A 248859-nucleotide genomic window follows, 5' to 3' on the forward strand; every position below is an offset into this window, starting at 1 on the left:
GCTGTGCTGGCCAACCATTCCAAATAATTTTGATTTAAATGAGATATGATCAAATATGTTTCCAACACCTAAAACAACAACAACATTGAAATAAACTTGGAATTTAACACCAAACAGAAATATACAATTAGGACCTTGGCCGGAGTTACTGGGATTGAACGTAAAAGATAAATTTCAAGGACCCAAATCAAATCAGAGGAATTAATGAAACCAAATTCAAATTTCTACACAACTGTTTTCGTTTTTTCAAATAAAAGTCAAGCAATATTTCTACTGTTTTTCCACAATTGATCAGCATCCACTTACAGAAACCTACAGGGGTTCATTTAAAATATTAATAAAAGTAACACTTTGCTATTAGAAGAATAACCTCTTGCTTATTTTGATTTAAACTATCCACATTTTCTTTTTGCCTCTGGGAGATGTTCTCAGATGAAGCCCTTGATGTCCCCCCCACCCCACCGCCCCTCAGCCTGAGCTGCGTCTGCTGCTTCCACAAACAGAGTGTCTTTAAGACCCAGCGGAGTTGGGAGGGAAACCCCGCGGCTGGAGTTGTTTCTACTCTCCGGATTGTCAGCCAGTTATTTGCGGGGAGGCGCTGTAGCCATTTCGCCACATGAGAGCGTGATGCGCTGAGCGACCAACATCCGAGTAGTTGGTGGAGAAGAGAAATCAGCTTTGAGAAGCTCCGCGCCGGAGCGCACGCACGCACGCACACACCCGCGGCAACTCGCGCGTGATTACGCACGGCGCACAGACACGCACACACTTCCTCCGCGGAAAAAAAAAAGAAGAGAGAGAGAGAGGGAGGGAGAGAAGCAGAGTGAGAGGGCACACGAACTTCCAACTCTCCCATGTGGACAGCAGAGGTTTGGAGATAAGGTGTATTTTTCCCTCCCTCTGCCCCTCTCTTTCTCCCTCTGAGTGTTTTTCTTTTTCTCTTTTCCCCCCTTCTCATCCCGGATATTTGCGTTTCTATGAGAGTCTTTCTCGGCGAGAAGAGAAGTTTGGTTGTTTGCCTGGTCGGCTGAGGAGGAGGAGGAGGAGGAGAAGAAGAGTCTGGTTAAAAGTGGGGGGGAAGATGGTCCACAACGCCGCTTGGAGAAGGAGCTTCCTTTGCGTCCTGGCGCTCTATCTGGGCTTCGCGTCCCCGCCGTGCAAAGCTCGGATTTACACGAACCACTGGGCGGTCAGGATAGCCGGCGGACCCGAGGTGGCCGATCGGATAGCGGAACGATATGGCTACAGGAACATGGGACAGGTAGGTCACAGACTGCGTTTGGCCAGAGTTGGGTTTTGTGCATTGCATGTTTCCTTGCGAGTTTGGAACGAGGCACTGGTGGTCGGAGCCTGAACCAGAAACCCCGTCTCTCTCCTAAAACTCTTTCTAACGGCGGCTCTCCGGACGTCAGAGCAGCGGAGCGGGAGCCGCCGCGAACAAAGATCCGGGGAACAGGAGGGCACAACAGGTGCCTCCTCGCTGGTTCTCCGCTGATTAGTTTGGAGAAGACGCAGTGAAGTGGCGGTGAGTCTCCCTCCCAGCTGTCTCCTGTGTTCGCTCCTCCTGACACCAACCTGGGAGCTGTTTGTCTCCTGATCCTGGACACCTAAAGGTCCAGAGTAGATCGGACTCAGCTTGTGTAAGAGGCCGGTTGTGGTGAGGGATAATAATGATGTTACCATGGATGGAGGATTTGGTTAAAAAAAAACAACCCCCCACCCCACCAGGAACACTTTCTAATAGAAAGTTGGCACATTCAGTTGTAACACAAGGAAGACCAACATAGAACTTTTATTGTTTCACCCCATGTTTTTGTGGTTCTTACCCTTGAAAAGAGTCTATAGGTGCTTCAACACATCTTATTATGGAGAAGTGTTGTGAGTGATCTGCGCGTTTAAACAGTGAAACTAAGGGCTTGTGATTACTGGAGGTCACAGAGCTAATATGTTTTTCTATGGAGTTTAGGCCAAAATTATTCATACCCCTGCCAGTTTCAGGTTCAAGGTGATCTTTTAATGTGACGAACGTGTTTCCTCTGATGGGAAGTGATAACATTTGGGAGTCCTGACTTGAATCTAACTGAGACTCTGTGGAGGGGGCTAAAGATCAGGGCGATGGCAACGAGGCCCGCCAACCTCAAGGGCTTGAAGCTCATCGCCAAAGATAAATCATCAAAATACCAGTGGAAACGTTAAAAAAATGCAGTCGGCAATTATAAGAGGAGTTTCACTGGTGTAATGCCAATAAAGAATTTAAGATTATATATTGACAAAGGGTTTAACTGATCCTGTTTTTATGATAAACTGAACCAAAACAATGTTGTTGTTTTTTTTTTTGTTCTAAATCGATTCTCCTTTTGCACCGTCTTATCTTTTGAGAGCTGCATGTGTGATTTCCTGCAAGACACAAACTTCCTGGTTGAATGAAAAAATAATTTGAAACCTACGAGAGGTACGAATAATATTGAGCCTCACTTTTGCATAACGTGGTAGAAAACGACCTCCGGCCGAACGTCTTAAAGACGCAGAAAAAAGGCTAAGTTTGAGCAACTAACGGGAAGCAAGCGCCGTCGGTGAAAGGAGGTTCATCTGTTTTCTTCTACATGTGTTTTGACAAAGTGGCCGACAAAAGAAGCCCCCAAATGTGGAGGCCCCCCCCCCAACACACACACACACACACACACACACACACACACCACTCCAGCACCGCCATCATACATGGGCAGCTCATGCCTGCACTTGCCAGCGTTGGGTGTGCAGACAGCGCAGAACATGGGGAGGGGGGCATTCTGACAGGTTGTTGTGGGGTAGCCTAGTCAACAGCTATTGAAACCCCCCACCACCACCCCCTAACCCCCACCTCACCCGGCCTGCCCACCCACCGTACTCCCGGAGAGAGCAGGCCTTAATGGCCTCGTTTATCCCCCCTCATTGACAGCAACTAATGTGTTGAATCTCTTCACCCCACCCCCTGCACCTCCCTCTCTCAGACACACACACACACACACACACGTTCCCAATTTTTCCATTACCCCCCCCCCCCCCCCCCCCCCCCCCCCTCCCCGCACATAGGAATTCCCCAGCAGAGTGGGTTGGTGCACCCAACCCCCGCCGTTCGCCCTGATTTCCATCTCAATATGGAGCACTCATTGGACTTTGACACCTCATGGACAAGAGTTTCACTTCACTTCCTTATTTTGGGGTCAGCTGAAAGCCGCTCCCATGGCATTGATAGCAGCGCGCCGTGGTTGCTTAACATGAACTCTGGCATCTCCGTCCGTAGCCCGCCCTCACCCAGCTCATCATTGTGTCCGTTTTATGCTTCTGTGAAATAAATTTGGAAAAATATGTTCCCGGATCAATTTTCTATCTTTTCAATTTTTACGTGCAAGTGTTGCAGTAGTCTAAAGTTGCCCGGAGTGCTCGAGTTGGCCGCGAGTGATAAATGACAAAACAATGATATGAATGCTAAATTAGGAGAGGGGTTTAATTGTGCATGGGATCAAGTGCTTAAAGGAAGACAAAGGGGGATGGGAAGGGTGGGGGGGGTGCTGCATAGGGACAATATGGTCTTCTTTACTGTGTTGGGAAGAGGAAATCAGACAAAGATAAGCACACACTGAGAGATGGCAAAACGAGGGACTGAAAGCGAGGACTATAGATGGACGAAAAGAGTTGGCATGGAGGACGAGAGCACCTCGTTGGGGAATTCTGGGTAATCCTCTTAGCCGTGGAGCCCCCTTCCCAGACTAAGACACTGGCCCAAATTGAGTCTAAATCAGCTGATGAGGCCCCAGACGTGGATATCGGTCCAAATTGGTGGTTTAGAAGAGAAGAGAAGGGGAGAGGATGTGGAACGCATTGAGTGGGATGGTTGTGACCTGGAGCCAGACATGGACTGGAGACGCTTGGATCGATAACAACGCAAGATGCAGTTCGGATTGATGCTTCATGGTTATTTTTTTCCCCTCCTTTTTGAGTTAATACGGCTTGTAGAATGTTATGGAGAGTTTGCATGGAGAAGCTCTGTAGAAGAAGATTATATGTTTAGTTTATATGGTTATTGGTTTAAGGGAGGAGAGATTGTAGGAGCTCAGATGGGTGACAAAGCTTCAAAAACCCATCTCTGGAAGACAGTTTAAAAAAAAGAAGAAGGAAAAATTCCATTAAAAAAACTAATCTAGATGTTTCTCTATAGGCAACTTCCTTAGCTAGCAGAGGAAAGGGTTATTTAGGCATGAAAGGGTTTCCAGCAAACATTTTAGATAAAATGTTATTATGTCTTTGTGTTGTGAACTGTTGTTTTGGTTTCTGTACATCTCTGATGTTTTGTTTTGCAAAGCAGTATGCTCTGTTGAATCAGTGTTGCGCCAATGCCATTTTTGGCCCCGATACCTGGGTGTGCAGTATTGGCCGATACCGATACCATCTGTTTGAAATTGATGTGTGTGTGTATATATGAAGAACTGCATACTACTTAGGGTAGTAGAACTTTTTATTGCCTACCTGGAATGGATGACAATAGTTGAATAAACTTTTGGCTCTCAAAGGCCAAAATAGTGCAACATTCGTGAAATTATAACATGTATAATAGTAGTGCAACAGTAAGACAGTAAACTTACATTAATAATTTAATAATCTCATTTAAACCCTGAGTTTTGGCTCTCAAATGCCAAAATAGTGCAACTTTCATGAACTTTTGTAACATGTATAATACTAGTCGGGAGAGAGAAGGCTGCGTTCAAGTGACATACAAACATCAAAATGGTATCGGTGCCCTATTTGTTGGTACTCGCCGATACTGATACCACCATTTTAGTGCTGGATCGGGGCCCTGTCCCATACTGGTATCGGTACCGGTGCAACACTAGTTGAATTTGCTCCATTGCAGGGTTGCAGGGGCGTCTGTAAACACACTCTGCTACCTTATATTTGTTTCCATTCATAGCCAAGTTCTGCTTTTGCCTCTGGTCATTTCGCCCATTCGCCATTTCGTGACATTGTAATTTTGATCGTCTTGTGACCAAATTTTTTGACACGAGAGTTAGCCGGTACATCAAGTTGAAGCATCAGGTAATGTTCTATAATGATCTAATCATAGTCTATTGCCGCACTTAGCTGAATTGTTTCCAATTTGGCTACATTGGAGGGTGTCCAGTATACACGGCCTGTTCAAGCTCATGCGTCGCATCTTAAGTCCGGACTTTGACTAGGCCTCTTAAAAAACGTTATTTTCCTTTTTTTTTCTTTTTCCACTTACTGATATGCGTCAGATCAGGATTTTCTGGAAGAGATCAAAATTTCAGGTTTTATTGATTAAGGCAAATTTCTGGTTCCAAACACTACGTACCACTACCACCTTTACGTTTGAATGTCAGTTTGATGATCTTTATCTGAAATGCTGTCAGTTTTGCGGCAGATTTAACGGGACTCGCGCCATGCTAAAAGTTTTGGGGATAATGAAGATTTCTTTGGTAAATGTGTAACAGCCATCTGTGTTCTTTTTAGCTAGCTCAGCAGTGGTTTTAAACTTTGATTTCTTGCCTGAACACTTTCCTCTCTGAGGGAACTGAGACCCATGGGGCTTTAGATGCCGTTTCAAGTTTTGTCCCGGATGAGTTCTTGGACTAATTTTGGTAGAGCAAATGCTCATTGGAAAGTCGGGCTCTGCTCCAGGTTTTCTGTATTTGTGGATAACTACTCTCGTGGCGGTTCGACTTTCCAGGCTGATTCCAGGCTCATTTTGCTTCTCCTTTGTTGTTGAATTTCTTGAGCTTGAGGCTTTTTGAGATCTGTCTGTTTGCCTACTTCATGTTGTCAGACAGATTCCATGTTTGGGGTTTCTTGATTCTATAGATCGGACAGAATTTAGGCCTCGTTGTGTGCTGGTGAAATTGAGCAAAAATAATGTGGTTGATCACATTTAGAATTTGATGCTCCAAGACGCTGCATTGAGTGGTTCAAGACTTCAACTTGACACATTTACTCTGTTTTAGTCTTCGCTCAGTGTTTGGCGACATGGGAACATAATTTCGTTAGCCATCTAGTCTGTAAGGTGATTGGAACCACAATCAATCAACACTGGGTGGGACATGCAATCGTTGGGAAACAGGAATGAATGAATTAGCAATGCAAGGATGTGAAATGGGGGTTCTGAATTGCCAAACACAGCTGGAGTTGGCACGATCTTTCAGAGTAGATTTGTTTGTGATGTCTCAGCTTCTTGTGTTGTGATTGTCCCTTTGATTGATTTTTAAAAAGAAAAGACTAATTTGATTAAAACCCAAATCTCTATTTTGGCAGCCTGAGCCTTTACACCATTGTTTATTTGGGCAACGTGTGTGTGTTTTTGTTGAGTTCCCAAGAGGGCTCTGCAGATAAGATGAAAATTTAATTAATCTGGGGGAAAACGTCAGCGTTACAAAGCGCTGAGTATCCACAATGAACGTGTGTTTTCCCACTCTCGTTCGGTCTTCACATTATTCTGCTGTTTTTATTGAGAACTTGAGGCTGATTGTAGCGATTGTTGTGTGTGGATAACATCTGTTGCCTGCAGGAGTACCTGCATGGATGCCTGTGATCACAGGTTGTCATAACTACGGTGACAACTCCTGCCTTTTAGTGATAAAAGGAGAGGCGATAAGGACATGTCGGAGCTTTGCTAAGGGGTGTAGAGGTGGAGCTGTTTGGAGTTACTCGTTTCCCATCTTCTCGCAGTGTCAGCTGGAAAAATGCGGGCGTATGTTGGGCTTGAAAGCTGATCTAATGGGCTCTGTGGTGGTGGATCTCTGCCGTGGAGCACTGATGCACCACAGGACCCCTGGCAGCCATGACAGTTTGGTCATCTGAGGGATTGAATGGTCCTAATCAATTATTAAAACTACTCACCTTACAGCAGCTCACCGACTGTCTGCCAATGTCTTTCCAGTGTATCATTTTTCCTCATTAAAAGCCCTTGTTTCAATTAGTCTTTTTTTTTGCCTTTTCGCTGACCTTTTTGTTTCTTTTTGTCTTTAAACCTTTACCAAACATAACAAAATAGAAACCTGAGTGCTCACTTCCAGAGAGTATTTTTCATAACCACTTATACACTGCTGGCACTTTGTGCTGAAACTGTGGAAAACTTTATCCGCTCTTGATGTTTAAACACCTACTCCAGTACAGATTACCATCATTAAGGCATCTGATCCAGACTTTCCTTCATTCTGTAGCATAACAGCAGCAAACTCACAGCCAGGAAGTGGAGGAAAAATAACTTTTATTAGTCAGTCTTGGACAAAAATGGAGAATTCCTGCTCTGGAGGGCAGATGTTCTCCTGCTGGAACACATCTGAATCAAATGAACGGATCATTCGCAGTCTCCTGCACAACTCGGGAAAACACTAAGGAGATGATTCAATTACTTGATGCAAGTTTGCAGGGGGACATCTCAAATCTAGACGACGGTGGCCCCTGATGGAAGGAAATGATTGATCTAGAATACCGTGATGAGACAGAAAACCAAATTCATAGAGTATCTCGGCCATAATATCGCTTTTGTGGTTAACACTGTTTGTGAAGGCCTCACAGTCCAGACCAGCTTATTAGATTGGTACACCAGTAGCACTTCAAACAAAAGTAGCATATAAAGCAAAGTTTATTAGTACTACTTAAAATCAAAAGAACAGTGAGGTTTCGCAATTAACTCAGAAATGACATTTATGGTTTTAGCAAAAATAGCAGCTATAAGCCATCCATCTTCTTCTTATCCGGGGTCGGGTTGCGGAGGAGCCACCTCAACTGGCTCCTCTCGATGTGGAGGAGCAGCGGCTCTACTCTTGAGTCCTCCCCGGATGACTGAGCTCCTCACCCTATCTCTAAGGGAGAGCCCAGACATTAATTTCGACTGCTTGTTTCCGCGATCTCGTTCTTTCGGTCACAACTCAAATCTCATGACCATAGATGAGGGTAGGAACGAAGATCGACCGGTAAATTGAGAGCTTCGCCTTTTGACTCTCTGTTCAGCGCAGCAGATCAGTACAGTGCCCGCTTCACTGCAGACGCAGCACCAGTCCACCTGTTGATCTCCCCTTCCATCTCTCCCTCATTCATGAACAAGACCCAGAGATACTTAAACTCTTCCACTTGGGGCAGGACATCCTCCCCGATCCGGAGAAGGCACTCTACCCTTTTCCGGCTCAGCTATAAGCCGATCCACTTCAAATCTTGTGATCTATCATATAAACAACTGAAAGACAAAGGCTCTGATGGGAGAATATGAATCATGTAAAACGATAAACTGTTTTCTGATCTGACCGTTTTTGAGCAAAGCAACAAAGCTAACCGTCCCAGAGCAGGTCCTTTAGTATTCAATTTTTGACATTCACACGGCCTCATCAGTGCACAATAGATCATATTATGCCTTGTATTTGTTGTCATGGTCCCTTTTTTTTTAAATTAGGAAAATTAAAAGTGGAACCAATTCAGGAGTTTTAAACGTCCTAACAACACTTTAGTTGTTGGATAGAAAGTGGTTCTCTACTGCTGTGGCCCAGCTCTGAGTGTGTTTGTGCCAAGATAGCCACCAATCTATCAGTGCCAGAGTGTGCTGGGGTGAAACCCATGCTAAGCAATCATGGATACCAGTGTAGCAGCAGCTTAGCACCTGAGCTGTTTTGAGGGAAAGAAATCTGCTTTTGACCTCCAAAAAAAGCAGAGACAGAGACCTGGGATTTCAAACTGTGATAAAATTATACAGAAGCTGCTAATTAGACAATTGAAGAAAGGCACAATAATGCCACAAACCACACCTAAAACTGTCAGTATTTTAGAGATTTGGGAAAACCATTTAAATTACGTTCCTATTAGAGCTGCACAACATATCGAATCACAATCATCATCACAGTAGCAATGTGTGCAGCATCTCCATCTCATAGGACGTGATGTTTGGTTTATGCGTCGCACGTCATAGTGTTCGTGTTATTCCCCAATATTATTGCATATTTTTCCTAATATCGTGTATAACTATTGTGGACAGTTTGTAATGTTAAAAATTATTTTACTTACTATTTAGTCGATGTCATGATTTTAAGATTAGCTTACGTAAAGAAAATAATAGAAAACCAAAACCATAACCTAATACGGCACTTAGGTAGGGTGACTACATGGACATATCCACTTGTTATGTTCTGCCTGGGGCTCATAGATTAATGAAAATGTTAATGAAATGTGGTTTTCATAATTTTCATTGGAAGCAGGTACTTTAATTGTCTGACCCCAGTTACCCTTTTAACTTCAGCCTCGATGTATCCATTATTTTTGGTCGCTCTAGGAGTAACACTTTTCATCAATCCACCCAGCTTTCAGACTGTTTTTATGAGTATTTATGACCTGGATAATATTGTGGTTTGCCGTATTGATGCTGCACACCGGGCTCTGAATCCTCATGTTACTGTTTTAGCTGCTTCATGGACTGTAAATCAGACTCTTGGAGGCAATGCCGGCAGTCTAATAGTCATCTGCTGAGCTTGGAACCAGTTAAGCAGACAAACTGGAGCATCCTGAACGATACCAGCATCCAGCTGCTAAACGTTCACTTAGATTAGCCGCTAGGCAGCTAACAGCAGCTGCAGCAGAGCGCTGCTCCTGTACTGAAAATAAAACCCTCTTAAAAAAAGCTTTTCTTGTGCAGTAGTAAAGTCCAGAGTTCAGCAACATCCAACACTTGGTTCTCTTTGGTAGTTTAATTATCCCTGCCTTACTTTTATTGCCCTCTGTTCATGTGTGCTGCAACGTGTCATGAAATGATGTTTGGTGTCTGCTGACAAAACTCTTAACACTAAACGTTTTTAAGGTCCCTCCACTAAATATAGTTTTATTGGTAATTATACTAATTCTATACAAAAGACTGGAAATAGTATCCATTTCATTCCAGCTACACAATTTTTTTTATTTTTTGTTTTGTAGTTGAAGGAAAAGGGAAAAATAAAAAAACATGTGTCTGAGCAGGAACGTACGCCGGTGCGTTGAATGTTCCTCACAGACGATCTTATAGCGCCTCTCTGCTTTGCCAACATTTTGTAATCCTTCAAAGAGCTAATATCGTCACACCGCATGCTCGCTCCTAGTCAATCATAATTGATATCATCATTGCAGTAACATGTTTTTCTGATATCATGTAGCTTTAGTCACAGTTATATCAAAACTCTTACATCTGTACATTAATGTCTGCATGTGTGTTTTGCAGATTGGGGACCTCAAAGACCACTATCACTTCTTCCACAGTCGGACTATCAAGAGATCAACTTTATCCAGCCGTGGTCGCCATAGTTTCATCTCCATGGAGCCCAAGGTGAGCCTGTTACGCTGCTTTAAACCTAGCGTGTAGACTCATGGTCCTGTGTATTGTTTGGGGGCCATGCATGGGTTGACTGGCTCAGTTGACCTGAATGGGACTCAGTGGATTTCTCCTGGCTCTGTTGTGTGGTCAAACTGCTGTCCGGGGTTTGGATTAGGACATTTCAAGAACCTCCATGTGTTAATTGTAGTCACCCTGGTGGTCCTTGACATATTTATCAAATCGTCAAGTAGAGGAGGATTGTTCCCTCGAAATGGGATTTTGTCTGACTGGAAGGCTTCTTTTATTTGCAGAAAACATTTTTGATCAAATAAAGAACAGGACAGAAAAAAGGGACCATTTATAACACTAAATATATAGACATAGTTAATGCTGTATTTATTTATTTTTGGCACTAGTGGCCTTTATTTAACAATAAGACTGGAAACGGGGTTGAGAGAGAGGTGGAAGACATGGGGCAACGGTCCACGGGCCGGGACTCGAACCTGGGACCACCTTGTTGAGGACTGAGGCTTCTGAAAATGTGTTAAGGGCTGTAGCCCTGAACCACCACAGATCCCAATACAAATTTAAAGAATTTTACATAATTAAAAAGGTTTTAGTTTACATTTTAGTAAAAACTTAATATTACATATTTTAATAATTTGCACCCTTCTCTTTAGTATTTGTAAAATCTTTGAAAATGCAGCAATTAAACATCTCTTTGGGTTTCTGACCGGCTTTTTGAATGTTGCCGTGTTGATTATGCCTGTTTCCTGACCTCTATTGGCCCAAAAGCAACCAGTAATTTAGACTTTTTAAATCAAATGCTGTGTTATGGCACAGTACAGAGTTCATTGTCTGCACCTTGATCACAGCTGTGCGTCAAACCTACTTTATCACACCAACTGTTGAGGCTTTGGCTGCAGCTCGACCCAGAAATGCAGTCACAACATTCAGCAAAGTTCTCCCTGAACTTCATCCGGCTGAAACCTTAAACCTTGCCTGCATCAAAGACGCAGCCTTTCTGCAAGTGCACCTAAGTCTTTGTCCTGAGGTTATTTAGGCATGAACTCTGCAGCGTTCAAGGATTCACTCCATCTGTAAAAGCTACCGAGGGAAACATGCTTGCGTGGAAATTTTCACCAAGGCTGTATATTAAAATCAAGTTTACTCCCATCATGCAATATTAATTTAATATTTCACATAAGTCAGTATTATAGCTGTGTCAAACCTGTGTTAAGACACCCAATTATAACGGAGCTACTTGTTAACTGGAGGAAATGAATATTTTAACAAGATAAGTAATGAGACATTTTAACAAAATGTTTGTGAAAACAAAGAATCCAGTTTTTGAATTTTTACACAATTAAAGTTTCAGGAAACACAAACACGCTTTAAAGATCTGTATTTGGTGTAGAAGAAAATCCAGTCCGGGTTTGACCAGTTTTTGGTATTTCAGATTTTGTTCTAGAAAAGATCAAACCTGTCCAGATCTGTTTAAAATAAACAGTGTAAAAGCTCTTCAGCTCTGCACCGGCGGCTGCGGATCAGACGATCTCTCCGACAGGATTATCTGGCTCCATGACTGACTGACTGTAGTGTAAAGCGCTTTGGGGTCATCAGACTAGTTGGAGTGCTATACAAGTACAAGCCATTTACACGTTTAATGGTGGTGGTTGGTAAATGCATGCTAATTTACCCGATTAAATCATACCGACTGCTAGTGGATGTCTTTGTGCAGTTTTAGTATAATTTAATCTCGATCTATAACTTGAGCTGATATTACTCAATCACAGCCATGAAAAGAAAGAAAAAGTCCTTTTTATCGGTACAGTTTTCTAAATTCCTTGTTGCAAACATAAGGGGATTATACAACTCGCATAACTGCCGATAAACACTAAATTGTCTGATAGAGAATTCAATCTATAAGTTTCTATATGTACTTTTTTTTTTTTTTTTTTTTTTTTTACACCATGTGTCTTTCTTGGTGGGTGTGTTTTATATGTATAGAAGTTTTACTAAACATATTTTTGGTTTGGAGCTTCACACAAAGCCCAAACGTCACACAGCAAGTTTTAGCGTTTTAAGGTTGCTAAATCCTGGGGTTAGTCATCTTGGACATTATATTGCAAATTTTTTGTCACTAAAGTATCAGTTTGTACAATATTGTTATTGCAAAGGTTTGGGATACCTTGTTTGTTTTCTGTTATTTTTCAAGTGTCATGATTTCACACATTGCATGCCAGTTGTATATTTCACTGCACGGTGTATTGAATTGCAGTTGTTGTCGCGGTATCAATATGTGAAATGTCGCGATCCCCAAGGACTGCTTGGATACAATATTTGGTGGGTTGGGATTTTTCAACGGCACAATATTAAATTCCTGCTTTTTACTATTATTCCTCTGACTTTCGCTGACTGTCATGTTCAAGAAAGATAAAATATGTTAGCAACCAAGATCGGAAAGTTCATGGAGACTATAGGAGAGATTGTGACAATGGAAAAGAAAGAGGGCTGTGGAGGAAATGTGGGTTAATCATAACCAGTATCGTAGTAATAATATTCAATAAAAACAATAATATCTTTTCTGATTTTGTGCAGCCCTATATTCCACCTGTTGGATGGGATCTTCAGTTCGTTTAATTTAACCTTTATTTTCCTCAAAAGGCAATTTTATATAGACTCAGCAATTACATGAAGAAAAAAAAAACATACAGCAAAAACAACAATATTTCAGCACAGCAGTGGGGGAGTGGAGTCCTCACATGCTGGAAATCATCAGTCTGACAGCAGTAAAGCATTTCTTCAGCCTATCGGTTTTGCAGCTTGGCATTCTCCGTCCCGATGGGAAAACTAAGAACTCAGCACAAATTGGGTGGCAGGGATTTTGATATAATAATCTTATCTTTCTTTAATGATCCAGTGTTCTAGAGATCAACAAGATTGTTGACAGAGATGTCAGAGATTTTACTGCATTCCTTAACAGTGTCCTGACAAACGGTACTTATTCCTGACAGAAAGTGACTCGAGACAGCAGAGAAAAGGTAAGAATAGACTCAATAAAACAAGAACACTTTCATAAAAACAGGACTGGCATTAAAGTGAGACGTTTCTGATAAAAGCGCATATGCTGGTGTGCTTTTTTTGTGTGCCAATGACTCTACCTGAAGTCCGAAGCTCATTTTATCATCAGTAAATACTCTTAGACGTGACATAATGTGGTTGTTGATCCCCATCGATGTGAACAAGGAGGGGCTTGGATTGAAGTTGATACAGATTTCCATCGTCTTAGCTACATTTATGTCTAAAAGGGAAGTTTTGCATCATTTTAAAAAGTCGTTAACTACCAAACCATGTTCTGTGTTTTCCCTATTTAAAAGCGACAAAACAACAGAATCATCTGCAAACAATGTGACACCCAGTGTAATGGCTCTGATAGGCGTTTGTATATAAGACAAATAAAAGAGGGGAGAGGACACAACCCTGGGGACACCCAGTAGATGAGGGGGAAAAAAGTGGGCCTGGGTCTTATTCCTGTAGCCTACATAGCCACACCTGACACAGGTAATGGTGTTAGTGATGCTAAAGATCATAGTGTGTTGAAAACCTCATAATGATAAATGAAGGAGAGAAAAAGCTTGATGAAAAGTTGATAAAAAATTCATTAATGTGGTACAAAACTTCCCCTGACCATAACAAGAACAAAACAAACAGAACGAAGGGAAAAACATTTTGGTAGCCAACAGACCTTGTTTTTTTTTTTAGGCATGTCATGTTGTTGAACCCATGACTGAGTGGCTGCAGCCCTACATGATAACACCGTCACCCCCAGTCCTGCGTAGTAGGCAGTAACCATTGCTCTACAGACCCCTTTTCTCCTTCTGAACCGAGCTCAATCTGGATAAAACAGTATTTTCTAATAGCTTAATTCACTGGTGAGCATATTCCGCTGTTGTTTTTAAAATCATATTTGACCAAGCGTTTAAATCATTTTCATTCAATATGTTTTATCTTCCACATAGCTGATGGTCTGCCATCTTCATTCCATACTCTCATATTTCACTGGACTCTACTTAAACCAATAAGTGCATTCAGCAATATTATCATTCATCTTGTTTTTGATTAGTTGGTGTTAAATTCCTTGTAGCAGGCTAAAAGTCCGTTTAAATGTTTATTTAGTTGCAGTGACTTGTCTCAGGTCAGGGGTCAGCAACCTTTACACTCAAATGATCGTTTTTTGTTGTTTTTTTTGCTCCTGGGAAAACAAATCTAGTTTTCTAAATACCTACCGTATGTCAAATGTGTCCTATGGTTAGATCATAATAAATCATAATTTCATGTTTTTTTAGGTTGAAAACAAAGACAAATGCCACTTTTTTTCCCCGTATGAATTGACCAAAAAATGAAGAAAGAAGTTTGTGGCCTAATTAACAAAAATCATGTCTGAACAATAGTCATTTGTTGCACCATTACTGTCCTTTCTCCAGGGGCTGTAGGTTGCAGAGCCCTGGCTTAGGCGTCGTATACAAGGGCATAAAACTGAAACTTCAGCACAGCACCAAATGTTTTAAATAGAGCTGCATCTTTGTTAGAAGCTATGCATGAAATTCAATGTAAATATATTTTCCATTAAAGTATAAAGTTACCATGTAGGCCCAGAATGCCAAAATGTGTTTAAGCCATGTAGGGGTCAATCGTTGTTTAAACTATAGTCATGTCCTGTCTGTGGTTTTCTGATGACTTTAATTTGGACGTCTCACATCAACTGTGTTTAGAAATAAATGTCGGCAACTTTTTCAGACTACACTGGAACTGCAGTTAAATCCATCTTGGATTAAAGAAATGTCAACAGGTGTTTAAAATGTGTACATCTTGGCATTTTAAAGTTATGAAGTAAATGGCTTCAAATACATTTCAAGGCGGGGATGGGTTTGATTGCTGAGGTGAAACATTTCGGTGCTCGTCATTTTCTCCTTTCATCATTTTTCAGTTTTTGCATTTTTGGCCTTTTTTTTTCTCACTCAATTATTATCTTATTTTTTTTAAGCTGTTATGAAACACTGCCATCTGACACAAATTAACAAGGATAAATGTGGCTAAGTGTGACGCGGTTGCAGTAAAGTACAGTTCAGGCTGTTACTATACTCTGTAGGTCTCATCCTACCTTAACTGTGAACATTTGCAATCTATTTGCAGAAAATTTCCACACTTTCCTCCAACAGCAGAATGAATTCAGCCTCATTCAAATCTCCTCTAAGAAGGAAGAAGGTAGAAATCACACTGTCCATTTGGTTTATATTTATTTATACTCCCTCATCCTCTTTACAATTCCCACTCATCTTCATGTAGGGGTGGACAATAATTCAATATCAATATATAACGAAGTATAACATTATTCAATAATGGTGATGTGACATTTCCGATACTTCAGTATACATTACACTCTATGATTAAAGCATTGTCACTGACCAATGTTCAAGGTTTTATGTTTTTTCTTTTTTAAGCAAATATTTCTAAAATGTTGGAGAAGTTTTATAAACATGGCAAAATAATTGTCAGAACTTTGTACAGGCAACTGTTGTTGGCATTCTTGACAATCTTTCTGAGGCTTTTATTTTGTTTATGTTATTTCATAATTATATTGTGTTGACAGAAATTAAGAAATATATCATGACAAAAGTCTTGGACATATCATCCAGGCCTATCTTCATCAGACAGTGATTTCCACCCTCTTCCTTCTTAAGAGTCTAGAAATTGTTTTAGAAATTACAAGCAAAGAAGTCGGGGTAAAAACAGAGGGATGTCAGACTAACGTCTACAGAGTAGGTAGTCTGACCTTTATCTTATTACAACCAACGGCAATAAATCATATCAATAGAACGATGTGTTTATGTTTGTAAGGATCGCGACACAAAACTATAATGAATAGTGTGACCTTTGGGCATTTTAAATCCCAAAAACACAATCCAAAAAAACTCCTGCTAGTTTTCAAGTTTCCATTACTTGGTTTGGTAAATGTTATTTGCTTATTGTTAGAAATACTTCATTAGTGTGTTCGTGTTTTTTTTATTATTTTTTTTCATTCAACCTGAAAAATTATGTTTTCAAAGTTTTTGTGGAGCAAAATGGCAAATCTCTTTCCTTAATAATATCAAATTATAGCACTGTTAATGGTTCAGCCTTAGCTACTTTTTTTTACTCATTGCATGAATCCAAGTAATATGTTGTGGAGATGTAACAAGCCAAAAATGAGTTTGTTGCCTGAAGGCAATTGGGTTCCTTAGACGGTTTAGTACATCCGTACAAAATGTCTCTTTTAGGGTGTAAAATGGAAATTGATCGGACTAAATGGCAAATTATGGGCACCAGAAAGGGGTACATTTGGCAAAATGGGGCGACTTGAGGGGAGACGTGCTAATCTTTTACCTTCAATTTATTTTGCCTTCATCTTTCACACTGGAGCACAATTATGTTTGCCTTTTTTTTTTTTATAAAGTGGGTCACATTTTCATACAAGCTGAGACTTGACTTGGAAAACCAGAGACCTGAATGCATGCTGAGCAGTAAGGAATGGTAATGATGCATGGCGGCGTTTATGAAAAGGATGAAATAGTGAGAAGTAAACCACAGCAGTGAGTCAAAAGAGAAGAGTCACCACCTGTCACCTTCTTTTGTATTCACCTTGTCGTCTTATTGCTGGTTTTATGTTAACCTGTGGTTGTTTTTGTTAATCCAGTAATCCTTTTACTCGTCTATTGTCCTTTTTACCTATACTCGTTTCCCTTTTATCTCCTTTTGATTCTCTTCTCTGCCTCCAGTGTCCATGTCTCCCATCCTGTTTCTTCTGTCTTCTTGCCCTCTTGGGCCTGACACCGTGTCCTGGTGGAGGCGCGTCTGCTGCCAGCTGGCTGAGATATAGATTTTAACAGACCGGATCAGGAAGAGGAGGCCAAATGAGAGAGAACAGAAAAATGAGGCATCGCAATGGAAGTAGGGTTGAGGGGAAACTGGGCGGAGATGGACCAGAGAAGCTAAACGAAGAGCGTACAGTAATTGAGCTGTCAGCTGCTATCCTTTCAGAGCAATCTGCGGACCAGTCTGTGTCTGGGGGCTCTAACTGATGGCCAGTTTGCTCCAGCTGAGTCTGGCACGCCGCTAATGATGTTTTTGCAATCAGGTTTTTGTGATGACAGCCGTGCTCTCGTGTTTTGTGTGTACGAGTGAGTCAGACGGGTGTAGCAGAGCCATGAAAAGACGCACCCTGCCATCCCCAGTACTTACTGGCACGCATGTTACCATGGCGACGCAGTACAGATTACCAGTTTGTGTCACCTGACAAACCGCGGCGTCGCTCGCCTGTCGGGTCATTTTCCAGCGTAGAAATGGGTCACGCTGCTGTATGGAAGAGTCCCAAGTCTGTTTTTATAAGAGGGCCGTGTATGGCATAAATAAAGCTCTTTGGGTTGTGGTCGTTTTAAAAAACTCCTCGGATACTTTTTGGTGATTTTAATTGGAAGAAACCTTGAAACCGGTTAATTTGGTTAACTGCTTAGTTACATTATTGTAGAGTTTTTAACTTTATATTGATGATTTTCAAAAATAGAAATATGGTAAATTCCAAACTAAATCAAAAAAGTTTTAACAATTGTGCTCAGAATACGCTTTGTTCCTCTGTTTAGACTTTATTAAATCTACGTTCCATCTCTGGAGGCTTTGGGCCCAGCAAGACGTTGATGACACTGGTGAACCTTTTTTAAATTTTTTTAAATTATAATTAAAGGAAATGCTTTGAATAAAACAAGGAAAAACAAGGGATTGGCACCGACTCGTTGGAAAATCCCCTCGGGAAGGACAAGTGGAAATTTTATGGCATCTTGGATTCAAAGGTAAACCTGTCAGCATATGTTGCTCAGAGATCAAAGTCTTTTAGGCTTGATAAGAATATCCAGAGAAAACAATCGTGCCACTAACTCTGTAGAGATAAAGTTGGAATTATTAGTTAACTTAAGCGCATTGTCTTTGGACTTTGGGAGATGTGTAAAAATCCATATACTTGGTGGCGTTAACTGTCTCACAGCTGTGCCTACTGCTGTAATTTCCCAGAGTAAATTGACATCTGTTCTCCATGCTGGGTTCAATTTTTGAGTTTGAGTAATTATGCTTTGGGGTTAAGGTCACAGGATGACTTCAGACCAATGACGGGCCATTCACTGTAAAATCTTGTCCAGGAAGCTTTTTTTTACTCCCAAAGTTAGGGTGGAATCCCCCGGGTGTCACGAGACCTATCGGGGGGAACACGAGATGATTTGATGCAAAGTATAAATTTACAAGATGCTCCACATTCCTCGTTTTGAAGCAGGGGAAAGGCTGCACCTTATTGTAAAGAGTTCTTAGAAAAATACTACTTTATTCTTGTAATATTACGACTTTATTCTCAGAGTTTCCCCCCAAAGAAGGAATAAAATCCCAGATTCAGAAAGGGGGTGGCCAGTCTCCGGCCACTGTCATTTTGGGGGTGGCAGGTTGAAACGTTTGGGAACCTCTTACTTAAAGACCTCTGCAACAGATCAGGGGCTAAGGAGGAAGCGCATTCAGGGAAAGAGGTGTCATTGGTCTCTACAACTCAGTCCTGCAGAAAATCTGCGGAGAGAGCTGAAGATTTGATTTTCCAAGAAACCTAAAGAATTTAGAGTGTTTCTGCGAAGAGTAGCGGGTCAAGATCCCTCCTGCGATCTGTGCAAACTTAACAACCAACTACAAAAAAAAAAAAAAACATCTGTGTACTTTGCTCACCAATAAAGGGTTCTCAAAGTAGGACCAAGTCATGGTTTTCTCGGGCACTGATGAGCAAATCCCTTTTAAAATTTTTACTTAAACAGTTTTTGTTTGCTTTTTGTGTATATTTTCTCTCTGAACCCTAAAATTGTCCGTTTAGATTCAGCTGCCCCGTCTAATCTGAGAAACCCGGGTGCTGCGTTTGATCAGCCCGTGTCTAAAAGCGATCGAACAAGACGGCTCTAACCAAACAGTTTCTTTCACTTGTGAACTATTTCCAAATTAAAAATCCTAGTTTCAAAACGTGGATCACAGAAGATCCTACTTTTATTTCTTCTTATTTGCATTATTGCAATGGTTCGTTTTTCTCCCGCATTAACAAAAAGGATCTTGATCGTCTCCAAATAGTTTACCCCTCTGCAACATAACTTATTAGAACCAACAGGAGAACACGCATCACTCCTGTCTGAATCCTTCTGCGCTGGCTGCCACGCACTTTTTTTTTCCAGAGTTGACTTTAACATGCTGCTGTTAACCTCTATGGCTTTGCAAGGTCAAGCTCCTATTTAACATCCCTGACCTCTCAAAGTCTTACACATCAACTCAGAACCTCAAGTCAGCAAACCAGCGACTGCTGTTGGCTCCAGTAGACTCGTTTTAAACCCCTTGGAGATCGCTCCTTTCAAGCCATCTCATCTTGACTGTAGAAGATGCTGCTTCTGTATTTTTGTTAACAGCACTCATTTCTTTAATTGGTAGCTGAAGACTCTTTACTCAGTCAAGCTTTTTAGGTTTGTAATGTACTTTTATTCTCTGTGCTTTGTTGTCTTATTGCATGGTTTGTATGTTATTTTAAAGAACGCGGTGTTCTATTTGTGAAAGGTGCTCTATAAGAACAATTTACTTACTTTTTAAAGAAGGCCATTCAACATAAAATAACAGTTTTACCCTAAAGGAGGAGACATTTAATCAATAACCAAATCAGGAATCGCTTCCCTGCATCACCTCGGTGTCCTTCAGCAGTCCGTAGTGGTGAAGCTCCACATCGATGGCGGTTAACTTCACGGTTTTAAGATGGCATTTATGAATATGAAGTTAGCCCGTGTTCTCTCGCTGATGCATCGATAAAAGGCGGCGACTCAGCAAAGTAGCGCGGTGAACGTGCGCGCTCAGCGTGTAACACCCACGCGCACGCCCAAAGGATTTCTGAATCACTCTCTTATGAACTGACTCATCCAACCTGTAGGGACAACTGTGGTAAATAAAGGAGAACTCATTTTACACGTCAGGCAAATGTAAGTGCATGTATGGAAAAGAAAATGACTTCAAAACTTGCACTTTGCACCTTTTTAAAAACAGCAAAAAGTTACTCTTGAAGCTATTTTCATTGATGTTCCTTTTTTTTAATGTGCCTCTCATTGAAAGTGGAGTTATTACCGGCATCAACTTCCTGGAATTATTGCAAACCCAGACTCCACATAATTACTGTGTGCTTTTAGCTTTAAATCAAATGTAAAAGAAGAACGTGCAGATTTGTCAAAATAAAAGTTGGAGCTTAAAACCATCAACAGGACTGTGCATTATGTCTTCTGTTTGTTATTTAATCTGAAATTACATCAAGATTATAAAAAATGATGTCTGATCTAGACCACGTCTCCAGAGCTTCAAGCCCCAAACAACAACAATTACAAATAAATCACTGCGTTTTGTACAAAGCCTTTTTTTCCCTTCCAACGTGTTTTTGTTAGAAAAAAGTACAACAACGCGGGACTGAAATCTCTCTCCAGCTTTTTTGTCGACTGTAAACAATAATTACAGCATTACAGTGGTTATTTCTCAGTCTGTGGTGTCCTTTTTGAAGTGTTTAGTAAAGAAATACAACTGCTGAGGGCTTCTGTGGCTCTCTGGGGTTCATTGCTGCTGTTTCCAGTCTTTTTCACTGCGCTCCAAACTTTTTAAAATGAAATTCCTCACCCGGAAAATATGAATTTTAATGTATTTTTGCCTTTTACTCTTTGTTGTGACTTTAAAAATTAGACCTAAGGTGTTGTTTTCTTAAAGTAATGGCTTTATTTTAATTAATTGATTTAAAACAGTTGAAGCAAGCTGTTTATTCCCTATGGCCCACATAAGTTTAACTCAATAGTAATCCCGACTAGAACCTGACAATCTTCGGGGGGAGCTAAAGATTAGGGTGATGGCAAGAGGGCCTTCCAACCGCAAACACTTGGAGCTCGTCACCAAAGATGAATGATAAAACCAAAGCTGTGGAGATGTGCAAAAAGCTAGTTAGCAATTATTGGAAGCACATGATTGATGTTTAAAAACAATGGATGTTTCTTTAACTACTGAGGAGGGTAAAATAATTTTCAACTTGTCCTTCGTTAATGCAACTTTTAGTAAACAATTCAATTCAATTCAATTTTATTTATATAGCGCCAAATCATGAAACATGTCATCTCAAGGCACTTTACAAAGTCAAGTTCAATCATATTATACAGATTGGGTCAGATTATACAGATTGGTCAAAAATGTCCTATATAAGGAAACCAGTTGATTGCATCAAAGTCCCGACAAGCAGCAGTCACTCCTGGAGAAGCATAGAGCCACAGGGAGAGTCATCTGCATTGTACATGGCTTTGCTGCAATCCCTCATACTGAGCAAGCATGAAGCGACAGTGGGAAGAAAAACCACCCATTAACGGGAAGGAAAAACCTCCGGCAGAACCGGGCTCAGTATGAACGGTCATCTGCCTCGACCGACTGGGGTTACAGAAGACAGAGCAGAGACACAACAAGAGAAACAAAAAAGCACAGAAGCACACATTGATCTAGTAATCTGTTCTACATTAGATGGTAGTAGCGGGTGAGCCGTCTTCTCTGGATGATGTCACAGTTAACAGAACGCCAGACCAGGTGTACCTACTATGAAGAAAAAGAGAGAGAGCAAAAAGTTAAAAGCTGAAATGACGACAGTCATTTCAATGTAATACAATGCAAAACTGGAGAACAGTAGAAATCAGTAGAGTGAGAAAATTAGACCCTGATGTCCTCCAGCAGCCTAGGCCTATCACAGCACAACTATAGAGATAGCTCAGGGTATGAGCCACTCTAACTATAAGCTTTGTCAAAAAGGAAAGTTTTAACATTAGTCTTAAAAGTAGACAGGGTGTCTGCCTCACGGACCAAAACTGGGAGTTGGTTCCACAGGAGAGGAGCCTGATAGCTAAAGGATCTGCCTCCCATTCTACTTTTAGAGACTCTAGGAACCACCAGCAGACCTGCAGTCTGAGAGCGAAGTGCTCTGTTAGGAACATACGGGGTAATCAGAGCTCTGATATATGATGGAGTTTGATTATTAAGGGCTTTATACGTTAGAAGAAGAATTTTAAATTCTATTCTTGATTTAACAGGAAGCCAATGAAGGGAAGCTAAAATTGGAGAAATATGATCCCTCTTGTTGATTTTCATCAGAACTCTTGCTGCAGCATTTTGAATCAGCTGAAGACTTCGAACTGCATTTTGTGGACTTCCTGATAGTAAAGAATTACAATAGTCCAGCCTTGAAGTAACAAATGCATGGACTAGTTTTTCAGCATCACTCCTGGACAGAATGTTTCTAATTTTGGCGATATTCCGGAGGTGAAAAAAGGAAACTCTAGAAACCTGTTTAATATGGGATTTAAATGACATGTCTTGGTCGAAAACAACACCAAGATTTTTAACTTTATTACCAGAGGCCAAGTTAATGCCATCCAGATTAAGGGATTGATTAAACACAGATTAATATTTCCAAATGTATACTCCCGTCATATTGTATTGTCTTTTGAGAGATGTTTTGAGAGATGCATTTATTGATATAGAAAAGCTTGTTAGTTTGAATGAAAATAATTTACGATCTACATCTGTCACTAGTATAAAGATCTTCATTAATGTTAAATTCTTGGATACTATCTGAACTGCTGCAGCAAATTAGTTTAATAGATAGAGTCGATGCACTAGAAAGGCATGACTTTCCCCAGTCCAGATTCCCTGAAAAGTTTTGAGTTTCTCAAATGTACTTAGGTGAGCACAATAACTGGCTTTTTCTCCCAGGCCAAAGGTTTATGAGTATTCTGCTTGCTACCTCTCTTCACTCTTTTCAAACTCCCACCTTACATTTTTTTTTTTGTAGCCTGCAGCTCAAACATCATCACACAAACAGCAGTGAAAGTGGATCAATTTGTTCCCATTTGTTCAATTGAAGTGAACTCTTCCCCAGTTTCCCCTGGTTACTGACCCAGCCAGCAGGACAGCCACCTGCAAACCCTTAGACACAGAGAGCGAATGAGAGCCGGTGGCGGGGGAGGAGGGAGAGGCAAGAATGGGAGAGAGTAAAACGACAACCATCTGAGCGAGCAAATAGGCATCCGTGGATAAGAGGAGCAAAACATTTAATGAAAAAAAAAAAGCGCTAAGAGAGCAGTAAATCAGGGGCCTAGATGAAAAAGGTATAAGTCTGAGATAACTAGGATTTAGAGAGGAAGCAAAAAGCACAATAGGAAGTTTGACATAGGAGCAGAGGTGTTAGCAGGCAATCCACTGTTCAATCAAATTGGAGTTAAGTGGCTAAATAGATTGTCACCACTCCGAGCCGGCCAAGGAACCGGCACAAAAACAACTTTAGCAATATACAGCCAAGCTTTAGGGGCAGCAACGACAGGCAGTGTTGTTTTTGTTTGGATAAACTCTGGCACGCAAAATCCAATCGATGTCTATAGCAGCGGTCTGTGTTTTATTGAAGAAAAACAAGAAGGGTAGCAATAAAAATAAAATTATGGGAAAGACTATTTTCCCCTCCTGAGTATCAAGGGAAAATTGGGATAAAACTTTGTTTTACAATGTATGCTTTAAAAAGAAATGTATCATCAACTGTGTTAACCTATTTAGATATTTGCTATAGAAATCCCTTGTAACTGATATAAATATATATATAAAAAAATGTTTAGAGTCTAAAAACATTTAGCATAACCAGCGACAGGGGCTCAAACAACAATTTTTTTTACCTCCTTATCACTTCCATGATGCAAACATTCACAAAAAACAGTCCTAGTTTGTGAAGAGGTAATTTAATCACTTCCCAGTTGGGCGTAGATAAAGGTAGCACCCAGCCACGTTAGCTGTGCGAATGACGGCAAATACAACCCGATCTCTTCACATTCAGCTGCAGTGAGGGGGCCTCCTTCTCCGGACTCTGAAGGATCAATTTAGCATCGACCGCAGATGCGTGAAAGCAATAAATAACTCGCTCCTGGATCAACAGACATAAATCATTTTTTTTCATCTGGCACTTTTGCCTGCCCCCACTCAAATGCAGCCCTGGGCATCTGCCCATTTGAACCATGTCAAAATATCACTAACCACAGCGATAGGCTTTGTAGAGAGGAACACACGTACAATTTAACCATTTGTTCCTTAATTACAGTAACTTTGAACTTTTATGAAATATCTATAGATGTTTTTTTTAGAAGATCAGAAGATATCCAAAACATTGCTTTATTTCCTAATAAAATGTTAATTTATATAATTGTTAAAAAAATATATAACTAAGTGCTGACTAACTTTATCAAAATGGTTTTCACATCCTATGTATTCTTATTAATTCATCTAATTAATAACAGCCACAGATGATCTTATGGGAAATGAAAAGCAGGATGTGATGACGGACTCATTTTATTTAGCGATCCCTGTGACCCTTAGAAATCAAAGAGGTTTTGATGGTCTACCGAAATTCAAGACTGCTTTTATTCTGTTCAGAGGTCCGCGTCCTGCAAACATCACATCTATTAAACTGGTAAAATTCTACCCCTTGTTTCCCCCAAAAATCGTCACTTTAAAGCAGATCTCTTTAACAAGATCATTGCATTCATACCAGAACACGATGAATGAAGCCGCAGTTGTTTTTATAACTGCATTGTAGCATATCTTCTTTACGGACGGCTGCCTGGATATACCACAAATCACCTAGGACTGGGTTATGGATAAGACAAAACAATGATATGTTTGGAGGAAATATGACCAAAACCAACGGTAGAGGAAGGTATACGGTTTGGAAATGGAAAGGCTCTAATTCAGGATACTTGGGTCCTGATCGTGTCCTGATCTGATCTTTAAGAGAACGTGAATAAACCACACATTCATTATCAGCTGTTCTGATGCATTTTCTGCATATACCTTTGATTGGATTTCAGTTTCCAAGATTAATAATGACACTGTAAAAAGTATTTGCCCCTAACAGATTTATTTTGTTTTGCTTATTTGTCACCCTTAAATTATTTAACCCGTCATAAAAACCGTCCAAACCTCATGCCACAGCGGGTATAAGTCTGGTCTGCACCGCTGCGTAATGTGCTCCGGCTTAACGTCACAAACTAAAGATTGGGCATTCTGCCTCAGGGTAGAGAGAAGAATTCATGGTTCGGTCTATTACAACAAGTCGTCCAATTCCTGAAGCAGCAAAGCAGACCCAGACCATCACAATACCGGTGCTTGTCCGTCAGTAGGATGTTCTCTCTTTGAGATGATGTTAGTTTATCTCCAAATGCAAGGTGATACCCTCCGAGTTCAACTTTTGTCTCTTCGGTCTACATAATATCTTTAGGTTTGAGGATAGAGAAGATGTTTTTATTTTTTTTGGGAAATACGTGATCGGACCTTTGTTTTCTTTTAACTGGCTCTCCTATTCATGCCATTTCTGCCCATTCTCTCTCCTATTGTTGAGAGACAATTGACCTTAACGGTGGCAAGCGAGGCGTGCAGTGCTATAGATTCTGTTCTTGGTCGTTTTGTGATCTCCTGGATGAGTCTTTGATGCGTTTTTGGAGTAAACTTTTGGTCAGCTGGCTAATCTTGGTAGGGTAATCACTGTTTATTGTTTCCTCTATCAGTGGATATTGGCTCTAACTGGTTTTGATAAGAGCGTGACATTAGCTTTTTTTCTCTCTTTTTAATCTTTTAGCCCGGTTCATGGTGCCAGACGGGTTTTATTTTTGGTTTCTAGAGTCTGCAGGTCTGGCATTGATCAGGCCTAGGTGTGGCCAGTGAAGTCAAACCGAGCTTTCCAAAAAAAAAATATGGTTAATCACAGTCAATTTGTTGGTCATGTTGTGAAATCTACACTTGATGGAGTCACATTTCCACTGAAACAAATAAAAATACATTTTTAAATCCTTTATCAGGGGAAGTCTTCAGGCACGTCTCAGGAAACATCCAAGAGCTTGTTTTTTTTTTGTGTGTGGATGAATGCAAGTATTGAGCATAATTTTACAAAAAAGAGCAATATGTATTACGTATGATGCATTCCAATCTGAATCATACGATCAGAGTAATACTTTTATCGTGAAGAAGCAAGCTCTTGGTGCAGTTGCAGCAACACTCCTTGCACGGATTGGCCTGCTCGGTATCAACATGAGGGCTGCAGCCCTCCACAGCCTCAGCCCCATAAAAGGAGGCGTTTCCTGTAAGTGGCTTGGTTCTGTTTAGTTGGGGTCAGACATTCTGGTAATTTCTAAAGAAGCTGCTGAACACTGTTGGACCTTTTAGTGGAGAAGGTCTGCTTAAAAGAGCTGCGTTGCTGTTAATAATGAACTCCTCTTAGTGTAAACGCCATGAAATCTTATACATGTGTTGTTTGAAAAAAGGTTTCATTATCTTTTGTTCTTTGAAATCTAATAAAAGTAGATAGCAGGGGAGGGTTTTGCCTCTTTATATTAGTTGAACATTTCTGTTCGGATATTAGATACCATATCAGTGAAATGTGTGGTGCAATTGGGGTAAATCATCCCTCGTAGTTTACTCTTCATGGAGTGAGATTAAAGCTTGGGAAGGCTTCAGAGATCTACGATTTGGAAATAGCAGGAAGACTCGAGAGTCGTTTTGGAGCTAACGAGTTGTGTAAACAGTCACTTTAGAGCTGATGGTCCTCATAGAAGTCCGAAGTGAAATGAGCCGAGACCTTGGCAAACGCCGGAAGCTTCAGGGCTCTTGTGGATCACCAGTCTTTTATTTCTCTTTTGCCTTTATTCCTTTTCTTACTGATCTTGCTGTGCTCTACACAATTATTACATTGCTGCAAACAGGAAGGTATTGTTAGAAGCCTTTCTTCACTACAACAAAAAACACAATTTAGCTAAGGAATCAGTGTTATTTACTATAAAATCAATTATCCTCTCTCTTCTTGCCGTTTTTTTTTTGGTCCATCATACAATTTGTTTCTCACTTGTCTCCTCTTTCAGCTCAGGCTTCTTTTATTCACTCCCCTGGGACCCCTTCTCTCCAGCTCTTTATCGCCTCTCCTTCTCCCATCTTATCTCGTCTTGTTGCCTCGCGCTCCAACTCTCCGGAGATCCCCGTAGATTGTTTCAGAGCAAGAGACCAGATAATCACTCCGCAGTCATCATGTCAGCTTTTCTGTTCTTTTTTTCCCCCTTTTTTTTGTTCTCTTCTCCTCTTCATCTACAGACGCTGTATTGATGCTGAGAAATGCTTCGCCTGTAAGAAGGCACAGTGTGTAATACGTTGGGGTTCTTTGGTATCTGAATGTCTGGTAAACTAAATAACAAAACAAACAAAAAAATGTTTTTATCGACTTTCATGTTTTTTTTTGTTGTTGTCAGGAACTTCTTGCACACCAGGTGCATAAATAATAGTGGAAAACAAAAAAATATTTAATATATTTTGTCGCTCAATTTGTTGTAATTTGATCACATTTTAAATCATAGAGCAACACAAAGGAGGACTATGTAAAGGGAAAAGAAAGGGTTTTCTTTAGCTGTTTTTAAAAAATGTAAAAAGTTGTATGGATTCATGTGCATATGTTGGACTTTACTTTGTAGAGCCCTGTTTCTCTATGGTCATACCTGCAAGTCTTTTGTAGTTTGTCTCTACCTCCTTTTGAACATGTAGCGATCTGCATTTTTTTTAATAATCTGCTTTGCAAAATAACTCAAGCTGGGTCAGATTGGGTGGAGAGCATCTTTAACCATCAAGTTGTCACGGGTTCTCAGCAGGATTTAGGCCAACATAGCAAAGGTGGACATTTTCAGTCCAAAAATGTATTAATAGCATTTCATAGCTATTATTAAATTGATAATCTTTCCACTTTAGGTGTTTATGTTTAAGGGTTATTTCCTGCTGAAAAGGGAACCATGCCCCAAGATTCAAGTCATCTGCGGCCTTTAATAGGGTTTTTTTCCCTGGATTGCCCAGTATTTAGCTCCATCTATCTTCCTATCATGTCTCACCAGCTTCCCTGTTCCTGCTGAAGAAAACCAACCCGACAGCACGATACAGCCTCTACCATCTTTTGTGTTGAGGATGGGATGTTCAGGGTGGCTTCCTGTGTTAGTTTTGCTGCTGCACATTATGTTTCGCATGTTGGGCAAAAAGTTTTCATTTGGTCTCCTCTGACCACAGCACCTTCTCGCACATGCTTGCTCCGTCTTCCACTTGGTTTTTGGCAAACAGAGCTTCTTTTTTAATCATGCCTTCCTGCTAAATTTCCAAAAAGAACACTTTTATGTATTGCATTACCATGTCCTGTAGTCAGATGCTGCAACCCGAGCTGTGAATATCTGCAGCTCCTCCAGAGTTGCCATGAAAAGTCATTGGCTAGTTCTTTGATCAACGCTATCCTTGCACGTTTTGTAAGTTTAGCGGGACAGCCATGTCTTTGTAGGTTTGCAGTTGTTCCATACTTTCTATTTTCACACAATGGATCGAAACGTGTTTCTGTGAGATGTTCAAGGCTGGGATTTTGGTTAACTGCCTAAACCTTTCCCACAACATTTTCCCTTAATTGTCGTTCCTTTGTCTTCATGATGCCGTTTGGTTCAGTAACAAATCTCTGAGGCCCTCACGGAGCACCTGGATTTACCCTGAGAATCAGTTGTATAGTAATTAATAGGGAAATATTTAGGGTTATCAGAGCTTTGGAACTTAATTAAAATGCAAGACATACTCGGTAGATATTCATTTGTATCAAATTTTGTAAAATATGTATAATTTTCATCCTATTTCACAATTCTGTGCCATTTATTGTATATGTTGGTCTTTTACATAAAACCCCAATGAAACACATTAATAGTGGTTGTAACCTGACACATCGCCTCCTTGTGAGATTTTTTTTTTAATGCACACTGCGTGTTCTGGTTCTTTGGTTAAGCTGCTCAATTCATACCTAATAAGTAGTAAAGTCATAAAGGAGATCCCAAAAGCCCAAGGATGTTGTCTACAAAGGTCAGACAACTTGGCAAAGAACCAGCGATGTACTAATCAATTTTCCAGTAATTACAATTGGACAGCTTTGCGTTGAATGGCTGATTTGTGGTCAGAAGGTCAAATATTGGAAACTCTGCCATTTATCCTGGTCATTAAATGCATCAAGAAAGAACACGCTCTCTCTCTCCTCTTTAAAGACAAGTTCTGTCCTGGATTTTTGAGTTTAAAAATACTTATGATTAGGGACTAGGGCTGGACAATAATTCAAAAACAATCAATTAATAGACGTGTGGTACGATAGGAAAAACATGGTCAATAAAAGGTTCAATAGAAGAACAGTTTTCCTTCCGGCCTATCATGTAGGTTGCTGCATCCTCCAACCAATCACAAACGCAGACCCAAGAACGATCGGTCACGAAGCCCCGCCCCTTAAGAGTTCAGCGAGCACACATTTCTTTTTAAAAAGGTGCAGTTTTGATAAAAAAGTTGGTTGAATAAAGGGTTCAGTTTGAATTCAGTGTTTGTGTATCCTTTATCAAAAACAGGAAATTAAGCAACAGCATAAAATGGCTGGACTTAAGATATGTTTTTCTAGATATATATATTAAGATATATAATTCTAGATATCGATTAATATGATTCCTATTTTATCGATATGCTTTGTTCCTGTATCGGCCAGCCCTATTGGGGATATATACATACACAAATGTCTGCAATCTCCTCAATTTATGTTTGGTGTTTGTTACATTTAATTGCAATATTATAGGAATATGGGTAGAAATGTGTTGTTTAAACCTCTATATCAGCAGGTAAAGCATGATTGGTGTTTCTTGATAAAGAAACGGGTTTAATTGTTTTTTTGTGTGCAGACTTCAGTGTTTACATTATTATGGCGAGGATATTTAGTTTTGTCCTGTTTTTTTTTTTTTTTCATTTGCTTCTACAAAAGGTATATTTATAAACAGATATTGACTAAAGAAATTGTATGAGTGGCAGGTATTTTGTCAGCAACAGAAATTCCAGCTGTTGAGATTTATAATGTTTTGCAATAAATTTTGCATTAAGCCACCATTAATTTTTCAACTAATAGTGCTTTTATTTTCACCATTTCTTCAAATCCTGATTAGACAAATTTAGGCTTTTCTGTAGATTGCTCTAAAGAAATTCCAACTAATGCTGTTTTAACCAACTACTAACATTAGCTAAAGATGGATGTTGAAATTAATTACCTGCTTAATGGTTCCTTCATTTAGCTGCTTTCTTTACATGAATTGTAGGTCCGTTTTTAAGTGTGTACAAAAAAATTGATAAAGTAGTGGGAAGACCTTCAGAGTCTGGAAAGCTGTTGCTAAAGATGACCTTAAAAGAAAAGAAATGTTCTGTTTTCAAAGGTAAAACCAAAACAAATGAAAGCCAGGGTTAAGCCTTCGACAAACCAACGTAATTTGTCTTCTTTGTAGCAACGCGTTTAGGTGCAAGACTAAATTCTATACTATTTGGTCTTCTCTTTCATGCATGTTGTGTCTGGTCTGTTTTTCCAGTTTCCTTGCTATGTGAGTATAAACTCTTGAAGGAGACTTTTACACATATGAAGTCTGCTAGACTAAACACGCAGAAGACGTGTTCGTCAGGGCCGAGCAAGCGGGTCCAGCTGTCCTTCTCAGATCCAGAGAAATCCTGTTTGTGAAATTGTGAAATTTCCTTCTCAAACTGGGCGGAGGTTCTTTCCAAGGCTCGACCTGTGCTTTGAATTACGCCCATAACATTTCACAGATTGACGACACTCCTATGTGAACTAACAAGTTCACAGCAAAGCATTTTCCACCAGAATGCGATTTTTTTGACAATAAAATGTTTGTTTGTGTTAGATTGAGGTTGCTGTGACGCTTTTCCCCCAAAAACATTGAGCTCCATCTCTTCTTTGTCTCATGATATAATTATTGTCAATTTTTATTGACAATAATTATATTATATTATAATTGAAAGCAGATGTTTACATGTTGGGTAAAAATTACACTTGGATATATTGTAGCTCCTTTTTTTTTTCATTATCTGACGGTAAATCAGATTAAACTTTTCCCATTTTAGATCTTTCAGATTACCAAAATCATTTCTATTAGCTATATACCTGAATAATGAGAATCTTTTATTACTTTAATAAAAACTCAGACGTTAACATACAGGACATTTAGATTTCTATGCCTTTAAACACTTTGGGGTAGCCCAGATGTTGACCTCAACAAGCCCGGTTCATCCAATTTCCCAAACAAATCTATGGAGACCTCCACCCATCATGTTGTTCAGAAAGGGGAGGTTCTGTATCCCAGAGACTATTGTTACAGTTGGAGGAAAAAGCAGGGAGCGTGAGCACCAAAATACCTGTGAAGTACAGGGTTAGCAGCATCATGCCATGTCGGTGTCTTACTGCAGGAGGGACTGGTGCGCTTCACAAAATAGATGGCATCACGAGAAAAGAACATTATGTGGAAATGTATTAAACACCCTCTCAAGTCATCATCGAGGAGGTTGAAGCTTGGCTTTGAACTGATTCTCCAAAAGTAAAATGCCTCTAAGCGTTCCTCCAGACCGGTTACAAAGTGGCTTAAAGAGGACCAAGTCCATGTGTTGGCGTTAAACAACCCTGAGCCCAAACAGGAAACGTTTTACTCTGATTTAATGTCAGAGTAAAACATTAAGACTTGTTGAATTCATTTTCATTTGATTTATAAAGTTATACCAGCTGAGCGCTGACATCTACCCCCTGTTAGTTCAACACACCTTCTGTGAAAATCATAGTTTCTAAAGCAAGGAATGTAACTTAGTCTTTTGGCTCACAGGTAACCAATGATATTTTCTTACAAGTAACTTTTTAATGTTTTATTTGGTTTATGTGGTCAATTAGGACATGAGGTTCAAATGTTATACTTTATCTTGTTTCCTTGTTGGGTTATTTTGGATTTGTTTGTGTGTGTGTGTGTGTAATTATTTGTAGTAATTATCTGTGTGTTTGTTTCAGGTGGAGTGGATAGAACAGCAGGTGGTGAAGCGGAGGATCAAGAGGGATTACAAACCGGTCCCGCCCCTTTCCCTGACAAGCACCGCCCACACCAGCGTGGCCCAAAACAACATTTTCTACAATGACGCCAAGTGGAGCAGTATGTGGTACATTGTAAGTAAGCGTTATACTTAGGACTGTCTTCTTCCCTCTTTTCTCCAGTTTGCGGGTCAAAAGTCAGACGGTGTCATGGCGTGGCCACGATTACTGTTGTGTGATTGGAGCTGAGGGGTTTATCTGGGTTTTCGCAGACATAAAACAATCATGTCGTTTTGATGGAAAATTGTCGACCTTTACTTTATAAAAAAAAAACAGGGTCTAGGCGAAGCCTGGTTTACACCGGCTGCATGTTTGAGGATATCGCAGCTGTTTACATTCATCTTCAGGTCATTGCACTTTTAAGTATGCATTTTCTGGGTGTTTGTAAGCAGATGAGTGTTCTCGGCTCTGTCAATTGTTAACTCCGTTTAGATCAATTCGATACTTTGACCAGAGTTTTCTAAGGTTTTCTGCTGGGAAATGAAAACTCTCTGAACATTCTGTGCATGTTTTTAGGTTTACATTGGATTTCAGGTGGGATGCGTCCTCTCATTTCCAGGAAAAAACCCCCCCCTGCTGTACAGCTTGAGCAATGAAAATGGCTTTTTCCAACCTAATGCAAGAGCAGCAATTTGACAGTTTCATAAGTCGGTAAAAGGTAAAGTGAGCGTTGACAGTTGTGCACCTACATTTCACTTTGACCTGGAAGCAAATAAAATACGACGTATTTTATGCCTATGACTAACATTGTCGTTGAAAGATAAAGGATTGCCAACTCAGACTAAAGGCGCCTGTGTAGCTACCGCAATCAGGTAACTTTATTACATCTCGCACACTGTGTGAGATGGCTCTAATAAAACCCTGGCACTAATGTTTTGTCATGCGGCATAATATAATTTTGAATTGTCTAGTGAGTTGGTAATTGGCACTTGAAATCTGGCTGCAATCTAAACACAGAAACCTGCTTTCAACATTCTTAATTTGTATTTTTTTGCTGTAATTGTCTCTAGAGAGTCATAGGAATTACGCTTAAGCTCATTTGTACCGTTAGGAACACAATAAATGGGATTTCTTTGCAGATAAAAGGCATGCATATTAATTCAACACATTCATCTGCAAAATGATTTGCTGAAAATCTTTAGTATGCAGTTTTCTACGTAGGAATAAGGGGATTGAGACTTAAATGTTGTCATAATATTTTATGATATTTGTAAATACTAAAGGTGACAATAAAAGGTACTTAAAATATCTCTTTGGCTGTAAACGTGACACTGGATACGATTGGATCTTTGAAAACAGTGTTGGTGAGTAGTAAAAGTACATCCAACGGTAATTTAATTACAAAATAAAAGTAACTAATTCTTTAAAACTTCTGGGGAACAAATTATGAATTTAAACCATATTTACTTTTAAAAACACTCTACATTGTGTATCTGCTGTGAAAATCCGAGGCATCAACATTTATTTGTATGTATTTCTAGTGTACGGTGTTTGTTGCCTTTTCCCTCCCAGGGGTGCCCGGCCGTGGGTCCTCAGAGTTGAGCCTCTTCTAGCAAAAACAATCCCGCCTTAATAATCATTGCAGCTGGAGGTGGAAGCTTTGGCTTTCCCTGCCAAAACGAGACGATTTTTTATTTGTGACCGCAGCCTACAAGCCTTTAGAGCTGCCTCTGCTCTGACGGATTTGAGTGTGGTAGATTGCTGGAAATACACGCAATATGTTAGAGGTAAAAAGACACAAATATGATTGCGATGTAAAATGTTTGCAAGGTGTCCAAACGTTGTTGTGCTCCATAAAAGAGCACAACAACGTGTCTGCCACGAACTCATGACGAGCCGCCGCTGCGCTCCCTTTGGTCATTCATAGATCCCAAGCGGAGACGGCGATATCCTGCACCACTGTGAACGTTCAGAAACGAAGCCCGGAAGAGCGGGACGACGACGGGAGCTTCGGTGCGTCGTTGGAGGCAGCAAATAAGAATGAAAACTGTGTTGCAAGGCCACCGGTCATTTCAGGGTAGCGATTTTTAACGTTAGCTGAGCAAATGCTTCAAATTTAGGTGACATATATCTCACTTTGAACGCTGGAGATAGGCACCACCAACCCCCGCGACCCCATGAAGGATTAAGCAGGTTAGAAAATGGATGGATGGATGGATATATCTCACCGTCTTGTGTGTATTTTTGAATCCTCCTGCTGGCCGCCAACACAAGCCTTGCATCATCACTGCATTACTCCCCCTACCCACGAAGTTGGCTTTCCCCCCAAACAAGTCAGCTGATGTGGGCCTGTAAGAGGGTATGGACAAAGCAAAAAGACGCCCTTATCCCACCTTAAAGTGTTCAGCGAAAGGCGATAATATATACAATCTCTGGTAACATATGCAGGTACTAGCTTGCAGCAGTCATAATAACTACAGTAGGGGAAAAATTGCTACCTTAGACGTACGACGGGCCTCACCGTGCTTAATCTGAAGCGTTTCAATGTGTGCGCTTTACCTCTGTACGTTGAAAAGTAATTATAAAGCGCCTGGTTGTAATTAGTTACGTTACTATGATTAAAGTAATCTAAATACTGCAGTTATGCTATTATTACATGTTAAATGGAGTCATAGGGCTACGCGACATTCTGGAAAACGTGCGATATGGGAAAAATGTTGGTAAATGTTACAATAACGAAATGACTTCTGGTACATAAAAACTTAGCTAAACAATGTTAGTGTCTTTCTTTTTTGGTTTATTGCAAACATAGATCTCGGGTAGTGAGTAGTCCATCCAGCTTCTGGACAAAATAGGAAATCCATAATTTCTGTCTCACCAGCAGGGTTCAATCATTGAACCATTAAACCAGATTTTCATCCCTTTTTTTTGCCGCCCCATTATAATGTCTCAGCTATTCTGCATATGTGTATTTTTTATTTCTGCGTTGTTGAAATCTGTATTGAAGGTGGGCATATAGGGCAGGTAAAGTCCATCAAACTGGGCAAATACATCATCACAGGCAGAGTGTGAATGCAGTGCGCTTCTACACAGTGACATTATGCTGCTGTAATTTGGTCTAAAAGTGAAAAGTTAGAATATGGCAGAATTAGTCTTTATTTTTTCGGTGAGAAGTTTAAGTTTAGATCCGTTTTTGAAGATTGATGAGAATGTTGTCTGTCTTTGTTGTCATCACCTCTTTTCAAAGTGTGTGAAAAGGCCTGGGGTTTTTCCTGTGTACCAGTTTTGTTGTCTTTTCTAGAGAATTATGTTGTAATTTTTCAAATGCAAATTAAACTCATCTGCCTCTTAGGTAGTCTGTCATTGCTGCACTATGAGTGACACACTGTGAATCAGATGTGCTGCCGCTCAGTGAGCGTAGGAGTTGTAGTTGGAAATCATACTTCCTGCTCAACAACTTGCGGCTTCCTTTTAAAATGCAAACTCAGCTTTATCTCTGGTGATATCAGGCTCAAATGTTGGATATGACACTACTGATAAATGCATAAAATTCCTTTTGACTGAATTAAATGAAGCTCTCTTCACGTTTTAGTTTATGCTTTCTGGAGTCTGGCCAGTTTGACCAGGTTGAATCAGACAGGGGAAAAAAACCAAACCTCTCCAAACAGGCTTGACACAAACATGTTTGAACTTGTTTATGTCAGATTGTGCAATGATTGAACCTCGCATGCTGTGAATCTGCAGGACGTCACGTGGGGATGGTCTTAACCTTTTCCACGTTTATTAATTAGTCGTCTTTCTCTCTTCCTCAGCACTGCAACGACGACGTCCACAACTGCCAGTCGGACATGAACATCATGGGCGCGTGGAAGAGGGGCTACACGGGCAAAGACGTGGTGGTCACCATACTAGACGACGGGATCGAGAGGACCCACCCGGACCTTTCTCAGAACTACGTGAGTGTGTATGTATGTGCTTGTAGGGCGACCATGAGCGGCAGTGTGTGTTCATGTTGGGTGTGGTCAGTGATGTGAAAGTGTTGATCTTTGGTAAGGACCGTCGCTTACGTGTGAGGTTTGGGTAGCTTTATGAATGATGCTTCAGTCTCTGGGCTTTAGCTTTATGTTGTGTCTTAAAAGGTTGAGCTTATAGAAAATTTTTTTTTTTTTGGTAATCAAAGTCTTGTTTTAGGTAAATTGTTTAAAGCAGGAGGGAATCAGATAAGGAAACTGTAGTTTTGGTCAGATAGTCGTGCATTGCGGATTATATTTCAGTGTTAATCTTCCACATTTTGTCAACTACAAACCTTACAGGATTTATATTTTCTTTGTTTTAGACAAACGTCAAGCAGTACATATCTGTGTGGTATAAGGAAAACGACACATGGGTTTTAATGTTTATTTCTTCCAAAAAACATTTTCAAAAGAGTGCTGTGCAAAATCCAGCCGAACCAGCAGCAAGCAAAACTAACGGATAAATCTGTGAAGGCCTCAGAAGTTTCTTAGGGAAGAACAAACCGAACCAAGAAGACAACAGCGACCCTAAATACACTATAGCTGCAATGAAATGGTTCAGATCAGACCTCAATCTAACCAAGGATATGTGGCAAAACTGATGCTAGCAAACGCTCTTCATTCAATCGGACTAATCTGGAGCTTTTTCCACAAAGACAAAAGGCAAAAATCTGAGTTTCTGGATGTGCAAAGATGGAAACACGACTCTAAAAGTCCTACAGCTCTAGTAGGACCTGGTGTAAAAAGAGTATTACACCAGGGTTACCAAACACAAATGTATGCCTCACTTTTCAGATTTTCATTTAAAAAAACACTTGGAAACTGTGAAGCGTTTTCCCTGGACGTCACAAGTGTGCAGTACTTCCTGCTGTGCTGCTGCATAAAAAAAATCCAGATAAAATCCAGTGAAATTTGCACATGTGACGAAATGTGAAAAGGTTTAAGAGCTTTTCGTACTCTTGCAAGGGGCTGCACATGTTGTAGTACATCTGCGGTCGCATACCTTATATGGGGATGCTGAGGCCAGACATTTAGGTAAACATCTCGGCCTGAGGCTGCAGGTAAGGCTATCAATCAGAGCGATTCCTTGTGTTTGACAGCGCTGCAGCTATTAGCTACTCCTGATGCCAGGAGTTGTTTATGCTGAAGGCTGAAATGCTTGGCACGCTGGATTAAGCATGATTGCACTCAATTTACACAACCGTTATGACTGTAATGTGAACCATTCGATCGGGTTAGAGAAGCGCTTTGAGGATCCGTTAACGTGACTGTGTTGGACCTAGTCATCGTGTTGTCTCTCCCCATTTTATTACAAGCTAATTATGAAGTTTCGTATACTTGATTTCTATCTTGGTGTCTTCTCCAGGATCCTCAAGCAAGCTATGATGTCAACAGCAATGATGTGGACCCCATGCCGCGATACGATGCAACCAATGAGAACAAGTAAGGAAAACACGTTTTCATTATAAGTATCAGTCGTGGGTGGGTGCGTTTTTTTTTTTTTTTTTTTTGTACTTGCATCTTCGGTGGCTCTGTGCTTTTTTACAAACAGTTGAGTCCTACTGATCCATTAGTTGAGTCCTGACTTTGTTGTGGTTCTGCTGAGTAACACAGAGAGTCTGATTGTGACACTTGTGGGTAGCTTGTGGCTTTTTTTTTTTCCCCCTCTGGAAGAACGTGAACGTGTGAGTGTCTGTTTAAGAAGGGGGGGAGAAAAACAAACTAACTTGTCTATGCACTTGTCTTGTGCCAGCTTGGCTCCGGCTCAGCGAGTGATCTACACCCGCTCCTCCTCCTCCTCCCTTTTTCTCCTCTTTGATTGTGGGTTTGGCTGCAGCAACACAACTGTCGTGGCAGCGGATCAATCCCTGCTGGTGATGCACTTCTTAAAGAGACAGACATGAGGGCCACAGATGCAGCTTAACGAGCTGCGGGTTGAATTCTTAGTTTATTATAATGTTTTGTGTGTTCTGGCTATTTTATGGCCTCTCAAATTAGTATCACAGAGTGGGGCCTGTTTTTTTTTTTTTTCTTTCTTTTTAGTTCAACCGTCTTTAGTGAGAACAGGTTTTATGTTGATGTGATGTAACTGGCATGCTCAAACCGCTCATCATCGCAGGGCTCCTACGCAGTTTAGAAAGTTTGGTAAAGTATGGAGAAAGAAGAAATATGTGTGAAAACTTTTTTTTATTTTCAAAACTTTATCCCTTCTTCTCTTTTCTACATGACAAAGGTCTACGAATGCTAAATAAATACAATAATTAATTCTTTCTTTCACTAATTTGGTATGATATGATCTCTGATCGCATCTTGATTTTAACGTTTTACCCATCAGTTTTTGGTTTTTGAACATACATTAAAAAATAAAAATGGGGCCCGTTTTGCCTCTAGACTGTGCTGGTGGTTCTTCAACTGGGTCTAAATGCCAAAAAAAAACACACAAAAAGTGCTATTTTTAGGTGTCTTACAAACCAAATAAAGGTACAAAAGTTCATAAACTGTCCATTGAAGAATCACATTTAGTCAAAAGATACTAGATATAATCATTAAGTCCGAAGGCTCTAGATTTTGAAGAACAAAGCTCATCCAAATAATTGTAAATAATAAAACAAATATTACGTTCTTTCATTATTGTCAGACCTGCAGATAAATAATAGAACCAAAATACTATTCAAGAAGTAGTGCAATAATTTGTTCTGAGGCGGACAGAATATGTTACAAGCAATGCTGGAAAATATGAAATGATTTAGAAAGTATGGAAAATGTGTCGGTCCCTTATTATTAGAGAGGCGCTGATCAGCTTTGAGGTTGGTTTCTGAGAGGCATTTTTTTAAGCTATGGATTGGTAATGAATATTAGATTAGATGGTTGATTTTTGGCAAAACAAGACATGCTGGAAATGTAACGTTTATTAATCTAACAAACAAACCCTGGCACCGCCTCTTCATGCTGGTCACCAGCTTGGTGAGACCACTGTTGGGTGGCTTTAACATTATCAACTAGCATTTGTCACAGTTTAGTCGGTGGGGTGTTGCTGGTAGTTCTGGAAGAATCGGCACGACCAAGCTGATCCCACACGTGTTCAGTGGGGTTGAGGTCAGGGGAGAGCAGGCAGGCCAATCTATCTTCCCTTCTCCCAAATTCTGGAGGTAGTCTCTTCTAAATCCCGCTCTGTGGGGGCGATTATCGACACCATAGGAGGATAGAGTTTGGTCCCTAAGAGTGAAGAGATAGAATTGACACTGGTTGACCTTTGCATCTGTCTCTGATGAGGACTCCATCACTCTGCCTCCCACATAAGCCGTTTTGCTCTTGCAGGGGGGTGATAGGGGAAGTTTTTCATGGTCACAACCTGGATACTCAAGTGCTACTCAGCCTACAAATTAGGGCTGCAGGATTTTAGGAAATCTTCCAATTGCAATAATAGTATGTGTGTTTCAATGGTATCCGGCACAATGTATGCCTATTTTCTCATTTCCTCTGCAGTGTGACCTTTAGCATTCTGCTCAAGGTCATTTTTTTTCACAAGTTGTTTTGTGCTCTAATGATATTTTTTCATTGGGCTTCTAGGTAAATCCATGTGGTCCCAGAGATTTTATAAACTTGGCCTAAGACCTATTAGAGAGTGGCTCTCTTTTATCAATAAAAACAGAGAGTACTGATATAATTCTTTGAAACAAAATATACGGCAGATTCCTAAACAAAACGTGCTTTATGTATATTCAGAAATATTTGAGAAACGACGCAGAATTAACAGGCTTAACAGAAATGTTCCAGAAATAGCTGTAAAGATCTTAAAATGGTGCCTTGGAACGTCTAGTATTGTGCACTAACCAGAAAACAAGACGTTCTAGTGGCTTTCTCTGCTGAAACCTGGTTCTGGTTTAGCAGAGAGATCCACGAGTGACTGCAGCACACAGATGTGACGACAGTGGAAAATACTGACAAACACTAAAGAAAGGAAAGAGGAGCAGACAGACAATTTTATGGATTACTGCAGTGACGTGACCGGAGTGGAGGGTGCAGAAGAGGGAGGCCACGGTTTGGCTCGTTGGCTGCAAAAGGCCCAATTACTGATTCATAGCCTTTATTTATTGGACTTTATTTTTACTGAAGAACAGTTTAAAGGTTTTTTTTTTTTTTAATCCTACATAGGGTAACAACTGGTCTGAGAAAAGACACAGATGTAAGAACATTTAAAATTTCATAAAAAAAAAACAACAACCTATTAAAACATAAATAAAATCGGCTCCATTAGTAGATCTACAGCTATAAAAAAAAAATACATTTTTTACACTCTGGAGGTTTTCAGGTGAACGTGTAGACAATTTGCTCGGGAGTTTTCCTGCAGATGCTGTTCACACATGCATTTCCCAGCTGGAGATCTTCTGCCGGAGACGTGCTCTCACAGCTGGAAATGTGAGCGAGGCTGTGCGGAGGAGCGAGCTGGAGACGAGTCATGATGTGGAAATCACTGTCTTTACAACCTGGAAAAAAGCACACGAAGCTCATTGTGCTGTTGACGCTGTTGCCACATGTATCCGATCCGAACAAGGAGTACTGCCATTAACAGTGGGACATTGATGAAATATTTCATGGCTCCGGTGCATTTGCAAAAGAAATACCGAAACAAAACTGTTATATTCAGGTGCATAACCTAGTAGCAACTTTGACCTCTAAAAGTAGAAATCAACCCGACGTTTTCTGCATCTGCAGTGCGTTAAGCTGCCTTTTAAAGTTGCTAGAATCTGTTTGAAAGTGGCAGATTTAAAGAATTTCTCCAGGATTTGGTTCAGCACCGAGCCCGTCTCCACTATTTTCATCAATTCAGTGGGGATGTTATATCGGTGGTTATGTTTCCTTCAACTGTTTTGCCAAAGCAAGCTACTAATCTCCTCATGCACTTATTAGTTTTATCTATTCAAAGCCTCAAGGACCAAAAGGCAGCAGTGTAGTCCCATATCATCATACAACCTCCACCATGGAACATAGAAAAACCCTGATGTGCTTTTATTTTCTTTGTCCATTTAAAAAAAAAAAGAACCTTACATATATAATTGAGTCTTCAGATATAATTGGAAGTGACTTCAACCTAACATTCATCACCTCTTTGCCACCCGTCATCAGTTGTTTCAGGTCTAAACCAACAGCTTTGAATTGAAGGGCTAATCTGGTTTTAGAGTCTGTATGAGTTGTCTTTTTTTTACAGCAAGTAAAATTTACTTGTATACAAGATTTTTCCCTGATTAAAATCATTATTAACTATAAATTATATGATAAAAGAAATATAAAAAAACTGTTAAACAGGCCTAGATGTCTGCACATGAATGATGCAACTTAAAGAAGTGAGTCAAGACATTTTAAATTTCCTTTAATATCAGCGAGGGTGTTTCTGTTTGCACTTCTGTGTAGTAAAGTCAGGGACGTTGCCATATCGTTCATCCTAAAATCAGTTCATGTCAACTTGGGACGATTAGTGTCAAAGAAAACTTTAAAACACTGTCCAGGACCCTGGAGCTCACCTAGCTTTTCTTTGGTGTTGGGGATACTTTAGCTAGTTGCTGGTTTTCCATGGCAGCAGTCAGAGATGTCTTTTTTTGGGGTGTGTGTGTGTGTGTGTGTGTGTGTGTGTGAGTTGTGATGCAGATGTTCTCTGCAGGCGGTGTGTGTGTTTTTGTGCGGATCTAGAAAGTGGTGTTTTGGAGCAGGCAGCAGACCCAAACACACCATGTTTGTGTCATGGTCGCTGACCTGGGTCGATTGTCACCGCTGCAGTTATTCGAGGAATGTTGCCCTCTCACGCACGTGTCACACTCGTTACTTTTAGACGTTGTTTAAGCTATCTTTGTCTGCCTGTTGGCCAGGAGGAGGAGACGCTCTGAGGAAGTATCATAACAGGGCTGCTAGGTTTGTACATTTGTGAAGAAACTGTTTAGAAATGTATTTTAGGAGACGTCCTGCGCGTTTTCAGCCGGCATTGTTTCAACATTTTACGTCGACTCCTTTGTTTACAACCTCTTCAGCTGTGTTCACGTTTTGTTTTTTAAATCTATACATTTTTTCTCCAAAATATGCATGTTTACGTTCTAGTTGGCGCATGTTAGCGTTCACTTCTGTGAATTTTTTGCAATCCTCCATCTCTGTTGCATTAACTGTGTTTGAAATTGTGCACAACGCTGAGCTGTGTCTTCCTGTTCTCTCCTCAGACACGGTACGCGTTGTGCAGGTGAAGTCGCTGCGGCCGCAAACAACTCCCACTGCATTGTGGGAATCGCCTACAATGCCAGAATAGGAGGTCAGTGGTTCATTACGTTTGTCTTTAACTCTTGTTTATTCTTTTAATTTTCTTAATGGTGTGTTGCATGTGTTTAGCTATATTCTCCAATACGTTTCATATCGTATATGCATTTAGTGTCCCGGCATTGCTTTTTGTGAAGGTTATTGATCGGTTGGATCTTTATGTGGTTAAAAATGTTACCAAAATCAAGAATTAAGAAAATTACAGTTTTAGGTACAGAGAGCGCAGATCTGAGTGTTTTTAATTAGATTAGATTTTCATATTGAGCTGATTTAACGAGCCAAATAGAAAATGTAATGGAAACCTGAAGGGCCATCAGAAAGTTTCTGAATGTTACAGATGGAGAACAACCGTTACATTAAGGCTTTTGTGTCCCTCCTCACGGGGGCTGTCAGCGATTGTTGAGGGGTTTGGTTAGGAAACCATCCAGAGTTGGTGAAGTTTTCAGTTCAGGTGTCCATAATGATCATACCATTACTTTGTGTCCACATAGGTTGAGGGTATTGAAATGCATGAGCAGTGTTTCATTACAATGGCTCACTCAGAACAGCATAATTGGAGAAAAACTGAAATAGTCCCTGCTATACGTCCCCATCATAGCCCAACAGAGCTGCTAAATTTGAACTGGAGACTCCGGCTGAGTTCTTTCCTCTAATTTGTCTTCCTAAATATGCTTCAGTGGATGATCTAATAAGGCTTTGACCAACCGTGTTGCAGAAATGCTTGGATTTTTATTTATTTATTTTGTCCCGGGGATGTAGTGCGACACAGAAACACCCGATAAGTCTGCCTGTTTTTGATTTATTACACAATTACGGGAGAAGACATTTCAGCCAGTTTAAATCTGTCACAACTTTGTTTTTGTTTTTTTGTTTTTTTTGGTGGAAAAGATTACGTGTTGTCGTTTGGTTTCTGTTTGCGCATCAGGAGTCCGAATGCTGGACGGAGATGTAACGGACATGGTGGAGGCCAGGTCTCTGAGCCTCAACCCGCAGCACATCGACATCTACAGCGCCAGCTGGGGGCCCGACGATGACGGGAAGACCGTTGATGGACCGGCGTCTCTGGCCAGGCAGGCCTTTGAGAACGGCATCCGCATGGTGGGGCACCTTTTGCATTCGCGTTTTCCACGCAGAAATGTCTACGGAATAAACATGTGCTCTGTTACCCGGCCAAAAACTGGACTTATTATAGTGGTCATGTTGCACAAAGGGATAGATTAACACACACTCCAAGCAGATTTCTTCCTACCAATATAATCGTGATCAGATATATCTGCAGCTATGTTCTACCTATAAGCCTCCTCTGAAGATTTCAGCGCAATGCTCTTCATTAGCATATATTAATTTACATATTCATAACCTATTTGGCACGCCAACAAAGCGGCGCTCTGTTGAGTCACAGGGCAGAGTGGGAAGCTGGAGCTGAGGTCAATGGGGGTGAAGTGATTTAATGGCCACATTTCATGAACATAGGCCTGCGCATTCACATAGTTTGTGTTAAGTTTGCTTTCTGTCAATGAAGCAGATGTGGTAGTGAGGCAGAGGAGCTAATGCGGTTTATCTGAACGTAACGTGCCATCTGTATGTCCCGGGCTAAAAAGTTAACCAAAGGCTTCAGATAAAGAGGAGATGAATGCGACGTGTAAAGGCAGTGAACGTGTCTTAAGAGTCCATGTTGCCGCTGAGGGTCTGGGGGTTTTGACGATGACAGAGGTGAGGATGGTGGCTGTCCAGCTGTGGAGGCAGGGCAGCTGTATCTGTTAGTGAAGATGAGTGAAAGTGGCCGTCTCTTCACCTCGAAGAGACGGTTTACTCGGAGCCGAGGCGTTAACGGTAAGAGCCGACGCCTGCGGTGAGAGTCACACCCTGTGATGTGCTGCAGGATATTTGAATTGAGCAGATCGTTGCTTGCTTCAGCCATGTTTATATAACATTTAATCATTCTTCCGTCTCCTCCGTCCTTTTGTCTATTATTCTCTTTCTTTTGTTAACTGCTTATAAAGGTACCCTCCATCACTCACGTCTGCCAGTGTTTGCTCCTGACTGATCCTCCCCTAACTCACAGAGGGGCTTCGTGCGCTTATCGCTGCCTGACAGAAGCCTATTCTTGAAAAACTCCATTTTACCTTTTATTACCACGTATTAAGTGTCTGTGTTTAGTGTGGAAAAACAATTGGTGGGAATTCAGGTGTCAGTCGGTTTGTTGGATCTCTGTTTCACCGACGGCTGGCTAACTTTTGCAGTCAGTCATCCTGAGCACAGGGACAGCCTAAGGGTGTCTCTGTCAGGTTTGGCGTTAAGATATTCCTAAATTAATATTAGATTTCTGCCTAATCTGTTAAAAAAAAAAACGGTTCAGACTTTACTACTTGCCATTCTTCTTGTTCGTTTTCTGTAGTATTTTCTGAATATCTACATATGTAGGATATGTACTGTTCAATAATGTGGCAAAATATAAGCGCACACACACCGTATTTCCAAAAGTATTTGGTCTTCTGCCTTCACACACGCACATAAACTGGAGCAGAATCCCATTATTACTCCATGACACATCGTACTGAACCTTGTTGTCCCACAAGGTTTAGTAGTGTACCTAAGGAGATCTGTATGGGATCTAGGGTTGGGAATTGAAAAGATTTTCACGATTCCGATTCCCTTATCGATTCTGTGAAACGATTCGATTCCTTATCGAATCTCTTTTCGATTCCGATTTGGGGAAAAATGGAGAACAAACAGTTTGATGATGAGCATCAACTTTGTTTACTTAACTATCACACGACCTTACAAACTAACAAGGTCAAGATGTCCACAGAAAATGTGCAACTGGAGTAACATTTATATTTGTTTAAATAAAAAAAGGAATATAAGAACAAACTTAAATACAGTAGATGAGTTGCTTAGAATACAAGAATATGTAAGTTTGTTGTGACAGTTGCTTATTAATCTCCCTTTAGATAACCTCATTCATCTAAATCTAACAGAGAAGCCATCCGTTTAATGAAAAAGCATTACTGTACAATTTCGGGACATAAACTTATCTCCCCCTGATTTAATTAAACAAACCCCAAAGAGAGGTAGGAAATTGGTTTATTTCCAGAAATGGCATATGATTTACTAGGCACCAGCTAGTGATGTAAAACTAGCTACTTACCACCAGAGTTGCCTTCCATGCTGGTCGTAACTTTAGCTTCTGTCCGGTAAGAATCAAAAACACGGCATTCGTTAAAATGTATGCCATGTTGTGTACGCAGGTGTTTCTGCCTGTTGGATCTATTTCCTCCTGCGGATGTAATTGTAACTTTGCAATGATTGCAAAGCGCCTCGTTGCAATCTTTCTCTTCTTTAAAATGAAGCCAAACTTTGAAACTTTCTCCGATGGGGCGCCATTTTTTTTGTTTTGCTTTAAGCCTGGTCACGTCGTGCGCAAGTTACGCACACGTGCTTACTGAACGCCGTGTGCGTAACTTGCGTAAAAAACGTGACGTAACTTGCGTAAAAAAAAAAATGCCGCGCTACCGTTGTGTTGCTCAGCCGCAGCACGACAGAATCGAAAAGAGAATCGTTAAGCGAGCTGCCAAACGGTGCCATGGAATTGGAAAACACAGAACCGGTTCTGAACAGGAACCGGTTTTCGATTCCCATCCCTAATGGGATCTGTGAGGTCAGACGCTGATGCTGGACCAGAAGACCTGTCTGGTCTGAAACAGGAGGAAGGCATTTTAAAGTGTTTTGATCAATCTGGGAGGATGAAATCTTTGAAATGTCTTTGAATGCTGCAGCGTTAAGAGTTCTGTTCATTGGAACAAAGTGGCCTAGTCAAAGACCTGAACAACAGATGTGTAGTTTTTACACACTTGTTGTCTATTCATGTTTGGCTAGTGTGCTTTAACAGAAACTGTACAGTGGACAATGTAAAGCTACATTTACAGCGAGTCTTTACTGTAATTGTGTGGACAGGGTTCTGTTTTAAGCAGAAACATTAACACCAATTCGGCTAATGGCCGTCTGGCCATCGCTCTAATCCTCAGCCGCCGCTACTGATTCTCTGGCTGGGCCTCTCCAAAACATTAATCTCACTACCAGTCAGAATGAACATATTTATAAAATAAAAAGATTACTTTAAACCTAAATCTGCCAATGGTAGTTAGGGCCTAACTGTAAAAAAAAGAAAAGAAAAGCAAGGCGCTTGTGCCATGCGTATCATCGTCTAACCTAAGGGACCCCAATACTTTAGGGGCCTTAAGCCTTTGGGAACTTTAAGACATTTTTATAACCCGCTCCGTTGAACCATGAATTAGACCCTTTATCTGCCATGATTGTTTTGAAACCTGGTCAGAGGAAGCCGACCAAAGACCGGAGCTGAATTTGTCCAAAGCACACAGCGTGCACACATGCATAGACACACAGCTGCAGAGTGCAGCTATGGGCTTCTGCTCACACTAAGCATTTTTGTCAGAAAACAGCTGTAACTTTTATTAAAAAGTTTTATAGGTTTTAAAAAAACAAATCATAAGCCGACCACTTGGCTAACCGGCCAGGCACCTTTAGTTATTTTGTAGCATTCAAAATATCGTGGCCCGTTAAACATTTGGATTTGGTAATTGGGTTAAATCACATCAGCTGTGTTGTCAGACTTTCTAGGGACTAATGAGGGCGATAATTGGACCTTGATACATATAGACAGAATAAAAAGAGAAAAGGGGCTTTTTTCCCCTTTTGTTCATTTCTGATAGCACAGGTACTGGATGAGAGCCTCGTAACAAGAGGCATTTAATATGAAGACTCTTGTAAACCATTAGAAAGGAAACTTACTGTTGATTGCAATCGGAAGAAGAAGAAAAGTAATTGATAATATAGAAATGATTCTCAGCCCTACTGAGGATTCATGCTATTTGATTGTCTACTGATGCTCCATTCTAGGGGATTAGTCTGTTACATATGAGGCTCAAAACACAAAACATGACAATACTGTCTGTCTTTCTTTCAGGGGAGGAAGGGCCGGGGCTCCATCTTTGTGTGGGCTTCAGGAAACGGCGGCCGCAGCAGAGACCACTGCTCCTGCGATGGTTACACCAACTCCATCTACACCATCTCCATTTCCAGCACGGCCGAGAGCGGACGGAAGCCCTGGTACCTGGAGGAGTGCTCGTCCACCCTGACCACCACCTACAGCAGCGGAGAGAACTACGACCGAAAGATCGTACGCATCAAATTGGCTTTTTTTTGTTTGTGTCTGCACCCGGGGTGGGAGGTATCTCGCGTACATCTAGCGCTTGTATTGAAATCTGTAATTGATCCATCTTGTAATCAGAGGAACAAACGGCAGTATGAAAAAGCAGCTCTAGCCATCCTTTAACAACTAAGCGTGCAGTTTTTTTTTTTTTTAGCGCTGGTGTGTTTTAATGTGCGCGAAGGTGGTTGGAGAACTACGACCTCGTCTGACAGCTTACAACCACATCAGAACAGAAGAACCACATCTGACCATGTAGAGCTGGCTTGTTCAGCAGACTCTTATCTACATAATATTAAGGCCGTCTACAACAGCTCGTTAAGCCCCGTTTGTATTTGTTGAGACAATTCCTCAAACTTTTCAGCTCAGAGACGGTCCCTTTGAAGGAGGGCTGGAAGTCAGCCGAGCTTCTCTTGTCGAGCTGTTTGACTTGATTGCTGCCTTTTAAAGGCCATAAAGTCCATCAAAGCAAATTTACATCCCTTTAATAACTTGTATTACATCTTTTATTGCTTAATACGTTGTGTTTTTTGTTTCTTTCATGATAAACTGACCCCGGTGTTTTTTTTGCGTCAAAGCTGGAATGTGTCTGAGGGGTTTCAGATGTGTTCAGATCTCCCTGATCCTCTTGTCTTTAGTCTCTTGGTCTCTTTTTTTTTTTTTTTCTCCCTCCCTACCTGTTGACACTGCCGTATCCCTCCGCTTCCATCATTCTCTGACTTTTATCCCTTTCTCTATCGTATCTTCCCAGCAACCTTTCTGTTACGCCCCGCCCATTTGATCCCCCCCCCTGCCTCTGTTATGAACCTCTCCTGCTCTTCTGTCCACAGATAACAACAGACCTCAGACACCGATGCACAGACAGTCACACGGGGACATCGGCCTCGGCTCCCATGGCAGCTGCCATCATTGCTCTGGCCCTGGAAGCAAAGTAAGAGCCACTTAACCTCATCCCCTCATCCCTTTGTCCCGTCACTAGCCTCTAATGCCCTCTTGTCCTGTTATCTCACCGATCTATGAGGACAACACGTGAGACTTCACATTGTCAACAATGCGAATGCACTCGATCGCTTGGAGAGGCTGTCTTTGTTTTATCGATGCAGCGAAGTTAGAATAAAAAAAGGTCTAAATTCACCTTGATGGTCTGTTAAAAATCAGAAGTTACACAGCAGCTGTTTGACCTCCTGCCTTTTGATATTTTTAACGGTTTTTTCATATTGTCGATTATGCTTAGAAGTGGATCGCCACATAGAGAAGTTTTTGCATCACACAACAGCGCTGAACTTTTTAGCCGCTTTCCCGATTGCTTGTCATCGTTCAGTGTTTATATTTACGAGGGCTTTAACAGGATTAAACTGTCTATTGTGAAGCCACGGCCACGTTTAGCTGCAGTGTGTGCAAACTGTAAGAAGTCTTACCCTGGATTGTCCCCGACGGTCCCTGGTGGTATATTATGAATACATGCACTGGGATCCAGAGGCAGGTGGATAGCTCATTAGCATTTTGATTGTTTGTAGCAGAAATTTAAATGATCAGGCCCTCTGCTTTGTGGGCTTTCCTTTAAGTCTGATTATAACAGTCAGTTAAAAAAGGAGCCGTTTGATTCGGAAAATCAAAACTTCACCATCACAAAACAGAAATTTTCACTTAAAAGAAACTTTCTCATCAGAAGCGGCTCTTTTATTTATAAATATATAATCTGTGGAGAAGTTGTAAATATTTAAAAGTCCTTTTGTACAGCGTTTGGCCATTTTTTGCTGCTTTTATCAACATGTTGACGTTCTAAAGGATGCCCGTCCACCAGGAGGGCTCGGTCCAAACGTTAATTCTGGAATAACTCTAAATTTCCACAATCAAAGCAGAAAAACAAAAACCTAAAAAAAAAAAAAGTAATTTGTTAAAAGCAAGTAATTATTTGCTTCGTTTCAGTGTGTTGCCATAATCCCTTCTCTATCCTCCAGAACCTCTTTGTTTCTTTGTAAAGCTAAAAAAAAAAAACCTAGCCGGTTCTGCTTCCCCATTCGTTCTGGGTATCAATATTGTAATAAATTCATGAATTGGTGAAAGGTCCGCGCAGGTGCAGAGACTGTGAATTAGGCCCATCATCACATGTTGAGCAGCTCAGATAACTGAGGTCACGTCGATTAACCTGGATAATCCGATCCAAATCCTCCCAACAGAAAATATTCTCGTTTTTTTTCAGGCAGTGCTGGGCTCGTAAGCCCGTTTTCTCAACAAGATTATCACACACTGCTTCTTCCCTGCTCGCTTTCGACTTTTCTGTGGCTCCATCACAGCAACAATGCTCTTTGTTAATCCTCTGCAGGAAACGGTCTGCCTTCCTCACTGACTTTATCCCTGTTAGTTTTATTTTCTAGCGAGCATACGCGTGCATTTAACACGATGCTGCAAAAAAAAAAAAAAAAAATTTAATTCGCAGATTTCTTTTGTCACACTTTAATGTGTCAGATCAGCAAACAACTTTTTATATTGGACGAAGACAAGTTGAGTAAATGCAAAAAGCAGTTTCCAGATGAGGACTTCTGGGCAGATTTGTCTGGAGCTACAGAAACACATTTTAGAGTAGCAAAGTGACCGTTTGATGGAAATCCCTCAGTAACTAGACTATACAGAGGCAAAGCTTCGAATGAATGTTTACTCCCTTCTCTTTTTCACCCCCAGATTCCTTGTGTTCCAGATATATTTCCAGTCATGATTACACTTTAGAGGGGCAGAGAGACGTATATATCAGACTTTTATTTGCTGCAGATTCCTGCTGTCTGTGAGCTCCTCCATTAATTAGTTTTCCTTGTTTATGGGAAGGCAGTCATGGCCTAGATAGCGATGCCAAAGTCACTTTTAATTAATGACCATAAAACTTTAATGGAACCATAATTACGCAGTGGCAGCTTAGCCTATTAATATTGATCTGAGCATTAATTATTCTGACTTCTTTGAGGACTTATCTGTGCTATCACCCTTTATTTATTTTGCTCTTGACATTTTATTTCTAGCCAGCTGTGGTGTAGATGTTGAATATCCTCATGGATTTAATAATAATGGGCTCAACGAGAGCACTAGCGAGAGGTTGATTAATTCAGAGCGGGGGGAGGGGACTATAATATGCGTTTTCTTTAAGCAGCAGTCTTTGTTAGTTTTATAAAGATTTGATCCGACAATTTTCATAGTCGTTTGTTTTCTTAGAAAACTTCTGCCCGTCTTTAACAACCCAGATAGGTGAAGAATCACATTTATTATTATCAAACATAATCAGATTGTAATTCTTTGGAGAATGACTTGAACTTCAAACATGGGATTTTCCATCTGTTCCAGTGGTTCTCGCATTAAGATGCTAATATTTCCCTTATGGACGGATCCCAAATTGACTTCAGTTTCACTAAAATCCCAAAAACTCTCAGATGCTCACAGAATAACGAGCATGTGCAACCGCCTCTTTGGTTTGTAAATGCCGGGAACGTCTGCAGCAGCTGGATATGTGACGTTCAGATGCTACAGGAGATGTTCAGGATTTTTAACATACCTGCTCTAATGTAAGGGACTCAGCAGGAACTGGCCTTTTATTCCTCGTCTCCCCATCTCATTGTACCTGTGAACTTTTTTTTTGCCTCTAAAACCTTTATCTTTGAGGTACAAGCATAATGCATCACAGTTTCTTCAAGCGCTTTGGATTGACTGCAAAGTCTGGAGGTCTCAGATGGTGAGGGAGTGACACGAGGGAGGGAGCGGAGCATCTGGCAAACATATGAGATTGAAAGGGAATCCCATGAAACTTGGTGACCCACTTCTTCCTGTGATTTTTTTTTTTTTTTTGCCTTTAATCTCCTGTTTGGGCATCAAAGGACTTCAAACACATGGCTGCTATCTCGTAATAGCTCTCACGTGAGATGTTAAAAAAAAACAAAAAGCGAAGGAACGCGTGAACGGGCAGCTCTTCATCTACGCTCTCTAACCTACCATTTATAGACTGGTCTCTTTACCTTATGCTGTTATATTGCTGCCGTTTTTTCTTCTGATTAGTTTTTTTAACCTGTTCATCTTGAGTCTTTATGCACCTCTCCTCCACACTGTTGTCTAAATTTACTGTCATAACAAAGAAAAGTCTATATATCTTAATAACCATTCTGCCCCTTTAAGTCTTTTGGTTTATCTCCATATTGCTCTAATCTTTAGACATTACAATGAATTATTTAGCCTACTTTTTGACTGCATCATCACTCTTGCAAATTATTATTTATATGTGCACGGAGTTTAATGAATGCCTCTTAAAACAATTTTTTTTCATGTCCACATCATACACATCTTGTTTATGTTGTGTAAATTATGATTAATTGCTGTTTATACCTTCCCTCCTTTAGTCCTTCTCTTTCATGGAGAGACGTTCAGCACATCATCGTAAAGACCTCGAGAGCCGGGCATCTGAGCGCTCCTGACTGGAAGACCAATGCTGCTGGTTACAATGGTATATACACGCACACACACACACACACACACACACACACACACACACACACACACACACACACACACACACACACACACACACACACACACACACACACACACACACACACACACACACACACACACTTATGAAAGCCATAAAGTCTGTTGTGTATCAGCATGTCAGAGACCTACAAAAACAAGATATGTTAAGAAAATGACGCTCTTGTCTTACACAGTTTTATCAGCAGATAAGCCAGGCGACCATGGATTTAGTTTTTTTTGGACATGTCAAAAAAATCCTTCTAATGAGCACACTAGCTTCCACAGCACGTTTTCTGCTCCCACTGGATCAACACAATTGCCACTCAAATATTGAGTGACCTGCTAATAACATTGCCTAATGTGATTTAGTAACATTACCAAATGTCTAAGACACAGATTGGCTCATCTAGGCATGATGGATGTTTGAATTTGGAAGTTAAACTATTTGCTTCCCTTAGTTCCTGATCTAGTTGGCAAATCTGTTCATTTGGGGGGCATCCATAGAACAAAGAAACATCATTCCCAGATGGTCAGCTGATCTTTAAATATGAAGAAAAAAACAACCGACAAGTTCATGTCACAAAAGTAACGTGCCCCGTCTTAAAGCAGCAGGACACTGTGAATTCCACACCATTGATCCCAATACACATGCACTACTCAGAATTGGATGTGAAATACACGTTACTGTGACGCGCATACAATCCATGCTTACTTACAACATAACAGGGCTTGATGCTTCACAAAATTCTCTTTTTATTTCCACACGTTTTAACTGACTTTCCACGCAATTCTTAATATTCCAGCAAGACAGTAAAAAGCGTGAAAGCGCCGTAAATAAATACTCTAGGATTAAATAATCAAATAAATTCTAAAGTATCTATTTACTGTATTTATTTTGCTATTTTACAAACCTGAACTACCAGAACTCAAACTAGCAGAAATATTTTTAATGTTGCGAATTATGTTGAAATGTAGCTCCTCTACGCACCCTAACTCTACTCTATAACTTTTTAGGTCTCTACCTGAAGTGAGATATAGCAAGTTTGTCGTTGTGCACTGTTGCTAGCATTGCAACAAAATTGCATTAGGTCACTGACCAAGAATTAAAATGGACAAAAGACAAAACAATAACTAAAAAGCCATAGATTAAGACATTATCACAATAACAATGGAATAAGGATAAAGCAGTTTATGAGTCATTGAAAGTCTGCATCTAGTGGTATGGACGGCTATAAACAAGTTGTAGGTGAGAAAAGCAAACTATAAAGAAAGGTATGACCAGTAAGAAACCAAGAGTAAAACAGGCAAGACAATCTGTGCATTTATTTATACATAAATAATTAATTAAAAGTGGATATAAATGACTTGCATGTATCACAATGTCAGCTTTGATGTAACCCGTTCAGTAGGTGGTTATGGTAAAATTATTATATTGCAATTACAAGTGCAGGGTATGTATGCATGTGTGGGGCATGCTGTATGTGTGCGTAGTAGAGAGAGTTTGTGTGAGTAGCTTCAGTCCAGTTGACAGTTTCACAGCTGTTGTGGAAAAGCTGTTTTTCAGTCCTGACGTGGGGGTATGAATGAATCTGCTGCTGGAGGGCAGGAGGTTGAGAAGGTGATGTGCCGGATGTTTGGTGTTTTGGATGATCCTTCTGGGCCTGTTTTGACATAAGGTCTCAAAGATTTGACGGCTAGCTGGAAGGTCAGACCCACTAAGCCTCTGTGTTGCTTTTATGACCTCTGCAGCACCTTCTGTTCCTTCTTATAGCTTACTGTACCACACCTTAACTTAGGATGCTCTCCAATGTGCACCGGTTTGAGAAGACTTCATAGTCTTCTCAAAAAGGGAACACACTCCTGAGCCCTTCCGGTGGTGGTGGGAGTCTGCTATTCTCAAGGGAAGATCCTATGTTATGTGGACACCTAGAAACCCAAAACTGGGGACTTTCTCCACAGCGTCTTCAGTTATCAGTGCAAGATCTGCTCTTCTGAACTTCCTGAAATCCACCACAATCTCCTTGATTTTTCCTTTAGCAGTTGAGGATGAGGTTGTTGTTAGAGCAGGATTCTCACCTCCCCCCGCAATGTCTCATCACCATTGAAGATCCGCCCTACGATCGTTGTGTCATCTGCAAATTTAATGACTGTGTTTGTCATGTGAGCTGGCAGTCATAGGTAAATAAGGTGAACAGCAGGGGGCTCAGTACACATCCCTAGTGCTCCAGGGATGCCATTGTTTAATTTGCATATTTGTTCATACATTTGTGACCCAGACTGTAGGAGTGCTTTTGCCAAGACAAAAAAAAGTTCTTAAAAATAGTTTGGAACTAATAACTTCATAAAATGATTTAGGAATTTTAAATGCATTACCTGAATCCACACTACATAAAATTAACTGTATCAAAAAGGAAATGGGAACTCGCATGGCAGCTCTCACTGCTGCCTCAATACAGTGACTTTAGAACGACTGATGCTTTCTGTAATGTCGCCTTAGAAACAAAAAAGTCGCTAAAAGTCACTTGTTGCTTGTCACTTTTTGAAAGAAAATTACTAGAGGGGTCTGAAAAGTCGCTAAATATAGCAACAAAGATGCTAAATGGGCAACACTGGACTGTCATCTCTCTAGTTTTCCTTCCCTCCTAAGAGCAGCAGCAAGGTGGCTTTGCAGCCAAACAGGAAGAAGCAGGCAGTGTTGTTTTTTCAAAATAAAGTAAATTTTAACTTTTCATGATATTTAACTTAATTTCCAACTCGGATTATGGTGAGTATAACTGCACAAATATAGGCTATACGTAATATAGGGTAAATATATCTCATATGCTTACCATTGTTTTTCCATATAATTAAAAAACAATTATTCTAAAGGCTTTTATTTTGCTGTGGCAGTGCGCCACGATCAATTACATGTAGCAAAAACCCTGAACTCCCTTAAGTTTTTCTCCTGAAATGTTCATTGTTGGTGATACAACACAAGCAAATCAAACAAAGACAACAACAGGGTTAGATTCTTCCTCATTACAGGGTCGGTCACATTGGGACGTGCTCTGATGGCGCAGGAGTAGTGAGCACGACCAATGTACGGAGGAGGCCTTCAGTCCTCGATGTGGCTGACTTGGGTTAGATTCCGGCCTGAGGTCCTGTGCCGCATGTCTTCCCCTCTCAAAACCCCATTTCCTGTCAGCCTACTTCGTGAAAATGAGCCATTAGTGACACAAAAAACTAGAAAAAGAATATAAGGATCAGTCACACCTACCCAAAGTAAAAATCACAGGTGCAGCCCAGAATGCAAAATTGCTGAAAACTATCTCCAGAGTTTTCACTCAAAAAGTCTATAAAGTCAAATAAAGACAGTTCAAGAACATTCTTATCCATAAAAGACAAGATCAATGAACAAGATTACTTGAGGAGCAAAACGTCCACAAGGTAGCCAAAGACAGATAACTTCTAAATTGCCAATGTCACAGTTAATGAGTCGACCATCAGGAGAATGAGGAACAAATGAGTGGGCATGGCTGGGCTGCAAAATGAAGGCTTCGATCCTTCAGGAAGAAATCTGCTGCCTGTCTGCAGATTGAGAAAGGTCACATTGTCAGGCCAGGAGGCTTATTTATTCAACAAAAGTGTTGATTGATAAATAACACAATGAACCATTGGGATTTAACAATTATTTAGTTATATACACACACAACTCTAGTTGTCACCTCAAAGCATTTAAGTAATTTGACTTACATTCTAGTTCAATGCTAGTTATAATTCAGCTTGTAATAAAAATGTGGTTTATAATGCCAATTAGTAAAAATGTAGCTGTCTAATTAAGCCTAGCTGATTGCATCAAGTTTGACTTCACAGCTTCCCTTCTCTGCTGTAATTGGATTGAGAATTATGTTTGCTGTAGAAAAAATATATATATATAAATCAGCACCCCATATGTTAGGTAGGGTGGTGAGAGTGTTGTAATCTGTAACTGTTTTGATTAAATTTGGTTCTAGATGACTTCCATGACAGAACCAGGGTTTGTGTTTTCTACATAGAATAAAATCTAAAAACGCTTGAAATTAATGTTTAAATAATAAAGCCGTGACTTGAATCTAAAAATGCTCCCAAAGGCTGTGAGATCACGTAAGTAGTACATCCTATGAAAACGTTCAACATCCGAGAAAGGAAGATCCTCTATTATCAGATAAAATCAGCAGCAGTTTGCAAAACCACACACTAAAAGAAAAGACCCACTTGCTTTCGGTGTCAACAATCATTTATCACTCTACATTCGCTCGTCGTGAAGTGTTATACTCATTTCCTTTAACCACCTCACATCGGTTTTGGATGCACGAGTTATTATTTCCCACAAATGTTCATCAGTGAGATAAAAGGCCGTGAGCACTTTCTCCAAAAGGTTCAGTTCTTGCCTGCTAAGTGGTGTGCTGCCAGCTGCCATCTGTCAGGGTCCATGTGGTGGGTGCTGTTTTGTAACTTTCAGTGCATGATTAACGCGTACCTGAATCTGCGTGTATGTGTGTGAGTGAGAGAGAGAGAGAGAGAAAGAGAGAGGGAGTATGTTGAGAGCGTGTGTATGTTGGAGAGAAACCAGGAGAGTGGGAACTAAGGGTCAGCCAGGCAGCAGACTCGGTGTGCCTGGAGATTTTCCAAGTGACAGAACAAGCGAGGGGGGGGGGGGGGGGGGGTGTTGGGTAGATGTATGAAAGGAATCCATACTGTATTCTATGCAACAATCAGTTGAGCAGAAGTTTCAGTTTTTTAAACGTTATTAATATTGCATGACTGATCTAATATTTATGCCAGATAAACGGCTTGAAGAAAAACTTTCTATGTGTTTTTCCTGTTATATAATTCATTGGAATGAATACCAGCTGCACAACACGTTGGATCGCAGTCGCTTTATTAATATGCGCGTTATTGCAAACACAAAGGAAGCTGCTTGGATGCAGCTTTCGGCAGGATATTATTATTGGTTCAAGCGACATGCATTAACGCTCTGCAGGCACATTAAATATTTGGCCGGTGACAAACTACAAGTCCTAAAGCTCAAGTATCATAACGATGGAAAACAAACGGAAGATTGCGTCGCTGCAATCGTTTGTTTTCCTTGTGTTGTACATGTTTATTCTGTCGTCATATTTTTTTCATGATTAATTCAAGATTGTACTATAGAACCAGGCAACACAGAGACAACAACCACACGTCGTTTCCCCTGTTCCTGCAGTCAGCCACCTGTACGGCTTTGGCCTGATGGATGCCGAGGCGATGGTGAAGGAGGCGGAGCAATGGAAACAGGTCCCTGTCCAGCACGTCTGCGTGGAGACCGCCGACAGACAGATCAGGTACGGCATAGGCACAATACAAGCGGGATTCCAAACAGGTGTTTACACCTTGGTAAATCATTCTCGACGCCGTGAAAACCTTCTGACAAATCGCTGTTGACGACATGCCTGGCACTATAAAGCAGGTTTTATCTGGCAGTTTTACAGCTTTGTTAAACGGGTACCCTAACATAACGTCATTTACGTGGTCAAGTGAATGTAAAGGAAGCACAAATTCGTCTTGACGTGACGTTTGAGCGTTTCCAACCATTGTCGGGTAAAAGGTGCTGTTTGTACAGAAATGTAATTCATTGCATATTTTACAAATAAAATGACTCTTTCCTCTACAGGTGACAGTTGTTAATTTAAAACTAATTACTGCGTTAAGATGATAATTACTTTTTTTTTACCCACTGTTCTTTTGGGTTGGTTAGCTTTTTTTCCCCTATAATAAATGAAATCATCATTTGGAAAAAAGCTTTTTCCGTTTACTCAGGATATCTTCATCTGATAACATCTATTTGATCTGAAACATCAAAGTCTGGAATAAGCAAAAATAAGGAATCCGTAAGGAGGGCACTATAGGCATTTGAACTTAGAAGGCCAGATGAGACGTATATTTTGTGTACCTTTATGTTGCATCAGATTTAAAATGCAACACAGACCGTCTTTCTTTCATTTAGGTAAGAACTGGGACACTATTGCGTGTGAATAAATCAAGTTTTACCAATCAGTGGATCAAATATTAGGGATGCTCACAATATCTGCATTAACAGTGATGGCGGCCGATGTTGGTCAATTTTCTTATCATATCTACCAGTCGCAAAAGCCAAACTGTGGCGATATTAATAACCGTTATTTATTTCCATGGTGTTGAGCTTTGTGTTTTGGGAGGATGGACGGGAGGGGAGTGACCACATGCTGTGTATTTGGGCAACTGATAGTGATGCAGTGCAGGATTGTGGGGTGTATAACAGGAAGCCAAGAAGCAATGTTGGTGATTTTTTCCCCCCCACTGTCTTGAAAGAATAGGGAAATATGTGCAAAGGTTGCTTAACTTCAATTTAACATTGGATATTTTGATATCGGCTCATATTTTCAGATTGCATTGCATCACTATCAAATATGGTTGCATTATAAACGGGAACAGGTTTGTTGTCCTTTGCTTTGCTGAAAAACTCCCTTCCCCTCTTCGTCTCAGTCTGTTCCATGCGCTCCCAGCTGTAACCGTCTTCTCTCATTTTTTTTTTCCCCCCCTCTGTCTCCAGTGTTTTGCACCGGCATGTGTTTTAGAGTAGGGTTGTGCAAGCTGTACCTTGATAGGGGCCAAGCATTAGTTCTGGCAGGGTGGTTCTCACATAAGACCTTTACTATGCACACACACTCTTACAGAGAGAGCGCCAGGGCTTCACAGCTTGTTATTCTTGATGCAGCTGGAAGCCTGAGCGCTGGGCTGTATTAGGCTGGCTGAACTCGGGGCCCTGGACTGGTTTGCTTTCAGTCAAAGCCTCTGTGGCCAGAAAGTGCAGCATTATCAGTGTCATTCTGTCTGTTCTGCTTCGCCGCGCAAGTCGCTTCATATAGGGCCGATGTAAAGTCTGACGAGTGTCAAACGGCGTGATCCTCAAGCCCTTTCGCAGTCGAGTAATATAAGTTGGCTTAAGCGTGAAATGAATAAAGCAGCCCTATCATTTTAGCCCCCCATGTTCCTTCTGCTTTGTGTTTTGTGACACTTGGAGGCGCTCGGATTGTTGTCAGAGAGAACTGGATCTCTGTCAAGCAGTGGTAGCCAATTAGAAAAAATACCACCTACCTTTTTCCAATTTTCCGATTGTAAAATAAAAACAAAAACAAAGGAACTGTCCCAAAATCAAATAAATCTATGAACCTGAAGATAGATACCACACTAGAAAAAGGGAAGTAAAAGTAAGTCAAATTTTCTTGAAATGAATGTATTTTTCCTTGATTTAAGCGGGTAAATAAGACTATTTGCCAATGGAGTGAGTATTTTTACCTCTACAATAAGATAATTAGACATCCTGCCCTTGAAATAAGATGAAAGAGATGAACTGTTCCTATTTTTAAGTGCAAAAATCTTATTCCATTGGCAAATAGTTTTATTTACCTGCTAAAATCAAGGAAAAATACATTCATTTCAAGAAAACTTGACTTACTTTTAGTTCCCTTTTTGCAGTGCAATAATTTATGTGTAATATCATATATATGTGTGCATCAGTATTTTTTACATTGGAAGTAGAGTGCCTATGTGCCTAATTGTTGGAAAGATTTAATTTGCAGTGGTGCTTCCAGCACGGTGCAGACATCGGCCTTTATGCTGTGTTCCTTCACGTCTTCTGGCTGGACCTCCCTACCCTCCTGCATTTATTACCGCTCTGCAGCTGAACCTCTGCACTCTGCTGAGAGTATGCACCGGGGAGAGGAAAAAAAAAACGAAAAGTTGACATGATCTTTGTGCAATCAAGCTGGTAGTAATCAGCTGAGCATCTGCTCTGCTCGGTCCCATGCGAGCGGCTCAGTTATCGGAGCTGTGTAATAGAGAGGCCAGAGCAGTTATATTGGCTCCAGACTCCCCAGACGGGCATCGAAGGAGGCCGTCGTTTCTTCCAAGGAGTCTGCAGGAGCCGATGTTTACTGTTTTTCTGTGCTTTTATTTTTAAAATGGTTACTGACTCGTTCCTGGTACTTGAGATCAAGAAGAGAAAATGTAAAAAAAATTACCTCCGTTTTTTTTCATTGTTTTGATTTCATAATCCAAATTGAAAACCAATTCAATGAATTTTGCTTATTTAAGCAGCAAATATGTTTTTGTTTTTTTCAAGCGAGCAGAAGATTGATGTCAATTATTGATAAAATCAGTGAATCTTTGATATTTTTCGATCTCTTATGAGCTGCCGTGTCTCATTTACTCTTTGAACGGCGCGTTAATGTGCCGTGGCTCATCTTTCAAGCAACCAGTGGCAATCTGGCAGCTGCATATTACCTGAGAGGGAATATTGGTTAGAAGATAAATATCCAAGCTGTATCGGTTTGTCAGTAAAAATGTCATTGCTGTGATTGTTACCCCGATGAGAAGGAATTTGATTCAATTATCTCTAAAACAATATGGGACAGCACATGTCAGCGACAATACAAATCAGAAAATAATTTAAATTTTGCTCCTGCTTTGATGGAGTTTGTCATATTTTATCGCTCTGATGCAACAAGTTCATTGCGCAGTTACTGCATGAAAACACCCTTAGCTGGCAGGATGGTATGCCCTGTTTTCTTCCCTGGTTTTCTCTGTGGTTTTGGTGTGGTGTTGCTGTGGTATTAGATCATACCGCAGATGTTATTCAGGCGGCCAGTAAGTGTTTGTCTTGGCTGTTCAGAGAGGGTTCTGCTGCTGAGTTGCACATAGCAGGCGGAGAAAATCATCCTCTTTATGTTATCATGTGTAGCTTTTTAGCAGGATGGAGATTCGGGGATGGAAAACTTTTTTTACACTTTGTTCAGTTTAAATGAAGTCCTTAAAGGAACATAGTGTAAGTACCAGGATTTTTCAGGACGTCTGCCCCCTCTGGTGACAAGTTGCAATGACACCAGTGTTGTGCACATGCACAGAGAAGAGGAGAAGCATCTGCCACTGTAATTGCACGGGTCTTTTGTTTAGAGGCGTAATGTCCTCTCAGTTAATAAAGTTATAAATATTGAAGTGCACTGAAGGGTTTAATATTAAGGAAGTAAACGTGTTGGATGTTGATGAGGGTGCTGCCACAGTTTAGGGGAAATACAGATGTTGAGATGTTTAACAGGATTATGCATTTTGGTTTAAATGGCTTCAGAGGCAGAGGAGCTCTTTTTATTCAAAATTATGAATAGGACTTTGTTTTGCAGGTGGGTACAGTGGATTTTCACAAAACCTTTGGATGGGTATGGTCGGGGTATGAGGCATGTTTACTGTAATATTGGTTTTTACAGTAATAATACTCATTTATAGCATTATTTATTGTTCTTTTAGCACATAGACTTAAGCTAAAATGTAAAATAAATACCCCCTAAATGTTGTCTTCTTGATACCCTTTTAGCAATTCTGCTCTCTGGAATGTAACACGTGTAAAGAAAAGTATTACCACATTAATATGCTGTAGCTGTTAGCCGTCCGCTATCTGCTTGGGTAGCCAGCTTGCAATCAGCTTTTCCACAAAAATGTGGCTTTTATCTTGCCAAGTGTAGATTTAAAACAGGGCTTCTTAGTAAGAGTGATGGTTGGTGACACTTGAGTTTTTACGGCATTACTTTCTGTGTGTTTTGTTAGCAGGAACATTTCCAGAGCAAAGTTAGCCTTTGCCTTATAAGCACAGGAATTTTTTTAGAAGCCTTCTTTCAGCATGCTGGTGGGCAGTGGACAGCAACAGGTGTGGGAGGGGCAGCACAGTGTAAAGGTTTTAAAAGTTTGTGTTAACTAACTCAAAGTTTGACTCCAGGATGTGTCCTGTGCCCAAATTATATTGACTCCAATTCAGTCGACATTCAAATCTATTCAAATTACGCCAGTGCAACCAGTAAAATGCTGATATTTAAATCCAATTATATACAGTAACTATAATGTATTACTCTCCCAATTTAATAGTAAGTTTAAAGTTGAGAGTCTCAAATTCAGTCTCTGAGTCCTGACTTTGCAGCGATTCATCCAACTAAACAAGTATTCGGCAAAAAGCTCTTCGTTGTGTGTTCTGACAGATCCAATTGTGTCTTCCGTCATTATGTTGGAGCCATTATTTCATTTGCGTGCTTGTTTTGTTAACCTTACCCTCCTAATTCCCTCCATCCTGTCCAGCAGAACTATCCGCCCGGAGCACTTGGTGCGCTCCGTGTACAAGGCGACCGGCTGTTCGGACAACCCCAACCTGAAAGTCATCTACTTGGAGCACGTGGTTGTACGCATTACAATCACACACCCGCGTCGTGGGGACCTGTCCATCAACCTGACCTCGCCGTCTGGGACCAAGTCTCAGCTGCTCGCCAACAGGTACAGGAAGGCACTGTGAACGGTAACACGCTGAGGCCTGGCTAGCTAGCAGAGGGAACGTGATTAGTGCGTATTTATAACGATGCTCTCAAACCTCGGCATCTAGTTAAACGAGTCCAGATTCCTTCATCGATCAGGAAATTTGTAACCTACAATTGGCTGTATTTGATATTTAGGCTACTGGACAAATTTCCACTGGTGTGTAAAAAAGGAACGGAAATTTCTAATTTCAGCTGCAACCTTTCAAAAATAGAAAGACTTGTGAGGACTTGACACTTTAACATGGACATTACAGAAGAATGTCATTAAAATATTGATTCTTAATTTGATTTTCCTTCATTGAAAATGTGCTCATCATGGATCAAATTTTCGGACAGCTTGTTTTAAACCATATATTTACATACACAACTTAAAAAGACATACATTTTTCTCACTGTCTAAGTTTAAATCAAACTTGCTTTAGGTCAGAATTACCAAAAAAACTTTTTTTATCTGTTTGCTAAATACCAGAATAATTTCTGTAGTATTTATTGAAATTGCCTTTACACCTTTTAACTTGGATCAGATGTTTTGGGTTTCCTTCCTCAATCTTCTCCGCAGTTTGCAGGAGGTTTGGTCCATTCCTCCCAACAGATCTGGTGTATCTGATTGAGGTTTTGTAAGCCTCCTTGCACGCGGACAGCATTTTAAGATCCAGCCTCACATTTTTGTTCTGCCACTCCAAATGATTGACTTTGCTGTCTGTAAGCCACTTTTAGCTAATTTGTCAGTATGATTACGGTTGTCGTCTATTTGAAAGACACATTTCTGCCCTAGTGTTGACTTCCTGGCTGATGTCTTGAGATGTCACTCAGGTTCCAGGGCCTGTAATCTTCATCCGAATGTAATGACGCCACGACCAAACACTTCAACGCTGCTTCAGACAACATGACATCTCTCCAGAAAAATGAAAATTTGTGACGAGTACTCTGGGTTTTTATGTTGCTTTTGGAGTTATGGCCTCTTCCTCTCTGAGTGGCCTTTCAGCACATGCTGGTGAAGGACTCATTTCACTGTGGAGCACGGTACTCCATGTCCAGCTTCATCCTCTATCGTCACAAGGTCTTTTAGCTTTTTGCTCTGGGGTTGATCCACACGTTTCAGACCAAAACATGTTCCTGTCTGGGATGCAGAACAAGAATCCTCCCCCGATTGGATTGCTGACTGGACATCTCCATGGTGTTTATGCTTGTATATGATTAGTTGAACAGATGAATGTGGAACATTCAGGAATTTAGCAACTGCGGCCAAAGGAATATATTTAAAAAATTAGTTTATTATTCTGGCATTTTTCTAGTATAAATAATTTGGCTTATCACAGCTGGCCTGCAACACGTCAGTTTAGACTGACTTAAGGTGAAACCGCGGGGAAAAGAAATATGAAGTGTATGTAAACAGCTGATATCAACTGTAAGTAAAGTTAGTTTTTTCATAACGATGTAAATCATTATTATTTTCCTCAGCTTCACTTATCTATTCCTGTCCCCACCCACCATGCTGTGGCCCTGTGCCCAGCCAGAGGAGGCTCGGGCCTCCGTTTTAGAGCTACAGATGTTGTTAATTAAGAACCGACAACTGGGCCAAGAGTTTTAAAGCGTGGAGAGAAGTTTACACAGATTATTTCCAGTTAGAAGACATTGGACCACCTCGGTATTTTTGGGATATACGTTACCTTTTCATTTCTCCAGTCTGGCTTCTTTAGGATTATCAGTGACCTTTGATTCGATTTCAAAGCTATTTGGATAAATTAGACATTCAGATTTAAACAGTTCCTGCAAAGAGTGTGTTATTTGGCTGTTTGATTTTTACTCATGCTGTTCTTGTTCAGTTTTTACCGCCTTTACCCTAAACATCAATGTAAACACCTTACTTTTAAATGAATGGCTGCACCTCCTGATTGCTACAACTAAATTCACCCCTTCCACACGGAATCCAGATTGCACCAAGCCACAGCCCTGTTTGTGTTTACTAGAGGCTGTAATTGTATTTTGCTGAATGTGAATTGTCCTGATTGCTCTGCTACTTGCAGCACTTTACTTCATTACTAATCAGCCTTGTATCTGGGGGTGGGTGTGCATGTGTCCCTGTGTGTGTGTTTTTGATGCACAGGTTGTTTGATCACTCCATGGAGGGCTTTAAGAACTGGGAATTTATGACCACCCACTGCTGGGGAGAGAAGGCGGCAGGCGACTGGATCCTGGAGATCTACGACTCGCCCTCTCAACTGCGCAGCCAGAAAGTTCCTGGTAAAAACTGCTTCGCTGTTTTTAAAAGATTAAATTTGGTTGACTGAACAGTATTTTACCTAAAACATTAGCAGAAGTGTGAGCATCAGTAACAAACATCTTACTTGGACGTAGAAAGTCTAATCAGTTGACAAGTGACTTTATTCTAGATTTAATTAAAAAAAGAAGCTTCTTTCCCTCTTTTAATAGCAATAAAACACTAAATTAGCCAATAAGGTCTTTTCAGTTGAGCCTTGGATAAAAAGTTGTGAAGATTTTCAGAGTTTGCGCAAAACCAAAGTTTAGCAATCCTTGGTCCATAAACCATTAATCCATCCATCCATCCGTCTGTCCATAAACCATTAATCCATCCATCCATCTATTTGTAAATCCTTAATCCATCCATTCGTCTATTTGTAAATCCTTAATCCATTGATCCGTCTATTTGTAAACGGATCAATGGATTTCCTTGTAAATCCTTAATCCATCCATCCGTCTGATAATCCTTCCATCCATCCATCCATATACTTTTAAACCCTTAATCCATCCAATCCGTCTATTTGTAAACCCTTAATCCCCCCATCCGTCTATTTGTAAACCCTTAATCCATCCATCCATATACTTTTAAACCCATAATCCATCCATCCATCTATTTGTAAACCCTTAATCCCCCATCCGTCTATTTCTACACCCTTAATCCATCCATCCATCCATCCATCCATCCATCCATCCATCCATCCATCCATCCATCCATCCATCCATCCATCCATCCATCCATCCATCCATCCATCCATCCATCTACTTTTGAACCCTTAATCCATCCATCCGTCTATTTGTAAACCTTTAATCCATCCATCCGTCTATTTGTAAACCTTTAATCCATCCATCCGTCTATTTGTAAACCTTTAATCCATCCATCCGTCTATTTGTAAACCTTTAATCCATCCATCCGTCTATTTGTAAACCTTTAATCCATCCATCCGTCTATTCGTAAACCCTTAATCCATCCATCTGTCTATTTGTAAATCCTTAATCTATTTATCCGTCTATTTGTAAACCCTTAATCCATCCATCCATATTCTTTTCAACCCTTAATCCATCGATTCGTCTATTTGTAAACCCTTAATCCATCCATCCGTCTATTTGTAAACCCTTAATCCACCTATCCGTCTATTTGTAAACCCTTAATCCACCAATCCATATACTTTTAAACCCTTAATCCATCCATCCGTCTATTTATAAACCCTTAATCCATCCATCCGTCTATTTATAAACCCTTAATCCATCCATCCGTCTATTTGTAAACCCTTAATCCATCCATCCGTCTATTTGTAAACCCTTAATCCACCTATCCGTCTATTTGTAAACCCTTAATCCACCAATCCATATACTTTTAAACCCTTAATCCATCCATCCGTCTATTTGTAAATCCTTAATCCATCCATCCGTCCATTAATTACTGGATATATGGTTTAACATTTAAATCTGGTTTAATGTAGAAATGTGTACCTAAAATAGTAAAGATTAAATTTTTTCCTTTAACAATTTGCTAAAAAACAAACAACTCAATGAAGACATTTTGACATGAACGAACACAGAGGAAACCTGCACAGTCGAAAATGATTCCTGTTTTGGGTTGATCTTCACCAGAAGTCTGTTTTCACAGGGAAGCTGAAGGAGTGGTCTCTGGTGCTGTATGGCACCTCTGTCCACCCGTACTCGACTCAGCAAAAGGTTCGCTTCACAGATGCACTGCAGCCTGTTGAAGAGGAGGAGTACAACGGTAAATGATAAATCTCAAAATTTACACAGTAGCATCACCCTGACGGAAAGACATGTTTAATTACCTTTTAGAAACCAAAGCAGACGGGTTTATGTGGTTTAAAGGACTAACATTGATTATTTCAGGAATTTGGTATTGTTAAAACGAGCCCAGATGTTATTTATTGATTTATCAATGAGGCGGTTCCTGCTGTTCATCTTCAGGTCCCTGTGATGCTGAATGCAATGAGAATGGCTGCGAGGGTCCTGGACCACACCACTGTATAAATTGCCTTCACTACTTCCTCAAATTCAAGAACAACACCAGGTCTGTCTGATTTAGACCATTATCTAAAATCTAATTTCTTTGTTTGCTTTACAAATATGTTTTTGTAATGAATGTGTATTCATGTTAATGTATATATAATATGGGCCATTATTGCCCAAATATGGGCAATAATGGCCGCCCCCAGACTCAGTGATCGAGACGACAATTGATGCTTTTATTTTATTATTGATTAACGCTAAATTCCTTAAATCACCACAAACGTATTAGTTTTAGGTATAGCTAATTAATGATCCACTGATTTTTCCTTGTGGACCGGACTTCTCCTTTAAAGATATTCTTAAATCACCTGACATCCCTGGCTCTGTTAAGAGCGAGCCACGTGTTTTTATTATCAACACACAAAGACCTCCAGCCTCTTGATGTTGGTCATTGTAGAATGTGAAATGTGTAAAGAGCATCGGCTGTTTCTCCTTTTACTGCGATGCTTGCTTTAGTAACCTGTTGTTTCGTAAACCCCCTTGCCCCTTTGACCCCTTTTCATGTTACACACACAGATTTCATTGCATTTTAAGCATTTTATACAGATTATATGTTGTAGATATACAAAGGTTTGCCTCAAGCATTACCCCTGTCTTAAACTAATAATTAAATCAAACATCTACTTTAAAAGGCTATACTATTATAATAACAGTTCTCCTGTTTTGTCAAACAGTTTTTAAAGTTGTGACTGTATATTGTCTCATAGTTAAAAAGCTCTTATAAGTATAAAATGAGGAGTCTTGGAGTTCCACTGCACTCACAAAGCTTTAGTTAATGTCCCCTTTTCACTGTTTGACATTTTTATCGCCTTTATTGTGACAGTATGACTATAGAGTGTTCATCCTTGTCACTCTGTGTTGTTAGTGTGTCGCTTCTTGCTCTTTAATTGTAAATAATAAATGTGATTTGTGAGCGTGGGGATGTAAATATGCAGATGTGAGGATTCGTCTGGTGTTCCTAGGATCAAAGTCTGCTGTAACGGGCTCTGTGTCGGCTGTCCTCTGTGCTGATAAAAGGCAAAGTGATGCCGGCGGATGAGAGTGTGAAAGTTTAACCGAAGCTTGCCAACAGCCCACTTTAGAGGTGTGCTGCCCTTCTCTGCCCCCGCAGGGAGAAAATGACGAGCGACGACTGAAGTGGCGGCAGGAAGGGACACGGTGTTCAGATAATTGTTATATGTTAGATGGTCTCTGCTTAATTAAAGGTGTTTGGCTCTTTGATTGGAAGTTTTCCTGCTTTTAAAAGCCTGATAATTTTAAACAAAATAAAAAAAAAAACATTTTGTTTTATTACTTCCCATTTATAATTTGAACATTCTGCACTTTATCTTTGGTTTGGTTTGCGTGCGAGTCTTAAATCATGCATTTCTACATCCCACTGGGACTTTTTAGTTTCTGTCTGAATAAAGAATGTGATGCATAAATATTTATGTCTTTAACAGCTTTGCGTGATTGTCTGACATTGTTTCCCTCAAGTGATTTGATCTCTAGATCTTAGAAATTGATCCGGAAGCTAATCTTGTTGACTATTAATAGGATGAATATAGTTGGATTAGGACAACACGCGCTCCAAGTTGTCTGTCAGCTTCAGCCTCGCAGGGAAAGGGGGTTCCACCGTTTCGGCGCGATTGCAGTCAGCGTGTGCTTTCACACATAGGTTCAGTGTCTGACGTGTTCCATATGTGTTTCTTGGCAGAATATCCTGCAGAGTGCGAATAGGGCTTGAACTGTGTGTGTGTTCTGTGCTCTCGAAGACTTCAGAGGCCTTTCCACCTAAGGAAAGGAGCCTCCGGGTGATGAGGCGTGCTGGAGTAATCCAGCAGATGTTCACCTGCACGCACACAAATGGGCCCATTATACCTCTGCATCTGTCCCAACACCATGAAGCACATGGGGGCAACAAATACTGGTTATTTCTGGTCCAGTATAGTGCTTAGAGCTCATGTTTGGCACATTAAGTGTACGATGTGCCTTAATGCGATCCTTTTAATAAACTACTGAACTATGTGATAGTGTTCAACGTGCATTCATGAGCTTTGTTTTAGTGTACATATATATATATATTTTTTTTTTTGGCTAAACGTGTGAATGACAGATTTTTTTTTTTAGAAGTTGTCATGCCTTTAAACAATCTGGAAATTTTATGTTTCTGATATTTCAATTCAGAACAGATGAGTTAATTGGAGCAACGCCTGCGAACGTATTTTAAGGCAACACCTCAAACACACGCCGTCTTTATGTGACGTCATCAAAAAAAATCAAGCATTACAATTTCCAGATGGCTGAAGCTTCCTCGTCCAATTGTTTAAACAGTTGTTTGTAAGCGTTAGGTGAGGGCTTTAATTAAGTACAACATGGGAATGTCTAGCCATCATGCTGTTCCGAAAGCAGACGGGTTCTGTGCGTTCAGAGAAAAATGAGCTTTGGTTTGACATGTGTGTATAAACCCCGGGGAGGGGGTGGGGGGATAAAAACCTAGTCAAGAGGCTGGCCAAAACTCTTGATAGATTCTCAGTTACCACAGTGAAATTCGTCCTGAAAGGCCACTTAGAGAGGAAGAAGCCAAAGTGTTTTTTTCTCCAAAAAACACTTTAAAACACCCAGATTAGGGTTTTCAGATAGAGTTGAGGACAAAGACCTTGATCTTAGCAGACATCTGTCTTTAGAAATAATGACTGCATTTATATCTAGAGGAAGAAGCAGGATCTTGCAAATCCTTAGAGTCCCGTCCGAAATGGGAGGTCCGGAGTTGCAGCATTATGTTGTGGGATTGTTTTGCTATGGAAGACGTTTGCAGGAAATAACAAGATGTGGATTTAATAAAGCAAAACATGATCTTTGAAAATGGTCATTGACTTCAAGGATACAATTAAATTAGGCAAAAAGGTCTCAAGTTTTATAATGGCTTTCACAAAGCTCGGATTGTCGGGCGGAGGTGAAAAGCTGTGAGAGAAAAAGACTTGGTGGGAAGAGACACGATTATGTAGCTCTTTACGCATTTAACCTTTACGCCTTTTCACCTTTTTTTTTTCTCACCTGGTTTCCCTCCTCTCATTCCTCTCTTGCCTCGCTCCAGGATGTGCGTCTCCGAGTGCCCCAGTGGCTTCTTCCGTGACGACAGGAAGCGCTGCAAGAAATGCTCCTCAGTGTGCGAGACCTGTGTCGGCAGTCGGAGCGACCAGTGCATCACGTGCAGGCCGGGTCACCACCTCATCGAGGGCTCCAACACGTGCGCTGCCAACTGCGCCGACGGCTTCTACCTTGATAGTGGTACGCCTCTTTCCTCTGGCTTAACTAACGGCGGCGAGGCTTTGTTTCCAAACGCTGAGCTCCATTTAAATTGCGGGGACACCGCAGCAGAGATTGCGCCAGTCGACGCATAGCTTGGTAAACTTATTTGTTCAGCCAAGCCTCTTCTGTCTGTTGATCAAAGTTTCAAGTCTCCTGGACCCTGAGAAGTAAGCATGGGGAAGGGTACCGCACAGTGGAAACACTTTTCCAGGAACGGTGAAGCAATACAGACTTTTAGAAACATCTGTCTCCCACCTGCCTTACAGGAAAAAAATCTGCAAAGCGTTTTTTTTTCTCGTGGGCTCAGAGTGATGCCGTTTTGTACTTGATGTAATGTCTAGCCGTTTGTTTATTTTCCTGCACTTTCTGAATCCAATTAGGGGGGGGAAAAAAAAAGAAAAAGCATGTGGCGGTACGCAGATTTTACATACCCCAATTACTGTGGAAAAAAAATCTGACTAAAACGTAACACACCTATTGAGTTGCCTTTTACCTTGAGTGTTCTTTGTGCATCGAGTCATTCCAGGTCTTATCCATTTACATTATAGCGTAAACACTGAAAGAACCTTCTGATAGACCTGCCTTACGTTTGAGATGTATTCCAGTCTAAATGGAAGCAGATCACGTCCCAAAGACTAAAACAATGCAAATCTAATTAAGAGTATGTGTTTGCAGCCAGCAGGTTAGTGTAAATCATGGCTGCAGATCTGAAATGATCCGTTTCCATCATTATTCCCACTGGCTGAGTTGAAGCGGGATACTGTTTCCTTTGAAATTTTGGCACAATTTCATGTTTGGTTTTGAAATCAGCAAACTAGTTTCTTTTTCCAAAATCCTCCGTCATCCATCACATCGACAGATACATTATTTCATTCTTTTTCCTCCTAAACAACTTTAGGTGATGATAAAGCTAGACAGGTCAGGGAAATGCATCTGCTTCTTTCTTTCTTTTTTTTGTATCATAAACCTCCTCACAAACGGGGTTCCTACACAGTCTGGAATTTCATTCGACATCTGGATGATGGATCAAAAACTGAAGCGGATTTTGGGGGGAAAAATATATCTATTTCAAAGGTTGACTGCTTATGCCATTGTCTAATAGTTGCACATATCCATCCGTCCACCATCCATCTGTTCATGCTGCCTGAAGACTAGAAATTTGTGTGTGGAACAGAACGGCTGTCTTATACAAAAATAAGAAGAAGACATTTTTTTTTTTTTAGGACGTTGATGCTTTCTAGCAACCTTTTTTAACACCTGTCACAATTCCTCTTGTTGATCTCTGCTCGCTCCAACCACACGTCCTCCTCGGTTCTGTTACTCCCACACATCTCGCCAGATGTGTGCAGGGACACTGGTTCCAGTTCCGCCGCTAACAGCGATCTGCTCATCGTGTGTCCTACAGATTCCAACATTTGCAGAAGATGTCAGGAGAACTGCAAGAGGTGTACTACCTCCAACATCTGCACCGAGTGTAAACCTGGGATGAGGTAGGCAAAGAAAACACGAGACTGCCATTGTTTTTATATCCCGTTTTACTGATATCAGTCCTGCTATTTAACATTTTAACATCCTATGTCAACACTGGTCCTCCAGGTGTGAGACGTTGGAATATTTCTCTCCATCTTCATTTATTGCAAAACTGATATTTGTTTTTTGTCCCTGCAAAAACCTCCTGCTTTCTGCACAACATTTTTAACCATTTCAATCCAATCGAGATATCTTTTAGGTTGCTTTGTTATGGGAATGTTTATTTTTGGTTTCCCACCTGGTCTTCTGCTTCTTTGTCTTCTGGCCCATCGAAGGAAATGGAAACTGAACTGCAGATACCTTTGCCAAATGGAGGAAAATGTAAAATTCCAAAACCGCCCAGACACTGGTAGTATTCCAGGTTGTAAAATTTCCATAGAGATTATGGAAATTCGTGGGAGTAAAGAGAAAATAATTTTGATTCTGATTTAACAAACACAAATGTTTCTCAAAAAGGAGGTGACCTGACACTCCTGTTCTAGAAATAAAACAAAGTCCCATTTAAAATCTGAAACGAGAGCCCTCGCTTCCTCTAAGCCGTCCCATTCAACACGTAGATTCAAAACCATCTTCCTTCATATTTTGCAAGCCTCTCTTCTGGGTTTTTGCCAGACCTTTTCAGGCAGCGGCCTCTTCCTACACCTACATCTTCCTACTCCATGTTCACTTCCTCGTGTCCAGCTCCCGACCCCCTCCTGTTTAGTTTGCCTGTCCAGTCTCGGTCATGATGGCTCTGTGTCAGGCTCCAGGATCTTTAGGTTGACCTGAATGCCCACCAGTTTGTCTCCTCTCACATTTGTGAGCCGGTTGTTAACATTTTTGTGTGTGTGTGTGTGTGTGTGTGTGTGTGTCTTCTCAAATCATGACCAGTTGCACTCAGAGGCAAATAATTCTGGAGGATGATAGAGGGTACAGGTTCAAGGGCTTCAAAGCCACACAAAAACGCTTCCAGACATCTAGAGATCCTCTTTGCATTTAATGGAGGAATGCACGGCGCTTCTAGGGGGCGGGGCCTTAACAGCCCCACAGTAAGCAGTGAGCTGTTTACCTGATATTGAGGCATAGGAGAGGCTACTGTATTTAAAATCCGCATTAAGAATCGTGTTTTATATTCCCCGTTGATTGCAACTTATTTTAATATAGTCCTGTTAACTTTGCATGGAACGTTTCCGACTTTGAAAATTGCTGGAATTTTGCACCCCAAGCTGCAAATCCTGAGAACATTGGCACATTTTTGGAGTGTCTCAGTCCAGAGACTGAACAGAGAAGTTTTAAGATTAACACAAAAATAAATCAATAGACAGCACTGGTTAACATTGCAAACTTAACGTTTCAATTAAAAGCTGATCTCCAAGAAGGTGGACAGGTTGCCTCATTCGGTTATGTAGGCATATTTGCATCCAGGCAATGCAGAACATTTTGAAACTTGTGGGGGGAGAACATTTTGAGGGGAGAGGGGGGGCAAAAAGGTTTAAATAGCAATGTTTAGTTTTTAATACTAAAACATTTTATAACAACACGGGGATTTTGTGCTTCTAGTTCAGGATAATATCCAACAATGAGATGACTTTTAAAAAACAAACAATACAAGTTTTACACAAAACTTTTCTATTATCTCAAGTGTTTCTGAAATTTTCCAGTTCATTTTGTGTGGCCCCTTTCAGAGAGGATATAGTGATTTAAAGTGGTGACATTCCTCAGAGGTCAGGAGGGAAACTCCTGAGAAGCGTTTAAAACACATTGCAGTCTGGCAGTCTCAGACCCGACGTTTAAATGTTCAGCGTAGCCAGAGGTGGAGGTGGAGACACTTTGGAGGCCGTAATTTCCTCAGAACGGCTTTGAGATCGCAATAAAAAAAAAAAAAAGAAAAGAAAAGAAAAAGGCCTTTTTACACACACACATATACACGCTTAGCTTCCCCTCCTCCATTTAGTCCTGTTAGGAGCCAGGGAGGAAGAGGGGACCAGATCATTTCTGGGAAATTATGGCTAACGCTTTCCAGCTGTTTTTCAGCTCAGTGCAGCAGACGCACCAACCCATCCTCACTGTGACTTCACAAAAAAAAAAAAAAAGGGACTTTATAACCTCCAAACCTGCTTCCTAAATGACCTCTATCCCTATATCTTGCTCAAAGGCCAAAGTTACTTGTACTGTGTCAGAATGGATTTATTTCGGTGCAGAACATGCAGTGAAGTGAAGCTGCTCTTCTGCACACCACCCGGGGGGGGGGTGATGATGATAATAATGCTTGGAGTTTTAATCAGGTTTTTCTTGTGCGTCGTTTATCCCTCCAGCCTCCAAGGACATAAATGCCAGATGACCTGTAACCCGGGAACCTATTTCAACGGTCACAGGAGGACGTGCGAGCCTTGTCACAGAGCCTGTGCCACCTGCGCAGGTAGAAAGTCCAAGATTTAAAAAATAAAATAAACTACTTTGACATATTATGTTAAAAAATAACGACTAATTCCCTGTATTATATACGGCAGGCACTGGTATAGAGGCTTGTATCAAGTGTGCAGAAGGCTACTTACTGGAGGACTGGCGGTGCGTGTCAACATGCAGCCCTGGCTACTACCTGTCAGAGCAGAGATCGGACGTCGGGGAGGTGCAGAGGTCCTGTAAGAAGTGAGTCTGCACACCGACGCCTCTACACAACGCTGTAAAAAGACAACACAACAACACAAACTCAGGCACACAAATAAGACAGACGGGTCCGGTTCGTATCCAGCTGCAAATCCATGCAGTTCATTCTAACGTATGCCGATTCACATCCAACCACAAGCGGTCCAGGTCAGTCCATCTCAATGCGACGCAGTCAAGTTCAACTTTTTATTTAACGCAGATTGGTTAAAAGTTCTTGATCCAACGAAGCCCGCCACATTTATTGGCTCTGCAGCGATCCCTCATCCCAAGCAAGCATGTGGTGACGAGTGGGAAAGATGGCCCCCTGTTAACAGGGAGAAAGCTCAGGGAAAAAAAAACCCTCAAATAAACCTAATTTATTCATGCTCTTTGATTGGATGACCAGTTTGATTTTTTTAACGCAGCCAAACCTCTCCACTGAGTTGGACATGTGCGCCTTCTCTTATCGCTCGTTGTAATGCATTCCTTGTATTTTGCTCTCACACCTTGAATTATTTATTGCTCACCCGACCTTATAGCCTTTTCATTTCTTTCAGTCTCTGTCAGCCCATCTTCTATCAGAAAGATCTTTTTATATATATTTTCTTTTATTCCGGCAGGGCAGGGGTTTTGTGAGCAAGAAGACGTTCAGAATCTTTATCTCCCTGCTTTCTCTCATTCATTTGTGAAATAAAAACTATATTATTGAAAGTTATTCAATAAATACATTTATTTAATCCACATGTTTTGTTGTCAGTTATTTAGTTTTTTTTTTTGTTTGTTGATTTTCTGATAGTTCTCTAGTTTAAATGTGTTGCCGATTTAAATCATGTCAGGATGACGAATGTTTTAATTTAATTTGTGGTAGTTTGGTAACTTAATTCTGTATTTCCCCCGGGACAGATGTGACAATAGCTGCTTCCAGTGTCTGGGACCCGGGGAACTAAACTGCAGCAGCTGCAACAGTGGCTACAACCTGGAGGCGGGGACCTGCATGGTTAGCACCGTCTGCAAAGATGGTGAGTCACCAGCTTTTCTTATTAGCTGCACGCTCTTTATGGGTTTACATTTTAATTATTAGTGCTCGCGTGCAAATTGTTAATGCAATGCACAAGACTGAGTTTCGTTGTGCAGCCAATTAGTGCAGAAATTGGGTTATTTTTTAAATGTATAAAAGAAATGTTGGCTAAAATTTAGATGGATAGATTAATTCAACAGTTGAATAAAATGCCTAAAATAAACAATGTGCAAGATAGTTTTACGATATAATGCAAAGGTTTCCCTCACTAACATGTGGAGCTTTGTACTAACACCTTAACTAATCCGCTCACTATTGGAGCTCTAAAGCAAGGGGCCAGTCTCTCCGCTTGCATACCACTGGGTTTTATGCTGCTTTTTGACAGTTTATGCCTATAAAATACTGTTTTATGCTCACTGACGAGATCTTCATCTCTAATATAAAAAAACAAAACAACAACCACTTTTTCCACATTTCTCTCCACACTGACTTGAAGTCTACTTCATGACCTCTGTTTTCTCTCTATGCATCATTTTTTCTCTTCTCTGCATGACCTGCTCTGTTCTTTCCCCCAAAAAAACTGTGCATGTTGTGTCTTTGAATCTTAAGACAGAAGCGGTTTTGACTAACCCACTGACCTCTTAGTGTAATGAGGGTGCTTTGACTGCAGCTTGTGATTTCCTGCTTTGGTGAGGACGTTCTAGTTGATCTGAAAACATCCGCCGTGCGGGGACAAGCAGGCCTTTCTGTCGATGATGATCTTTATTACTTAACGTGCCCCCTCAGCCTGTCTCCTGTCTTCCTAAAACATGAGGCTCATTGCAGCTTAAAAAGGGGAATCCTTTTTTTTAAAAAAAAAAAGAAAAAAAAAAGAAAAGCCAATTATAGATGATAAACTGGATTACAGGTTGTACAGATGAGGTTTTCTTGTTTGTGAGTTTTTCTTGTTTGGTATAGATTAAAGGAATTATTTTTTATTATTTTACTAATTGTGTGACACTTTTTTCCCTCTTTCTCTCTCTCTCTCTCTCTCTCTCTCTCTTTTTACTTTCCCCCAAATCCGTTTTCTGTTTCTCCTGGCTTGGATCCAATCACTCCGCTGGACTACAATCCTTTTCCACCTCGATGAACAACACCTGTGATTGGATCAAAAATAAAAAACTCCTTCCTGTGAACTGAACCTTCCCCTGACCAATCACGCGGCTCTGCCCTGTCGTTTTAAACGGTCCTTCCTTGTTGGTGTGTTTTTCCCTGTAATGTTTCATCCCCCCCCCTTCCTCCCCCTCCCCCCTCCCCCTTTCTCCTGCATCTCCTCTTCCTGGTCTGTGGAAAGCAAATGAAGAATCTTGGGCGGAAGGTGGTTTCTGCGTGCTCGTTAAAAAGAACAATCTCTGCCAGAGGAGAGTGCTGCAGCAGCTGTGCTGCAGAACATGCTCGCAAAAGGGGTGACGGGACGTGGCCAGCGGGCACCAAAGGGAGTGCACGGAGGGGTTGGGGACGTGGGGGCAACCCTCTCCTTCTTTAACGCCCCCCCCGCCCACCCTTTCTCCCTCCACCTGCCCCGAGCATTCACAGTCACATAATTTATAAGAAAATCTGTGCCTCTTTAAAGGACTGCATCGGAGGTGCGATGACAGGACTACAACAAACCTACCTTTTTTTCAGTACTGGGACAAACACATGGTCAGGGTGTAAAACGACTGGGACTTACTTCAAGAAAAAACGAGCTAGTGACAACAACAACAACAAAACAACAACAACAACAAAAAAGAATAAACGTGTTGGTATTTTGTGACCAAAGCATTGATGCCAAAATAATTGAACCTACTTTTTATTTGTTGCCGGTGTACAGAGCATAGTTAAAAACAGCAGCCGCTCAGCCTGCGAAGCGCTCAATACGTCTGTGTGCATTTTTTTTTTTTTTTTTGTGTTTGGCCCCTCTTTCTCATCTCTTTCCAGTGCTAACGACCAACAGATGGAGGAAAGGGAACAAACAGTAGGCAAGGCCGGGGGTTTTTCTGCCTGTAAATATACGTCAAATAAAGGGGAGGGTTAAAAAACACGTAGCTCACTTGGTAATGTGAAAATAATGCGTGTCTGGGGCTGACTGGCTGTCCGACGGGAGAGAAGACAAATTCACACTTTAATACGTACCACACACGCAGTGCACTGATGCAACTATATGCATATATATATCTATAAATATATAGATATAGATAGATATATATATATATATCTCCCTTATGTACCATTAAACATGAGTGCAGACACATAAATCAGCCACTACTTGAAGTTAGAGACTTAATGTTGTACGCCAAGACTGATGCACGTTACTGAGCAGAACAAACTCTTTTCGTTTACTTTAAGCATCCATCTGCCCCTCTCAGTTATGTGTATGTCTGTGTGTGTGTGTGTGTGTGTGTGTGTATTTATCTTTATTGCCGTGTCCTGGAGATTGCCCTTAATTCTCAATGTAAGCCCAGACGCCATTGATTCATTCAAGAGACAACAGTCATTCTTTCCAGCTCTGTCTGCAGGGAGGGGAGCTCCGCGGTAAGTTATAATGAATTTGTGATACTAGGGATGTACCGATGCCACGTTTTCACACGCGTGACGAAAATTCATGGCCCCAAAAAACTGAGGGTTGAATCTGTCCACTGCAGCGAGCAACAGTTTAAAAAGCTTCTTGTTTAATTTTTGTCGGACAAGGAAACTGCAATATCTCTCAGCCTTGTTACAGGGATCTGAAATCGATTGAAATGTTGGTTTCTTTTTCCCCCCTCCCCACTTTGCCCTATATGACACAGCTTAAGGGAACTCATGTCCAGTGATGGTATTGTATCTGTATCGGTGCATCCCTATATGTTACTGTTCTCAAATAAAATAGAGTTTTAGAAGTTTCTGCTCTCTTTTATTCTTTTTTTATAATGACAATGCACACGAACTGAAGTCCTCCACCGCAGCAGCCTGGTTATACAGAAGGTCAGAAAATATTGTGTCGCTGAATAGTCACTGCTGCGTTTTATCTGCAGATAAAGCTCACTGACTGGCAGTCCGATGGTAAATGGCTGTCTCGCATTTCCGTCCTTTTGTTAAAACTTAAGAATCGGCTCATTTTGAACAAATTCAGGCATTTTTGAAGCTAAAACCACAGTTGCACGTGATGATTATTTTAAGTTTTTGTACGCTAAAGGGGGAGCCGTCAGTCTGAGAACTCAGAGCTGTCTTCCCCTCCTGTCTGTCTTTGAGCTTTACCTGGTGGAGTAAATTATTCCAGAGATGCTGGCTTTTGAAATTGAACAACAACAATTTAAAGAAAAAGAATAAAAAATTAAAAGAAATTATCTCTGAATGGTACGTTGTGGTGGGTGTTAACGCCTGCAGCCTGACAGTATTAGATGAATTGTTGTACTGTGGACTGGTTATGGTTGTTGGTGATTTGTAATAAAGGTTGAGTCCCCTGTTTGGGTTAACAGAAGCTTAATCTTGGTCATTGTTTAAGATGACTTGATTTTGTGTGTGTGTGTGATGGTAGACACACACACCTACGCAGCCCCTCGTATAAAAAAGCTGTTTTTAATGTGTACTTGTGACATATCTGTGACAATGCATTATTAATGTTACTCAAAGTCCTAGTTTTGAAAATCTTTTTTTTTTATTATTACTTTTACTTAAGTGTTCTTATTAAAATGTTTAATCTGTTTATGGTTCTGTTGTCTTCTCGGGGTTTTTTTGTTGTTGAATCACATGTTTTTCTACCCTGAAATAATCACTGTATTAGCATTGTTAATTATTTTCCTCTTTTAAAAAAAAAAAAAAAAACTAAATGTGGAAATTTGTTTTGCTCTGCATCGAGTTACGAAAAAAAAAGAAAAAAAAAAAAGATAAATTTTCATCAATCGCACCGATTAAATGAGCACACTGATTAAATCACATCCTTGAAGGTGAGTGTGTTGGAAGAGACGAAGTTTAAACCAGACATACACACTACATAAAACCCATTGCTTTTTTCCCCATAGTCTGTTATTTTTTTTTAATAAACAATATTTAAATGTAGATGTTTAAATCCATTTCCTTGGTATTCGATCGATTTACTTTCTAAAAGGTGCTTTTTCTGTATCTTCCTCCTGACAGAACCGGTGTGATTGAGTCATGCTTGTAGGCCGCTGTCCTCGCACAAACCCTTTCAGCTCTGCACACAAATTTACTGTGTGACTGAAAGGTCAGTTAAGTGGCGATCACTACAAAACATTGACTTTGTCATCCTTAAAGCCACTTTATAACAAATTCGATTGTGTCCTTGTGGTCTTTAGCCATCCGGAAGACCCATTTGTGCCCAATCTTTTAACTTCCTAGCTCTATTTGTCGTTATACAAACATGTATAATGTCATTTGTCATTCTACTTACAATGAAAGTTCAACAAATACGTAGAATTTCGTAGATCAGATGGAGGGTTAGCCTGAGCCTCTGCGACTGAGTGTGCGGCCACTAATGGCAAACCAGCAAATCTTTAGTGGTAGGGGAAACCTACGCAAACTCCTGCCAAGCCCAAGACTCAAACCCGGGACCTTCTTTTTATAAGAAAAGAGTGCTGACTACTGTCTCTGTCTTTTTCCTCCAAATGCGGTCAATAAGGCCAAACACTTCAGTTTTAGTTTCATCAAAGCTCAGGAAATGTCTAAAAAAAAATTAAGGTCTTTGCAAACAGTAATCTAGCTTGTTAATGTCTTCGGGGTAATGGCTTTCTCTCTGAGTTAGTCCATATATGTTCAGGACTCCTTTCACTGGATAATGAAACTCTCTCACAATCTTCAGCCACCATGTTCACAAGGTCTTTTCTTCTGTTGTTGACGCACATGTCTTACCAAAGCACACGGTGTGATGGTTGGACATTCCCAGGCTGTCCATGCTTGTAATTGAACTGTTGAAGGTTGGCTCCTTCAGACCTCTGGAAATTGTACCCAACTATGAACCAGACATGTGGAGGTCACCGGTTCTCTTCCTGATAGTTTAGCTGATTTCTTTTTTCTATTGAGGACACAAAGAAGAAGCTATTGCCTTAGATTACATCCACAGGTGCATCTCCATTTAAATGATATGTTATGAAGTTTACAAAACCATCATCATCTGGGCTTTCCCAGATGTTTTAATCTTAGCGTGCGTAACCCCCACATTTGGTTTCTACTGGGTTGTGGTTAAAAGATGGCTTCTATTTATTTTTGTTGGTTGCTCAGATCTGCAATATGCAAAAAGAGGATGCTGCACTACATGTGGAAGATTTAAGATTTATTTATTCTTAGGGCCACAAACTCCCTGATTTGAACTGCTTAATCCACAGACATAAAGTTAGAAAATATATTAAAGGCTGATATTTTTCTTTGCTCCAAAACCTTAACATAGAAGTAAAATCCTGTTTAGTTTTTATTACCGTAAAGCAAACATGTTTTATTCAGTAGCTGGTGAAAAACTTGATAAGAAATTGATCTTTGGATTTTAGAAGTTGCTGAGAGAAACAGGGATCAGCAGGTTCTCAGAATCTAGTTTTCTCATGTTTTTTGGATGACAACAGGTGCATGAACCTGAGTAATAAACATTCAGGTAAAATATACATTTAAAGTACCGTACTATGCACACATGTCAAAGGCTGGATTTCTACAAATAAATTCTTTATGAATTTAAACTTTTCAAAGATTTTGTCTATGTATGTTTTACTGAAATGACTTTTTGACCTTGATAGATGGAGTTACATCAGGATTTAAAATGCCGGGACTCTGAATTTTTAATCACTTCAAACCCGTTTTTAGAAAATTGTCATCGCTGACAGTAGATCCTCTGGGAGTTGTTAAACAAAAATCCTGCTTTCATCAATCATGATTTCAGGGCAGACACGTTTGGATAGAGACCCAGTGGACTTGAAGCACAGTCGACACAGTCGACGGCCCTTATTGCTGCCTCTGTAGAGTGATTCCTAAATCTATGCTTAAAAACAAGCCACCACAGTTTGTAGCTTGAATAATTTAAAACGGGATAAAAAGTCCCTGAAAGTTTTCGGTAAACTATAACCTCCTAAACATGATTAATGTTAATAACATGATTACAACATGAGTAAATTTAAGGTACAGTACAACAAGACAGCAACAGGGTGTAAAATGCAGTGCCTTGTAAAAGTATTAATACTCTTTGAAAAAAAACATTTTTCATCACAATCTGCACATTTTGTTTTATCAGGATAATTAGGACATTTAAACACAAAGTGTTGCAAAATTATACTTGCGTTTTAAAGTACGTAACCACTGAATATGTAAAAAGTGTAGCATGCATTTTTGTTTAGCCCTTTTTACCATACCAAAATAAAGTCTAGTTAGAATCAAGTGCTTTCAGGAGTTGCCTAATAACTAAACAGAGCTTATGTATAATTTAATCCCAGTATAAATCCTGCTGTTATTTGAAGACCTTGTGGTCTTCAAATAACCGAGTGGTTCAAATGGTCTCTGCACATCAACCTGAAAACACTGGTCCAAGCTCAAAACATGGGGGTGGCACCATCATGCTGGGGGATGATTTTCTTCAATGAGGACAGAGAAGCTGGTCCAAGCTCATGTTAACCTGCCGGTAATTAAAACCGAGTGATTTCAAAACACTCGAGACCGGGTAGGAGGTTTACCTTGGAGCAAAACAGTCAGCGCTACAACCAAACAGGATCAGGATGGCCCATTAGTCAAGCCACAAAACTGTTTGCAGGCGCTCCGTCTAATCTGAATGAGCCGGAGATATTTTGCAAAAACAATCTAGGAAAAACGGCAGTGTCTAGATGTTCAAAGCTGGTAGAGACGTGCTGAATCTTTATGACTCCCAGCTGTAAATGCAGAAAATTGTGGTTCTCCAAAAAGGGGGTAAAAGCGATTGCATGCTGTATTTTTCTTATTTTTATCTGTAAAAATATTTGAAGCCCATATATCCCTTCCTTCCACTTCATTATTAGACTTGGTCAGTGTTGTATAGTAACGAAGTAAAAATACTTCACTACTGTACTTAAGTATATTTTGGAGTACTTTATACTTTTCTCGAGTATAAATTTTTTTGATAACTTTTACTTTTACTTCACTATATTTCGGAACTTAATTGCATACTTTTACTTCAATACATTTTCAATGTTTGCTTTAGTTACTCGTTACAAAAAGAGTAACTAAACCATGTTCTTAGTATACACCCCCTGGTCTAAATTTCGCCTGCACTTGGTTGTGTACAATTTTAAAGTGCATAGCACTGACCTTACTTGAAGAAGGAAAACTGAAAGCTTACAAAAAGGTTGTATTTTCTGTCTAAACGTGGTCTAAATTTCTCCTGCACTTGGTTGTTTGTTATTTTAAGTGAATTTGACTTTCTAAGTTTACCAAAATCTAAAAAATGTCATTCAAACTGCATTTGCTTTGTTTTACTTTTTACTTATACTTTTTATTATATTACTTGAGTACATCTATTTTTACAGTAATTGTCATACTTAAGTACAAGACATTTCAGATAAGACTTTTACTCAAGTAACATTTCAGTCAGTGACTTGGACTTTTACCAAAGTCATATTTTAGAGAGGTACTTATACTTTTACTTGACTCTGAGATTTCAGTACTTTATACAACACTGGACTTGGTTATAACATAACACATTATACATACTTTAGCAAGGTTCTGTATGTTGCTGTATTAATCTAAATATGGATTTAGACAAGAGGTTTTTTTTAAAGAAAGTAGAAGTTTGAATGGATCAATATTCTGCATAAACATATGGATTGAATATCTGAACTTTGGTTAAGATTTGCAGACTAAACAATGTAATCATCTGTTGAACACCTGCCCGGCGTAATAAAACCGCATTTTTTCCCCCGCTTTCTTGGACCAAGTATGTGAAGCTCTAGGGAGGAATTGGGGAGCAGGGATTTAGACTTGGTTGGAGATGTCAGCAATGTCCCACGATAGCAAGCGCTGGTGTCCTTACAAGCTCAGGCCCATCTATAACAGAGCAGCGAGTCTTCTCCTGACCGCCAAGTTCCCGGATGGCCCTGCAGAGCGCAGATTCCTGCAGAGTCTGAGCAGCGTGGCCCTCCGTCCCCTGAGAACCTGGCTCTCTGTTTGTGTGCGGGGTCGGGCGTGAGGAAGAGTGACGGCGTTTATTCGTTGGAAGGGGGGGGGGGGGGGGGGTTTGAATGGTTTCAGCAGAGCTCGGCTGAATACGGTGCCACTGCCTGTTGTGTTTGTCCACAAAAAAGCTCTTTTGTTTTCCGCGGGGAACAATTGAGCTTTTCACCGAAAGCCGGAGCGCGCAGACTGAACCTCGCTGCTGCTGCTGGGAAGGATGCGCTCGCTTTCACACATGCACAAACATCCTGCTCCATCGTTATGCTTAAACCAGTGTCTGTCACCGTTGTTTAATAGCAAAGTGATAGGAGACAACGTTTACACCTCTTTTGTCACCGCCTCTCTTTTTTTAAATATATTTAAGGTTAAAAGACTTGTGGGAACTTCTAGTTCTCTACCAGCAGTATAAGGCGGTTTACAAGCACTTTGCAGCAGTTTGCTCTCTTTTTCTCAAGGGGAAAAATTGTTTGGCAGACGTTATTAAGGTAGATTTATTGAGCAATAACTTTGGTTTTTACATCTACCCAAAGTGCAGTCACAGTTGCGTATGCATTCAAAGTGCGATAATTGCGATAATGTTTTTGATGCAATGATTTGTGATTAATCTGCCAGGTGTTGAGGTTCCTGGCAACCAAAACTCAATTTCCTGCACTTGTGAAACCCACGCACACTTTCAGCATTTTCCACAGTGGATGATGTGAACCCAAGGCTGAAGCAAAGCTAATTTCTGCAGCATTTCTGCTTTAAGTATGATGCTTTCACTACTTGGTCAGAATTTAAAGATTATACTTTTTACAACTTTTTCTATTCTTTTTTGTTTTTATTCCTTCAGGCTCATTGCTCACCCTAGTTCTATTAATTAGCATGACCAAAATTGGGAAATATGTGAAAACCATAATATATTTTTTCTTAAAAGTAGGCGCAAGGCAGCTGAGAATGCTGTCAAAAGTTGCAGATGAGTGAAAATGTCACATTCTAAAGGTCAGGGTTAGGGTGCATAACCCTGAACTTGATGTTGAGGACGTCGTGCTTCACTGCACTCACATTCTGACATCATACGTGTAGAGTTACGTTTCTAAACATGTTTGGCCTAAGAAGTCACTTCAAGCTGTTGCTAAACCTCTAGTGGTGGGAAGAGATGCTGAATACTGATATGCAATTGCTTTTGCCTTTATTCAGCTCAAACACAGAATATAGAGGGAGTACTTATTGATTTATGAGCTATGCTGTGCCATCTTTCTCTCCTTAGCCATCTTTTTCAACTCCAAAGTTTAAATTGTTTAATAATCCTTTGGCAAAACATGCTCCTAATGGAGAGACTGTTTTTTTTACTTTCTAGAAGACCGAGTCAACAATAAGAGGTCACACATCTGTTAGGCCTACTGAAGTAAAAAAAAAAGGAAGTTTATTTTTATTTTTAATCAAGACAGTCAATGTGTTATGTAGAACAAGTGTCCATCAGACACTGCAGGAACACATAATACAGCATGAACAGATTGTACTCACTTCCTGTTTTTAAGTGATGTGTGGCTACAAAGGCGTTTTGTTGTCATAAATACGCTTAGAATTGCTTATCTTGGTCAGCAATGATTTATTTGTTTCATAATTTCAACATTCATATGTTTTTACAGCTCAAAACTCATGAAGTTTCAATTCCAGCTTCAGAATGGATTTTTTTTTTAATGTAGCTTCAGCTACTCTCTACTTTGCAGTTGACTAGGTGAAAATGTCCCCACTAAAGGGTAATAAGCACCGAACCATTCAACTCTAAAGGTTTTAAATATCTTGCTATTTAAAATGATTAGTAAGATAATAATAAAAAAGTTTAACTGTGTTCTCATAATACAGATATTCATGAAACCTAAGTATTCTGCATTTTCTTTGAGCCTGAACTCAAACAACAATATTTGAAGCTTTATTATCTCTTCTTTGACTGGAAGTTATTAAAAATATAATATTTCGGAATAGAGCATGAAAACAATTGAGAGCATAGAAGACATTGAGCAATGATCTAGTGGGAGATGTAACCCAGAGGAAAAAGAGTTTCAGCCCTGGCTATGGTGACAGTAGTAACAATTGACTGTTGGTTTGGTTTGACAAGGGAACGTTATAACAAATCCTATTTCAGAAAAAAGGTTGGGAAAACAAATTAAAAAACATGGAACCACCAAAAACGAGGGAAATTGTTTCTTATTTTAAGGAGAAAGGGAAATAGTTAAAATACTTTTGCCATCATGGGAGAAGTCAATATTCAGTCATATTCAGTGAATTAAAATGCGTATCCTGATGAGGCTCCTTTATATCAATTTTAAGCAGGTGCTAAACATACTTTTATTATGCTCACATTCCTATATTAAATGTATATGTTTTATTGGTCTGATGTAATCTCTTCTTAAATGTCTTAATTTTCTGTAAGCAGAAAATTGTAATTGATTGAAATAAAGGCTTCAGTCAGTGTGTCTAATCAATCTATATAATGTGTTTCACTCAGTGAATTGTTACTGAAATAAATGAACTTTTCAATAATCCAACTTACTGATTCTGGCTGTAAATCCCTCAATGTTCACCTGGACCACAGACGCCACAGAAGAAGGGACAGAACAGACTTCACTTCCTGAGGAAGCTTCAGGGTTTGCAGCAAGATGATGCTTATCTTCTATAAAGGTTTTTTTTGGGAGTCTGATCTCTTCTGCCCTCATCTGTTGTGGGGTATCGCAGCGTCAGAGTCAATCACTTAAAAAGCTCAACTAGCAGATGAAGAAGGTCGGCTCTGTTCTGGGGACTCCTCCAGAACCTCTGGAGATAATTCCGGAAAGAAGGATTATCCATAAAATGAAGAAAGTTACGGATAACCATGGGCCTCCTCTTCAGACTGTCAACAACAGAGGGTCTCCAGTCGTCAGCTTCTTCAGCTTTGCTGTAAAACAGAGACCGCTACAGGAGATCCTTCCTGCCCAGTGCCATCACCGTCTACAACAACTCTTGGAAGAACCTTGTACACTATTAGTTCCTACCTTTAGTTTCCCCTTTAGGATTAATAAAGTATTTTTGAACTGAAACGAATTGAACCATTTTGCAGCAGGTGTATGATGACACTGTTTGTTGTGGCTCTCTGTCTGCAGGGGAATACATGAGTAAAAAGGGAAAGTGCCATTTCTGTGATGCAAGCTGTCTGCAGTGCACGGGTCCGGAGACTGAGGCCTGCACCGCCTGCCCAGACACAAGGTTACAACCGTTCACAAGGACATATCAGCAGTGCAGAGTGCATGTTTTCAGGCTTTTACTGTTTCAGACATTTGCTTTGTTCAATACCTGTCCTAAGTTATTAACGTTTAATACTTTAAGACAACCATCAAATCCATTTTATATCAGCTGATCTTAACAATGCTGGATCCAGTGGTGGCAAGACGTCAGTGAAGTCAATTTGGACCTCGGTGGATAGAAAATGTTTGCACGCTTCTGATAAAATGCTACACTGGTGTGCTGTAAAATATTGATACTAAGACAATAATTTCTGAGCTTTTTGCACATTAATTATAACTTGTAAATTGTGCCATTTTGTTGTTAAAAAAATCAACTTGACCTGTTTTACCTTTTGAATTCACCCAGAGTTCCTGCATACATATTTTTAAACTGATTCGGTCTGGACTCTAGCTGAACTATTGCAGAGCTTAAATCTTCTTCTTGTGGTTAAATCAGTCTTCTGGTTTTTATTTATTGGTAGCTTGACAGGAAAAAGGGCAGAGAGAGAAGGGGAAGATATACAGTAAATGATCTGGGTCCGGGAATCAAACCCGGGACAGCTCTGTGGGGTACTGTAGCCTCTGCATAGGGTGTGCTTGCTTGACCAGGTTATGCTGAAATATGACGTTTACCTTTCATATAGGGTTTTTCTGACAACGTTGACTGGTTGTAGATGTTTGTAATTCCCTCCATCTTGAGTAAAGGCTCTGCTCCAGCCTAAGAAAAACGGCCCCAAATCCTGATACTGCCTCTATCGTGCTTCTCTGCACGTCCAACACAGCATGGACTTGCCAGAATCTCCTGCACTCTTTCTTCTCTTTGACGTTGCTTCTAGTCCTTTTGGCAGCCTCCATGATTGGTGTCCCTATGTTCTTCTCATCAGTCCTGGAGCATTTTACTGTTATGCTATTTGTTGTTGTTGATGTTGACCATTTCTACTGCCTACCATGGTACATCTAATTCCTTCAAAATCATTGCACTTTCTTCTCCCGACTCAAACCTTTGCACAGTGAGATCCCTCTGCAGCTTTGGAAGCTCTCTGCATTTCGTGGATTTTACCCCCTGGATGCAGCTGAGAGCACATCGGGAAAAAATCCTCCTTTAACATCTAGACTTTAGTTGGAGTTGATCAGGGACACTAGATTATGGCGAGTGTTTAACATGAGTTTGAATGTGATTGTTCATCCTGATCACAGCCACAAATCCAAATACTAAGAAGGTACATGCTGTAGTTTATTGGTGAAATTAGAGGAGGTTCAGTTCTCTTTTTTTAATTTCCATCACATAAACCAGGCACTGCAAGTTCTAGGCTAACTCACAACTGCCTTTGGGAAATTGTAAATATTGCATTTTGAGTCTAAAACAGAAAGTTTGCAAGACAAGCTTTCAGGAGTATCTAAGAAATCCAGAGTCACAGTTACTTTCTTTTGACAGAGAAACTTGCAGAAAAGAAATCAGTTTAAGAAACAGAGACAAGCTGAAGCCAATTGTTTCTAAAAGTATTCAGTTAAATTACCAAAAAGGAACTCGAATGACTTCTAAGCCATTGGAGTCAATTAAAAATCGAACCTGGCACTGCACCTTGCCCCAGTACCACCATCCCTTCAGCCGAACATGATTAATGCAGCTTTATTTTGCAGGGAAGTCTGATCAGGAAAGAGCAGAAAGATGCATGAAAATATAAAGCATAGCTGTCTGAATGTATTTCCAGAATCATCTCGACCTCAGACTGGAACTAAGACTTAAGTTTCAAGGAAACGATAACAAAAAACCCACAGCCAAGAAAACAAAGGAATGGCCTCAGACACGCACACACAAAAAAAAACTGTTTAAGGTCTTGGACTCAACTAGCCAGAGTTTTGGATCTGAACGCATCAGAGCTTCTCCAGAGAGACCTAAAATTCCCTCTGTGCTGATTCTGCCAAAAAGAAATAGAAAAACCTCCAAGACAAAGGTATGCCAAGCTTGTGGGAACTTTCCCAAGAAACCTCTAGGCTGCCAAACACTCTTCAGCCAAGTACAAAGAGACGTTTTTCAATACTTAGTTCCAGAGGCATAGTTTATGTTTAAAAAAAAGTTGCAAAATGCTCAATTAAATTTACTTTTTGTGAGTCCCTTTGCACAGCTGTGTGTAAATTAACGAAGGAGTAAAAACAAGCTGGATCCACGCTGAGGCAAACCTGAAACAAAGCAAAACGTGGAACATTTTCCATCTGCTGTGTCCAGTTAAAGGATGTAAGCTAATACTGCTGAAGTGGTGTAAACATCGCACTACAATCCAACCACCGCACTTCGGTTTGAAAGCAAAGTTGACGCTGGTGTAGATCGGACTGTAAATCACAGACTTCCAGGATCGTGTGATGTTCAGGACCAGTCAAACCTTCTAACTCTGTTTAATATGTCCATGCAGGTTGTTTGAGGACGGACGCTGTGTTATCCACTGCCAGGCGGGGCGTTATGCCGTAGGGAAGCAGTGTCTTCCCTGTCATCACACCTGCAAGGAGTGCACTGATGAGGGTCCCGACAACTGCACCAGCTGTGGCACAGGTAAACTCCCGCAGAAATAGAGTCATTAGGATCGTTCTAATGAAGGTCACTTGCCCTCTCCAGGTTGAAGGGGAGTTCCTGCTTCAAGTGGAGTTTAAGTATCTCAGGATCTTGTTCAGAAGTGAGGGGAGAACGGAGCGGGAGATTGGCAGATGGATTGGTGCAGCGTATGCATTTCTGTGACGGGCACATCGATCTGTTATAATGAAGAGTGATTTACCGATTGGTCTACCTTCCTACCCTCAGCTATGGTCATGAAAGTTGGGTCATGACCAAAGGAACGAGATCTCGTATACAAGCGGCTGACATTAGTTTCCTCTGCAGGGTGGCTGGGCGCTATCTTAAAGTGAGGGTAAGGAGCTCAACCATGCAGCAGGGGCTCGGAGTAGAGCTGCTGCTCCTCCACATCGAGAGGAGTCAGCTGAGGTGGCTCAGGCATTTCTTCTGAATGCCCATTGAAAGCCTCCCTTGAGAGGTGTTCCAAGCAAGTTGCACAGGAAAGAGACCCAGGACACGCTGGAGAGACTATGTCTCTCGGCTGGCCTGGGAACGTCTCGGGTGTCCCCCAGACGAGCTTGAGGAGGTGTCCGGGGAGAAGGATGTCTGGGCGTCTCTGCTGAGTCTGCTGTCCACGCTACCTGAGTGGAAGATGGCAATTACAAGCATAACGATCCTTCAGTTTCTACCCCAGAGGTGAAATCAGAAAACTGTTTGCTTCAAGTGCCAATGTGCAAGCAATTTGTTCCAGGCCTCTACCTGAACCTGCATGCATCGGCACAGGAGGTGGGCCCGCAAAAGCTGCACAAAAGCTCCAGCTTTTATACAGGGAGCAGCAATGACTGCTGTATGTTTTCAGAACTGCAGAAACCAACCCAAATGTTGCCACCTGGGTCCATGCTATAGTGGAGAGCAGAAACATTAGCTACAGCTAGAAACAAATCCGTTGTCCCTGTCCTACAAGCTAGCATTAGTACAGAAGCACACCTACAGGAAGGTAGTCTCTTTGCATTGGTTTAATGAGGTCATGTGGTCGTGACCTGTAAATAAGTAAAATAAAATAAAAACATTTAAAAGGTGTTTCGTGACTGTCACAACTCAATATCCTCTGAGTCTACAAACACTGGCAGCATATTGAGGAAATGTTTCCCATGGTGGCTTTTAAATGCTAAAGCAACACCCTGTGTGCATCACCAGCATATAATGGCTACTCAGTACACCCATTCTAGTAATAAACTGTATAGGCGGCTGAAATGGGGCAAAAAAAAAAAAAAAATACAAATCTCAAAATAAGGCATTGTTTTTAACAATTTTTATAAATAAAAATCTGTAAAGTGTGATGTGCATTTCTATTCAGCCCCCTTTACTTTAAACTAAATAGAATCAAGAGCAAAATAAAAAAACGTTTACGCATCAACTAAAAACATGAATTCCTCTTTATGTATGTTTGTCTTAAATACAGTTATTCTGAGGAAGCCCCAGAGGTTTGTTAGACAACATTAAAGAACAGTTTCCCATGAAAGATTTTCATCAGAAAAAACACCGGACAAGCCAGGGATAAATGTTAAAGCAAGGTTGTGTTATAAAATAATATAAAAAGTTTTGAACATCCTTGAAGTTCAATCCCTCATCTAAAAGTGGAAAGAATCTGGTAAAGCTAAAAAACCTGCTAAGACATGGCCATCCACCTAAACAGGCTGGGCAAGGAGAGCAGTGATGAGAGAAAGCAGCCAAGAAACGCCTTTTAACACTGGGGAAACTGCAGAGAAACTATCATATTTGAACCATGTGAATCTGTTCGTTGTGGGAGAGTGATGACAGCAAGCATATTGTCCATCAAACTGGAATCTCCACAGTAAAACACGGTGGTGGCAGCATCATGCTGTGTGGATGCCTTTCTGCTGTAAGGACATGGAAGCTGTTGACGTGAAGATAGATGGAGCTAAATACAAAGCAATCCTGGAAGAAACCCTATCAGAGTCTGCAAAAGACTTTAGATCTGCGGAGATTCACCTTCCAGTAAGTAATTCATCCTAGGCCAGAGCTACAGCAGAATAGCTTGGATCAAAGCACATTCATGTGTTTTAATGGCCTAGTCAAAGCATGGCCCTAAATAATGATGAGAACATGCTGCAATACTTGAAAAGTCATGTACACAGATTAAAAATGGGCAAATATCTCTTCTCTTGGTGTGGAAAGGTGGTAGAAACTTACTCCCCACAGACTTGCAACTGATAAGATAAGATAAGATAGTCTTTATTGATCTCACAATGGAGAAATTCACTCGTCACATCGGCTCATACAAGAAGGTGCATTCAGTTATATACAGTGAATCTTCATATCTACAATGGATCAAAAGAATACCAAAAAAAATACAAAAAAGGAAATAGGAATGTAAATGTCTCATTTACATTCTTTAGTGGTCTATATATATATATATATATATATATATATATATATATATATATATATATATATATATATATATATATATAAACATATCTATATACTTAAATATATACATATATCTATGCGCCTACTTACATACGCACCTACGCGTATATACGTGCATATACATTGTATACATTTGTACATACATACTGTAGTTGAACGAAAAGGGGTTTCGACTGAATGGCTGAAAAGAAATCCACGCCCCACAAGCACAAAAATGTAAAAACGTGAGAAAATGTGGTAGGCTCATGGGGTGTGAAAACTTTAGCAAGGCTCTATAGCTCCGACTGCAGTGTAGAGCAAATGTGCTTTTAGGCCACGCTAAGGCTCATTTGTTTCAGGCACGACCGATTTATCTCCTGAAAATAAATGGATCTAATTAAGCGATAATGTTGCTGTTGATCGATGCGTTTACGAAAAAGAGAATCCGTCTTCGGCATTGTCCATCCTGATGCCTTCGCTGTAACGATGTTATCTTCCATCTATCTATCTTCTTCCCCTCCCCTCAAAATTAAGCGTACCCCTGTCCTGGGATTCTGAGCAGCTAATCTTCTGTCCTTTTCCCTCATATTACTATAAATCTCAGAGGTCATTAACAGACTGCAGCTGAAGAAATATTAGTCTGATGGTGGCAGGAGCAAGTGTGTTTATCGCACTGTAGCAGACAGTATTATGGCTGCCAGAACGAGCGTGTTTACACGGGGGAGATCCTGCTAACGCACCTACACTCACTCTGAGGTACCAGATGTCCAGGAGAAGTATTAACACCAGATTTCCTCGTCACACACACCTTCACACACACACTTTCAATTAGCTGAAAGATTTGTCAGCACATGTTTGAAAATGTGGTTCCATTTAATTGCAAGTCTGTCTGAAGCTCAATGAGACATAACAATAACAGGAGGAAAAGGACCTTCTATCTGTCTCACCCTGTTTCTCAAACCACACACACACACACACACACACACACACACACACACACACACACACACACACACACACACACACACACACACACACACACACACACACACACACACCACTGGTTTAAGTTTATGCTTTAGTTCCCTGCTGTCAAAGGAGAACAACAGCAAAAAAGAGATGATACATCTGTAAAATAAAACTGCAAATAAAAACGCGGTAGGTATGAATTTAAGGTGACATATTTGTGGCTTTATTCATTCGTGTTACTTTTTGTGTGTGGAAACAAGCATTCAGGATTCAATCAGATACAGAATCACTTAGTGTGTATTGCAACAGCAGTGGGACAAGGAAACTGTATTATTGCAATATTGATAACAATATGTTACATAGTGCACTTTGTATAAACTTGGTACGTTATAGAATTGTACGTATTGCTTATTCTATTATGGTGTGTTAGGTAAATAGGCTGGAGTTATCAAACAACTTTGTTTTTCCTTTGGACAATATTTAGTCTGATATTATCCTTATATTCTACTCCTAGTGTCTTTCTTTAGAGTCAACTTTAGATTAGTTTATTTTTCTTTCTTTTTTTCTTTTTCTTTTCTGAATCACTAATAATTACGTGTGTTGGCCACTGTCACACCTGAGTTTGACATTAAAGCAATTCTTATTGATATTCTTAATATATATAAATATATATTAGAGAAATTCAAATGACATTTGTTAGGTCACCTGTGTGCATCAAAAGGTTACTGTAGCACATTTTGTCACATCATAGCTTGAAACGTCAACACATTTTATTGGCATGTGTGTGACCAACAAAAAAGGATCAATTAGGTGGATACCTAAGTATACAAAACATAAAAATTATTTACAAATTTAATTAGGAAAATACCAAAAAAAACACTTGAGATGGTACCAGTCTCATTAAATGAGAATATTATATCACATGGCTATGTTTTGATCCATGCGATTCTATTGCAGCTCTGGCTGTATGCTTAGAGCCGCTGTTCCCTGTCGGCGGGGGAAGCTCTGCTCCAGTCTCAAATCTTCTGCCGCCTCTAAGGAGTTTTCTTTAAAGGATTGTCGTGTGTTTTGCTTTATCCATCTTCCTACAAACCCTTGCCAGTTTCCCTGTCTCTGTTGGGGGAATGGAGTAAAATAGAATAGAATAAAATGATGCTTTACTGACCTTCTGTGGGGACATCTGGGTGTATCAGCAGCAAAGTGTCAGGAAAATGGAAGCACACAAATGCACCTAAAGATGAAATATATTAATGACTATCAAAATGATACTGAGACTGTACAGTAGGATCAAATGCACAACATAAACACAATACAGTCTTAAAGAAATTGCCTTTGCAGATCCTAGGAAAAGTACAAGTTATTAAGATATGCTTAAGCACAGCTTAATAACAACATGTGCAAATAATAGCAAGGACATAGGCAATGTGTCGGGTTACTCATTAAAGGATCTCTGCAGCATAATGCTACTACCACCGTGTTTGAATATGGGGATGGTGCGTTCAGGGTGCAGTGTTGATATCCCACCACACAAAGCAATTTGTACGGAAGCCAAACACTTTATTTTGGTCTCGTCTGACCAGATTTTCCTCTTTCATGTTCTTTCAGGTGCTCCTGCATGGCTTCTGGCAAGCTGTAAACTACACTTCCTGAGAATTTCTTTCAACGCTGACTGTTTTCTTACTCACTCTTCCATACAGGCCTAATCTGTTGAGGGCTTAACAAATAGTTGTTCTGTGAACAGATACTTCCACCTGAGGATCTTTGAAGCTCCTCCAGTGACATTATGAGCCTTTTGGGGTACATCTATGGTTAATGTCGTGTAATATTTTTGTAGGTTTGCAGTCTTTTTATCTGCTGATGATTGAATGATCATAAAGTTGTTCAAAGCTTGGGATGTTGTTTTACAACCTAACTCTATTTTAAAATTCTCCACAGCTTTATCCCAGACCTGCCTGCTGTGTTCCTTAGTTCACTAAATTTCTCTATAAAAATCTCACCTCTTCCCAGAACTGTTTCTTTTGTTTTTCACTAATATTCAGTTTGCTGGGTAGATGAATTGTGAGGGCAGTTTGTGGCATTGGATTTTATTCAGGTGTGTCAAATTCAAAGGTAACAGAAGAGGAATGTGACACAATTTTCAGATTTTCTTTGTAAAAAAATTTGAAAATCATGTAATGTATTTCCTTCCACTTCACAATGACGCTCTACTCTGTGTTGATCTATCACATAAAATCTACAACAAAATCACTCTATTTGTGATTGTAATATAATACATTATGGAAAAGTTCAAACAGGACTAAAAACTTTGGCGAGGCAGATGTGACCACATACTTACTTGAGGCTTCACTTTCAAGATAGTGGTTTTCTAAAACCAAAAATGACTCCTGAAGCTCCGTCTGTGAGTCTGTCTGCATACCTGTGCCTCTTCTTTGCATGAAAGCACTCATCTCTTTTGTTTCCCGTCTCAATCCAGACAGGTTTGATGTGCCCAGGTACCTGTTTGAGAGCCAGTGTCGGGAAGCCTGTCCTGAGGGCTTCTTCCACTCTGCAGGGATGCGTTGTGAGCAGTGTCCTGCAGAATGCATCAGTTGTGTTGCTGCAGAACGCTGCGTCCAGTGCAGCCCGGGATATAAGCTGAAAAATAGCCTCTGTGTCCAACTGGAGTGCAGCACAGGTTAGAGACACGCAATGGTGACACATTAAAAGGTTAATTATGATGCATTATATATATAAAGAGATAGCATGTGTTTTATGTCATCAATATTGCATTTTTTCTTCTTACAGCTTAACTGTTTAATAACACACACAAAAAAAAAATCAAGACAGCTTTTGGACTTCATGTTTTTCAATCTCTTAATGATGAGCTATCTGTTGTTCAGATTCTTATCTCTCTTTAAATGCCACATCTGACAAGAGCTCAGACGATCTCAGCGTGGCGCTAGCCATATGATTAGAGAGTCCGGGCCATCTTTCCACTATCTTTGATATCTCAACAAAGGGGAGAAAATGTTGGCAATAAGTCGCTGGCATGCATTAATCTAGTCCATCTACCATGGCCCACATGGTGTGGACTCTCTCTCCCTCCCCTTTCTGATCTTAATCCTCATTTTTATCCTCTGAGAGATTGTGAAAGATGAACACCTCACAGTTTACATCAAAGCATGAGATCAGCTGGGAATGGCAGCCAAGGGAGAGTTAAGAGAAAGCTGGAACTCCTGCCTTTTTGCAGTATCTGAGATAACGAACAGAGACGGAGCTTTCTGCACCTGCGGGTCTGAAAAGAAAGAGGATTCCGGCGATAAAAGCTTGTGCACGATAAAGGGCGTGCATCATTAGAGCAGATCTTACGTTTTCCTGCTAATTTGATTTGGACATAATTAAAATATGATTGAGAAAACAAACAGTTACCAAAGCACTTTTCAGAAAATAGGAAACAAGAGTCTGTTTAGTGTTTTATTTCTTCTGTGTGTGTTCACCTGATCTTCACCGTGTCGTCTGCCAGGTAAGGTTTCCAATCAAGAGGACGGCTGTCTCCCCTGTGATGAGGGCTGCAAGAAATGCAAGCTCGGTAAGTAGAGCCCTTCTGTCTCCTGCATTTTTCTATTCCCCTCTCATAACGTAACCAATTTAGAAGAAAGAAAAGCCAACAGATTTTAGTCTATTTGGGAGATATAGGCAGGATGAAAGCGTTTATCCATGGGTATAGATTTGGAGAAAGGAGCTTCATGCTGCATGTTGATCAACCATCAACAGAGCTGTAGAGCCACTGCAGCTTGACGTCACGAGCAGCTGCTTTACTCCGGCTTTCCTCTGATGACTGCACAGCGCCATTGTGTTATTGAAGTAGAGCGTGAAACGTATGTAAAAAAACATATATCTGAGAGGCGACTGTAAACGGCAATTTGTACAAACTGGTTGATTGTTGTGTTTTTGGTTGCGCTGTAAGAAATGCAAATAACTTCAGTGCCTTAAAAACATATTAATGTACCCCTTTATGTTTTCCACATTTTGTCACGTTGTGACCGCCAGCTCTTGTGCATTCGAATGGGGATTTTATGCGGAGCCATCTTTTGGTCTAATTACAGCTTCAGTTGTTTTGTGGTATGTCTCTGCTAGTCCCTACTAGCTTTTCACATCCACAGCCTGAAATTATTTGCCCATTCTTCGTTGCAAAACAGCTCAAGCTCAGACAGATAAGATGGAGAGCATCTGGAAAGAGCGGTTTCAGATTATCCCTTGGATTTAGGTCTGGACTTTGACTGGACCATTCTAACGCATGGACGTGTTGCCTGTTTAGGGTGATATCCTGCTAAACAGTGACCCTCTGGTCCAGTCTCAAATCTTCTGCAGCCTTCAACAGGTTCTCCTCCAGGTCTTCCCTGCATTGAGCTCTGTCCATTTTGACACAAACTCTGACCAGCTCCTCTCTTCTTGCTGGAAATAAAAAAGAGCCTCCCTCACAGCATGATGCAGCCACCGCCATGTTTTATCACGGGAAGGGTGTGTTCAGACTGATCGGCAGGAGTAGTCTTTATTAGTGTTTAGCCGATGCCAGTTTTTGGCCCCGATACCGATACCCGAAACCTGGCTGTGCAGTATTGGCCGATACCGATACCATGTGTTTGAAATTGATGTGTGTGTATATGAAGAACTGCATACTACTTTGGGTTTTAGAACTTTTTATTGCCTATCTGGAATGGGTGACAATAGTTGAATAAACTATTGGCTCTCAAATGCCAAAATAGTGCAACTTTCATGAACTTATATAACATGTATAATACTAGTCGGGAGAGAGAAGGCTGCGTTCAAGTGACATACAAACATCAAAATGGTATCGGTGCCCTATTTGTTGGTACTCGCTGATACCGATACCACCATTTTAGTGCTGGATCGGGGCCCGGTCCCATACTGGTATCGGTATCGGTGCAACACTAGTTTTTACCACCAAACGTCCGTCTGGGTTCATCTGAGCGGAGCACCTCCTCCCACATGTTTGCTGCGTCCCCTTGTTTGTAGCAAACTTGAAACATGACTTCTCGTGGCTTTCTTTCAACAGCTACTTTCTTTCCGCCGCTCGCTCTTACATAAGAACCAGATTTGCGGAGTGCACAGTGGTAGTCGTCCTGTCAACTTTCCCCATCTGAGCTGTGGATCTCTAAAGAATTTGATGTGCTGAATTATCTTTGCAACCGTGTGAGGTGCATTTATAAATGATGCTGCGACGGATTGCTGTTCCTCACACTCTTCTTAAGGCCTATTTCCTGCTCCGAAACGAGACGCTTTCTCAGGGTAAGTTTAGGTTTGGAATTGCACGAACGCCGGGCAGTCGTCGTAAGGGTCACAGGGTTGGTTGTCGTTGCTGCCACGCGCTTTGGAAAAGCTTAGCCTACGCCATGTCAGATACAGTCTGCAGTGCCAGAGAAAAGACGAACCTTCTTCCCCCTCTTACAGATGATTATCACATACCGCTGAAAGTTGTTATTGTGAGGTGAACTCATCTGAGGTAGACACGGGCTGTTATTATGTCATTATGTGTTTCGTCTGGAATATGTTGCCTCTGTCTGGCTCCCAGTGCGACCGTCCTGCCACCCATCATCTCAGCTCACTAAACATGTCCGTCAGCAGAGGAGGGATTTAAGATGATCAGCTTTCTCTGCTTTAAAAGCACGTTAAGCTCTGGTAAGCGTTAATACACGCAGTGAATTGCAGTAGTGTTCATATTTTGTGACGTTACAATCACAAACTTGACTGTAATTAATTGTGGCATTAGACAGTCACATAATTGGCGAAGAGGAGGGAAGATAAGAGCTCAAAAGGTTTTGACTCAACCTTCCTGAGTCAACGCTGGAGAACCGCTCTCAGCGGTAAATTCGGCTGTTGTGTCTCAACCAGCTTTGAGCATCCAGAGATGGTCAGTCAGGTTAGATGGAGAACTTGAGGAGGAAGAACAAGCCCAGCCTCAAACGCTTTCTGCAGCCTCTAACAGTTTTTCTTGCATGCAGGGGTGACCTGGACTTTGACTAGGCCATTCGGACACACAAATCTCATTTTATCCAAATCATTTGATTTCATCTCTGGCTGCATGTTGAGGGCTGATGTCCCCTCTCTCATTAATGCCAGGCCTTTCAGCTTAGGTGGACAACCTTGTCCCTCTTCCTTAGTCTTGGATGATGGATTGAACAGTTTTCTGAGACATATGAAGAGCGTTGGGATATTGTTCTATAATCCAAAAATGCTTTATACATCTCCACAACTTTGTCCCTGAATTGTCTGCTGTGTTTTCTTGGTCTTAATTAGTCTGCTTCCGACAAACCTCTGAGGCCTTCTCTAAATATCTAGATTCACATCCAGATTAGACTTTTCACAGATGATGCTAATAGGTGGCTTTTAAAGCCAATTGGTTGCACTGAATTTTATTTAGTTGGTGGCACTGAATTTTATTTAGGGGTATCAGAAAAAAAGGGATGCTGATGATGAAGTCTTGCCATAATTTTGGATATTTTGAAAATCTAATTTTCCTTACACTTCACAGTTGCGCATATCTTTGTGTTTGTCCGCCACATACAACCCAGATGCAATACATTAAATTTGGTGGTTGTTATTAATCTGAAAAGATTTAAGGCATTTGAATACCTTTGCAATGGACTGTGAATGACCAAATAACCGAACAGGATGTTTTTATTTTTTTTTACCCCTACTCCTAAATACTACAGATGACCACAAAGATGTTCTGGATAATTTTTATCTGCACCATAAGATTCAGGTCAGGTCTGTAAGGGTTCAGTCTTAAAGTAATACCGGCTTTGGGTCACTTTGCTATGCTTTCTTTGCAGCTGTCTATAGGGTTGGACCCTTTAATCTTCCAAAGATGCTTATTGCATTTTACAAACTACATACTCGATGTTTGGAAATATTCTAGAAACACGTTGTTTTCATGTTTCTAGTGCGGGTTTCCAGGAATTGGATCTCTGGGTTCACATTTCTGTCTTTTCCAAAAGATAAAGGATCTTATCTTGTTATTTTCCTCCTCAGCACATGCTTGTTTGATGTTTTTAAGTATCACGGCTGATGCATCTATTTTCATCCTGTCTGGTTTTTAACAGACTGATGTCAAAAGTGGAAGAAAAACCTGAAACTTTGACCTCCCACTGTGCCGAGATATTGCATCTCGGAGAGGAAGCTTATAGGGATGTTGGACAAAAATCAGTTCTGTGTAGTAGTATCTTGCGGTGTTTTATTTTTCTTTCTCTTGGATGCAAGTTTATGCATCTAAAGAGCAAGTTTGGTCACTAAAAGTACAGATAGGTGTTTAAAAGATGTGGCCTTCAAAGTTCTAAGATTTGCAATCAGGTGATTTTGTTGTTCCTCTTTACCACCACTATTAAAAGACAAAGTGAGGGAATATCTCCTGGAAGACGCCCTCCAGCAGAGCTGCACGGGCTTGCAAAGTGAATGCCGAGTAGAATGGGAGGCAACATGTGGAGACCCAGTACCTTCACTGAAACACTCCGCTAAGGCTCTTTTATAGTCTGTAGTCTCCAAATCCCTTCTCATATGTATTTTTTCTCCTTAAAGCAACGACATTGGAAGAGTTAGTGATGATAGTTGTTTTTTAGGATGATCTCGTCACAAGTGCACAGCCGGTTTAATACGCTGCTGCTCACTTTGATTCACTTTTACCCCACAGTGTTTGTTTCTCAGCCAGTCAGCTTAACAAGCCGAAGTGAGTTGACTACGCTCCCTTTCACTTTTAATTGAACTGAACCACCTTAAAGTGTGATTGTGTGCACTCACATCACACGCGTCTCTTGATTGCTGTGCATGACGCGCAGCTTTTAACAAAAAAAAAGAAAAAAAAAGCGAAGCACAAGTGTGAAGCACATTCCACAAGTCAGTACCTCGGAATGGGTACGGCTGCTGAAATGCTCCCCTCCTCCTGCTTTTGCACCGTTAATATTTATGCGGGTGCTATTTTCTCGCTCCCATAGACGCAGCCTGCAGGCACGATTTCCGGCTCCTCACCCGAGTTTTTCTCCTTTACCTCGGTCCCTCCCACCCCTCCGCTCCTCCAGTCTTTCTGTCCCTGTATGAGTAATTGCTTTCACAGGTTGTGGCTTGTTGACGGCATTGAAGTGCAAACTGGTGCAGCGTTAAGTTGAGGGTGCTGGAAGGAGACAGAAAGAGGAATGGGATGTGGGGGTCGGTGGAGGGGGGTTTTCTTGAGAGGATTAATGCCCCGAGGGAAGATCTGCAGGAGCGTCTTTTAAAGCCATCCTTTACCTACCCCTGTCTGCCTGATCCTTTATTTCTTTCCTTTTACCCACACTGCTCACTCTCTCTCTGTCCTTGAAGATGTTGTGACATTGTGGGATCCGGAGGTGACAGTGAGGGTCCTCCAGGGTTGCTACATGAATGGTTTTGATGGACAGCTCGGATTAATTAGTTTTAGGGAAAATGACCTCGCTTTCTGGTGTTTGCGTATAAAAACAAACTCTCACAAACCCACTTGAAATACGTGTTGGGATCCACTATAATGTTCCAGTCCGTTTATTCTAGCCCCGATAAAGATGTGTGGAAAGCCTTAAAATAAATATAAGTTATGTAGTCGGTAATCTCACACTGGAACTATTTTTTAAAAAGCAACCTTTAAATTGAGTACCTATTTTTAGTGGGGGATTTTTAAAACAAAAACAAAAATATCATCAATGTATTTAATTGAATACTTGTTTTTTATTTATTGGCACCCATAACAATTCTTGAAAAATCAATAAAATTCAAGCTGTAATTCAATACATTTTTAATTATCCTTGTCTTCCGGTATTCCTGGAATATGAATATGTTACACAGGGGCCCGTTTCTCTTGGTCACTCTTCAAAATGGGAAAAACACAAGAACACACAAGTCAACTAAGGTGGAAATTCAGTTAATTTCAAATCAATTCAGTTCAGTTTATTTTTACTACAGCACCACTTCACAACAAACGTCATCTCAAGGCACTTTACAAGACCAGCTAATCCAATCTATATAAGAAAATTATGCTCATATCTATTCAAACGTGCAGACACATGCAGATCCAGTGGTGTTCTAGTTGCAATATATTGCATTTACGTTCTGTCCACTGTGTCATTTGGTAAAAACAAGATTTTTACCAAATGACCCACCAGGTTGCATCAAGTTGTTAACTCTCCAACAGCTTCCAGCTGAAGTATGTGCAGCTTTTTGTGGATGCAGGCTGGAGGTTCAGTATACCAAAGTCACAAAATTGAGCTGCGATGTGAGGACTGTTAAAAAAAACCATGCAGGCAAAAATAAAACTCTTAAGCATCAAACTTCTTTCAGGTTTAATTAAATCGAATCAAACGTGTGATATAAATATGAGCTGAATATGTAGCACAGACCCTGATGAGCACATTCACGTGTTTCTGGTTTAAATCTGTTTCTTAGTTCTCCTCTAATCACACTCTGATGATGACTGAATGAAGAACGTCCTCAGATCTTAAATAAATGACCTGGCCACTCCTAATGTGCGAGACGAGAGTGCCCCCTGCTGGTGTTGACAGAAACCACTTTTAGACCAGTGTTCAACCTCTACTAAAAGGCCAATTTCACATCTGGATAAAAATTTGTCTCATCCTAAAGCCAAACTGTATATGATTTAATACATTAAAAAAAATATTGTATTGTTATTTGAAGATGCAAGGGCATAATAATCCTTCTTAACCCCACTGTGAAGATCTTGTGTTGGTTTTCCTTAATGTCACAAATAAAGATTATCTATAATCAATTACAATACAGGTATTCTTATTACAAACATCTAATTATTTCTCAGTTTTAATTATATGTAATGTTCATTAAGCAGCGATGGGGGCTTATTACAGTACTTCTAATGCAAGTAAAAAATGTATAACAGGATTAGCTGAATTAAAGGCCATGGTGGTTATTTAATAAGGATTTAACATATTTTCTAAATTCTCATCATAGAGGTGTTAGATCAGTTTTAAAATAGCTTTTTTCCTTATTCTTGAACTACTTTCTTAGCTGCCTGAAGATGTAATAACACTGTGCGTTTTTCCACAGCAGTGTTTCTCAAAAGAATTTCATAGCTGCGGACCAGGAAATTGAAAGCCTTTGAAACAAAGTATAAAACAGTTCGGGCATTTATTTACTTACTTATTACAATTTCTTTCAATTTGCAGATGATTCAGGAGATCAGACACAGAAAACTGTTTGCATGGAATGTGAAGATGGCTACTACCAGTAAGTGTCCTCAGATTGCTGTTTCGTCGCTGTGCTCCAGCTCCGGCCTCTCAAACTCATGCAGGTGTTCCTGTGCTGCAGGTTTGGCAACGACTGCCATCAGTCCTGCCCAGATCAGACCTTTGATGTGAAGGAGACTATGACGTGTTCTCCATGTGAAGACAAACACTGCAAAGTCTGTGACCAGTCCCAGTGCTACTGGTGCGACGATGGATTCTTTGTCTCTGGTAACATCTGAACCATTGATATTTTTGGACTGAGGAATGCTGGGAATATCAGGCTCCATAAAAAAACTGTTACTATTTATTTATTTATTTTTCTTTTTGTATCTCAACTGTTTTAGTCACCAGATGTCAGATGCGTTTCCCGTAAAAAAAAAACCAAATTGTTGGATTTAGTGAGAAGAAATGGATTTTATGCGGTAGTGATGAATTTGTGTGTTTTGTCCAGATGGAGAGTGTGTGGATCATTGCCATGAAGGATACTTTGTGGATAAGGGGAATCTGGAATGTGAGCCTTGTCATCGGGACTGTCGTTCCTGTGGAGGGCCCAGATCTGATGACTGTGACTCCTGTGAAGACGACTTCACACTGAAAGATGGGGAGTGTCTCAGTGGGAAGCAGCTTGCTGTGTGTCCTGAGACGCAGTTCAGAAACAGTGCGTCACAGTGATGTTTCCTCATTATACTAAAAATCTGCAGAATCCAGTCATTTTGACATATGATTGCATTTCTTTAGCTTATTTCCTTTTGAACCAAACTCAATCGGGACATGATTGTTCTGCGGTCCGTTTTCTTTTTGCATCAGGTCAGGACAAATGTGAACCCTGCCACTCCTCCTGTAAGAGCTGCTTTGGTGCAGGGAAGGAAAACTGCAGCAGCTGCAACCCTGGTAAACTAACTCTACCTCACACGTGTTTGTTGTAGCTAACCAAATCCTTCAGGTATAATCCTGTTGGGATGTTAAACCGCTTCAGAAAAGGTGGGCTTATTTAAACCGGTTGGCTTCCTGGTTCAGATCCAGCACCAGCTGTGTCGAAGTTTTCAGTCATCCAAACTGTTCCCACTAAAGTCAGGAAACTGGTTAGGATGTTTGGGAGCAACGCAGGAACCCTCCTGACTCCAGCTCCCAATGTTCTCAGTAGTTTCATCAGTTTCCAGCAGCTGCCCGCCTCCCTTCCTGAGAAACCTTTATTGATTAGATGAGAAAAGAATTGATCTGTTTCACCACAGTGATGAGAAGAATCTTTAGAGTCAAATTGAAGCTTTTAAAAACCAAGCATGGTGGCATGATGCTGCTATCGTTTGCTGCATTGTACAAAATGCAGAGGATAAATAATGTGCAATCCTTCAGTTTCACCTCAAATGATCAGTAAGACAAGGGAGGTTCAATGTGTGGCCAGGCGGGCATTTCCAGTCCCTGGACTGATTTTGTGCGGTCCCCCAACAGCAATTCAAGAATAATTTGGCCCACCAGCACAGATGGTTGATGCAGATGGAGACTATGATTTTTTTGTTACCTTTGTGGCACTGGTGGCCTTAATGGAACTATGCTGAAATGAAGGTGGGGGTGGAGGCTAAGAAAGAGGGAAAGACGTGTCAAAGGTCCACAGGTCGCACTGAGGTCTAAGGCCGCTGTGTATAGGTTGCGTGTGCAAACTGGATGATCTTCTAATAAGGCAAATGCGCAAAATCCTTTTTAACTTCTGGATCTACAAAGATTTACACACCTCTTTCCTACAGAAAATGTGATTAGTTTGTTCAATTCAAATATTGCATGCTCATATTTTGTGGAACAGGTGAAAGAAACTGCACAATACGATTTTCATCTGATTTTATATAAAACAACAACATGTAACTACGTTTTTTGGTAGTTTTGACTGAGTTTGAGGTAGATGGTAGAAACATGGACACAACTTGGTATTGGAACACTAACAAACAAACATTAAAATAATTTTTTTGGAAAGGATAAAACAGACTAACATTTATCTATTCGGTATGGCTCTCGCAGATAATAAGTGTACGCAACTTCTGACCAGCGCTGCACTTTCATCAGGAATCTGATCAAGGGTGGGATCAACAACACCTGTTCGGTGCTTACAAACCTGTGTATGTTGCATGTTTTCTTGCATGAATGCGCTGGTGTAGATCATCAGTCGTCCAGGACAAGACAATCCTGGGTGCTTTAGTAGAAGGCAACTGGGTGTCTCTTTTTTCTTGGCTTATTAGCTGTTGTCAGAACCATCACAACAGTGGGGCCAATAAAATCCATAATGGGGCAATTAAAAAACGTGTCACCAGCCCCTCCAGAATTCAATAAAAAATTTTCAATTCAATTTTATTTATATAAACATGTCATCTCAAGGCACTTTCCAAAGTCAAATTCAATCATATTATACAAATTGGTCAAAAAATTCCTATATAAGGGAACCAGTTGATTGCGTCAAAGTCCCGACAAGCAGCATTCACTCCTGGAGAAGCGTTGAGCCACAGGGAGAGTCGTCTGCATTGTCCATGGCTTTGCAGCAATCCCTCATACTGAGCAAGCATGTAGCGACAGAATGATGTGATTTGTGTTTCTTCTTTGCCTTTTAGGACGTTTTTTGACTTTAAATCACACTTGCGTGTCTCGTTGTCCATCTGGTACGTTTGGTAACAAGACATCGGGACAGTGCGATCCCTGCCGTAGCGGGTGTGTTATGTGCAAAGAAGCCCAAGCCTGCCAGCGGTGTCGTACAGGACTTCATCTGCAAAATGGAGCCTGCGTGGTGGAGTGTCAGAGGTGCTTTTGCTGTTGTCTCTTTTTTTTTTTGTCTATTTCCACAAAACACACAGCATGCAACTGCTATCAGTCCACTCAGTCATTTAGGCCTCTCCCTGCCGCTTTCTCAGAGGTTTTCCACAGGGAGATGAATGCCACCCGTGTGCCCCAGAGTGTGGATCTTGCAAAGAACGTCCTTCTAACTGTTTGAGCTGTGAGAGACCCTTTCTACTGCTGGACAATTCCTGCATGTCCTCCTGCCCAAAGGGCTACTATGACAACAACACAGAGTGCCGCCGCTGCCCGGATCACTGCAGCGAGTGCAGTCAGGATGGCCTCTGCAAGAGTAAGTGGTTGTGTTGAAAAGGATGAATGAGACGCTGATATTAAAGAGATTTACTTGGAGCTTAAACAGTTGAGAAGAGAAAGCAAATAAGAAGGAAGTAAGAGTGAAGAAATCAGGAAATTTGGAAACTTCTCTGTCTGCTTTCTAGACGGCAGAGAGTCTAAATCTAACAGCAAGTGGAGGAAGACAACAAGAGGGAGGGCTAAATGAAAGTAGTTCAAAGTGTGGGACAGACGCTGCTAAACATTTAATTAGTTGTGCTGATGTTTAAAATGACAACATGAAAAGAAAAATACGTTTTCAATGGATCAATTTAATACCCATTGTTGGAAGTAAAGAACCTTAAAACTGCTTTGATGTAACATGTAACAAATGGAAGATAATCCAAAAAATCATGTTGATAATTTAACATTTTTTTACTAATTATAATTAAATGAACATTAAAAATTAGATCTTTATTTTTAAAAATACAAAAATAAACAAAAGAAAATTTGAATTAACTCCTTTTTAATGATGAATGATATAATTTTGCGTCCACACAGGAATAAGTGAATTTCCATTTATTTCTCTTTTTTAATAAAGATCACAATCAAGTGTGCCAAACAGGTCAGGAAAGGCTCATAGGTGTCACCAGATGCAAATCATATATATTTAATATTTGAAATATGCAAAATTATACATCTTTAAGATGTGTATAATCTCTTTTGACTCAATGAAATCTGCTGTTTCTTTGGATAGAAATCTAGTACCAATTGGCATAATTACCTGAATTTGACTTCATGGTTTAATAACTTGGATCCAACTGTATTGCGTGTAATTGAATCTTAATCTGTTTAGATTGGATTGATTTTCTATTTCTGTGGCATTAATCATTTTTTACATAAGAATTATGTTATTTATGCATTATAAACAAATTCTTGCATTAGAATTCAGATTTTGTGGCTAGACATTTTCTTTTTTTAATATAACATTTTATTATTTTAATTCATTAGTTAATTTACACATATTCAACAAACATTACAATAATTTTGGGCAATCTGGTCAGGGCTTGATCAGAGGTAAAATAATAGTTATGTTTGCTTTGTAATAATAGACCATTGTTAAGGAAAGTTTTTTTGTAAAGAACATTTCAGTAACAAATACATAAAGCGGATTAAGATATAAGACAAGTTGGACTACAAACTTCAGCATTAACATTGAAAGGGAACTCTAAACAAAGGAGCTCAGTTTTTCAGCACTTTTACAGTCTTCTGCGAGTTTGTTCCAGATAAGTGGAGCATAAGAACTAAATCTCTGTTTTTGGTTCTGCTTATGCAGAGTATAATGAGTGGTTCTCTGAGAACCTGATATTCGAGCCAGACAGAGTTGCATTTTAAAAGCTTTATTGCAAAAGGGAGAATAGACAAGGCAGGCAGACAGGAGATCAGATGAAGCAGGTGGGTTTGCAGGCAGAACCAGACTTGACCTTGGTTTTGCTGACAGAAAGAGAACTGAACAGGAGATGCAGGCAGAGGTCGACTTTAACTTGAGATGCAGGCGAAGTAGCAGACAGGATAAGACTTGAGCAGGAGCTGTATGTAAAAGCAGACTTGACCAGAAGCCACAGACAGATTCCCAGTGAAGCAGATCAACGTACGAAGAATCCAGGAGAGACATTTGCTAGGCAGTGCACACTAGCACTTGATAAAGAAACTAGAGAAGCACGGCGTGAGCAAGTCTAGGGAAAAAGCAGAGCGACAAGAAGACCCTGAGGAACAACACATGCAGGCGGCGGGACAAGACGTTCTGGCGGGGAGTGGTTAGATGAAGCAGGTATACAGTATATAGGCAGGGTGACAGCTGAGCAGAGTTGAGACTAATTAGTCTTAGCAGGTGGAGCTGATATGGTGCTGGGTGGTGGCTGCGAGGAATGGAGCATGGAGTGGAATAAACAGTCCAGAGTGATCCAAAGAAAAACTAAAAGTCCAAAATCATGACAGCAGAGTAGATTTGAGCAAGAGGACCCGAGTGGTCTGGACCCAAATGATCTCAGTCTGTTTGCTGATATATTACATAGATAGGTGAAAAACCTTCAGGTATGATGCCCAAGGATCCGATACCCTCTTGAAAAGATGAGCAAGGGGGTTAGAAATCAGGCTAAAAAGTCACCAAAAAGTTGTTCTTTTTTTTTCTTTTTTTTTTGGTGCATTTACTGTCATTTTGGAATCACAGCCATTGTAGGGTGCTACATGAGGGAGCTTGAGAAATAATTTAAAAAATGACTAACAAACCAACTGGCCACATTGCTAACCTATAAAAAAGTACACCAGCTAGTGTTTATTGTATAATTGATCCTCTCTCTTCCAGAATGTGCAAATTATTACTTCCTACACAAGGCTGAGTGTGTGGACGACTGTCCCAAAGGTTACTTTGCCAGCGAGCCTCAGCAGGAGTGCATGCAGTGTCACGCTGACTGCGCCTCGTGTGACGGACCGGGCGAGGACGACTGCGATGTGTGTCGCAACCCCAAGGCTGTCCGATACAACGGAGAGTGCCTGGCCAGGTGTCCAAACAGCACCTACTATGATGAGAAGACAAATGAATGCAGAGGTAGGGAACGTGGAGGACGTAACAATGTTAATAATAGCTGAATTTTGAGTTTTTTGCATCCACCATGGTATATATTCTTGGATACAGCCCTTTGAGGGTCTACCTACTCCTTCTAAGTGCTTCTAATGGCTTCTTCTTCCGTCAGCTTGTGACAAGTCATGCCTGACCTGCTCAGGCCACGAACCCACCGACTGCCTCAGCTGTGGCACCAACAGACGCCTGGATGACACCGGACACTGCGTGTGGCACAGCGAGTGCTCCATGGACTCCTACGTGGGCCCGGACGGCGACTGCCAGCGGTGCCACACGCGGTGCCTCCGCTGTGACGGTCCAGGCGAAGACCGCTGCCTCAGCTGCAAAGAGCCACGCTTCCTACTCAGTCAGTCATCAAGGCGTCAGACACGGACGGATGCCCTGAGCGTAGGAACGCTACTTTTAAACGTCTCTGTGGCTCTGCCCCCTTTAGACGCCACCTGTGTGAAGAAGTGCCCCGCGGGTTACTACGAGGACAAAGCCGGGCGTGGGTGCGAGCGCTGCCACTTCAGCTGTGAGTCCTGCGATGGCCATCACAGTCAACAGTGCACCGCCTGCAAACCGGGGTTTTTTAAACAGGCAGGCAGCTGCGTCGAAACGTGCTCAGAGAGGTTAGAAAACATCTTGATAGCCCTTCCCTTGACCGTAATAATAAGCTCTAAACACCCGTACGCCTTCAATTTCAGCCATTTTGGCAACAAGACCACCTTGCTTTGTGAGCGATGTGACCCCTCCTGCAGCCAGTGTGTGGGCGGTGGCAACAGAAACTGCCTGAGCTGCAGGGAGGACTACGTGTTCATGGGGCAGTGGGGACAGTGTCTGAAGAGCTGCCCTCCAGGATACTACAAAGACTTCTGGTCCACGGACTGCCACAAGTGTCACCCCACCTGCAAGACATGCAAAGGTGAAACAAAGAAGCTGTCAAGGCTGGGCTTGGTTTTCATCTCTCTGTTGTCCGCTTGCAGAAGAGTGGTGTGAGATGCACTGAGTATAATTATCTCTGCAAATGGAAGCAAGGCTGGTTTTAGATGAACCATTTTCCTAGGTCCTGTGTTTAAACTAAGGAAGGATGCTGAGACAGGACACTGATTTTGATTAGATATATTTCTGTTGGGCTTTTAGAAATTCTAGTTGAGTTGTCAGTGATTTTGTGCTTCATGCTGTCTTCCTGTTCCTCCAGATGGGGGCGCTCTGGACTGTCAGTCCTGTTACGATGGTTTCACCTTTGAGGGTGGCTTCTGTGACAATCCCTGTTTCATAGGCTTCTACCCAGCCTCTAAGGTAACAGACAGAACACATACTAATCCTTATTTATTTCAAATCCATTTTCAAGGACTCACACATTTTAGTATTATTGAATAGGGGTCTTAATCAATAGTTCTTCATACTTTCTTTGGACATTTTTCTCCTATTTGCTCTCCAGTTCATGTACCAGACCAGGACATATTTCTCATTGTGTTTTGAAATGATAAAATTGGACAAATAGGGGAGAAGAGTCAGTGTTTAAAATCTCTAAAACAGGTCAACAGGTCTAAAAGCATGTGTTAAAAATATGCAAAATAATAACAACAAAGACCTGGCACAGGACCTAACAGATGCATCATCCAAACTGTTAATGATCTAGTGTATGTGAAGTTTCACCTTGTTGCTTGGATAATACTTTTTTATGAGCCAAATTGAGTTGAATCTTTCAGGCTGCTTGAAGGAAATGCATCAAGTACAAATTCCAGTAAATATTTTAGCATATCATCTGCTAGTATCCAAGTATTTTAGCAAAGTAAAGTTTTTCACACTTTGTAACGTTACAGCCACAAACTTTAAAGTATTTTATCAGGGTTTTATGTGATAAACCAACACAAAGTAGTGCACAATTGGGAAGTGGATAAACAAGATAATCTTGTGTATTTGTATTCACCCCGCCTGGGTCAACCCTTCCATGAAGATCATAGTTTTGTTGTACAGAACTAATAATTGTTATTTCTATTCAGTTTTTTCAATTCAATTCAATTTTTATTTATATAGCGCCAATTCATGAAACATGTCATCTCAAGGCACTTTCCAAAGTCAAATTCAATCAGATTATACAGATTGGGTCAGATTATACAGCTATTTCTATGGAAAGTTTCCAGTTGAGATGTGGATCTCTGAAGGTAAGGTAAATTTATTTGTATAGCACTTTTCAGTAACAAGACGATTCAGAATCAGAATTAAAAATACTTTAATAATCCCAGAGGAAAATTACAATTCAAAGTGCTGAAGCTCCTCCAGAGTTACCACGTGCCTCCTGGCTGCTTCTCCTGTCCGGGCCTGTCCTTTAAGATGGACGGCCAAGTCTTGGTAGGTTTATAGTGCTCTTTAGTCTTGCATTTATATTGATTAAATCACACACAGATGGACTCCGTTTACCAATGAGCTGACTTCAGAAGGGAGTTGGTGGTATGTTATTTCATTTAGAAAAATTAAGAAAAAAATAAAGAGGGCTAAAAACTACTCCATGCCAAACTTCTCCATCAATAAATGTTTCATAATATTTCATTTTGGTTCATGGTATTTCATATGATGCATGGCAATTCAATCTACATAAGCTACGCCAAAACTGCAACTCAGATGAGGAGTCTGACTTGTGAGATTTTCTTCTGTTGTTTTGTTTGTATTCAAAGTTTAAGTGTCAGTTTCGTAATGCATGTTGCATATTATTTCATGTTATTTCATAAGTAGTACAAGTGAGTTATTGTCATTTATTCTCTTAACATTAAAAAATAACAACAAAATTCATTTTGCCCTTATTTTATTGGTTGCAAAACCCCGTGTGACATCTTACCCCATATAGTGTGACAACTTACCCCTTGGAGGGGCAACTTGTCACATGGTGACGATGTCCATTAGATCCCTTCTAACTCTGCACAAGAATAAGATATGGAATATACCCGAATACAAAATATATACCTGAGACTTTGGTCTTACATCTGGTACATATGTTTTTTTTATATGGTGTTTTGATTCCAATATTTATGTATGTATGAGTGTAAAAACTGTGACAACTAGCCCAGATCTCCCATATATATATATATATATATATATATATATATATATATATATAAAACTTTTTTTCCTTCAGGATTCAAAGCGTGATGACCCAAACTGCAGGACCTGTCACCCATCCTGTGAGGGCTGCTGGGGCCCCAGCATGATGCAGTGCACCATGTGCCCCGCAAGCAAGATCCTGTCTGATGATGGCCGCTGCTTGAGCTGCTGTGGAAAAAAGATGTCACATGAGGATAAACCTATAACCAGAGAGTGCTGTGACTGCAAGGCATCACTGAGTAAACAAGAACACACTCTACTTCACGCATTTCATCTTCATCTTGTTAATTTAAAGTGTTTTGCTGGATGAATGAATAGAGTTTGTCTAAATTTCTAACCATGAGCTGGATTTTATGTTTGGAAGTCATGCCTCTGCTTTAGAAGCTTCTCCCGGTTGTAACGCTTTTCATTTTTACAACATTCATTTACATTTTTTTCCCATGACAGGGTATAGGTTTTATGTTCTTGCCAAACAGGTATTTCAAGTGTTTTTTCTTTGTTTTGTCCTTGGTCTCTTTCAGGAGATGCATTAATTTGATCTGAACAGTTGTGAAACTTAGTGGTGGGAATTTCATCAGAAACCCAGTCGTGTTGTGTCTAAAACCACCAGGAGGGGTTTATCTGAAATTTCACTAACAGTCAGAGGTTTAAAGACCACCAGCTTATTTATAACTTGAGCCATTAAAATAAAACCACACTAATTCAAGCACATTCCCTGTTACATAAAAAAAAACATCAACAACTATATCCTCATGAGATTAAGTCTGCAGTTTCAAAGGAACAGTTCCTGTAAATTGGAGCTTCATGCAATGGCTTCCATGGCCGAGCAGCTGCATCCAAACCATGCATCACCAAGTGAAATGCAAAGCGTTGGATGCAATAATGTAAAGCATGTCATAACTGGATTCTGGAGTAGTGAGGGTGTGTTCTCTGGAGTAATGAATCATGCATTTCAAGGAACCCAATAAACAAGTCTGTGCTTAGCAGTTACTAGGAAAACAGTATTTTGTTTAGGTTAGTTCATTGGTTCCAAGCCAGTAAGAAAACGATGCAGTAAAATAGATATAATCTGTCAAGTGTTAATTTAGTTTAGGACATAAAGCGAGGTCCATAAATACATGGATGAGACAGTTTGGCATTGGAGAACATCTCTGACCTACCCAGAGTGCCGACATCAACCCTATGAAGCATATTTGGGATGAATTTGAACAGAGACTGTGAGTCTCTGCACATCAGTGCCTGATCTAAGAAATGCTCAAGATATGGATTCTGTGGAAAGGCTTTCCAGAAGAGTAGAATCTGTTATAGCTACAAAGGGTGGATTTACATCTTATTAAACCCCATGAATTAAGGATGGATTTTCATTCAACTTTAAATGTGTCTGAAGGCAGATGAGTACAAATTGGGTAATATAGTATGTGTACCTTACTTTAAAAAAAAAAAAAACACTCTTTAATTAATTTACATTTTGTATGTCTTAGAATAAAACATCCAATACCTGTAAAAAATGTTAAAAAATTAATGACTTCAGTAGTAGCAGGATTTGGTTCTGGTAAACTGACAGATGGACTGGAACTGTCAACTCAGCCAGCTGCGACTGTCTGCTGAGTGAAACGGAGTCACAACTGGTATTATGCCAGCTCCAATCATCCAAATAAAACTCTGTATGTATGTATATGTGTGTGTGTATATATATATATATATATATATATATATATATATATATATATATATATATATATATATATATATATAAAAAGATAATGGCCAACACTTTAGATCTTGGACCATAGTTTCAATGTGCCCCCTTCTACAACCTGAGAAGTAGGTATACAACTACAGTACATGTACTTTTTAACAACAGTCATTTCCATTTAACCCTAACTCATATTGCTCACCTTTTTTACCCCTTAAATACATTTTTTTTGTGTACTTGGAGTCTTGGAGTTTTTTCTAGTATTTACTTTTGAGCTGGTAAACAAGTCTTGGACTTCTGGCCTATTAATGGCACGAATCCAACATCTATAATCGTTTCAGCGCACATTTGTAGTCCAAGCTGTAGGATGCCGAAGTTACAAGGGGATAAGTCAAAATGTTCAGTTGTTGGGTGTATTAACCCACACAACTTATTACACCACTCCCCAGAGTACTATAAAAATAAGCCATAGGAGGTGGGGTGATAAGCTTTGCGTCTTGGAGGGGTCGGGGTGTGAAGTGTACCACCTTTACATTTAAAGAGACCTCAACAAAACGAGTTGCTCTCAGACATACTCAGAACTGGGGCAAAAGAGGGGCTGTAGACAACAATTATGAGGAATTCAGACCAAAGCATTGCAGTTCCACTTTATATAGACAAGAACAAAATTATTTGAATGTCAAAAAAGGAGTGCATTAAAAAGCATGATATGTCCCCTTTAAAAAAAGCAATAATTTTGGCCCAAATGACATGAAAAAAAATATATAATCATTCTGTTGAGTATATTTAGCTAAATTTAGAAAAATTATCATTACTGAGCTGCAGGTTACAGGCGCCTGGTTTAGCTCTTATCTAATGTAACCTTATGAATATGCTCCTCTTTTTCAGTGCAGTGCGTCCTCGGTGTCAACTTTGTCATGAGGTCAGCTGAGGATTCAGAGAGCAGTGCCAGGCTCACTGTCACAATCTGCGTCATGGTCATCCTTTTTGTGGGCGGAGGGATCTTCCTTTTCCTCACTGCCCGCTCTAAGTGGCTCACCACCAAGCCTAAATCCAAAGCTGGGGGGTATCAGAAAGTGGACACGAACGATAATTGCCCACCACAGCCTACCCACTCCTCGTTTGGGAACTACAGCGACAGAATCACAGGGTGTGAGAACAACGATGAAGAGTATGATGACGAAGACATCGTGTACATGACTAAAGACGGAACGGTGTATCGGAAATTTAAGTACGGCCTTTTGGATGATGATGATGTTGAGCTGGAATATGACGATGAGAGCTACTCATTTAGATGAAGCAGAAACATTAAAACCTAACTGTGCAAAAAATGTTATTAACATATATTTGCTACCACTCTACAGTAAGACACCCTTAATAAATAATAGGTTAAGAAGTAATAAAACATTTATTAAAGAAGCTATAAACACTTTATAAACTACCTATAAATAATTTACTGTTTAGGGTGACAGAGACGTAATAATACTTATTTTAAAATGTATGAGAAGTATCCCTTATAACAGCTCATCAAGTACTTAAAAAGCCTTGACAGCCTGACTGTCCTATTTTAAAGTGCTACATATTGTTCAGTTTTAATGTTATTGAATATGTTTCTTTGAAAAGTGCTTAAAACACTACATCAATGTTAAAAAGCCTCATGATTTTTGTCTGATCTTCTTGAAAATGGCCTGCAGTAAGACTGTTTGCATGTTTTATGGTTGAAATAGGGTAATATCTTTTTATTTATTGGAAAATTATGACTAAAACTGTCATTTTTGTTCAACATGTTTCCTGTCACACTTTTCCTGTAAATTTCGGGCCTGGGACTGAAATATTCAAGTAGTGAAATGTTTGTGTGACAGCACATTACCTGGTGTGGTGTTCCTCGGCAGTTTCTAAGTCACATTTGAGTAGCGCTCTGTGGTTAGACTTGTTAGCTGGGATTACAATTGACTCTGTGTTAACAGAAATTTGTAGTAAACAACAACAAACACTATTAAAATATGTTTATTTCATCTTTGCTCTTCTTTTCCTTACAAAAAATAAATAAATAAACGTTAGGATTTTTTTTTATTCCCACATTAATATAGGATAAAACACAAGATTTTATTACAGATCAATTTTTACTGTGGATTTTTCTCTCATCCTCACAAGGCAAAATAATACATATGTGTTCATTTATACCCATACACCATCACTTATTTGGATAAATGTTCCTTAGCAAGTTGCACAGGCTTTTTGAAACGTCATTTTGGAAAAACTCTGGCTGGATATTTGACCCCTCCTTTAGGCAAAACTGGTATAGTTAATTTAAACTTAACCAGGGTGCCTCCATGAGATGTAAGTGGTTTAGACGGGGATTTATGATGGTCTAGCGATGGTACACCAAATCTATAGACCTAAGCTGATTTGAACATGCATCGTTTAATGCTGAGTGTGAAGTGATTTTATAACAGAGGTGGCTATGGCCCCTTTGGTGGCACCACTTACCAAAGTCCCGTTTTTAAGCAGAGTCCACAAAAGGTTTCAGACGGGTGTTTTTGGAAGGCAATTTTAATAGCTTAATGGTAGCTTGCTTGATCCACACCAGAACCAGTTTTAATGAGTTCTCAAGGTCATTGTGCTGATGAAACACCTAGTTTTCTTTAAGGTCTGAACCAGACTGTAACCATTAGATGAAAGAAAGTACTTCTGAATTTTCATTGCCACCCCCAAAGATCACAATCACATAAGCCTTTAGTTGACAGAAATCACTGGAAAACCAGAATCACCATCATTGGAGAAGGGACAGCGTGCACTGAGAGAGCAAAATAAGAGGGGACCCCTGTTCCAAAAAAAGTGACTCCTTGGAGGACTACATAAAAGGCTTTCAAACTTAAGAGCTCTGCACCAACCATTGTATATGGAGGTGGCAGGATTATGCTGAGTCTATTTTAATGCCTAACATACTGGTAAACTAAACAAAATAGATGGAATAGCCTACTGAAGAAGTAGGACTACCTTCAAGTTCTTCTACTCTGCCTCAAAACAACAGCAAGACAGGACTGTCTTGCCAAATATACTTTAAAGAGGTTTTACTTTTTGTACTGATAATCTTGTTTTGATGAGATTCAATACTTCTTATTTTAATTCACTTTTTTATTTCAGTCTCCACAATACCACAACCCTGCTTTTTTCAAAATTTAAGCTATGGGCCACTCCGTCTAACTACATGTGAACTGTTACAGGAATGTATAGAACTTTGGTTCAATTGGAAGTTCTAACTAGAGTCCAGAGTATAATAAATTAATCATTGTTTAGAGTTTTTAACGATTTTTTTCCTGACCTTTAATCATAATAATAAGACAGAAAATGGGCGGAGAAGGAAAGGGAGAAGACCAGCAGCAGCGACTACTAGTTTTTGTTGTCTGTGATCTGGTTCTACCACCATACAAGCTCTTCCAGTAAAATACAGCAAGGTCATCTTGATATTATAACGTTGTTGGAATAATTCCAGCATCCTCTTATCACGTTGATGGAAAATTACTTGAGCCCAACTTATGTAATAAGCTGCACATTTCAGCATTACAGTTAGTGTAAAGCACTTTGAGTGGTGTATGTGACTAGAAAAGCTCTAAAGATTCAATCAATTTATCAATCAGACTCACAAATATGCTCACATGCATTTTTAAAGAAGCATCAAGAAATTTGAGCTGAAGAAAATATGTGTTTTTATCAAATATTTACTATATGCAAAGATAGTTTGGAAGATGTAATTACAATAGGACAGCACTGCATTAGAGTTTTGGTAGCTTTGTAAATCGGACAAAAGCAAATGTTTAATGTTTTAACAGCAAATCCAATGTGATTAGAAGGAGCTCCTATGCACCATTTTGATCAGATTTAAGAGACCCATTTTAGATGTAATGTTACATTTTAGTTTTTATTTAACTGGGCTGTGTATCGTGCTTCAACAAAATGCAAATTCCTTCTGATGTGCAACCCAGAGTAGTTTGGATATTTTTAAACCTTAGTCCTTCAGAAACCTTTATCCTTTAAAGAGGAAACTGGCTGATAGATATCTTGAGAAGGAACGGCTTTTTCTCACACTATCACAGTTCTGTGGAAAGGATTTTATACCAGTGTGACTAAAGCTACAAGAGTGGAGGTGGAGCACAGCACACAGTGCTTACAAGAGAACAATCCCAAACTTGGTGGTGGTTTAGATGTGTGGATGACACTTAGTCAAAATTAAACCAACAAAAGTTTAGGCAGTCCATTTTGGACATTGCTGTGCACACACACACACACACACACACACACACACACACACACACACACACACACACACACACACACACACACACACACACACACACACACACACACACACACACACACATACACACACACACACACACACACACACAGATCAATCTCTGCATTTTGATACCCATACCAACTGGAATACTCTTATGAGAATGAGAACATTCCCTCTGCTACAGACGAGAAACAAAATCACACAAGCACTTCAGGAAATCACTTGAAGCTTCCAGTTACTCCAACTACGTGTTTGTCAAGTCGCTCAACAAAAATAGCAGAAAAAAAACACTACTTCTGAAACAAAAGAGAAAACAGAGAGACACAAAAACATTGTCATACCCCTATGTGACAGGAGTTTCTGACAAACTCAGGAGAATTTTCTCACAATACAACATGCGGGTAAATTTCACACTTAATAGCACTCTAAGACAAAAACTGGTTCATCCCAAAGACAGAACACTCAAACCACAGCCGAGCGGTGTTGTGTGTGAGGTCCAATGCAGCGAGGACTGCTCAGACTCTTATTTTGGAGAAACTGAACAAGAGCCACATAAACACATGGCACAGCACGGGAAGGACAGACACTCAGGGCAAGATTCAGTACTCCACTTGCACCTCAACCAACCACAAAGGGCACTCTTTTGATGACAATGGTGTCCAGATTTTGGACATGGAGAACAGATGGTTTGAAAGAGGGGTGAAAGAAGCCATCATGGTCAAAAGACAAAAGCCAACACTAAACAGAGGGGGAAGATTACGCTTTCAATTTGGTCCTCTAACTCATTCCAAAGAGATTAGTAGTCCCATCAGGATTTGGGTGACCAAGTACTCCACTCACACCCAGCAATAGCCTCTAACAACCCTCAGCAGTGGGACACTGATTTCCATCTGACTTGGAATAGGGGGTTTTCACTGACGTCACTGGCCAACTTCCGGTCCGCCATATTGGGTGGTACACTTCCTTATCTCTAGTTGTCGTACACGTATTATCGTATCGCGAATGGATAAGTACGCCAGCACGCTAGAGCGACCAGATAAGGACTTATATCTGAGGAAATGTCCCGTGATCGACCATATGGACCCCTATGCCCTCCACGGTGCCTTGTTTAGCCGTAATCCAGATGATTGGCCAAATGTAGAGCACGGCGACATAGTGCATTACCTGGTGTTCGGTGAAAACCCTCTGCACACTCTTGAGGAAATGAGAGCTTACAAGGGTCTAGAGGCTCACAACCAGTTCACATCTGGTTATGTACATCAAGGAAATCGCCATCATACGTGGACGGGTGAGTTTTAATAAGATGGTAAAAATGTAAACAATCCGACGCAAATGTGTCGCATGCTTCTGCGGTGGCTGACGGCCGGCGGCGGGCGGTGCGCGAAGGCGCTTGGCTGCAGGGCCGATCGACGCCGCTCGCGGCTTTAATTATTTAAGCAGAACAATGACCAGTGAAAAATTAAGTTGTATTTACCATATTGGCACCGGTAGGAGCTGCAGATCATAAAGCCAGCAAACAGTGGGAACACAGCAACTCGTTCAAAGGTAAGCTGCGCTCAGACGGGCTCTGGCACATGCTAGTTTAGTAGCTGCTAACCGTTAGTGCTAACAACCGCTCGCGCATGTAATGTACTTTTAACTTGCTGCTATGTGTTTCAAACGTTTAGAACACACTCTCATTGACATCGGGATACTGTGGAAAGTTATGTTCGGTCGACTTACAGCCGCGATCCAAGCGAGCCGACGACTCTTTATCTCTGTAACTCGTTCAAAGGTAAGCTGCGCTCAGACGGGCTCTGGCACATGCTAACCGTCAGTGCTAACAACCACTCACGCATGTAATGTACTTTTAACTAGCTGCTATGTGTTTTAAACGTTTAGAACACACTCTCATTGACATCGGGATACTGTGGAAAGTTATGTTCGGTCGACTTACAGCCGCGATCCAAGCGAGCCGACGACTCTTTGTTATCGCTAACAGTTGTTCTCCGTGGTTGCGCCTCCAGGCAGGAAAGCGGTGGAAAATTAATCTGTTTCTATGTTTTTCCCATGGCGATCATGTGTTGCGCTGTTACAGCCCACAATACAGCAACGGTTTACCATGGTTGAAATCAAGTTAAGGTGAAATTAATCAAATTAAAACATGGCTGAGAGAGGGAGTACAGTACGCGGTAGTAATAGGCAGTAGAGGCGGCGGAGGCAGTCAACACGACAGCCGCGGAAAGTAATAAGTCATAACGCCCAAGCCCTATTATTAATATATTCTTCTTACATGTTTTAAATACTTAACAGATAATTACCTGTGACAAAGTGAGCACCGCAGACTCTGGCGTATTCCAGCTTAACACCGTCCAAATCGGACCTGGATATCCGTGTCAGCCATAGGTGACGGCGTTGTTCAGACAGCTGTTTTGTTTTTTCACACTGATTCACTATTACGGCTGGTAGGTGATAGAAAGAGCGTTGATCTCTACCTCCACGGGCCGTGCAACCAACCATTAAACACGTTTTCCCCATTGTTCACTTCCAATACTGCCTAAGGCGTCATACAATGCAGGTCAACGGTGCGAAACGACTGCCACCCAATATGGCGGACGCGCTGAGTAGTCACGTGAGCGTGACGTCAGCTGAAAACCCCCTATAGGCCTAGGAGGATGGGCCTCCATGTCCTTAAAAACAGCAGGTTGCTCAAATGGGAGCCTCCAAATAGGACTTGGGATCCGCGTTGCATTGTGGGACGTGGCGGCCATGTTGATGGCTACGCGAACGTTAACGTAACACTGACATAACGTCGTTGAACGAAGAGACGTAGAAGTAGAATAGATAGAAAAAAGATGTTAAAATCCCGAAAAGGATCTGGAATTTACCGGGACACATAAAATAGAGAAGCCAGGGACCGGTATGTTGACAAAATCAGCATTATTAATAATTTGGATCCATATGAAGTTCCAAACAATGAGTGGAGCGCCCACGACGACTTGTTGCCACTGTTTTGCATATCGGATGTCTTCGGCTACCTTGTTTGTGATGTGAGCGCCTACGCCTATACATATTATATTGTGCCCGCCCCTGAATGACTGGACAAATGCTTCCTATTTAATGTCTGTGGGGGAGAACAAACAGGGTTCTCAGGTACAGGTTGTGTTGGTATGAGAATCCAGTACTGAAGCCGTAAACATCCCTCTGCCTTTTAGATTTAATATGGTAAAATATAATAATGTTTTGCAGAAGTCTACAACAGAAACACCACATTACCAGATAAAAGAACCTGGGGCGACCGCAAACAGGTCAGTTATGGAACATTAGTAACCTCACTCCTAACAGAAAATTACTGCAACAGACAAGGCCTGCAAATTCAACCCTTCCAGCAGCCAATGTAAAAATTGGATGATTGAGTCACGTTTCTTGTTCAACTGTTTTGACTACTGATTTGATTTGCCTACTTCAGTTAAATTTTGGACAGTGATCGAAAATAATATATATATTTAAAAGCAACAATAAAAAGGTGAAAAGCAACCACTGCACTTTAATTTAAATAGCTGCTGTCCAAACTCTAATTATTCATTTTATAGTAATAGCTACCTGTATATCATGCTCACAATCCTGCCTATAGTAATAGCCACCTGTACATATACTCATAGTACATGTAAACTCTGTTATAATAAATCATCTGTATATTATGCTACTGTACATATCTGTAAAACTCTATTCACAGTAATATCCACCTGCTATTGCACTTCTGGTTAGACCTAAACTGCATTTCGTTGCCTTGTACCTGTACCTGTGTAATGACAATAAAGTTGAATCTAATCTAATCTAATCTAATCTAAAGGAAAGCAAGACTAGTTTATTTGTATTGCAAGTTTTAACAAGACAATTCAAAGTGTTGTACAAAATGTAGACATAAAAAAAGAAAACACATAGAATAGTACATTGCAGTGACATAGTAAAGGGAAGAAAATTTGGACTACAGACTGACAATAACAATCTTTCAGTTACTAGTTTAAATAGATCAGTTAAAGGAAACTAAACAAGTGGGTTTTAAACCTTGATTTAAAAGAACTCAGGGTTTCAGCGGGTAGCCCTCTGTTAATAAAAAATAACCTTTTTAGGCCTTTCCACAATTTCTAGTTCGTGCTTCACTGGGGTTCCAAGTGCAATAAAATCGATTTCTGCCTATGACTGGCTATGAGGTTGAGTCACTGTGGGCATAATAACAGCAACACCAGAACTAGAATCACACCTGCCGTATTAAAAAAGCACACAACTGCCACAGCAGATACAGAGTATATTAATAGATACGCCATTAAAGTGTTCTGACGGGTGTTTTTGGAAGGCGTTTGTAACGGCTTAATGGTAGCCTGCTTGATCCACTCCAAAACCAGTTTTATTGCGTTCTCGGGATCGTTGTGCTGATGAAACACATTTTCTCTAAGCTTCAATCATCTGAACCATACTTACTTTCAACCATTGGATGAAAGTAAGTCTTTTTTGATTTTCAGTGCCACCCCAAGAACCACAATGACATAAGCCTTTAGTTAAATGAAATTGCTGGAAAATCAGTGTCACTGTCACTGGAGAAGGAACAGCGTGGACTGAGAGAGCAAAATAAGAGGGAACCGCCTGCTTAAAAAAAAACGAGATTCCTTGGAGGACTACATAAAAGGCTGTCAGACTTAAGAGCTCCAACTTTCATGCATGAAGGTGGTAGGATCGTACTGAGTCTATTTCACTACCTAACATACAAGTAAACTTCACAAAATGGATGGAATATCGAAGAAGTAGGACTACCTCCAAATTCTTCTACTCCACCTCAAAACAACAGCAAAAAAGTTTAATCTTTGACAGAATGAGTTGTCTCTGCAGGACAGTCATGCCAAATATACTTTTAAAAAGGTTTTACTTTTTGCACAAATAATAATGTGGTTTAGATGAGATTTAATGCTTCTTATTTTAAGAGCTTTTTATTTTAGTCTCAGCTCCAAACGCAAAATTGTGAAAGGTCCTGGTTCCTTCATGTGATCTTTGTAAGACATAAAGATGACAGTGTTCTCAGTAGGGATCTCCTTGCAGCCATGACATTTACACGGTTGTTTTTCAGTGATCATCAGGCAGTGGGCAAATGAACAAAACCATGAAAATATTCAGCTTCAGTTTAACCGCTAATCCTCACAGTTAATAAACCATTCCTGCTAATATATGTGGTATAATTTTTCAACTCCAAGCCAGGATTTTTAGGTGGATCTAGGTTTGACAGGTTTTACAATATATCAAACAACACTAGATTATGAAACAGCTCTATGAGATGTGCACACAACAAGAATACAGAAATATAAAAAGCTACAGTACATCAACCTGTAGCATCAAGTCATAGTCAACAAGTAGTTGCTATGAAGGTAAGTTAGATTTAGTTTCCTAAAAGTCTCTGTGACGGTCACAGAATATATTAGTCACCTCACTGCAGGATCCAACTAGATGTGAACTTTTGTAGTTACAGGAATACGCAGACCTTTAATTTGATTGGATGTTTTAAGTAGAATCCAGAGTTTAGTGTAATAATTGCTGTTTAGGGTTTTCTGGCTCTTATTCACAATTATAAGAGAAAATGGGCAGAGAAGGAAGGGAAGAAGCACAGCAGCAGTAGTCTTTGTTGTCTGTGATCTGGTTCTACCACCATAAAAGCTGTTGCAGTAAAATAAAGTGAGGGCATCTGATATCATGACGTTGTTGGAATATTTCCAGCTTCCTGCACATTTCAGCATTAAAACGTGTGTGTTTGTGACTGGGTGAATGCAGTTAGTGTAAAGCGTGTGACTGGAAAAGCACTATAAATTCAGTCCGTTTAGCATTTAAACTTGCAAATATGCTGACATGCCTTTTAAAAAATCATTCAGGAATTTGAGTCGGAAAAAATATATGTTGTTTTTATGAAATATGCACCTTATGTAAAGATAGTTTCAAAGAAATTAAAGCAAGTTTTAGTGTTTTGGTTCCTTTGTAAATCAGACTAAAGCCAATGTTTATTTTGCAGCTCATTTGTACCCTCATCATCTGGTTTAAAACATAAAATTTAGATGTAATGTTTCTGTTGAGTGCTTATTTAACAGGGCTGTGTATCATGTTTCAAGGAAATGTAATGCAAACTCACTCGGGAAGAGCAGTCTGATGTGTGACCCTGAGAAGTTTGGATCTTTTTAATGGTTAGTCCCACAGAAACTTCTGTTTTGACTACATAGAAAACTGGCTGATAACAAGGAGAAAGAGATCTTTCCCACACTATCACAGTTGTTTGGAAACTTTTCTATACCAGTGTGAATTTTTTTCGCAGACTAACAACCTCCTTGACACCCTTTGCTCAGATGTCTAATTAGAAGAGAGCACAGAATCTGTTGTCACCAAGATTTAAATATCGGATTTACTTCAGGAAGTTTACATTTATAAGCTAGTCTCTCAGTATTACCCTTTCCTTCACCCTTTATTTCTTTGTGTTTCTAAGAGATAGAAGATCCAGCTGATCTGTGAGAACCTTTTTTTATATTGTCTCATCATGATAGCCTTAGGCGAACAGAAGGGACTGAGCCTTTCAATGTGTTTAGTAACCTCACTCCTTGCAGAAACTTCAGAAAATTACGGCAACATAAGGCCTGGAAACACAAACTGTCCAGCAGCTATTGTAAAAAATTGAATGATTGAGACACATTTTATGTTCAACTGTTGGGATACATGTCATGAAGCAAAAGGTTTGACTACATTTGGTTCAGTTTTGTTTAGCAATTGAAAATAAATACACATAAAAACAACAATCAAAAGGTGAAAAGCAACCAAGTGGTTTTGGTTAATGCATCATAGCTTCTAAAGTAAGGCAACACAAGTTGATATGACAACAAATTTTAATGTATTTTGTTGCCAATACATTTTCTTGAAGTATTATATACAGCCCAGCTAAATAAATACTCAAGAGTAACATTACCTCTAAAAGGATTTTAACAAAAATAATAAGGGTACACATGAGCTGCTTCTAATCACATTGGATTTGTTGTTAGACGGTTAAATTAAACATTGGCTTTAGTCCAATTTACAAAGCTACCCAAACTCTAAAACTTTGCTGGCTTGCTTTAATTACGTCTTCAAAACTATCTTTATATAAGATGAATATTTCATTACAGTAAAACAATATATTTTTTATGACTCATATTCCCTAATGTTTTTTTTTTTTTAAAACATGACTAAAGTGCTGAACAAAAATGAACAACATACCTAATAAACACATAAAATATGTTACCATCAACTAAAGTAAAATACAATACAAAACATGTAAGAACACTTAAAAGACGTAAAAAAAGTGAATAAAATGAATAAGGTGAGCTCTGACGTGATACGTCAAAAGCTAATGAGGAAAAAATGGGTTTTCAGAGCAGATTTAAAAATTTACAGTGAAGAGTCCTGTTGGATGTGTAACAGCAACAAGTTCCAAAGCCTTGGAGCTGCCACAGAAGAAGCTGTGTCTCCATCCTCGGCATGTCCAGGAGAAGCTGGTCTGCTGACCTGAGTGAGCGGGAATGGCAATGCACTCGCAGAAGCTCAGAGGGGTAGCATGGGGGCAGACTATTAGACTTAAAAATGAATAAAAGAGTCTTAAAATGAAGCCTAAACTGAACGGGCAACCAGTGCAATGCGACTAAAACAGGAGATATGTGCTCTCGCTTTCATGTACCAGTTAAAAGGCGAGCAGCTGCATTCTGCACCAACTGGAGACGAGACAGGGTTGTCTGTGATACACCATAATACAAAGAGTTGCAGTAACCGAGGCGTGTTGTAATAAAAGAATGCACTACAGTTTTAAGTCCTGTTTTAAAAGAATATGTTTCACCTGTGCTAGTTGTCTCAGTTGATAAAAACTGGATTTTACTACTGAACTGATCTGCCTATCAAGATTAAGCCGACTGACGTTCGGGCCCCGCGGGTCCCGGGCCGGGGACGGAGAGGAGCGGAGGTCGCCCCCTCGTAGCTCTGCTTGAACAGCAGGATGCGCTCACGAAAACCTCACGACGGCCGACTGAACAATTTTAAACTCACCCTTCCACGGACAACTGCTACATCATTCAGGTAACAAACAGACAGTTCACGTATCCATCCGGCAGTGAACTGTTTGTGCGCTTCCAAACTCTTGTACGGCTTCATCTGATCGCCACTGTACGTTGGGGTAGGTGACCGACAACACAAGGTAGTTCACCAGATCCGCATAGCAAATGGCCAATGGCAATGGCCAATCATCGGGATTGCTAGAAAAATCCATATCAGGAAGAGCCAAAGGGTCCGCATTACCGATCCTTGTACATTTAGCATAGTAAAATGCCTTATCAGAAGGCTGTAACTCATCCACATAAGGCTTGGATTGCATGTTGGTAAGGGTGGCTGCCAACCAATATGGCCGCCACGCAAGGGGTTCTGGGTAATGGAGTCACGTGGTTGCAAGGGGTCTATTCAAAAAGTCTGGAGTAATGTGGAGTACCAAGCTTTATACTACTGTCCTAACAAAGGCCTTGTAATGGCTTAGATTACAAGGCCTTTGTTAGAGGAGGAGGCCTTAGGTTCCAACTCTCAAAAACCTATAATACAGCTATAGAATTAATTCTGGCCAATCATCACCTCAATTATCACCTTCACACGGGTGATCAAAACATCGCTCCTTTAACCCAAGCCAATAACAACCCTAACGACTCCTCGTACAGAGGAGTGGACCAGTTTTGGTTCAATCTGCTGGCTTAATGTCTTCAACGACCGCCCATTACTAAGGGGTGGACCTTTTTCTGTTAAATTTGCATGTTATCTAAGCCATTACAAGGCCTTTGTTAGGCAGTAGTAAAAAGCTTGATGCTCCACATTACTCCAGACTTTTTGAATTGAGAAAGCTTCCTGGAGAGGAAGCGAAACGTCTTCCATTACGAAAAACAAGTCCAGTTGCTTTTTTATTGGAGAGAAACTGTATAGTGTAAGGAACATAGTACTAATCTAATCCACCCCACTGGCTCACTTTGTGTGCCAGAGGGGTGGATTAGTGTAGGTCCATCTATTGTCTTCCGCTTATCTGAGATCAGGTTGCGGAGACAACAAGTCCAGTCTCCCCACTGACATCCACCGGCTCATTCTGGGGGATCCCAAGGCATTTCCAGGCAAGACTGGATATATTGTTCATTCAGCGAGTTCTAGGTCTTTTCTGGTGTCCCCAAAACCTCCAAAGGGAGGTGCCCAGAGGGCTTCCTGATGTCCGGACCACCTTAACTGGCTCCTTTGGATGCAGAGAAGCAGCAGCTTTACTTTGAGCTCCCCCTGGCTGACAGGGCTCCTCACCCCATCTCTAAGGCTTAACCTGGCTATCCTCCCGAGGAAGGTCATCTATGCTGCTTGTATCTGGAATCTCATTCTGCCGGTCATGATCCATACCTCATGATCGTAGCTGAAGGACTGGAACGTAGAAGGAGCGGTAAATCCAATGCTTCACTAAAGACCAGTGCAGCGCCCACATAACTGCAGGAGAATCCCCGATCTGTCTGGCTATCACCCGTGAACAAGACACCAAGATACTTAAACTCCTCCACCTGAGGCCGAGACTGACCCTCAGGACTGAAGGGGCAGTCCATCTTCTTCCATCAGTGAGTCTTATTGTTATCCAGCCATGTTTCCGTTAAAAACAATGGGGGTTCTTGACCAAATTTTTCTGGGTGGCCAGGGTGGGGCCAGTGTGCCTCATGGGGACACAGAACCAAAGGTGGGGAATCCAAGTTCAGAAAGTAAGAAGCCAATGCCCAGACATTAGTTCCAACAATTTGCGTTACCAGGACTAAAATCAACTGGTTAAGTGAACAGGATGAAGAAAACCCAGGTACGTTTTTTTTTTTTTTACTTTCTGAAACCAGATTTATCCACCCCTGCACAGAACTTAAGAATAAAACAGAAAAGGGGCAACAATTCATCTTTCAATATATTAAGTGAGCCAAAGAGCTACTTGCAGCTTTGGAACGTCACTGCCCGTATTCACAAAGTATCGTAAAACTAGAAGTCGCTCTTAGTGACGCTATTTTAGGAAAAATCTTTGAACTTCCTGATTTGTAAGATGTTTCTTGGAATTTTACCTACGTAGGATAAAGCATCTTAGGCCTTAAGAGAGCTCCTAAAGTGGAAAAAAATGTTAGGACTAGTGAGGACTTTGAGCGAGCCTAAGAGTGTCTTAAGCAGGAAGATGGTGGAAACAGAGAGCTGATTGGCTGATCTACCACCTAAACTCTGGAGGAAATGATCACTTACACTCCCTTAACAATCAGACAGTTACTAATATGTAGATAAGATAAACTTTATTATCCGCACAGACTGAATTAATCAGTTTCTGCGGGCGACGGGTTAAGGGCTCTAGTAACGTAGTTTTACTGAGGATAAATGATATCAATACTGAATAATCATGAATTCAAAAAGAATATATAAAAGAGGTAAGAAAGTATTTTCTGGATTTCATAACTTCAGCAGCTTAAATGAACATCTAGAAGTTCACTTGTGTGATGCCATCTCCTCGCTTTTTACTGCTGCTCGGTGACAGCTTCACTTTCCAGGCTGGTGCGTAAAAGCAGAGAAAAAGGCGCATTGATCTGTGGCAAAACGCTTCAAAGTCCCGTTGACATTTTGCCAAATACAATAAAGTAATATGCTGACAGGTGAGTGGACATAAATATCAAATAGTTGCAAATTGACTCACGAGTAAACATAGATAAGCAAATCAAAATAATGATGTAAATAAGGGCCGTTGAGACATTTTGATGCTGTCTGACGATTAATTTTGCAAAGTTTAATCATCATGACCTATTTTTTAATCCCATTTAATTCCTCTCCTTTGATCACTAGGATTTTTTTTGCCCCATTGTACCATCAACCAATCACAGCTCTTAAAAAGACAGCGTCACTCCTAGCAATGGGGTCAACCACACCAAAGATCTAGTCTTTATTTAAAGTCAGTTTAAGTGATTTAGTTACCATTGCAAGCTGTGCTTGACAAGAAATAGATTTTATAGTTTCTGTCTTGTTTCTTGTCTTATTAACTTTGTTTTTTCCAGTCCTAAGCACAGGGTAAGGCAACTTTCTTGACAAAGCAGCATAACTTCCTGCTTTTAACAAGCCTTTATTAGATTAAATAATTAAATATACTTAAAAGAAATCACAGATGTAGGCTTTAAGGACTCATGGCAGGTTTTACAGAGAAAGTAAAAACTACACCCACAGTTTTCCTGTCATCTCAGATTCTAAATAAACAGTAAAAATCAGGGGTTTTAAAAGGTGGTAAAAAAATGTCTAAATGGCCAACAATTTATCTGAGAACATTTACGTATGATTATGTAAAAAAGAAATATCTTCATAAACTTAAAAGCCTTTTGCTGTATATACATATCAGATACATTGAGGTTTTCTCCTTTTAATCAATGTTTTACTATACCTAATAAAAAAACAAAACCCAAAGTGCTTGGTCATTCAAGCTTAGCGTTTTGTGTTTCACCTTCACCTTAATCAGCTTGGTTGATAATACCAAGGCCTTGGTGTCAAAGGTCCATTCAAATCCTACCTGGGTATAATGCTAAAACTTCTTAAAATGACTGATAAAATACAATTTATCAATAATTTATTAAACTAAATAACTCTCCAAGTTGCTACTGTGCTCTTGCCTCCAATTATTAATATATATTTATATATTCTGCTTTTAAAACCACAAATCTGATCAAATGTAGGCTTTAGAACAGATGGGGCAGCAATAATCAAAGCTCTGAACACCATTAAAGTTACATACGTTTGCAACTTATAGTTTATGATGGGTAATAAAGACTGTTAAACCTTATTCTCTAACGAAGTCTCATTTTCTGGATAATAATGCGGCACTGTTGACTTAAGTACACAAGGTTTACTTGAGGACTCATCCACTTTCCACCGTTTAGGGTTGGTTTAAATCTTTTACTGAAACTAAAAGAAAAAAAAAAAAAAAGTAGTGATTCTTATCTTTTTCTTCAAAAAGATTAAAAAAATATACAGAAGAACCAGACAATCAACTCTGAATATATACAGTTTAACAGGCTGTGTGCAATGAATCCAGAGAGGCTAGTAAACAGCGCTTTAACACAGAACCAAAAGAAAAACCCTACAGGGTGGCTGTTTGTGACAGTTGGCCGATTTTAAGAGGTCGTAAATATCAAAATCCTGAAATACGCGCTCATCTGCTCAGAGCACAAAGCGTTGCCGTCTCTGCCGGCTGTCAGTGGCCGTTGATGATGCTCTGAGACGTGGACACTGTGGAGGATGGAGACACCGGGGAGGAGGTGGTGGTGCTGGTGAAGAAGTTGTCATCTTTCAGTTTGCTGTGCTCTGGAAGCTCCAGCTGAGCCTTGGCTTCTTCAATGTCACTGTTGATGGCCGCAATGAGATCCTCTGGTTGCACAGATACGAAGGCAGCAGGAGGAAGGGTGTGTGCAGTGGGAAGAAAGATGAATAAAGAGCAGAAGAATGAGGAAGCAATAATGTTACTTGGATTTTTGCCTGACTACAGCACAAATACATTAAAGAATACGACTTTCACATCCAGGTCTTAAAAACTTTAGCTGAGCTAGATGCGTACCGAGTGAGGGGTAGCTCCTCTCTGAACGGATGTAGCCCAACAGAACGACACTCAGGATCTCCCCATAAAAGTCTTCTTTGAACTTGTGAATGACGTGCGTCTCCTAGAAGCCAAAAAGCAGTTATGGTAATTTCTATAACAGAAAAGATGCCAAAACTTTATTGAACTGTTTTATCCTGCAAAGCTGATTAGTAAAATTCTGTCCAAGAAAAAAAAATGCCTGTATTTTTACGGAAACTGGATGTGTGGGGATGGCCTGGGGATTATTGACGCCGTCAGTGTGTGTGTGTGTGTGTGTGTGGGTTTGAGTTGGTGTTCGGACCAGGTCCCAGCAACATACTTAGTTTTTTGTTTGGTTCCTGAGGAATTTGGGCTTTTAGCCATTAGTTGAGAATTTTGACTGTATACGTTGAACTACTTTCCTGACTTACTATATTTATCTATACTGCAGTGCATTGTTTATATATGGCAGAAGTTATGTGTCTTCTACCTTAGTTATATATATATAAAAAATTATCTCTGTATGCAGAACTAAAACTAAACTTATATTTATCAGATTGTTTTAATAGGCAACATCTAATCAATATTTTAGTTTAATGCTGTTCATGAAAAAGAAGCTTTTTTTTTATTTGAGTACCGTATTTTTAAGATGCCCTTTTTTTTTTAATAGTTTGACTGATCCTGCAGGTACAACGAATATAAAATATATAACAGTGTAAAAACGGCTCGTTACGTTGAAATGCGCTTCCGAGAACCTTGCCGGTAACTTGCTAGTTGGAGATACTGACTAAGTCAGCGACGTAGTCTGAAAATACGGTAGCTATGTTTATATCCAATTTTCATGTGCATAGTGAGCGAACTTTCAAAATGTTACATTAAAAAGAAAAATGGAAAATGCGACTTAGGCTTGTTTCCATCCACAGTTTGGAGTGAATTAACCAGGCTACGCAAAGCGTAATTTCCTCAGAAGCTGACGTTACACGTGGCTTTAATAAACAGCCACTTAATAAAGTTAAGTTTATCATTTTGTAATAATATGTTTCCTGGTATCAGATATGGTATTGAGTATTTTTCTTAGAGTTGGCAAGTTTGAAATTTTAGCATGACAACCCTACGTCACAAACCACAGAGTTATTTTTGACAACGTTGGTGTGATAAAGTCTGTATCCTGTCTTGATTGGGCGTAAACTTATATCCACCCAACTGAATACAGACAGAGATAAGACTCGAGTCACTGGACACCACTGAACCAACCAAAACCATGTCAAATGTGTAAACGATTAAACAAATAAGTTCCGGGCTTTTATTTTTTTCATTTTGTGAGCTTTGAGGAACATCAGGTTCAAAATTTGTGAATAAGGAAGTAAATCTTGTGACTTGGGGGGGCATTACAGGTTTAAAAAGGAAGAAACACCACATGCCAACCACCAGCCAAAAAACAGGTTGAACATGAAGGCGTTGCTCTTACTGATCCACGGGCATGGAATAAAAAGCCACCCGATTTGTGCTCACCATAGATTTCTTTGTGTTTTTGTAGTAAGGGTTCCATCCGATGCTCATCACCATTTTGTAAACGTCGCCATTCCCGACACAAGCCCAGCCATAATAGATTCCTGTGCTGATATCTGCTGGAAGATTGTCCACCACCGAATCCGGGAAGTTGGCTGGAGATCCGAGGGGGACAGAGCAAGGGAAGAAGAATAAAATGAAAAAGAGGTAAAGGTAAGCAAGACGATAAATTATATGGGTTTTAAGTGGTTGAATTTAGCCATTTAGAGTTGAGAATAGCAAATTTATTACATTTCCCCTTCAATCAGATAAAACCAAACTTTATTACAAAATGTTAGTATTTGTAAAACTGTGTTATTTGGTCTGCTTTGGAAGACCTTCTGTGACCTCAGCAGTGCAGCATCAGATAAAAATATAGAGAATATTATCCACAGGTAATCAAAAGTGTTGTTCAAAAGAACGTCTGAATCTGGATGATTTTGGTGTTTATGCCTTCCTTGTAATAATAAACTTCTATTAAATGTTTTATCTTACAATGTTGAAAAGAGAAAAACGACTCATTGGAAGGAATTGTGTAACATTCATTTTGAGAATGAAAGCTTCTTGGTACAGACAGTATTTTCTAATGAATTTACTTTTGAACAGCAAATCTGTTTTGTTTGTACAAATCAAAGAACATTCCTCTGTAAGGGGTAATTTAAGGGAAATTACTCTGTTAAACTATAAGAATATGCCAAGCAAATAATAATAATAATAATAATAATAATAATAATAATAATAATAATAATAATAATAATAATAGCACTACTACTAATAATAATAATAATGAACTTTTTCTTTGTTTCTGGACATCCGCAAAATATTCAAACATGGAAAATAGATTTGCATCTAGGGCTGGGCGATATGGACCAAAAATAATATATCTCGATATTTTTAGGCGGAATGCCGATATATGATATTTATCCCAATATGTTTTTCTTTTCATAAAGTAATTATAAAAAGGCATCACTGAATCAAAGCTTTATCCCAAATGTTCTCCGAGGCACATTTTTTTTTTACACTAGATAAATATGGTAATCAGCTGAAAAATAACCAACTACAATAAATAAAAGTATAATAACGCAAAATAGACCACCTCGATATAAAAAATATAGTTTAATCTTGTATCTCCTGCATTGTTTACATTTCAATTGTTTTACTTTTAAATCAGTGCTGCACCTTCTACTGTATTTTAAATCTACGGTAAATTACAAGCTGTATTCTTGCACTAATGCCCTCTGCACAATCAATTTCTGCACATAGAAATGGTTTTAAAAATACTCACCTGTACACTGTGACTTCTCCTGCATTGTCTACAATTAAATTACTTACTTTTAGATCACTGCTGCACCTCATACTGTAAATTCAATTCTTCTGCGATTTTACAAGCTGTACGCACTCTGTGCATACAAAATGACAAATAAAGTTGTCAAAGTCTGTCTAAGTCTATCTATTTTTAAACAAGCTAGATGTATTGCCGAGCCCTATTTGCACCCAATAATCGGATTCACTCATCCCTATTTTTTTTTTTTTTTAACAACACCCAGGGGAGTTCAGGGTTGCTGTAGGGTACTCAGAAAGCTGCCTTAAACTCCTGCCAAATATCATCAGCCTCTCCCACAAAACCCCAAACATTTGTTTTTATTTCGCATTTTTTTTTTGGCAAGTTGAAAATCCATTTTTCCTTCCACCTTGCTACTTAATTGTAATTGACACGATCAAACATCATTCAGTGTTTAATTTGTTTAGAAGCTGCCTGCTCATCATCCTCTGTTTATTTTAGGCTACATAAAAAAACACGACTTCCCGTATAGGAAAGATACACAAGGACATTCTGAGTCAACAGCAGCACTTCAGCATCTGCCTGGCTTCGTTGCGCAACTAACATTTACCTACGTAGAAAAAAAAAATAGGAGTTCCATTTACGTAAAAAAACGTTAGAATCATTTTTGAATATAATGCCCACGTACGCAGCATGATTTATTGATCCGGTAATAAACATGAACATTTAGATGGACTTATTACGTTAAGATGTACAGACCCCACATGGTTCTGAGAATCAGGAAAAACAGGCTGATTCGCAGTTTGCGTTATTTACGTAGACAGTTATCTTGTTAGCTAACTCTAAACCACGTAGCGTTTGGGGTCGGTTTCTTGTGTCACCTGTGGGAATTCCGAGTTCTTTGCTTCCTCTTCCAAATCCTCGAATGACCTCTCCTCGGCAGAAGTACGGCAGGCTCTTCATGGCTCGTATCCCGGGGAGCAGCTGTTTTAGACGGGGCTGCAGAATGACCTCGAACACGACACAAGGAAGTCAGCCTGACTCCCCAACCAGAACGGTTTTAGCGGCTAACACACTGCCCAGAGAAGACCGGCGTATGTTTGTGTTAAGGTTACGCCCCGGTACTCCGTTAGCTTCTCCTGCCAAGGTGCCTCGCTGAAAGCTGGTTAAAGTTGAAGCTCAGACACTGAGCGTAGAGGATGGTGAAAGTGAATCAGCTATGCTAACGATGCTAACTAGCTTCATCAGCCCCTTAAACGGGTGGACCCTAACCCTGACCAAGACAGCCGTTGCTGTAGTAACTCTGAATATTAACGTATTTGTTTCAGGGCTGCTGCTCTGCGGCGTGATGATGATGTTCAAGCTCAGGAAAAAAAAAAGCCGGCTACCTTTGACATGTGTTTGAACCCACTGCGTCACACTGCGTGATGTCAATGACCGGCTGGCTGCGTAACATTACTGTCGTGGTGCCTTCATGTACTGTGGGAAAAAGAAATAACATGAATAATTTTTTTTTTTAAATAAGACACCGATTCTCCTGGTAATGTTTCATTCTCTGTTGGAAATGTTCAAACAATCTGCGTATTGGTGAGATATGCAACTGTTACTTTGTGGTAAGTAGGACGTGTGTTGAATAGTAGTTACCCGTTTTCCTCATCCACGTTGGCATATTGTTGCACTGTGGTGCCCCCTAGTGGTGGGTAGATGAACTCAAGAATAAAATAAAGAATTGGTAAGTAGCTACTTGTAAAAAAAAAAAAAAAAAAAAACACACAAATAAGTAAATAAATAAACGTTTACCATGCATTGTCAGTGGAAACTTTTTGTTATTTATTCAAAATTCTACATCGTCTTCCTTGGCTTTACAGCATGAGCTCAAGCACCTACATACAAATATGAAAACCCAACATAGTTTTAAGGTTACGCCCCGGTAGAAAAGAAGAATAAAAATAGGTGCATTCAGCTTTCAACAATTAGATTTTATACTTAGAAACTGTTATAATTGTAAATAGTTGTAAATTATACATACTTCTCAGCAATAGAGAAAGTTGTTCTCTCCCTCTGTTCTTGCAGCCTTGGTTTGGGAGTTCTTACCGCTCATTCTTCACATGTATTCTGGTAAAAAACAAAACAAAAAAAACCCAGCTTTTTCCTTCCATGGAGAAATAGGAATGTCAGGAGTGGCTCTATGGAAGAGATCTTTGAAGACTTCGGGGAGTTCTAAATTTTAGTTCTTGTGAAGTGTGAAATGGCCATAAAGAACTTTGTTTTTGTTCTTGCAGCCTCAGGTAAAAGAACACATTTCTCTGTCCATGGTGAGTATGTATTGGCCGCATTTCAAACTTGTGTGTAACATCAGCATCATAAACCTGGATTTGTAGGAATGAATAGGGGAACTGATCATGTTTTACCCCCTGATAAGAGTTTCAGAGCCCGGCGTTGTGTTAGGTGAAGCAGCTCTGAGGTCAGACTCAGTGCCCCGTCTGTTTCTGTTTCGTTTTCAACAAGAGCTGAGAAGCCACTCTCACAGAGAGCGGTGTTGCTGAATGGTAAAAGTTAGAGCTACAAAAAAAGGACCTTCTCTCATCACAGTGCAGCATAGTTAGCATATGAGGCAAACAAACTTGTGTGTTGTTTGGTGTGAAAGGATATGGTGTCGACTCACATTACAGGACACTATTGCCAATGACAGAAACAAGTGTGAATGGACGAGAATCCACTGATTTTATTCTGGACATTTTTTGGATCGGGACCCACGAGCTGAGAAACACTAACCTTAACTAAGAAAGTAAAGAAAAATACTATCTGTGTTAGATTTAGAATTTACTGTATTTTGAACACAGATGATGTAGAAGGGATATTATTTATTTTTCACTTTCAGCATAGGAATTCTATTTCACTGAGGAGAGACAGTTCTTCTTATCCTAAATCTGTTAATACAAGGCATTTTATTATTATTATTTGTATAGTATTACTTCGACCTGTCCAGGGTGTACCCCGCCTCTCGCCCATTGACAGCTGGAGATAGGCACCAGCACCTCTCGTGACCCCAATAGGAATAAGCGTGTTGGAAAATTGATGGATGGATGAATGGATAGTATTATTACTATTATTAGCCATCCATCTGTCTTCTATACCAGATGCCTTGCAGCATTGAGGGGACCTGGTGTGTTTTTCCAGCAGTCACTAGGCAAGAAGTGGGGTACACCCTGGAAATAATGATTCACAGAAAGATTTTCATTAGAGACTACCAGTTGTTGTACTCTTGACCCTGCGTACAAATTAGAATTCGAAGCGTCTAATAAACTGGCTTGCAAAGTAAAAGCATGATGATGTAACAATACAAAAAAACAAACTCGCTCTCATATTAAACAATTTGATGAAAACTTGGTCATATAACGCTTAAAGTCTGTTTCCTGACAACTGGACCTTAGCTACATTTGTCCAGCTTTCTTGTGTGAAACATAGCCGTTTTTAGGTGCTTTTTTGGTGACGTGATCAGAACCTATATGCAACCTATATATATTCTGATCACATTTATCCAGAAAGCTCGCTGCCATTTTTTGTCTGAAATTAATCATATTAATTCTAATAGTTTCTTTGAAAAATGCTCAAAGGATATGAGCACCTGAGACTGTTTTTTATTTCCTCGTTCACACCAAGATAATGTGGAACCATATTGCAATGTAGAAGTGCTGCTGTTCCCCAACAGTCTGCAAAGAGGAAAGGGACAGTCCTACGTGCAATTTTAGTTTCAGCATGATCTTTGAAGTTTGGATGAAGAGTGATGAGCACTGCTGTTCACTTGAGCATGGTGGCTGAACATTGCGGCTGATTAAAAAAAACAACATTTATTTCTATTTTTATGTAGGCCTACTATAAAATACAACCCGAATCTGACAGATCAGTCATGGTCACTGATGTTATATCAGGACTCTATAACGGACATGGTTCTGTTGATATTGTGAAATATCAACCAGAGGGCAATTTATCTGAAACAAATCTAAGGCAGCTCTAGTGAACAGTGATGGTTCTAGACCAAATTTTGCAGGGGGGCCAGGGTGGGTCCAGTGTTTTCTCCTGGGGGCACAGAACCAGAGTTGGGGAATCCATATTCAGAAAGTAAGAAGCCCTGTCCAGAGATTAGTTTAAGCCATTTGCAGAGACAGGGACTAAAATCACCTGGTTAAATTAACAGGATGAAGGAAAACCAAGCTGGCCTTTTACTTTCTGAAACCAGATTAATCCACCTCTGCACAGAACTAAAGAATACAACAAAATAGGCCCATAATTCATCTTTCAATATAAGTGAGCCAAAGAGACACTTTTGGCTCTGGAATTTCAGAGCCTGTGTTCACAAAGACTTAAAGTAGCTCCTAGTGATGCCATTTAAGGAAAAATCTTGGAATTTCCAGAATTCTTTTTATAAGAATTTTAAGATAAGATAAAAGTTAAGATAAAAGTTATTCAGATTGCATCTTAGGCCTTCAGAGAGCTCCTAAAGTGACATAATGCAGTGAGGAGGACCTATGGTAAAAACAGAGAGAGCTGATTGGCTGATCCACCACCTAAACAGTGGAGGAAATGAGCACACAAACTTCTTTAACAATCATACAATTATTAATATGTAGATAAGATAAACTTTATCATCCCCATAAAGATAAATTAGTTTCAGTGGTCCGATGGGTTAAAAGTGCGGCTCTAGTAACATCATTTTATTGTGGATAAATAAATAATAGGAAAACTGCTGAAAACTTCTGAATTAAAAGTGAAGACATTTACAAATAATAAATATAAAAGAGGTGAGAATGTATTTTCTTTATATTATTATAATGTCAGTAGCCTAAATGGTCATCTAGAAGTGTGCATGTGTAATGGCATCTCCTCGCTTTTGATTGATGTATGGAGTGCTTCTCAATGTTCAGGCTGGTGTGTATGTTGCACCTTTTGCTCTTATGATTTTGAGAGGTATGTGATAACTTTTGATCTAAGTAAAGGACGAAGATGAAGCTGACGTCTTCACTCCATTTAACTTTATTCAAAAGAATGCCAAACCCTTTTCTGTGCATGCGCAAAACAATTCTGACAAAAACTGTCGACCTGAGAATCATCAATGAGCTGTAAATTGTGTATACAGCATTAATACTTCTAGTACCATATTAACAATGTTTTTAAATGACACAACAAATATTAACAGTGAAATATGAATCATCTCACCCCTTTTACTATGTTAATTATCAATACTTTTATATAATTTATTTTACCCTGTGTATGAAACACTTTTTAAGTGTTCTAATAATTTTGTAAATTTAACCTGCCACATGTGAAAGCACCAAGACGTGCAGAGAAAAAGGTGTTTTGTCTTTACATCTAAAACAAATATTTTTTCAAATGAAGTCTATTTTTTTTTATAACTAATCGTGGATTCCTTTAAAGTAAAACTGTAAAGGCAACAAATGAAGTTGGTCCAAGGCACCAATCATTTACAGTTTCCGTGCCAGTCCATATAATCATAGGAAATTGATGCAGTATTATGTCTTTTGGGCCATAGTCGGGGTAGGGACCAGTTCTACAGGGCACTGGTCCCTGTTGGCCACTGTTTAGAACTGCCCATGCTAGTGACTGAGGTCTGTCAATCTTAAATCGTTAGTAAAGCCCTTATTTCTAAGACGAAACAATAAAAAGCACTCTGAGGTAAGTTATTTTATAGCATTGTATTGGAATTACCTCAATATTACATTTATTCCTCTCATGGCACTATATAAATAAACCAAACTGAAATAAATAAAATCAAAATCAACTGAATTTACACTGAACAGAACATAAGTGAGTTGAACCAAATCAAACTGAGCTTCATTGTACTTAATTGAATTAAATGAAGTTATGTTGAATACGTTATTGAAACCTAAACATATTGTAACTCATGTTATAGTCATTTTATTCTGTGTGTGAAAGGAGCATTAGCAGCTTTGTCACAATGATTAGAACAGGGTCTGAGAATGTAACCCAAGGTTTGTTCCTCCAAATGTTAAATATTACATTTTAACTACACTTTACTATTACACTTTATGACCAGATACATGACCTCAAGGAGAGCAGACTGTCGTTCATAACAGGGAAGTTCACTGGTTTATAAACATTTATAATTTCCTCCTATAAATATATGTAAATCTTTCACTTCTAAATAGCATGTTCCCATCAATGTAATGTTAAACTAAAATGGGTAAACACCTAAAATCCACCTGCTTTTTATCAGCTTTGTGACCTCTGAAAAATGTTCAGACACCCATATAAAGACTTGTCACTGTCAGTGTATGGGTCAAAAGCCGTTTTCATCATGTAATTCTGGTACACTAGTCCTCAACAAGACCGCAGACATAGTTTCCGCCATCTAGTCATTGATTTGAACCAAATCAAACTGAAATTCTTTATACTCATTTGAGTCAAACTGAATTAAATTAAATAATTTACTGAACATAAACATACTGTAACATATTTATGTTCATTTAATTCAGCGTGTGAAAGGAGAGTGAGAATATTGTCAGCTATGTCAGTGATTAGAACAAAGTCTGAGAATGCAAGCCAAGTAATTTAGACTTTATTGCAGTTTTATAAAGTTTTATATTAGGATCTCAAGGAGTGTAAACCAAAAGCAAGAGGAGGAGGACTACCTTACCAGTTTATCCAATCTTTGTGCCTTATGCTTCCCATAAACATATACATAAACTTCACTTTTAAAATCCGTGTTTTTAACAGAGTAACCTAATACAAAATTGGGTAACTATATATCTCAAATCCACTCGTTCTTACATCACCTTTATGACCTCTGAAATCTTAGCTGTATCCATCCATCCATCCATCCATCCATCCATCCATCCATCCATCCATCCATCCATCCATCCATCCATCCTCTTCCGCTTATCCGGGGTCGGGTCGCGGGGGTAGCAGCTTCAGTAGGGAGGCCCAGACGTTCCTCTCCCCAGCCACTTGGGCCAGCTCCTCAGGAGGAATCCCAAGGCGTTCCCAGGCCAGCCGGGAGACATAGTCCCTCCAGCGTGTCCTGGGTCTTCCCCTGGGCCTCCTCCTGGTGGGACGTGCCCGGAACACCTCACCAGGGAGGCGTCCAGGAGGCATCCTGACCAGATGCCCGAGCCACCTCAACTGGCTCCTCTCGACGTGGAGGAGCAGCGGCTCTACTCTGAGTCCTCCCCGGATGACTGAGCTCCTCACCCTATCTCTAAGGGAGAGCCCAGACACACTACGGAGAAAACTCATTTCAGCCGCTTGTATCCGGGATCTCGTTCTTTCGGTCACGACCCAAAGCTCATGACCATAGATGAGGGTAGGAACGTAGATCGACCGGTAAATCGAGAGCTTCGCCTTTTGGCTCAGCTCTCTCTTCACCACAACGGATCGGTACAGCGCCCGCTTCACAGCAGACGCTGCACCAATCCGCCTGTCGATCTCCCGCTCCATCTTCCCCTCATTCGTGAACAAGACCCCAAGATACTTGAACTCCTCCACTAGGGGCAGGACATCCTCCCCAACCCGGAGAAGGCACTCTACCCTTTTCCGGTTCAAGACCATGGTCTCGGATTTGGAGGCACTGATTTTCATCCCGGCCGCTTCGCACTCGGCTGCGAACCGCTCCAGTGAGAGCTGTAGATCACGTCCTGATGAAGCCAATAGGACCACGTCATCCGCGAATAGCAGAGACGCAATCCTAAAGCCACCAAAACGGATCCCCTCAACACCTTGGCTGCGCCTAGAAATTCTGTCCATAATAGTTATGAACAGAATCGATGACAAAGAGCAACCTTGACGGAGTCCAACTCTCACCGGAAACTATATCTCAAATCCACCTGTTCTTATATCACCTTTATGACCTCTAAAATCTTAGCTGTGTTCAGTCCCCCAGATGAAGACTTGTTCAAACACAACAAGGAAATAAAGAGTCTTGACTTCCCTCTTCAGAATTTTAATGAGGTTAAATAGGGGGTCAAAAGTCGTTTTCACACATATAATTCTGGTACACTAGTCCTCAACAAGACTGCAGACACAGTTTCCGCCATCTAGCCGTTGATTTTAACCAAATCAAACTGAAATTCTTTATACTCAGTTGAGTCAAAATGAATTAAATTCAATAATTTACTGAACATAAACATACTGTAACACATTTATGTTAATTTTATTAAGCGTGTGAAAGGAGAGTGAGAATATTGTCAGCTATGTCAGTGATTAGAACAAAGTCTGAGAATGCAAGCCAAATAATTTAGACTTTATTGCAGTTTTATGAAGTTTTATATTATGACCTCAAGGAGTGTAAACCAAAAGCAAGAGGAGCAGACTACCTTACCAGTTTAGCCTTTCTTTGTGCCTTATGCTTCCCATAAACATATACATAAACTTCACTTTTAAAACCCATGTTTTTAACAGTGTAACCTAATACAAAATTGGGTAACTATATATCTCAATTCCACCCGTTCTTACATCACCTTTATGACCTCTGAAATCTTAGCTGTATTCAGTCCCCCAGATGAAGACTCGTTCAAACACAGCAAGGAATTAAAGACTCTTGACTTCCCTCTTTAGAATTTAAATGAGGTTAAATAAAAGGTCAAAAGATGTTTTCATTATGTAGTTTTGGTACACTTGTCCACAACAGGAATGTAGACACATCAAGTTTCAACTGTCTAGTTGATGATTTTAGTCATGCTTGAAGGTACAGCTTCTTAAAGAGAGACTTCTTTCTTAGCTAACATCCTCTTGGTTCATGTTGATGTTGAGCTTACCCGATTGTGGGCGGAGACACTGGAGGTCCAGCAGCTTTTATTGCTTATATCTAATGTCACGCTGTACACATTTTTATTTTAAAGATATAGTTATTATGATTACTATAATTATAAGGATTTTTCACGAGCCTGATTTATTTCTTTTTTTTGGTGACCCCCTGCGCACTTGGTGACCTACAAGCAGTGTTTCATGCGGATGGGGTGCAGCTCCAGCGTTGGGTAAATAGTAATAGTTTTGCAGACTCTGGATTATGGTCTGATTTTAAGTGAGCTTGGTCTTACTAGTGCTGAAGAGCTCAGTGTTCCAGAACAATTGTCTGTTATGAGAGACAATTGTGTCAGAGCCTCAAAGAGTGAATAACTCAGCAAGGTGAGGGCCTGATTACCACTCAAGTGAGCAAAACCAATCTGGTGTCTGTCTCCGGGAACCAGCTCCTCTTTAAGTTCATCCTAATGAGCTTGCACCTATCAGACACACCCAGCAAGGAGAGGAGAATCGACACGCACATACAACAACCCGCATACAGCCATGTGGATATGACAACCTGTGTCCCCGTTTTACGCTTTTAGAAAGCCAATCTGGAAAAAGGAACGGTTCAAATCCACAATTAAAATTGCATAATTGATAGAACAGTCATGCCAGTGCTCTTGACCAGCATTTACAGTTGTTATGTTTATACATCACTTGTGACACTTAAAACAGTATCTAGGGAAGCAGCTATATTCTGCTGTGATCTGAAAAAAATAAAAGCCTTGTTTTGGTGTTACACAGCAGGGCAGTGATATGCACTGTTGGCTGACAGTAAAAAGGTCCCGGGTTCAAATTCTGGCCTAGATGTCTATGTATGTCTATGGAGAACTCCCATCAGCAAGTAAGAATCAATGGATCATTATCTATACCTAAAACTAATACTTTCGCGGTGATTTAATGAACGTAGCCTTAATCAGTAAAAAAAATAAAAGTATTAATTGTCGTCATGATCACTGAGTCTGGGAGCGGCCATTAATGACCAAATATGGTAACACCTCACTCCTGGCGTCTTCTGGAAGTGACGTCACGGTGCAGTAAGCCGAGGGCGATTCTCCGCGCTATACAAGCAAATTCAATAGAAACTATTATACACATCTGCGATCAACAACAATTATTTCGCATTTCGAGAGGACTTCACCATTGAAATTCGCGAGAGCTATTGTTGAAGCAACAATGCCCACGTGCATGGCCGTTGGATGTTGCAATACATTGGGTAAAAGTGAAAAAAAAAAACATTAGTTATTTCACCTTTCCACTACACCACAGCTGCAGCAGACAGATTCAACTCACATCGTCCCTTTTTGGTCTCCTTGGCTCAAACTGGTATGGCTGTAATTCGTCAAAAGTCAGGTTGCTATCAAGAAAGTCTTCCATATATTCCAAATCGCTATCAAATGATGACGATAAATCCACGAAACTCCCATAGCTGTCGCTATTAAATCCATTACTCTCTGCCAGTGACGGACTGGGATTAAAAAACGGCCCTGGCATTTTCACCAACCAGCGGCCCACATGGGGATGCGCACGCACGCGCGCTCACGTGCCCGCAACACACAGATATAACTTCACATGCACGGAAATAACACGCAAGTTTGTAGCCCCATTGGAGTTGAACTCTAACTTGAATATGTATTAAAACTGAACCAAGAGGCATTTGGCTTATTAGTGGGCCGAGAGATAATGTAGGCCTACAATGAACAGGGTGAGAGGGGCCGCGCACACCCGACGATCATGCCGCCTCGTGATTGGCCGGCCCAAACGGCCCACGAAGGCCCGCGGCCCTTCTGGCATCTGCCCAAATGCCAGACCGTCCAGTCCGTCACTGCTCTCTGCTTCGCATACTGCTCTAGTCGCCATCTTGGATAATAGCGCGTTGTGACAAACACCAGATACAGCATTGGGACTTTTTTTTTTTTCAGCATTGGGACTTTTTTTATAGAACTATATTGAACATATTGTATAAACAAACAAGCAGACAGTTACACAGAAGAACATTAGACGGGTGCTCTAATCAGCATTGGGACTTGCTCGACAGCCGATACCGCACCATGACGTCACAAACTGGGAGGTGGCAGTACTGTTCTTTGACCAACATGGATGCCTCCAGTAAAGCACATTCAAATAAAAATGACTCTTAATTAAAATAACTTATCATTTACTGAACAGTGTGTAATTATTTTGTATTTAAAGTACTTTGAGAAGTTTGAATTCTTAATATGAACGGACTTCTCCTTTAAATCAAAGTCCGCATAACATTTCATCAGGGTTTTCTACCATCACATTTCTCTTCCTGATGATCACCAGGGTGGCGTGTACCACAGACTAACAGATAAATGGTGACCCAGTGTGAGGCAATTACTTTAATCGCTGTAAATGGTTAAATACACTCATGCGTAATGCTGCGCAGTGGATATATATCGGTGTGTTCTAATTCCTCCTGCTCCCCCTCCCTCCTGAGATTGTCCATCCGAATGCACAGCTTGAAAGGAGTTTCAACACTGAGCCGCTGTGAAACTGTCATTCGGTGTTTAAAACTGCAATCAAGTTTACTTTTTAAGAAGTTATTTTAATATGGACATCTGTGTTTTTAACTTTGATTACCCTTTAATAAACTGTGTAATTTTTTTCTCAGTTTCTTTTTTTTTTTTATCCTTGGTTGCCATTTCACCATGGAAAAAAAAAATCAGCTGACTCATTTTTAACACGCATTAATATTCATGAGGTGCTTTGCATTGACCATTTATGGTTGAATCTGAGCGTGTAGAGGGCCGAACATGAGGCAGAACCTGGTACACAAATGTTCAGGTACAGTTGTGATCTACAAAGAAAAATTGCATGCTGGTGTGCGTACGCATGGTTTTATAAAACAAATTTTTTTTGGCATATGCCATTATCTTTTTCTTGCCGTATGTAATCTTTTAGCATGGATTATATGCAGATCCAGGTGAGTTAATCATACCATTGTTTTTTCAAGCCTGCCTTAAGCAGTCCCTATACCCACCAATTCCCAGTTATTTTTAAACGTAATAGATTAATTGGAACATTTGTGCCTTCTGGTTATATTTAGCTTCCACCAGCTCGTAACAAACAAGCTCCTGCTGGAGTTATATATTACATCTATCATTTGCAAAACAAAACAATCATTGTAGTTCTGTAAGAATAGTGGATAAAATATGTTTAAATTACACCATAGCTTTCGTATTTGTTTAGCTTTACTTGTGAAGATGTTCCTAATTCCTCATTAACAGCACAACAGAACTTATGCACCTTTCCTCCTTTTGCCACCTTTCTTTTTGTTTATTAAGCCGATGTGTGACAAGTAAATTTCTCCACTGTGAGATCAATGAAGCCCTATCTTATCTTATCTGAACTGTGGAAAGGTGTGGTTGTTGTCCTGTCCTTGTGAAACCAAATCTTTCTCTCTCTTGGTCTCAGTCATTGTCTCTTGTCTCTCTAAAAAAACAGCACATATAGAGATTTTTACATTTTAATACATACCAACATCAAGCATGGGAAAATATTAAACTCTGATTAAACATAGTATTTTATTTTCAGGAGACATGATGAACCCTACAACTATATCAAAGGGGCTTTGGAAAATACCCCTCTCTGTTATTAAAAGATAAAGGCTTTGTTCAACATTTTAATAAAGTTGTTATTGTTTATCCAATCTAAAGGTGATCGCCGACTGAAGGAAATCTAACATCTTGGGAGAGACTGCTGGCTTCTTTACAGAACTCACTAAAAGCATCTTTCCTGAGGTCTCCTTGAAAACATGCGATTGCTCAGACAAAGATGGTGGCAACTGTTACTGAAGTTGAGCGTTGTGCTGGGATCACTGTTGCTGCTGTTTCTGGTCCTGCAATGGGACAGCCCCTTGCCTCCTGAACTGATCCACAGTCCCAACTGGTTGGAGTACCAGGATTATGAATTTGGCGCAGAGGGAGTTTGTAACTGCTCAGCAATCCAACGGGGAGACTCGGAGGCACTGCAGCAAGCCAAATTATTAACCATTACAAGAGACTTTCGGAAGAATATTCAGATCCCTGACGAGTATTACATTAATGAAACCGAGGACTGCAGGTGGGTTGCTTTAAACTACAGCGCCTCGCCTTGAACCTTTTTCCATTTTGTCATGTTAAGACCACAATCATCAAAGTATTCTATAGAGATTTTACGTGACAGGACAACACACAATAGAGCATCATTGTGAAGTGGAGAGAAAATTATGCATGTTTTAAAATGTTTTTTTCAAAATGAAAATCTGTTTAGAATGCATTTGTATTCAAACCCCCTAATGTCACAATGCCCAGGTGGTTAGCTTATTGTTAGTGTGTTGTTGGTTCCTGGGGATTATACATCTTTCCGTTTTTCACCTTTTAGTGTTGTTAGTCTTTTGATTCTGTTCCTTCTTTATTGTTTCCTGTCATTATTTAGTATGTTGTTCATTATAGATCAAATTAGTTACTCTTGCTTCAGTGAGATTCTTATTTTCTTTCCTGTCTTCTGTTCAGTTAGTGATATTATTTTGTCATTGAATCTTTTATTTAGTGTGCTTTGTATTCTTAGGTTCTTTATTAATATTGTCTCTGTCATACCATTGCCCTTCCTCTCCCTCAACTTAATAACATATCATATCAGCTGTTGCAAATTACTCTTTCCTGCCGTCCCTGCTGATTACTTCCCTATTTATACTACTGGCTTCCTCGCCCTCCTCGTCGGATCCTCTGTTATACTACCCTGGTTCTGGTTCTTGCCATCGTCTGCCCTGCCTGTAAGTTTTGCCATTTGGTTTATAATAGGTATCATTACTTCACTTCATCATGCGGCTCCCAAGCTCTTGTGTGCTCTTCTGTCCATCTACAAGCACCCAAAACCTGACACCTAAGGACTTCAGAAAATACTTATTTATTTATTCTTAAAAAGAAATTACACACGGGAGGACTTTACTTGTTTAACTAATCTATTATTTAGGTAACCTCTTAGTGGAATAGATTGAAGAGGATTTTATTTAATGGTATCAGAATAAAGATAGCTTAATAGCAATATATGACAATATTTTCAGGCTTTTACATTTTCAAAATAAAAGGAACCTACTTATCATTTCCTTCCATTTCACACATATGCACTACTTTGTCTTGGTCTATAGGAGAGAACCTTATTAAAAAGGAATGTGGTTATATTGAAACAAAATGTAAAAAGGTTTAAGGGCTATGAACACTGTAGCAAAGCACTCTACGTTTCAGTAATTAATAAATTATACTGACATGTCGACCAATACATGTAACATTGTTCCAGGGAATTCACGTCAAAGAGGAAATACATAACATTTTCTCTAAGCAAAGAAGAGGAGGAATTTCCTCTGGCATATTCCATGGTTGTTCATCACAAGGTCAGTAAATTCTAACTTTTAAAGAATAATGTAAATAAAGTTTGAAAAACTGAATTTGGTTTAACAACCTTCTCTTGTGGTATGAGATTTAAGTTAAACTTTGGTAAGGAACAGACGTGTAAAATCAAAGTTTGGAAAGTGTGTTTTATGTTTTAATCCCTGGAAATTTGTTCATTTTAGGCTCCACGTGTGTCCCTAGGACACACAAATGCGCTAAACGATTTATTAGTTTGCTTTTGTATTTATTTTAATGTCATTAGTAATTCCAATACCCCATTAACAACACAGTTCTGAAGGGCTGTGCCTTGACTTACATAGTCATCCATTCATTTTCAAGCCTTTCTATGGCCTAAACCTGACCCTAAACCTAATTGACACCTTAGTCCTAAACCTAACCCTTAGCTAAGAAAAGAAGGTGAGGACCAAAAAAAGGTCCTCATGTTACTTGTAAGTCCTCGCTGTACAAGCAAAATGAGTAAAAAATGTTCTGGCTCAGTTGCAAGTACAATAACACACACACACACACACACACACACACACACACACACACGCACGCACGCACGCACGCACACACACACGTTTTACTGGGGAAGGCAGTCAGAATTAGTGGAGACAGCAGCTGTGCCTTATTTTAATATTAGTTTAAGCTGATGTGTGATCCAAATATCCTTATATCCTTGAGAAATATCCAAATCTATCATGCATATACAATTATACAAACCTAATTTGTATTTTCACATTTTATTCATGATTTTATTTATAATGAATTATCTTTTTACTGTTTACCAATTCTGGCAGATTTCTTTAGTGTCATTAGTTGCATTTGCATCAAGGTTTTTTTTTTAATGTGCATTTTGAAGTATTGCATTAAACCAGGTTGATGCAACTGGCAAAATTCGAATTAGCTCAATAAATTTTCCAAAAATGTTTTTACACTCGATTGAGGTGTTTTTTGACTTTTTCATAAAACAATAAATGCGCTAAAGAGAAGATGGAAACACATCTGTCGAATCAGTTCTGACGTGGTGAATGTTTATCTCATATGACTGATCAACTGTTTCTGCTGCCATCTTCTTCCTGAATGCTCCCATAATGCAGGGGCTGGAAGCAACAATCGGTACGTGTGGACCAATGAAGAGACTAGAGCATTTCTTATTCTCATCTGTGAAAAAAATAATCCACACATTCATTAAAGCCTCAGTCCATTACTGATCTGTGGTCCATGCTAGTTAGCAACCTCTACTTCCTGTTTATTACAGCCAACATCAACGTATGACGACATTATGCTGGGCGTTACCTGTTTAATTTGCTATGAACTAGTTGATGGAAACACGTTGACTGTGCATTTTGGTTTTTCCAACACATTTAAAGAGTGCAAAATTAGGTGCAGTACTCGCCAAAAACACAGAGGGCCTTTTTGTAAAGCCCATGGGGATATTTTTTAAATAAAAGCAGAGCTGCTGCTTACCCTACAGGCAGTAAAGACACTGTAAGGAATACAGCAGTTTGCGCACAAAAAATATCCCCTGCATTACGGTGTCCCCGGCAGGACAAACATGACCTGCCGGGGCAGGAGAGCAACAACAGCACCCTGTTTTGGAACATTTATGCACTGCTTTACATCTACCCTTCTTTATTTGATGCTGTCTCTGCCATAAAAAACTAAACAGAACATAAAAAGAATTAACTGAAAGAGCCCCTAACCGTCTTAACATCAACAATAAAATGTATTGCTCAGATTTATCTTGTAAGAAATGTATGTTTGTGTGCCGTTGAGTGTCTTATGTGTGTCTGTGAGCTATCTTTGCCTTTTCCCTCTGCCACAGCTTCCATCCTCTTTCTATCTTCTGCTGCTCCTCTTCTGTTTTTGAGACCTGTTCTTCATACGACAGGTTTTTGGGAGGATGACTGGTCCTGGGTGGGTTTCTCTTGGAATCCCACTGCTCTGCAGTGAAATTGGAATGCCATGGGGTGCATTTTCTCCTGCCTTATCCCCTTCCTCTTGGCTGGCTTGTTTGTCTTTTTGGTTAATTTCTCTAAGCTGCAGACAGGGTACAGTTTCCTCCATGCTGACTGCACCTGCATTCTGTTGCAGGTCTGCCTCTAACCTTGTGTCATTCAGATCTAAATCTGATTCCTCCTCCTCAGCTGTAGGTTTGCCCTCCAAAAATGCACTGGGTGAGAAGGGTTCTGTGTACCACTCTTTCTGGGCCACCATCCTCCGGTTGTGTCACGTACACTGGTATTTTAGGCTCTTTCTTCACCACAATATATGGATGTGGCTCCCACTTGTCTCTGAGCTTCTGCCGTCCTTCCACATGACATATTTTGACCAGCACCCGGTCCCCTGGGCTGAACTCTTGAGCCTTTGCTTTTTGATCATAATACTTCTTTTGTTGTTTCTTGGCAATCCTAGAACTGTGATTAGCCTGTGCATAAGCCTCCAGCAGGCAGTCATGGAGGGTCTGCACATTAGAGTTTGAGTTTCCAAAACACCAGATCCACTGGAAGTCTGGGATGTCTCCCAAACATTTAATAGTACGGAGTGTATCCAGTTGAGTCATGTCTCGTGCAGTTGTACGCATGGGTTGTGGCATCCACATATTCATGTCAACTTGGCTTTAGGTGAGGTGGCAGAGTTCCCAGCATATTCATTAGGGTCCGGTTGAACCTTTCAGTGGTCCCACTGCCCTGTGAGTGATATGGAGTGGTGTGAGTTTTAGTGATGCCAGTGATCTTGCATAGTTCTTTTACAATTGCACTCTCAAAACTGCGTCCTTGATCTGCATGGAGCTTTGCTGGAAAACCGAACCGGCAGAAGAAATTATTCCACAGAACCTTGACTGCAGTGTGTGCTTTTTGGTCTTTGGTGGGGTAGGCTTGAGCATAACGGGAAAAGTGATCTGTTACAACAAGCACGTTTTCAGTGCCGCCCTTTGACTTTTCCAGGCAGAGAAAGTCTACACACACAAGCTCCATGGGGGCATTGCTGTGGATGCTGACCAGAGGAGCTCCAATACTGCTTGTGGGGGTCTTCCTAAGACAACATCTTTTACAGTAGAATCGCTCTCTTATCAGCTGTAGAGTTCTCTCAAAGCCTAAATGACCTGAATCATCATGCAGAGCAGTTTTAGCCACCACCTCCAGCTTCTCTGGCAAGATGAGCTGCTAAATGCGTCCTCTTTGCCCATCTGTGATGCATCTGTATAGGATGCCATTTCTGACCATCAACCTCCTCCACTCTTTTATGAGAAGGCTCCCAGGACCAAGGTCACAACAGGCTATATGCCAACTGTAAAGGTGACATACTTTTTTTTAAAACCTGAGCCAGCACTGCAACTTCCAGTAGCGATCTGCCTCCTATTGTTTGCTTTTAAGGTTGTCGATGATTAAGGTTAAAGTATTTAAATATCAACGAGTTTCTGGTTGCTGAGCTGTTCGTAAATGGTAAATGGCTTGTGCTTGTATAGCGCTTTAACTAATTTGATGACCTCCATAGTCATTCACTCATTCATTCACACCCTGACGGTGGTGAGCTATTTTAGTAGCTATAGCTACCCTGGGGCAGACTGACAGAGGCAAGGCTGCCATACAACAGCGCTACCTGGCCCTCTGACCACCACCAGCAGGCAATGCAGGTGAAGTGTCTTGCACAAGGACACACCAACGGAGACAGTCAGAGCGGGGGATCTAGCCGGCAACCCGCCAATTACAGGATGAACTCCCTAACCTCTTTGCCACCATTGCATCAAGCAGGTATAATTCAGTACTTAGCTTATTCACCTTTCCTGCTGATAAGGAGTTAAGGCACCAGTGGGTTATTGCTATTCGCAGGGACAAATTTTTAATAACTTCCCACACCCGGTGCGTAGTATCAGAAAAAGGATGACGGCTTTTGAAAAGGGGAGCTGCTCCGGTCTTATTTCAGTGGAATAACTTCTCCCTTTCGCTTCCAAGACTGGTGGTTTGGAAGAGAAGGCAAAGACCGCCATTGGAGGTTGAAGATAACGCTCCTTACAATGTACCGAAGGACATGTCCATGGAACATGACTATGCGTTGGCTCCAGACCCAGCAGGAGTTGATCTGGTGTTGGAGGACTATCAGTCTCCCCCTGGAGAAAATACACCAGCTACGACTCCAGGTTAAGAGCCTAACGCTGAAGCAGAGGTTTGGCATTCACTGTTTTGCTGCCTCGGACAAGGATTCTCATTTGTCACCCGAGGTGGAAGTAACATTCCCTGTAAACATTTGGTCCTCTCCATCAACAATGTCTTAGTCATCTTAGTTAGTTTTTTTTCTTTACTTCCTGGTTCCTGAGCCAAACATATGAGCGTTCCCAAAACAGAGTGCAGCATTTTACCTTGGCAAATGAGCAGCAGGCTTCAAATATGGAGACAGTAAGAGAAGTGGACCAAAAATACAACAGAATACAACATTGCTTACAAGGATAGGTGTACAGCTATCCTGTGTAAGCAAAAAGTCAGTAGGGTTTCACCGCAACATGACTTTTAAGGAAACAGTTGTCGTGGCAGGCTGTTGTTGTGATTTGAGACACTAAGTGTAATTATTACATATTTTTTCTTTATTTTATGGTAAATATTTTACTTATTGGTCCTTTAAGATTAGAATATTAGACCAAAAAATAAATAAAAAGAGGAAATGCTTTAAGACCAATAACATGCAAAAGAGTAATAGAAAATGTTATTTTTGTTAGGATTAAATCAGAGTTAAGGCAGGTATTTACTGTAATTTGTAAAAGAGAGTAACATATTTTACGTTTTTTGTGTTGAAAGTTCTGTTAGAAAAGTTAATGTTTACTTCTTCACAAAGTAATGTTTCACCCATGTAAAAAAATCAAGGAACTGAATTATTTTTTTCTGTGTCAACTTAGGTGCAGAACTTTGAACGACTGCTGCGAGCCATTTATGCACCTCAGAACATTTATTGTGTTCACGTGGATGAAAAAGCCCAGCCCTCTGTAAAAGTTGCCATTCGGAGCATTGCTTCCTGTTTCCCCAATGTCTTCATGGTCAGTCGGGCTGTGAGTGTGGTCTATGCTGGTTGGCCCCGTGTCCAAGCTGACCTTAACTGCATGGCTGACCTCTATAATGCCAGTGCAGAGTGGAAGTACTTCATCAACCTTTGTGGCCAAGACTTCCCTCTAAAAACTAACTTGGAAATGGTAAGGATGCTGCGCTTGCTGAAAGGTGGCAACAGCATGGAGTCAGAAAACATGCCTGAAGGGAAGAAGTGGAGGATATCACAGATTCACGAGATTGTTGATGGGACAATAAAGGTAAACTTGGAGAACATTTGTAGCTACGTTAATCTCAAGACTGGCATTAATTGTGATTCTTGTGTATTTCTATGCTTTCAGTCAACGGGAAAGTCAAAGAGTCCACCTCCCTTCAACCTGCCCATTAAGTCAGGAAACGCCTACATCGTGGTAACTCGGGGCTACGTCCGCAGTGTTTTGGAAGACACCAGAATACGATCCCTTATTGAGTGGTCCAAGGACACCTACAGTCCAGATGAGTTCCTATGGGCCACCATTCAGCGTATCCCTGGTGTCCCCGGCTCAACAAGGCCCCACACTAAGTACGACCAGACAGACATTAATGCCATTGCACGGCTGGTAAAGTGGGTGTGGCATGAGGGATTGGAGGATTCAGCAGTGTACCCTGAGTGTCAGGGCAACCATGTAAGGTCCATATGTGTGTATGGAGCTGGGGACCTACCATGGCTCCTGGAGAACCACCACCTCTTTGCCAACAAGTTTGACACTTATACTGATCCTATTCCTGTCTTCTGCTTAGAGAAACATCTCCGACAGAAAGCTCTGGCTGAGTCAGAGGGTGAATATTTTTTTTGGTCTCGTTAGATGACTTAAAATAAGATTATCTGCTACATCTTACAGAAAGAGCTTCCCTATCTCTACCTGCAATTTCTTCTGACCTGAACACTGACCAACATCTTGCAGCTTCTCTCCTTTACTACATTTATCGTGCCTCAAAGAATTTTCCCCTTTCATGAGACTGATCTAACAAGTTTGCGATGCAGATAGTTACCCCTCCTGTTCCTGATTCTGGTACTTGTTTTGAATGTCTGTTTTGTATAACATTTTGAAAACCAAATAACAAGTATTAAATAATAAAAAAAGCTGGTAACCACATTATTCGTGTTGTCCTTATTAATATTGTTATCCAATTAACATTGAAGGTAGCTCTGTTGTTTAGAACCATTACTAATAATACAATTTAATATGTATATCCCCTGATATTGTTTTTGTTATGTAAAATGCACAAATGATATTTTCATGTCCTCAAATAATGGAATTGTGTGAGTACTTGTTCTTTTATATCTCAGTGCTGCATATGATACAGCTGATCGCAATATTCTCCTAGAAAGACTTAAACATACTGTAGCGATTAAAGGAAAACAATTAGGCTGGTTTAAATCTTATCTGTCTGACAGATTCCAGTTTGTTCATGTCAATGATAATGTCATGAATTAGGTTTTTGTTTTTCTTCGTTTTGGACTTTTTTGGGCTAATAAGTTTCCATTCCCCTCACCCAACAGCCATTTGTCACTATCCAGTCAGCTCAGCCTCCTTAGAGTTAAGCTACCACACCTGGTCGGCAGTGAAACCCCCTCGGTGGACCCAGCTCGTTTTACCCGTCGGGCGACCCCCACTGAAAATATTGGTTTGGATACAAGATGCTCAAAACAGAAAAGTATACTTCAACTTATTTAATCTACCAAAGTCATAGAAATGTTTACAGACACATCAGCGCTGAGGGGCTCTTGATCGGCAAGAAGCCCCTACTGTTCATCTCACAAGCATTATAAAGGAATTTAGGAACACTCTCATGCAAGGGCTGTACACCTCCTAACTGCGTCATCAGTGGAGAAAGTGTATCACCTCCGGGACACTATCTGACAGATTGTGTCATATCCTTGTGTCGGTGCTATCTTAGTGGGGCATGCTGTTCCTGGGTTAAGCGGTCCGTTCCACTGACACAGTCCATATCTTAACATCAATCACCAGTCAATTAGCCCAGATCAGCTCCACCTGCTGCCAGTAATTACTGCCAACTCCGGTCGCCTGTTCCCCTGTCTGTTTATACCTGCCTCAGTCAACTCATCCCTGCCAGAATGTCTTGTCTTTTGTGATGTGTTCTGCCTCTACCAGTTGTTCTCAGCCAACAGGATTCTTCTGATGAAAGTTACCTGTGTCTGTGTGCTGCACAAGTCTACTTGTTTCCCCCTGAGATCCAGCCGCTCGCTCTACCCATTCCGGTGATTCCTGGATCCACATCGCCTGTTCTGGTCTGTCCCTGCCTTCAACACTGGTTTGGCCTTTCACTGCCTGCAACCCTTCGTCAATCTGGTTCTGCTTGCCTTCCTCATTTGCCACTACTCATCCCCTTCAATAAACCTTTTTAAAACACAACTCTGTGTTTGGCTGAATATCAGGTTCACCAGCTTTATCCAGTACAGATAAATCTTCAAACTCTAGCAGCACTTGTGGAGTACCACAGGGTTCAGTCTTTGGGACAATTCTCTCTCTCTCTCTCTCTCTCTCTCTCTCTCTCTCTCTCTCTCTCTCAGACTAGGATTGGGGACCACTGCACTAGACCAACACTCACCCCCTTTTTTTCCCCCCAGCAGTCTTCAGAACTCCTGCCTGACACAAAATATTTAGTTTTATAAACAGATTAGGTTTTTGTTGATAAATGCATTATACTTCAGAATTAGATGCTATTTTGAGATGCTAACGTTGGTTACTTACATTTCTCAAGTTCCACAAATCCAAACAGTCTCTCCTGCTTCTTTAAAGAACTGCACTCAGCGGCTTTCACCTATTTTAATGCTGATAATATTCAGTTTTTTAACTGGGACTAGTTTTGTAGCCTGATAACCGCAGTATCCAGTATGAATCAAAACTTAAATCTCGCGCTCCAAGCAAGCACGCACACGCACACACTAGAAAACAGCCAATCAGAAAGAGGGAAGGCAGAATTTAAAGCAGAATAACCAATGACAGTGGAGTTAAACAGCACAGAGCACAATCACGTGTGCTGCAGATTTAAAGGGGCAGGACAGACCGGGCTGAGCGGTAGAAGCAGCGACGCAGCGGAGCTGCAAGAGGAGAAGAAGGGCAGAGTGAGGGCACGTTATGTGGATCATGTAACCGGCCACGATTACCGTATTATGGTAGATCTAAATTATTATTACTTTTGGACACACACACACACACACACACACACACACACACACACACACACACACACACACACACACACACACACACACACACACACACACACACACACATAAAAAAAAAAAAACACTGACAAAAGGGCACTTTAGGCATCAAGGGGAAAAGGGGCAGGTGCTCAGCATCCCCCTGCACGTCCCTGCTTTTATCCATAGGTGTTTGCTTATATTTTAGTTCCTACTTTTGTGGATTTAGTTCTGAGTTTATTTTGTCATATTTCCTGTGGTTTCCTTCATATCTTTGTTCACCTCTCCTCAGCTATTTTTTTTTTTTTTTTTTGCATTTATCTTAGCTGTTTCTCAGTTTCCTCCTGATTATTTCCACCTTTGTTGCAATATTTTTCTTTCCATTTCTTCACCTGAAAGCTGCACCGCTATCTTTTTCCATTTTGCTGGATTGTTTCGTTTCTGAGCTGTCCAGGATGTACCCTGCCTCTCGCCCGTTGGACTCCTGGAGATAGGCACCAGCTCTGCTCCTTTTTAAATCCGTGCCCCATGTGCCCATGTTCCTCTGTTCTCGTTGGCTTTGTTTGGCAAGTTCCAGTACCAGTTCCAATCCAGTTCCTGTGCTTCCTGTCTGATCTCCTTGTGCAAGACTACTTTGTAAGTTTTCTTTACCATTAAAGCGCTGAGCCCGATTCCCAGTTCTGCTTTGCGCGATTCCTTTTCTGACTTCGTGATTGTTTACGCATTTCTAACAAAACTATTGAAGGTCAGTGCTGTTGCCGTATTTTGAACGACTGTGTCCCTGGGATGTAATGGATCGGGCATTTGCAAACTTTGTAGTTATAATTTGAATTTGAAGAACTGGCTTTCAGAATAAAAGCGTGAGGATGAACCGAAACCTTAAACACTCTCCATCCGTCTGCAAAAAGGGAAGGGATCAGGTCGGACCACTAGTAAGAAACATCTTCCATGGTTAAAATAATAATAATTACGGAGTTGGTGTTACCACATGTCTATAACAGATTTTACATTATTTTCTAGTTATGGTATGAAGTGTTTGCCCTTTTTTTTGCCATTCTTGTTTGGACATCGACGCCTGTTGCGCGGTGGATAATTTAATTCAGATGCAAGGGCGTACATATATTTTCACACTACTGTTTTAACACGGCTAACGTTTCACTCGCAGCCTAACAACGAAGTATATTATTTTACGCAGAGTTTTATATTCATTTCGGCGGAAGGTCCGCGTCCTTTTTTTTTTCTCTCAGCGCTATGCGCGATTAAGTTTTTGCCACGGGATGAAACGCGACGAACAGCGCTGTTTGTTCGCTTCAGTGTGGTGACGGAACATTGCGACCGATCTGCCGATTTTATTTTTATTTGTCTTTTTTTAAGTTCTACTGTAAAACACACACACACACACACACACACACACACACACACACACACACACACACACACACACACACACACACACACACACACACACACACACACACACACACACACACACACACACACAGAATACAAAAGAATATAGTAATCATGATTACTAATATCTGAATGATATGATTACTGATGTTTAAAACAACAGGAGACACAGCTCTGTTTATTGTGTGGAATATTAACCAGCGTGCAGCTTATCTGAAATTAATCTTTAGCAGCTCTGGGTCTGTTTGTCTTAATAATAATAATCATCATCTTTATTGACATTGCAATATTTGTTCTCTGCATTTAGCCCCCCAGTGGGCTTGCCCCCCAGGGAGCAAACTGGGGTTAAGAGTCTTGGGAGCCAAAGTGGCAGTCGAATCCAGAACCTCTAGGACACAAGTGTAATGCAATAACCACTAAGCCACCACTCCCTTTAAGTCATTAGTAAAGCCTTTATTGCTAAGATGGAACAATAACATATTTTGAGGTAAAATAAATATATCAGAGGGGCATTTTTCATTTCATTTACTATATATATACGATTGTGTTGGAGTTACCTTAAAATTACATTTGCGTTTATCATGGCTTTATATAAATGTAAATAAATGAAATCAAAAATAAAACTGAATTCACACTTAACAAAACACAAATGAGTTGAAACAAATCAAACTAGACGTCATTGTACTCAAATGAATCAAATTAAATTAAGTTCAATAATTTATTGAAACCAAACCCATTGTAACGCGTTTATGTTCATGTTACTCAGACTGTGAGAATATTGCCTTAGCAGCTTTTTAACACTGATTAAAGCAGAACCGGAGAATGCAAGTTTTATTCATCCAAACCGCATTAAAAATTACCAGGAGAGAATTCATAGCAGCCTAATGAAAGGATAAATGACATCAAGGAGTGTAAATCCGAAAGTAAGAGCAGACTGCTTTGCCCAACGGTGGAAGTTTACTGGCTTATAAACGTTAACATTTCATTGTGCTTTATGCTTGCCATAAATATGTTCAAATCTTTCACTTCTGAATAGTATGTTCCCATCAATGTAACAATTAACTAAACTGAGTTGCTAAACACCTAAAATCCACCTGCCTTTTTATCAACTTTGTGACCTCTAAAATATTTTTTAGCGGTGTTCAGATCCCCAGATAAAGACTTGTTCAATACAAAGCAAAGAAGACAAATTAAATACATTTGACTTGCTTTTCCACAATGTAGTTAGGCTAAATAGAGGGTCAAAAGCAGTTATCATGTAGTTTTGGCACACTTCAACATGAATGTAGACACGATAAGTTTCAGCTGTCTAGCTCGCTGTTGATTTGGAGTTAAACAGCTGAACAGACACTCAGCGTGATGGTGTTACCACTATTTGTGGCTGTTGGTACAGATATCTTTGACTTGAAAGCCTCAGTGATTTCTACTTGCCATTGTGGCCAAATAAAAACATTTTGTCTCGTCTGAAAATAATTTTTTTTTCTCTAGAAAACCAGTGGCGGTTCTAGACCAAATTTACCAGGGGGGCCAAGGTGGGGCCAGTGTTTTTTCACAGGGGCACAGAACAAAAAAATAAAAAAATAAATAAAATGGCAATATTTAAATGTGTAATAATATTAAGTAAGCCACTTGTGGCTCTGGAACTGCAGGTTTCGGACCCCTGATCTAGCAGTTGAAAACTTTGCCCCCAGCTCAATACGGCTAAAGCTAAACATGGAACATCTTAAGTTTTAAATTCTTTTTAGTGTAAAACTGCATAGGTAAAAAATAATATTGGTCAAAGGGACCAGTCAGTTATGGTTTCTTTACCATTGGAAATAATTATGAGAAGTGTATTTATTATCATGTCTTCAGTACAAGGGCCATAACAGGGGTCAGGACCATTTCTACAGGGGCATGGGCCCCTGTTGGCCCCTGTCTAGAACCGCCCCTGTAGAAAACATTTGGCTTGTCCATATGAGTAGCAGCAATTTCTTAAGCAGAGACTTCTTTCTATAACATTCTTTTGGTTCATGTTGATGTTAAGCTTATCTAATGGTGGGCAGAGACAGTTGAGGTCCAGCAGTTTAAGATAAGCTGACTCTTGGCAATCCCTGGGTTCCTCCTACACATCCTCCCCATTTTTGTTTTACCCAAGGTGATAGTTTGAGCAACATGGATAAAAGTTTAATACAGTTGGATATTTCAGCCAGACTGGCTCCAAACACCTCAGGACTAGTTTTGCAATGTATAAAGCAGGATGACATAAAACTTCTGGAATGGTACCAAACTCAACAATTAGATAATGTATAGATTATTATTATTATTATTATTATTATTATTATTATTATTATTATTATTATTATTATTATTATTATTATTATTATTATTATTATTATTCCTTTATTTAACCAGGAAAAGACCCATTGAGATTAACAATCTCTTTTTCAAGGGAATCCTGGCCAAGATAGCAGCAAAAGATTACATTACAATTTACATTACAGTTTACAATCTATCTAAATTTACATCTATCTAAATAAGAATTTCATAAAACAGTTACAAACCATAGATTTCATTTCCAAACTTTTGAGCAATCGTTTAAAATGTCCGATCGGAATCAAATCCTTCAACTTCCAGTCTTTCTGAAGATTGTTCCATGCTGTGAGGGCAGAGTACTGAAAAGCTGTCTTTCCAGCTTCAGTGCGGATCCTAGGTACAGACAGAAGCAGATACTCTTGAGAACGTAGAGAATACAGTCCAGCCGCTCTTGGTTGAATGTACTCACAGAGGTATGAGGGGAGCAGACACAGAATACCCTTATAAATGATCATATACCAGTGAGTGAGTCTACGTGTCTCTAATGCTGGCCAGCTCACATGTATATAAAGTTCACAGTGGTGTGTGCGAGGCTTACAATTTGTGATAAATCATAGAGAGGCATGGTAAATTGAGTCTAACATTTTTAAAACTTGATCTGGGGCATTAATATAGATTAGGTCACCATAGTCCAGAATGGTTAAAAACGTTGCAGCTACCAGTCTCTTCTTCGACTTAAAAGAGAAACAAAGAAGAAGAAGCCAATTTTCAGTCTGAGTTTTTTAATCAGTTGTTCAACATGAGGTTTAAAATTTAGATTTTCATCAATTAAAATTCCTAAATATTTAAAAGATTGAACCCTTTCTATTACACGAATACATGTGTTACAGGTCAGAGAGTGGGGTTTCTTTGGGCAAATGGGAGTTTAATGCTTCATGACACCGACTTATGGTTGCTGTGACCGAAAGGAAAACATTACCAAAAGAACGTTAATTTTACCAAGCTTTATTGTATATAAATAAAATACAGGTGCCAATATCTAAAATTTAGCAGGAATTTAAACTCACAGGAAGTGAAAAGAAAACAAAATAAATGCAAAGTTGTTAGTCTACCCTCACAAGTACTCAAAAGAAAAACAATCCAAACCGGGCAGACTAACAGAAAAGAAAATCAAACTCTAAAGGACAGCAGGAAGCAGTGACAACCCTGTCAAAACAAAAGTACAAAATTACCAAATACTCATTAAAACACTTTAATCAAATCAATCTAACCACATTAAAACACTGCTTACCTGCGTCACTTAAAACACCATATATAAAAGCCTACCTGCGGCATCAAACAACACGCCCAGGTGACACACAAACAGTAAATGTAAAAGCCTACCTGCGGCATCAAACAACACGCCCAGGTAACGCTACCACTGGAATACTGATAATGCGGCCCTGTATAAAAAACACCAAATCAGCAAAAAACATATTGAGAAAGATAAACTTAAAAAACATTTTCTTCCCAACCTACCCCAGCCAGCCAACAGCATGGATCGACCACACCCCTGAGGTCCGTTCTTCGTATATTGCTTAAAACATCCAAGATCAAATGACACATCCAAGATGATTTCATCCAGCTAATCATGATCCGGCTAATTGGGTTCTTCCAACACACCTGTTGTTTATGATTAGTATCGCTGGATTGAGTTATCTGAGACAACTGCGCGTTCATGCGTTTGTTTAAAAGGGGGAAATGTATCGATGGTAGAAACATTGATCAGCAGCGCTGCTATTGGCTGTTCAGCATGGCCAAAGAACGCCCACAGTTTTTCTCCCAAGCAGAACAAGAGCTTTTAATGGAAGGTTATGCCGAATTTGAGTCATTAATTAAAACAACGGTGAACACCTCAAAATCTGTTAAAGCCAGGAGAGAGGGCTGCAAAAAGTAGCAGACAAATTACACGCATAAGTGCTGTCCATGGTAGATGTTTCTATCACTTTCTACAGTATGATTTTTTGCATTTTAATAATTTGATATTTACTTTGTTCTTTTATATCAGAGCCTCCACGGGACCCACTAGAACATGTGGACAAGTTTACCACAGAGCTTCCACTAGCTCATAACAAACAAAACTCTTGCAAAAGGTGTGTGGGAGTTTCGTTTATGTCATTATGTCATTTTGTTTTTATGTTTTTTTTTTTGATAGGTTGGTGCTTTAGCAATGCTGTGGCAGACCACTAGGAGACTTCACTCACCCCCAGACTACAGGTTGGTAACGTTTTCAAATATGTGTGTTTTTAGTGTGTTTTCTGTGGTTGTAAGCCATTAATTTTTGCGGTTGATTAAACGTGGATATTTTACCCAGCTTTTCTGTCATCTCACTTTACTCCTCCACAATGCAACCATTTTTTAAATATCTAAAATTACTTGTGGAGACTCGAACTATCTACAGTAGAAACAAAGCAAAAATAACTAAGGGCTGCGAGAAACCACTACTGTTGCAACACATGCAGTGGGCTAATGTTAGCATTTTAGAGTATTACAGCTATCATTGGCAAAATAAAATAAACTTTGTAATTCTGTAAAAACAGTGGAAATATTTTAAAATCACACCGTAGCTATTGTTGAATTTGTTTAGCTTTACTTGTGAAGATGTTCCTAATTCCTCATTAAAAGCACAGCAGAACTGTGGAACGGTGTTGTTGTGCTGTCCTTGTGAAACCATATCTCTGTCTGTCTCAGTCTTTCTCTCTTGTCTCCATAGAAAAACAGCACCTAGAGAAAATAAATGTTTACATTATAATACATACCAGCATTGTGCATGGGACAATATTAAAATCTGACTAAACAATGTATTTTATTTTCAGGAACAGGGACTCATGGATACATAGTCAACTCTGCAACTCTATCATAGGCACTTTGGAAAATACCTCTCACTGTTATTAAAGGCTTTGTTCAACATTACAATAAATGTGTTATTGTTTAACCAATTTAAAGGTGATCTCCGACTGAATGAAATATAGAATCTTAGGAGAAACTGCTGGCTTCCATACAGAACTCACTAAAAGCATCTTTCCTGAGGTCTCCTTGAAAACATGCGATTGCTCAGACAAAGATGGCGGCAGCTGTTACTGAAGTTGAGCGTTGTGCTGGGATCACTGTTGCTGCTGTTTCTGGTCCTGCAACGGGACAGCTCCTTGTCTGCTGAACAAATCCACAGTCACAGCTGGTTGGAGTATCAGGATTATGAATTTGGCCCAGAGAGAGTTTGTAACTGCTCAGCAATCCAACGGGGAGACTTGGAGGCACTGCAGCAAGCCAAATTATTAACCATTACAAGAGACTTTCGAAAGAATATTCAGATCCCTGACGAGTATTACATTAATGAAACCGAGGACTGCAGGTGGGTGGCTTTAAACTACAGCGCCTTGCAGAAATATTCATAACCCTTGAACCTTTTTCCATTTTGTCATGTTACGACCACAATCATCAAAGTATTATATTGGGATTTTATGTGACAGGACAACACAGTGTGGAGCATCACTGTGAAGTGGAATGGAAATGATGGAAATTACCCAAAGGAAGGCTATTTACTATTTGGGTGACTTCTCAGTGGAAAGATTCATATGGATTTTATTTAATGATAGTGGAAAGAGGGCTGAATATAAACACATGGCAAGGATTTCAAGCTTTTTTGTCTTGGTCTATCAGATAAAACCTTATTAAAAAGCATTGGAGTTTGCGGTTATAATTAAACAAAATGTGAAAAGGTTTAAGGGTTTTGAATACTGTTGCAAAGCAATCTATATTTCAGTAAATAAATTAAAGAGGGAATCGGCACATACTGACATATAACATTGTTCCAGGAAATTCAAGTCAAAGAGGAAATACGTAACATTTTCTCTAAGCAAAGAAGAGGAGGAGTTTCCTCTGGCTTATTCCATGGTTGTGCATCACAAGGTCAGTAAATTCTAACCTTTAAAGGAAATGCAAATACATAAATTTGGTTTAAGCAACTTTCTCTCGTGGTATGAGATTTTACTTAAGGTTTTGGTGTAACAGAGAAATGTGTTAAGTCCTCCGGAGTCAGGGAGCAAGTCAAAGTTTGGAAAGTGTGTTTTATGTTTTAAGCTTTGGGGGGGTCCTTCATTTTGGGCTCCACATGATTTATCTTTGTGTTCACTTTATAGTCACTAGCAAATGTCAATGCCCGCATACGCAACAAAAATTTAGAGTCCACACACACATGCACGCACGCACGCACATTTTATTTTCATTCGTTAGGGTTAAAGCAGGCATTTACTGCATTTTGATAAAGAAAGCTACCTATTTCATGATTTTTCTATTGCAGTGGAATAAAAGTCTGTTAGAAAAGTTAATGTTTACTTCTTCGCAAAGTAAGGTTTCACCCATGTAAAAAAATCAAGGAACTGAATTATTTTTTTCTGTGTCAACTTAGGTGCAGAACTTTGAACGACTGCTGCGAGCCATTTATGCGCCTCAGAACATTTATTGTGTTCATGTGGATGAAAAAGCCCAGCCCTCTGTAAAAGTTGCCATTCGGAGCATTGCTTCCTGTTTCCCCAATGTCTTCATGGTCAGTCGGGCTGTGAGTGTGGTCTATGCTGGTTGGTCCCGTGTCCAAGCTGACCTTAACTGCATGGCTGACCTCTATAATGCCAGTGCAGAGTGGAAGTACTTCATCAACCTTTGTGGCCAAGACTTCCCTCTAAAAACTAACTTGGAAATGGTAAGGATGCTGCGCTCACTGAAAGGTGGCAACAGCCTGGAGTCAGAAAACATGCCTGAAGGGAAGAAGTGGAGGATATCACAGATTCACGAGATTGTTGATGGGACAATAAAGGTACATTTGAAGAACATTTGTAGCTACGTTAGTCTCAAGACTGGCATTAATTGTGATTCTTGTGTATTTCTATGCTTTCAGTCAACGGGAAAGTCGAGGAGTCCACCTCCCTTCAACCTGCCCATTAAGTCAGGGAACGCCTACATCGTGGTAACTCGGGGCTACGTCCGCAGTGTTTTGGAAGACACCAGAATACGATCCCTTATTGAGTGGTCCAAGGACACCTACAGTCCAGATGAGTTCCTATGGGCCACCATTCAGCGTATCCCTGGTGTCCCCGGCTCAACAAGGCCCCACACTAAGTACGACCAGACAGACATTAATGCCATTGCACGGCTGGTGAAGTGGATGTGGCATGAGGGATTGGAGGATTCAGCAGTGTACCCCAAGTGTCAGGGCAACCACGTAAGGTCCATATGTGTGTATGGAGCTGGGGACCTACCATGGCTCCTGGAGAACCACCACCTCTTTGCCAACAAGTTTGACACTTATACTGATCCTATTCCTGTCTTCTGCTTAGAGAAACATCTCCGACAGAAAGCTCTGGCTGAGTCAGAGGGTAAAGATTCTTTTTGTCTACATAGATGACATCCTGCAGAAATAGCTTTGCTGTGTCCACCTGTAATTTTCTTCGCACCTGCAGACTTTCTTGGAAGGCCAACATCAACGTCTCTGCCTGACTACATTCATCATGCTTCAAAGAGTTTTATCTATGTACATTGGTAAAGGTTTCCTTTACCATTTTTCTTCAAGATCAAGTTAGACTGATGGGTTTTCCTTATACTTGGGCAGATTTGTGAAACAATCCCCTCCACAACTGTCCAGAAAAAAATATCTGGTTAGATATTGGATACTTTGCCAAAAAGGGAAACAAATTATTGGAGTTTTGGTTTAGTCCAGCCAGCTAGACTTTAGGCTTTGGCCTCCCTGGAAGATTTAAACACAACAGAGAGTGAATCATTTCTATGTCCCATTTTAACTATAGTCCTAAATTTACATGAAGTCATTAAGATAAATGTGAAAATCTCTTTAGTGGACTGAGGAAATTATCAGGTGGTGGAAGGAGCATTTGAGGAGATCACCAATCTGGTCACCATGTCCTCTGTGGAGCAGAATAACCCTGAGGACTCAGGAGAATACGATTCAATCACTGTGGCAGAGGTGCTCCCCGGTGCCAGATGTGGATGAGATTAGGCCCGAGATTCTGAAGGCTCTGGACATTGTGATGCTGTCATAGTTGACATCATCATAGTTGACAGCTTGAATGTTGTGTAGGCCTGGCATAACAGCATTGGACCATTCATTCATAACATCTTATCCTGTTGATGTTGCCCAGAGTGGATACTGAGTTGGGGAAACAAGGCAAGTTTATTTCTAAAGCACTTTTCATCAACAAGATGATTCAAAGTGTTGTACATGAACAGAAAAGAAAACCTTACAGAGGGAAATATTACATAGGAAAAGGAAAACATTACATTAAAAAAGGAATAACTAATTAAATCCTCGACTAGACTTCTTTCATACAATGACAAACATACAGAAAGCATTACTTAATTGTTTCTATTCATAAGAAACAAAATATGTAAATCTGTGGGGGTTTCTGATCTGAAGTAAATTTGTACAACTTTTTTAAAGCTACAACTAGAATAACTTTTTGTTTCATTGTTTCGCTGGAACAAGCTTCATCACTAACAAATAATAAAATACTTAGCTAATCATGCACAGAATCAGCTCCAAATTCAACTATAGTTAGAGGAACTTGTTTTATTGAGTGACTATAAATGTATATTAAATAATTTAGGTAATGAAACATCTGAATTGTCACTGTTTAGATCTACTTGGTTAAACAGATAAAGAAGTACTTCAACATTTCTTTTTATTTTTTCTTATTTTGGTGAAGTTTAATTTATTTTGTGCTCTTAAGCAAGTGTCCCCTTTTATTGGTTAAATAAAGAACAACATTTTCTGAACACAGATTAGTTTCTTGTTCATGTTCCATAAACTGCTTGATAAGACTGCTGGATTCATCTAAATATAGTTGTGCTCATAAATGTACATATACAGGCAGAGTTTCAGGTTTTTGGGGTATTTTTCACAGAATATGAATAAGAAAGCAAGTTTCCTGCCACTGGTCGGATGAAGCCATTTTTTGTGTTATATCTTTTTAAGCCACAATTACAACAGAAACTACCAACATCTGCCAGGATCCATGGTTGGTTGTGTTATTTTGTTCATTTAGATCAGGCTTTAGTTATTTTTTCATCTTTCAGGCTTGTTTTTGAAATTAGTCATGTTCCGTGTTGGTGTGCCTCTTCACTGTATTTCTTATTTCTCTTCCCTGTGTGCCTTTTCTTCTGCAGTTCCTCTACCCTACAATTAAATGTACTTATTTTATGTCCTTAGGACAGTGTTCTTCTCTGTTTTCCCCTCCTAGTGTTATTTACTGATTACCATTTCTTCCTGACTCTACATTTAGGATCTAGTAAGGGATTTCTGGTATTTTCCATTTATTCAGTTTTTGTTAGATTATTTTGTTTCCTCTCTGTGTTGGGTTCTGGAGTCTGGGCTTGTGGGGAGCTGCCCTCTTTTCTTCCACCAGGGGGAGCTATGGGGTTGCTGGCTGTCAGAAGGTGATCCCCGCGCACCTGTGTGTCATCGGCGTCATTCACTGCCAGCATAAGAGGAGCAGGCGGCCAGTTCTCCAGCGGTTGAGTGTTAACCACTAATGGTGCTCTGAGGCCCTCTGAGATAGTCCTCTGGACTTTTTTTTTTTTTATCTGAGAATCTAGCAACCTGAACCTCTCCAAAACCTTTGTACACGATTACCCTCGTGGTTCCAAGGAGAAGAACCCCTCGTTTGTCTAGTGATCAGATCCACTCCCGAGGACCTCCATTGAAGGAACCATTGAACTCCATCGATAGCTGCAAGTCCTGCTTCCGGACCCACTGACTGTCAGACTCGCTGCCCGCCCTCCAACGACTCTCCTGGTTGCAACCTGAGCATCCTCCAACCATCGGACCACGGACCAGACTCCTCCTCCTTCACTTCAGCCTTCCAGTGGAAAATAAACTTCGGTTATCTGATTTAATCTCCTAGTTGTGTATCTGCATGTGTGTCAAGCGTATTGCTGCAAAACATGACACTCTGTCGTTATTCGGGTGCAGCTCTCCCTCTTCATGTTCACCTGTTGCTTAGCTTGTTAGTTACTTTCGTCGGCCCTCCTGCCTGCCTCTGTTTTTTCCTCCCCTATTTAAACCCACCGGTTCCTGTCCTTCAGATCCTCCATTGTGTTACGTCCTGTTGGTTCTCTGAATTGCAAAACTTTGTAAGTCATTGTTATTGCCCCATTTCACAAAGTTTAGTGGAAATCCACATTAGATTCTGGGGTAAATTCCTGCATCCCCTGGCTTTTTCATTTCAGAAAGCTAGGAAGCAGTTACCCTGAGTCAAATTATGACAAAAACAATTACTCCTATTGTTTGGACTAACCCTGGCCTTTCCTGGGTGTGTACTGTCTGGAGGAGCCTGTAAACACTGGAGTGTAAATACTCTGTTAGGAGGGAAATCATTATCATTTGCAGATTCATATACTTTCAAGGATTACTGCTTTTCGCCACAGTCAATAATTTATCCTAAAATATTCTCAGCCCCCACATCACTCGTATAACACAATGAGGGCTCGCTCTTGGTTCTGGAAAAAATTCTTTGTGCTGCATTTTGTTTTATGTGCGGCTTTTTATATATCTTAGATGATGCAGAACATCTTTCAGAGGCAACCGTATGTTGCGCTGTCAAGAATGTTACTGTTGCACTAAGTTACTGTAGGGTTTAGTGGTATTCCCTTGTTACAGACACACATAATTGCAGATATCAATGACAGCAATAACTTTATTTGCTGTCATAATGTTGAGATTTCAAGCACTAGTCTTCTATATTTTAGGTTTTCCAGGCATAATTGGCTGCATAGCTAGCACTCATCCCTCACTAAATGGAGATTATGAAAATAAGTTTTATAGCATTAATGTGCAGGTATAGGACTAAATGCACTTAATGATTGTGAATGTAGTTGACAGAACATCTAATTATAGTTTTGAAAATGTAAACTGTATCCTTTTATTTTCTTATGAGAGTACAACAGCTACCTTCTCGGGGACAGAAGGCGCTCCTGCCAGTCCTATTTCCTAACCGTACTGTAACGAATGATGCTGGTAAACCCGATATTCAGCTGCACACAGAGTTGCGTCACTTTTAAGGTTTATTGTGAGGGATGAATAGTGGCGGGTGAGCAGAACCAGACTTGGACAGGTGGGTTGTGGCAGATGATGCAGGCAGGGATGAGCAGGGAACCAGAAGATGCGGGTAGAAAAAGACCAGAACAGGCGATGTGGACCGGGGAACCAAGCAGCAGGGACTCACGGGGAAACAGGCAGACCTGCAGCATGCAGGCAACTTTTAACTGAGGAGTCCAGCTGGCTGAGCACACGGGATCTTGTAGATCACACCAGAGGAGACAGGACCAGAAGAGACCTACTGGCATGGATGAGTTAGCTGAGGCAGGTATGTGTAGACAGGTGAACAGAGTTCACTAATTAGTGCAATGGGTGGATCTGATTAACAGTAAGGTGTTGGCTGGAAGGAGGCTGAGCTGGTTGGATAGTGGCTGAGAGGTGAAGGCTGATCCAAAAAAAGTGCAAAAGAAACAAACAAAAACCTAAATCATGGCACTTGCCCAGATCTGAGCCTGGACAGTCTGATTTACCAATCAATTCCCAACTAAAGACAACAGTCATACCCTTTCATTAAATGTTCTTTATCGCCTACAAGTGAAAATAAAGTAGCTGTTAATATTTTGTTAAAATAGAATTATCCACCCCTGTAAACACCTCAGCCACATTTAAAACCTATAAAAAGTTTACCTCAACTTAAATTCTATAAATATATACAAATATCATATATAATTGATATGAAAGTGAGGTTGGCACAGATATCCTCTCAGTGTATTTGTTAAATCAATAGAAATTGTCAGGAACACAAATTGACATTTGTCATTTGTAACTGCATTCTCTTCATAAAGGAATGATGGCTGGTGCTTCTGCTTCTCAAATATGTGTCCACAAATTTGTGAACTTTATTAGAGTAAAGAACTCAAATAAGCCAAACATTTGGCTTGCAAGTTAATCAGAATAAAGTCACATATCTTATATCTATCTATCTATCTATCTATCTATCTATCTATCTATCTATCTATCTATCTATCTATCTATCTATCTATCTATCTATCTATCTATCTATCTATCTATCTATCTATCTATCTATCTATATCTATCTATCTATATATATATATATATATATATATATATATATATATAAGCAAGAAAACCTGAACATGTTTTTTTCAGTGTTGGTGTTTTAGTGTGTATGTGTTGAACTGTTCACATGGAACAAGAGTCCTATATGAATTTTATGTGTTAATTTTACAGTAAGGGATAATTTGTAGGCTTTGAGTCCTATGATTAAATGTAGGCTATAAGTTAAATGTTTTTGTTTTTTATCTTTTTGAATGCCCCATAATCAGGTATCAGCCAGGTTTCGTTCATGCATTTATTCACTCATTCATGGTGCAAAGGATTAATGTGTCTGTGTTGACAATATCTTCCCCCCCCCCCCCCCCCCCCCCCCTTAACATGACTGGATGTCACTCTGGTTGCTAAAAATATCTATTTAATTTGCAGAATTTGCTGGAGTTTATTTACTTGTTCTTGAAATAAAGTGTCCTGTGTTTGTTTACGCATTTGTGACAAAACTGTTGCAGATCAGACATTGTGCTGCTGCTTTAAAACCTTTAACATTTAAACATTTGAAATTACTTTAGCTTCATTATAGCAATAGTGTGTCATGACAGAAAAATTCCAACTTAATTGCTATAGAAGAGAGACTTTTCATTAAGAAGAAGCAGCAACCTGGCAACATTCAACAGAATGTTGCCATAATATTGACATTTCACCGAGACATGCTTCGTTTCACAAAAACATCTCTATGGCCAAGGAAATCCTATCATGCGGATTGGGACTTATATATTTATTATTTATATTATCATTGCAGGAGAAGTCTGGTTTTTTCTTCTTTAGGTTCTCTTTTTTATTAGAAAATATCCAGAAATAAAGAATTTTGCAAACCTGCACAAGCAAACAAAATGGAATAAACACACACAAAAGAGTATTGTATTTACATTTAAAAGGTTACTCAAAGTACAGTAAAATGTACAGTTCTTCAAAGTTCAGAAGATGTCATCATGAAGTCTTTTGTCAACCCACGTTGTGGCCTTGAAGGAGTTCAGAGAAAAGCCTCCACCGGTCCAAGAGCTTTATTTTTGCAGAGCTGGTGGTTCCTGCAGATATAAACAGTGTGTCTGGCAATGGAAAACATTCTGTTGCATAAACCTTTGTTTGATTTCCACATCTGTGAAGCCAAAAGGCCTTATCCTGTTCCAGTCTGTCCCTTTTGTGTCTGTGTTGATGTCTTTGATTCTTTTCCAGGAGGGAGAGCAGCCAGGACAGCGGAGAGACCAGCGCACCTTGGAGCGCAGGTCTTTCAGATCCCGAGACTCTCTGGGTCTGAAATAAATAAACAGTCTGCCATATTTCTGCTTGTCAATGTATTCCAAAATGACGGCCATGAAAATCCCCCTGTCTCTCAACAGAAGATCCATGTTGTTTGCTTGTTGGCGACAAAACTGAATACATTTAGGTTTAAATCTTGTGTTTTCGTATGGAAACATTTATGAACATTGTTTGTATGCTGTTTGTACTTATGACTTTGGAAATTAAGCTGCTGTAAAAGGTTTTAGAAGCCGTCGAAGAGCGAAGAGAAACAGCGCGAGCTGGCGGCGCGCGCTCCCGCGAGGGGGCGATCGCGAGCTGGCAGGATAACTGCTGTCCACCGTTTCCTGCACAGACATGCCTATGGTTTCCTGCAGCGTATCGCTGCAGCTGTAAATCTTAGCTGAATTGCTCATCAGGCAATGAGAAAACAAGAGTTATGTGTATGTGTATGAATGCATAAAGGCCCTGTTTTAAACATAGAACTTATTTTTTGGGGGTAGGGGATCAACAGTCGTGTTGATCCCTTACCCCCGTGTATTATTATTATTATTATTATTATTATTATTATTATTATTATTATTATTATTATTATTATTATTATTATTATTATTATTATTATTATTATTATTATTATCCACCTACCCCACCTACCCTCATACCAGCTACCTTGCAGCATCCCGAAAGTAACCTGCAATAAATCGCGACTCAGCCAATAGCAGGGCAATTGTGATGATGAAGATGGTGATGATAAGATCATTAATAGAAAGGTTTTTTTCATATAAGACTACTGGTTGCTATTCTCTTTTGGGTGAAGAATTTGTATTTGAAGCGTAAAATGAAACAAATTAGCTTTCAAAACAATGAGGATGCAGCAATAAAAACCTCGAACGTAAACGGAGGAGTATTTGACAAATGCTCACAGGATGAGCACATGTCAGACTGTTTCTGTTCCTGGTTTTGCGCCATGCAGGAACACACTGCCTAGCGCCCTGTAGATGTGCGCAACGCACGCACTGTTGTCCGCAAAGAGGGGGGAGACAGTCGGGTTGATGGACTCGGGTCGGACCGCAGGTAAGAAACACGCTCTTCCACCGTTAAAAAAAAAAGAAAGAAAAAAAAAAGCAAAACAAAAACAACAACTTTATTTAAGGATTCAGTGCGACCACAATTATACAGCCCATGTCTAGAACAGATTTAACCTCATCCTCTATGGAAAGTCTGAAGTTTTTGCGATTTCTTTTTAGTTCTTTATCAGACATCAAACAATCTGTTACGCGGCGGGTTTAATTTAGATGGATAGAGAAAATACTTTAACACCCTCTTTTACCCTGGTTCAACACGGCAAATCTTTGATTTATAATAAATAAGTCATTTTTATGCAGAGTTTTTACTTCCGCTTTTGGCGGAGGATCCGCGTCCTAGTCTCAGCATTACCCGCTACGAAGCGTGACACCCAGCGCAGGTGGCTGATCTGTCCTTTTTAGGGGAGTAGCACTGTGTGCAACCTATCTGAAACCAACCCGATGAGGTCTGTTAGTCTTAGATCATTATCAAGGTCCTTATTTCTAAGATGAAATACATATTAAATTACTTGTGGACGCTTGAGCGCACAAACAAAGCAAAAACAACTCACAGCTGCAGAAAGTCAACACTGCCTCAACACGTGCAGCAAGCTAATGTTAGCATTTTATAGCATTATATCTAGCATTTGCAAAATAAAGTAATATTTGTAGTTCTGTAATGACAGTGGAAATATGCTTAAATTACACTATAGCTATCATTGTATTTGTTTCTTCATTTGTGAAGATGTTCCTAATTTCTGATTAACAGTGCAGCAAAACTGTGGAGAGCTGTGGTTATTGTTCTGTCCTTGTGAAACCACATCTCTCTCTCTCTCTCTCTCTGTCTCTCTCTCTCTCTCTCTCTCTATCTATCTATCTATCTATCTATCTATCTATCTATCTATCTATCTATCTATCTATCTATCTATCTATCTATCTATCTATCTATCTATCTATCTATCTATCTATCTATCTATCTATCTATCTAAGAACAGTACCTACAGAGAAAATAAATGTTTACATTATAATACATACCAACATTGTGCTTGGGACTATATTAAAATCTGACTAATCAATCAATGTATTTTATTTTCAGGAACAGGGACTCATGGATACATAGTCAACTCTGCAACTCTATCAAAGGCACTTTGGGAAAAAAAACTCACTGTTATTAAAGGCTTTGTTCAACATTATAATAAATGTGTTATTGTTTAACCAATTTAAAGGTGATCTCCGACTGAATGAAATCTAACATCTTGGGAGAGACTGCTGGCTTCTTTACAGAACTCACTAAAAGCATCTTTCCTGAGGTCTCCTTGAAAACATGCGATTGCTCAGACAAAGATGGCGGCAGCTGTTACTGAAGTTGAGCGTTGTGCTGGGATCACTGTTGCTGCTGTTTCTGGTCCTGCAATGGGACAGCTCCTTGTCTGCTGAACAAATTCACAGTCACAGCTGGTTGGAGTACCAGGATTATGAATTTGGCCCAGAGAGAGTTTGTAACTGCTCAGCAATCCAACGGGGAGACTTGGAGGCACTGCAGCAAGCCAAATTATTAACCATTACAAGAGACTTTCGAAAGAATATTCAGATCCCTGACGAGTATTACATTAATGAAACCCAGGACTGCAGGTGGGTGGCTTTAAACTACAGCGCCTTGCAGAAATATTCATAACCCTTGAACCTTTTTCCATTTTGTCATGTTAAGACCACCCTAATCAAAGCCTTCTATTGGGATTTTATGTGACAGGACAACACAGTGTGGAACATCACTGTGAAGTGGAATAGAAATGATGGATGTTTTACAATATATTATTCAAAAGAGGGAGTTATACTCAGAAAGAAATTACACAAAGGAAAACTATTTACTATTTAGGTGACTTTTCAGTGGAAAGATTCATGTGGATTTTATTTAATGGTAGTGGAAAGAGGGCTGAATATAAACATTCAGTAAGGATTTTAAGCTTTTTTGTCTTGGTCTATCAGATTAAACCTTATTAAAAAGCATTGGAGTTTGTGGTTAAAATTAAACAAAATGTGAAAAAGTTTAAGGGTTTTGAATACTGTTGCAAAGCAATCTATAATTCAGTAAATTAAAGAGGGAAACGGCACATACTGACATATAACATTGTTCCAGGAAATTCAAGTCAAAGAGGAAATACATAACATTTTCTCTAAGCAAAGAAGAAGAGGAGTTTCCTCTGGCTTATTCCATGGTTGTTCATCACAAGGTCAGTAAATTCTAACCTTTAAAGGAAATGCAAATACATACATTTGGTTTAAGCAACTTTCTCTCGTGGTATGAGATTTTACTTAAGGTTTTGGTGTAGCAGAGAAATGTGTTAAGTCCTCCGGAGTCGGGGAGCAAGTCAAAGTTTGGAAAGTGTGTTTTATGTTTTAAGCTCTGGGGGGTCCTTCATTTTGGGCTCCACGTGAGTCCTTTGTACACAAAACTTGATTTATCTTTGTGTTCACTTTATAGTCACTAGCAAATGTCAATGCCCGCATACGCAACAAAAATCCACACATGAACGCACACACGCACATTTTATTTTCCTTTGTTAGGGTTAAAGCAGGCATTTACTGCATTTTGATAAAGAAAGCAACAGATTTCATGATTTTTCTATTGCAATGGAATAAAAGTCTACTAGAAAAGTTAATGTTTACTTTTTTACAAAGTAATGTTTCACCCATGTAAAAAAATCAAGGAACTGAATTCTTCTTTTGTGTGTGTCAATTTAGGTGCACAACTTTGAACGACTGCTGCGAGCCATTTATGCGCCTCAGAACATTTATTGTGTTCATGTGGATGAAAAAGCCCAGCCCTCTGTAAAAGTTGCCATTCGGAGCATTGCTTCCTGTTTCCCCAATGTCTTCATGGTCAGTCGGGCTGTGAGTGTGGTCTATGCTGGTTGGCCCCGTGTCCAAGCTGACCTTAACTGCATGGCTGACCTCTATAATGCCAGTGCAGAGTGGAAGTACTTCATCAACCTTTGTGGCCAGGACTTCCCTCTTAAAACCAACTTGGAAATGGTAAGGATGCTGCGCTTGCTGAAAGGTGGCAACAGCCTGGAGTCAGAAAACATGCCTGAAAGGAAGAAGTGGAGGATATCACGGGTTCACAAAATTGTTAATGGGACAATAAAGGTACATTTGAAGAACATTTGTTGCTACGTTAGTCTTAAGACTGACATTAATTGTGATTCTTGTGTATTTCTATGCTTTCAGTCAACGGGAAAGTCGAAGAGTCCACCTCCCTTCAACCTGCCCATTAAGTCAGGAAACGCCTACATCGTGGTAACTCGGGGCTACGTCCGCAGTGTTTTGGAAGACACCAGAATACGATCCCTTATTGAGTGGTCCAAGGACACCTACAGTCCAGATGAGTTCCTATGGGCCACCATTCAGCGTATCCCTGGTGTCCCCGGCTCAACAAGGCCCCACACGAAGTACGACCAGACAGACATTAATGCCATTGCACGGCTGGTGAAGTGGATGTGGCATGAGGGATCAGAGGACACAGCAGTGTACCCCAAGTGTCAGGGCAACCATGTAAGGTCCGTATGTGTGTATGGAGCTGGGGACCTACCATGGCTCCTGGAGAACCACCACCTCTTTGCCAACAAGTTTGACTCTTACACTGATCCTGTTCCTGTCTTCTGCTTGGAGAAATATCTCCGACAGAAAGCTCTGGCTGAGTCAGAGGGTCAATATTTATTTGGTCTCGTTAGATGACTTAAAATAAGATTATCTGCCACGTCTTGCAAAAAGATATGGCAGTGTTCACCTGTAATTTTCCTCTCACTTGAAGACTGACTTGAAGGCCATTCTTTGTCATTCTGATGGTGTTTTCTAGATGTCAAACATTGAGTAAGTTTTCTCTTTTTGTATGTTCATGTTTATCTTTCTGGCAGTTTGGGTCCAGCATAGTTTGTAGATGAAGGTTAGAACTTGTTGTCTTGTCAGAAAAGGCTGTTGGATGGTTTTTAGATAAAACCCGGTGTGTGAAAGATGAAGGCATCTGGTTTACCTTCCTTGATTTAGCCAAAGGTGTTCCACAGGGATCAGTTTTGGGGCTGCTCATTTTTGTTTTGTTTATAAATTATTATATTAATTAATTACAGTTAAAAAATAAAAAAAAAAAACATTGACATATCTTAATTTATAATGCTATGCTCTGCTTCAATGCTTCATATCTAACTTCCTGCTGTATGTTTTTCTAAAAAATTGCAGAAGTTACCACTGGCTTACAATATCGCCTGTTGAGATAACCCAGAAGTAATACTCAGTTGGGGAAGCATGGCATTCAAATATTTTGCTAGTCAGCATTCAAATACAGCTGTCACTGTCCAAGATCAGTGATAGCTAAAGGAACATGCTTTATGGAGTCACTGTAAACACATACAAAGTAGAGATGCACCGATCCAGTTTTTTCCAATCCAATCCGATACCGATACCTGGGTATCGTATTGGCTGATAACCGATATCGATCTGATACTACTGTTGAATGAATAAACCGTATACCTTGCTATGTGAATAAAGGCTTGAAATAAACATTGTTAAAAAGTTTTGCATGTTCTTTCGCCTGGTTCTTATGGAGGCGCTTATTTGAATTTGTGGTGTTGAGTTTACCTACCTTATCACCTCCTTCTCAACATACTGCATGTTTTAGTCAGACTTGTTGGCGTATCAAGTTTGAAATGTTTCCAAATAGCAGGTTTTGGTCTGTCCGACACTTGCTCCATGTTGCTCTGTGTTTGCTCATCGCTAGCGGCTGTGCATGCTCTCCGTTGCAAACATAGAAGTGACTAGATTGCCATAACTGTATTGAAGTGTATGATATTAATAAAAGAAAAAGAAGAAATGATTGGATCGGAATGCTGGATCGGCATCAATCATCCCATATCTTCAATATCGGAGCCGATATCCGATCCGGGTATCGGATCGGTGCATTTCCAATATGAAATGTTTTAGGTGTCAAATATCTGAATTCCAATGTTATGATATTTTTGTTACACTGTTGAACAGCTCCTTCAACATATGTTATTTTTGCATATTGTTTAGGTTGTATGTATGTTTACACTGTCTTCTGCTAGTGTTATTTTTGTTGGGAAAATAAAGTACAAAAACTCTACGATTACAAAGAGAATTATCTCTTTTATGTCCAATAAACTACACAATAAGATTGCTAGATTTATTCTAAATACAGTTGTGCTCAAATGTTTACATACCAAGGAAGAGGTTTAAATTTTTTGAATATGGATATGAAAACCACTTTTCTGTCACGTTTAGTGGCTGGGTGAAACTGTTTTTGTGTTGTATCTTTTTAAATCACAATAACACGCAGAAACTACCAAAATAACCCAAATCAAATGTGTACCCTAAATCTATATGGGTGTCATTGATAATCCACCCATTATATTGATCTGTTTCCATAAAAAAGTAAGCACATTTTGCGCTCCAAACAGACCCCTCAATGTTTCATCCATTGCTGCACTGACATTGCTAGAGTCTGGGTCATCAGGTTTGTCATTATCAAAGGTTTTGGAAGTAAAAGAAGCTGACCTTCTATAAATATTGTGAACTATATAAAAAAGGTTTGAGAATGCCAAACAAACATTTCAGCAACACCTACCAGTAGAATTGTTTGGCAAGCAAAGCAGGACTTTTTCAAAGAGGAGTAAAGCCTGACAATGAAAAATCAAATTGAAAGTTAATTAAATGAAAAGTATACCGTTTTCCCGGCGAAACACAAACATGTTGTGGGGATGTGTGCAACAAAATCTCAAGGCATTTGTTCAGAATTGAAGGAAACATGAAAGTAGTTACCAAAAGATACTGGAGGAGAATATTTTTAAAAAAGATGTCCTTTTTTTGTTGTTTTTCATGGGACCAACAGGCATGTCCTTAAACTCACTGGTGAGATGTGAGTTTAAGGACTTGCCTTTACACCTTTCGCGTAACGCCATCCCCAGCTGCTGCCTTTTCCGCTAGCTCTGCTGCTGCTGTTTACCACATGTCAAAGCTCAAGTGTAGCCTTAACCACAAAAGCAAGAAAGTCTCTCATCTCATTTGGAACAAGCGGGTGACAGAGTGCACGTATATTTGTTTCTGTGTATGACAAAGGTGCCATAGATCTCGTAGGTCACATGCACACAGAAAAATACTAAAAAGTTGTGGGTGTTGACTGAGCTTGTTGTTACACCTGGGAAAAGGGTTAGGTGGCACCAGAAGAGGACCAAATATGTTGAGAAGGACAAAAGTAGAACAAGTTGCTCAGAATTAGTGAAGATTACACAATTCATCTTTGCACTTCCTGATATAAGTTAGGCCACTTGTTCCATAGACCTTCATGCTTATTTGTTGAGCAATTCGAAACTAAGTAGAAGTAGAATAGAAACATCCGTCATCGTCACTCAGTGGGGAAATTCACGTCTCGGTGAGAAAAGCGAAAGGCAAATGGAAGCGTGCAGATACACACAAAGGTAAGAAAAAAATAAATAAATAAGAACAGCAGATTGATATAAGAGCAAATTTACAACATAAGAAAAATATACTTTATGCTATTTTTAACTACTAATAACTACTACTACTAATAACTGTGATAAGAATAAAATAACTTACAGTTATTAGTTGTTAAAAATAGTAATAAAAAAACCAAAGAAGTGTGCAACTGGACATGGTCACCTTAAGAAGGTCTTACCCATAACTACCACTTAAGACTTGCAGCTGTCATGATGTTGAAGGGGCAATACATATTAAGAACTATACTTTTGGTCATTGGGGTAGTTTCTATGATCTTTGTGATATAAAAGGAACAAACACAATTTACTGATAATAAATGGCTTCACCCAATCACTAACCAAGAATAGAGAAAAAAAGACTCTGAAAAATGGCAAAAAAAAAAAAAATAGGAATTGTTCCAACAACTGTGAATGGCCAACATTATGGTTACAATAAGAGAACTTATGTGAAGGGCACACCTTTCTTGTTGTCACCGGCTTTCACGCTCTGGGAAAGAAACTGTTTTTGCCACTGTTAATTAAAACATTTAAAATAGTTTGGGAAATTATTGGAAATTAAACCGCCATAGAACTTTCTTACAGTTGTTTTTACCTGTTGGTCCTATAAATACAATCTCTAGGATAATTAGAAAAAGTTTTATAACAACTAAAAATGTACAGATATAATAACCAGGAAAACCACATCTGCAAAAAGACGTTGGGTGTTAAAGTACCCCATAAAGAGAAGCAGAAACTACTGGTCAGGAGGAAAATGTATTTAATGAAGTGCACATTTTTATGAGCGCTACAACAAATGTATATAAAGGGTCAGCTAAATATTAACATGTTTGAATAAAAGCAAACATTACTCATTTTCCAACGTAGGTCTTTGTATAAGGGAACATGAAGTACTTGAGTTTGTTTTCACCTGAAAGTTCGCCTGGCACATCAAGTTTGAATTGCGCACACACCTGACATTTATTATAACGCTGACACCAGTTGTATAGCCACGTTCCCTTTTAGTATCACCATGGATACGTGATTGTTATAAACTGCGGCTGCTAGAGAACATGCGACACATTTGGAATGTGGAGAAACTCCATTTGAACCGTTTTTCTCTGAAACTTTTTACTTTCACAACAGAAAAACTCATTTCTGATGACTCGTGTTGTTAGAATGTTTTCACAGTGACACAGTGTTGGAGGAAAGCCTCGTTTTATTCATAAACAAATCAAGTGTTGAGTTATATGTGGGTCTGAAAAAAACAAAAACAACTTACTCAACAGAACCTCCTCCTCTTTTATGAAGCCAACCAGCTCTGCCCTTTCAGTATCATGCAAGTGCACATTAAACTTCTTATAAAATAGTATTTAATGCTTTTTTTTTCATCATCAATTGCTTATGAATTGAGATCACAGTTTAAACAGAGAATCATTAAAGAGAGACTTCTTGGAGATCTACAACTGCACAATACCTTGATGGTTAGAGGGAGAGCAAAGGCTTTCTGCGAGCATACCACGATTGAATTTCAATTGCGGCTTCAGAATATACCCAGGGTATAAATACCTTCCAATAGACAGAGATGGATAGCTGTAAGTATATTAACTATATTTAAATAAACTAGGAGAAAAAGATGATGAACATAGTTAATTGATGTGAAAACGGTACAAAGCCCCCCACCCTTTCAGCACAGTGACAGTCTCTGTCCTCTAAGTACATTGCTACCCTCTCTACAAACTGAGCATGCTCAGAAAATCTCCACAAAGGGGATGTGATCATACCAAGTTGGCCCTACAACACCTTCCCCTCTTGTTTATCTTTAGCTGTCCTACAACAACCATGTCCCGTACTCATCATGCTGCAAGCTTTTATACTCAGACATGCTGTGGCAGACAGTACAGCAGAATGCAGGGAGAAAGGAAGCGGCATCCAGGAGTCTTCTCAAACTGCCGATTTCCCTTTGTCAACTCTGCAGGAGACAGAAGACAAGCAAGAGGGTTTACTGCCAGGCAACCTTTGCTCTGCTTGAAAGGTGAGACAAATTAACAGATGATAGAGAGGTAAACAGCTTTATTCAGCTCATAAAATGCTGAAGTCCAAATTCTCTGAGGCTCTCAAGTGTCTGATGTTAACAGAATGCAGAGAATACAGATACTTGGATTTCTTCACACCGTCCAAACATAATGGCCCACCTGATAAATATTGGTCAGAACACACTGCAAAAAGAGAACTAAAAATAAGTAAAATATTCTTGAAATTAATGTATTTGCCCTTGATTTGAGCAGGTAAATAAGTTTTTTTGCCAATGGGATGAGTATTTTTACCCCTAAAATAAGATAATTAAATATACTGCACTTGAAATAAGTTGACAGAGATAAATTGTTCCTATTTTAAGTGCAAAAATTATTCCATTGGCAAATAGTCCCATTTTCCTGCTCAAGTCAAGGAAAAATAGTTTCATTTCAAGAAAAAAATTCTTATTTTTAGGTCTATTTTTGCAGTGCATGAAGGAGTAACGAGTAATGTCCTTTTCACTTACATGTTTCTGTTCCCTGCTAAATTTGCATTTGTGTCTGGATTACTCACGGTATTGATTTTGAACACGCCTCTCCGCTTCAAATAAAGGCGGGTTGATCCTGATCAGGTTTCAGCACTGTTCTAGTTTTTCCACTTACTATGTTACTTGAAAAAGACATAAACGACTTTCTAGTGCTGCGTAGTTTTCTCACCTACATGCAAAATATTTACTTGAACCCATTTGTATAGAAGCATGGGAGGGACTTACATCAGCCTGAAGTGGGGATATTTTGTTGAGGGGCAAAAAATATGTTTCAAATGTCTTTTCCAATAATGATAAATTAGATATTTCTTGAAATCACAACCAATTTGTCCCAAAACTCTCCTCACTCTGTAAAATCTTTTGAAGACAAACTGTGCAAACCAGGAATCATTTTTTATTCATTGAAAACATTTCTGTAAGAGCAACAAAAGATTTTTTTTTTTTTTGAGAAGAGAGCTTTTCAGTTCAAATCTACAGGACCTTGCGAGAGATTTCCTATCCCTTCAACTTCTCCCTATTTATTTACATTACAAACAGACAATGTAATGCACTTTATTGAGACTGTATGCGATATAGGATCACACAGTAGAGCATGGATATGAAGAGCAAGGAAATGTGTAAAGAAAGATAAGTTTCAGTATATTTTACAGAAAAAAAATCAGAGAAGCTTGCTGTAAGTTAACACTTTGAAGAACCACCTGTTGCTGTAGTTAGAGCTGCAAGTCTTTTTTGGTATTCACACAGGTCAGTACATGCGGTTTAACTCCCATCATCCACTGCAACACAAGTTAGGAGTCATCAGAACTCTGTATCACAGAGCAGAGAATGTCCCCACAAACTCAGGAGCCAGGGAGAAGAAGGAGAAATCACACAAAAAACAGGCCATAGAGCAATGTGGCCCTTCAAACTGGGCTTTCCTCAAATCAGACAAGAGACCCAAACAGGATTTCAGCTGGCCATCGGGTGAAAGGGAGGACCCCAGACCAGCAGTCATCCACTATAGCAGGGGTCTTCATTTCTGGTCCTGCTGATGACCTCATTATTTGACTCAGGTGTGTTGGACCTAACCTGACTCTAGCCATATGGATTTCGCTCTGCCTAGCTCCACTTACATCCATCTGGGACATCTTCCATAGAGAGTGATTTATCCAACCAATTTTATTGTCCAGCCAATCAGGACGCAGGGCTGGAGTTTCATAGATGTGATGTAGTGGAGAAGCGACCGTGACGTGAGACTGTTTTGATTCAGACAACAATGGCGGCTCGCATCGAGGAAGCAAGCGTTAACATTGATGCTGCTATTTCTTCCGTGTTGTCCAATCTACCTAATATTGTTTCATTAAAAGAACATCAGAGAACGGTTCTGAAGATGTTTTCGCCCTTCTCCCGACCGGATTTGCCAAGTTTTGTTTTCCGGGGCGCGCCTGTGGCGGACGCGGCGCCCGTGGCGGAGCGGTTAGCGCAAACTTTATTCTTCCTTGCAATAGCTGTTTATAGTGAGATTCACTTTGGTACATCTTCTTTACAAACTGTACTTCATCATGTAGACCAGAGCATGTGGAATTTTCAGAAAACCTTTTATAAAACTAATCGGGCTCTTATGTGAAAACCTTAAGTCCAGGCACAGCACGAAGGTGAGCTGTTGATAAAACAAGAACATAAGAGCTACACGCAGTCCTACTTTTATGCATGATCTCTGATTTTGTCACTACTTATCTTTATTGGCCAACGTTCAAGGTTTATATGTCAACTAAAGCAAGTGTTGTTGATCTGTGGTACCAGGCATAATTGCTCTCCTCATAAAAAATGGTTACTACTACATGATGCAGTGACAAGTAACAGCCGCTCCCCTGTTATTGCCCTCTGTAGCTGAAACAGGAGTCCATAAAGGCAGGTTAATATAAAGCTGCAGCTGATGATCTTAAAGAGCAAGGTAATTAATATATTTATGAAATGTATTTATTTGTTTCACTAATGAGAAATAATTCACCAAAGTTATTAGCTAAACTGTCTAAATACTGCCAGTGTTTCTCCTTTCACCAACAGAGCTGCTACACCCTGATCGGTGTTTGAGTAAACTCTTTGATCTTGTATACAGTTCTCCTTTGATCATGACATATTTACCTCCCTCCCCCCATTCCTAGAGCATTCCTAAAGTAAATCTCGTTACGATCATTTGTACAGATGCTTATGGTCTTCTTTTTATACTGTTAATGAGAACAGGTTTATTAGAAAACCAACTGGGATCAATAAAAGAAGGAACACAGACTGGAAGAGGAGCAAACTGATGATTAGGGCTTAATACAAATATCTTGTCTAATAACAATAATAATAATAATAATAATAATAATTATTATTATAATAATAATAATAATACGCTTTTTTGCTAAATATAGCAATCAGATTCTGTTTAAAAGGCTCAAACAGGAATTTACTTAACATTATTGTTTCAGCTTTAAAACATTTTTTATGAAAACAAAAGATTTTATGTGTAATTACTGCATCATGATTACAGATAAAAGTAGTTTTTTTAACAGCTATTATAAACCTGATGTTTATCTTTTAATTTCTGTAATTGATTGTTTGGGTGGTCGAAAAAACGTAAAAATGTAAGCTATTTTATTTGTGAACAATAAAGATTCAAATTAAAATTATTCAGCTAAATTTAAATACCTTACATTCTACACCGTGGGACAAAGTCCGTGTGACGTGAATCGCCATGAAGTCCGTTTTTGTTCCCTGTTTGGGTGCTGCTCTTCTATGGAAAGCTTCAAAGTTCCACAGAACCCTGAGTCACACTGGATTTTACTATTAGCACACGCTAACAGATACAATATGTGTTTTTTTTTTTTTTTAAATGTGCCACATAAGTTGTCAAAATGACAAATTGTCTTCAAAGCCAGTTCCTGGACTGGAGCAGTATAAAAATAACAAAGAGCTCATTTTGGGGTGGATGGAGGACAGATGCAGGGACGTTAAATGTTAGTCTGAACCCGAGAAACTTCTTAAAGAGTTTCAGAAAGGTTGTCAAATCACCAGCCAATCCAAATGAGCGGGTTCGCCAGTTTATCACTGCCATTAATACATTTAACAGTATTTGTTGTCGTAAATCAAGACAAACATTGCACTACAATGCCTACACACAAAAGTCATAAATTCTCAACCGAAAAAATGCAGCTAATGCAGCAGTCAACCCTGCAAACTACAATAAAGTAAATTATGGATAGTGTTTGGTGATTTATCACTCAGCTGTAGGTTCACTGCTGAGACCTGCAAGGCTGGACCATGTGGCCATTAATTTACCTTTCAATATATTCAAATAAGTTGGCAGAGACACAAGGAAGTAAAGTGCAGCTATGGCCATTTCCAGCTGACTCACTTCATGATGCTGGGAGGAATGTGGACGTACTCCATTGGGATTATTTCTGCGAGTTCCTGCAGGCTGTGAACATATTTGATCTTACTGCTGAACTTTGAGCTGCAGAAAAACAGAAATCAAGAACATTTATCAGTGTATAGGTCTACTTCAAACGCTGTATGATTTTGCTGGTCAACATTGGTTTGATACATTCTGTGTGCACAATATACAGTTAAATTGTGACAGTGAGACCTTATGAAGGGCCTGGTGAGTCCCAGCAAAGTCCGGATAAACCAGGAAGGATGAACAATGATGAACATCTTTAGGTTTTTCTTCAGTCTGTTGCAAAAGGAGAGAGTGAACTAAAAATCATTAAACTAATTTTGAGAAAGAGCTCTCCAGGCTGCCCGTTGGCCTTTCAAAGGTTTTTCTTTGGACTGTGGCTGCGTTTTGATTAATTTTCACTCTGTGTTAATATCCTCTATAGAAGTGTTTATTAATAATATAATAATACTACTAATAATCCCCACATATTGAAGATACAGAAGTTTAAGGACCTTTTCGACACTGATGCTTCCAAACTTCAGTGTCGTAGTGTTAGCTTAGCATGTTGCATTGGGCAGCCTGTCATCTTTCTTGTCCCCTGCCTTAATTAGCTCCTCTAAACAATGCTTTTATTTTTGTCTTGTCAATAAAGAAGGTTGCATATGTTATTTTGTCTGTAATCGACACGTTAGCAGAGTTTAGCTTACAGCAATAGATCATTGTTGAGAGGATTGGCTGAGAGGCAGAGAGTCTGTGTTGTTGTCAGAAGTGGTGCAGCAATTTAGGAAAATGTGAATGGGTCAATTGATATCGGTTTTGATGTGAATCAGATACCCAGTGTCTTGGGGTAATTCTTTTTTTTTTTTAGTATTGATTATATCAAGATCTGAATTATTTTGACAACCCTACTGTGTATTTGAAAATTGTACAGAACCACAATTTGGACACCACTAGCAACACAAAAAGCAGTGGAACACATATAGCCCACTCGCAATACATAAATTCAACCTTTAAGAAAATTGGAAGAAAAGATGCCAGAAACGACAGAATGGGGTTCTGTCCTCCACTGCCTCGGCAGCATTGACTTTGGGGAACGCACTGTCAGTGCCTTGAGCCAGGGGCTCAAATTGATAAGGCTCGGGCTCCACTGTGCACTCTAAACCTCCAGTGACAAAAGGGGGGGGGGGGGGGATCCTCCACTTAAAAATAACAGATCTGTGCCAAAACCACTACATGTCCCCCTTGTCACCATGTTCTCAACATGTCACTTTCCCTTGTCCTGACCGCAGCCCCGAGCCATGTTTGTTCCCATACTTAGCCGTGTCTCTTTGGTGGCATTTTTTAAAATATGTCTGGGGACAATGGTTACACTTAATTGAATGCAAAAGACAGTTTTAGAATAATAGAATGTCAGCTGACTTATCTGTGCTCTATACTTGAAAACACACCTAAATACGACGACTAAGAAGTTGGAAATTGAATCTTGCAATGGCAGCAAATCAATGGCAAATAATAAAAAGCTTATAGATTAAATAAAAGGAAAATGAACATAGGAAAGAATCTGATTAGGAAGAAATAAATCCCGCGATATTGTGGGACACTATATGCTTAGCCTGACTCAATGAAAAACAAAAACTTAAAGAATATCAGGAAACTGTAAAAGAACTTTGAATACTAGAACAATGCCATAAAAACTAATTATAATACTCTGGGAAAAATTAAGGAAACAAGAAATAAAACTGATGACAAAATGACAGAAGACGTTAAAAAGAAGATTAGACTTTTAAACAAATACATATGTGCTAGTACAGGATACCTTGTTAGTTTGTGAGAAACCTGTACCACAAAGTTAGCTGCAGTTTATTTACTTGTCGGTTTTTCTCTCCATAATTGCCATATATCCATCTCCTTTTTTCATTAAGCAGGTTTATAGGAATTTCCTCATGAACACTGATTTAGATTTTATAATGTATCATATGTAATAAGACCATAAAAGGAATAAGAAAGTCGGGATTTGTGCGAGGATTACCTTCGGTCTATCATCTGGTAGCACCTTTTCATCCACGTAAAACCCGGCATCCTCCTTCGAGGAGTGGCTCCGTTTAGGTACACAATCATGTAATCCTCTGCCACCATTAGCTCTAAAGTACTAATTACATACCTACAAGAAGAAGAAAATCAGAAACACTGTGATTAATGGTCTGGATTTACTCTAAAACACATAAATCTGACAATTTTCTTGTTAATTTGATAGAACAATTTACTCCGAGCTCACATCTGATTGTGTCATTCTGATCTTAGCAGGGTTTTTTTTTTATTACTTTCATAACAATAAGAAAATAAAAATGGTACACAAAACCATGACATTCTAGTCCAAGATAAAATTAAATCAGACCCCAAATCATGGGATGTTCATGCACCAAATTCATGTTAAAGGTCTTGAAATAAGATGTGGACATCATGGCTAGTGTGAAAATTGACCTGAAATCAGGGATGCTGGGAAGTTAAACTTACAGAAAAAGGTTTTCCATGACATAGTTATAATTTTCACAGTCGCTGTCTGGTAGGAAACAAGCTGCAAACACGATGATGGCATTTTTTTCAGCGTAATAACCTGAAAAACAAACAGAGTCACTACGCCCTTGCCAGCTCTCAGGACAAGGACATTTAGTAAAACACTTTTTTCATTTCGGCATTTTTCAAGCTCTGTAACAAAACAGATGATATTCAGGGAGCTGAACATTTAAACTGATATGAATAAACAATGAACGAACCCAAACAGCTCTGACAAGCAAATTAAACGTTTCTCTACAGTATCACCGATTTTCAGAAAAACCGGGAAAATTATGAGAAAAAATTTAACGGCAGTTTAACAGCAGAATATATAAATATTGAAAATAGTTTACACCAGAAATAACACACTGGAGCATTTTCCCATGTGAAGATGCCTTCCTCAAAAAATACAATCAGGTATTATAGCTATACTAATTTACAAAAATAGGCAAGAGGGGGAGTTGCTACACCTGTTGTGGAAAGGACAGGGTCAAATGGACAGAACTGACAAGTCTCATGTGGAGTGGAACACTGATGCCAACAATTTGTGTTTTCATACCTCCGTGGGAAATTACTTTTTTGTATGGCTGGATGCATTTCATATCAATGCGATGCTCCTGCTCTCCAATCACCACGCTCCTCCACAGCCGGCCGTCTTCCTTTTCTTCTGCTCTACATTCTTTTGCAGCCTCACTTGAAGCTGCTCCTGCACCCAAACCGGGCTCTTCTGACTCTGTAGTTTGTGATGTTAACGATACGAGAGATACCAAACCAAAAAAAAAAAAAAAAAAAGTTTTTTAATTTGTTGTATTTTAAGGACAACATAAAGTAGTCAGAACTGATTTGAGAAGACATTCATAGAAGACGTTTCTTTGTCCCTCACAAGTTTTGTTTTCCTTAGGGCATTAAATCCTCAGGAGAATAAATGTGGGGTGTATCTTATTTTGGTTTGCACCAACAGCACTTGGGCTAAGACCCACCCACAGCACTTAATTTGATCACTTTAGATAGCTGATAAAATAATGGGATACCTCCTTAAAACCTCTATATGTCAGGTAAACAGATCCAAATTCCCATGCTTTTTGTGATACCAGGCATAATATACATTACATCACATTATTTATTAGTATAGGTGAATCATAAAGAATGTTATTTCAAAGAGAAACGCCTCAATCAGTGTTCATGGTAACTGCACATTGCGATGAATAAACCAGACCAATAGGCAAATGTGGTGGTGGCAGCATCATGCTAAGGGGATTTTGCCTTTGTTTTTTTTTTTTGGTGTTTTTTTTTTTTTAAAGCTAAGGGAGAGGGAACCTTAGCAGACTAGATTGGGAGATGGGTGGGGCTAAAGATGGGGCATTCCTTAGACCAACACCTATTACAGATGGCAGAAAACTTCAAACTGGGGGCTGATGTTCATCTTCTAGCTGCATGACAACCCTAAATTTACAGCCAGAGCTAAAAAAAAATGAATGGTTAAGGTCGAAGCATGTTCATGTTTATGTTGGCTAGTCAATGTTCAGACTGAAATAAAATTGGGATTCTGTGATTGTCTGATAAGTTGATAAGGGAAGCTCATAGATGCTCTCCATGTAATCTGACAGAGTTTGAACTATTTAGCAAAGAACAGTGGGCAAATATTTAAATCTCTAGATGAGTAAGGCCTGTAGAGACTTTTCCTAAATGGCCTCCAGCTGCACCTTCAGCAGAAGCTGGTTCTACAAAGCGTTGACTCAGTGGACTGAATGTAAATATATGCCACACTTTTCACATTTGCATTTGACAACCAAATATAGCTTTCCTTGTACCTTACAAATCTTTTTTTATTTTGTGTTAGTCCCCCGCATTAAATCCCAATGAAATACATTGAGATGTTCCGGTTGTTATGCGATAAATATGGAAAACTTTAAGGGGTATCCATATGTTTGCAAGGTACTGCTGAACTGGCATACTCATGTGTCTGCCTGCTCTCCCCCATGTTTGTGTTGAGTCCTTCACCTTACATCTTACCATGAATATTTATTTCGAGCGAATCTGTATCATCAGGTGTTTCCATCCCATCAACGCTGACATCCAGATCATCCCCAGTATCCAAGGCATCGTCATCTGTGTCCAGAGCATCTTCTGACAGAAGAGACCCCTCACTACGTTCCAGTGATAAGTTCAGTGGTGGAGCTGCTAGCTTCCTCCTTTGGTTAGATCCAGCTGAAGTATCTGCTGAAGAGGAGGGGTCTGTACAAAGATTTCAGCAAAATAGTTGATCGAAATAGATTTTTGATACACAAAATAAGACAACAACTTCACCATGTGACAAAATGTGTCAAAATCCCTGCAACCTGTGATTCTGGACTTGTTTTTCTCTGGTTGGTTGCTGCTGCCATTGTTCTTGGTTGATATAAAAAGACATCAAGGTTCTGACAGAGACACTGTATTTTGATAAACAATGAGATTTTTTAAATACGTCTAAGATCTGTAGAGAAGTATAGAAGATCTCACAGGGCTAAAGAGGTACATCTTGGACATCTTTGAAATGCATCATCAGAGGAACGTTAACATTGAAGCCCTGGACCCCATGTAGCAGTGGATCACACGTGGAGGGTTACTCCCAGATTCAACAACGCCTACTGCAACTACGGTTACTCCGTCTTGCTCCGCTCTGAGTTCCTTGGAGCTCGAGGAGAGCACATGCAAGAGGTACGAGTTCACGTCATAAAAAGGGGATATAAAGGAGTCGGAAACAAAACAAACTTTTCATTCATCCAGAGTCCCAAAAGTTCTATATTGCTGAGTAAACTTCGCAAATTTAGTATGGGTGAGTACATTGGCCACCGAAACCATATATGTTTTTGTTTTTAAAATAATTTAATTGTGTTTTAGCTTACGTTAATAGACATTTCAACCCACGCTTCACCATTGTTTTATAGAAATTTCAGTAGAAAATAGTGGGCTATTACTCTCTGGCTGGAGCCTGACGAAATGGAGCGGAGCAGAAAATAGACTTGTTACGTATTTTATTGGTGAACGACGGATTTTTTTAGACATTAGTGGCAAAAAAATTGTTCACTGGAGAGTTTGCATGTTTCAATGACTACAAATTGAAAAGACAGAGCATGTCTCTTGTAGTTTTTTTACATCACATCCGTAGTTATCTCAATGGTTCTAACCTGATGACGCTGACCCTGTTAGTCTCGCCTTTGAAATCAGGTTCTACCAGTTCCTTGCCAGACTGATAAGCAGTATATACAGCGTGAGTCAGTCTGGCTGGCCAGGCTAGAAAGAAATAGGACCAGAGTGGATTTTGGAGATCCGTCAGTGGTGGTTTTCTTGCTGGTCTTCCGCTTCTTTTCATGGATCAAGTCGATTGTTTCTATCACAGTGATCTTGTTTGTGTGTGTCTGCGGAGGATGCTGTCTTGTTGGCACTTCACACGGCTCTGACTCATCTGCAGCAACCCAACACCTTTGTTAGGATGCTATTTGTGGACTTCAGCTCAGCCGTCAACATCTTGCTTCTGGATATGCTGGCCCTGAAGCTCTACTCTGGATCAGTGACTTCCCCACCAACAGACCCCAGACGGTGAGGATTGGAAAACGCATCTGCCCCACTGATCCTCAACACTGAAACACCCCAGGGTTGTGTCCTCATCCTTCTGGAGAAGGCATTCGACCGTGTCCCCCAAGGGATCCTGTGGGGGGTACTCCGGGAGTATGGAGTACCGCTGTACTGATCCGTTGTGGTTAGGAGAAAGCTGAGCCAAAAGGCAAAGCTCTCGATTTACCGGTCGATCTACGTTCCTACCCTCATCTATGGTCACGAGCTTTGGGTCGTGACCGAAAGAACGAGATTCTGGATACAAGCGGCTGAAATGAGTTTTCTCCGTAGTGTGTCTGGGCTCTCCCTTAGAGATAGGGTGAGGAGCTCAGTCATCCGGGGAGGACTCAGAGTAGAGCCGCTGCTCCTCCACGTTGAGAGGAGCCAGTTGAGGTGGCTCAGGCATCTGGTCAGGATGCCTCCTGGACGCCTCCCTGGTGAGGTGTTCCGGGCACGTCCCACCGGGAGGAGACCCAGAGGGAGACCCAGGACACGCTGGAGGGACTATGTCTCCCGGCTGGCCTGGAAACGCCTTTGGATTCCTCCTGAGGAGCTGGCCCAAGTGGCCGGGGAGAGGGACGTCTGGGCCTCCCTACTGAAGCTGCTACCCCCGCGACCCGACCCCGGATAAGCGGATGAAAATGGACTGACTGACGGAGATGAGTTGTTCCTATTTTAAGTATTAAATCTTATTCCATTGGCAGATAATCTTATTTACCTACTCAAATCAAGGACAAATACACTCATTTCAAGAAAATTTAACTTATTTTTAGTTCCCTTTTTGCAGTGAATGCATTGTTTGTCCCACTTCCATCAGATAAACAATTCAGAAACATTAAATCAAAAACTAACAGACATTAAAATAGCTTTTTTCCCCTAAGGTGTGAGGGCTATCGCCCCCTGGAGGGAACCAACAAACCACCAGTTCAGTTCATTGACTGTGACATATTTACAAACATACTTCTGGCTCCACATGTTCTTAATACAAGAATTATTTACATTGTCTCTCACACGCTAATGTTTATTTGCACTCCTTTAGTTTCTCAGGGAATGTTTGCTTGGACATCCATGCAAATCGCACCGTTGTGCAACTTGAAGATTTAAATTAATTGCACAATATTTTACTTCATCCTATAAACTGACTGCTACTAGTCATTTTGTTTCAAGCATCAATTAAGTTGAACATTTCAACTTGAACATTCAAATTTTTGCTAATGACTATTTGCACACTTTTAAACTTCTCAGTGAGCGTCCGTCTGATACACTCATGCAAGTGCACCGACTGCTTTTATTATGGCAACACTAGCAATAAATATTTGTGATTCTTTTCAGGAGTTTTTTTGTACCAAAATGCTTATTAATGGTGTAAAATAACAACTAAAGCACAGAAATCAATACAATGCTAATGTTGTTATTCTCTTTATTTACCTTCTCTGTTTTCCCGCTCCTCAGCTGCTTCTTCAGTGGAGTCCATCTTCATCATCATCGCCGCTTCAACCTCTCCCTGCTGGGAGTTTCTGCTCAGAGGCACAGAAATACAATAGTGAATCATAATATAAACTATCATTGCTATGACCAGCGCCATCAGAGGCACAACTACACACAGTATAGGGCCAAACAAGGCAAAGACAATCATCTATCTCCAAAGCAAAAGAATAGAACTGTTCCCATGACACCAAATAAAATGGAGTTTAAAGTCTATTCACTTGACTCGAGATGTGAAGGATTAAAAACGCAACAAAGAAGATGGATAGAAACGGACCCGCTGCTTCATTCCCAGGCTGCACGTGTGGGCCGAGGAAACAATACTGTGCAGTGTTATCACCTCCCTCCAACTATGGCTGCTCTAATAGATTCTGATTAGCATACGGACCGCTAACAATGGAGAAAAGCACTGCACACAGAGCCGGACAAACTACAGACATGAAGACGCATGCACAAGAACTCTTTCCTTTCGGATTCCAACCTTTTTGTCATCAAGGCTTCCTCCGAACCAGACTCTCCACGATAGGTCACATGACTAGGCCTATTGTGCACTCATGCAAATAGGCACACACACTCAAGCAGTAATAAACAGGGGAGGGTCATCCATCTCAAAAGAGGGGGCGGGTCGTCATGATTCCAAAGTGGGACAAAATGAGCACAATACTAGAACTGCTATTGGGAACAGCACAAACATGTATTTCAAAAAGAGTAAAAAACAAACCAACTGGACTTGTTTTCCGTAGTTTGAAGACGTGTTGCTTCCTATCTAGGAAGCTTTCTCAATTCAAAAAGTCTGGAGTAATGTGGAGCATCAAGCTTTATTACTCCAGACTTTTTGAATTGAGAAAGCTTCCTAGATAGGAAGCAAAACGTCTTCAAACTACGGAAAACAAGTCCAGTTGGTTTGTTTTTTACTCTTTTTGGAATGACCATGACCTGGATGACTGAGAATATTTACCAACACACAAACATGTATACATTCACCCACTAAATGAATGCTGATTTAAAAACTTTCTTTATTTTAGTGCTTCTTAAGCAGATACATGGGCTGCACGGTGAAACAGTGGATAGCACTGTTACCTTGCAGCAAGAAGGTCTTGGGTTCAACCCTTGGTCTTTCTGCATGGAGTTTGCAGAGAGACTCCCTGTGCATGTGTGGGTTCTCTCTGGGTACTCCAGCTTCCTCCCACAGTCCAAAAACATGACTGTTAAGTTAATTGGCTTCTCTAAATTGTCCTTGGGTGTGAGTGTGTGTGTGTGTGTGTGAATGGTTGTTTGTCCTGTCTGTCTCTGTGTTGCCCTGCGACAGACTGGTGACCTGTCCAGAAAATGGATGGATGGAAGCAGATACATGTTTTTTCAGGAAAGGGATAGTATAATAAGGCAAGGTTTAAATTCCCAGTATGGACAAGGAAAATGGCTATAGCAAAGAAAATATGTTCAACTGTACATTCAAGATATTGACTGTACTGACAGATATATTTGCTCACACCCCACTATTATTGAATTTAGGTGTTTTGATCACTTCCGCGGACACAGGTGAATAAATGCAGACTGCTCCTACAAACATTTGTGAGCTCACTATGTGTGGTAGAGTGATATGATGCTATCATGAAATAAGTATTCAAGAATCAGCTGGAATATTGGTATAAGAAAAGAGAAGTGACTGGATGTGACGGTTACTCCGCCATGAAGTGGTTGGCTGAGGCGGTCAGTGGGTGATCAACTTTCTGCAGAGTCGGTAGCTACAGGCTTCATCTGATCTTTAGGTAAACTGAAGGTTATTGTGTTAAGAGTTTCTTGGAATGGGGTTCTATTGCCAAGCAGCTACATCCAGACCTTACATCACCTAATGCAATAAGAGTCAGATGCAGTGCAGTAAAGCACACTGTCTGGAGTCTAGTGGAGAAATGTTTCCTGTAATGAATCATGCCTCTTTTGCGGGATTCCAATGGACAAGTCTGGGATTGACAGTTGTCAGAAGAACTACACTTGGTTGACTGTGTTGTGTCAAGTGAAACATTCACGAAGAAGTGATTATGGTGTTTGGCTACTTTTTAGGTGCACGCTTCAGGCTTCTCAGTCTCAATTAAGGAAACTCTAAATGCTTCTGCATACCAAGACATTTTGGATTTTGAGGGACGGCACCTTCTTGTCTCAATATGACTACACCAAAGCACACAAAGCAATGTCCAAACTGACATTGATCGGCAAGTCTGGCGAGGAAGAAGTTGAAGAAGTTATTTAACAATAATATGGTAATCACGTTTTCCTAATATAATGCAGCCCCAACGTCGAAAAAAAATATGTGTTCAGAATAATGTTAATTGCACTTGCAATAAAGCTATTAACAAAGGGTTGAGTACTTATGCTGGACATATGTTTAGAGTACCGTGAAAAAATTTCTTTTTTCAGTAATTCTATTCAAAAAGAAAAGTGAAACTTCTATAAAATATATTCATTCATTACACATAGATTGCTATATTTCAAGTGTTTATTTCTTTGATGATTATATAACTGACAACTAATGAGAACCCCAAATTAAATATCTCAGAAAATTTGAATATTGTGAAAAGGTCCAATATTGAAGACTCCCGGTGCCACACTCTAATCAGCTAATCAACTCAAAACACCTGCAAAGGCCTTTAAATGGTATCTAGGCCTAGTTCAGTAAGATACACAATCATGGGGAAGACTACTGACTTGACAACTGTCCAAAAGATGACCATTGACACCTTGCATAAGGAGGACAAGACACAAAAGGTCATTGCTAAAGAGGCTGGCTGTTCACAGAGCTCCATGTCCAAGCACATTATTAGGGAAGCAAAGGGAAGGAAAAGATTTGGTAAAAAAAAAAAATAGTGTACAAGAAATAGGGATGACCGCATCGTGGAGAGGATTGTGAAACAAATAAAAAAATGTGGGGGAGGTTTATAAAGAGTGGAATGCAGTTGGAGTCAGTCCTTCAAGAACCACCAGGCACAGACGTATACTTGGTTTGAGCTGCAGTGTGAGTCCTGAATATGCTCATACTTTACAGTTAGCTAAAATTTCTAGAAATCCTTTTTTTTTTGTATTGGTTTTAAGTAACAGTCACATTTTCTGAGATACTAAATTAGTTTTTTTTTATTAGTTGTCAGTTATAATCATCAAAATGAAAAGAACATTAATACTGGAAATATATCACTCTAGTGTAATTAATGAATATAATATACAAGTTTTCCTTTGTTGAATGGAATTACTGAAAGAAATCCTACTTTTTCATGATATTCTAATGACCAGCACCTGAACTGGCTTAAAGTAATGTTGGACTGTAGACTCTGTTCACTGTAGGCCCCTGGTTCAGACTTATTTAGCCCCCCCTTTTCTGTCTTATTTTCTCAATGTGATTTTAAAATGTACATACAATATTTCTACTTTTTTTATTTAAGTTTTTATTATTTTCAATTTTGACATAATCATATTTGGTAAGTTAGAAGAGATGGAATCAGGATCTGCAAATTGTACGTTCTGGTGCAGCTCACCTGGACAGGAGAAAGTGAACGTATCCGTCTGGTGCATATCGAGCACGATCTTCTGTCCCAGGGTATCCCCCAGCTTCATGCTGAGAGTACTGCAGTTCAGCGGTGCTCATAGGCTCATCCATGCTTGGGTTGTCAGTGATATATTGACACTTAAAAGGTGCATCTTTCAGGCCTTGATGGGCGCTGGCTCCGGTTTCTAACTGGTTCTGATTTTGCTTGCATCTGAAATATTCAGCTTGTGGATCGGTCGTGAACTCGGCGTATACATCTGGGGCACCCTGCTGATTCTCAGGCTTGGTGTTCACGCATGACGGGTAAGCCCGCTGGTTTTCAGTTCTTTGGTCGATGTGGTGGTAGTTGTACCCATAGTTATTTTGACCCTGAGTTGTGTTCAGACTTCCCGCCCACTCAGATGCGGCATCTTCATCGGTCGGCTGAGATGACAGCAGAGACGTTTCATCTTGGTGCCTTCTATTGCAAGGAGAAGAGATCTGGGATCAGTACAAATACCCAGAGGGCAAAGTGACACGCATTCAGCAGTATGTCACTTTATTTTTAGGCCATGCTTCAATCTATAAATCAAATCATTACCTAAAGTTTTTTAAATACCGAGGTAATCCAATTTGAACACCGCACAGCACTTATTTACCTCAGAAAGGATTTCTAAAAACAAAACGACCCCCATTTGATTGTGATTCGCTGCTATGCATAACAGGGAAGCTAAAGGGAAATTGTCAAGCACTCAGGTATCAGTGTTGTGTGTTTAATGTTTTGCCAAAGCAACATAACCACTGGAAAATCTAATAGAACCATGTGCTTAGAACAGCGCGCTTGTGTTCTGAGAAAGGCTGCGAGAACCCGGTTTAAACCCCACAGACTGCCACCATGGGTCCCTGAGCAAGACCCTTAGCCCCAGATTGTTCCCCGGGGGCTGGCCACTGCTCCCTAAGGGCTGGGTTTAATGCAGAAGGCAAATCTTGTTGAACTGTACAATTGCAATGACAAATAAAGAGTTGTTCTTTTAGAGTCACAGTGGAGCTGTTTATTTAGTTATTTGCAACTGGCTCCTCAATTTCTTCTTCACAAAAGCAAAAATAGATGCATAAAAGATTTGCAATTACTTCAATAATCTGTAGATGGCAGTAATGAACTAGAAAAAAAAACAAAAAAAAACAAAGCAATTGCCCACAGAAATGCCGCTGAGAGAGAGAGAGAGAGATTTAAACTTCTTTTATTTCTCTGCCCTGGGTCTCCTTGGATCTACTCTACTCAGTTCTTCTGCCTGTGACCTCGCGATCAATCCTGGCATTAAATCTTTAGGAATGGCTCAGTTCCTGTAGTTCTGTTGGAGGGAGAGGAACAGGACCTTCTTTTTGGTCTGTTAGGATAACCACGCTACAGAAATATCTTTTCGAAGCTGACGAATGTCTGAGCATGGCTGTCTGTTGTTACACTTTTGATCAGATGAAGCGTAACTTGTGGCCTCAGCTGGTGCGAGTTAAAGATGGATTACTCCTGCGATCAGAGGATTACTATCCAAGACGAATGTGATGGAATAACCTAAATTTAAAGCGACCACTGCAGATGGCCCAGCAGGTGTGCTCTTTTTTTTTTTTTTTTTTTTTTTTTTTTTACTTGTAAAGTTCACAGAGGAGTAAACTCCTTCCTTCACCTGTGCTTGGTCTATGACCGACCACAAAAACAAACATTGGTTCATGAAGAGGATTGATAGAGCTGCTAAGGTTTCAGAAATAATAATTAAGTTGTTTTAAGATTGGGATTAGCGAATAACATCCCGGTCTTTCAATCCCTAATCGCCTTCTCACTCAACAGAATATTATCACTCAGAAATAGTCAAATACACAGCTAATCTACTCTTAGTGATTAAAAAAAGCATCAAAAAAAAAAAAAAAAAAAAAAGAATGAAAACTGAATTACATTTGATTTTTTTTTTACTCTGTTTTTGTCTGTAACAATAGAGTTCACACAGTAGATGGACATATCTGCAAACATATTCGCAACACACAGGGTGTATTTGCTCCGCAAGAAACCGCCTGTTTACATGGAAAAGCAACAGAAACAAAATGTATGCGATATATCATATGTTGTAAGAATAGGGTGGATAATTCCTAGCTGCATGAAACTAGTATTAGTTTTTGATTTGCATGATATATATAAAAAAAGAATACAATAAGTGATATAATAGCTAAGGGCTTAAAATATAATTGGAAGAGAACAAATATTTTCCTCATTGTGCGCTCTTTCATCACAAAGCTCACAACGCTCCCTGTGCTTATATCTTTAAAAGTATCATCTAAACTGAGTGCGAGCATCTACAGCTCCTGGTTGGCCGAACATGTACGTCGATGCACGGCACTTTGAAGCATAAAACTCTAGTGTTTATTGAGGTCAGAATACTTCTTTCTGATCTTATATTGCACACATTATTTAAGGTCATACAGATAAGCTTTAGGCACACTGGAGCCCCATTTTACCAAGCAGTCTTCTGGTTAATTGGAGGAAAATCAAAACGGATTGTTTTAGGTGGATGCATTTTCCCTTTTACATTACAGAATAAGGTCAAAATCTAATTTCAACAATAATTTGGATGTGTCAAGAACAAGTTTACGGGTGGAGAAAAAAAATTTAATTTCTGTTTTGTGATTGAAGTCAAAATATTAAGAATAGATTTGTAATAATAGCTTGAAGAAAAGGCGGGATGCGGAAACTGCTGCTAATTTAAACAAGGCATAATTATTAAAGGTTTTGTGCACCTCTTTTTTCCCTTTATTCTGAAAATTTTACCCTTAACTTGAAAATAAGTTTAAGTGACTCTAACACTCTGCCACACTACGTAGATCCAAACTAAACAAACACCATAAAAAGTCAAATACTTCTGACTTTCAGCCAACATAAAGGATTACTGAAATTCTTTGCTAATGCAAAGTTCAATCCACAGGGACAATGGATTCTCTGTTGTACCTGAGATATCATTATGCAAACACTCTTTTACAAAGCTGCATACACACACACACACACACACACACACACACACACACACACACACACACACACACACACACACACACACACACACACACACACACACATGTATGCCAACACCTTGTTAGAAACCAAGGGGAGCCATTTCCACAAGCAATGGAGGAGCTCCAGCTGTAATGAGGCAGGTAATGCATATTTAATGAAGCGTAAACTGATTTGTAAAAAAAAAAAAAAAAAAAAAAAAAAAAACATACACACACAGATGCTGCCTAACACACATCAGATGCAATCAGATACATACGTACAGCTCTTTATATGTTCACACCAATACAGAAAACAAAAGTCTTGTCCCATCACACCACTGGTATAACCCTCATTTTTCACTTCAATCCAATATCCGGGGGGAGAGCTGTCCAGCTCAATTAACACAGCCTTCTCAGCGATGCTAATATTTTCTGTCAGACTCAAGTGAGAAAACTGGACAAAGCCTGGCTGAAAACTTTAATGATAAGAGGGAAACATGTGTGGGACATCTTCCCTGATTTTCCAGCATAACACCCATGTATAACTGTGGTGCAGCTTACCTTAACACAGGAGAACGGCTCTCTCCAGAAGCTTCATGAGCTGCAGTCTGTTGCTCATCAGCCCTTACAAGCTGTGAGTCATAGTAGGCCTCGCTATAAAGTAGAAACCCATCGCCCTTTGGTTCAAAGGTTTCTAAATCTGTGCGTTGAACCATGGGAGCTTCAACAAGGTCCTCAGTAAAACTCAAGAGATCAGGAGGTTCAAACTCTTGTCTCTCTTTTGGTTCACCTTGCTCTTCTGAGCTACATTTTGGGAGGCCGGCGCACTCTGTATCATGGTCTTCATGCTCCTCTTCCATTAAATCCCCAGAAAATGGTAAGCCAAGTCCTTTATCAGTGGAAAAACACAATTGATTCATTGGGGAGCTGATCAGAGAGCTGCTTTGAGAAACTGAGCTGTTGGTGAGTACAGGGGACTGGGCCTCAGATGTTGCTTGAGGTATGTCCTGACTGACTAACTGGCCTCCCCAGAGTTTAAAGTCAGCTAAAGAAGCAGCGCTTGGTGGAGGTGCTGATGGTGACTGTCCACCTTCATCAGAGTCCTCCATCGAGATCTGTGAATGGACATAAACTTCCTCTCTGGTCTTCAGGAAGTGATCTGACGGATATCTCAGGGAAGGAGACACACTTCTAGGAACAGCGGCAGCCTCGTTTTCAGAGTTCCCTTCTTCTGTTGGTCCCGCGTTTGATTGGTGGAAAGGTTCAGGCTTGTTTTTCGACTGGTCAGAGGTGGTCATTCCTGGCAGTAGGTGATACTCAGGGTTATTATCAAGGCTGGATTGGTAAGGGCTGGTCACCTCAGATAACGCAGATTTGCTTTCAGCTCCTCTGGTCTGTAGTTGGGGGCTTTGCTGAGCAATCTCCAGATCTTCGTCATGTGTAGTTTTTGCGTGAGATCTCAGCGCAGTGGCAGCATAGGACAGCATGCTGATTGTCTCCATGGCTTTACGTTTTACTTTAGCTTGCTTGTCGCCCTCTGTAATCCCATCAGGAGACTCTCGGTTAGATTCCTTTTCTGCTATAGGCATGACAATGTACTCCATTTCTAAGGTTGAGCATGAATCTCCATCAGAACTACACTCATGGTTATTCTGATGACCCGAGTGAAGACTGTTAGGGCTACTAGGTGTCTCTTTTTCTCCTATTGGGAAACAGCTCAAAAATATGCCGTCTGCCATTTTGTTTTCTATATTTGGATTGTCTTCTTTTTGGTCCAGCTCTTGGTTTTCAGCTGGAGACCCTTCCTGTACATTGCTGGCAATTTTGATGGCCAAATCTAATGATGAGGCTGAACCAGAGCCATCATGTCTCCTTGGTGGATGGCAGTCTCCGTCCAGGTAGCTTAGGGATAGTGAATGGTTAGCCTGAAGTTGGGTTTGCGCGTCTTCTCTGGGACCTTCTGAAACATGCAGAGTGACAGTAGAGTCATCTACCAATACAAATGGAGAATGATCACATGATTGCTCCATCCAATCGGCATCCTCCAAGTCGTCAATGCTTGTGTTTTTGCTCTTACTCTCAATTGGACCTTCGGCGCTGCCTGTCAGGTCAGCCAACTCTTTGTCAAAAACAAATACGTGGTTTCCTGTCAGGTCTCTGTCGGGCTCTGCCTCTGTGTCTCCCGGAGGTTCAGCTCTGTGATACTGATTCTGAACATGTCTGGGTACGGCTATGAAAGGACTAGATTGCTCCTCTAGCTGTATCAAGTCCACCTCAGGGCTGGCACAGGTATCAGAGAAGGATGCAGGACTCCATGCCCCAGCTCCGACGTTGTCGTATTCGGAGGTGGATGTGACCATGCCTTGGACAGGTAATTCCCACAAGTCGGTGCTTTCATGAGGTGAAGGCTCAACATCTGAATGTGTAGAAACGGAGTTCCCAATCCCAGTCTCTGAACACTCACTCTGAACACCCTGCATGTCGTTGTTGGCCGTTTCCTCCCCCTGTGATCCACTGTCAGCTGTTTCTATGATTATTTTCACCATGTGCTCAGCACCCCTCCAGTCACCTTCTTCGGGTGACTGAAGGTCACCTTTTTCTTCTGTTTCAGGGGGAAAATTAACTGCGAGGGAGCCAACGAACCCCAGATCTTTTTCATGCTCGGGTCCTTCGGGAGTCGTTGTTGAGGAGGAGCTTTCTTCCTGAATGGTGGTGTTCCACATCGCCATACCACCATCAGAGTATCCCAGGGGACTTTCCACCGATGTGTCTTTCCCCATAACAGCGTTCAGCCCACAGAAGGAACCAGAGTTTTCAGACAGATTATCAGGGGTAGTCAGAGGAGACAGACTGTCGTCCCTGATCGTCATATTCCACATATCTAGGGACTCAGGGTAGGAGGTGGTGGTTCCGCTGTCGGATTTCAGAAATCCCTGTTGAGCGGAGTATGTCCAAAAGTCTAAGAGCTCCATATGTTGGCCTTGTCTTTTACCTTCATCCTCTTCTTTCGATGTTTCTGGTGTCAAAGTGTTTAGGGTCATTTTCTTTCTCAGTACAGAGGGTGCTACTTGTTTTTCTGCTGTAACGCCAGCTTTGGATTTCAGAGACACGCCGTCTTCTGGTGGTGTTAGCTGAAGATCAGCTAAAGTCACAGCGCCCCACTGATCCTTCAACACATAGGCCGCGTTCCAGTTTTCATATGCTTCAGTCTGCTCAGTAATCAAACTAAGCTGAGGTTCAAGAGCTTTTGCCCTCTGATGGGCTGCATCTGGCTTTGATATCTGGCCTCCAATATCTCTTTCTGTCATATCGCCCGCTGAGTCTTTAACTTCACTCACAACGTTCTGGGGACTGCCTGAGCTTCGGACCTTATTCAGCACACTATTGTCGCTGGAGAAAACTGGCCCTTGTGTCTCACTGCTAATGTCATCCCAAGTCTCTGATAGGGAAGACGACACGCTGTCTTTGTGCTGGAGGCCATTGATCCTCTCAACTACATCTTCCGGAAAAAACCTGACCCCACAACTGCTGGGCGGGCGGCTACCCACTAGGCTGTTCACGGGTGTTGGAGGCACCATTGTGTCCATCATCTCGTTCCCGTAGATCTGACCATGCTGGTCAATTGAAGAGTTTCTACTTTCAAGCCCTCCTATAGAGTTTGGAGCAGAGAAATCAAGCAGGCTCATCTCATCAAGCTCGGAAAAGCTGGAGCTTCCAGCTCTTCTCTCACCTTCATCAACCCCCTCTAGAGAGTCCACTGGTCCTCCTTCTGCTGGCAGTGGCTGTTCCCTGTTGTGAAGCGGGTCAAAACTAAATAAATTTAAATTATCTGTCTTGTTTTTGCCAGAGCGGTGCTTCCTCCTCTCAGGTGGGACAGGAGGGGAGAGAGACGAAAACCCTAGAGGAGAGGGGTTCCTCAGGAAGAGCACTCCTGGCCCTCCAGCCGGACCTTCACCGCCGGGACTGTCATCACTGAGGAACACAGAACTTTCCTTGGAGGAGCGGCTGCTGCGAATGGTGGTCATACCGCTGTCAGGGCTCAACAGCTCCCCACCGGCGCCGCCTCCGACGGCTCCCGTCTCCTCTTCGCCCTCTGCAATCACCCTGTTTGAAAAGATAGCGTTAAACTGTGACAGTGTTCAGTTAACACATTTTATCTGTTTCATCCGGAGTCCATAAATTGCAGTGAATCTCAGAAGTGTACAAATTCCTGTTAAATTTCAATGTTTCTGTAAATGTGAAAATTGGATGTAAAACACACTGAGGCCATGATGAATCATCTCAAAGCTACAATCTTTAATGAGACATGTGTTCTGTAATATAGCAGGGCAAAAAGCAATATATATTAGGCCAAAAAATATCATGAAGTATCATAAACTAAACTAAAGTAATATTTTGTTGAAGTAATTCATCGCTCATAAATCCGTAAACCCTAGAGCATGATGCTGCCTCCACCATGTCTCATTGTGGTTGTGGTGTTCCTTTGGCGATACCCAGTGTTGTTCTGGTGCCAAACATCTTTTTATTAGATGTATTTAGTTCAAGTTAGTTTTATGAGACTATAACACACTGTCCCACGAGGTTTGGTGGAGCTTTGGCCTCATCTTTATGCTTTCTTTGTTTTAAAGACCTCTGTCTTGAAATCCTTGGTCCAGAAATTTGAGGACAACAGAAGATTGATTTCTTTCATAGGTAAATCCAAAGCTGTGTTTTCTTCCTGTTAAAGGGGAGTTTTTGTCTCCACTGTCGCTTCATGCATGCTCAGTACGAGGGATTGCTGCAAAGCCATGGACAATGCAGACGACTGACCCTGTGGCTCTACGCTGTTTCAGGAGGAGTGAATGCTGCTTGTCAAGACTTGATGCAATCTGCTTGGTTAGGAAACTTTTTGACCAATTGGTCTGTATGACGTGATTGAATTTGACTTTCTAAAGTCCCTTGAGATGAATCATGAATTGGTGCTATATAAATAAAATTGAATTGAATTGTTTACCCAAAATTCCTGCAGCTCCTTCTTGCCATTGGCCTCTTGGCTGCCTCTCCGACCAATTTTTGTCTTTTCCTTTCTTGAGTTTTGGTTATTGATTAATGTCTCCACTGTACCATAGTATAAATTCAGTCATATGCAATAAATTAGAATATGGATTTCTAAGAGACTTGTTTGTCAGATTAAAAGTATCTTTTGAAGAAAAAAAACCCCACTAACATTTCTAAATGAAAATGTAGCTTTTTCTTACTGGTTTAATGCTATAATCAAATCTTAAATGTTTTTATCAGCTGGAGGTGGAAAACAAATCATATTGTAATTGGAAAATTCGAAAGTTACTTTTAGGTTTGATATTCTGTAGAAATTCAAATAGTGTCCTCTGATCCCCTGCTTTCCGGCAATCTCAGATTTATGACAGAGGTTGTTTTTTGTGTGTGTACCTGTTAAACCCTGGGACCTTACACACTGTGGATACTTTTTATTCCTTTTTTAAGATTTCTATAAATAATTGCGAATGAGCACATCAGAAATATCTCACTAGGACATTAGGCTTAACTGTATCATTTGTAATTGATTATGAGTAAGTGCAAAGGCATGAGGAATCCTGGAACTGAAGCAAAAAGCTCTTTTTAGTCTAAGGGTGTGCAATCCTAGGCAACCCAGTGATTATTCCTCCTATGTTTTATTTTTTTCCCCATTATTCTCTAGATAAAAATGTGTTTTTAAGTTCAGCTGCACAGGTTACATGCTGCATTAAAGTTGGAATAAGTATTGAAATGATTTATAATAGCCCTGTTTTTCATAGACCACAAACCTTGCATTTTAACAGGGGTGTTGTACACTTTTGAGATTGAGCGCGTTTTAAACCTTGCTTCAGCTGCCACGTCCCCACTGCCTCCATCTGCCCTCTCCGTGTCAGATCCATCCATGTCGTTGATGCCGGATGATCCCTGGGAGAACTCCACGCTGCCAGCTACTCCCTCTGTTGAGGAGGTCCTGCTGCTAGGGTTGCAGCCTAATACAGAGTCACGCCGGTTCACAAATTCCTTCAGGACGGCCTGGATGTCTTCCAGTATCAGAGGAAGAGTACCAGAAGGGCCGGATGTGTTTATTGGAATGTGGTAGACCTGGAGACTTTCCCTTTCTTCTGGTTCACCAGAAAAATACCAGCTGGACGACTCTTCCAGCTCAGCACAGATCTGTAATCAGAACCTCTAAATGTCAACAATCTGCTTTTTTTGTGTTTGACTTGTGTTTTATTGTATTGCATTAATAGCAGAGGTCACGGCCTAAAATGAACAGTGTAACATATTTAATAGCAAACTTTGATATTACAGCTCAGTCAACAAGCCTTAAGTTTTTGCTCATATTCTCTGTAGTTATATATATATATATATATATATATATATATATATATATATATATATATATATATATATATATATATATATATATACTTCAAAACATTTCTAATATACTTGAAGAGATCCTAAAACAAAAGTGTTTTGCACAGAGTTGGGGATTTACCTGGTTTAGGATGTCTGTGTTGCTTGAGTAGACAGCCACCTGCTGGCGGGGATGTTGAACTGCATCACTGATGGACAAGACCGCCACAAGACCATCATAGTCATTCTGGTGACAGAAGCATTTCAGGTCATCCACGTAATCGTGCCAGTCCTGTAAATTAGAGGAGGACAAAATGACACATTTACTTTCTACTCATTAAAATCTTACACGTCATTTTTTTTTCATTTCCAAACATTTTGCTTACATCTGCTCCTAAGTTTGCTAGACTTTGCAACTTTTATTGCACATACGATTTAATTTTATTTAGTAAAAGTAGTTTCAAGTGTGTCTTCATCTGTAGTAATGAGAGACGGAGCTGTCAAAGTGCACAGAGGGGTAGAAAGACACTTTGTGATTTATTGTCTGGAAATTAACTGTTTGCTCTTAAACAGCCACCATGCACAGATTATGGTAATTCGGTGACATCCTCTTTGATTGATGGATAGAAAGTTGCATTAATTAATTGTTTTGTTTGTCAAGGGAACTCGTTTTTTTTTCTTCTCGCTCCCTCTGAAATGATTAACAACAGTGTTACTGCAATCATAATTTGCCACGCAGGGATATGCATAAAGTGTACAAAGTGATACTTTTGAAAACATATTTGCTTGATTTATCTACATTTGCTGTACAACTGTTTGCTTAGGGAAGTTTTGGAAATTGTTGTCGTGTTTATTTAATTTGAACTTTTACATAAAGGGAGATATTTATAGTTGGGTAATGCTGGTTTTTAGACGTTTGCGTGTTGTTATCTGACGCATCCGAACAGTCCGGGGATCTTAGAACATGTGTTTGTGTCATGTTCCTTCAGAATGTGTGTGGTCCTGCTCATTAGGTGACAGTGAGTGTGTTTGTATGAGCCACTGAAGGTGATTGATGAGCGCTTCGGGCGCTGTGTCTGCCCAGGCTGTGTCAATATTAACCTGCAAGGATGAGGGGGCTGCAGTCCTCCTCCCTCTGCTCCAGCCTCCATCCCTCCCTTCTCTCACCACAATATGGCTACTGTCAGATTTAGGAACATCAATCGCACACACACACACACACAGGCACACACACACACGCGCACACAACTGTCACTTCACTGACAACGCCATTCCTCAAGGCTGATATCCTGATGAGTGCAATGAAGCCTCCCGAGATTCAATAAAACACACATATTCACTCACATGGGTATACAAACGCACAAGTAAAGGACACACACGACTCCCGGCACTCGCAGCCGCACAGATTAATCCACCTGCAGTTATCTACTGTAACCCGAGTTTATGAGCAAACATGCGCGCATAAAACCTCCGTTACAGCCATAAAGGCGCCACCGTTTACAGCCGTTCTGTTCAGAAATGTTCAGATGATGCCTGCCTCGCACGGCTATACGGCACCGACTGCGTGCGTCTGCACACAGAACTACACACAGGAGCAGGGGAACGGAGTCAGGAAAACGAGCAGAGTGCGAAGCTTTGCGATAACACGCAGGGCGACAGTCTGTCTGCCATTTGGTTCTTAACTGAGTAAATTACTACTCATATTGCTACCCCTCCTCCTTCTCCCTCTGCCACCCCCAGACACACAGATTGCCTTTTCTTATAAATTATCAACATGTTAGATTTAAAATCCACTTGCTAACCGTCTCTAGGAATATTAAGATGCATGCACAAAAAACCAGCGTCTCTTTTATGCCAAGTTTTGCTGAGATAACACAGTTTTTTTTTCTTCTTCTGCTGAACCCCAAAGTTTGCTCTCAATGCATGAGCTGGCAGGTGTTTTTGTGAGCCAGCTGCCCGTGCTGTACATCATGCTGCCAATAGTATTTGTTTACACCTTCAAATCATTAAGTTCTGGCATTCCAATCACTTCAATAGCCACAGATGTCTAAAATCCAGCCCCCATGCATGCAGACTGCTTCCACAAACATTTATGAATGAGCCAAAATCAGTAGTGGTACCTGTATAGAATAATACTAACTCCAGCCATGAACATTCCTCACTGGTAAATATTTCACAATCAGATCTTAAAAGGTATCAGTTTGGGATGAAAGCAACAAAGTAGTTGGCTACGTAAAATCACAAAGAGGTGAGCTAAAGCCCATAGTGCACAGAGGTCACCAACATGCAGTGTGTAGAGAGGTCCACAGAGTGGCTTTTCATGAGTGATCATGGAGTGGTGCCCTAGTGGTTAGAGCAGTGTGCTTGTGCTCTGTGAAGGCTGCAAGCGCACAGTTTGATTGCCCTGAGCAAGACCCTTAGCCACAGATCGCTCTCTGGGCAAAGATGCCCACTGCTCCATAAGGGGATGGGTTAAATGCACGACACAAATGTTATTGAAATGTACAACTGCAATGACAAATAAAGATTTCTCTCCTTGTACTTTACCGAGTGCAATGCAAAGCGTCGGATGCAGTGATGTAAAGCACGCTGCTACCGGGCTGGAAGAGAGGAGATCTGTTCTCTGGTGTGATAAATCATGCCTCTCTATGCTGGCAACCAGATAGATGAGTCTGGGTTTGGCAGTTCCCAGGGGAAACAGTACTTTGCTGAAAACATTGTGTCAATTGTAAAGTTTGGTGCGGAGAGGATTTTGGCATGAGTCTTTTTTTTTTTAAAAGGAAGTCTTAATGCTACAGCATATCAAGACATTTTGGATAATATCATGTTTCTGGCTCTGTGGGAGCAGTTTAGGTTTGGCTCCTTCCTGTCCCAACATGACTCCGTACCAGTGCACAAAGCAAGGTCGAGGAGGGGATGGATAAGTGAGTTTGTTGATTGAGAGGAGACTATGAGCCGGGGCTTCTCATCCAACATCAGAGTCTGACCTCACCAATATACTTCAGGAAGAATGGTGCTAAAGTCCCGTACACCTACTCCAAACACACGTGGAAAGCCTTTTCAAAAGAGTAGAAGCTATTATAGCTGCAAAGGATGGGCCAGCATCATCAGCATCAATCTATGGATTAAGAATGGGATGTCACTCAAGATGAAACGTGAAGGCAGACTAGTGAATATGGGTAAAAAATAGTCTATTTAAAAACAGTAATATCAAGCAGTTTAATTGTTCACACTACAGCAAATCAAGAACTTTAATGAGTTACTCCGTATTTTTTCCCCAAAATTTTCTTCAAAAAAAAAAATCACTGCAAAATTAAAAAAAGTAGTAGTCAAAACCAGACACTAAAAACTGACATTTAGGGTAAATAATTACATAACAGTTGGTGTCTTAATCATCAAAAGACATCCAGCAAATGCAAACGTGAGCGTAGTATCAACTTTTGTAGTTGCCAGATGTTTGCTCCCGTTCCGTTCCCTGCTTGTTTCTTATTATGCATTTTTTTTTTTATTTAAGTTTGTTTGCATAAGTTGGGCTTTTTTGGAGCACCAAAATCAGGAGATCAGATGAGGTTTTGATGAAGCAATTTCCTAACTTCTGCAGTGAGTTGTGTTCAGTTCATAACATGACCACAGTGAACCCATCCTCTGAGGGCACAGACTGTACTCCAGTGATCTCCATAGTGACCAGCTCTGCATCTGACAGAGCACCTTTGGGAGAGTTGCATCATAGATGTGCAGCCAACATATCTGCAACAACCGCGTGATGCAATCACGCAAATATGAGCCAAAATCTCTCCGGTGCATTTCTAACATCTCGTTGAATCTATGCCATAAATATTTAAGGCGGCTCTGAAGGCAAAACAGGGTCCAGCCCAGTGCTGGCAAGGTGTCTCTGACAGAGTGGCCAGATGCTTTATGTCCTCACAGGAAACCTTTGCCGTTTTACTATATCAACATTATCCGTTTACTCAGAACTTCTGAGGAAAGGAGATTCTACCTGCCTACCTGTCTCTTTGTCACATTTTGCCTCTTCACATCCTCCCATCACACAGTTTGAGGCTTCATCTTTTCTCCCACACGGGCCTCAATGCACACGCCGCCATGCACGCACACACTCCCACACACACACACTTCCTCCCTCTCTCATTGGCTGCCTCCACTCCACAGGTGGCAAGTCTTTAGCGGCTGCGTGCAGCTCTCCCAACCTGCCGTCATTATGCACAATAGCCTTAGGTACAAAACTCAGGCCTCATAACTCACGCCCTGCGTGCGTAAATTCCCGTGCAAACACAGTCAAAGCAAAAACACATTTCCTGCTGTCGCCAACATCTCTGGCAAAGAATTAATCAAGCGTTCATCCATTTAGGCTCTTTGCATACCCTTTCCGTCAGAACACAGAATGCTAAGAGAGTTGCGAGTTCTTCTCAGGCGATCGTTTCGCCACCCTGATGAATCCATCAAGCGAGGTTTGATTTATACATCTGTCTGTGATCACAGCGGTACAGCTACAGTAAATGGGGTGGCAAGGAGCGAGCTGACACCACCCTGCTCAAACACACGCACACATGCAAATGTGCACACACATGTGCGCCATATACCATTTGCAACAAACACACTCCCATACTAACAGTCATCACCTCCTGTTCACACTCAAGCTCACACAAGAATATTACTGCTTATGAAGTTTTTTCGGGGGAAAGGGAGACAGAGGAGGGGAGGGTGGCATTAAAGTTTGCAGGCAGAAACCCAAATGTCTCTTCGTCGATCTCATATGGGCCCTCTCCACATGCTTCATTCGCTCAGCTTTAAGTGCAGAGATCTGGGGGCCAAGATCTAAGCACTGACTCTATAAATGTTTTGCTTTGTTATTTGTTTGCCCTCAAAACTCATGGAAGCCACAGGGGGAGAATGAGAATGGGAGGAAAAAAAAAAGGAGTCAAAGGATCTTGTTTTCATCTTTTAGATGAGATGATGAGGGAGAAACAACAGTGCATATGGTATGGAGGATGCATTGAGATGACTTGGGAATGCAGCAGTTCTCCAAACTTGTTTAGATAAATATTGTGTCTCTTTATAATGTCTTATTATATCCAGGAAATGTAAATCTTGGAGTAGAATAGTGTGTCTAATGGCCCACTAGCAACAGAAACAGTTGAAACGAGTTCGGGAAGTAGTATAAACAGGTTGGGCTTATAAACATATCATATTCAGTTGCGATTTTTTAAACATTCTCCAACTGAAATGCCTATAGGCAGTGTCTATGACACAGACTATGTCATAATCTACTGAATTTTATCTCTGCTGCACAAGAAACAACAAGAAGTTAAAGGAGTGGCTGGTAGAAATCCAGAGAAATGGAAATGCGGGCGGGGCACCCTGGCTTCCTGGTCTTCAATCTTAGTCCCTAGGAGGCCCACCCTGCACCTGCTGTCTCCCAGTGCTTCTCATCAGAAAGGCATTTACCGAGTGCCGTGGCTGCGGGCCCCTTCATTAGCGAGCATAATTATTTGTGCAAGTGGTGTAGGGCAAAACTGGCCCTGCATAAACAAACAGAAGAGCCGGAGGACTATGAACAAACAACACATTAGAGACAATCAACGTTGCCAAAATAAAAACCCAAAACTAAGCTGATAGGGGGATGGACATATACTTAAAGAGTACAAAAATAAAACAAAGTTGTTTAATTAGTGAAAAACAGACACAAATAGCACCCAAAATTTTGTTAACGGTTCTCACTGATTCCATTTATGATTTAAAATGTTGTTTGGGGATAACCAGTAAGGAAGAAATCCCAGTTAAAGAGCTCAGAGTAACTTATCTGCACATTGGGTGATTATTTTGTCTTCGGGGAAAAAGAAAGGACAGGAGAAGTGAGCGATGAGAGGATGAGCGGCTTCTCTTCAGAGCTCAGTTAAAGAAAAAATACTTTCCTTTAGCGAGTTGGCGATTATAAACAGGTTCTAATCAATAGCTGGACTGAAAAGATTGCATTAATCACTGATCCAACACTTTTTGCAATTTAATTTATTTATCATGCCTGTTAACCTCAATCATCACAACCAGAAATCCTTTCGGGCTCCTTGCAACTGCAGAGAGTTGGGTTTAAAAAAGTTCTCCTTTACTGCTTTTGGCTAGGATGGAAAACAGCAATGGATACTTATGTTAGGTTGAAGCTCCATGAAAAAAATTAAATAAATAAATAAGAGTTTGACAAAGAAAAATACCAGGTTTCACAAACTGGTGAAGATCTTTCCACTCTCTGAAGTGGCTTCCATGGGATTATTTAACCTTTTATTAAGGTTTGTTTTTCCTGTTTCTTTTGTTCTTGCAGTTACTAAAACAATAAGAAGATGAAAAATAATTGGAAAATATGCTTTTTCTTTATAGTGTAGCATTTAAAATTTGGTAAAAAAAAAAATAATATTAAAAGAGCGAGCACAGTTTGAAGCCAGATCCCTCTGAAATAAAAACATGATGCTTTACAGAAACATACAGCTAAACTGAGAGCAGAAGCGATCTGAAGCAGCGCCTCGGAAATGTGTTCAAACTCTGTGAACTTTCCCACACATTGTTAGACTACAACCATAAACAATCACTATCAATTTAATTTATTGGTATTATATATGGTGGACCAACACAAAGTAATTATAAAGTGGAAATAATAATAATAATAATAATATTAATAATACATTTTATTTAACATAGCCTTTCTAGACACTCAAGGTAACTTTACAGACAATAAAAATACAAATACAGGGAACAGAAAACCAACAAGCAGGGCAAGCAAAGAAGGGATGTACTCCTCAAATCAGGCCCGTATGTAGGCGTCGCATGAAGAAGTCACAGTTGTAGTAAAGCCATAAGAAGTCACATTAATAGTTTACGACAAGCTGTGTAAGAGGACGAAGCAAACATGAGGAAACGCGCTTTGATCAGACGAGACCAGAACTGAACTTCACAACCTACATGCAAAATATTTCCCATTTTAAAACTTGTTGTTGTAACACAACAAAATGTGAAAATGTTCATGGATCATAAAAAAAAAAGACACTAAATAAGATGAAGACGCTGAAGCTTAACCTGCAGCCTTGTTAACTAGCTGGCAGAAATCCAGTGGATTGAGATACTGAGATATAAACAAATAAACACAGTGGTGAGATTCAAACAGCACCAAAGATGATGGATACTGTTTACCACACAGTAAAAACGAAAGCAATTAAAATCATCACCGTATCGTTTAACAGTGGATTAGTATACCGGTAAAGTGTGTGAAATGAACTAAAACACATTTTTTTTTCTTAGTACTAGTACAGCAGCAGAGGTGTGGAAATGGTTTTAAAGAAGGAGAAAACAAAGAACTGTGGGAACATCTTGTAATTCTTGGATGTCCGTGTTAATGTAAGGAAAAACACATTATTCTCATGTTCGAGAATCTGTGTGCGTATGTCTGAGGGCTCCTGTCCTTCCCACAGTTCATCAACCCCACAGCATGACGACTCTTCATCCAACTGCAGCCTCATCTGCCAGCGCTAATTTTTGGGCTGTGAAAAGCTTCGACACACACCCTCTGACACGAGTCTGTGGGAAGATTGTGTTTTTGTTGCAATCTGCATTCATTAATTCGATCTCTGCCTATCTGAGCATAAAAAAACCTTTTAACACAAGCGGGAAAACATGTCAAGCAGGGTTGGGACCAACTTCGGTTGTGTCACTAACTTTCCTTTCTTGTACACCTTCTACTGATTCAACCTTCATTAACTCATGTAAAGTGCCAATTCCCAGTTTTTCGGGTCATCACAACAGCAAACAGGCTTAAATCTGAGGCAACTGGACTTCCGTTCAGTTCTTTCTGAAAACGTTGCAACACCTATCCAGGAGTCTTTGTCAATTCTGGAGGCTCGCACTTGAGCAACCTGTAGTTGGGCCACTGCTGTTTTTAAGGACATCCTCGGAGGCGCATTCTCAGTCAGATTCAAACCAATGACCCAGCCACCGCTGTCCTGGGTCGTTAAAAGCTATTGCTTGATGTAAGTGGACCACTTGGTCACCTGAACAATGACGAGACTGCTGATGTAATCTCTTTGGAGCATGTTTAGTGATGGCTTTTCTCTTTTGACCAAGATGGCTTCTTTCACCTCTCTTTCAAACCATCTGTTCTCTCTGTCCAAAATCTGGATATCATTAGGCCCGTTTACACTACACTTTTTTAACCGAGCCGAGCCAAGACCAGTCCGAGCTCGGATCATTTAACCAAGCCAAGACGATCGTTTACACACCACACTATCTCGGTTCCTTGGTTGCTCCTCGCCTCCTAGTGACGATATGCGGTACTGCTGCTCCCTGGGATTGAAGGCGGGACCGAGCAAATCAAAATGGCGGCGCCCGTAACATTCAGGATGTTATGGTTAGACAGAGTCGGCTTTTTTGGACGTGGATGAGACAAACGAACGTCTAATAAGGATTTACAGACGCAGGAAACAACAACAGACACTGAGGTTCAGCACACTGCTAAGCAGAATCATCACTGGAAATTGTGTGGCACGGTAAGGAAGCTAGTATTATTATGAATGTCTGAAATTTGTCTGAATGGAGTGTGAATCGGGACGTGCAGCCAGACACGCCGGAAAAAACGCGGACAGTCAGCTGACTGTAAGGGGATGACGCGGTCTGCTTCTGGTTCTTTATCAGAAAACCGGGCCAGGAAAAAAAACCAGGCCAAGACCTGCTCAGGAACTGGTCTGCAGTTAGCGCGGTCCAGTTCAGTCTGCTGACCGTTTACACACAAGAGTTATCTCGGTTACCGAGCTCGGACTGGTCTCGGCTCGGTTAAAAAAGTGTAGTGTAAACGGGCATATTGTCATCGAAAGGGTGCCCTTTGTTCTTGAGGTGCATGTGGACTACTGAATCTTGCCCTGAGCTGCTGGCCCTCCTGTGCTGTGCCATGTGTTTATGTAGCTGCTGTTTAGTTCCAAACCAAAGAGGTTGAGGCATTTACCAATCACATCAACTCAGTGGACAGCAACATAAGGTTTACCAAAGAGGATGCCAAGAACAATATGTTGCCTTTTGTGGACTGTGCGGCACACATTGAGGAAGAAGAGAGTCTCAAAACTGAGGTTTACCGGAAACCCTCTCACACACACAGACCAATATCAGTATTTTTATTCACATCACCCACTGGAGCACCAACTCTTTCAGAACTTTGACTTATCGGGCTGACAACATTCCCTCTGCCACAGAGGAGAAACAAAAACGAACACAAGCGTGTCAGGGAATCACTGAAAGGTTGGGGTAACCTGAAATGGGCCTTTGTCGAATCAGCCAACAAAGCTGGCAGAAAAAACAACACAGAGGAGAGAACAGAGGAGAGAACAGAGGAGAGAACAGAGACGTAAAACCTTGTCATTCCGTATGTGTCAGGAGTTTCTGAGAAACTCAGGAGAATTTTCTCCAAACACAACAAACTAGTAAATTTCAGATCCAATAACATTCTCAGACGAAAACTGGTTCAAACCCTAAAGACAGACAAACCAGAGCTGAGCAGCATTGTGTATGCGGTCCAACGCAGCGACGACTGCTCAGACTGCTACATTGGTAGATGGATCACTGCCACCATAATTACAGGAGCTAAATTTGGATAATAAATTTTAAATCAGTGTTTGGTTGTGATGAAGCTATCTGGATCTTGGACAAATGCATACTGTGTATTTTTGTGGTGGCAAGGATTTTACTAAGAGGCCGTTATATTGTCCAATAATAACAGGAAATAAAAGCACCAAAGGCAGCAGCATGAGTATTTTCTAGATATTAATGTTTATTAAGAGTAAGAACATGATGTTTCATTTAATCAATTTAATAGATTAAACGCATAGAACCATTATGGAGCAGGTGCTAGTGCCAAGGCTTACGGACGCTGCCAAAAGTGTGTCCAACTTTCATCTGCACTTGGAGAAGAAGCAAAAAAATTGCTGCAGTAAATGTAAGTGATGCAGCTGAAGCACCCAGTGACATTAGCAATCTAAATCTATACCAAAATTCCCAGCAATCCCATCAATCTAGCTTAGTAATTATAATTAAAAAAAACACCCGAGTCATCGTAAAAGCTGCAGTACGTGATCCCCATTTAAAGGATCTATGCATGTTACAACAATCACTGCTGTAACTTGAAATGTTTAATTTGGCATTTAGAAATCTGAGCTTACGGAAAACAAAAATGAGATGACGTTCCTCAAGGCGCCGTTATCAGATCACTTTTATTTTAATATTAACATGCACCCTCTTCTCAATTTTAAAAAACAAACAAACACAACTCCATAATTCTGTTTTTGACCAATCTACCTCACAGAAACTGAGGGTGTCTATAATTTAAATAAAGTGCATGAAAGAGATATTCCTCCAGTTCAGTGCAGAAAAATAAACTTAGATGTTGGGGCTTAGAGAAGGCTATTGCACCATATTATTTGTTTACTTTATCCAATACAAGAACATTTTTGGATGCGAGCTTAGGACCAATGTCACCCAAATGGGTTCAGGTTTTATTAATCTTGATTTAATGCAGTCTCCATTATTAAATATTTAGTCTATATCGTGCAGTTGCCCAGTGTTACAGGTATCAAAACATCTACCATCTAAGCCTTGTGTGTTGTTCCTAAACATAACCTTTTATTATCTGAATATGATAGTTTAGGTCAGATGTTTGAAACTTGGAGAGAGCTAGATATTCTAACGAAACGAGTCTCAGTCAAAATTAATTATCCAAAATGTTCAGAGAAAACTAGTTAACCATCCAGCCAGAATGAAGCCAGGCTTGAGGATGGCTAAAAGGTTGATGTGGGATAATTGATGTGGAGCTTGATAAGGGATAACCAATCCAATATTAGTGGCAGTGAATGCATCCGTGTACAATTTTGACCATGTGTGGATCAAAGGGAATCCACGTTAAATTAAACTTTTTGACTTTCAATGAGGTTGTTGCCAAATCATTCAAGTCTTATTTGTAGAGGCACCCCAATTAATATGACAATCATCCCCAAATTAGGTGTAAGTAAATTTCTCACTGAAACATGATACAAAGTCTATCCAGAACACAAAAAATTATGTGGGTAAATAAATTATAAGTTCTATACCTTGTGTTGCTTTATGGCCATAGATAAATATTTCAATATTTGTCCATCACTCTATTGTCTTCTGCTTATTCTAGATTAGGTCTAGGAGAGAAAACCCTGACATTGCTCTCCTCAGCAAAGCTCTCTAGCTCCTCCTGGAAGAAATAAAGAGGTTCCAGGGGCAAAAGGGAAGAATATGGTCTGATAAGCCAGATAGCAGCGCTAATCATTTCAGAGAATACATCCAGTTACCCAATGAAGAAACCCCGTTTCATCCTGGATCTCATTCTTCGTCAAAATCCAGATCTCTTGACCCAAAGGTGAAGGTCAAACCGTAGACAGTAAATTAAATCAGTGACTTTGTAGCTCAGTTATTTTTTTCACCACGACAGGGCTGGATTACTGCAGATGAGTCCCCCAACCTGTTCGTTCATCTCCTTTCCCGTCCTAACTCTGAGGTTCCCCAACCAGACGCCCCTTTCTGCCCGCCTTAAGATCCTTTCAGTGAGCGCCACAAACGGGGAGCTAGACAAGCGGCACGCCTGGAAGAGTCCAACCCTCCCAGAGAACAAATTTGACTGACTGCCAGGGAAGTGGAGCTCATGGTTCGGGTCAACCAGGATCACACCGCTCTTAAAAGCCAACCGGGTAGTTGTTACTCTGACCGGACACCCGCGACTCATACAAATAATTCCTAACAGCGATTCTCAAGCTCTCTTCATTTGCACTCTCCCATTACCGAACAGCACCCAGGCTGACTAATGTATGTTTGTACAGTAAACAAAAATACATTAGTCAGTGTATACGATGTGTCCATATCGTTATCCCACACCACAATCTTTCCCTTTGCTAACTAGGCAATCACTGCCATCGAAAGCCCTAACCCGGTCCTCTGTAAGTGCCGTCCAACACACACATGCGCGCAGAAGTCTCCCCGACAAACACACAGCACATAAACCATTAAAGACTAATTGAATCTAATTTATTTAGTTTTCTGGAAAGAATCATTTAAGGCAGAACTTCCCTAAGCCCCCTCAATAAATGACTCTCATACCGTTTTACTCTCTTTTCAAACACAATTAAAAAATAATATATAAATATATACACATTGCAAATGACATGCATATGAGGAGTTCATTTTGGAGCCCGATCTCAGGTCATTAGTAACCCACCATGACGCTGTGGAGTTGGGGTCCGCTGGCGACACGCAGGCCCCTGGCCATTTATTCTATATTAAGTCTTTAATGGGCCCTCTCTCTCTCTCTCTCTCTCTCTCTCTCCCCCTCTCTTTTAGTTCTTCTCAGTCTCTATCTCTCCCTCCTGACACGCAGCGTGTAGGCACAGCGCTGGTAAAATATGCACAGAAAGTCCGGTGCGCACACACGAGCAAAGCCATTCAAATGAATGGTTATTTATTCGCTAAACGAGGATCTGGGTGTTTAATGTTCCTTGGACGTTAGGTAGTTTTCTGGGGGAGGAAGAGCCATACCCCTACGGCTACAGACATCATTTATTTTACACATAGCCTAATACCGCACGCTAGGCAGCCGCTGAGAAAAATGGGCTTTGAGAAGGAAAATATAAAAGAAATAATGAATGATTTTTTTTTTTTTTTTTTTTTTTTGGTTTGGGTTGGGGGGAGTGAACACATTAGAGGTTGTAGCAGAGAGAGAAGCACAGGGTAGACTTAGAAGCTTAAACCCTACTTTGTTTTGAGTGTGTGTGTGTGTGTGTGTGTCTGTGTAACTGTGCAACCGCGAAGAAGCAAGGAAAGCCAGCGACGGCGACGACAAGTCAACACTAACGCTACACAAATGTGTGTGGAAAATAAGAGCCCGCTTCGGTGTGCTTGTTGGATTTCTGAATATCAGCAGGGAGGATGGTGATACATCGCTGTGTGTGAAGCTTTCAGGCCTCCATCTACATCTCATCAACATGCAGAAGAATAAAACTTCAGAGGGGCTCCTCCGCCACACACAAAAAAAAAAAAAAAAACACCTCCGAAAAGTAACACAAAGCAGGTGTAATGCAACCGAACATTAAAAATCACCAAAAGTAACTTTTTGATAAATGAATGAAACATAAATTCTCATTCGTTATCCATGTTTTGCTTTTCGTCTGTGACCATTTATCATTCAGAAGGCAGCAGATCATTAGAAGCGTCTAGAAATAAAGTGTATGGTAGGAAAACCGAGTTTAATAACTCTAGTAATAACTGATACAGATACAAATTGTGTACTGTTGGGTGTTAAGGATTTTTATCTCGTGCATAACAAATTAATCTAATTATTTAATAAAAATATCTAGCTGAAGTACTCGGGAACATCTCAGGTTTGACCCGTCATCCTCAGGTCACTTCAAAAGTTTTATCTGAATGCCTGCCAATGTATCTCAAAACTCCTGTGTAATTTATCTTATTTTGCTGAATTTGAAATTAAGAAAGTAAATATTGGTAAACCTTGAGTGTGAAACATGTGAATGAAGCCCCAGTCAAGAAAGAGTGTTTTGACTGCCGTGATGGATTGTTGACATTGCTGGTCTCTCTTTCTAAACTAAAAAAGCAGTATATAAACAAAATAATAGGAATCCATAAATTATTATTGTCTAACATAAGAGAGCTCTCACTTTACCCCAACGTCACCTCTGATTGGTTGATAAAACCCTCCTGCCAACTCCTCCCCCTGAGGACCGAGAGCCGACTGCCGTGTCAGATTCAGTTGTGCTCGTACTTTTTTAAAATCACAGCAGAACAGCACCACCTTTGAGAGGACCATGTATGGTGAAGAAGTAACTCATGACTTCATTATGCTTTTAGCAAGAGAGCTTTTTGATCCGCTGGCCATGTTCTCTGTTTTTAATGCATTTAAATCGAAATAAATACAAGTATAATTAAAAAAGAAGAGCAGCTGAATAAAATAGCATTTTAAATGCAGCTCACTGATGGGTTGTGCTATTTTTTGAACAGGCTTGAGGGCACCTCATAAGGTCCACGGGGGCTACCTGGTGCCCACGGCCACCATGTTGGTGACCCCTGATCTAAAAAGATATGTTTAGTTCTTCAAAAAAAAAATTTTTTTTAGTTCTTTCTATCTATCTCTTGCTTATTGCTCCTTTAAGTTTTTATGAAGTTCTTCCTAGACTTGTAGATTATTTATTAACTTTCTATAAGTGCCTTTTTGCTTATATACATCCTAAATCTGTTAATGAACCAGAGCAAAGAATTTCCAGACATCTAAAAGCCTCGTGCTAAGGGTACCAGTACCACTTTCCCTGTTCCACGTGATCTGTGGCATACAGAACCACGGCTGGAGCAAAACAGCAGACTGTCGGTCCAGCAGAGAAAGGAGAACGTTGGGAAATCACCTGACCAGAACACAGGCTTGTTCAGAGAGACTCAAAGTGAGGTTCTGTTTCTAGTTCTGTTCCTGGTGGGTTTGCTGCTGATAGCTGACAAATCAAAGCTTATGATGAAAACTGGCTCCATCTCATTTTGACTTCCCATCTCTTATGAATATATGCAGCAAGCTCAAAGTTTAGCTGTAAAACCCCTTTCCTTAGCTTTCTGAGACACCTATAAACGTTTGATTAATGTTACATCCACAATCCTCTAGGACACGGAATTCATACCAATTTCTATTTAACTCTTACAGACTTTTTCAGGTTCAAATTTCTAACATTTTCTAACACTTTTAAATATATTTGATCTTGGAGCAGAAAGCATGTACATAGTTGTACCTGATAATGTTATTATCTTCCACAAATGACAGTGCTGAAGCTGACTTTGAATGTTGCAAATCAAGATAAAAGACATTTCATTCTAAACAGAAATCAAAGTAAAGTCCCCCTTGTTTTATATAAGGTTTTAAATTTTGTCTCTTAGATGATGAAATAAGTAGTAAATTCTACAAATAAATTTTTTTTTTATACTCAATTTTTGCTTTTTGTCTACTTATCTATCTTAAATGATCAAATAAAAATCTACACATTCCCAGACTTTAAAGGAGACCTCTGGATAATATCTTGAACTTTTAGTCATAAGACCTCCCCCTTTTTAATTGCAATTGAGGAGCAGAATTATAATTAGTATGTTGTTCTTCACATTTGTTTTTTTTATCCATTTTTAATCAGTCGTTTTGACTAAGAATAGGAAACAAACCTCCTTGTCTGTGGTCAGGGACGTAAGTGCAAGAGTCATCTCTCCATCTTTGAACTCCTTCAGCTCCATCTGCAGCAGTTGCATTAACTCTACATCCGGTCAGCACACACAAACAGACTAACAGTTATATGAAAACGTACAAAAAAAAACTATACAAAACAGTTTTACGACAGACAGAGAAAAACAGGAGAGTGAATATTCTAACCAGCACCAAAAGCTAACCGGACAGATGATGCAATTGTAGATCAAAGCCAAAGATTTAGAGAACGTTTTTTAGGACCACTTTGTTGGTGCATGCAGGGATGCCAGACTGAGAGCTTTAAAACCAGTCTGGTTTTACTGTCCATATTAACACAGCTTGATATAGAGGTGAAGAATGGGCAGAAGAGGAGCTTATTGAAGGGATTAGTAAGACATTTTATAAAGAGATCATGTGAAATATATAACAATAGTTAGTGCCTAATTTAGAGTGTACTACGGTTGTTACTACAAACGGGTGCAATGCTGTAGACCCTGATTCTCCAAACTGAAGTCATGCTGACGCCTGCCTGCACATATAGCCCATAAGTAATCCAAAACTCTACTTTACAAGAAAACTCCACTTTTTAAAAAACATTTTTGCAGACATTTGAACTTTTAAAAGTAGTTTGCTGAAGATCGCACTCCACCAGACGTCTTCTACTCATCTTGTTCACTCAGCTCCATTATTTCTGAAGATGTTCTAACTCTGCTGTGTCACAACAGGGTAGTTTCAAGTGTTTTAGGGCTGAATGCAAGAATGCAAAATGGTAAAAGCAAAGCGTGTTGGCACTCTTGATTGGCTGCTCCAAAGTTCAGTTTCTCTTTTAGATTTATTTTAACTTAGAACCATTTTCTGAGCTTTTAAACACAGCGGTTTTATGCTGCAGATAAGTTGGCCTGCAGTTTCCTCACTACAGAGCCAGATAGAGCAGAATATGGTTTGGTTTGTCTTCATGAAAGAATAAAGAAGTGTTATATTACAAACACATCAGTGGTGTGAAAAATAGAAGCTTGCCGTTGGCAACAAATTCAAAAGAAGTACTTATTTTTGACAGTGCATAAAAATTGTTAGGGCTTAATTTAAACAGTCTGTTAAGCACCCATGCATTAAAAAAAGTGAGCCAATAGCAAGCTATCCTACATTTTCTGTTAAAGTCTTTACTTTTGTGTATTGCGCAGATACAATTTAAAATTGCACATATTAAGGAACTGCACCTTGTTGCTTCACTTTTTCAGGCTGATTAACATCACCCCACTGTTCCAAGGATCTCAAAAGGTCCTCCAGCTCTTCAGGACCACAGCCACGTTTGATCCACAAAGCTTCTCTAAGGAGCTGCAAGGCATCTGGAGACAAACAAAACAAACGTGCAAAAACAAGGCTCCAAACAATAAGCAGAGCACTGTTCTTGTTTGTTAAGGAAGTCTAACGTAATTCAGAAAAATGGCGAACCCGACCTCCTTCTGCAGAACAAGTATCTCTGAAAAATACTTTGTCTTTAATCCAATAATCTGCGTAATAACATAGTGGGGGCTTCAGTACATCCGAGTTAAACTTGGAACTTTATCAGTTATTAAAAACAACCTTGCAGAGCTAATACCTTTACCTCTGTGTAACGTTTATCTACGCATTTCGATTTTGTTGTTCAGGAACAGAGTAAAACTACTTGGCTCATTTAAAAAATCAATTAACCTTAAAAATCAACTGTACAAAGCTCTGTCACTAAGTCGTATGGGACATGAACCACTTAGCGCACTTTATTCCCCTCCTCTGTTTGTCAGTCTTTTCTGTTTGAACCGACGTGCTTTACTCAATTTACTGTGAGCTTCCTCTCCATATACCTTCCCTGACTGACAGCCTGAACGAGTAGAAAACCAGCAGAACACTACCTTTGCGCCGCTGCTTTGAACGGAGGACAGTAACTAAAGCGTAACCTTATTTATGTTCGCTGTTTCAACATGTATTGATAGCTTTTGCATGTCTGTCCTTATGCACACGCGAACTAGAATAAAATCCCATTATTAATGCTTGAGATTTAACGTGATGCCGGCTCACCCTTTGCAGCTGTAACAGAATCAACTCTCCTAGGAGGGCTTCCCACGTGGTTGTCAAATTTTTTTGTCCCATTCATCCTGAAGCCTATTTCTGAGGTCAGACTCGTGATTTCGGATGTGAAGGCCTGGTTCACAGTCTGCTCTGATTCATCCAAAAGGTGTTCTATCGGGTTGAGGTCAGAACTCTGTGCAGAACAACCAAGTTCTTCCACACCAAAGCAACTCATCCAGGTGTATATGGACCTTGCTTTGTATACTGCTACAGTACCCGGGGTCAGGGTTGAAGGAACAATCCCTAAACTCTCCCCACAAAGCGTGAACTTGTCCAAAAGGTCGTAGCATGTTAAAACACTCCTGAAATACAGCCGCACACATTAAATTCTCTGTACACCAAGGTTTAAACTTGCCATAGTGTAAACAGACAACTACTGTTCTCCTGGGAACTACTACACCCAGACAGCAACGCAAGATTTGTCCGTCCAGAAAGCACAGGTAAGGTTGGTAAGCAGCTGCCTGGCAATGGAAACCCGTTCCACGAAGCTCTCTGCTCACTGTTCCTGACCTAATCTGAGGGCCACTGAGGTTTGGAGGTCTGTAACAATTTACTTTGCTGAGAGCTGGGGACCTCTGTGTAAGATTCTCCACCACTGACTTTGGTCTGTAATTTTATGTGGCCCACCACTTGGTGGCTGAGCTGCTGTCGTTCGAACCCGTGGAAGCAGTCTGGCATGCCTAGCTGCTGGATTTATACAGCTGGGGACATAGAAGTCACTGAAAACCTGAATTCAATTATTTCAAAGGGTGACCTGTGTTTATCTATTATTTCTTGCAGCCACTTTGTTCTTTTGGTAGGAATAAAACACTTTTAAAAAAAAGGAGCAAATTTGAAAAACCGCATAAGTTTTTAAAACATTACATTATTGGACTCTGTGTGCTTTATATCCTTTTTTTTTTTACTCATACTCACCAACCCTTATCTCACTTTTCCCTCCATCTCTCCTGGTGGGTGTTAAGCGAGTCATGTCAGGGGATTTGCGTGTGTCCTCCTTCATCGCCCCATTACTCCCCCCAGGGGGGGTGTGTGCCTCTGCCTCTCTCACCTCTGAGAAGCTCCTCCAGCGATGCCCTGCTCTGCTCCGGTGCCTCTTGAAGAATCTCTCTAGCGACTGTTGTCAGCGTGGACAGCGCCCCATCATCCGCTGCGTCCCGCTGCCCATCCTGATGGACCACTCGCAGGATGCTGGACTCCAAGGCGTGGTACTCGGAGCTAGGACGGAGAGAAAGAGATAAAACTAGAGGTGAAAAAGGGGGTACGGATGGATGCAGAGGATGGAGTCATGATTGTGAGGCATTTCTGCAAATGCAACTTTTCTTCAGGTCATGAGATGAACACACAGAGGCGTGAAACACACACGGCTTCTTGTCTTAAACGGGTTTTCACAAGCCTTCGAAGACACAAACATGCTTCAAGAGACAAAGGATCCTTCTAAGACGGATCTTTATGTCCCAAAGGACAACCGTAAACCACGTAAAGAAATAAATGTATTCAGGGCAACAACTTTTAGGTGAATTATTCAAATTAGCTGAGGTTACATAATACTCACCTGAGTCCAGGAGTGTGGATGTGATTTGCATTTACCCACCTCTCTAGCAGTCCATCCCTCAGCAGAGTGAGCAAAAGCTTTCCAGCTTGATGAAGATTCACGAGGTCTACGTCGTCCCTCCATAACAACGCGCTCTCACTAATTTTCATCCTCCGCAGATATCTGACAGTCTCCTCGGGCAACTCGGTGCTGCACCGCTTCCTGCACAGCAAGGGTACACACACTCCACCTGAGGGTTGCTTCTAGATCACACAGAAACACACACAGAGAACGGGGGGGAAAAATCCACTTTGAATTAAACGTTCCTATAGTCCGTGTAAACAAAGGACGGATACAGTGATGGCTCTAGCATGAAAGGAACCCTGGGCATGACCCCTGTTCTGCCACCCAACACACACACCCGGGTTCCTAATAAAAGTCCCAACAACTTTTTTTTACTGAGTCACCTATTACAAACATAAACAACTAAAAATATATAAATCTCACATGAATTGATCTAGACAGAATGATTCAACAGTGTTCACACTTGTCTCAACAAAGTGTGTTTTTTTTTGTAATATTAGATAAAAGTTTCCTTTATCTCAAACTGTGTTTTAAATAAACTCTGTTCAGTGAAGAATAATCTGGTTGCGGTTGGACCAGCTTAAACTTGTAAGATATTGAACTAAAAATGAACAAATGTGGTCTAGACATCAAAATATAGTGGTATGAAAAAGCGTTTGCCCCTGCCTGATTTCTTCTTTTTTGCATGTTTGTTACACTAAAGGTGCATGGCACAAGTTTTGAAGTTAAATATTATTTATTTTATTTTCCCATACATGCTCTTATTTTCCCATACATGCTCGATGTGTAAAAATGAGTTATCCTCTATTTACCACAGTTGCCTCTATAGGCTCCATTAGTCTGTTCATGAGAGAGTGATTCAGGATCCTCTGGCTGCGCGCTCTCGTTCACCTGGCTACTTTGTTCAGTCTCCGCCATAGTTGATGCACTAGCGAGAGAACACCGGCTAACTTCAATATTTATAGCTCTCTTACCTCAGAAGACCTTTCGCCTCTAAACGAAAGACCTGAGCGGACACTCACGAATACAACACTGGTGTCATTACAACTTGTTGCCAGAGGGGGCAGACGTCTGCAAAAATCCTGGAACCTGCACTATGCACCTTCAAAGCTATAGTTTGTTTTTGTTGTACTAGGTAAAATCATCCTTCCTTTCCAACAGTGGTCAGTACGTTATGCATTCAGAAAAAAGGGTAAAAATTTTGATCTCTGTGAAAGCTACAAGCCTATAAAAACTCTAACCAATCACTGCTCTTCACTAGAGGTGGGCGATACCGGGAATTTTTAATCGATCCGATACCAAGTAAATACAAGGGGCAGTATCGCCGATATCGATCCGATACCGATACTTTTAACATTTGATTTTTATTTTATTATTACAATTAAATAATAATAATAATAATGTTATGTTCAGTGTTTTTTTCCTAATCCACCTCTTATATCTTTCAATCCTCATGTAATTTTGTCTGTATTGTGTGCACCTGCTTGTTGTTTTAATCCTATAATTTTCCCCGTCGTGGGATAAATAAAGGATTAGCTAATGTTATCTTATCTTAAATAACACTTTTTAATAGGATATATGTACTGGGTTCTTTCAAGGTCTTAATTACATTTTCTGTGTGGGCTCCAGTAACATATGATAGATAATATCTACTTTGAAAATTAACATGAACTGCTGCTCTGATCTACCTGGATGTCCTCCGGAGGACTGAAGCGCCTCAGTCAGTGACGTCAGTCTGTGAGTCTGGTCTGTCGGGGCAATCAGAGAAGTTTCCTCTGTCGCTTTCACTCTTTCCTCTGTTTGTTGTGTTTCCACTAAATTTAACCAGCTTTTTACTAAACATATTTCTCTCTTCAAGTTTTTGCGCTCTGGCGGTCTCTCTCTCTCCGTGTCTGAACAGGAGCCGCGCGCGGCGCGCCGCGGTTGTTTGTGTATGTTGACCGAAGGGCTGTTATTGGTCATTCTGCGTTCAAGTTCGGGGGGTATCGCCTTATCTATTGGTTGTCCCACATGGCAATCATTCTGACCCGCTCACGTACACCAGTGTCTGTGCTCGTTCCTTGTTAGTTTACGCCTGCTAGCTGTGCACACGCACTTATAGAGTTTATGTATTCTGTTAGCTTTGCAGTTAGCTTCAGTGTTAGCCCCTCATTGTAGCTTGGCTATATTTTGAACATGGCTGAAAGGTGCAAAAAGCAAACCACGTACAAGTTTATGAGAAGAAGAGGGAGGCCTCAGTAGAAAGGATCTTTGGTATCCTTCACTTTGTTAGGCAGGTTGGATTTCTTGATTGAGAACAGGAGTGGCAGTCATCAGGCCTGGGTGTGGCCAGAGAAGGTGAACTCAGGTGTGCTAAACCACAGTTATGTGATGTTTCAACAGGAGGGCAATCACATTTTTCAAACAGGGCTATGAGGGTCTAAATTAAAAAAACCTTAATTTGAAACCTAGATCTTGTGTTTTCTGGTGTTGTCTTTGACTAATTTCTAAATAAGATTGATGTTCTGAAACACTAAAGCGTGACAAACATGCAAATACTTAATAAATCGGGAAGGAGGCAAACACTTTTTCACACCACCGTAGCCCTTTTAAGTTAGCACCAACTCATTACAAAAAAAATCTGATGAGGCATACGCGCTGTACACCATTATTTTTTAACAGAACTGGAAGGCCATTCCCACTGACTGAACATGCATGTTCAACATGCTGAAGATAACCCTTTAATTGTTTGAAACTATGTTTCTTACTCACCTTTACACATTAGCACACATCAAATATACATCATCAGGATAATACAGTGCCTTAAAAGCAACACTAGCTGCACAACACATACAGTATTTTAGATTGTGACTATTAGTTTTATAAATATTAGGCCAAGTTACACAAGCAGTAGCTAAATTAATAATAGCCAATAATTAAAAGGCTTGTAAGGCCACCTGTTGTAGCATTAACTGGTGATCTTGAAAAACGTTTTTTCTTCTCAGGTATACTTCAGTTTATTGTCCTATTTGTAGATATTTATGCACAACACAAAGGACCTGCCAAAACATTTCAATTAGATTAAAGTAATTTTTTTTACTGGATTATTAAAAAAATGCAGGTTCTTCTTTCGCCTTCAGTTGCTCTGCTGCCAATTTGCTGTTGTGGTTCACTGACCTGTCACATAAAACAGTTTTAGCCAATCTTGTCAAACAGATGACCTCACATTACAGTTCAGAAACCTTTGGTATACAGAACGAGTTAATATGCAACTAAAAAGTTTGCATGTAGCACTTTTCAGTCAGGCTGGGTGCACTAACGTGTTTTATCTACTTCATGGAAATGACCCCAAGAAAAATAGAAATATTTTGAACTCTGATTGCTTCTGATGGTCTTCTAGTGAACTGCCCAATTATTTGGTAAATAAGAGGTATTAAAAAGATTCGGTATGAATAAAACTGTAATCGAAACGCTCGCCTAGCAGGTGGAGCTGGTGTAAAAGGGGCTTATTTCTCTCGGCTGGCCTGTGAACGTCTCGGGTTTCCCTCATAGGAGCTGGAGGAGGTGTCTGGGGAGAAGGAAGTCTTGCCGTCTTTCCTGAGTCTGCTGCCCCCAAGGGACTTGGTCCCAGATAAGTGGAAGATGATTAGTACAATACGAGTACGGACACTTCATCACAGCAGGGTAGCGTGTATGTTTGAAGGAAAGGGGTCTGAAATGAGCTTATTGTCAAAATCAGAGGTTTTAAAAGAGCTACTGAGGTTGAGTGGCTGCAAAACAAACCTACATCCTCACCCACCCACCACTGTGCTTCACAGAAAATTTGTGCACTAGTTTTGACTTCTTTTTCTTTTACAATTCCTATTAAGGCTCCTTGTCCACATATCTAAACAACCTCTCCTTTTCCTGACATTTGTTCCTACCGTAGCTTAACGTTTCTCCATGAAATGACAGAACGCTATTGCCTAAAAAGTGGATCAGACAGCTGCAGCTGATCCAGAACGCTGCTGCCCGCGTCCTCACTAAGACTAAGAAAGTAGAGCACATAACACCAGTTCTAAAGTCCTTACACTGGCTCCCTGTATCTCAGAGAATAGACTTTAAAATACTTCTGTTAGTCTATAAATCTCTAAATGGCTTAGCACCTAAATACATCACAGACTTGTTATCAGCGTATAAACCCTCCAGACCACTCAGGTCTTCTGGCTCCAGCCTACTCTGCATACCTAGAACCAGAACTAAACAAGGAGAAGCAGCATTTAGTTCCTATGCTCCACTTATCTGGAACAAACTTCCAGAAAACTGTAAAAGTGCAGAAAGCCTGAGTTCCTTTAAATCGAGATTAAAAACACATTTGTTTAGAATTGCCTTTGAATGTTCAAGTTAAAATGTTTTACTGTTTTCAAATGTTCTTTTTTGTTTCTACACTATCCCTACTTGCTTTTATTCTGTTTTATTTTCCAATATTTTAATCATGTAAAGCACTTTGCATTGTCTCTGTACTGAATTGTGCTATATAAATAAATTTGCCTTGCCTTGCCTTGCCTATTGTTAACTCGTCCAAGCTAGATGTAAACCAACCGCTGCAGCAGTTACCTGACTGAGGTGCAGTGCTAAGCACAGCGTTGCGGCCACGGTGTCAACGTCAGGCTCTGGTCCCCCTAAAACAGCATGGATGGGACCCTCAGGTAGTCCTGCCTGAAGACACACAGGAAGGAACCTTAGTTAATGTTTGGGTGCATTTTATTCAACTCAGTCAGTTATATTGAGAATTCAGTCAGCAGCGCCGAATATTTGCTTTCAAAAACCAAACACAGACAGTGGCTGATTGTGGGCGATTATGTATTACTGTATGATCTAAATGCTCATCCGCACACAGTATAATGCATCCCTCAAAACCCATTGAGCCAGCATGTCTTAGCTAGATGACTCCAGCATCTTGAAACCCTCTGTATGAATTAATAATGAAACCACGGTGCTGCACGATTCAGCTCAGGTTTGAAAGAGAACACATTTAAACAGGGTTGGAGATGGTGTCAAAATCACTTATAACAGCCAAGCAACAGTGGCGTCTTTCACCTCTCAGTATCATGGCTTGTCGGAGCAGCGATTAGTACCGCTGACTCCATTTAACAACGAGGACAAAAACTCCCCATTTCTGGTAAACGGATATTAATGAGAGCTCCGCTGCCAAGATTAGACATTCATCTCGGTGTAAGAAAGGCGGAAAATTAAGTCTCTCCCTTCATTTGCTGACTGGGATTCTGAAAATCATCTTTAAAAATGACAGACAATTAATGATCCTCCAGCCCAATCCAAACAGGTTTCTACTAAAGGCTATGATGTAAAGAACAATCACACAGGAATTCTGAATTTATTTTTTTTCCGTAATTTGAACAATGAAGAAAAATGAACATTGAACAAAAAAGTCCACAGATTTTCAGTATGAACAAAAGCCGAACCACTGCCTGCACAAGCCCTGCCGGAAGCTCGTTAATTACGATGCAAACTGTGGAAACAATGACTTTTATCTGGAGTAAATCTTAATTGGTTTGTAAGATGCTGAAATGTGAAAATAAAGGAACCACAGCAAAGGAAAAGCCTTCCTTACTCAGTCAAGGGTGTGACAATGAGTAGTAGAAACGTAGGAAAACAAGTCTGCAACACAACACAGTGCAAAAGTATTCTCAACACTTCAACTTCGCCGTTTTACATGTTACAACCACACACTTCAACGTACTTATGTGGAATTTATTTATTGCTAATTAAAAATCTGAAAAGTGTGGCATGCATTGGATTTCAGCCACCCAGGGATATTACTTTATACAATCGCATTTTGCTGCAACTCTTTTTGGAGGTATGTCTCTACCAGGGTTAAACGTTTACTAAGACCTTCAATGCTGTACATCACACCCAACAAATAGTTTTTAAATGTGTTTTACAAATAAAATGCATTTAGATTTCTCCGTCTCCAAGAGGCTGTGTGTTCACTGATGTTCTACAACAATTTGCAGAAGCCTTTATTCTCGGTATTTACACAAGTAGATTTTATTTACTAATTATCTGACTTCCGAAGGCAGTGTGTTGGCAGTGGAGTTAAGGCCTGTTTACACTACACTTTTTTTAACCGAGCCGAGTCGAGACCAGTCTGAGCTTGGATCAGTTAACCAAGCCAAGACGACCGTTTACAAACCACACTACCCGGTTCCTTGGTTGCTCCTCGCCTCCTAGTGACGATCTGCGGTACTACCGCTCTCTGGAATTAAAGGCGGGATTGAAGGCGGGACCGAGCAAAATGGAGGCACCCAAAACATTCAGGATGTTATGGTTAAACAGAGTCAGCTTTTGGGACGTAGATAAGACAAACGAACGTCTAATAAGGATTTACAGACGCAGGAAACAATGACAGACGCTGAGGTTCATTGCGCTGCTAAGCAGAATCATCTCTGGAAACCGTGTGGCACGGTAAGGAAGCTTGTATTTTTATGAACGTCTGAAATTTGTCTGAATGGAGTGTGAATCGGGACGTGCAGCCAGACACGCCGGAAAAACCGCTGACAGTCAGCTGACTGTAAGGGGATGACGCGGTCTGCTCATGCGCTCTTTATCAGAAAACCAGGCCAGAAAAAAAAACAGGCCGAGACCTGCTCAGGAACAGATTTGCAGTTAACGCGGTCCGGTTATGTTTAGCGCGGTCTGGTTCAGTCTGCTGACCGTTTACACACAAGAGTTATCTCGGTTACCGAGCTCGGACTGGTCTCGGCTCGGTTAAAAAAGTGTAGTGTAAACGGGCCTTTAATCTAGGGACAGGAGATCAACTACATGCCACACTTTCTAGAACTTGTGACCAATTTTGGAAATCACACAACATCTTTCCGCTTCCCAAATGCACAAGCGGTCGGCGTTGGTCTAGCACATAAACACCTTGAAGTTTGTGGATTGTCTCCAACCCCCAGTCGGTCGTGGCAGATGGCCGTTCACACCTAGCCTGGTTCTGCTGGAGGGTTCTTCCTTTTAAAGGGGAGTTTTCTTCTCAAATGTCGCTACATGCATGTTCAGTATGAGGTATTGCTGCAAAGTCAAGGACACAATACAGACGACTTTCCACTGTGGCGGCATGCTCGTCCAGGACTAGTAGGGAGTACTGGCCTAGTGGTTAGAGCAGTACGCTTGTATCCTGAGAAGGAGAATGCCTCAGGCACCCTGTTAGAACCCAGCAGACTGCCACCATGGGTCCCTGAGCAAGACCCTTAGCCCCAGATTGTTACCCTGAGCGCTGTAAAAGCTGCTCACTGCTCTCTAAGGAAAGGGTTAAATGCAGAAGACAAATTGTGTTGGAATGTACAATTGCAATGACAAATAAAGGTTTCTTCTTCTTCTAATATGAATGCTGCAAGTCAGTGACTCGATGCCCTCTGCTGGATTTGCTTAGAAAGAAAACTTTCTAGCTAATCTATATGTTTTAACTTAATTAACATTTCGAAGTGCCTTGAGTTGGCATGTGTTGTGGATCGGCATCATATAAATAAAATTGAATTGAATTGATTGTAAGGTGACAAAATATAGAAAAATTCAAGAGGTTTGAAAAATTTAGCTTTTTGTATCGTCTTGAAATGGTTGGTGCACTTCAGAAACTAATTAGCAGTAATGCATGTTGTACTCCACCAGCAAGCCATCCAAACACTTCTTGTGTTTGATATGAGGAAGAGCAACAAAATCAACCTGCTTTGTTGAGCATCACCCTGAACACGTGACATTTGAACGTTAGCTGACGTATCAAACACCTAATGCCAGACTTAGATAAAGCATAGGTGGTAAAGACTGAAGAAGTGAAAGCTAACTGAGCAGAGAAAAGGTTAGTGGCCGTCAATTAGGCGGAGAGTGTGAAGGGAAAAAGTCGTGTGGGATTGGAGGAGAAAAGACTTCAAAGAGGCTTATTAACGAAGAGGTGGGGTGAAAACAAAGGTGGAAGGTCGGATATGAAGAAGAAGCACCAAAAAGGAAATTGGATGAAAAGGTGGCAGGTGGAAATAAGCAAATTAGTGATAGTCAGAAGAGATGGGGTAAAGAGGTACAAATTAAAGGAGAGGTGAAGATGGAATTAGGAGAAGAACATAGAGAGGAGAAGGTGTGTGAGAGAAAGATATGATGCAGTTCCTTCATGAGACGGAGAGAGGGAAGATAAATCAATACCAGATAGGCAGCAGAGAGGAAGTGATGCATTAGCAGGAGAAAAGGCCAGTGTCTGTTCCACTGCATCGGGAAAATACTGGTGTGTGTGTGTGTGTGTGTGTGTGTGTGTGTGTGTGTGTGTGTGTGTGTGTGTGTGTGTGTGTGTGTGTGTGTGTGTGTGTGTGTGTGCGTGTGTGTGTGTGCGTGTGTGTGTGTGCGTGTGTGTGTGTATGTGTGTGTGTGTGTGTGTAAGCATGTATTAGTCATCTAATATTGTCTAGTCGGAGTGCTCTCCCTCCCTCCTTTACTACATTCATGATCTCTCCTCTCCTGTTGGTGGTGGTCAAGACTTTTCCTGTCAGATAGAACTGGAAAACAATGAACTACAAGTGTTCCTGATTTATAATAATAATTTACAATAAATGACGTGATTGTCACCATTTAAAAACAAAGCTTTCATCATTACTTTTCCCTTATTGCATCGCTCCGAAGGAAAGTAATAAGATTAATATGAAACTGACATGAGGAGTTCTCAGAGCTCTCTTCTGCTGTAAGCTACTGCACTAATGTCCCTGGTCTTTAAAAAAAATAAAAGCCCCTTTCTGGGACTACATCAATATCAAAAAAGACCCCAATTTCATCAATAACACCCAAAGTCCTCTCTATCTAAGTTGGTCATATCAACCAGCAAGCGTTGAATATTTTTGTGATTCTGCAAACAGAACAAGTGTTTGATAAATCTAACATTTTGTGTGAAATAATATTTCTTCCTTGTAGCTCTGAGCAGCTGAAGCATTTAGGATTTTGAACTACTGAATGTAATATGCAGTCTAGAATCCTTAGATCCTAGCCCTTAGATTTTACTGTGAATTGTAAACTGTGATTCAGCTCCAACTCCAGCATCATCAGCCACACGTGGTGTAAAGCAGTATCTCCATACAGTGCTAACACAGGACACACCACAGACAAAAACATATACAGTATAGAGATATGGACTGATACAACGGGACCCCATATTTCTCACTGACTGAACACACAGACAGGAAGCAGAAAACCCACGTAGAAAACAACGAATGGATCATTTTACTTATCATTTTTGATCCGGTGGTTATTTTTTATGTCTAAGCATTAATGTGAAGTTGTAAAACTCACACAGGAAAGGATCTTCCGGCCCTTTCGAAACAAGCAGTCAATAAATACCAGCAGGAAGAACAAAAAGGTAAAAAGTGTCTCTAAGTATACAGTCTGCGTGGATGTTGTAAGTAACCTCAGCTCACAAGCTCCTTGCCAAATGAGCTACCGAGCAAAGAAGTGAGCAGACGAGGAGATGGGTTCAGTAAGTACGAGCAGAGCCGAACCAATTAGAGGTATGGCTCTTCTGGATCACGGCCATCTTTAAAGTGAGTGAAGAAACTCTCAGGGAATGACAGAGATAATGAGTGGTCTGCAAAAGACTGAATCATCAAACTTTAGACGGAAGACATAAAGACAGCATGTGTGTGTGTGCGTGTGTAAGAAACAAAATGGGCATACATTACACTTTATCTGCAACCTCCAAGACACTCAACACTTGCCCTCCTTAACACCCGATTACCTCGGGGTGCTCTGATTTGCAAATGTGCATCTTTGATGTTTTCTTCTTTGACAGCCCTCACCGTGTTCACATGAAGCACTTTGAGGACAAAGGCTGCTGATTTCTCTTTAAGATTTCCTTTCAGGCAGGTTGTTCACATGGGACACTCTCACACACCTGTTCACAAGGATATATCATGGCTTCTGAGCGCACGGTGGAATACATGTATCCACGAGACTATCCTAAAAGCGCTCCCATTTTTGTCACGTCATAACCACAAACTTCAGTGAGTTTTATTAGCCTTTTAAACAATAAACCAATGCAAAGTAGTGCAGTGTTGTGAAGTGGGACTGAAAGAATCCACGGTTTTCAATTATTTTACTAAACACAATCTGGAAAATATGGAGTGTTTGTTAGAGATGCATCGATCCGATACCCTGATCGGATATCGGCTCCGATGTCGACTAGCTAGCTGGATTGGATATCGGATGAATGACACCGATCCATCATTCCAATCCAGTCATTTTTTTTTTTTTTTATTAATGTCATACACAGCAATACAGTCACAGCGATCTAGTGACTTCAATTCTATGTTTACAATGCAGCTACGTCATCACACGTAATGATGAGCAAACACAGAGCAACATAGAGCAAGCGCCGGACCGAGCCAATTCTGCTATTTGGAAACTTGATATGCCAACAAGTCCGACTACAGCATACAATATCTGCAACGCGACAATTGCGAGGGGTGGTGATAAAGTTGGTAAATGCGACACCACAAACATGGTCAGGAATACGGTTCATTCATTCAACAGTAGAATCGGCTCAGTATCGGACATCGGCCGATACGTTCAGCCCAGGTATGGATATTGGACTGGATCAGTGCATCTCTAGTCTTTGTGTGTTCACCCCCTTTCTCTCTGATGTGCCAAATAAAATTAACTGCAACCGATTGTCTTCGAACAAATTCCATGTGTGTAATTTAATCTCATTGTTGTGAAGAAATCAAGAGTTTGTTAGTGAACATTAGTGAAAAACAGAGTAATGAAGGCCAAAGGACACAGCAGACAGGTCAGGGAGACAGCTTGTAGCTGAATTAGGTTATATATATATATATATATATATATATATAGTAGGATATAGAGAAGAGAATCTTATATATATAAATATATCTCTCTCTCTCTCTCGCTCTCTCTCGTCTCTTCTTCTCTCTTTCTCTCGCTCTTCTCTTCTGATATATATAATTATATATTATTAATAATTATATGATATTTGAATCTCGGGATTTGAATCATCTCAATTTTCAATACATTATCTGAAAATGGAAAGAGTTTGGAACAACTGCAAATCTACTAAGACATGGCTGACTACCTGGACCAGCAGCCAGGGCAAAAGAGAAAAAAATAATCAGAGAAGCAGCCAGAAGGCCAATGGTCACTCTGTAGGAGCTGCAGAGATCCACAGCTCAGGTGGAGGGACCAGCTAACAGTACAACTATTAATTAAAAAATCCCTAAATGTGGCCTTTATGGAATAGTAATAAAGAAAACCATAATAAGCCTCATTTGAAGTTTGCTACAAAGAGACTTTGCTCTGGTCCGTTGGTCAGATGAGACTATAATCAAACTTTTTAGTCCAAAGCCAAAATGTTAGGTGTGGCAAATAACTAACGCAGCACATCAACCTGAACACACTGTCTCCAGGGGCAGAGGTGATGGTGGCAGCGGCCTGTTGAGGGAATACAGCAACATATGTAAAGGAGACAGAAAAAAACTCTAAATTAAACAGATTTTCCCCAGATACGGGTAGTAACTAGTAATATTTACTCAGTTACATTTACTTGAGCAATTTTTTGAAGAAAATAAACATTTAGGAGTAGATTTACTACACTATACTTTTTACTTGAGTCATAATATTACTCAAGTATTGCTACGCTTACTTGAGTAAAAATTCCTACAACTCTACTTACTGCAAGTAACTTTATGAATAAGGATCAGACTTGTTTTAACTAAAAATGCACCAGAAAGACAAAAACCTAGAGTTTATGTTAAAATTAGACTTTTTGTTTGTACAAGAAGTTTGTTATTTTAATGTTATTTTAAATCTGCTGCGCTCATTGGGCCCTTTGGAGGTCAAAGGAACGTACAGTAAACAGTGGATATTGTCATTGGAAGTACTTTACACTGTTCAAACATACTTTATATACATTAACTGCTGTAAGTATTATCAGGAAAATGTTTCTTCTGTCTTAATTTGTTATTTTGCTATTATGTTATTTTTTGTATATTTTTTTCATGTTTGTCTTAAAAGTACCAGAATTTGCACATAATTATAATTATTATAAATTATATTTTTGTCTGTCCGATTACATAATTTAAAAATATTAAATTATCAGTTGTCATGATTAGTTACTCAGTACTAGAGTAGCCTTCTTACTGAATACGTTTTTCTCTTACTTGAGTAATTTCTTGGCTGACTACTTTTTACTTTTACTCGAGTAAAAATATGTTGTTCCCTTAGGAACATACGCTGCGTAACTGCGAATCAACCCGAGCACAACATCTAAAGGGTGAAACATGGTGGTGGCTGCATCAAGCTTTGGGGAGTATTTTCTTCAAGGGGGCTCATACTCGATAGGAAGGTGGATGGGGCTAAACACAGTTTGGTTCTGGAAGAAAACCTGTTGGAGGTTGTAGAAGACAGAGAATGGGGACAGAAGTTCAACTTCAAGCAACACAATGGTCCCGAACATACAGCCAGAGCCACGGTTGAATAGCTTAGATCACAGCATATTCATATGTTACAACGATCCAGTCAAAGTCCAGACTTAAATCCAACTGAGAATCCATTACCAAATTTTAAGTTGCTATTCACAGATGCACTCCCTCTAATCTGACTGAGTTTGAGCTATTCTGCAAAGAATAGCTAAAAACGTGTAATCTCCAGATTCACAAAGCAGCTAGAGCCATGCCCCCCAGAGGCTTGCAGCTGTAATTGCAGGAACAGGGAGTTCCACAATGAACTAACCTGTGGTTGACATAACCTGAAAAAACACATTTGTAAATTTTTATTTGTCTATACCCTCTTCCATGTACCTCCCAATAATCCACTATGTGTTGGTTTGTCTCAATAAGCAGCACTAAACTGCATTTAATAAACGTGTGCTTGTGCTTAGCAGCATATTTCATGGACGTACCAACGTTATTTATTAATGCTCTTTGGCTATTTTCATTATGGGGATTTTATCCACCAACACCAGCCTGCAAAGTGAGGAGATTGGTCTTTTTCAGGGTGTCAGCTTTAAGTTTCGTCTGACCTTTCAGATAATACCAATGTTACTTTTTATGGCATCACAATCAAACTTTTGAAGGATACTTGGAGGATGCTTGAGGGTGTTCACCGGTGTTGAGGTAGCTCAAACAAATCAAGGAGTATTCATTTATTACTAAATTAACCTCTCTGATGCCCGACAGTGTTCTTTTTAAAAATTGTATTTCAATTAGTCTCAGAAAAGGAGCAAAACAGCTAAAAACACTGTGTGCTTTCAACATCTGCTCCTCACTGATAGGCATCTGAGCATGTTTACAAAGTGGAGGAAGCACTCTCACAATCAACTTCTTTGTGTGGAGAGTATACGAGTAACACTATATGGTGCAAAGATTTAAAAATAAAAGCAGTACATTAGGGTAAGAAGGTGTGATGGTCCCAGTGACTTTAAGGCCAGAGCAGGTTTGTTGAATTCTCCACATGAATGTACAAAATAACACAAGACCTGGCAAAAAAAAAAAAAAAACTGCCTAGCCTTGCTTCTGCCTTAGTCGGCTGGTCTCCTCTGTATTTGCATGTGGCTTTTTGTCATTTGAACATGTTGAACCCAAGATCAAAATGCAAATTCCGAGTCAGAGCAGCCAGAGGTAGCAGGAAAGACAGAGAGTCTCTGGACAAACTTGATGTCACATTTCTCCCCCCCTCCACCCCCGATTAGAGACCAGCTTCTCGTTCAAATGCATACCCTGATGGTCCTGTAAACGCAACATGCTTTTTGTTTTGGACCCGAACACGCTTCCCCTGTCAAAAAAAAAAATAAAAAAATACTGGCGATCTACAGGTGCTTATTTGGAGGAGGGAGGGGGGGTTGATGGCGGCGGTGGTGGGGGAAGAACCGAAGCTTTCTTTTGCTGTGCGCTGTCTGAGCAACAGGAGCGCAGCTCGTAGCGCAGCAGAAGCGCCTTCCCCGTCACGATCTCATTCATTATACCCACAAGGTGGTGTCATCAACGCCGCTCAGGGCTCTGAACTCACCCCGAGCCTGCTCTGGACCCTCCGCAGATACTCCTCCATGTCGGCCTGCGTCGCTATGGCGCTGCAGCAGATCTCTCCATGGACCAGGTTTTGGGCAATCAACCTGCTATGTGTACGGGTGTGTGTGTGTGTGTGTGTGAGCGTGTGTGTGTGTGTAATTGTCTTTCTCCGCGTCCGGATCCCCCCGCTGAGCTCACACTGCAGCACTAGTCGCCGCTGAGCCGTCGGTCCTCCCCCTTTTTTTTTTTTTTTTTTTCCTCCCACGGAGCGAGCGCGCTACGGCGAGCGCGGGTGGGTGTGACGGCAGGGAGAGGAGATCCGACGGAGGCGCGTTCCTCTGATTGAAGCGATTCCGTCTCGCTGCCTGCGGTACGAAGAGTCCCCCCCCCCGCCGTTTCACCCCTCAGAGTCACACAGAGACCCTTTCAGACCCACCCTGCCGCCCCCTCGCTGGCTGGCCGCCTCGGCTTCGGCCAATAACGTGATTAATTCAGGTGGTGAAGGAGAAATTGTTGCTTTCCAGCATCATGCATGTCACCCTTTCGCTGCCAGCGGCTGCGCCGTCACTCTTCTGGTGCACAGGGGGCCAAAATGCCGCAATATGAGCCAGACCACAGATGCAATCACTGCAAGACATCTGCAATATACCTATCTGAGGGAGTGCTGTAGGAGGCACTTCAATTACTCAGAAAAATCCCCGAGTGAGTGCTCCCTCCTATCTATCTATCTATCTATCTATCTATCTATCTATCTATCTATCTATCTATCTATCTATCTATCTATCTATCTATCTATCTATCTATCTATCTATCTATCTATCTATCTATCTATCTATCTATCTATCTATCTATCTATCTATCTATCTATCTATCTATCTATAGGACACCTTACAATATCCCGTGTTGTTACATTTGGGCTCGCTCATATTCTTTTTCACTGCAAACAAATTCAGGCATAATAATTAGGTTATAAAAGGTAAAGTAAACTTCCCCTTACATTTTTTTCTTTAGAATGCTATAAAAAGCTTTTTTTTTTTTTTTCCTGGTGAGAATTATGTCAGGGCGCCCCGTGTGATTATTATTTCACTTAAAATGGGTAAAATTACCCTTAGGTTCCCACAGTTAAAACAGACATTCACATTGTTGAGCTCCTGGGGGAATTCGAGATGGAAAGAGCTGACTGACACTTTCACAAAGAAAACTGTTGCAGTTTGTAAGTAGGGTAAGGGGTTATAAGAGGTCTTCAAAGAATTTGAAATCAGCCAATTGCCTCTACAGAACACAAAAGTCTACAAGCAGGACAATCAAAACAGCTGCCGACATGCCCAGGTTTGGCTGTCAATGCAAGTTCTCTGTGCAAGCTGACCTCAAGATGCTATCTTCAAAAACCCTGAAATGTCATCACAGCAACTACAGCAGGCGCTCCCGATAGGAAAGTCAGCACAGTCTGAAGAAGACTGCACAAGTACACTATCCTTTAGTGTCAAGGACACTAAAGTTTGCCGGAAAAAAATATGAACAACAGGGATCCTGAAATAATGTTGCTTGGTTAGATGAGTCTAAAATGTATTTATCTGGACACCAGAACAAAGGACGTTTGGCTAAAGCCAAATAAAGTGAAGCATGGAGGTGAAGGTGTCAGGGTTGGGGGATGTTTTGCTGCAGCAGGACCTGGGAAGATCACCATCAGAGTCTGACTTCTCCTGCGTGGAAACTGAAAGACTGGACTGCACCCTGGAAAATGGCAATGACCCAAAACATACCAGTGAATCCAACAAAGACGTACTGCTCATCGCACGGCTAGGTGACTTAAAACTGTTCCCACAAGAAACTCTCAAATATGTCATTAAAAGTGATTGGGGCTTTTTTTCTCTCACACTGATGTCAGATGGAATAGATGGCATCTAACTGAAGTTATTTTAATTGAAGATGATAACACTATAGAGTCTTGGTTAAAATTCTTATTTTTGTCAATTTTGTTTGAGTAAAACAATGCCAATTTTTGTTCTAAAGAATACTAAACACATTTATTTCACCCCACCATTTGTTCTTAAAAGGACAAAAGAAATTGCAGGATTCAGAGTTTAGATTTATTTAAAATTATATTTGTTGATGCAAGTTAAAGAAAAACAAATTAAATTCCTTTAACTTTATAAGTTAAGGCCAGTTAAAGTAAAACTTAATAAGCTTTAACTTAATAAGTAGAGGTGCTGAGCAGCTCCTTTAGTAACAGACTTAGACAGCCTGTGTGTAAAAAGTAGCGCTACCACAGGTCATTTATCCCTGCTGCCATCAGACTTTACAATGCCACTGCACTATAACCTGGTGTAATAACACTGTAACAACTGTGCAATAACTATTTGATACCCTGTGCAATAACCTGTGCAATAATCCTCTACACTGCAATAACCGTGCAATAACTATTTGATATTTTGATATTATTTTTTATTTTTTTCCCATCCACTGTACATATATATATATATATATATATATATATATATATATATATATATATATATATATATATATATATATATATATATATATATATATCTGGATGTACTGTATATACTTCATGCACTACATGCATACTTCTGTTGCTTATAAGAACCAATGTCACAAGTAAATCTCTCCATTGTGAGATCAATAAAGTTTTATGTTATCTTATCTAAAAAAGTCAGTTATGCAACTGAACAAATGTCTCAGTGTCCTCATTTTGTAAAGAAGTATTACTAAAAAGTACGATATTCCAGATCATCGAACATATTAAAATCAGACAAAGATAACCTGAGTACATGCAAATAATTAAAAAAATGTTTAAAACAGTATTTTGTTATTAAGAGGAATGCTGTCAAAACCAACTTGACCCAATGTGGAATAAAATAACAGCACTCTAAACCTGTTAAGTGGCTGTTCCAACCTTAGTGTTACCCAGTAATGAGTTTTTGAAAATCACAGTAAATGAATTTTGGGCCCCAGATGTAACTGGACCTGCACCTTTTGAAAAAGGTTTGACCTTTGTATTTTCCCAAAAGTCTGGAGAACTTGTGGTGAGATGTTGCTCATTGTTCCTTTAATGTTGTCAAAGCAAAGCTGTGAAAAATGCTGGTGTGTTTATGTACCACAGGTCCGATTAGCCCAATAACTGGGCTAAAGGCCACTACACAGAGGGAGCTGAGCTGATGGACTCGTTGCTGGATGTGGTGTAAAAAGAAGCCACTAGCTGCGACTGCCTCCAGGGCTACCAGCTCACCTGCTGCTTGGGAGGAGGCACCGGCTCTGGCATGGGTACACTTCTCATCTACATGATTCAAGAGGAGTACCCAGCCCACATTATGAACACCTTTAGCGTTGTGCCCTCCACTAAAGTTCATATAGTTCATTCAGAAATATTCTTAGAATTTATTTGCTGTCATACCTGCCTTCTTCAAATTTTGATCCAGTTTCTATTATCCTCCCCTTGTTTCCTCTTTGCCTTGCCTGCTCCCCTGAAGGTATCAGACAGTAAAGTGTCTACAATGCCAACATCTGTGTCCACCAGTTGGTTGAGAAAGCTGCAGACCTTCTGCAATGACAACGAGGCGCTTTATGACATGTGCTACCTCACATTAAAACTCAACACACCCACCTGTGATGATATGAACCACCTGCTCTCAGTGGTGTAACTACCTGTCTCTGGTACCCCAGCCAGCTGAATATCCACTCTGAGGAAACTGGCTGCCTACACCGGGCAGCATTCCCCAAACTGCACATCTATAAGCCAGACTTTGATCCTCTAATGTTCCAAGGTAGCCAGCAGTTGAAGTAGAGAAGCACCACCCTGGTGCTCTAAAACTCACTCTATATTGAAAGTGACAAGTGACCATGGTTATTTTTTCCAAAGGCCTGAGCTCCCCATGGAAATGTTTGATGCCAAGAACAGGATAGCAGCTCGTGATCCGAGCCACAGCCGCTATCTGATGGTCACTGCCATCTTCCAAACTGCATGAGCAGATCCAGAATGAGCTGAACAAGAACTAGGGCTACTTTGTGGAGTGGACTACCAACAATGTCAAGATGAATATTTACAACGTCTTGCCATGTGACATCAAGATGGCTGCCCCCTTAACTGATAAGAGCAATGCCATTCAGGAGCTGTTCGGGTCCGTCTCAAAGCAGCTTTCGATCATGCTCTGCCCTAAGGCATTCCTTCACTGGAGTGTAACACTCAGTGAGCGAAAGATTGGTATAACTACACTGGTACTGCACTCATATTGTATATTATGCTATTGTACATATCTGTAAAACTCTATTTATAGTAATATCCACCTGTATATTATATGCGGTACATATTCAGCTGTAAATTTAGTTCATAATACTAGTTATCTATATATTATACTCACAGGACAAATCTATCAGTACAATTCTGTTTATAATAGTATCCATTTCTATATTTATTCAGTAAAAACCCATGTCCTGTACTTATGGAACCATTGTGCAATTGCACTTCTGGTTAGACCTAAACTGCATTTCGTTGCCTTGTACCTGAACCTGTGTAATGACAATAAAGTTGAATCTAATCTAATCTAATCATCTAATATTGCCCCAGGTATACTGGGGAGTGAGCTCAAAGAGGCCAAGAGCAACATAAACAACCTGGTGTCAGAATATCAGCAGTACCAGGAAGCCACAGTCGAAGAGGAAGGAGAGTTAGAGGAGGACAGTTTAAGATATGACATAAACAGAGCCATATAGGCACTACCAGGGATGCCTTAATGTGTTCAATTGTTGCTCAGTGTTTATTGATCAGGTTTTAAAGTAAATGTTGGTTTACGTCTGGTGCCATCAAAACTGTTTTGTCCTTAATACAGATCTGAGTTACTTGGTCCACATTAGTATTTGATTGTTTAGCCCTTCACTCACTGACCAAGGACCTGTTGGATGCTGCAGTGTCTCCTATGTGTTTATTTATAGCAAGAGACATTCTACACCCACCAGAGTTTCTGGAGATCAGCTTTACTCCAACTCAGAACAGTTAGCTAGGTTCACAAAGTTTATGTGAATGGTTTTACTAACCTGAAACACACATTATGTTTTTAAAAGATGCATCTGACTCCACATATACAGCTGCTGTCTTCAGTAAACCTGGGTCTGGTTCCTGCTCACCGTGTTTTTATGCGGAGCAGTTTGCTGGAGTGAAAAGGTAACATTTGCATCTTTGCTCTGTTTTGATAGCTCCTAAAGATAATCTGGGTCATTGGATATGTTTGTGCTTATAAATACATGCAGACAAATTAAAAAAAAAAAAAAGTTCTTCTAATAATACGGAATAAATTTCTTTCAATGTTAAAATTTTAAGACCATTTGGTTAGCTGTGTCCTGTTGCATATCTGGGATGTGCTATCGTGGCAATAAAAGAATACCCTAGATTGTTGGGGGGAAAAACGCAAATTTGATAAATCAGGAAAACAATTTTCAGAGTCTTTAACACAATTCTACAAGTTGATCAATGTGATACACGTGCAGCTGGTCTAAATCACACACTGTGAACCATCAGGTTGACAGAGACTGTAATTCACATTATTTACAAAGCTTTGATCAGGACCCTGAGATCGGATTGGGACAATATGGTTTTTATGTGTTATGGTTTTTTTATTTGTTTATTTTGGTTCAAACTAAAAAGGATAACAATTAGTAACGCTAAAGAAATGTCATGTTTACATTTGATTTTTTTTTGAATGAAGGTTATAAAGCAGTTGCCCTCTGGGTTGAGGTGCTCACAAAATGTGTAGGATTCAGTCGGTTAGCACATGTAGACTCAAGTAAAAACTGAAATTGGAACTTTTTTTATTCAAAGCTGATCCTATGAAATTGAATACACAATGTTGATTGTCAGTGCTATTTTGACTTGTATTTAATATATTGTTGAAAAGTTAAGAAAAACGTGTAACTGAACTGAAATGAAACGTTCCTCTTATCTATATACCCTTAATCTTGTTTTGCATCATTTGCAGCCATAACATTTCCATCAGCACATGAAATAATTGAGCTTTTAAAGCCTCCAGACATTACGCGTTTTCTAACACACAGGTATGTTGGTAGGATGGTTGAGGTATCTTAAAACATTTGAATTTTCACCAAGATTTCCGGCTGTTGTGATCCTTAGACATTAGTTTTGAGGTTACTTTGTGTCTCTGCTGTCCTCATTTTCCTATTGTTTATGTTGTTTTATGTCCGAATTTAGTTCATTCCTTTAGGTTTAGTTTCTTTTTTTTGTCACAGGAATCCATCCATACATCGGGCCTCGGCTCCCCCTCCACTTAAGCAGTTTGATCGATGACCCCGAAAGGCATGAGGCCCCAGAAGTGATGTCGGACAGAGGGCAGTGGGATGTTTTATGCATTCTTTGCACTATGTTCTAGCACAAGTCACTATCGCTTCACTTGGAACCTCAGGGTGAAGTGATATGACTATTGTGACATGGTATGACCTTGTGTGGAATGTTGTAAAAAAATATATATTACAATGTGTGTATTGTGGAGCATGTAACAAAAGTAATTTCCCCCTGCGATCATTGAAGTATGTCTGATTCTGATTTACACCAGGCCAACTCAGCTGCTGGGCTGCCCCCATGCCAGATGAATGGGTAATCTCTAGACTGTCTCTGGGTTACAAGCTGCAGTTCTGCCGCCGCCCTCCGGCCTCTCGCCGGGTCAGGTTCATGTCATCATCACTGACCTGATGCTGATGCTGCACTGATGCTGGCCAAGGACACGATAGTTCCTGTGTCCCCCTGGAGTTTGACTCCAGGTATTATTATTTCCACCCCATTTTGGACCTGAGGGTTCTGAATGTGTTTTTAAAGGTCCTCCCCTTTCTTATGCTGAGCGTCACGGCTGTTCTTCAAGCGGCCTCCCCTGGCATCTGGTTCACTTCAGTCGACTTGAGGGATGCTTATTTTCATGTGCCAATTGCACCCAGTCATTGGAGGCTTCTCCGTTTCGCCTTTGAGAGACAGCATTTTCAATTCAGGGTTCTTCCCTCCTGCCTCTCCCTGTCTCCTCGGGTGTTTACTGGGTAGGTGGCAGCGGCCTTGTCCCCTCTGCAGGCCAGGTTGAAGATTCTGCACCTACCTGGACGACTGGCTGATCTGTGCTCCCACAAGCTTCTGCCAAAATACTGCAAGTGCTCCGCCACCTCAACCTGTTTGGCCTGGAGGATAATAAGCAGGCTCTGGGAACCGCTGGTCTTTGTTGCAAGTTGGAATCCAAGTAGCACCAGTGCACAAAGGACTTATCCACAGAGAGCTTGAGGTTGGACAGGTAAGAACTTGAGGAGAGATAGTAGAAGGAGTGATCCGAGGGAAGAGCTGTCAGGAGGCAGATGTAGAGGAAAGGGTTCTAGGAAGTAACTGCGACGAGAAGTCACTCAAAAGGAGTCAAAGGGAAAATCGGCCACACAGACACAGCAGAGAACCAGAACCCTGACAAGCAGTGAGTGGAATGACACGTAATCCTCAAGGTGGAGGAGAGCTGACAAGCAGGTTATGGCCTAAGGGTGGATGTCCTGAGCCAATAGACCGTTAATCACTTAGAGGGGAGCAGTAGCTCAAATGGAGCTTTGGTGGAGTCAAAGAGTAAAATGGACATGACTTTGAATGAAAGGAAGTGCAGGGTTGTTTGTCCAAGGAGACATGTGGGGCTAGAAAACTTGTTGGCTTAGTTACTGTCGCCAAACAGCGACAATTTGACGGTGAGTTAGTGTTCCCCTGGTCCCTTATGCTGGGGGTGTGAGCCGATAAAACCTCATGTAGAAGTAACAAACACCAAACTCCAGGCGTAAAGAGAGTCAGAAACTAGGCAAGTCCAGGACAAAAGCAAGGTTATAAAACAATCTAGAAAGCTTGGCTCATCTCACAGACACTGTTCCATGTTTCAGTTGAAAATGGAAAGAGTTTGTCTGGAAAATCCACCAAAACCACATAAACGTACAGACCAGGAAGAGCAGAGAGGCAACCAAAGGCCACATGGCAACTCTGGAGGAGATGGTGAGATCCACAGCTCAGGTGAGAAAATCTGCTGACAGGACAACTCTTGGAAATGTACTTCAAAAAACCTGGCCTTTGTGGAAGACTGACAAGAAAAAAGCCGGTGTTAAAAGAAAGCGTTAAGACGTCCCTATTTCAAGTTTGCAGACTTACCATTAGGGGACAGAGCAAATATAAGAAACTTTGGTCAGATGAGACCAAAACCAACTTTCACCCACAAATACACAATGTCAGAAAACTAACCCGGCCTATTACACGTAAGACACCACACCCCATGGTGAAACGTGACGCTTGCAGCTGTCTACTTTTAAGACTGGCCTTAAAACGTTCCCTTTTGACAAAGCTTCTAGTTAGAGTGGCTTAGATTACCCTGAGCTATCTCTGTAGTTATGCTGCTATAGGCTTAAGCTGCTGGAGGACATCATGGTCTATTTCTCTCACTCTGCTGAGTTCTTCTTCTGTTCTCAAATTTCCATTGTTTGTTGTTATTTCAGCTTTTAACTTTTTGTTCTCTGTCATTTTTTTCTTCATGGTAGGTACACCTGGTCTGGCGTTCTGTTAGCTGTGACATCACCCATGGGAGGCAGATCGTCTGCTATTACCATATAACATAGAAAAGATTCCTTTCTGTGCTTTTTTGTGTCTCTGTTCTGTCTTCTCTAACCCCAGTCGGTCGAGGCAGATGACCGTTCACACTGAGCCTGGTTCTGTTGGAGGTTTTCCTCCCTGTTAAAGGGGAGTTTTTTTTCTCCACTGTCACTTCATGCATGCTCAGTATGAGGGATTGCTGCAAAGCCATGGACAATGCAGACGACTCTCCCTGTGGCTCTACGCTCTTTCAGGAGGAGTGAATGCTGCTTGTCAAGACGATGCAATCTACTGGGTTTCCTAAGATAGAAAACTTTTTGACCATTCTGTATGATTTGATTGAATTTGACTTTGTAAAGTGCCTTGAGATGATATTGGCGCTATATGAATAGGATTGAATTGGATGCTTTTCTTCATGGGATAGCTGATGAGAGTTGATGGATGGAGCTAAACTCGTTAAAAGCTGCAAAAGGCGCTCTTAAGTTTGGTTACACATGTTTAGTTTTCAACATGCTCAAGGGTTAAGAAAATCAGCTGTGACACTGGTTAAGTTAAAACATTACACCTTAAGTGTACAAAGATTATTTTAAAAAGCAGAATCTACCAGTTTCCTCTGGTCGCAAAAGTCAATTTAGTGACAGTTCTTAATCTAAAATGTGTTTTGTGCTCATCATTTCTTTGTTTTTTCCCCCATTAATGTAGCTTGGTTGGAATGCATATTTTAAAACACACAGTGAACGTTTTCAGTTTCTGTCACAAGAAAGAATGCATAAAAAACTTGTGAGTCTGTGCACAAAAATTGCAATATTTAAACCAGAAATAATTTAGCTACTGTAATTTAAAAAGAAGTCAAAAATCCCCTAATTCTAAGCTAAGTGTCCTGAACATTAATGGTGTTGCTACGTTCTGCTCCTTTTTACATAGTTTTTTTTTACACAGTTTAACAGTGTTTTTTTGTTTTGTGTTTTAGTTTATCTGGAGTAAATCATATGCATATGGCCATTGTTTTACACGTCTTACCCTGCAGGGGTGTTGTTGCACCTGTTCTGGTAACAATTGTGACCCAAATATGTAAAACAATGAAGACAGAAAGTAAAGATGTTAAGAGTGGTACAAGAGTACCAAATTATTACTCAGCCCGAACATGTAAAAAGCTATAAAAGTATATAATTGAATTAGAATGTATCTATATAATTGTTTTACATTGGATTGGGTTGATTTGATTTAAAAATTCTACATAACTGGATATGAATTGGCCCTGCTTGTTTTTTTAAAGTGCCTGATGCCGTCAGTTGTGAATTGGCACCATATAAATAAACAGAATTAAATAGAATCAAGTTAAAAAAAAAATCACAGACATGCGTAGCCATTTGAAGTTTAATTTGGCATAATATAAAAGGTCAAGCTGGTTTGAGGCTTTCTACATAACTCTCAATATCAAGCACCATAATAAAAAGGTGTGAGCTTATAAATGGTACTCTCCTAACATCTGTGATAATTGTGCACAATGATGCATTTGCAGTGTAAAGGTCATTCAGGGTGTTTGTAAAGAAATGTGATAAAAAACAACACCCAGCTTTTACGGATACTTTCCTTTTTCTTCTTTTTCTGTGAAGCCTGAGCTCAAGGAAACAGTCAACAGGCAGACACAATGGACAGCTTTCTTACTGTTTTATGGGGAAAGATATTTTCATTTAAATAATACCTCATTGCACAAATAAGCCTCGGAGCGCGTTTGCTCCATGCGGTCCTAAACCGGCTTAATTTTCCATTGGAAAACAATAGGCCTCGCTAATTGATTTTAATGGCTCTCTCCGCGACGATGCGCCCCTTATGAGTTGGAGAGAGAGGTCTTTAAGATTATTATTATTAGTATAATTGCCATTACCCCCACACTTTCCCTTCGCGAGTGGGAGACAGAACGGATATCTTTGCCCTTAAGCTGAGCAAATAATTATTAGAGGCTGGAAACAAACAGACGACCGTCGCTCACGTGCGCTCACGTTTTGCGCGCGCACACACACACACATACACACACAGAGACACACACGCTCC

General features: G+C 40.3%; 6 protein-coding genes across 16 annotated transcripts; 4 read left to right on the plus strand and 2 right to left on the minus strand.

Moving 5' to 3' along the window:
• Nucleotides 1–561: 561 nt before the first annotated feature.
• pcsk5b (proprotein convertase subtilisin/kexin type 5b) lies at nt 562–115700 on the plus strand. Of its 5 annotated transcripts, none has more exons than XM_036143761.1 (37): nt 562–1261; nt 10226–10330; nt 32367–32519; nt 36197–36340; nt 37764–37840; nt 42604–42692; nt 43623–43795; nt 47685–47897; nt 48758–48858; nt 52304–52407; nt 57658–57775; nt 62592–62783; nt 64932–65068; nt 66714–66830; nt 67034–67136; nt 70212–70405; nt 71832–71916; nt 74251–74354; nt 74446–74584; nt 75485–75600; nt 86855–86957; nt 89386–89522; nt 95395–95595; nt 96424–96489; nt 103118–103178; nt 103260–103405; nt 103629–103835; nt 103985–104068; nt 105772–105958; nt 106069–106283; nt 108630–108872; nt 109018–109251; nt 109339–109516; nt 109592–109809; nt 110086–110186; nt 112024–112228; nt 114574–115700. In XM_036143761.1, the coding sequence occupies exons 1-37, from the start codon at nt 1082–1084 to the stop codon at nt 114981–114983; spliced, it is 5640 nt and encodes a 1879-aa protein (XP_035999654.1). In that variant the 5' UTR covers nt 562–1081; the 3' UTR covers nt 114984–115700. The 5 variants fall into 5 exon arrangements, with proteins under 5 accessions (XP_035999654.1, XP_035999656.1, XP_035999658.1 ...); XM_036143762.1 differs by having other exon boundaries at nt 1082–1261; nt 62595–62783; XM_036143763.1 differs by lacking the exons at nt 86855–86957; nt 89386–89522; nt 95395–95595; ... (12 more) ...; nt 112024–112228; nt 114574–115700 and adding an exon at nt 76933–79309 and having other exon boundaries at nt 567–1261.
• Nucleotides 115701–129136: 13436 nt separating this feature from the next.
• rfk (riboflavin kinase) lies at nt 129137–134892 on the minus strand. Its single transcript, XM_012850289.3, has 4 exons — nt 134343–134892; nt 132144–132295; nt 130632–130734; nt 129137–130444 (listed from the first exon to the last, which is right to left on the minus strand). Exons 1-4 carry the CDS (start codon nt 134422–134424, stop codon nt 130272–130274), a joined length of 510 nt encoding a protein of 169 aa, XP_012705743.2. The 5' UTR covers nt 134425–134892; the 3' UTR covers nt 129137–130271.
• Nucleotides 132055–153843, plus strand: LOC105915995 (beta-1,3-galactosyl-O-glycosyl-glycoprotein beta-1,6-N-acetylglucosaminyltransferase-like). The gene is made up of 5 exons (XM_012850287.3): nt 132055–132353; nt 145962–146367; nt 147583–147676; nt 152569–152973; nt 153055–153843. Exons 2-5 carry the CDS (start codon nt 146060–146062, stop codon nt 153556–153558), a joined length of 1311 nt encoding a protein of 436 aa, XP_012705741.2. The 5' UTR covers nt 132055–132353; nt 145962–146059; the 3' UTR covers nt 153559–153843.
• Nucleotides 153844–155810: 1967 nt separating this feature from the next.
• LOC110366714 (beta-1,3-galactosyl-O-glycosyl-glycoprotein beta-1,6-N-acetylglucosaminyltransferase-like) lies at nt 155811–166615 on the plus strand. 4 transcript variants are annotated; one of them, XM_036143767.1, is made up of 6 exons: nt 155811–155894; nt 161824–161885; nt 162485–163020; nt 163484–163577; nt 164077–164481; nt 164563–166615. In XM_036143767.1, exons 3-6 carry the CDS (start codon nt 162713–162715, stop codon nt 165067–165069), a joined length of 1314 nt encoding a protein of 437 aa, XP_035999660.1. In that variant the 5' UTR covers nt 155811–155894; nt 161824–161885; nt 162485–162712; the 3' UTR covers nt 165070–166615. The 4 variants fall into 4 exon arrangements, with proteins under 4 accessions (XP_035999660.1, XP_035999659.1, XP_035999662.1 ...); XM_036143766.1 differs by lacking the exon at nt 155811–155894 and adding an exon at nt 156286–156560; XM_036143769.1 differs by lacking the exon at nt 155811–155894 and adding an exon at nt 156286–156560 and having other exon boundaries at nt 162673–163020.
• A 5313-nt stretch (nt 166616–171928) lies between these two features.
• Nucleotides 171929–177271, plus strand: LOC105915994 (beta-1,3-galactosyl-O-glycosyl-glycoprotein beta-1,6-N-acetylglucosaminyltransferase). 2 transcript variants are annotated; one of them, XM_012850286.3, is made up of 5 exons: nt 171929–172155; nt 173242–173777; nt 174283–174376; nt 174888–175292; nt 175374–177271. In XM_012850286.3, exons 2-5 carry the CDS (start codon nt 173470–173472, stop codon nt 175878–175880), a joined length of 1314 nt encoding a protein of 437 aa, XP_012705740.2. In that variant the 5' UTR covers nt 171929–172155; nt 173242–173469; the 3' UTR covers nt 175881–177271. The 2 variants fall into 2 exon arrangements, with proteins under 2 accessions (XP_012705740.2, XP_035999663.1); XM_036143770.1 differs by having other exon boundaries at nt 173372–173777.
• A 2263-nt stretch (nt 177272–179534) lies between these two features.
• LOC105915992 (prune homolog 2 with BCH domain) lies at nt 179535–238615 on the minus strand. 3 transcript variants are annotated; one of them, XM_021309402.2, is made up of 18 exons: nt 238192–238615; nt 228742–228843; nt 224143–224342; nt 223600–223766; nt 221663–221791; nt 220427–220515; nt 205308–205457; nt 204648–204979; nt 199355–202897; nt 195768–196238; nt 192187–192275; nt 189178–189399; nt 187724–187897; nt 187126–187225; nt 186641–186772; nt 184819–184905; nt 184588–184686; nt 179535–180617 (listed from the first exon to the last, which is right to left on the minus strand). In XM_021309402.2, exons 1-18 carry the CDS (start codon nt 238228–238230, stop codon nt 180590–180592), a joined length of 6153 nt encoding a protein of 2050 aa, XP_021165077.2. In that variant the 5' UTR covers nt 238231–238615; the 3' UTR covers nt 179535–180589. The 3 variants fall into 3 exon arrangements, with proteins under 3 accessions (XP_021165077.2, XP_012705739.2, XP_035999664.1); XM_012850285.3 differs by having other exon boundaries at nt 224143–224345; XM_036143771.1 differs by lacking the exon at nt 238192–238615 and having other exon boundaries at nt 224143–224304; nt 228742–228814.
• Between the last annotated feature and the right edge of the window lie 10244 nt (nt 238616–248859).

Source organism: Fundulus heteroclitus, chromosome 12 (assembly GCF_011125445.2).
Source record: "Fundulus heteroclitus isolate FHET01 chromosome 12, MU-UCD_Fhet_4.1, whole genome shotgun sequence".
NCBI classification, from domain to species: Eukaryota; Metazoa; Chordata; class Actinopteri; order Cyprinodontiformes; family Fundulidae; genus Fundulus; species Fundulus heteroclitus.

What these genes read in the sequence shown, in the direction of transcription:
- pcsk5b (XM_036143761.1), top strand. Translation starts at nt 1,082, where the DNA reads ATGGTCCACAACGCCGCTTGGAGAAGGAGCTTCCTTTGCGTCCTGGCG. An exon ending in CTACAATGCCAGAATAGGAG is followed by an intron (nt 42,693 to 43,622) that starts GTCAGTGGTTCA and finishes TTTGCGCATCAG; the next exon opens with GAGTCCGAATGCTGGACGGA. An exon ending in TGAAGAGGAGGAGTACAACG is followed by an intron (nt 66,831 to 67,033) that starts GTAAATGATAAA and finishes GTTCATCTTCAG; the next exon opens with GTCCCTGTGATGCTGAATGC.
- rfk (XM_012850289.3), bottom strand. Translation starts at nt 134,424, where the DNA reads ATGAAGAGCCTGCCGTACTTCTGCCGAGGAGAGGTCATTCGAGGATTT. An exon ending in AAAACACAAAGAAATCTATG is followed by an intron (nt 130,735 to 132,143) that starts GTGAGCACAAAT and finishes TTTGGCTTCTAG; the next exon opens with GAGACGCACGTCATTCACAA. An exon ending in GAGGAGCTACCCCTCACTCG is followed by an intron (nt 130,445 to 130,631) that starts GTACGCATCTAG and finishes CTGTGCAACCAG; the next exon opens with AGGATCTCATTGCGGCCATC.
- LOC105915995 (XM_012850287.3), top strand. Translation starts at nt 146,060, where the DNA reads ATGCGATTGCTCAGACAAAGATGGTGGCAACTGTTACTGAAGTTGAGC. An exon ending in AATGAAACCGAGGACTGCAG is followed by an intron (nt 146,368 to 147,582) that starts GTGGGTTGCTTT and finishes ACATTGTTCCAG; the next exon opens with GGAATTCACGTCAAAGAGGA. An exon ending in CCATGGTTGTTCATCACAAG is followed by an intron (nt 147,677 to 152,568) that starts GTCAGTAAATTC and finishes GTGTCAACTTAG; the next exon opens with GTGCAGAACTTTGAACGACT.
- LOC110366714 (XM_036143767.1), top strand. Translation starts at nt 162,713, where the DNA reads ATGCGATTGCTCAGACAAAGATGGCGGCAGCTGTTACTGAAGTTGAGC. An exon ending in AATGAAACCGAGGACTGCAG is followed by an intron (nt 163,021 to 163,483) that starts GTGGGTGGCTTT and finishes ACATTGTTCCAG; the next exon opens with GAAATTCAAGTCAAAGAGGA. An exon ending in CCATGGTTGTGCATCACAAG is followed by an intron (nt 163,578 to 164,076) that starts GTCAGTAAATTC and finishes GTGTCAACTTAG; the next exon opens with GTGCAGAACTTTGAACGACT.
- LOC105915994 (XM_012850286.3), top strand. Translation starts at nt 173,470, where the DNA reads ATGCGATTGCTCAGACAAAGATGGCGGCAGCTGTTACTGAAGTTGAGC. An exon ending in CCATGGTTGTTCATCACAAG is followed by an intron (nt 174,377 to 174,887) that starts GTCAGTAAATTC and finishes GTGTCAATTTAG; the next exon opens with GTGCACAACTTTGAACGACT. An exon ending in TTGTTAATGGGACAATAAAG is followed by an intron (nt 175,293 to 175,373) that starts GTACATTTGAAG and finishes CTATGCTTTCAG; the next exon opens with TCAACGGGAAAGTCGAAGAG.
- LOC105915992 (XM_012850285.3), bottom strand. Translation starts at nt 238,230, where the DNA reads ATGGAGGAGTATCTGCGGAGGGTCCAGAGCAGGCTCGGG. An exon ending in GACGTGGCAGCTGAAGCAAG is followed by an intron (nt 202,898 to 204,647) that starts GTTTAAAACGCG and finishes CTTTTCAAACAG; the next exon opens with GGTGATTGCAGAGGGCGAAG. An exon ending in TACCAGATGATAGACCGAAG is followed by an intron (nt 184,906 to 186,640) that starts GTAATCCTCGCA and finishes CTTTTGCAACAG; the next exon opens with ACTGAAGAAAAACCTAAAGA.